We start from the raw sequence: 288,358 nt of genomic DNA, 5'->3' as shown, positions 1-288,358 counted from the left end.
TTGGGCTTATGTACATTTTTTGGACACATATGCCTTTCCGCAGCACTTAGTCCTGATGAATCCAAATTTAAAAAGTTTAGAGTAAAAAGGGTTATTTTAAGTTTATCTTTGGGGAATATATACCCCTTCCCAATTCCCTCTTTTTGCTTTAATAAGTACATTTTAATAGTTTGATGAGTTCTTTCAACTATGCCTTGTCCCTGTGGATTGTATGGGATTCCTGTTATATGAGTAATGCCAAATGATAAGCAAAATTGTTTAAAAGAGGTAGATGTCTAACCAGGGGCATTATCTGTTTTTAACTGTTTTGGAACGCCCACAGTGGCAAAATTTTGTAAGCAATGAGCTATAATATCTTTAGTTTTTTCTCCGGCATGAAGGGAGCCCATCAAAAATCCAGAAGAAGTATCAACTGTAACATGCAAATATTTTAATTTTCCAAATTCTGGCAAGTGTGTGATGTCCATCTGCCAAATATGGTTAGGTATCAGTCCTCTAGGATTGACTCCAAGATTAACTTGTGGTAAAAAGGTCACACAATTTTGACATTGTTTTATTATTTGTCTAGCTTGTTCCTTAGTTATTTTAAAACGCTTTTGTAAAGTATTAGCATTGACATGGAACTTTTTATGAAAATTTGTAGCTTCTTCTAGTGTAGAGAAAATATGTATGTCATGTGTAGTTTTATCTGCTAAATCATTGCCCAAACTAAGGGCTCCAGGCAATCCTGTATGTGCCCTGATATGTCCTATAAAGAACGGATCTTTTCTGTCCCAGATTAGACTTTGTATAGTGGAAAGCAAAGAGAAAACAGTAGAGGAAGGGGAAATCCTACCAGCATCTTCAAGGGATACTATAGCATTAACTATATACTGACTATAGGAAAATAAATTAAATACAGAATCTTTAAACATCACAAAAGCTTGTAATACTGCATTAAGCTCTACCTTTTGAGCTGATTGTTTGGGTACTAAAAATGTAAAAGTTTGATCAGGTGTAACTAATGCTGCTGTACCATTATTTGATCCATCAGTGAATATATTTGGAGCATTCATGATAGGTGTTTTTCTTGTCGTTTTTGGAAAAATTACAGGATGCGATGACCAAAAAGACAATAAAGGATTAGATGGTAAGTGGTTATCAAATGAAACATTAGATTTGCACATGATTATTGCCCAAGTATTTAACTCATTAGCTAACTCATCAATTTGATTCATAGTATATGGAGTAATAATTTTATTGGGAGAAATTCCAAACACTCCCTTTGCTGCTTTTATTCCTTTGAGTATTAATTGTCCTACAGCCTCAGGATACCTAGTAAGAATAGTGTTAGGAGAATAAGATAAGTGTATCCATAATAATGGACCTTCTTGCCAAAATACTCCTGTAGGAATATTTTTTGTTGGTAGTACAATAAATAATAAAGGCAAACTTATATCAATTCTATCCAAATGCATATTTTCCATATATGTTTCAATGATTTTTAATGCCTTTCTTGTTTCAGGCGTTAACATTTGGGGTGAATTTGGATCTGATGGACCTTTTAGGATATCAAATAAAGGTCCCAACTCTCCTGTTGGTATACCTAGATAAGGCCTTATCCAATTTATGTCTCCTAATAACTTTTGAAAGTCATTAAGTGATTTGAGTTGATCTACTCGTATTTGAATTTTTGGTGGACGGACCATGGTTGAGGATAATAGAACTCCTAAATAATTAATTGGAAAATTTAATTGTACTTTATCTATTGCTATCTCTAGATTATAATTTTTTAATAAGTTTGTAAGTGTGGCATAACATTCTAGCAATGTGTTTTTATCTTTGTGTGCTAATAATACATCATCCATATAGTGAAATATTTGTAGTTTAGGATTTTGATTTCTAAGTGGCTGGATTACTTTGTTAACATAAATTTGACACATAGTTGGGCTGTTAGCCATCCCTTGAGGGAGTACTTTCCATTCATATCTCTGATCAGGACCTTCATGATTCAGTTCAGGAATAGTAAATGCAAAATGTGGACTATCCTCAGGATGAATTGGAATTGAAAAAAAACAATCTTTAATATCTATAACTAAAACATACCAAGTTTTTGGCAAAGCAGACAATTGAGGAATCCCTGATTGAGCAGGTCCCATAATAACCATTTCATTATTAATGGCTCTTAAATCTTGCAATAATCTCCATTTACCAGATTTCTTTTTGATGACAAAAATGGGAGTGTTATGGGGAGATACAGAAGGTTGTATATGTCCTTCTGCTAATTGTTGTTTGACCAGGTCATGGGCTGCTTGTATCTTTTCTTTAGTCAGGGGCCACTGAGGAACCCATACTGGTCTTTCTGATTTCCAAGTAATTTTTATTGTCTCAGTGGCCCCTTCTGAAAATCCAACCCATGTTTGTCTGTTCCTTGATCTATTTGTATTGGTGCTGCTATACCTTGTTCTTGTTTTTCTAATCTTTTTCCTTTCCTAAAATCTTGTCTAGCCATAATAGTGGGCGCGTTAGGATTGATGTTATTTGTTAATGTCAAACCTAATTGATCTAGGACATCTTGTCCCCATAAATTTATGGGAAGATGATCCAATACATATGGCTGTATAGTTCCTTCACATCCTTCAGGATCCTTCCAATCTAATACCATTGCACTTCTATGGGGATTAGTCGCCACTCCTAGGTCTCGAAGCGTTTGAGTGGCTTGTTGTAATGGCCAATGTTTTGGCCATTCTTGACGAGAGATGATGCTAAGGTCTGCACCTGTATCCAGTAGCCCATTAAATTCATGTCCTTGAATATTTAGTTTTAGCATGGGGTGAGAATCTAAATTTAAAGAAAGCATAGCCCAGTCTACACCTGTGGAGCCTCATCCCTTGGAACCTCTTTCTACAGTACGACTGGAAAATTTATCATGTAGGCTGGGTATTATTAGTAACTGTGCTATTCTATCTCCAGGTGAAATTACTGATATACCCTTTGGAGAACTGGCTATAATTTTTATTTCACCTTCATAATCGGGATCAATTACCCCAGGACTTATCATAAGTCCTTTTAGAGTAGAAGAGCTGCGTCCCAATAATAAGCCTACTGTTCCTTTGGGAAGAGGTCCTTTTACTCCTGTGGGAATGATTTGAACTCCCATCTCTGGAGTTAGTACTGTTCTGGTGGAGGCGCAGATGTCCAACCCTGCGCTCCCTCTGGTTTGTCTGATGAGGGATCTAATGGACAATGTGTCCTGGGCACTACCCTGATGGGGTTGCTGGGTTCCTCCAGTGCTCCGTATATTTGTGGTCTTGGGCCCCGGAACATTGGGCCCCCCTGTCCATTTTTTGGCAATGGAGCCCGATGCCTTTCTCCACGATATTGTGGATAAACACCTGGTCCTTGTTCATTTTTTGATAATGGAGTACCCTCTATGGTGGTTTGAGAATGGCATTCATTAGCCCAATGTCTCCCTCTACGGCATCGTGGGCAAATACCCGGTATTCTACTCCTTTGATACCTAGTTTTGTTAAACCCTCCTCCTATGGGGCAATTCCTTTTAAAATATCCTGTTTGTTCACAATTGTAGCATGTTCTTGGCCTGGCATCTAAAGCCTGTTTTACTGCAGCTGCCACAACTTGCCCTTGTTCATTAATGTCTCTGGCATCTAAAACCTGTTGTACTGCAGCTGCCACGACTTGCCCTTGTTCATTAATGTCTCTACATAATTTAATATATGTGTTTAAATCTTCATGTTTCCATGGTCTAATGACTTCTCTGCACCAACAATTCGCTTGCTCATAAGCCAGTTGTTTTATTAATGGCATTGCTTGTTCTGTATTCCCCAAAACTCTGGTAGCTGTTTGAATAAGCCTATCTACAAATTCAGCATAAGATTCATTAGCTCCTTGTATTACCTTAGATAATTGCCCTTGTAAACCTCCATGTCCTTGTAAAGTCTTCCATGCCCTAACCGCTTCTGCAGCAATTTGTGTGTATACGCCAGGATCATATGCAATTTGTTGCTGCTGATCCTCATAAGGTCCCTTTCCTAACAACATATCTAGATTTCTCTGAGGATAACCAGCTGCTGCATTTCGCCTAGCCGTCTCCTTGCAAAATTCCTCATTGGCAACCTTCCATAACAGGTATTGTCCTCCATTTAGCACAGCTTTACACATATTAGCCCAATCTGCTGGTGTCATGTTCAAGTTGTTAATGGATTCAACCATGCTTACAGTGAAGGGTGCTTGAGGACCATAGGTTGTTATAGCCTCTTTTAGCTGCTTCACTGTTTTGAAATTTAAAGCACTGTGAATTTGCTGCCCTCCTGCCTCAAATACAGGGCATGTTAATATTTGAGATCCTGTCTCAGGATCCCATCTATCAACTGTGGGGGTTGGGGGCCTCCCAGCATATGGAGGTGGCCTTGTTGGTTGGACACTTACGTCCTCTGGTGATAGAAAGGTGTTAGTAGCAGTCTCCTGTTGTAACTTTCCCCCTGATGGCTTTTTCTGCTCTAAACTTTCTTTCTCTGACTAGCTTAAGAGACCTTCTCTTTTACTTGATTTTTTTCCTCTGTCTGACTAGCTTGAGAGACCTTTTTTTTTAACTTGAATTTTTTTCTCTGTCTTACTAGCTCGAGAGACCTTCTCTTTTACTTGAATTTTTCTACTATAACTATAATATAACTTCTTTTAGCTCACGACCAGCACAGAAAGTGAATTACATATTTCCTTGCCCCAAGCATACATTGAGGCAAACAAAAGTAATTAAAATAAATTTTAGCCATGAGGGAAATCGTGCACATCCAGGCTGGTCAGTGTGGCAACCAGATTGGTGCCAAGTTCTGAGAGGTGATCAGTGATGAACATGGCATCGATCCCACCGGTACCTACCAAGGGGACAGTGACCTGCAGCTGGACCACATCTTTGTGTATTACAATAAAGCCATAGGTGACAAATATGTTCCTCGAGCTATCCTGGTGGATCTAGAACCTGGGACTATGGACTCTGTTTGCTCAGGTCCTTTTGGCCAGATCTTCAGACCAGACAGAAGGGGCTGAGCTGGTTGACTCAGTCCTGGATGTGGTGCCGAAGGAGGCAGAGAGCTGTGACTGCCTGCAGGGCTTCCAGCTGACCCACTCACTGGGAGGGGGCACAGACTCCGGGATGGGCACCCTGCTCATTAGCAAGATCGGGGAAGAGTATCCTGACTGCATCTGAACACCTTCAGTGTAGTACCCTCACCCAAAGTGTCTGATACTGTGGTTGAGCCCTACAATGCCACCCTCTCTGTCCATCAGTTGGTAGAGAACACTGATGAGATCTACTGCATTGACAATGAGGCCCTTTATGACATCTGCTTCTGTACCCTCAAGCTGATCACATCAACCTATGGAAACCTGAACCACCTCGTCTCAGCCACCATGAATGGTGTCACTACCTGCCTCCACTTCCCTGGCCAGCTCAATGCTGACCTCCACAAGTTGGCAGTCAACATGGTACCCTTCTCACGTCTCCACTTCTTCATGCCTGGCTTTGCCCCTCTTACCAGCCATGGAAACCAGCAGTATCGTGCCCTCACTGTGCCTGAATTCACCCAGCGGGTCTTTGATGCGAGGAATATGATGGCTGCCTGGGACCCCCACCATGGTCGGTACCTCACGGTGGCTGCAGTCTTCTGTGGACGGATGTCCATGAAGGAGGTAGATGAGCAGATGCTGAATGTGCAGAACAAGAATAGCAGCTACTTCGTGGAATGGATCCCCAACAATGTCAAGACAGCTGTCTGTGACATTCCACCTCGTGGCCTCAAGATGGCAGTTACCTTCACTGGCAACAGCAGAGCCATCCAGGAGCTCTTCAAGCGCATCTCAGAGCAGTTCACTGCCATGTTCTGCTGAAAGGCCTTCCTCCCCAATGGTACACAGGTGCAGGTATGGACGAGATGGAGTTCACTGAGGCTGAGAGCAACATGAACGACCTTATCTCCGAGTACCAGCAGTACCAGGATGCCACCGCAGAAGAGGAAGAGGATTTCAGTGTGGAGGCCTAAGGCGGCTCCCCCATTACCTCAGGCTTCTCAGTTCCCCAGCCTTCTGCTGCCCTTTCTTCAAAATTTGTGTTCACTGCCTTTTTTTTTTTTTTCCTTTTTTATTTCCTTTTGGGAGGCATGCAGAACAGTGTCTGACCCATATTAGGTGCTCAATAAATATTTGTTTCTTGAATGTCTCCTCTATCCACTCTGGCAAACGTAAATTTCTTCCATTCTAGATTACTCTGCATTTCTTTCTGGTACCCACTTTTCACATCTGTCCTGTTAATATCTTCTGTTTCCAAAATGATTCTCCCAAGAAGCTGGTTCTTGTCCAGATCCCATTTAGAACTAGCCAGGTGCTTCAGTGGCCACCATCCTAAGGCAAATTAGTACGAGGTAGAAGACAGCAGCAGGTAGGAATCACTTGTGATATGGGGATGGGATTTTTCATTTTTGGAAGAGGGGAATTTTTGAAGAGGGGAATCTATGCTTTTAGAGTCATTTTTAGGCATTTCCATGCTCCATCTCTGTTTCAGGAGAGGTGTTAACAGTATCATTTCCATTTGCAGCCTCCTTCTCAGCTGTCCTGAGTTGTGCTCTCCTGTTGGAGAAATCTGCCCCACTCTGGGAGGTGTGAATCCTTCCTCTTTCTGCTTTACCTCTCTCACAGTGCATTTCAAAAAGGAGAGGGCCAGCCTTGGGTCCTAAGCTTCCAGAATTGCCCTCCCCAACCCCCCACCTTTTCAACCCCCTCCAAAGAGTACTATCACATAAATGTGAGTCACTCCAGAGGAGGGGCAACAAAACCCTTTTTTTTTTTCTTTTAAAAAGTCTCATTTCTTTTGCTATTGCTTTTTCCTTCCTACTGTTGGTTTTGTCCTATCCTACATTTCAGATTTCTAATTTGTGTTGAACTTGCTGCTTTTTTCATATTGAAAAGATGACATTGCCCCAAGAGCCAGAAATAAATGGGAATTGGAAATAAAATAAAATAAAATAAAGGGATACATATTAATACATTCAAATGGTTGTCCAGGATGTATGTGGCTCAGTAATAGAACACTGGGCTAGAGATACAACCCTGGGTTCAATCCCCAGTACAGCAAAATAAAGTAAAATAAAATACAACAAATTGTTTATGTAAGGAGAAATGGACAGGTAATGTGGAAAAAAAAACTATATGAACAGACAGAGGAGAGTGGTCTTACAGATATCAGTCATAATATCCAGTCATGAACTGGCATGAAAAACGTGATGGATTTTAAATTTTTATTTATTATTATCATTGTTAGTGGTACTGGGGACTGATCCCATGGATGCTCTGCCCCTGAGCTACATCCCAAGTCCTTTTATTTTAAGACAAGATCTCACTAAGTTCCTGAGGCTGGCCTCACTTATGATCCTCCTGCCTCAGCCTCCTAAGTCACTGGGATTATAGGCAGCCCTAATAGTTTAGTTAAGAATACAAAACACTGGCTTAACTTTGGGGGACAGGCAATGTCAGTGGGAATGCAAGGGTCAGATGGAAGACATCTAGGAGTTTAATAGTGACAGACTTCCATCTATTTGATTTTCCCTTATGTCACAACATCAAAGTTTAGATGAGAGAGCCAAAGTGGGGTATTTTTACATGTTGTTTATAGAGTACAGTCATACATAATAGCTTTGTGACACATGGGGAATAAAAATTGGGGTCACAGGACCTAAGGTTAAGTTATAGCTCTTGCACTTATTACATGTGACTATGACATTTGCAACATACTAACCATACAGTTCAACCCTATCAAGTCATTTTTTTCTCCTCTGTGGTGCTGGGGATTAAATGCAGGAGCACTCTTATCACTGACCTACATCTCTAACAGTTTTTATTTTTTATTTTGAACCAGAGTCTTGCCCAGGCTGTCCTTGAATTTCTCTCAGCCTCCCTAGCCACTGGGATTACAGGTGCGGTCATCAATGCACTTTTCCCACTTGGAATCCTCCTCCTGTTATTGTTGATCTTTTATGTCCTTCTGTACCTTGGAGTATTCTATCACTCAGAAGTCACAAACAGCCCAGTTGCAGTGGGACTTTTTAAAAATGGTAGGGAAGACATTCCCCCCCCCCCTTTTTTATGGGGGAGGGCACCACGGATTGAACTCAGGAGCACTCATTCACTGAGCCACACCCCCAGCCCTATTTTATATTTGTTTAGAAACAGGGTCTCACTGTTGCTTAGCACCTCGCTTTAGCTGAGGCTGGCTTTGAAGTTGCGATCCTCCTGCCTCAGCCTCCGGAGCCGCTGGGATTATAGGTGTGCGCCAATGCACCTGGCAAGGCTTTCATCTTTTGAAGCTGTAAAGTCCATGGGTTGACCTAGCTTCTAGCCTGACTGGGTTCACATGCTCAAAATCTGTCTCAGGAAGCAGTCTTTCTCCATTTCTGTGTCAGCTTTGTTGCATCTAGTGTCCTCAGCAGCTTCAGGCTTATATGTCTGTAGTTCCAAAAAGGAGAGAGCTTCTTTTACTGTAAACTCTCACAAAAGTTCTGAGAAATATGCTGGTTGGACTCACATGATTCTTTTTTTCACCTGTGAACCTGTCACTGTGGCCAGGCAGGTGACATTTACAGCGATTACTTTACTCCAGTGCCACAGAATCATCCCTGGGATTTAGGCTGAAGCCAGTTCCACCCAATCCATGAGTACCAGAAGTGGTAATGGGCAGTTTCCCAAGAAAACCCAACGTTCTATGATAAAAAAGGCAGGGTCATGCTTGATAGACAAAATAATAGGTATTTATGATGATATGTCTTCTGTTGTCTTTATTGCTTCCAAGAAATCACACATATGAAAATATTACAGGTGATACGCCATTGGGGAAGAGCTGGACTTAAATTCAAAGATGGCATGTCTCTTGGACTGGGGTTGTGGCTCAGGGGTGGAGCACTTGCCTAGCATGTGTGAGGCCCTGGGTTCGATTCTCAGCACCACATATGAATAAATGAATAAAATAAAGGTTCATCAACAATTTAAAAAAAGAAAAGAAAATGCTCCCCCAGCCCCATTTTCTTAAAAAAAAAAAAAGATGGCATGTCTCAGCATTAGATGTTCTCACTGGGAACACTGGGAAGGCACACACAGAATCAAAATCAATCAAGAAATAAACACACCCCCCAAAACCCTGTAAAACTTTCCACACTCTTCATCTAAGCTCAGAAGGACAGAGATTTGGTGAAGCTCCAGGGGTTTTCCTGTCTCATACACCAGCCATGAAATTAATATGCAGCACTTTTATGTTAATTAAGTCTACTAAGATTGGAGGTAAGAGATCTGACCTGTGAGTTGGATATTCCGAAGAGTGGGCACAAAGGATAAGGGTGGCATGAGGGGAATTATGCCAATCTGATTTTATTTCACCAAACTAATGAGATGGGGAAATTCCTATGATGAGGTGCTGCACTGGGCTCTTTGGGCTGCTCAAACCAGAACCTTCTAAGACTCCAGTGGTGCTTGCATTTAATCAGTCACCAAACTTCCACCTCCATTTCCCCAAGCTGTTCTGCTTCTCAGTCCCTTTTACTTCCAACTCTCAATTCTGACTTGGTTAATTTATGTAAAACTTTCCACCTGGTCTTCCTGCTCCTGGTTTTTATGTCTTCCACAACATTTTCCACCCTGCAGAGAGTGATTTCCCTTTTTTCCCCAAGCATAAATCTAGTATGTCACATCCAAACTAACTCAAATTCTACTTCTTTTTTTGGGAGGTGGGGTACGGGGGGATTGAACTCAGGACACTCACCCACTGAGCCACATCCCCAGTCCTATCTTATATTTTATTTAGAGACAGGGTCTCACTGAGTTGCTTAGTGCCTTGCTTTTGCTGAGGCTGGCTTTGAACTCTCCATCCTCCTGCCTCAGCCTCCTGAGCCACTGGGATTACAAGTGTGCGCTGCTGTGCCTGGCCAAATTCTACTTCTTCCAAGATAAATTTTACATCCCTCAGATGGCACTTGAGGACCTGCTGACATAATCTGCTATGACCAATAGGGGCCTTCCATGCCCGCTCCTTTGGGATATTTTCACACTTCCCCATAAAATACGCATCTTCCTTCCTTTTCCCTTTTGCAATGACTGTTTATTTTTATATCCTGTCATTATTTTTTTTAAAGAAAATCACAGTTGATTCTATTTTTCAGTACTAGGAATTGAACCCAGGGCCTGGTGCACACTAGACAAGTACTCTACCACTGAGCCACATCCCCAGCCCTGAAACAAATTCTATGACCATAGAAAAACAAAGAGTTCCAAAAAATTGTTATGTGAAAAGAAGTCCCCTGCTCCCTGCCCACCACAATTTTCTTCTCCTTATAGATTACAACTTTCATACTTGTTAGGTAGAATTTTTGTGTTTCCTTTCATATCTCTAAATAAAATGTTTATGCTGCTACTTAATTTTAAAATTTTAGGCATTATCTATACATTTTCTACTACTGAAGATTTCTCACCTCTCTCTCTCTCTCTCTCTCTCTCTCTCTCTCTCTCACACACACACACACACACACACACACACACACACATGCTCTTCTGGTCCAGTCATCCTGCCAATAAAATTATGTCAAAATTTTGCTAAATCAATATTCATATAAATAGTATTCCATGTTGAGTAATGTAATAGTATATTATTGACAACTTTTCTGCATAATTCTCTTGTTTCCTCAAATTCTCTGACAGGTTTGTAAATTCCTGTAATCTCCAGATTCATCAGTTTTATTTTTTTTTAAAATCATTTCATCTTCTTGAAGAGATCTTCTCTGGGGCACTATGCTATCACCTTTCACAAAGACTGGTCCACCTCCACTATCCTGGGACCTCTCATGATGGAGGTCTTATTTACTGGATCCCATTATTCTTCTTACTCCTTCATTTTGGAGAAGCACATTCTCCAGTAGCATTTTAGAAAGAATTCAGTGTAGGTATTTTTTTCTTTTGAGACTGTGTATTAAAATATCTGTGTGTGTGTGTGTGTGTGTGTGTGTGTGTGTGAGTGAGAGAGAGAGAGAGAGAGATGCTAAGGATTGAACCCAGACCTCATGCATGTTAATCAAGCACTCTTCAACTGAACAACATCCCCAGCCCTGTTTATATTATTTTGAGACAGAGTCCTGCTAAATTGCCAGGCTGAACTTGAATCCTCCTGCCTCAGCCTCCGTAGTGGCTGGGATTATAGATGTGTGTCACTGCACTGGCTAAAACATTCTTCTTTCATGCTTGCACAATAATTTGGTTGGGGAGAAATTTCTATATTGGAAAATATTATCATTTATTTATTCTTTAAAAAAATTTTAAGCTGTAGATGGACACAATATCTTTATTTTTATTTATTTACTTTTATGTGGTAGTGGGGATCAAACCCAGCGCCTCACATGTGCTAGACAAGCACTTTACCACTGAGCTACAACCCCAGCCCCTATTCTTTCTTCCTTTTTTTGTTTTTGACTAGGGTTTGGACCCAGGTGTGAGCCACTGCACCTGGTTTCCTTTATCATTTTGTCAGCCAGCTTCCAGAGTTGTTGCTGACTCAATACAGGGCATCTGCTTTTGCTTTCTTTTTAGTTTATTCCTCTCCAGACCCCCGGCTTTAGTTAGGATGATTTCAGCATCAAGTGCATGAAAACAAAAACAAAAAACAAACAAAACCTCAAAGTGGCTTTAAAAATAATTTATCTCATGGGGCTGGGAGTGTGGCTCAGCAGTAGAGCACTCACCTAGGATGTGTGAAGCCCTGGGTTCGATCCTCAGCACCACATAAAAATAAATAAATAAAGATATTGTGTCCAACTAAAAAATAATAAAATATTAAAAAAATAATTTATTTCACATTAGAAATTCAAATCTAGGATGACTCCCAAGATGGTAGTTCATTGAGAAATGACGTTACCATCAGTGGGAATGGTTTTTCCATTTTCCGGCTTTCCCCTTCTCTCTTTTTCCTTGAGTAATTCTCCTCATGATCTCGAGATGGCTGCAGTATTTCCAGATGTACCCAATAACAGAGAAGATGGAGAGGAGGAAAGATAATCTCTATCTGTATCTTTTTGAGGAGAGAGGAAAGTTTTCCTAGAATCTTCTAGTCTGTCTCAACAGGCACAGGCCTAACCCAATGAGCTACCATCTTGACTGGTTTAGACTAATCAGGGGACACCTTCAGGGTTGGGAGTCCCCACAAGTCTGTGACCAAGTAGAGGAGGGAGGTAGGCATATAACTGAATAAAACTAGAGCCATGACAGCAAGGAAGAAGTGGTTTGGGCAAGGCAACCAACAATGCCTACTACATTCCTGGAAATACTTTGCTTATTTGTTGATCCTGACTTAATTACAGTTTCCCCAACCTCATATTTTTAGGCCTTTGGCTTTCTCTTTCTTCCCTCTCTTTCTTTCTTTCTTTCTTTTTTTTTTATTGTTTTTATTGTTGGCTGTTCAAACCATTACATAGTTCTTGATATATCATATTTCACAATTTGATTCAAGTGGGTTATGAGCTCCCATTTTTACCCCATATACAGATTGCAGAATCACATCAGTTACACATACATTGATTTACATATTGCCATACTAGTGTCTGTTGTATTCTGCTGTCTTTCCTATCCTCTACTATCCCCCCTCCCCTCCCCTCCCCTCCCCTCCCCTCCCCTCTTCTCTCTCTGCCCCCTTTACTGACATTCGTTTGTCCCCCTTGTATTATTTTTCCCCTTCCCCTCACTTCCTCTTGTATGTACTTTTGTATACCTCTGAGGGTCTCCTTCCATTTCCCTGCATTTTCCCTTCTCTCTCCCTTTCCCTCCCACCTCTCATCCCTGTTTAATGTTAATCTTCTTCTCATGCTCTTCGTCCCTACTCTGTTCTTAGCTACTCTCCTTATATCAAAGAAGACATTTGACATTTGTTTTTTAGGGATTGGCTAGCTTCACGTAGCATAATCTGCTCTAATGCCATCCATTTCCCTGTAAATTCTATGATTTTGTCATTTTTTAATGCATAGTAATACTCCATTGTGTATAAATGCCACATTTTTTTTATCCATTCATCCATTGAAGGGCATCTAGGTTGGTTCCACAGTCTAGCTATTGTGAATTGTGCTGCTATGAACATCGATGTAGCAGTGTCCCTGTAGCATGCTCTTTTTAGGTCTTTAGGGAATAGACCGAGAAGGGGAATAGCTGGGTCAAATGGTGGCTCCATTCCCAGCTTTCCAAGAAATCTCCATACTGCTTTCCAAATTGGCTGCACCAATTTGCAGTCCCACCAGCAATGTACAAGTGTACCCTTTTCCCCACATCCTCGCCAGCACTTGTTGTTGTTTGACTTTATAATGGCTGCCAATCTTACTGGAGTGAGATGGTATCTTAGGGTGGTTTTGATTTGCATTTCTCTGACTGCTAGAGATGGTGAGCATTTTTTCATGTACTTGTTGATTGACTGTATGTCCTCCTCTGAGAAGTGTCTGTTCAGGTCCTTGGCCCATTTGTTGATTGGGTTGTTTGTTCTCTTATTGTCTAATTTTTTGAGCTCTTTGTATACTCTGGATATTAGGGCTCTATCTGAAGTGTGAGGAGTAAAGATTTGTTCCCAGGATGTAGGCTCTCTATTTACCTCTCTTATTGTATCTTTTGCTGAGAAAAAACTTTTTAGTTTGAGTAAAAGTTAATAACTAGAATCAACAAATGGGACTTACTCTTTCTTTCTTTCTTTCGTATTGTGTCAAACCTAATGGCTGAGCTACATTACCAGGATTTGTTATTTTTTAAAAATTTGGTACAGGGTTTTACTAAATTTCCCAGGCTGGCCTTGAACTTGCCTCAGCCTTCAGAATAGCTGGGACTACCAGCATGTGCCACTGCACCTGGCTACTTCTCTGACTTGGCCCGGATTCCTGCTGCTCTTGCCACCTCTGTAGGAAGCTGAAAAATAGGCTTGATGTTTGGAGTCTCTCTAGGAAGTAAGTTATCTCTGTGTCCTTGCTTGACATTAGATTAACCTTATATCCTCTGTAAGTCAGAGTGTTTGTATCTCAGGAAATGTCCACCAAGTCTGAGACTCCCCTCTCTCCTTATCTCTGAATGGATCCTTGTCTTTTACAGGGATGGGTCCCTGGTTGCAGGTTTGCACTGAAGCTTCTTTCCTCCCCTCCCTCCATCACCACCCTCAAGGCTGATTGGTTTAGGCAAAAAAAAAAAAAAAAATTGAAGTTTAACCAATTAGATTCTTTCTGTGGTATTAGGACTGAAAGTTAGTTTTCATGTACTTCAAACTCAAAAGAGCAACTGTATCCCATCTTCTGCTCTGAAGTACACAGAGATTTAATTTGCATGGGGAAGGAGCAAAAGCACAGAGGTAAATGAACAGAGAGAAAAACAAGTGAAATCGAGTTGGGTATTCCTGGCTTTCCACCTCTTGGTTTCAGCCCCTGCCTGAGGGCTTCTTTTCCATGAGATAAGCCAATATTCTTATAATAAGTCTCCCTTTGGTTTAATCTAGTTCCCTGGAAGTTCTTCTATTTTTAGCAAAATCATCTTATTCAAAGAGTTATAACTGGATGTGGTGGTGCATGCCTATAATCCAGTTACTCTTGAGGCTGAGGCAGGAAGATCTCAAGTTTGAGCCCAGACTGGGCAATTTTGTGAGACCCTGTCTGAAAACACAATATAAAAAGGGCTGCTATGTAGCTCAGTGGTAAATTGCTGCTGGGTTCAATCTCCAGTAACACACACACACACACACACACACACACACACAATATATGGTCAATTTTTCTAAGGTTACAAAACCTTAGAACTTAAGACTTATTATGTGGCTCAGGTCCTCTTTCTCTCTCTCTTATCATCAGGTTTTATTTATGTTAAATCTTGTGGGGAATCTGTTGAGAAGGGGATTTGAGGACTGATAGAAAGATGTGTATTTGGTTCATTCAGGATGTTTCAACAGATGAGCATTCCATGCCACATATTTCTGAGTCTGAGAACAAATTAAAATTTGAAGTAATTGTTAATAGCCATTGTGATACACTGAGATATGGAAATTCAGTGGTCATTCTTAATTATGGCACCTGTGATCTGTATCAGTCTTACACTTTTTTACTAGGTGACTTCTATTGCCACGTAGCCAGGTTGCTGTGGATAGATCCCGTGTAGTGCTGACATACGAGACCACCTAGAGAAGCATTTGAGTAGTTGCAAACAGCTTGGGACTGTCCCTCAGACTCTTTGATTTTGCCACCCTCAGGCATATGTTAGCCTCTTGGGAATTCTCTTCAACACTTCCTGACCCAACTCTTCATAAATGTCATGTTAGTTTGGCCCAGCTGGAACTGTTACAGTGCTAGAGCCCCTTCCCTGTGCTGTTTATGTTAGAGTTAGAAACTGAAAAATCTTACACAGATTTGGGAGTTAAAAGTGAACCAGTAGCTATATGTGGGAGGAAGACAAAGAGACAGACATATCCCAATGTGTCCCTGCTTTCTGCCACATTGAAAGACAAATATGGTGGGGGGATCCATATATCCTTGCTTTTGCTGCTCCATACCCAGCTCTTCTTCCCAAGTACAGACTCTGCTGATTAAGAATGAGGTTAAGTAAAGGCATTGTGTTGTGTCTATCTACACCTAAAACAATAAATATTAAAAAAAAAAAAAAAAGAATGAGGTTAAGGCTGCAGGTCTACTCTGATAGCTGGAAATGCTTGGCTTCCAGAGTGGACCCTGTCCTCCCGTACCAGTGCTTTTTTTTTTTAAACTAGAGGTTGAACCCAGGGGCTCTTAACCACTGATTTATATCCCCCAGCCCTTTTAAAATGTTTTATTTAGAGACAGGTTCTCACTAAGTTGAGTAGGGCCTCTCTAAGTTGCTGAATTCATGATCCTCCTGCCTCAGCTTCACAAGCCACTGGGATTACAGGCATGTGCCATCATGCTCTGCTATACCAGTGGGTTTTTTAAATATTTATTTTTTAGTTATAGGTGGACACAATATCTTTATTTTATTATTATATGGTGCTGAAGATCGAACCCAGTGCCTCATGCATGCTAGGCGAGCGCTCTGCCTCTGAGCCAAAACCCCAGCCCTGTCCCAGTGCTTTTTAAGAGGGCTGTCAGTGACTCTTCTTTGATCCCCTAACCTCTGCTTTTGGATCCTGAGTTCTGCAGCTTCTCCAACAACAGTGTGTAGTAACCGTGTCTTGTTTGCTATCCCAAAAGTCTTTTAGGGATAGAACTTTTAGCATGTATTTAATTCCTTGAGAATTTTACTAAATTAACCATCTTTAGCTTATAGAAAGGAAAGAGGGTGAGTGGGAGAGGGAGAGAAAAGAGAGGGAGGGAGAGAGAGAGCAAAGGAGAAAGATAAGACAAGATAAGTACTTCTTCACTGAACTGGCAAGGATGATGGAAATTCTCTTCTGTGCGTTTTTGGCTAAGAGGAAAAGGTACTTTCCAATCTCTTATTACTGACTTCTTAAAATAATTCCACAAGGCATTTTCCTTTGAAAAAAAAAAGAATCATGGTTGGAATAGAGAAATGAAAGTAGCTTGCTTAACCTCCCAGGGCAAGAGAGGAAGTAAAACAAAATTAGAACTTGTAGTTATGCTTTTTCTCTGACTACAACTAAAGTCTACTCAGATGGAATTTAATATTCCTTTTCTTATCAAATCTGCTTCCTTTCATCCCCCTCCACCTCTTCTGCCCCTGTCCCTGTACATACAAATGCTCATCTAGGCCCCACTAATATCGTGTGTGCGGTTGTGGGTTTGTGTGTGTATGTACAGGTTTAACATATGGCTTTTCAAAGGGGAATATGTTAATCAATTCAACAGATATTTATTAAGCATCTACAAGCAAGAAAAATCCTGCCCAGGCAAAACAAGATTGAGTAGAGGGCAAATGCATGTGTCACTCTTCCTGGAGAAACAAATTCTTTTATGAGTTTCCATCTTGATTTTTGCCTAATTCATATTCTCGGCACCCTGTCTCTGTCTCATTACTCACTCGAGTCTTGGGGTTGTGGTTTTCTCATGAACACACCCGCAAAGTAGCTGAATGGAATTGAGTAGAGGTAGATCCTCCAGGTCATAAGCCACCCAAAAGAATGTTTTATTATTCACCAGTAGGTGATTCTTAAAAATTTCCAGTGAGCCTTTAATTGGAAGGCTACTTGGAAATCCAGAATCCTGAGCTCCATTCTTCTAGTCCCAGCAGCAAATTATGATTCAGGTCATCTAGGAAGTTTTTATTTTCCCAAGACTCCAGGTGATCATCTCATACCAGGGGTCTCTTCAGGCCATTCTTGGAGAAATATCCAAAAAACATTTCAGGGAATCATGTGGGCACTTATTTTAAAAAAATCTAGCCCTTGATCCAGACCCCAGACTACCTGAATTAGAATATTTGGAAATAGGGCTCAGGAATATACATTTAAAAATTCATTCTCTGTTGATTCTCATGGCATCCAGAGATCTCTGTTTGAGAAATATTGTTGGATCTTCTGCTTTAAGATAGAGCCTCAAAAACCCTCTGGAGAGAGAAAAAGAAGAAAGTGAGGTCCTCTTCTCTAATAAACATTGATTTAAAAATCATCCCTTCCTATGCCATAGGATCTGTTGCCAGTTTATTGCTGACCTGAGCATTTCCTGGGAGACAGCTTATTCTCGAGGTCAGCCAGCTGCACTGTGAAGTGGTCAGGACTGTGGAAGGACCTATCTAAGAGAGCCCTGATTTGACAACTGAACATTATCTTTGGGCCCATCCTCTGAAGCCTGATTGGTATTAGGGAGTCTCTTCCTGGGTAATGGGGACTGTGTGGTCTTTCTGGGACCAATTTCAGGTCACCAGGCTGCTTCCCCACCCCACCCTAAAACCTTGCCTAACATTTCATAGCAGATGCCTGTTCTGTAAAAAATAACTGTCATTTAGACCATTTGAAGGGCACATGGTGGCTGCATGGAATGAAATAGAACCCTGAGACAGATGTATATTTGAATCTTGGCCTCACCCTGATAAGGCTTGAGTTTGGACCAGCTTCCAAGGTTAAGTCCAGAGTATGACACTGCTGGCAGGGGACGCCCTGTGAGGTCAGGAGAGCATTGAAGAGGCTCATTCAACATGGGGTGCTTTCCTTTCTTTTTGACTCCACATTTCCTTTTTTTTTTTTTCTTTCCCCCTGTGTATGGCATTGGGGATTGAACCCAGGGCTGCTCAACCACTGGGCCACATTCCCAGTCCTTTTTTTAAAAAGATACTGCATTTTGAGACAGGGTCTTGGTAAATTGCATAGGCTGGCCTCCAATCTGTGATCCACCTGCCTCAGCCTCTGGAGAAGCTGGGATTACAGGAATGAGCCACTATGCCCAGCTTTTCCTTTTAATTCCTGTCTTTCCTTTTCATTCTCCTTCCCTGCTCCAATACTCAGACTGTTTTCAAATTCGGGAAGGACTTCTTCAGTGTCCCTAGCCTTCCTTTTTTGAACTCTGCCCTATAAAGCACTTCCTCCTGTCACTAGCCTCTCTCTTAACCAGGATGCTGCTCCTTGTCACCTCTACCACTGTAAAACCTGCTTCTAGACTGGAGGGAACTTTTTCTGAGCACTAAGCAAGGCCAAGTGCCAAGGACAAAACGAAGTATTACAGGAAAGGTACATAGGACAGGGCCTCGATTACTTGGTAAATTACAGCTATTATTCACCACTGTTATGCTTTTTATTTCTCTTGATGACCTTGTAATGTGGGTCAGGTCTGCTGATGGCTCTGCTTTGCAGGTGAAAAAACCAGAGCTCAGAGAAAGTAACTTATTCCCGTCACATAACTACAAAGTACTGAAACCAGAATTTTCACCCAGTCTATACAGCTCCCAAACCCACACTTTCCCAACTACAATTATTAAGACTTTAGTTTGGGGTCTTACATTTAGAAAACATAATATGAAAAAAGGCTGGGGCTATAGCTCAGTTGTAGAGCACTAGCCTATAGGCACAAGGCCCTGGGTTCAATCTCAAACAAAACAACTGGAGGTATAAAAACAAAACTTTTTTTTTAAGTTGCTAGATCTGGAGATATATACACACATATTTAATTTTTTAAATGAAGTTAAAGTGACATAGATAATAAGTTTTAAGAGTTACCCAGAATTTGTGGATGAAGTGACAAGCTAAATAAGATTAGAGATGTATTGATAGTGACTGACACTGGGTGATGGATAGATGGAGATTTGTCATATGAATCTCTTAGTTTTTGAATCTGTTTAAAATTTTCTTCACTGAAGAATTAAAGATAAATCTATTCCACATCTGTCCCTGTGACCTAGTGATTACAGTAACAGATTATCTGCAAATCCTACTATCTATAGTTAACAGATTTCATATGTTTGAGAGAATCCTGCTGCTTTTGAAGATTTGTTTGTTTGGTGCTGGGGATTCAACCCAGGGAGAACTCATACTTAGAACTCATACTAAGTGTGTGTTCTACCACTGAGCTCTACCTCTCCACCCTTTGAAGATTTCTGAATACTACGTTTTTACTTTTTAAACTCTTAAAATTATAACAATTTGTATTCGTTATATGGATTATTCAGCTTTTTTGTCAGTGTAACCATAATATCTGACAAAAACAACTTAGGGAAAGAAAAGTTTGGGATCACAGTTTTCAGAGGTTCAGTCCATGGTTAGCCAACCCCATTGCTGTGGGCCCGAGTGAAGGAGAACATCATGGCAGAAAGGTGTGGCAGAGGGAAGATGCTCAGCTCATGGCAGCTAGGAATCAGAGAGAAAAAGTGCCTGAGAGATATAATCCAAGGTCATGTCCCTAGTAACCTACTTCCTTCAGTCATGCCCTACCTGCCTACAGTTACCCACCAGGGTAGAGTCGAGTCCACTCACATTATTACTTATAAAATGGATTAATCCACTGATTAGAAAATACAGTGTTTATAATTTTACCTCTGAACATTTCAGCTTTGCCTAACACATGAACTTTTCAGGGGACACCTCATATCCAAACCATAACATTATATAATGCTGGAAAGGCATTCTTGTAGGTCTTTACAGGCATTTAAATGAATGATCACAAAAATCCTATGATGTACATACAACCATCTGTGTCTTGTAGGTGAGAAACTGAGGCATAGAGGTTGGAGGCTTCCAGCCTGAAGGAGAATTTAAACTCTAGCAGTGGGTCTCAGGTCAATATATATCATGTTGCCCCATTGAAGAACACTATCTTTAACTGAATGTTGATCTTATGTATCAGTTAGAAATGGTTCTACCACAAAAAACAGAAAATCATACTAACTATGGCTTGAGTGGCGTAAGTAATAAAGACTGTTCACTACTCTCTTAACAGGGAGGGTGGCTTGAGGCAATTCAGGTTTGTTGCAACAGCTCAATGATGTCTCCAGGGGCCCAGGTGCTTTCTATCTTTCCGCTCAGCCATCTTCTGCTTGAGACCTTTTCCTCTTACACTCCTCATTAGCAAAAGACTGTGGCCTCACGCAGCCTCTCAGTAGAACTCACCTCGTGTGTTTCTGTGCTCCGCAGGAAACCAAATATTCCCAGAAGCTCCCAGCAGGCGTCCTCTGAAGTCTCATTGACCAGATCTTTGTCTAGGGCTCCCCTGGCTATGAGAAAAACCAGAGACTGGGCATCTAGTAAAGGATGATGAGAGAAGTCCGGGTGACTTAAACAAGAGGTTCATGAGCCACAGCACAGGTTAAAGGACTGGGAAATGTTGGATTATTACAATTACTAAAGAACAATAGAAGCTGGGCATGGAGGGGTACAACTATATTCCCAGCTATTCCTAGCTCCTCGGGAGGCTGAGGCAGAAGGATGGTGAGTTTGAGGTTAGTCTGGGCTACACAGCAAGATCCTGCTTCAAAACAAAAAGCATAAAGGACTGGGGATTTAGCTCAGTGGTAGAGCTTTGCCTAGCATATGTGAGGCCCTAGGTTCCTTCCCCTATCCTGCAGAAAACAAAACCCACAACAATACAGATCTTTACTCAAAATTTCTCAGGAAACACAGAGAGGTTTATACCACAGACCACAACAAACATCTGTCTGGCTTCCAAGTTCCACTTTTTAAATCTGTTGCCCCCAGACTCATCCTGTTTTTCAGAGAGGGAAAACCTTTGGGTTTGCCTCACTCCATCTTTTCCCACCTCGCCTCACAACTCCTCTTCATCTCCTATCTTCCCTTCTGTCTCCTTATCTCTTCCTTGTGTAAGAGTGACCTAGCAGATTGTGTCCCTTATCTGTGGCAATAATAAATTACTCCAATTTAGTGACTTAAAATAACCATCTTATCTCACTGTTTCTGTAGGTGAGGAATTTGAGAGCAGTTTTGCTGGGCAGATGGTTCTGGCCCAGGGTCCACATGAGGTTGCAGTCAAGATGTTGGCTAGGACTGCAACCATCTGAAGCTTGACTCCAGCTGGGCGGGGGGGGGGGGGGGGGGGGTTACTCCTAAGATGGCTCACTCATATGGCTGTTGGCTAGAGGGATTTCCTCATTCTATGGCTTTTCTATAGTACTTCTCAACACAACAGCTGGCATCCCACAGAGTGAGTAATCAGAGAGAGAACACATGGGTAGCCACAGTACTTTTTTTTTTTTTTATCCCCCAGTGCTATGGATTGTACTCGGGACCTCCAGCATGCTAGGCTTTACTGCTAAACCACCTCTATCCCCTCATAGTTAGACTTTCTATTAGAGCACATGGCTTCTTCATCTGGGCTCTCCCTCCTCAAGAAGAGTTCAGCTAAATATGTTTGAAAAGTCGATAAAATATAACTTTTTAAAAAATATTTGATTAATAACTGGAGATCTCCTCTCAATTTTCCAATTGCTTTTAGTTTCAAGCTAATGACATATTCTTAAAATAACTTACAATTTTGCATGAAAAAAAAATTTCAAATGTACTAAGCATATAAATCTGTGTGTTTGTACTTTTCTGGACAATATTATAAGACCTCAAAGGCCTCATATATTAAGATGTGTAAAGATAGACCTGTCTTCCTATTTTTAGAACTAATGCTACGAATAGGAAATGGACCGGCTGGGGTTGTAGCTCAGTGGTAGAGTGCTTGCCTTGCATGCTTGAGGCCCTGGGTTCAATCCTCAATTACCACATAAAAATAAATAAATAAATAAAAATAAAGATATCATGTCCGTCACAACTTAAAAAAAAAAAAGAATAGGAAATGGACAAATTCAAATCTGGTGGTCAGGTTAAGCCTTTCCATGGCAGATACAGGACAGGTAGTGCTGGCTTGAGAGGAGCCAGGGATGCTGTTGGTGTTTGGGGAAGAATCCTAGGCTGTAAAGCACACCCCACATTCATGATCTCAGCATGATGGATTCTGACTGGCTTTGCCTCCCAAGGAAGAGGGATCCTGGGAGACTGTAATTTTTGCCCCTGTGGAGAGTAGAGCAGTCTGGACAATAGCAGGACCATTATTCTCTTCTGATCAGGTAATAATATGGTTAAGGTAGGGAGACCCACTGCATCTGGTAAAAACACAGTGGGTGGGTGGGTAAGTGTTATTTTTAGAATGCAATGAGATCTCATGGGGCAGGAACTATAGTCTGGCTGGGGAATCCAAAGATCCCAAATGAGGCAGCTCAGGAAATAGTTGAAATTTGGCTCTGCAATTTACTAGTTATGTAATCATAAACAAGTCCTTTTAGAGTCCTTTCAACTCTTTTTCCTTAACTGTATTAGGGAAACTATCGCCTTCTTTTCTGCTAATCTGTGAGGATCAGATGTTATGTGAAGAGGCTAAGAAGGATCGCTGACATGGAATAGGTAATGGTAATATGCTTTCAAAATGACTCCGATATTCTAAGCCTGGTTCATGGAAGACTCATGGGCTGTTCTCAGATAAGGAAAGATAAAGGAGATGGCTCGGGGCCTCGGAGATGACTTATATTTTGGTGATGTTGTAATTTTCATCAGAACAGGATAGTCAGGTAGGAAGTTCCCTTAAACTGATGGAAAGGCAGGATATGAATTCAGGAAAGAAGCCAAGGCTGAGAATCAGATTGGGACTGATCCAAAGAGAAGTGAGTTACATTTGTGAGAAAGAGCCACTGAAGCACTCAGGTAGAATGAATAGAGGAAGGAGGGATTCGTGCCACTACTACACAAATCTAAGGGAAGGGAAGAGGGGAAACAAGTGAAGGAATGGCCAGAGAAGCGAGAGAATCAAAGATGCTAAGACAAAAGGGTTGAGAACATTTAGGGCTTTCAGTGCTGTTATTGATGATTTTGAAGTTTTTGCAGATATATGCTTTGTCATTATCTTAGGGAGTTGGTGTCATTATTAAAAGAAATTCAGAAAGAGCCATGAAAAAAGTAAGCTGCCTCTGTGATTTGCACACAAAGTTCAAAGATATAAACAGTTTCGTGCTCTTTGAAATTAGGCCAACTATTCATATTCATCAGAATATTTGAAAAGGACAATTTCAAAAGCATTTATAAGTAAATTACCTAAAATCCTCGCCTTAAGAATCATTCTGGAGAATGTATAGTGTGGTGGAGAGAGAAAGCACAGAAGTCAGAATCAGGTAGTCTTGGGTTCAAATTCTGTGACATTAAAAAAAATCATTAATGCTGAAGGTGCCTCAGTTTTTTCTTCTTTGTAATCCTATCACTAAGCTAGCTGTAACATTTGTTGTGTGATCATTGAGACAATGATTATGAAACACATTGAACAGCACCCAAAACATAGTCCAAGTTATCACATTTTATGTTTTTGTGTTGTTTCTTTGCATTCTTCCTTAAACCTTAGTTTTAACAGTAGGTGGCAGCAATGCTCTCCTAATAAATTAAACCGACAAATGCTAACTTTTTGAAAGGGATGAAACCAGTGAATGAAATCTCATCTAAAAGGAAGACATGTGTAGAGCCAGCAAAGCAAGAGGAGAGAGATGGATAGAGACAGACATGGAAACAGACATAGAAAAGGAGGGAGGGAGGAAAGGGTGAGGAGGGGACAGGAGGTGGGGAGGAGGCCAGACGAGATTTTTAGAACTTTTTATTTCAAAAGAAAATACTAGAATAGTCATTGTGGGGGAAATGAGACCTTTATTAAACAGCCTTCCACCGTTTACAAAATTTATTGTTTTTGTTTGTAAACATCTGTGGAGGAGTGGTGAATATTTTTTTTATTGACAATATTTAAGGATCTTAAGTGATTCTGGATTTAGAAAAATTAGCCACATAGAAATGTAGCTTACTGTTAATTTTTATTGTACCATTAATCTCAATTGTAAAAATAAAATCATTTTCATCTATGTAAAATATTCCTTCTACAATGAGACATTTAATGGTATATTAAATGTTATCTATTGACATGTAACACTTCCCCCCAAAATTGGTAGCTTAAAACAATAAACATTTATTATCTTCTATTTTCTGAGGGCCAGCAATCCTGGAGCTGCTTAGCTGGGTGTTTCTGACTCAGGATCTCTCATGAAGTATGTAACTACAATGGGACTGTAGTTATCTGAAGCTTGACTGGGACCTGAAGCATCTGTTGCCAAGATGATTTATTCACATTGTGGGTGGCAAAAGGCTTCAAAATACCTTTGCACATGAATTTCTCCAAAAGACAGTTTGAGTGTCCTCCCAGCATAACAGCTGGTGTCTCCCAGAGTGCCCCAGGAAGCCACAATACCTTTTAAGACCTCACCTCAGAAGTCATATGCAGTAATTTCCATCATATTTGTCCAAAGCGAGTCACAAAGGAAATGACTGAACACAATTTCAGGGATCTTATACATAGTCAGGAAACAGTTCCCACACACAAAAAAATCACAAACTGATTGATTTCTTTTGGTGTGGTCCTGAACCCATCACATCATTTCCATGGAGAGTTTTTCATCTATGAAGGAGAATAGTCCAGGTATTTATTAAGTACTTTCACTCTAAGGAGGCCTTTTCTGTTCTATCTGGTGTGTCTCCAGAAAACACCTCTTTATCTCTAACATAAAATGATCTAAGACAGTAGATTTCAACTTTTAGACCCACTCTAAAAATTATATTTTACATTGTAACCCAACACACAAAAATATTCATGTATGTGCATTATATATGTGAATGAACACATATGTATTATATACACATGACAGAAATGAAAGCTCCACCAAACAGTACTTTCTTACAATGTTTGTATGATGTATCCTCATTTTATTCTCCATTTTATGCTCCTTCTTTGAAATGAATCTACTACTTTGGTTTCACAATCAATAAGGGCTTCATCATTCATTGTGCTAAAAATCAACACCCGAGCTGGGCATGATGGCACATGGTTGTAATCCCAGCAATTTAGGAGGCTGAAGAAAGAGATCCCAGGTTCAAGGTCAGCCTCAGCAACTTTAAAGGTCCTAAGCAACATAGTGAGACCTGTCTCAAAATTAATATAAATAAATAAATAGGACTGGGGATGTAGCTCAGTGGTACAGTGGCCCTGGATTCAATTCCCCAAACAAAACAAAACAAAATCCACACACACACTTTCACTCCTTGGTGCTCATTTCCACTGGAACTAAAACAGAAACACTGAAGAACCAGAGATTCCTCACTCTGTTTCTGGCAGGCACAAAATCACCTTCTACAGATGAATCATTCCTGTGATTCTCTTCTAATCAGGCAGGAGCTAGGATCAGAAGCAGCCTATCAGGTAAAGAGGTTGCTCTGTTTAACTTCAAAAGTTGGCTCTGGAGCTTACTCTGTGACTGCTCAGTCCTCTAACCTCTCCCAGCTCATTCCTCCTGTGTATAATTGGAATAATAAGTAGTGTCCCCTTTGCCTGTTTCATAGAGTTGCTACTAGTCTCACAATTACACCCTTTTGTCACAGAGAAATCTAAAGGCATGATCTTTAGTTCTCACAACAACCCCCTAAGGTATGGAGAAGAATCCCCTTTTTTGTAGGTGAAGAAATTGAGACTTAGAGGAGTGACTTATACAAAATCTTAAAGTTAGCAAGCGGCAGAGCTACAACTCCAACCCAGCTCTGCCTCCAAAACCCTCACGCAGAATGACAGTGTAAGCTATTTTCACGTGACCTTATTTGCTGACGATCTGATGTATTAAAATATGGACTCATACTAACTAATGACTAATTTCTAATGACTTTACTGATCCTGTCGACTTTTATTTAACAGGAATATGAAAGATCCCACGTAAACCTTCGGAGTTCTAGCGCATAAAACTACCTTTATCCACTAGAGCGTGTGAACTATTATCGTCAAGGTGACGATTGCCCACAGTGAACATGTCTGAACTAGGTACAAATTTTCCCCCCAGTGGTGCCCCCAATGTAAGCCCCAACACCAAATCAGTCGGGTACACCCACTGACGTTGGAAAGTGTCGTTTTCAAGGAAAGACCCCAGCTTGCTCGCTGGTTCTGTTCGGTGGAGCCTGAGCCCCATCTCGGCGCGGTAACCCTAGGGCCCTACCGGAGCCAACCCCGGGGGCGGGACTGGCACCATAAAGCCCTTTATTGAGGTTTCCGCGTGACGCAGGGTCGCCCTGCCTCGGCCCTGGTCGCCATCCGCAGCTAGAGCCGGCGATCGGGAAAGGAGTCGTGTGCCCGCGGCGCGGGCCCGCTGCGTGTGCGCGGCCATGTGCACCTAGCCCGCGCGCGCTCGGCCTCGGGGGAGCGCGGCCGCGGAGACCCACGAGCCCGGGTAACGAGGCCGCCGGGGCCGGCTCGCGGGGACCAGACCCCGAGGTGCCGCGGACCCGCCCCGCGCCCCCCGGCCTTGGCGCGCCCGCTGAGCTTTTGAGGCGAGGCGGAGGAAGGGTGGAGCTCAGGCGTGGGAAGATGCGAGGTCCAGCCCGTCTCTAGCCTCCTCGTTCCTGCCCCGCGGCTGCAGGGGCCTCCACCTCTCCCGGGAACTGCAAGTCCAGGGAAGGGAAGGAGACTTGCCAGAATCCGTGTGCAAGGGCGGGACCCAGCAATGATGCTCAGAGTTGGCCACATTTTAAATTCAGACTTTTGTTCGGTTGCGGTGCTGGGGATTGACAGAGCCTCGAGCATGCGGAGCAATGGCTGTACAACTGAGCTACCTCCCAGCCCCTTTTATGTTTTAATCTTGAGACAGGGTCTCTGAATTGTCCAGGGTGGCCTGGAATTTCCAGCGTTGGCCTCCCGAGTAGCTCGTTTTCAATTATAGACTTTCATCACCTGATTTAAATTCACCTGGTTTTTGATTGAGGGAAAATTTGGGAAGGGTTGATTAGTTTGAAGGTCTCGGGCTGATGGCAAGAAGTTTCTGTGCCAGGAGAGCCATTTATGGTTTAGTACTGCTATAAGCACACACATTGTGTGATGCAGGGATTGTATTGTTTTGATATGCAATGACAAAATGCCATAACAAACACTGATGCAGTTAAAGAAACCCCCATTCAGGAGGGCAAATCTTTTTTTTAAAATTAATTAATTAATTAATTTTTTATTAGTTGTTCAAAACATTACATAGCTCTTGACATATCATATTTCATACATTTGATTCAAGTGGTATAAGGGAGGTGAAGGGAAAGAGGGGGAAAAAAAAAAGGGAGAGAAATGAAGTACAGGAGGGCAAATCTTGCCTGATATTTTCTCCTAAAGTGGAGGCAAGAGCCTGCCGTGGTGGTGCCTAACGCCTGTAATCCCAGCAGTTCCAGAGGCTGATACCAGCCTCTGCAATTTAGTGAGGCCCCAAGCAAGTTAGCTAGACCCTGTGTCAAAATAAGAAATAAAAAGGGCTGGGACAGCGGCTATGAGGATTGTGAGTTCAAAGCCAGCCTCAGCAATAGCGGGGTGCTAAGCAACTCAGTGAGACCCTTTCTCTAAATAAAATACACAATAGGGGTAAGGATGTGGCTCAGTAGTCGAGTGCCCCTGAATTCAATCCCTGGTACCTGTCCCCCCCACCTCCCCAATAAATAAATAAATAAAAGGGCTGAGCATGTTGCTCAATGGTTAAGATCCCCTGGTCCCCTGAGTTCAAGCTCCAATAATAATAATAATAATAAAGTAAGAGTTGATAAAATGAAATAATAGAATAAAAGTTTTACAGTTCAGGTTTAGGTTCAATGAACTTTTTTTTAAAAGGCCCTTCTGAATTTAGAAATACTTTCTCTGAATCTTTATTAGTTTTCTATAAAAATATTCAAGTGAGAGCTGAGGAGTAGCATAGTGATAGAGCTCTTGCTTAGCATGCAGAAGACCCTGAGTTCCATCCCCAACACAGAGGAAAAAAATTCAAGTGAAAGCCATTAATTACGTATGTTGCAATCTTCAGGCAAGGTGAACAGAACACCTGTGACATTACATCAGGCACCTATGTAAGGAAATTGGACTGTGGACCATCATGGCTTATGGCTTACCAAGAAAGAACACAGTGAAGACCATTTTGCAGTGCAGTTGTTATAAAGTGTAAGTATTTTTATCACAGTAAGCAGCCATTGGGGTGGGGAGTGTTTGTTAAAAAAAAGATACTGGATACCCCTGTATTCCTCATGTGATACTGGACTATAGGAGGTATTATCCAGTGTATGGTGCTAATTTTGTTTTTTAAAAGCAACTGCTTTTATAAGAATATATAAAAGATCTTTCTTGCTCTTTACACCAAAGTAACACAAATGAGAAAATTTAGGTTTCAAGAAGTTTGATCAAATCATTGATCTTTGAGAGTGCAGTACCAGGCTAGTGATCTGAGGCTTCTTATTCCAAAACAACATTTAAATTACATTTTTAGAGAGATCAAATTTACTTAAAAACATCCTGGTGCCAGATGTTACCTTAGAGCACAAAGTGTTGGCATAAAGTGTCAGTTCAGTGCCTTTATGCTTTGCAGGAAGTGAAAGAACCTACTACTTTGCAAAACAAGACCTAGGAGCTGGGTATGGTGGAGCAAAAGACCTGGGAGCTGTAATTTCTGCACTGGGTAGGCTGAGGCAGGAGAATTGAAAGTTCAACAGTGATCGGGATGATTAAAGAGACCCTTTCACAAAAACAAAACAAAACAAAACAAAATAAATAAGCAAACAAACAAAAAAAAAAAAGAAAAGAAAAGAAAAAGAAATGGGGTGTGGATGGGAATGTAACTTAGTATCTCAGTGGTAGATAACTTACCTAGTATGCATGAAGCCCTGGGTTTAATCCCTATCATTGCAGTACTGAAAAAAAAAAAAAAAAAGAGGACTTGGGTTCTGACTCCCTCTGAAAATCTTCTCTGGGCCTTGGCCTTGACTCCACATCTGTAAAATGGATATAAAAATGCCTATCTATGTGGTATGGATTGTGAATTAAGTAATGCATGTCAAGAACTTGCAGGTTGCCTGGAATATAGAGAACATATAATGAACACGTGCTGCTAACTAACAGTATTTTACTCTGGTGTTATAGTGCTGCCTATTCTATTAAATATTTTTTTGGATTTGTTTAGTTATCCCCTGTGCCACAGCTTATGACATATTTACTATTAGAGTCAAGTGAATTTTTCTTGTTAATATCCTAAGAAGTAAGTGGGATTTCCTAAAGGGTTATAAAACCAGAGCAGTAGGAAAATTAGAGAAAACTTACAATTACATTTTGCTGAGTTAGGTGGTATTATGGTTTTAAGATATGAGGTGTCCCCCAAAAGCTCACGTATAAAACAAAGCAAGGAAGTTTAGAGATGAATTAATTGGGTTTTGAGAGCCTTACACCCATTTGAATGGATTAACTGAGTGGTAACTACCTACTAGACAGGTAGGCTATGGCCAGAGGAGTTGGGTTTGGGGCTGACTTTGGGCTAGATATTTGGTCTCTGGTGAGCAGAGCAATCTCTCCGTTTCCTGGTCCCCTCTTCTGAGCTGTTCTTCTTCTCCACGCCTTTCTTTCCTGATGTTCTGCCTCATCTTAGGCCCAGCGCAATGGAGTGGCTGTTTATGGACTGAGACCTCTGAAACTGTGAGCCCCAAATAAACTTTTCCTCCCCTAAAATTATTCTTGTCAGGTATTTTGGTCAGAGAGGTTCCGAAACTCACTAAAACAGGTGTGTAACACTGTGGCTTCCACTACTCAGCTCCAAGCAAGTCTTTCTATTTCTCCATGCATGTGAGGTGGAACCCACTTAGACTGCAGTGAGAAGCATGTAACATTTTTTTTTAACTTCAGTATTAAGCTAGATAAAATAATTTATTTAGGGTTCATGCATTATTATTTTTTTGTACTGGGGATTGAACCTTGGGGTACTTTATCACTGAACTACATCCCCAGTCCCTTTTTATATTTTATTTTGAGACGGGTCCCACTAAAGTTGCTGAAGTGGCCTTGAACTTGAGATTCGTAAGCCTCAACATCTTGAGTTGCTGGGATTACAGATATGCACCACCATGCCCAGCTCATAGTGATTATTTTTAATGTTGGAGTTTGAAGTTTCATTCTTCCCCAGATTACACACCTAAAACCTTAGAGTATGCCATATTCCTTACTCAATACATGATGATGCTCTTCTTTACTTCCCTAATCTGACAATATTTTAATTAGCCATTGAAGACTTTGGAGCTCACAGTTCTTATCTACATTCACTTATATTGAGAGATTGGATTGACTCCAGGGATGGTGCACTGTAAACAAAATTCCTGAAATTGTAATTTCTGGTCCTTTTTCAACACAAGGCTTCTTTTCCAGGCTGGAAAATCCTCAATACCCACATGGAAATCCAAATGTGGCAAATAGAACTGGGGGGCTACCAAGATGTCTTCTGTACTCCATAAAGTATGTGTTCTTTAAGTGTTTCTTAAATGAATTACTTAATTTTTGCCCCAGACAGGAACCTTGGGATCTTGCAGTGCTTACAAGGACTTGGTACCAGAATTTAGCTGACCTTAGATTACCTTTCTTGGAAGAAATTACACTGGGTCGTCCTATACAACTAAAAAAATGCAAAACCAAGAAAGGTCTACTCCCTTCAGCAGAAGGTAAGTTTCTTAAGATTTGCTTTAGTAATTATAATTGTATCAGTTGCTTATTATCAGAGAAATGTTTAAATATGTGTATGCATACCCAGACCTCCTATTTTCCTTATGCCTCCACCATAGCTCCTTTTTTCCGTACTTCCCATCTTTGTATCCTTGCCATATTTCTTTTTTTAATTAATTAATTTATTCTAATTAGGTATATGTGATGGAAGAATGCATTTTTATTCATTGTACACAATTGCAGCACAACTTTTCATTTCTCTGGTTGTACACAATGTAGCATCACATCATATGTGCAGTCATACACGTACCTAGGGTAATGATGTCCACCTCATTCCATCATCTTTCCTGTCCCCCCGCCCCTTTGCCCAATCAAAGTTTCTCCATTTTTCTTATGCCCCCCGACTATTATGGATCAGTATCCACTTATCAGAGAGAACATTTATCCTTGCCATATTTCTAATTATTCAACAATGGGAAGCTATCAACATAACTTTATGATATTGTTTTGACTAAATTATGCCTGTTGAAAAATGCCAGTCAGATTGCCTCATGTATTTTCTTCTTTTAGCCCTCAAACTTGAAAGGGAGTATGAAATGAAGCGCCTAACTGCACTTAAATGCCAAGAAAATGTATCTAAAGAAGTTGGGTTTTCCCTCAAGGAAAAGACATTTGATTTGAGAAGACCTCTCCCACCCAAGTGGCAGTCATCTCATAATCGAGTCTTCACTCTATTTCCTGAACCCAAAGGGGATGAAGAGCTCTCACTGTGTAAAGATGCAAATGCATGAACGCCCACTGGTGGACAAGCCAGTGCACATCAGCGTGAGTTAGTGAACAGCTCTGGCCAATCATCTGGGTCCTTGCTACATTCTTTTTATATGGTATCACCAACAAGAGCACCGTAAGTACATGAAAATGCATCTGGGGCTAAATCATTTGGGCTATTTGTTTTGATTTTTATAAAATTGCACTAAGGAATGAGTAAACTCATTGTCAGTGGTATTATTTTGAAGAAACATTTTGAATTGGCATCTTTGAGATCCTAAGGAGGAGCCAAAAAGAAGGTGAGAGAAATTCTCTTAAAAAGCATAAACTGGAAATTTTTGTTTGGTTAAGAAAAATGGTAGACTTCATTTTCGTAACTCTTCAGTTATGAAAATTGGAAATTTCCAATTTTCAGCTAATCATCATTTAATATTCTGTATTCTGGTGTTTTATAATAGCAAGTGGAACTTACTTTGTTTTTGTTTTCCTAAAAAATGTCTTTTTCTTTTTGCTCAATTTCATTCTTTCTCTCTGGAATGACCCAGAGCATGTGGAACACACAGACATATGTGAAAGTGACATGAAAGTACAAAGAAGTTGTGAGGAAAACTCATATTGCAGAGTGGTTGGGGAATGGGGACTTGACTGGAAAGTATTAGATATGGATGACCCAGTTTTTCTAGAATTTGAATGGAATAAAACATACTTGACATTAATGTGATGTAAGAATATGCTTTCAGGTGATTCAGTAGGCATTTTAGGAACTTCTTATATCTTATCCTATTTATGAAAGGCACTATGACATAGAATTTAAAAGTATAGATGGGCTAGGTGCTGTGACACATGCATATAATCCCACCAGCTCAGGAGGCTGAGGCAGGAGGATCAAGAGTTCAAAGCCAGCCTCAGCAACTTAGTGAGACTCTGTCTCTAAATAAAATATAAAAAGGGTTGGGGATGTGGCTCAGTGGTTGAGTGCCCTTGGGTTCAATCCCCAGAACCAAAAAAAAAAAAAAAAAAGAAAGAAAGTACAGATGAGCTGGGTGCAGTGCCACATGCCTGTAATCCTACCTACTCCAGGGAGGCGAAGGCGAAGGACCTCGAGTTTGAGGTCAGCATGGACAAATTAGTGAGTACATGAGGAGTACAGACTGTAGACCTGCCTGTTTGTCTTCAAATCCCATCTCAGCTGCTTATAGTGGTGTGACTTGGGATAATTGACTTTGTCTCTGAATTTTTATTCTCATGTGTAAAGTGGGAGTAATAATGGCACCTAATTCATAAGGTTGTTGTAATGATTAAATAAAAATTTCCTGGAGCACCATGAAAATTACTATAACTGTCAGAATCACTATCCTCTAGCACTTTAATTGAGGTATCAAACATGTATAATATTTGTCTAACTCTGTTGACCTTTTGCAGAGGAGAAATCTTAAATTTTCAAAAATTTACTTTTGTTCTTGTCAGTGTTTATGTTCTCAGACCATCTGACTTGATTTTGTAGTTTAATACATGGCCCCTATATCTATGGAAATTCCTGATCATATCTGTTTAAAAACAATAATCCCTGATTATCAACTTTTCACTTATATCTTTCTTTTAAAAGTAATATGGACACTAGGCATGGTGCAGACCTGTTTTCCTAGCTACTTGAGAGGTTGAAGCAGGAGAGGATCCCCAGAGCAGCCTGGGAAACATAGCAAACAACACCCAGCCTCAAAAAAAAAAAAAAAGTGGTAGCATGGGAATTTTGTCTATGGAAAAATGTTCTATCCTGATGTCCCCACTGGGTCAGTTTATGGTCTGTCTCAGTAGCCATCAGGGAACCGTTAACATCTCACACCTTGTCTCATACTGGCAATATGAGTCTTGGGCTTCCATCCTTCTTGAAAAATGAATGAAACACGTATCTGTTTGCAATAAATTTTTCAGAGTGAAACATGTCAGTGGTCCTTGTGAAAGCTGGGATTTGAGAAATCTTTAGTTCTTCATCATTTTCTTAAGAGGAAAGTGCTTGTTTATAACTTTAGGATTCTTCTAGTCATGTTTTTGAACAGATGTTTTGGAACTCTTAAAATTGCCCATGTTGAAATTAAAAATTACACCGTAAAATAAATTTCAGTAAAAATGCATTCATGTGTGTCTCTTCTCTTGAAATGACATAAGAACAACAATGCTATTTTACTTGTCAGTACTCCAGTGCTTAGTTCAATGCCTAACTCACTCAGGCACTCGGTATACACTTATTTTACGTGTGTGTGTGTGTGTGTGTGTGTGTGCGCGCTGCTGGTGATCAAGCTCAGGGCCTTATGCGTGTTAGGCAAGCACTCTATTTCCAAGCCACATCCCCAGAACTCAATATACATGTATTGATGGAAATTTTCTAAATATGGTCAGGAGTTCCATAATAGAAAGTACTTTTTAGTTATATCCTTGCTTTTAGTAGTGGGATATTTTTTATTGGATGATGGCCATGATGTGATTGCCTTTGGGACTCAAGCAGTTTAAGATGGAATTTAACAAATACACAATTTTTACAGGAAACATCTTTGTTATTATAATCTAAGTAAAACTGACAGTAACTTAATTTCAATGGCATATACAAACTCCTTTACATCTCTTCCTTTTCCCATTTGTCATTGATGTCCCAAATCGCATCTTTTTATGTCCATTTATATAAATTTATAGTTTTTTTTGTGGGGGGGTACTGGAGATTGAACCAAGGGGCATTTTGTCACTGAGCTACATCTCTAGCCCTTTTTATTTTTTGAGACAGGGTATCACTAGTTAGGGCTTAACTAAGTTGCTAGGCTGGCCTTAAACTTGCAATCCTCCTGTCTCAGCCTCCAGAGTTGCTAGGATTATAGGTGTGTGCCACTACACCCAGCAATTTATAGATATTTTTATGCTTTTGTTATTTTAGATTCTATACAGTGTTCGAATTCAATTTACAAGGCTGTATACAGTGGTGCACACCACTAGTCCCAGCTTCTCAGAAGCTGAGGCAGGAGGATCACCTGAGCCCAAGAGTTTGAGACCAGCTGGGCAAGGTAGTAAGACACTGTCTCTATGGGAAAAAAAGTGGTTTATACATCAACATTACAATACTATGGAATCCTATATTTTGTCTGTATTTTTACCTCTTCTATAGAGCCTTATATTTTTGTATGATTTTGTGACTGACTAGTGTTCTTTTGTTTCAATTTAAAGAACTCTCTTTAGCATTTCTTGTAGGGAAGGTCTACTGGTAATGAAATCACCCAGCTTTTGTTTATCTGGGAAAGTTTTTTATTTAGGAGGGTAATCAAGGGCACTCAACCACTGAGCCACATCCCTAGGCCTATTTTGAATTTTATTTAGAGACAGGGTCTCACTGAGTTGCTTAGCACCTCACTTTTGCTGAGGCTGGCTTTAAACTTGAAATCCTCCTGCCTTAGCCTCCTGAGCTATGGGAATTATAGGCATGTGCTACTTCGCTCCACTCCAACCCTTTTAAAGTTTTTATTTAGAAACAGGGTCTCACTAAATTGTTCAGGGCCTTGCTAAGTTGCTGAGGTTGGCTTTGAACTTGTGATCTTCCTGCCTTAGTCTCTAGAGCCATTAAGATTACAGGTATGTATCACCATGCCTAGCTTTATTGAGATTCTTCAGTTTGTATGTCCATTGTCTTCCTCAATTATGGTAAAGTTTTTTGGCTATTAATTTTTTTCTTTTTGGTATTAGAAGTTGAACCCAGGGGCTATTTATTATTGAGCTACATACCCAGTCTTTTTTGAGACAGTCTCATTAAGTTGCCAAGGATCTCACTAAGTTTTTGAGGATGGTCTCAAATTTACAATCCTCCTGCCTCAGTCTCCTGAGTTACTGGAATTATTGGTGTGTACATTACACTTCACCATTGTTTATTTAAGCAGGTTCTCTTCATTTTTATTTATTCACCACTGGATTATTTTGATATAAATTATAGACACACCAGTTCATTTATAATGATTAAAATGCAGATTTTATAAATATTTCCAATTCTATAAAGATACAGACCAATCAAAGCATACCTAGGGAGGCATAATCTACAGGAGCATATAGTGTGACCTCAGATTAAGAGGTTATATCTGGTGGTTCCTTCTTTAAAATATTTAGAAGCCATTACTTGAATTATCTTGATACTTTCTTCCACGTATGACATAGTGGCTCAAAGGAAGACCACTTGCTCTCAGGCATTTTCCTGTGATTAACTCATTTGATTTAGTGATACTCAGCCATGGAAACTGTTGTCAGGAACTCAGACTTTGTATGCAGCCTTGGCTGCATGACTTTGAGAAGGTGGAATTTCCACATTCCTAGTCCATGTTTGCCTCATGAAATTCAAATGTGCTTTGTGTAAGATATTTATCTGCCAACCAGCAATACTCCCCCGTCCTTGGGCAGAAAGTTGAGGGAGCTGGGACTTTCACTTTGTAACCCTGTTCTGCTGCTTTTTCTGTCCTTTCACACATCTGTCCTCTAATTTGTTTTTTGACTGTGTTTTTCCTCTACTTTAGATTATTATCACAAATATGATAGCTGGGTTGTTAAGTCTGGAAAAGGATCATTTTATGATTACTCAGCCAAAGATCAGTCTTTAGTAAAAATTCAGTGTGTTTCTATCCCTTTGGAAATCAAAACCAATCTATTGTTTTCTTGAAAACTTTAATGCTATCCAGCTGTATCAATATGTGTTTTGGATCGTGAAGAGATTAATGCTATGTGCTTATTTTTGTAGTTCATGGTCCACTGAGCAGACTCTTCCCTTTTAGTGTCAGTGTCACTGATCCATCAAGTCCCAGGAATAATATAGCCAAACGTTTATTTGAAATTATGTATATTTCCTAATATAAAGTCCATAAATCTACTACTCAATGACCTTTTAAAATTAGATTTAATTTCTTAAAACTCAGATTTAAGTAAGATGGTAATAGAAAACTCTAGGCTTTTAGTTAATAGATTTGGGTTTAGATACCCCATTTCCTCCATTAGTTGTGTTTGTTGCCTTGAGAAAAATTTCATGGAAATTTTTGCAATGGAAATCAGTTTTTTTTTTTTTTTTTTTTTTTTTTTTTTACTTAAAAAATAAATGTATTTTAAAGGTCAAATAAAGATTTACTTTTAAAAACGATAATTCCTTATACCTCATCCCTACTTTCCCTTTCCTTCCTTCCCCCTTCCTTCCTTCCTTCCTTCCTTCCTTCTTGTACTGGGGATTGAACCCAGGGGCACTTGACCACTAAACCACATACCCAGCCCCCCACATTTTTTTTTCCTTTGGTACCAGGGATTGAACGCGGGGACACTTGATCCCTGAGCCACATCCCCAGCCCTATTTTATTTTTTATTTTGAGACAGGGTCTCATTAAGTTGCTTAGGGCCTTGCTAAGTTGCTGAGGCTGTCCTTGAACTTGGAATCCTCCTACCTCGCTGGGATTATAGGTGTGTACCATGGGGCCCATCTCTACTTTCATTTTCATCTCTACAGAGACAAGTTACTTTTGTTTCTTCCATCTATTTTGTTATTTACCTCCATGTCTCTGGATAACAAATTGTTATTGCTACTTATTGACTTTTTCTTTTTAATCTATTGATTTACCAGTGTAGAAGAGAGTATATTTTTTTCTTTTCTTTACCCAACTTCATCACACATGCATAACACTTTCATCACTCTCTAAATATCGTTAGATTGGATTTTAATTTTACTTAGATCAATACAGAATATTAACATTTTTATGATTATGTGTTTTACTCCATTTGGGTTGCTGAAACACAAATAAACTGGGTAGGTTATAAACAACAGAAATTTATTTCTCACAGTTCTGGAAGTGGAGAAGTCTGAGAACAAAGATATTATCTTGGTATCTGGTAAGGGCTCATTTTCTGACCCACAGATGGTACTTCTCATAATGGTGGAAGGTACTAGCTAGCTCTTAGGGTATCTTTTATAAATACACTAATCCTATTCATGACCTAATTACCTACTAAACGGCCCCACCTCTTAATGTCATTACCTCAGTGGTTAGGATTTCAATGTATGAATTTTGGCACACAAACATTCAGATCACACCATTATGTCAATATTTCACATTTGAATTATATTTAAATTAAGATTAAATTTCCACTTTTGGGGGGTAAGATTTATTAATGGGATTTAGTAATTCCTTAATTTTTAGTGTATTTGTCATTAAATAAATACATTATTTAAACCCCAAGATCCTTGCCTGTTGTCAATTTTCTCAAAATATTACATTATTTTGAGAAAATTGACAACAAATTATTCTCTAATTTCATTTTCTTAAGAAGTCCCTAAGAAGTCTTGTCTTGCTCTAACTAACCTGGCCAATTTCCCTACTAAAGAGTAAGCTCTCATTCTATGATTCTACATCATCAGCCTGGGGATTTACTTCACATTCTTTTGTGTAGGTACTCCTGTTTCTTATGTGTCTGATCATCTTGATTTACTCCTTTATTTTACTGGAGCATATTCTCCAGTAGTTACCCGAGAAATGGTTTGAAAAAGGGAAAATTTTGAGGTATTTTGGTCTAATGTCTTTATTTTAATCTCAGATGTTACTGTTAGCTTGCTAGGTATCGAATTCTAGGTTGTAACCAATGTTCCTTTAAAACTGCAAAATCTTTGTTCCTCCTTCTCTCTTGTCACTCCTCCTCCACCTTTTCTCCTCCTTATTTTCCTTCTGTTTATTATTGTTACCTAGCATTTTCCTTGAGACCTGCTTTTTCTGTCTGGGAGTGGAAGGCAAGCGCTTCTCTTAGCTCCCAGTGTACTGACAGGAATCTTGGTGTAGAACTCTTCACAGCTAGGGGAGCACAGTGATTTATGGGATTGAGTGTAGAGCCTGGGCACCTGGAATCCATGTCATTTCTGTCACTTTCTGGCTGCGTCATCTTGGACAAGATATTTAATGTTTCAAGAGTTGAGTTTCTGTATCTGCAAGAAATTAATAACAATGTTGTGACAAGTAAGTAAGCAGATATGTAAAGCAGTTGGAACAGTGACTGGCACAAAGTAAACCCCAACACTGATTTTATTAACCAGTCTACCAGAATCCCTTGCAATTGGTGCTCTTCAGATCTTGTGGTCTGGAAACTCACATCCCACAGTTCTAGGAAATTATTTTGAACTATTTTGTGGATATTTCCATGTTTTTACTTTTCTCTAATCTTTGTAGAAGTGCTATTAGTCCTGGATTAGATCTTCTGTAGTAGTCCAGTTTTTAAAATCTTTTCTCTCCTCTTTTCCATCCTTTGCTTTTTGCTCCAATTTTTGGGATTTCCTCTGTTTTATCTTCTAATCATCATACAATTTTCATTTTTCTTTCATTCTTGCCATTTTCCTGGTTTTTCAAGAATTGCTGATTTTATCCATTTGATGATTCAAACTGGATTTCTTCTCTCTGCACTTAACGTGTTTCTTCAAAGCTGTTTTTCCTGTTTATTTTTATATCCATGTCATATTAAAAGCTTTCACAGTCAATTCAGGTGTGACAAAATGTATGACTTAAGGAAGTGAAGGTGGACTCCATAATACAGCTGCAACTCAGGAGTCATAGGATGTCAGAATGACCAGGACATGCATGAAAAGGAGGAAGCTAGGATGACTTTCAGATTGTGGGCTTGGGACACAGGGCAAATTGTATTATTACATAATAATCTGGAGAATGGGAAAGGAAGAATTAATTGTATTGGGCATATTGAAGGTATATTTCATTTCAAATACATCAATGTTTGAAGCTCTTGGGAGACACTTAGTGGAAATCTCCAGTAATCTTGGGCCTTCCAGATACGCTGCTCAGGAAGGAGAGAGAGTAGAGATGAAAGCTGACACCATAGATATCTCTGAGAGACATCCAGGGAGAGGGCACAGCAAAAAAAGAAGTGACACAGTGAATGTTCTAAAACTTGCTGGCAACAGAGAAGAGGCAGACCTTTAGGAAAAAATGAACGGATACCTAAATTTTAGGTGAATTATCTGCTATAATTTTTTTTTAGGGAACAATATTTTAGGACAGAAATTTGCTAATGAATCACTGGAATTTATAAGAATTTTTTTCACTTACAGTCAACAAACTTTATCAAGGTTTTTTAAATAAAAACATTTTATGTGGGAACAGAGAAAGATGAGAGGAAAGAATAAAAAACATTAGTAAGAATTTGTTGTGTGCTAGAAGCTTTTCTGGGTGCTCTGTTTATATCTGGTAGTCGTCACAGTCATCCTGCCAGGGAGAAAGGGAAGAACAGAGTACAGCAGACTTCTCACATCAGGGGAAGAAAGTCTGTGGCCAGGGCCAGGCCAGGTCTTGTTGCTTCAGGACTCAAGCCAATAATGCACAGGGGAAAAAAGGCCCTCCCTTGGCTCACAGTAAGTATCTCTGAGGGTCCTGTTTTCTTAGGGGTTGTCTGCCTTTGTTTCTTCACTGCTGTGTCTTAAGAACCCATATCTTCCTTCCCATCCATTAAACAGTGCAATTTGTATTTCATTACGTAGACTACAAACTTAGGCACCACCTGTGATTCCTCTGGGTCCCTCACCTTTTCTTCAGTTCAGTTCAAAAGCGACTCTTGCAGGTTCTTCCACCTGAATATATCCCAACTGAATCCATTTCTTGCTCCATCAACCTCCATCAACCCTGGTCCAAGCCCCATCGTCTCTTGTTTGCATTATGAGGTAGGCTTTGATGACCTCCTACTTCTGTTTTTGACATTCCTATAGTCTACCTATAGTGATCTCTTAGAAATGACCAGGTCATGTCACTGCAGAAAGATTCCCTCCCTGAGTAACACCTGCCTCCTGGCTTCTGAGGCCCTGGGCCCTCGGACTCTGGCCTTCCTCTGTGATCTTTCCTCTACTTGTCATCCAGCCTACTGGGTTGCCACGTTGGCCTATTTTCTGACACATCAGGTTTATTCCTGCCTCGGAGACTTTGTTTTTGCTGTTTTTTACTCCCAGGATTCTCTGCCCTCTGATTTCCACACTGCTGCCTCCTAATTATTGAGGATTTTGTTAAATGGCATCTGTTGAGGGAAGCCTTTGGTGACTACCCTAGATAAATTGGCCTTTATTTCACCCAGTGACTTTCAGTGACTACACTCTGGCTTTAATTTTTTTTTCCTAAGTTAATTAAAAAAATATTTTGTGATGCTGAGGATCGAAACCAGGGCCTTGCTTATGGCAGGCAAGTGCTCTACCACTGAGCTACACTCCCAGATCCTAAATTAAGGGGACCTTTTTATTTCCACTTTATATGTATTCATTTTTTGATATGGGATCTCACTATGTTGCTCAGGCTGGGCTCGAATTCTTGGATTCAAGTGATCCTTCTGCCATAGTCACACAAGTAGCTGGGACTATAGGCCCACACCACTTTGCCCAGTGAGACTCAGCCTTAATTCCTTCATAGCACTCAAGTCACCATCTGCAATGACTTATTTGATTAAATGATTTTCCTATGGTCTCCAGCATCTATATTAGTACTTACCCAAAGTAGCCATATTTCTTATTTATTTTTTAAATTTTTAGTTGTAGATAAACACAATACCTTTATTTTGTTTATTTAGTTTTATGTGGTGCTGGGGATTGAACCCAGGGCCTCACACATGCTAGGCAAGTGCTCTACCACTGAGCTACAACCCCAGCCCTGTCAGTATTTTTTGAATGACTGTATCACCTTAAAAATTATTGAAAAGGTGAACTTTTGAAAAGAGTAGCTCAGGGATTTGATTCCTGATGCTCCTTCCTTATACATTTTCTGACACATTTTTTTTCAGCTTTATTGAGGTGTAGTTGATTGCTGCATAAACTGCACCTGTTTAAAGTGTGCACTTTGGTGAGTTCTGGCATATGTCCACCCCATGGGACCATCCTTATAATCAGGCTAATGAACATGTCCATTTCACCCAGAGTTTTCTTTGTCTTTCATCATCCATCCCTTCTCACTGCTCTTAGTTCATCCTCAGCCTCAGGCAGCTACTCAACTATGTACCTTCTGGCACCATGAATTATTTTGAATTTTTGAGGATTTTATATAAATAGAATTATTTAATATGTACGTTTAAAAAAGTCTGCCTTCTTATACTCAGCATAATTATGTTGAGATACATTCGTGTTGTTGTGCATCGGTTTCTTTTTCTTGCCGAATGGTATTCCATTCTATGGATATAATACTCGTTGTTGTATAATACTATGAACTTATTGATAGATATTGGGGTTGTTGCCAGTTCTGAGTGCTTACAAGTAAAGCTGCTGTGAGCACTGAGTGGGCATAGCTTTCATTTTTTTTTGTTCAGGATAAATAGGTACATGTTAATCCTGGCAGATTTTCAGACCTCCATTTTAGTTCTGAAGGACTTGGGGGATCTGTGAAGGAGTTGTAGTGTACCCAATGTGACATGGTGTTTACAAAAGTTGAACTGAGATGGAATTATAGATCCCTGTGACTTCAAAGGGATCTTTGTCCAGAAGCATATGCTCTCAAGGTGCCTACTTGGTCCACCTTTGACCTGGCTGCCTGTGTGACTTATTGCTTCTACTAAAGTCCTACCTGGATGATTTGCTGTTGTTAAGGCTCCCAGACACCTGCTGATGACATATGTGTTGCTTATTAGGACCTGTAAATGTTACTTACTTAGTACTGGTAGGCAAGTGCAGCCAGTGTTGTTGAAGGCTCTTTCCACCAGCATTTTCGTAAGTAAGGCACTTGCTGAAGCACATGTTTGGTAAATAAATTAATTTTACTCATGTTAATGAAGGCCTGTGTACTACTTGCTTCAGATCCAGTGATCATATCCTTCTCTTTAAAAATGGCACTCAAAAAACTTTCAAAGCTTCAGTGACAAGCAAGGTGAGGACTCATGTGATCAGTGTCTTCAGCTACAGATGCTTGCCCAGCACAATAGTTAATCTAAGTGCAAAATTCTAAAGTCTAGTCTTATTATCAGTAGTAATCTCCGGAAATTTTCAAGGTTAAAATGTTTTATTCTCCTCCTAAATCCAAGGCCCAAAGCTACATACCTTGGCCAGCAAAATCCTTGATATTTTGGTCCCCAAATTTTCAACATTTCTGGTTAAATGTGATAGGTGGTAAAGCTTTGAGAAGCACCAAAAAAAAAAAAAAAAAAAAAAAAACAGCACCTTTGCTCCCTATCCAAGATCTGAACCAAGAGTGGACTAGGATAAAAGAATAAACAGGAATCTCAGATACCAGCTTTGCTAGTGATAAAGCAAATATTGAAGAACATGGTTGGTTTGGGACAAATAAGTTCCATACCAAAAATTGGCATAAGATGTATTTTCCCTATCCAATGCCTGGAAGCCCCTAGCCATGCCAAGCCAGTGCCATTTCCAATAAGCATATTGAAACCCATGAAAGAACCTAGCAACCTTGGCTTACTTTATTTGTGACAATGGGCATAATCTATTAGTCTTCACTGATTGATAAGGAAGGGAAAAGTTGTCTGAATCATTCTATTAGGAGCCTCAGGCTCTATTTTGTGATTTTTCTCTTAATGGGTCCCTATCTCCCATTCAAACACACTGTTTAGTGTCAATTCCTTTTGTTTTTACCAATCCACTTTCACTCTAAAAACTTGCAATTTACTCTGAAACTTACTGGGCATTGGAATGTGGGTAGGTGTAATCTCCTTTGTAGACTTCAGTTGCAGGTACCTTTTTTCCTACATCAGATCAACTCGCTGTCAAAGAAACTTCTTCTAAGTGCCAGAAGTAGACTCCCTCTCATTGTTTTAGAGATTGCTCAACATATGGCTATTTCCTGTTGTAATTTAGTTTGTGCTCTCACCAACTGTGTACAGCAGGTAAGACAAGCAATACTCTGAACCCAACAGATGACCAAACATTGCCTGGCCTGGGTTACATACACCACCTCCTTTCCCAGGTGCTGTGTCTCATCAACACTCATATGTCTCCAGGAGGGTGACTCTCAGAATTCTAGCTCTGCAGTTTAACAATACTGAAATTACTTTAAACAAGTAGTGGAAACAGCTGACATAATTTCCTTCAGAATAAGAGAAGAGTTATTTTCTAATGGTGGTCTTTCTTGGGGTAACCAACTGATAGGTGGGTGCACACACACACACGATATATTTACGTATGTGTGTATATATAAAAAAATGTTTATAATATAAAAATAATTTTTTTCTCATGATCTTTTTAGTATTTGAAAGACATTTCTAACTTTTATTAATATAAGACTTTGAAAAGCAAACTAGAAAATTGAAAGACAGAGCAAATGAAAATTTAGTTTTTTGAAATTATGACATTATTTTTCTGGGTTAGATACAAAAGATGTTATTCATAATAGCAGCTGCCACAATAGCTAATATTTATTGTGCTCTGAACATCCCCCAGGTGTAGTAACTAAAAATAGTCAAATCAGAAGGATGGAAGTTTGTACCAAATACCTGAGACTTAACCCTGATTTTCAATCAATTTTTTGGGCTCAGCAACACATTTTTTCTGATTAATTTTGGCTACAGTACTAGGTGCCCATTCTCCTAGCCTAGCAATTGAGGGTGGCAAAAAAATAATTCTGAAATTTTGTAGCCATGGATTTAGGGTTTAACTTCTTGTTGAAAGTGTATAAGGAAGCTGTAATCCCAGCAACTCTAGACTGAGGCAGGAGCATCACAAATTGGAGGTCAGACTAATAAATTAGCAAGATCCTGTCTTGCTAAAAAGGGGTGGGATGTGGCTCAGTGGTAGAGGGCCCCAGTACCTCCCAAAGAAGTGTAAATAAGAAAAGAATGAGCCTGGTATGGTGATATATGCTGGTAATCCTAGCCACCCATGAGGCTAAGGCAGGAGGTTCAAAGGTAGCCTCAGCAATTTAGTGAGGCTCTGAGCAAATTTAGCAAGACCCTGTCTCAAAATACAACATAAATGAGCTGGGGATATGGCTTATTGGCTAAGTGTCTTGGGTTCAATTCTCGGTACAAAAAAAGTATATATATATATATATATATATATATATATATATATATATATATAAAATATATTATATATAATAAATAAAATAAGAAAAGAATGAACAATCACTTTCATAATTTGCATTGTAAAATGTCTAACTTGCTCTGGTTCCATTCCTTTTTGGAAGGGCAGGGTAAGTTGGCTCACATGTTTTGAATAAAGGAAATGTTTTGCTTACAGATTCTTTTAGGGAGGCCACTATAAAGCAGTTTAGGGCTTATGATGATTGCTAGGAAATATTCTTTGTCTTGAACGTTTGAATCCGGAAATTACTTCAGAATAAAATAGTTATTTAGACATGTACATTAGGATATTATCCTTTTCAATATGAAAATTGCTCTTTCAGAATATCAGCATATTTACTGTGCACCTGTATTCAGCACTGTGCACAGCACACAAATCAAAGGTTAAATGAGGCGAACAACAGTGATCAGGATAGGATGTTAGGTTGAGTAGCAAGAATAACATTTTGTATAAGTGAAACTCACGAACATTTATTGTATTTATTTTTATAGTATAGCCTTTGAGTCATCTTCATCATCTTGCCTGGCTGTTCACTAACTTAGCCCATGGCAAGTTGTTTAATATCCATAAGCCTCTCTGCAGTCACTGTGAGTGAGGGTATTAAGGATACCTGCTTGATAGGGCTGTTGGGAGAATTAAATGAGATGCATGAGGAACCTATCCCAGGGCTGGAATATAGGAAGGACGCCAAAATTGGTAGTTGTTATCAAAATCTATGAAAAAATACTCAACATTTTTAGTAATCAGGGAAATGCAAGACAAAACTTGCCTGAGATTTTATCTCACACCAGTTAGAATGGCAGTCATCAAGAATACAAACAATAATGAATTCTGGAGAGGATTTGGAGAAAAAAAGGAACATTTGTATACAGTTGGTGGGATTGTGAATTAGTACAGCCACTGTGGAAATCAGTGTGGAGGTTACTCAAAAGACTAGAAATGGAGCCAGGTGCAGTCATACGCCTGTTAATCCCAGCCACTTGGGAGGCTGAGGCAGGAGGATCAAGAATTCAAACCCAGCCTCAGCAACTAGAAATGGAACCAGCATATGATCCAGCTATACTACTCCTCAGTGTTCACCCTGGAGAACTGAAGTCAGCATATGTACCTATCTATGTTTATAGCAGCACAATTCACAATAGCCAAACTATGAAACTAGCCTAGAATGTCCATCAATGGATGAATGGATAAAGAAAATGTGGTATATATACACAATGGGTTTTACTCAACTATAAGGAAGAATGAAATATATGTCTTTTATAGGCAAATGGATGGAAGTTGAGACCATTATGTTAAGCGAAATAAGCCAAGGTCAGGGATCATATGTTTTCTTTCATATGTGAAAGCTGGAGAGGAAAAAGGGGAAAAAAGGGAGGAAAGGTGAGAAGAGGATCTGATGAAAATGGAAGGGAGATAGTGGAGTAGAGGAAAGGAACTGGGGGAGGGAGGAGGAGAGTGAAAGGAGATATACTGAGGAATAATATTGGCCATAATATTGCTATATTGTGTGCATATACAAATATGTAACTAGAATCCCACCATATGTAAGCTACAATGTGCCAATAAAATATGGGGAAAATGTTATCATAGAAAATTCATATCATAATGTGTTCTCACGATTGACAAATCCAGTTCATCTCATTTATTACAATTTGTGGTAAATTTTCTTCCCCTGGAATCCACACTTTTGAGATTTAAACAGGCTCTGAGGCTGTGTGGTTATAATCTTACTAACGTGATCTGGTGAGCTGAGGCCAGTTGTGGGAAGAGGATCACAGATGCTCTTAGAAGTAGTGTGCCGCCAGTGTGGGGTGAGCAGGCTGGTTTTTGTTGACAGGAGCTTTGTCTGCCCTGCTGGTTACTTTCTCCTGGAGGTGGAGCAGGTGCTGTTTCAGGGGAAACACCTTGTGATTTTATTTACCCCCTCCTCATGTCTGACCTGGCCCCTCCTCGTTCCCTTGCATTCCATTTTCTGCAGGTGTCTCTTACCTGGAAGTTTTGGTATTTGTTATAAAAACCTATGAACAAAGACAACAATTGAGTCATTTCAACAGTCTGGCTCCTCGTGACTGTAAGTCATCAAGTTGTTATCAACCTCTAGGGAGCTACTTGAAATAACCACAACTTCCTCTATTTTTGCTCCTTTTTCTTCAGTTCTTTTTTTCTTGATTATTAAAAAAAAAACCCCAAAACAAAAACATAACTGACAGCCACGTAAAAGATGACAAACAGTACAAAAATACAAAAAAGAAAAAAACATCCATAATCCTTTGTACAGAAGAAATCACCTGGAAAAATTTGTCGTAATTCCTTATATTTGCTTTCTGTTTATTATTATTATCGTTGTTGTTTTGTTATTGCTAATGTGTGTGTGGTGCTGCAAATTGAACCCAAGTCCTTGTACAAGTTAAGCCATGTGCTCTACCATTGAACTACACCCCAGCCTAATGTGTGTTTTTTATTCTAACATAGCTGAGAACATTCTGTCCATACCATTTAATTTCTCTCTCTCTCTCTTTTTTTTTTTTTTGAATACTAGGAATTGAACGCAGGAATGCTTTATCATTCAAATACATCCCCAGACTTTTTAATTTTTTAAATTTTTTGGTACTGAGGATTGAACTCAGGGGCACTCGACCACTGAGCCACACACCCAGCCCTGTTTTGTATTTTATTTAGAGACAGGATCTCACTGAGTTGTTTAGCGCCTCGCCATTGCTGAGGCTGGCTTTGATCTTGCAATCCTCCTGCCTCAACCTCCCAAGTTGCTGGGATTACAGGCATGTGCCACCATGCCTAGCTTCCTTTTAATTTTTTTATATTTATGTTTAAGTTGTAGTTGGACACAATAAAGGTATTGTGTATTATTTATTTTTTTATGTGGTGCTGAGGATGGAACCCAGGGCCTCGCACGTGCTAGGCAAACGATCCACCGATCCACCGCTGAGCCAAAACCCAAGCCCTCCTTTTTATTTTTTGAGACAAAATCTCACTAAGTTATTCAGGCTGGGCTTAAACTTGTGAACCTCCAGCCTTAGCCTCCTGAGTAGCTGGAATTATAGGTATATTATGCCATTGTACCTGGCTTAATCTTGATTTTTTTTTACCTTTGATTATAAACATTTCACCTTGTTAAAATAATGTTTTCATTTTAATGGCTCTGTAATGGCTCTCCATGTGGTTTCAGTTGCTATTTTGTCAGGACCTTTTGTTGCACTGGTCCCCTCAATCCACAGGACCCACTGCCACCAGCCCCTCTGGTCCTATCCTCACACACTTCATGGTGGTGCCCAAGCTTAGGCTCTCCAAGGTACTTCTTTTCGGGTTACACCCATCAGTCCTGGGACCTGTATCCCTCTGTGACATCTGTGCCAGGGTGACAAAATCCAGTGGAAACTCTTACCAGTCAGGATACTCCTCTCATTCTTGGTGGGTAACAGGACCTTGGTATCCTTTCCTAAGAGCAGACCTTAGTTGGATACATTCTAACTCATTTGAGATTTTTTTGATAACACCAAATTTCAAAAGGCAAGTGGCCAAAGTCACCTCCCCCCACAAGGCCCCTAGGCAAATTTATCCCCCTCACATAGCTATTAGCACTGAATACTCATCACATCACAAAAGTTCCTATAACACCAGCCTCTTTGGGAATGGCCAGGTGGGGTGCCTAGTAAACCTAAACTCGTGTAACAAAGAAGGGCCATTCAAGTGAGTCTGGGGCCTGATACAGAAGATCAGTTGGTTAAGGGACTTTTAGACATTATCTAGACAGAAACATCTGACACCCCCTCTCTCTAAATTAGGAAATTAAAAAAAAAAAAGATTCTTCTTCACCAGACACAGCCACTCTTGAGTAAAGCACCTGGGACACCCCTGTCACCCAGAAGTGCTCAGAAATTGTTTGTTCTCTCCCTCCTCCATTCCTTCTTAGCCTGATCGCACCTCTGCATCATTTCAAGCTGAGAACACAGGGCTTTCCAGAAACCTAACTCACTCCAGGAACCAACCATGCATAACCAGCATCCCTCTTGAGACAGGTCCAGGAGTTGATAAAGTGTGCCTTGTTGCCAGCCTGTGCCCCACAAATAAACTCTGTCTGTGAGAAAAGGTGTGGCACCTGCGTTTTTGGAGGTTTAATTTCAAGGAACCATATCATTCATCTGGTTTCACCAACATGTCTAGTTACAAAGCACAAAGGGGCACCTGGGGCATTTCGGTCAGCACCTGGGGCTATCCTCAGACCCCATCTCTGGATTCCAGACCAAGCTCTTTACTAGATTCCCTTGCAGGAATTCCAGGCTTTCCCTAGTGGACCAGAGGCGTGGCATCTCAAATCAGACTTGAATTTCTAAAAGCAAATGACAACTCTCTTGAATTGTTTTGTGTATAGAAGCGAGTTTCCACGTTTCATGGGACACAATGAGGTGCTTAAAACCATATTATTCTTTCAGGTGTTTCATTATTGGCTTTAGACACACATTTCCATTAAAACAGAAAGAAAAACTGAGGCCAATTTGAAAGATATCTTGAAATTTTCCTTATTCCCTCACATTTCCTTAACTGGCCTCATTTTGCTTTAATATTTCCTACAGAAATGCTTTGCTAATGCTCTGAGGCGTGGCTCTGGCATAGCAGTCTTTTGTTTTTTTCTGGAGTCAGCCTTCTCTCACATAACATTGCATCCCGGCTCCTTGAAATCCCTACTGAATTTGGAGAACTTGTCTCTTGGCGTCTGACGTGCTTTCCTGGAACAGTGTGATGTTGACGACATAGCCCCGTCCCTCCACTTGACAATAAGTTTGCTTGTCTCATTGCCCTTGATTATTCAGTGGTGAGTAAGAAGAGAAGTGGAAAGCCTTTCCTACCCCAGTTTATTATATGTTTCACTCCTAGGCTCTTTTATAATGCCACTTGTGAATAAATTGATCAGATTAGCATGAATCACCTGGCTGGCCAATAGAGACTGGAATGATTCTCCACGTGTGACTTGGTTGCATTATTACAAAATGTGGCAGGATAGACCTGCCCAGCCATCGTTGCTGATGCTCATTTGTAATGCTGTCTTAAGGAGATGAGGAGATGAGAGCAAATTGTTCCAGCAGCTCAGCCTGCCCTGCCAACAGTTCGGAGGAGGAGCTGACTGTGGGACCGGAGGCACATGGGAGCCTGGAACTTGTTTTCACAGTGGTGTCAGCTGTTATGATGGGTCTGCTCATGTTCTCCTTGGGATGCTCTGTGGAGATCCGAAAGCTCTGGTGGCACATCAGGAGACCATGGGGCATTGCTGTGGGACTGCTCTGCCAATTTGGGCTCATGCCTTTGACAGCCTATCTCCTGGCCATCAGCTTCTCTCTGAAGCCAGTCCACGCTATTGCTGTTCTCATCATGGGGTGCTGTCCCGGGGGAACCATCTCGAACATTTTCACCTTCTGGGTTGATGGAGATATGGATCTCAGGTAAGCTACCCTAGCTCAGTAGTCCTTCCCTCATCCCACCTGGAGGGGACTTTAGTGTTTGGGTAGAGATTCCAGTGGGGAGGTATTGCAAATATTATGGAGAGTTGATCATGGAAAGGACTCTCCTTTCTGAGCTCCAGGTTGGCTTTGCTGTGATCTTCCTCTGCTTTATTGGCAACTACTGTTCTGAGTAGTGGGATTTGGCTCATATGTTAACAGAGGAGGCTTGTCTCCACCTCACCCAGTGACCCTTCCCAAATGTGCATTTGTTCTCACCCACACTGGCATTTTCACATTTTGGTAGTGCTGAGAATTGAACCCAGGGCTTCATATGTGGTAGACATACCCTCTAACCACTCAGCTACACCCCCTGCCTCTAACATGCTCACATCTTTAATGACAATTCCCAGGACGTAGCTGAAAATCCCTAGAAGCTAGTGACAGTGGTTTGGTAGTAGTCATAATGGTGGTGATGGTGGTGACAAGTGGCTTAACCAGAAAGAAGGCCTTGAAGTTCTAACTGGTATTTCCTGAGTACCTACTATGCAAAATAATATTTGGGGGATTACATGAAAGAGCTTGAAGGGGCATCTGGTAGATATGTCCTGCTTAAAATGCCAGTGCTGTCATGTTGATTTGATTTAGGGAGAAGTATGAAGGCTCCCCAAATTAAAATTGTTCTTTCTGGTTGTTTTACAGATGTTTAACATTCCTCAGTAGACTTGAATTCTTTTCATTTAAGCCAATGACCTTATTCCTGGTTATGATACAAATAAATACTCCTTGGAGACATTAAGCTTTACCATCTATTTATGCTTTAACAAGGAATGAACATGTTGATTAGGGGAGAAAAGAGTATTTGAAAAAACAATAGACATTGGAAAAAAAGAAGAGCTAAAAACAATGGTCTTTCTAGATTGTTTGTTATTAATAAACCCTCTGTTTTATCTTCTGCTCAGGGAGAGGACTACATATGAATTTAAATCTTTGTTCCATATGTATGCACTTAGATTTACAATACCATGAATGAATGAATCAGAGGTGATGACCGAGATGGGAGTTGACATCAGTGAGTCACCTGGGTTGGGGTTTCCAGTTTCCTTCATGTGCTGAATGTGTGGTGTATCAAACATATTTCACTTATACATTTTAATGGGTTCTTACCACTCAGACTAGTAATTAACTTTCATATGTCTTTTAGTTACCTACCTAGGAGAGATTTAAAAAAAATAAAACCACTTGATGGATTTTGTATTTTACTATTAAGCTAATAATGTATCACCAATTCAAATTCAATAAAATTGATCATTAACTAAAAATGGGATATGATAAATATTCTTTGCCTGAAGTTCACACATCAGTGATAAATTCTAACACCTGAAAGATTTTGGAAGGAAGAAGGAAAGTACTATTGTTAAAAGTACCTCACAGATATGGCATAGATGTATTCATGGATATATTCTCCTCTTGGTCTTCATAATAACCTTGTGAGTGACCTTTCATTATTCTGAATTTTACAGTTGAGAAAATTGTGTTTTGGATTGGTTAGGTAGCTTGCCAACAGAGAATGGCAGAACACATATTTAAATTCACATCTGTTTTACATCAGTCTGCAATTTGGGCCCTTTCTTTTCCATGACATTTAGCAACATGACTGAATCTTCTGTTTTGAGTGGAAGCATAAATCTTTAAACAGTGTTTTCAAACACTTCTGTTCTGGGAAAGAGAACATTTATTACCTTCATCTCTTATTAGTCAGCATTGTTATAAAAACACCAGTGAATAGGAAGTCTATGAAAGATAAGGCTCATTTTACTTCCTTTTGCCAGCTATGTCCTTAATTAGCTTTTAACTCTGGTCAAATTATTTAACCTATGAAATATACGCATGCACACATGTACATACACACAGTGGGTATAAAATAAATATTTAGCTACTTTTCTCCTTTTCTTTCTAAATTGAGGTTTTAATTTTCACAAACAAAACAAAACAAACAAACAAAAACAAAAACACTAAGCTGTAGAAACTGAAAACTTAAAGCAGGGACAAAAAATTAGATTTGTTTTTATTTTTATTTTTTTGGTACCAGGGATTGAACTCAGGGGCACTAGACTACTGAGCCATATCCCTAGCCTTATTTTGTAAGCAACAGTGAGATAGGGTCTCACTGAGTTGCTTAGCACCACGCTTTTGCTGAGGCTGACTTTGAACTCTTGATCCTCCTCCTGCCTCAGCCTCTCAAGCCTCTGGGATTATAGGCATGTAACACTGCTCCCAGCTAGATTTATTTTTAAACTAGATTTTCAAAAGATTATAGATGCAAAACTAATAAAAATCTTAATGTTTGGCAAAAGTTTCAAATAGGAAAAAATTCAGTATTGTTGAGTGAAAGGATATTCAAGTTCAATGCATTTTTTTTTGCATTGACTACCAATAAAAATCACATTTAAGTAAAACTCAAGACTCTAAAAGTATTTTTAAAAATTTTTAATTATTTATTTTATTTTATTATTGAATCCAAAAGTATTTAATGCAGCATTTCTTTTTACAAACAAGGAAACTGGGATGAAGCTCTCTATGCTATTCTCCATGTGTTCACCCCAAACAGGCATTTCAGAATCAATAGGCTTGAATTAGTGTCAGATGATGACATAAATCACTTTGTTCCTTTTGTTTGCTCCATCTACTGCCCAGCCCTGTAGCCCAACTTCTTCCTCTAGTGGTGCTTGCTAGCTGTCCATGCCACAGCTACTTCTCAGTCAGGCCCTGATTCTTTTTTTTTTTTTTCTTACCCAAGTACTGTATCCTCACATCTGTTCTCTGTATCAGGTTTCCCAGATATAGTTTTGTACTGTAAAGACAAAGCAAGCTCTGAGGGCAGATTTCCTGTATCCAAATTCTGACCACAGGTTTCTTTTCTGTAACTGGAAATTTCAACATGGACCATCATGGCATGGTAAGGAAAAAAATGAACATGTTATAACATAGAGGCCTCTCAATACCTAGTAAACTGGACAGAAATGACAAAGCCCTTCTACCCAGCTGCTTCCCATTGAGCACATTACCCCTTGAGCACAACCCGTCTATCAAAATAGACCAGTCATCGTTCTCTACACACATCCCATTTTTCTGACTTTGATTTGCCCTTGTTGTTCCCATATCCTGGAATGTTGACTGACATTGTTCTAGAAGACTATTGGTATGAAGAGCTTTCGACATTATCCTGCTCCCTGGCTGTTCTCAGCTGGGTTCTTCTGCATGTTTGGGGATTGGTTAAATATACAGTGGTCTTGGATGGCCTCAGCTGGCACAACTGGGTTCCCTTCCACATTGTCTCTCATTTTCCAGCAGGCTAGCTGAAGCCAAATCACAAGTTGTTTTTTGTTTGCTTTTTTTTTTTTTTTTTTTTTTTTGTACTGAGGATTGAACCACAGGGCACTTTAACAGTGAGCCATATCTCATTCCTACTCCTTTCTATTTTGAGACAGGCCTCAAACTTTTTAGTTGCTGGGATTATTAGTGTGCTCTAATTATAAGCTCTGAGAAAGGGGATGCATGGAAGATTTTGTGAGGCCTGAGTTTGAATCCAGTTCATCATCAATTTCATCACATCCTATTGGTCCATGTTAACTGCAAGCCCAGCCCAGATTCAAGGAATGGGGAAGTAGGTTTTGATGGATGGTGCTACAACGTAACATTGTAGAGGGCATGGGTAGGGAAGGGCTAAAGATATGGAGACGATTTTTGCCTTACGCCATTCCAGAGATGGACAGGATTGCTGCATTTGAGGAAAGGACATGAAACTAAGATCTGTGTGTGTGTGTTTTGCAGTTACTCAGCCTCACGACAGCCCATGAAGTAGTTATGTTTCTCCTTCTTTTAGAAGGGAGGAAACTGATAAATGAGACCCTGGGTTCAATGCCCAGTACCACCAAAAAGAAAAAAAAAAAAGTGAGGAAACTAAAGCTTGGAGAATTTACATAATCTGCCTAGGTGGCCAGTCGGTAAGTAATGCATCTGCTCACTGTTTCCAGAATGGTTCATTTAACTACTACTCTGCCCTGCTCTCTTTGAGGTAGGTCTATTCTTTCCTGAAAAGATGTATTTGTACCCTACACTGGAGAGAAAATATTCTGTCCATGGAGGGGAGTGGAGACTGTGGAGTTCAGTGACCAATGTTGCTCACCGAACTTTAAAAAAGTCCTTGGTCATCAGAAAAAAGACCCTGGAAACAGGACTTCAGATTTTTCAGATCTGTCTGACTTGGCCTAGTGGAGAAATGAAAATCTTCTGTGCTTAAGGCTTTGCTGAGAATGAATCCATGGGACTTCATGAATGTTCCTATCACACTCTAAACTTCAGTTTCTTTGTGAATAAAATGGAAATAACACCTACACATACAGTTATTGTGTAGATAAAAAGAGAAAACATCATAAATATGCATGAGGTACAATACAAAGCATGTAGTACTTGATAAATGCTCATTATTATTGCAAGGCAGCAGACATATTTGGGTCTGGAAAACTGGTCCTTAAGCTCTTTTCTAGGGCCAATTCTATCGACATGATTTTTTTTTTCTTTTGCAGTACTGGGAATGGGACCCAGGGCCTCATGAATGGTATGCAAATACCCTACCACAGAATTACATCCCCATTCCTCACCTCATTTTAAATATTATTTTGAGGTAGGGTCTCACTGAGTTGCCCAGGCTGGCCTCAAACTTGTAATCCTCCTGTCTCAGCCTCCTGAGTAGCTGGGATTACAGGTGTGTGCCCATCTCCATGTGATATTATAGCACTCTCCTTGTCCATCTGTTAGTGAGATGACTGTTTTTTTTTTTAGTGGAGAAGCAAGTATGTGTGCTTTCATTTTAAGAGTTAGAGTTCCTGATTTTTTATGGATTTGAAATTAAAGCAACATTTGAATATTTTAAGCTTCATTTGCAAAATGTTTAATCGACACTGCCTTTCAACGGAATGTGTACATATGTAATTTCCCTATTTTAAGGAGATTCAGGACTTACCTGTTTGTCCAGACCTGCTAAATCTGTCTCATTATTCTCTGCAATAGTTTGGGGTGGATGATGCCATTCTACTTAATGCAAGTGGAATCTTGTTCTAGTAAAGTCAGACAGTGCCAACAATTTTCCTACTTGTGAACAGTCAAAAGATCCAGTTAGCCACATTGGAAGGAATTTCACGACAGTAAAACAAAAGGTGTGGCTTCCCAGTGCATTCACATAGATTCACCTGTGCTTTTCCAGCTTGGTTGGTATTCATAACAAGTGGCAGAGCATCAGGATCATCTACTGCCACCTTTGGCCATTATCATGTCATGGGCTTGAAGGAATGTATAAGGGATGGAAGTAATAACTGAGGGAATTGAGAGTACACACTTTGACACAAATCTCACACTTTCCTACCCACAACCATCAAGTTTACCTTTCTGTTGAGTCAAAGCCATGGGGTGGGTCAGGAAGAAGGCATTGTTGTGCTGGATCTTCAGAAGTTCAAGATTAAAGTGATGTAATATGGAATTCCTTCCAGGACTTGGAGAGCCAAGGAATGTAGCAATGTCGTAGGCCAAGAATTTGGAGAAACTTCCCAGACACTCTCCTCAGGGATACAGAGGTTGGGGAGTTGGGGCATAATGCTTTTCTTTAATATAACCGGAAAGAAGTCTTTAAGTTAACACTCCTAATAGGATAAAATAATTTTAGATTTTATTTGGAGAAAAAGATACATAAAAACTACTAAGAAAGTTTTAAAAGGAAAATTTATGGGAAGGTATTGGCCCTCTGATATGTGAAGACATTCTGGCATTTGTTCAGGAAAAAATAAAATTATTTAATGGGCTTGAATAGAGTTTTCAGAAAACATTTTGAATAAACTTAAGACATTTAATGCACGGTAAGGTTGGTACTTCACTGTAGTGACATATGATTTATTTGATAAATTATATTCACACACTTGTTTCTCAATACCTCACACTATGTAAAATATAAATTTTAAGTGAGTTGAAAATATAAAGTATCAAGCTATAAAAAAGTAAAAATACGTGTGTTGGGGGAAATATTTGAATGTCCTCAGGATGGGGAAAGATCTTTAGCAAGATAAGAAACTTAGAAGCTATTAAAAAACAAAACAAAACAAAAAAACAGCTTTTGACTATACAAATGTTAATTATGGCAAAAGTCATGAGCAAAGTCAAAGATATATAATAAGTTTGACAAAAATATTTGCATTGTACATGATGATATGTACTATAATTTTAAAGAGCCCTGACTAGCTGAGAAGAAAAAGGCAGATCAGCAAGACTGTTTAGAAAGGAGGATACAGAAGAAGCCAAAAATGCAGAAGAAAGCTTAGTCTTCTAGAGTCAAGTGTGTAACAACAAAAGTGAGACATTTTTCAGTGTTCTCATGAAAATTAAAAGGGATTGATCACACCCAAAGTAGACAAGATTGTAACTTGCAACAATCTTTTGGAAATTAATCTGGCAGTGTCTGTTAAAACAAACAAACAAAAAAAGAAAATGTTTGAAACATTCATGATGTGCTTTGGGTGTAGTATGGTGATTTTACTTTGGGAAATCTACAGAAATAAAATATCATCTCAAATGAAATATATAGAAGAATGATTATACATTATTTATAATGGCAAAAAACTAAAAAAAAATACCTTATCTGTCATTAAATAAGTGATTGAAGATTAGATAATTAGGTTAGATTGTGAAGTACTCTGCAGTATTAATTAATTAATTAATGATGCTGGGGATCAAATCCCGGGCACTTGCACATACTAGGTGAGTGCTCTACCACAGAGCTACACCCCAGCCCATCTTTAAAATGAGCCCATTCTTTAAAAGATTGAGTTTAAATGTATTGATCTAAGAATGTCTGTGGTATATTAAGTGGAAAACAAACAAACAAACAAAAAACAGCCCAAAACCAATCATGTGGCATGGCATGATTCTTTTGAAAAGAAAAAAGTAATTAAAAAAAAAAAAGTTCTATTACTTGAACAAGTAAGCATGGACTAGAAAATGAAAAGAGAACAACAGATCTATACAAATACTTGTGTTATCCAAGTCTGAATTTATGAATGGAACACCAACCAACTAAATATTTGTTCCATAAAATCATACTTTTATCTGGGCTGGGATATAGCTCAGTGGTAAATTGCTTGCCTAGTATGTGTAGAGATGCTGGGTTAAATCTCCCGTACTGCAAAAGCAAACAAACAAACAAAAAACCAACTTAATTTTTTTTTAAAATCTTTATTTTATTTGTATGTGGTGCTGAGGATCAAACCCAGTGCCTCATGCATGCCAGGCAAGCACGCTGCCACTTGAGCCACATCCCCAGCCACCGCCCCCCCCAATTTTTTTAAAGAGTATAATTTCATAGAAAATCTCTTATTGGATTGCAATTGGGGTATCAACCATTTGAATTATGGTGAAGGAGTCATTTCACTAGAATTTTAGTGAGTTTCACTTGCAAAAATATGACAGTGAGGAATGCAGAGGGCACATTTGAACAGCACAGTGTATTGACACTCTTGTTCATTATTCTATTCATATGTTTATTCCATAAGTATTTAAGTGCCACAGCCTGAGGTGACATTGGGCCCAAAAGAGAGGAAAGTAAGGCCCTGGGCCTAAGACTGCTCCCTGGCACAGGTGAGAGGTGTGCCCTCAAGTAGTGTGAAGTGAGTATGAATGTTGCTCAGGAGGCACAGTCAGTACCAGTGTCCAGAGGACAACAGATTCAGAATTCCAGAAGAGGGACTGCTAATTCTGCCTGGCATTGCCAAACTCTCTCCATTGGTATGCCATTGTGACCAGCAGACCAAGAGAACACAGAATTATTATTAATATCAGAGACATAAAAGGGCTGCTACTTTGCCAAGAGTATATGGGGCAGAAAATGAAAAAAGTGATCATAGACACGTTGTTGAATAAGCAGGGTTAGTTGGAAATATTGGTGATGTATATTTAAAAAAAATTTTTTTTTAGTTGTGGTTGGACACAATGCCTTTATTTATTTATTTTTGTGTGGTGCTGAGGATCGAACTCAGCCCCTCGCACATGCTAGACAAGCGCTGTACCGCTGAGCCACAACCCTAGCCCCATTGGTGATATTATGGAGAAGAATGACATGGGAATCATGGGCTCAAAGTACTAGAGGACCCATGTTATCTCTTCAGAAGGTCTGAAAATGAACCCAGGAATTCTCTACCACTGAGCCACACCCCCAGCATGCCCCCTCCCACTTTTTAAAAAAAAATTTGAAACGGGGTCTCATTAATAATGTCACTGAGGCTGGCCTAGAGTTTACAGTCCTCTTGCCTTAGCCTCTGGAGTTGCTGGGATTGCAGGCATGCACCCCCATAACCCGCTGGTGTGAGAATTTTAAACAACGGTTATTAAAAAGTTCCCCAGACTTTCTGGGCCTGTAGTCTAGGTGAATTAACTCTTGATTTTCGCACTGGGTTTGTGTGATGTTGCGCCTGCTTTCATTTGCTTTACTCCACTGTGTAGAACAGGGCTAATGCAGTCTACTGACAGTTTTTATGTGCTTTAACCAGTTGTGTAATTTTTTCCAGCAATTGAAAAATAGAACATTTTATTGATCTGAAGGGTATCTCATTTCCATTGGTCTTACTTTCTCTAATTTTACTCTTTTGCTGTAGGTGTTAATTTCAGAGCCTGAACTTGGAAGTTGGGAGTTCGGGTGAGAGATGAACAGAATAGATTTGGAGTGGGAGACGCAAAGAAATGCAGGGTGGTTAAAAGGCACTGAGTTACTTATTATCCTCTCTGATCTTTGGTTGCTACTTAGACATCATTTAGGAGCTCTCTTTTCTTAGCTTTTATGAAATGTAAACTTCCAGTTTTTTTATTAACTTCTTTTTTAAAAAAATTTATTTTAAATTGACAGTTAAAATTATATTTATGGTGTACCACACGATTTGCCAACTTTTTTGCATTGTTGGCTTTTTTTTCTCTTTCCATTTCAGAGCAGGTGGGACCTTTGAAATGTTCTGTTACTCAAGTTATGTATGTTAATATCTTAAATATTAAAATATTTAAACTATTCTTCATTATGTTCTTAATTATGTAATTAAGTGGTTTTCTCCAATAAAAAAAAAAAAAAAACTTCAAAAACAAAGCTGGGTATTTTAGCCTGCATCTGGAGTCCCAGCTGCTTGAGTGGGTGTAGTGGGGAGGATTGCTCAAGTGCAGGAGTTGGGAGTCAGCCTGGGCAGCATAAAGAGACCCTGTCTCAAAAAAAAATCAAACTCCCCCCCCCCCCCCGCCAAAAAAAAAACCCCAAACCAACCACAAAGCAAACAATAACAACAACAACATAAAAGCAAAAACTTAAAAACTATACATTTATCTCCTTTTTTTCTCTTTTTCCAGTACTGGAAATGAACCCAAGACCTTGTGCTTACTAGGCAAGTACTCTGCTACTGAGCTAAGTTCCCTAAAATCTATATATTCAGACAAAATAAAACAGGATATAGGGCTGGGGATATAGCTCAGTTGGTAGAGTGCTTGCCTCGCCATGCACAAGGCCATGGGTTCAATCCCTAGCACCACAAAAACCCCCGACTGGTACAATGGCACACATCTATAATCCTAGCTACTCAGTAATGTGAGGCAAGAGAATTGCAAATTCAAGATCAGCTTCTGCAACTTAGTAAGAAATTGTCTCAAAAAAAAAAAACCAAAAAATGGAAGGGATGTAGTTTGGTTGTAGAGCACTTCTGTGTTCAATATTCAGTACCACAAAGCAAAACAAAATCCCCCAAACATAACAAAACAACAACAAACCCAAACTAACAAAAACAAACAAGAAATCCAGAGTATATTACAAATTTATGAAGCAATAACAGTTCACATAGTGCAATAAAGGTAGAGTAGTCTGTTTCATGTTGCTATAACAGAACACCTGAAACTGAGTAATTTATAAAGAACAGAATTTTACTTCCTCACAGTTCTGAAGGTTGGGAGGTCCAAGGCAAAGGTAACTTTTTTTTTTGCTAGAGGCTTTCTTGCTGCACCCTCACATGGTGGAAGGTGAAAAGGCAAAAATGGCTCCACTCCCGATGACCAGCCTTTATGGCATTAATCCATCCAGGAGAGCAGAGACCTCATTACCTAAACACCTCCCCAGAGGTTTCACTTCCCAACATTGTTGCTTTGAGGATTAGTTATCCAACATGACTTTTGGACACATTCAATCCACAACAGCAATCAAGATACATAATATTTGAAGTTTCTACACCAAAGGATTCTCCTTCCCATAGACATTAGATCCTTCCAAATCTTTATCTGATCTGTGGCACTTGAAATTTGTTAGCCCTTTAACTCAGAGACAGTTAATTTCAATAATGATGAAGACAAACAAACAGATGGTCTGTTGGAAATAATTCCAAGTTTGTTGAGCAAAGACTAAGACTCATTTGTTTTCCTAGTAAAGCTGTTACATGATCATTGGCGGGACTATTTTGCTTTGGTTGATCTAGCTCATGAACCACATTTTACTTCACAAGGTGGCCAGATGTGTATCTGTGGTAACGATGGTGGCTGCATTACTGAGCTTCCCTTTGTCTACAAATGAGAATTCCTCTGGATGTCCCACTACTTTTCACTTAATGTGTCCTTTCAAATTGATGCTAACAGCTAGGTGTAGTGGCACACACGTATAGAACAGCTACTGGGGAAACTTAGGCAGGAGGATCACAAGTTCAAGGCCAGCCTGAGCAAATTAACAAGACTCTATCTAAAAATAAAAAATAAATAAAAAGAAGAGTTTACCTCAGTGGTTAGCACATCCCTGGGATCAATACCCAGTATTGCTGATAAATAAATAAATAAATTTAAAATATATTTTTTTCTGACCCAATTGACTCAGCATTATTTTGAAACATAGAAATTTTACTTTTTACTCTGACCCATCACTCTGCTTCGATTTCTACTTTTAATAATAAGATCATACCACAGAAGAATTGGAAGAGAACTTTTAATCCAGCCTACCCTTTCTCTGATTCCATACTTCCCCTTGCTCTTTCCTGCTTGCTCTGTCTGAGGGGCAGTGACCATAAAGTCTGCTGCATCCAATGACAATCTTATGGTCTGTGGTGTTTGGGTAACTTTTTCCTGGAATTTAACAATACTTCACACTGGACAGGTGCTTAGTCAGCTTTTTTGACATTTTTCACTTGGACTATTCCAGTCTCCCTGGTACCAAAACTACATAAAGATGTCACAAGAAAGGAAAACTACAGACCAATATTCCTTATAAATATATATGCAAAAATCCTCAACAAAATACCAGCAAGCTCAATCTAGCAACATCAAAATGGGTTGTACATCATGTCCAAGTGGTATTTATCCCAAAATTCAAGGGGTTCATACATAAAAATCGATGCAACACCAGAAGGACAAAAAGCCATGAAAAGGAATGAGCTTTGAATATGTGCTAAAACATGGATTGTGTTAGGTGAAGGAAGCTCAGCTCACCAAAAGGTCAGAGATTGTATGGTTCTGTTCATATGAAATGTCTGGTAGAGGCAATCCTTCAGTCCTATGAAGATGAAGGCAGATCAGTGGTTTCCAGGGACTTGTGGAAGGAGAGAATGAAGAGTAACTGCTATAGCTTTCTTTTGGGGGTGATTAGAGTGTTCTGGAAATAAGACTGTTGTTGCACAATCTTGTGACTGTACTAAACACTGCTGAATTGTATACTTTAAAAGGATGAATTCTATGGTGTGAGAAATATATCTCAATAAAAAAGAACTGTATAAGGAGACAGCAAAGATTCCTATAGCAGCTAGTACAACATTTAGAGCAAGCAGATGCTCAAATAAATGAACTAATGAATGATAAGAACTGTAGGAAATCTTTTTCTAGACCACAAAAGAAGCCATTATTTGTTGAATAACAGGAGAGAAGTGGGCTCCAAGTGTCTTATCCCATGTAATCTCTAAGAAATTCTGTCTCAGCAGTTGCTTTGGTGAAGACTAAGTGCTCAGAGTTGGTTAAGTCTGGATTCTGTTTCCAGCTCTTCCTCCTAAGTATGGCTTTCACTTTACTTTTCAGCATCAGTATGACAGCCTGTTCCACAGTGGCCGCCCTGGGAATGATGCCACTCTGCCTTTACCTCTACACCTGGTCCTGGGATCTTGCGCAGAACCTCACCATTCCCTATCAGAACATAGGTCTGTACTGGGCTTGGGAAATGCAGCAGTCACGGTAATGGAGATAGTGCTAGGCATCGCTGTTTCTGCAGGGATTTTTATTTTTGTGTTATTTAATTTAATTCCATACATAACCTTACAGCATAGACTCTATTACTAGTTTGAATTTCTAGATTTTTGAGGTTAAATTACTGGTAAGAACAGAACTGGAATTCTTTCTTTCTCCCTCCCTCCCTCCCTTGCTCCCTTCCTTTCTTTCTTCTCTCTCTCTCTCTCCCCCTCTCTCTCTCTTTCCCTTTTTGTGAGACAGGGCCTCACTAAGTTGCCAAGGCTGACTTGAACTTGCAATCTTCCTGCCTCAGCCTTCTGAGTAGCTGAGATTATAGGCGTGAGCTGCTGCCCCTGGCTTAGAACTGGAATTCTTTTTTTTTTTTTTTTTTAGATGAATAAAAGATGTCTTTATTTGGAATGATTGGGCCCACTTAGAAGGTAAACTTTAAAAAAATCTAAACATGGAATGAATAACAATGTAAAAATGAATTCCAGATGGACTAAAAATTCTAAAGTTAAAAAAAACTATAGAAATGTTACAATAAACTTTGTGAAAATGAAGAACTGGAATTCTAACTCAGGAATCTGACTGTAAAGTCCAAGCTCCTAACCCTTATGATGTGTCAGTCAACTTTTGTTATAAATAAACAGCAATGCACATATTCTCGTGAGGCCCCCTGGCTCCACCCTGAGTCAATATCAGGCAGTTAGTAAAATGGAAGTGAGCATGAGAAAGCAGTTGCTCCCTAGTCAGGAAGACAGAGAGAGCTGGCTGGGGCCAGGCTAAGGCTTTTATAATCACTTCTGGGGAGAAGCCATCTCTTAAAGTTTCCATTTCCCAATATAGCCACTGAGGACCAAGCTTTCAACACATGAACCTCTGGTGGAATAAACAACATCTGAACTCCCATAGCACACTATTAAGAGTTCATTTTTGAAAATAATGAAAGCCAGAGGTCTTACTTTAAAAGAAAACACAAATCTTAGATAATTAGACTATAAAGCAACAAGACTCTTTTTTTTTTTTTTTTTTTTTTTTTGGTACTGGGGATTGAACTCAGGGGCACTGGACCACTGAGCTACATCCCCAGCCTTATTTTGTATTTTTTTTTTGGAGACAGGGTGTCACTGAGTTGCTTAGTTCCTCATTTATTCTGAGGTTGGCTCCTGTCTCGGCTTCCTGAGCCGCTGGGATTACAGGTGTGTGCTGCTGCACCCAGTGCAACTGGACTCTTTATGATTCAAAGTTTACCTGATTCTAGTGGCTCTGATGAGATCTTAATGTCCCATGATTTCACCCTTCACGTTACCTGTGAGCCTTGATTTTTTCTTACAGATTGAATGTAAGTTATTTGTACTGCTTACTAGAGCTCGTCTGCATGTCACAACCACATCCAGATCTCATTAGCTCCTCTCTGGAATGTTATTTATCATTAAGCTCCGATTTATTCCTAAGATCTCTGTAGACTTACAAGGCTTAGAAAAGTGTGGTGAAATGATCTTCCTGTTCTAGTTTCACTGAAGTCTTTGAAGAAAAGATAGAAACTATGATTCTCAGAACTTAGAAGTGTCATCTGGAGTATCATATAAGCATCTTGAGGGCTTCAGTCCATGGCCCATAGTTCAAAACCATGAACAAAGCCATCTCCTGATAACAGGAGCCCACTACATTTGTAAAATTTGAGTGACATCCATATTTAGGAACCATTTTTTAAAAAATATTTTTTAGTTGTAGATGGTGTACACAGTACCTTTATTTATTTTATTTATTTTTTATGTGGTGCTGAGAATCGAACTCAGTGCCTCACATGTGTCAGACAAGCACTCTACTACTGAGCCACAACCCCAGCCCACAATCACAGTTTTATGTGCAGCTTTTCTGACTAGTAAATTATTTTATATATTCTGCTTTTTTAAAATTATTTTTTAAGTTGTAGGTGAGCACAATTTTTTATTCCATTTTTGTGTGGTGCTGAGGATCGAACCCAGTGCCCCATGCATCCTAGGAGAGCACTCCACCTCTGAGTCACAACCCCAGCCCTAATATATTCTGTTTTGATAATACATTCTGAAAGAACCTAAAATGTCATGAATTACTCACAAAACTTTGGAGCCAGTATTGTGAATCTTTACCATATTTGTTGCTATAAATAAACAGCAATGCACAGGTTTCCAATGCATTTGGAAAGTGGCACTGGAAAACGTCTATGTACAGATCCTATTGGCGGGGGGACAGTCACCTTTGCTGCACTGAGCCTGCCTTCAATGGCTTTATTCACTTGAGCTAATTACAAAGGCATTTGTTTTTTCTACTCATCTTTGGGTCACCTGGCGACACTTGGGAAATATGAGAAGTTGCTATGGTGGTGTAGCAAATGCTATTTCTAATGTCTACAATAGGTGTTCTTTACTCGGTGAAGCAAATGACACATTGGCCTCGAATAAGGAAGCAATAGCTATGATTTTAGAGGGATAACACCTATATGTAGGGACCAAAGAATTTCATGGATTTTAAAATGATCTTCCTGTTTTCTAATCTTTTCATTTCCTGTTTCTCTAACTCTTCATGTGATTGTCAGAAGGATTCTGAGAAGGAAGTTGATGAACCAGGTCTGGTGGCACTCATTAGTATCATATGACCTTTGAAAACTGTCTTTCAGAGATCGTTTTTATTTTTGGAGATGGATACAAAAACAAAATGCAACTTTCATTAAAGTATGTTATCTAATTGAAATAGAATTTTTTTAGGAAGGACTGGGTAGTTAGGGTGAGAGGGGATACGGTCTGATGAATTTTTCTTCTCTTCAGGAATTACCCTTGTGTGCCTGACCATTCCTGTTGCCTTCGGTATCTGTGTGAATTACAGGTGGCCAAAACAATCAAAACTCATTCTCAAGGTAAGCAAGTGCACACACAGTTAGCACATTCTCAGATTCAGACACATGAAAGATGGAGATCAATGGCTGGAACAAATGAGCTGATCGAACACAGCTCCACATTCTGTAATTCAATTTTGCTTTTTTTTTTTGCTACTGAGGATTGAACCCAGGAGCACTGTACCACTGAGCTACATCCCCAGAACTTTTAATTTTGAATCAGGGTCTCACTAAAGTTGCCCAGGCTGGACTCAAACTTGTGATACTCCTGCCTTTGAATCACTGGGATTACAGTCTTGCAACATCTTGCCTGGTGCAATTTCCTTATTTGTCCTGAGGCTTGAAATCCAGCTCTTGTATCTCTGTACTTAAAAAAAAAACTTTATGTATGTATGTATGTATGTGGTAATGAGGATAGAACCCAGTGCCTCACAAGTGCTAGGCAAGTGCTCTACCACTGAGCCACAACCTCAGCCCATTCCTATATTTCTTTAAGCCTTGCTCTGATGCTCCCACAGGTCAAACCAAGTCTTGCAACATTTTGGAAAACATATGGGCCTCTTAGTGACAGAAAAGCTAAGGCCTAGATGTGGACAGAGAAAGTCCAAGACCTGCCCATCCACTAGGCTTTACACAGGTGCTTTCAAGGCAAAAGCTGTTCAAGTGTTCATGAAGTGGAGCCCCAGCTTTAGAAACATGGCTGGTTCTTTTTTTTTTAAATTTTTATTGTTGGTTGTTCAAAACATTACATAGTTCTTGATATATCATATTTCACACTTTGATTCAAGTGGGTTATGAACTCCCATTTTTACCCCGTATACAAATTGCAGAATCACATCAGTTACACATCCATTGATTTACATATTGCCATATTAGTGTCTGTTGTATTCTGCTGCCTTTCCTATCCTCTACTATCCCCCCTCCCCTCCCTTCCCCTCCCCTCCCCTCCCCTCCCCTCTTCTCTCTCTACCCCCTCTACTGTCATTCATTTCTCCCCCTTGTATTATTTTTCCCTTTCCCCTCACTTCCTCTTGTATGTAATTTTGTATAACCCTGAGGGTCTCCTTCTATTTCCATGCAATTTCCCTTCTCTCTCCCTTTCCCTCCCACCTCTCATCCCTGTTTAATGTTAATCTTCTTCTCATGCTCTTCGTCCCTACTCTGTTCTTAGTTACTCTCCTTATATCAAAGAAGACATTTGGCATTTGTTTTTTAGGGATTCGCTAGCTTCACTTAGCATAATCTGCTCTAATGCCATCCATTTCCCTGCAAATTCTATGATTTTGTCATTTTTAAATGCAGAGTAATACTCCATTGTGTATAAATGCCACATTTTTTTTTATCCATTCGTCTATTGAAGGGCATCTAGGTTGGTTCCACAGTCTTGCTATTGTGAATTGCGCTGCTATGAACATCAATGTAGCAGTGTCCCTGGAGCATGCTCTTTTTAGGTCTTTAGGGAATAGACCGAGAAGGGGAATAGCTGGGTCAAATGGTGGTTCCATTCCCAGCTTTCCAAGAAATCTCCATACTGCTTTCCAAATTGGCTGCACCAATCTGCAGTCCCACCAGCAATGTACAAGTGTACCCTTTTCCCCACATCCTCGCCAGCACTTGTTGTTGTTTGACTTCATAATGGCTGCCAATCTTACTGGAGTGAGATGGTATCTTAGGGTGGTTTTGATTTGCATTTCTCAGACTGCTAGAGATGGTGAGCATTTTTTCATGTACTTGTTGATTGATTGTATGTCCTCCTCTGAGAAGTGTCTGTTCAGGTCCTTGGCCCATTTGTTGATTGGGTTATTTGTTATCTTATTGTCTAATTTTTTGAGTTCTTTGTATACTCTGGATATTAGGGCTCTATCTGAAGTGTGAGGAGTAAAGATTTGTTCCCAGGATGTAGGCTCCCTATTTACCACTCTTATTGTTTCTTTTGCTGAGAAAAAACTTTTTAGTTTGAGTAAGTCCCATTTGTTGATTCTAGTTATTAACTCTTGTGCTATGGGTGTCCTATTGAGGAATTTAGAGCCCGACCCCACCATATGTAGATCGTAGCCAACTTTTTCTTCTATCAGATGGCGTGTCTCTGATTTGATATCAAGCTCCTTGATCCATTTTGAGTTAACTTTTGTGCATGGAGAGAGAAAGGGATTCAGTTTCATTTTGTTGCATATGGATTTCCAGTTTTCCCAGCACCATTTGTTGAAGATGCTATCCTTCCTCCATTGCATGCTTTTAGCCCCTTTATCAAATATAAGATAGTTGTAGTTTTGTGGATTGGTTTCTGTGTCCTCTATTCTGTACCATTGGTCCACCCGCCTGTTTTGGTACCAGTACCATGCTGTTTTTGTTACTGTTGCTCTGTAGTATAGTTTCAAGTCTGGTATCGCTATACCGCCTGATTCACACTTCCTGCTTAGCATTGTTTTTGCTATTCTGGGTCTTTTATTTTTCCATATGAATTTCATGATTGCTTTCTCTATTTCTACAAAAAATGCCGTTGAGATTTTGATTGGCATTGCATTAAACCTATAGAGAACTTTTGGTAATATTGCCATTTTGATGATGTTAGTTCTGCCTATCCATGAACAGGGTATATTTTTCCATCTTCTAAGATCTTCTTCTATTTCTCTCTTTAGGGTTCTGTAGTTTTCATTGTATAAGTCTTTCACCTCTTTTGTTAGGTTGATTCCCAAGTATTTTATTTTTTTTGAGGATATTGTGAATGGAGTGATTGTCCTCATTTTCATTTCAGAGGATTTGTCACTGATATACAGGAATGCCTTTGATTTATGCGTGTTGATTTTATATCCTGCCACTTTGCTGAATTCATTTATTAGCTCTAATAGTTTCTTTTTAGACCCTTTTGGGTCTGCTAGGTATAGAATCATGTCATCTGCAAATAGTCTGGGCTTTTCTTAGTTGGTAGTCTTTTGATGGTTTCTTCTATTTCCTCAATTGATATTGGTCTGTTTAGGTTGTCTATATCCTCCTGACTCAATCTGGGCAGATCATATGACTTAAGAAATTTATCGATGCCTTCACTATCTTCTATTTTATTGGAGTATAAGGATTCAAAATAATTTCTTATTATCTTCTGTATTTCTGAAGTGTCTGTTGTGATATTGCATGGCTGGTTCTTGGAACAGTTGGATGAAGGACAGACTTGCAGAAGCATTCATGGGGACACCACTGACATGTGGTTTGTGCACATGAGCAAGGGCTGCAGACAGCATGAATAAGACTTTTAAGTGAAATCACCCAGAAAGCATTGAGGAGCTCTCCCATGGAATGATAGTAACCAGAACTTACTACTTCTCTTGTCTTGCAGTGTTATCTTTTGCCTGTTGGAGAAATAAGAAAGTGTCCTTGTTAAATGACTTTTAAAAATACCTAGCTAACTGGGCACGGTGGTGCACAGCCTGTAATCCTAGAGGCTTAGGAGTGTGAGGCAGGAGGATCCTGAGTTCAAAGCCAGCCTCAGCAAAAGCAAGACGCTAAGCAACTCAGTGAGACCCTGTCTCTAAATAAAATACAAAATAGAGCTGGGATGTGGCTCAGTGGTTGAGTGCCCCTGAGTTCAATCCTTGGTACTCAAAAAAAAAAAAAAAAAGAAAGAAAGAAAAGAAAAAAAAACCTAGCTAAAGAGAGGCATTCTTAATAATGAAATCACCATCCTAGGGTATTTTCCATTTTCCAAATTATGTATCATTTTAGAAGATATAAGAATGTAATGTCGGAATGGGGATGTAGCTCAATGGTAGAGCCCTTGTCTGGCATGTGTTAGGCCTGAGTTCAATCCCCAGAACTTAAAAAAATAAGAATGTAATGTGGCCAGGTGGTGGCAGTTCATGCCTGTAATCTCAGCTATTTGAGAAGCTGAGGCAGGAAGATCATAAGTGCAAAGCCAGTCTGGGCAATTTAGTGAGAACCTCTCTCAAAATTTTAAAAGATGGGCTAGGGTGTAGCTTAGTGGCAGAGTGCTTGCCTAGAATGTGTGAGGACTTAGGTTCAATTCCCAGTCGAAAAAAAAAGAAAAAAAGAAAAAGAAGAAAGTACCATGTGCTGCTTTCATGAAGATTTAAAAAGTATTTTAGTTATATTTTACATTATAAACATATCACTTTATCACTTGGGATTAATCAGAGGTTTGTCAAGTATCAGTTAATTTAGTTTGGGGCTTATGGTTTGGTTCAGTTTAAGCTCCTTCTGTTGGCTCTACCTGACAAACAGATGCTGTTCCCTAATTTCATGTAAGACCAAACCACTCCTATGGTTCCTCAAAGAACATGAACAAGGGAAGAGGAGCCAACCAGCAGACCAGTCAGGTGGGTATAGACCACTGGAGGAAGAAGCCATGCGTTGGGATTGTGTAAGGTTGATTAACACTGACAGCTTGCTTTCACTCCTTCAGCTATAGTCATGGAACATAGTCCTTTTCCACATTTACTGTCATTGTTTCAACAGGAGAAAATTTCCAATGGTCAGTGTTTGTTCATGATTTTGTTTATAAAACAAGAGGAATGAGTATGACTATGGAAACTTCTTATTTTTCAAGTACTCTATTGTGGATTACTTTTCTTAAAACAGCACTTAACAGCAACAGAACAATCCTGGTTCTTGTGTTTCCATATCCTCTATTAGTCCATCAGTGTCATTAGAAAAGCAAGATATACTTTACATATGCCACTTTTATTATCTGTAAAGAGCAGGTTTAAAACGTTTTCCCTTGGCAATACCATAGGATTTGTGGCAAAAAATATTTACTAATGTGTTTGAATAAATATCTGAGAGCACTTTAGGTTAGTTTAATTATAAGTTTAGGATATCTAGATCTGACACATTTTCCGAATAACCTGTTTTTCTAATTTTGTTCTGGTGAATTTCAAACTTTGAAATCTCTTTTTGGTAAAATATGAAGAAGGGATTTTCTAATCAGAGGCTTTCTTCATGTCTTTTAGCATCTTCCTGTTAGGCAATGGCTTGTGTGACCCTATGTCTGGACAGTAAAAACGACCCCGGAGCTCACCCATGATACATACAGCAGGGTGTTGTGTTGTTCTTTGCTTTGGTTCTTCATGACTCTGGCATTACCCTGACTCCTTTTGAGTCAAGATTGATGCTGTCACTTGGAGCATAGTTCACCATCCACACAAGATGAGCTCGACCGGAGCCTGACTGTCCCTAAATACTCTAGGCCATACTTTCTTCCTATCTTATCTAAGACTTGAACTATTAGAGTTTTTTGGTTTTGTTGTTGTTGTTAACATTATTATTACTTTTGCTTTTGTTTATGTTAACAAAAATAAGAGACAGTAGGGCTGGGGATGTAGCTCAGTGACACAGCACTTGACTGGCATGTGTGAGGTGCTGGGTTCCATTGCCAGCACACACCTCCCAACAAAAACGACAGTACTTATGTGGGAGGAGATAGAGTATTTCTCCTATGACATTAATCTGAGCTCAGATTGTCTTGTGAGGAACGGTGCTATTTCATTGGGAGATAGCAAAAGGAAGCTGTTGGTTGTTGAAAAGTGGGGTGGGAAGTGAGGTGAATGGTCAGGCAGGGCTGACCACAGACAGTAGGTTACCAGAGGTGGGGGTCTTATGTGTTTGTGGGAGTGTTGGATGCTGCTCTGGTCTGACCCCCTGAGACAGGCTTGGTCTCTAGTGTGGTGGCATGGAGGGAGGTGATGGACCTTTAAGAGGTGGGGCCTTGTGGAGGGTAATTGGGTTCTGAGACCTGACCCTGGGAGGGATAATACAGGTGTGGAGGGACTGGACTATGTGAGAGCAGGTTGCTGGAGCCTCCCTCGACTCCCTCCTGCATGTACACTATTCACCACTATTACACAAGTTCTTACTGTATGTGTCAGCTTTTTGTCCCTGGGACAAAATGCTTGAGAAAAACAACTTAAAGGAGAAAAGATGTATATTCAGACATTTCAGTCCATAGTCAGCTGGCTCCATTGCTCGGGGCCTGAAGTGAGGTGGAACATCATGGTAGGAAGGGCATTGGGAAGGAAAGTGGCTCATCACACAGCAGCCAGAGAGAGGGAAAGAGAGAACAGAGAGGATGGTAGCAGGGACAAGAAATACTCTTCCAGGGCATGCCCCTAATGATCTACTTCCTTAAACCAGATCCCACTGCCACAGCCTCTACCACTTCCCAGAAGTCCATTCAGCTAACAACAGATTCATCCACTGCCAAGGGCAGAGCCCCCATGATCCAATCACTTCCTCAAAGCCCCACTTTTGAATATGGCTGCTTTGGGGACCAAACCTTCAACATATGAACCTCGGGGGAACATTCCAGGTCCAAACTATAGCACTCAACAGTATGAATGCCATCTGTCATGAGGCTCTCACTAGAGCCAAGCACATGTAAATGCTATAGTCTTGAAACTCCAGGACTGTGAGCTAAAATGAATCTCTTTTCTTTACAAAGGACCCAGAGCCTTAGGTATTTTGTGATAGCATTTGAAAATGGACTAAAACAGAGCTCATTGTCCAAGTCTACTTATTTCAAAATTTTGTCTAATCCATGAAAAAAAACTATCACCAAATTCTTCTGGTCAGATCCTCCATTTTAATGGAAAAGATACTGGTCACTAAATAAAAAGACTGGGATTTATGTCAAACCCCACCCATTTCTAAATTAGCCAAGTCACCAGAACACTTTGGAATTTGGGCTTTTCCACTATACAGATAAATGCTCTTATCCACAGTTTTGCTTTCTGTCAGTTCAGTTATCTGTAGTTAACTACAGTGTAAAAACATTAGATGGAAAATTCCAGAAATAATCAATTCATATGTTTCAAATTGAGCACTGTTCTAGAGAGTGTGATAAAACCTTGCACCATCCTTCTGGAGACATGAAGTGTCCTTTGTCCATAGTATCCACGCTGTATTCACTGAGATGACACAGCATCCAGTTCAAGTTCTAAAGACATCCAGGGAGCCTTTCCTGCTGCCTTCAGCTCTATGGTCCTCCCTCTTGCATAGAAAGTGTTAGAAGGTCAATTGTCCTTATCACCCATGATTACCAGTCTGGACTCTTCCCTAGGACATCTCTTTTTGTTGTTTATATTATTGACTTACTATGCACCAGCTATATATTTTTTGTTACTTTATGTACAGTCCATGGTCAGGAGAAACTCATTTGTTCTATTTTATTATTAGTTGTTTTTAATCTCCTCTTGTATCTAATTTATAAATTAAACTTTATTATAGGTATGTATATGTAGTAAAACTCAGAAAATATAAGATTCAGTATAGTCTATGTTTTCAGGCAACTGCTGAGGGTCTTGGAACATATCTCCTGTGGATATGGAAGGCCTACTATGAAATGAAATTGCATTCAGTGCTCTCTAAGTTCCCTCTTTAAACTGCTAAGTTTCAAGCCTTTTGAGAGCCTTGGTAGACTTTGCATCATACAGAAAACAAACAGCCCATGATGTTTACCTGTACTTATTTTTTTGGTTTGCTTTAGGTTGGGGCCGTGGTTGGTGGGGTCCTCCTTCTGGTGGTCACAGTTGCTGGTGTGGTGTTAGCGAAGGGATCGTGGAATTCAGACACCACCCTTCTGACCATCAGTTTCATCTTTCCTCTGATCGGCCATGTCACAGGCTTTCTGCTGGCACTTCTTACCCATCAGTCTTGGCAAAGGTACAGTTACATTATCCTTCACTTTTTTGGAGGAAGGTAAATTAAATACATCGCCACTGACAAGCCTGTCTTGCCTGGCTGCCTCAGGAGACAGGAAGAGCTTCAATGTACACGGCAGGTGGGACGGGACAGTTCAGCCCAGAGACAGTGAAGAGATCATGGTGATTTTAAATGTTAACTGCAGCAAAGGCCAAATTGACAGGAAGTTGTAATTTGTAAAATTAGTATTGGGGGTGTTGGTGCCATTTGTTGAGATCTGGGCACATTTCTCTTCATATTCAAATAATTAAATAGGAGGAATGAAGTCATTTCACTAAATGTAGAGATCACTTTAGGTCATGAACAAGTTTTAAGAGATTATATTCTTATCTGTTGTTTGTGCTAAATTTTTAAGAATTGCTAATTATGAGACACAAGAGGAGAAAGGACATAAACTGAGAAATAAGATAGGAATTTCACTTAAAAATTATATTACACTTTGATATATATGGTTTATAATATTATTGCAAACATTAAAAATGATAAACTTGCATGTCTCCATGCCTGCAATGAAATGCACATCATCATATAGTGATGGAGAGGAAGAAAATTGGAATAAATTCTCTGGAAGAAAAGTTAGTGTCATATCAACAGCCTTATAAATATGCATAATTGTTAACTCCACAATTTTACTTTCAAAAATCCGTTCTGAAGCTAGCTCTTTCAGATGTGCACATGAATACTGATATGCTAAGACATTAATTGCAGGATTATTTATAAAAATCAAAATGGAAGCAATTGAAATATCTAACAATAGGAGATACTTAATTCATGTTGCATCCATATGATGGATATGATGCATCAATTTTAATGAATCTGGAAAATACTCAAGAGATAAATTTTAGTTAAAAAGGAATAGAGGGCTGGGGATGTTACTCTGTGGTATCCTAGGTGCAATCCTCAATACTTCCCTGCAAAAAAGGATAGAAAATGATATTTATTTTGATTCCCATATTGTGAAAGAAAGCAAAAAGAATTTTATGCATGAAGAAAATATTGAAAAAAAAGTACCGTATGGTAATTTTGAGTAATGAGATTAAGAGTAATTATAGTTCTTTAATATTTTCTTGATTTATTTTCTAAGGTTTAAAAGTAAAGTTTGTTTACTTTTAAAATCAGAAAAAAAATATTAAAGGAAAGCAAATTATAAAGTTGAATTCTGAAGGTGAGTGTTGGGAAATTTTTAGTTGGCTTTGTTGCCAGTGTTCCACTGGGGAACTTTGAGCACTGGGAGAGGAATGGGCATGGCCCATTCACGAGGCATTGCATGGACAGCCAATCTGCATGGACAGGAGAGTTGGAGGAGATGAAAAGGAAAGTTGAGCTGTATGTGAAACAGTACAAATTAAATACTTGAAAACAAACAGGAAAACCAGATGTTAAAATGGTTGTCTTAGGGGCTGTAGCCATAGCTCAGTGGTACAGCACTTGCCTAGTATGGGTGACGCACTGGATTCGGTCCTCAGCACCACATAAAGTAAATAAATAAATGAAATAAAGTTATACAAATATATTTTAAAAAATGGTTGTCTTAGGTGAAAGGGCTCAGTAATTTTTTTCTATCTTTTAAAAAAGATATTTATTTAATTTTAGGTGCACACACAGTATCTTTATTTATTTTTATGTGATGTGTTGAGGATCAAACCCAGTGCCTCACACACATGAGGCAAGCACTTTACCACTAAGCTACAGCCCCAGCCCCTTTTTTTAACCTTTTTCCACATCAAATGCCTCTTCCACTCTTTCCATTCTGTAGTGTCGTTCCTCTGTGAAGCCTTCTCTATACAATTCTGCAACTTTTTTCAATTGCTACAGCCTGTTCCAGGCCCTTGATTTTGCTTTGTCACGTACTTCTACTGAACTTTTCTTTGTGTATATCTGGTCTTTCCTTAGGGCAGGGTTCAGAAGGTCCTGCTCCACAGTGCCTCTTAGAAAACCACCCCACAGAGCGGGCACTCGGCAAACAGCTGTTGAATGAATAAACACTTCTAGTTGCTTGAGCTCATAGTTTATCAGTTTGCATAAGAGCAAATGTTAGAATGGTGCTAAATTTTTTGTCATTGCCAGGTGCAGGACAATTTCCTTGGAAACCGGAGCTCAGAATATTCAGATGTGCATCACCATGCTCCAGTTGTCTTTCACAGCCGAGCACTTGGTTCAGATGTTTAACTTCCCATTGGCCTATGGACTCTTCCAACTCGTGGATGGAGTTCTCATTGTTGCAGGTGAATGGACTTTCATTGGGTAGATTTGACTAACAACCTAATTTACCAGCTCTTTTTTTGTGATTTGAACTTGTATGTGCTGCCCCCTGAATTATATTTTTAGCAGGACATTTTGGGGGATAATAAGGTGCATAAACACAATACTTTGATACAGTGGAACTTTCACAGAAAAATATTTTAAAAAACACCCAAATAGGAATTTATAATTAGAACCAAATATGCTTCATAAAAACCAAAGCACAATCAGCATTTAAATTCCAAGATGTGTCAGGATAAGCTCTCCATGAACAATCATCGATCTCAAAAATGACATTGACTGAACGCAAGCATTTATTTGTTATGTCTTATTAGGGGCCTTGAGGTTTCCCAAATGCCAAGTTACTTCAATGTTTCTGTGACTATGATTTATGCCAAATGGTTGTGAAATTTTTTCAAATATAAAATATAATACATATATAAGCATATTCACAAATATTAAAAATTTATACACATGCATACTACACACACCGTTTACCTCAATACAGCTAAAAGCATGTTATTTTGGAGTTGATTTAATTTAAGTTTAAAAACATTTAAATACATACACATATATATATATATATATTTTGATCTTGGGCCATTATAAATTTTCACTGTTCCCAGGGAACAGGTTCTAAGTAAGATTCAATGATTATGGGTATAAGTGATTATATACTGATTACTGATAATAAATATACCAATGCTAGCAGAATAAAACTTCTGGTCTGAGATCAAAGTTTTGGGGAAGAATTATGACTGGCTCATCCCCAGATACATCCTAGCAAGTGTGTGACTCAGTAAGCCCTCCACTGATCAACTGACTTATGGACTGAATGAATGAATGACCAAGCTTTCCACAGTCTGAAGAACGAACCATTTTGACACACTGAATTGTTTCATTCCATGGTTTCCCTCTCCCCCTCTTTCCCAGTGTATTTATACTTCAGTGATGCAAAGCAAACTCCCCAAGTGTAGGATAATGACACAGTGTCCCTGGATTATACTCTTTGCTAAAGTGGTGTTTAATAATCATATGTTTGATCACCTAGCATATCAGATATACAAGAGGAGACTGAAGAACAGACCCAGAAAAAGGAACCCAGATTGTGCAGAAGTCTGCCATGACAAAAAATGCAGAGAGGCCAGTGCTTTCTTGGAGGTGCATGAAGAAGCTGCTGGAACCCTTGAGCCATCAGGACCAATGGATCGCCACAGGGCTCTGGAGCCCATTGGCCACGTCACTTCATGTGAATAGTGGGGACTTGCTGGCCAGAGTGTGGTCCTCTGTCTTCCTCAGTGATGGGTAAAGACGGGGCCGCGCGGATGCAATCTCCTTGGTTGGCAGGACCTGTGTGAATAGTTAAGTGTCAGATGTTAGAATACTTATATTTCTGTGTGGATTGTGCAATGTCATAGGATCACTTTTTGAGAGTGTATTCTGCCCATTTCAGGGAGTTTTGGGGGGTTTACACTGGGTTTTTCCTAGCTGCTGTGTGTGTTCTTGTTGTCCCATGAGGTGAATAGTGCCACCTGGCAGGAGGTAATGCCCTTTATTATGTAAAGTTGTCTCTTGTTTGGATTTTAATCTAATGACAGGACTCTGTGTAGAGGTGATATCATCTCTGCCAGGCAAGGTAGAGTCTGGATCCACATAACTTCCTGACTTTGGGCAGGTCCTTGGGAGTACAAGGGAGGACACAGTTGTGAAAAATGGGGCCCTTTTCTAAATGATTGTTTCTTAAGGGCTTGAATACCTTTTTGATTATAGATGTAATATAAGCTTAGAGGGAATTTGAAGTAAACAGGTTAAAAAGTGTATGAATTCCTCATATTTTCATTCCCTAGAGATAGACACATGTCTTTCTAATCTTCATGTATATAGACTGAGTCATTCAAAAAATGTTCAATATATTCTGTATTGAAAGTCATTTGATGACATATGATAGAACATCTCTACACTTCAGTTTGTGTTTACCTACCTCATTCTTTAGAACAGTGGCTGCATAGATATATTGCATTGCATAGAAGGACTATAATTTATTTAACCCATCTTTATAACTTTCAATTTATTTGGTATTGCAGTGCTGCTACACTACCCTTGCCTGTGTGCAAGCATTTCAGGAGACTCCATTCCTATGATTGGATTGGGCAGGCCCGTTGCCCATAGAAATATTGGACAGATTGCTCTTTGGCAATGTGGCGCAGCAGTACCGAGAGGGTCCAGTTTCCCATGGCTTCACCAGTCTAAGGAAGATTTTTTTTTTTTCTTTTTGGTACTCGGGATTGAATCCAGGGGTGTTCTGCCACTCAGATACATCCCCAGCTATTTTATTTCTTATTTTGAGACAGGATCTCACTAAGTTGCCAAGGCTGGCTTCAAACTTGTACTCCAAAGAGTTTTGGTCACTTTGACTTGTGAAAACATCTCTTTAAAATTACATATTCAAAACTACAAGCAAAGTAGAGCATTTTCCATGATCATGTGCCCATTCATGTCCTTTGCCTGCTTTTCTGTTTTATTTTTTCATAGGTTGATTTATAGATTTTAACATGATAGTGACTATGTATATGTTCTATGTATTATCAACGTTTTACCTATTATGTATATTATCTCATTTTTACAAAGTGTCTCTTGTTGTACAATTTTGTATTTTTTACACATTCAGTTTTAGTAATCTTTTAAAAAAGTTTTAAGATGGGCCTAGTGGCACATGACTTAATCCAAGCTACTTGGGAGGCTGAAGCAGGAGGATCAAAAGTTCAAGGAAACTTAACGAGACCCTGTCTCAAATAAAATAAAATTTAAAAAGGGCTGGAGATGTAGCACTTGCATAGCCACATGCAAGGCCCTGGGTTCCATCCCCATCAATGCACAAAAATAAAATTAAAAAAAATAAAGTTCAGATACTTCTGGATTCAGGAAGATTTTAAAATTGACACAAGTTTTGAGGACATAACTCAGTGGTACAGCACTTGCCCTAGTATGCATGAAGCCGTAAGTTCAATTCCCAGCACTGCCAAAAAAAAGCTCCTCAAAACAGGACAAAGTGTTAGGTACTAAGGAATGGTGGAAACTGAAGCAGACATGGAAAGGTACACACTTCCACTGTGCATGTTTTCTTTGTCCTTATTAACAGGACTGAGATTTTGTTCAGTGTTGCAAAATGCCTAGCTAAAAGTATTTTTTTTTTCTCTTGAAGTTAGAGGTGTGCATGTGACAAAATTCTTGCTAATGAGATTGAAGCAGAAGTCTGCTTATGGTTCCTGGGGAGTCTTGCTTTCTTGCCCTAGGCACCAACAGACCCTTTCTCCTTGTCAGTTTCTATTTCCTTTTGGATCATAGATGTAATAGCAGAGCTGCCCCAGCAATTCTAGATCATGAAGGAAAGATCAGGATAATTATAGAACTTGTGACTTATTTTTTTTTTTTCCTTTTCATTCCTGGACATTGAATTCTGAAGATTTTATGCACGCTAGGCAAGTGCTCTCTCACAAGCTACACTCCCAGCCCTTTTAAATTTTGAGTGTCTTGCTAGGTTGCTTGGACAGCCTCTAACCTTGTCTTCCTTCTGCCCCATCCTCCTGAGTAGCTGGGATTACAGGCATGTGCCTCAGTGCCTGGCAAGCTGTTGACATTCTTGAGCTATAGAATCAATCCTAGCAACAGCCAACTTCTGAAATTGTTTCCTTAAGGAAAGGAAATAAATCTTTCATTTGTGTAAGCACATTTGGTTGTTTTTTTGATACTTGCACTCAAACACATTCCCAAACCAGTGTATTAAAATTTTGTTGGTTTTAAAATTTTATGTGGGCTAGCCTATAATTTGTCACATTTATCTGCACCATAACGAGGTATCTTGAATATTTCTGAATTAAGGAAAATGGGAATCTTTTCTTTCATTATCAACAAGCATAACTGTGATAAGCTGTTCTTTTAATTTCTTGGATTTATCACATTACATTTCAATAACTAGTTATTTTTAAATGAAGAGATCTGGCAGGCTGCTCTGAAGCCACAGATTTAAAAAAAAAGTCTGATCTCTTCTCAACACACATTTTTCTCCTGTTTATCATAACAATTCAGAAACATCTATACTAATGACATGTACCATAGTTTTGATTTTGAGATAAAATTATGTTTTTAATTCTCCAGTGCTCAGGATTATACTAAGATACCATTTGTTTTTTAATTAACACACATTCCTTGTTCATAATAATGGGATTCAATGTTACATCTCCATACAAGCATACAGCATGCCCTGATCATATTCATCCACCCTTGCCCTCACCCCACTTTCTCAGTCCTTAGTAAGTACCATTCTTTAAGGCGGACCTTTTTTTTTTTTTTTCCTTCCTTTTTAGTTTTCACATATAAGAGGGAATTTGCAGTACTTGTTTTTGTGTCTGGTTTTTTGTTTTGTTTTAACACAATATTCTCTAGTTCCATCCATTTTGTTGCAAATGACAGGATTTCACTTTTCTTTATAGTTGAATAATACTCTCTCATGTGTATAATACCATATATTTTTTTTTATCCATCCATCTGTTGATGGGCACCAAAGCTGATTCTATATCCTAGCTATTGTGAACAGTGCTGCAATAGACATGGACATGCAGGTGTCCCTTTGTATGATTTTATTTTCTTTGGACACCTACCCAGGATCAGGATACCCAGATCATATGATAGTTCCATTTTCAGTGTTTTTGTGAAACCTCTATGATTTTCCTCATGGTGGCTAAACAAATTTACAGTCCACCAACATTTTATGAGTGTTTGTTTTCTTTACATCTTATCCAGCATTTGTTATTTTAGAATATATTTTGGTTCACTTTTATACATATCTTCTATTAAGACTTGTACTTTCCCTTCTCTAGCACTGAGTTGTCACAGGGAAACAGCTGTTCGGCCAACTACACTTTCCAGCTTCCTGGTACTTGGGGGCTGTCAATCAGCCAGTTCTTGCTGATGGAACGAGTGGCAGTGATGTGCTTCACTTCCAGTCCTGGCCTGCCTAATAGAACCCTCTCCACATGTTCTCTTTTTCCTTCTGGCGGTAGGAATGGAGATTCACAGGATGACCTTGGAAGCACATTTGTTAATCATAGAACTTCCATCAGCCTGAGTTCTTAAAAATGGAGAAAGGAGAGCTGCCCTGTTGGGTCGTTTGCCTGCCCAGATTTGTTATATAAACTAGAAATAAACTATTATGCTTGATCCACTAAGTTTTGGGTTTATGTTTTATAATACTTAGCTAATACAAAGTCTGTGAGGAGCTAGGCTGTCTTTATACATTAATGTGATATTTGAGTTTTTTCGGTGCCTGGGCTCTGTGGCCTCATCTTTCTAAACAGAGTGGTCTTAGCAAGTGACTCATACGATTCCATGGTGGTGGAGCCAGATCCCACAAAGCAGGCAGTAATGGGTTTATTATAATCAAGTTTCCACTCAGGGGTCATAAACCTAAACCTAAATTTTTTTTCTCAGTTTCCATTTCCTAGTTACATTCTTTCCAGAGAAAGTATCCTCCAGCTTTGCCCTCTCCCATCTATGCTGACTTCTGATGGTAGCTAATTGCCCTCAGCTGTACTGGCTCTTGGAGCTTTGCCTTGTGTCTCCACATGCCCAGGAAAACAAGGCCTCAGGATTCCAACTCACTCAGAACAGAGATTTCCAAGTGTTTTTAAAGTAACAAAAACCTTTTTTTTTTTTTCCTTTTCCCAAATGATAATTTTGTTTATAATTAAAGTTTATAAAAGAAGTCTTCTGATTGAAGTGGGAATGGTGGTGGTGAAGCTTCTCTTGCCAGATTCAGATACCATTCTGAGTAGGAGCCAAACCTGTTACCTGGCAAGGGAGTCAGGAGATCACCAGGAAGCTTTATTTATTTACTGATACGGTCTTCTGCCTTCAAATAGCCTCAGCTCCTTAGGAACAGGTCCCAGTAAATCACTGCACTTGGTTAGGATCACAAATTCAAATCAATTAGCTCCAAATTGATATAGTCTTATGATGAACCAGGGAGTGTTCTGGGTCTTGGAGTGGTGTCAGGGCTGAATGGAAGGAGACAGAATTCGGATTTAGCAAAACAAGTTCAGTATTGAGAATCACAGAACCGTAAACTAAAGCAGGCATTCGGAGGCTGAGCTGTTTTCCTTCCTATTTGGCAAAACCAAATAGAAACCTCTCAGGCAGTACAACATTGGTTTCCTTGATTACTCCTTTTGGTTAACTGACTATTCTAAGTGTTACTTCAAACAGGTCTTAAAATACTCTGATTTATGTATCAACTAAGTGTAGAAAGTGGGCACCACTTACAGGGAGGTAGAAGTTTCTTCTACTTAGCTTCTGTTAAGCCAGACATGACCCTCATGACAGTGCTTAATGACGATCTCTACAGGATGATGACAAACTCCCATTCTCTGTTGCCTGGACTGACTGGGACCAGCTGGGGAGATGGGAAGTTGGGGTCCAGAGGTCACTGGCTTCCCAGAGGACTGTGTGTTGTGATAAAAAAACGGAAAGTATCTGTCTACACAGTTTTGGCTGTTCATGTTTTAAGGTGTATTTTTATTTACAAAGTGAGAATGATACATTACAAACAGATGACACAGTTACAAACAGCTGATAAATCCATTTTCATGAAAAAGTATATAAATATATTACAGGAAATTCTATATAGTAAACATTAGAAATTGACATGGTAAACATTTGCTACCTTTTTTCTATGCCAATATTACTGTCATTTAAAGCTTAAATACTGGTTTCAAGTATCCTCTATAAAATACCTCTACTTTATTAAAATACTGGAAATTTTTTTTTTTTTGCTATAAACAAGATTGGTACATTAAAAATAGACTCGGTGTATCCTGTAACAATGTCCACTATAATCAAATGCTGCCTCTAGCCTTTAGACCTGAATTGTTCAGTTAGTGTTAAACATTTTTTAATAATTGTCATTGGTTATGGTAGCTGTAAAAATACAGCATTTTTCAACACTATTTATTGTTATAAAGAATGCCCCTCCAAGGTAGAGGAGAATAAGCATAATATTGCATGGCCTTGCTGCTCTATAACTCTTATTTTAAGTAGAGAGCAGGAGTTTGTTGGAGGTTCAGGAGAGATACGGAGACATCCAGAAGGCTGTTCTTTCCCTGTTATTTAGAAAGCTGAGGCTGGTCTTTTTGCTCTTCTTCAGCCTGAAGACGTGTCAAGACATAGAGGATGACTTGATAGCAGAAAATATATTGATCCTATAGCCAACAAAACAAAACCACAGCAATGAATACACAGAGAACTTTCAATGTGTCACAAATATCATACTCAGCTACACCCTTAATAGAAGCAATGTTTGAGGAGTTTAGAAAATATGGAAAATTTTTGTTTAAATGCTAAATGTCAGAAACATTAAAAAGCAGCCTACAGAATTGTGTAGTATCAGAAAAATTATAAAAAAACAGAAACCGGATTGACAATATGAGGGGGAAAGCCTGGGAGTTGGAGGTGGTGATATTTAGAGAACTAAGTGAAGTTGTCTCCGATTGGCAGCCATTTCTATTTTTGTGCTTTGATAATATTTCACGAAAATTAATTTCCTTCATAATTTCTGCTAGATTTATTGAACTCACCTTAATGTTTCAAAATACCAAAAATTTAATATAAAGAACCTACTAAAATGATTTCCTTTAAATAATTTAGAACAAAAGAATATACAAAGAGAGAAATCAAAGTTTGGTGAAATATAATTGATATTTACATATTCTTTAAATATGAAATCTTTTCTTTCAATATTTTAGAAAAAAAGAATATTAAAATCAAAGATTTTTGAAAATGAATCCTTGTGGTTCTCAAAATTATTCTCTATAAGTTGATGGTATTGGTATCTGAGTTTTTTTATTTTTGTTGTTGTTGTTATTTTGTTGTTATTAGCAACTCTCTGAAAGTAGGATTATGAGTAGCCTTTTAATTTTCTTGGTGCTCACCTGTATTTTAGCTTTTCTGCATTTGCCACATCATCTCTCTTTCTCTTACATTGCCTACAACTCTTTGGCAAATACACTTCACATAATGTCTTCCTCTGTCCACACCCACCACTCTGGCTACAGGCCTATGATAACTCCCATGTACTTAGAGGAAAGCCCAAGATCTGGCTCCTATCACTTCTTCTCTGACTTCACATTCTCCCACTCTCCTCTGTACTCTGGTCATGACCGTTCTTGAACCTGTACTTACTTGTGGTCCACTCCCACTTAGACTTCCATGGAGGCAGTGGACTCTGCCTGAAGGCTCCCCCAAATAGCTTCATGACATCTTCCTTCAAATCTCTGCTTAAGTGTTACCTTCCCAATGGTAACACTATTTAAAATTATATCCACAATCTGCCATGACTGATTCCCTTTACCTACATTTCTTTTTTCAGAAGAGTACTTTCTTAGATCCTATATAATTCATTGTACATATTTAACATATTTATGGTCTGCCATCCTTATTGCAAATCCTGCTAGAATTCCTCTGTTACTCTAGCAGGATCTGACTAAGTTGGTATGATTGTTTGAACTCAGGAATCCCAGGCCAGCAGCCTGGACAACACTTGGACAGCCCATCTCAAAAAAAAAAAAGCTTAATAAGAACTTTTTAAACTATTAAGATATTAAGAATCTTTATAAATTTCTTCTTCAAATAGGCCTAGACTTACCTCTGTCTGAACCATTCCATGTCTTTGTAGTCTCATGCAGCGCACTAAATCAGAAATGTCAAACTGCCCAAGAAAATAGAACGTACACGTTAGATAAAAAGGGAAAAGAACCACATCCCCAGCCCTATTTTGTATTTTATTTAGAGACAGGGTCTCACTAAATTGCTTAGCCTCTCACTTTTTCTGAGGCTGGCTTTGGACTCGAGATCTTCCTGCCTCAGCCTTCGGAGATACAGGTGTGCACCACCGTGTTCTTCACTTTCTAGTAGTTTTGGGAAACTGTCTTAGACAAAATGACTTAGAGAACTGACTTTGTCATCAGTTGGTATTCTTATTTATGATCTAAGAATTAGAGTAGGTTATTATCCTATCTAAAACTCTGTAACAAAATTTCTCTTTCCTAAAATTTGGCTAATTTCTTTTAATTAAAAAATATAAACTACTTTCCTTAGATATTGCATTTCTGAATAAAATTCTATATTTTTTGATTTTAGCTGACATTTAACAGTTTGAAAAAAGGACAAAATAGACTATTTGGTTTTGTTCTACATAAATTATTATAGTTGATATTATAAGAGTATGTAAAGTACAAAATAGAACTACTTTTAACAAATCTTTAAAAGACAATTATTGGCTTGGGAGGCTGAGGCAGGAGAAGTGCGAGTCCAAAGCAAGCCTCAGTAACTTAGTGAGACCCTATCTTTAAATAAAATATAAAAAAGGGTGGGGATATGGCTCAGTGGTTAAGTGTGTCCCTAAGTTCAAACCCTAGTACCAAAAAAAGAAAAGAAAAAGACAATTATATTAATTACATATTCTAGTTTCTGTTATTTTTACATAGATTTATACTAATTAGATCTAAAAGTAAGATTATACTCATATTTGCTTGGTTTATTTAGTAATAATTTTTTAAATTGGGAGTAACTGTTTAGAAAGAGACAATTTAGCATTAATTTGTATAACAAAATGTACATTTCTTATACATTTTCTTTTGTACAATATTTTTTAAAAAAATATTTTTAGTTGTAGATGGACACAATACCTTTATTTATTTATGTTTATGTGGTACTGAGAATCAAACCCAGTGTCTCACAGATGCTAGGCAAGCACTCTACCACGGAGCTACAACCTCAGCCCTATACATCAATATTTCTATCCCCAAAGTGTGATGAAAATTCTGACTTTAATCTTATACAGGCATAAAGACTATAAAGGATAAAAATGCAACACTGCATATGGGGCTTTTGAGCACACTATTAAAATACACATTATTTTTTAAAAAATATTTTTTAGTTCTCAATGGATATTTATTTATTTATGGTGCTGAGAACTGAACCCAGTGTCTCACACATGCTAGGCAAGTGCTCTACCACTGAGCCACAACCCCAGCCCTAAAATACACATTATTAAACAGAGTCTAGCATAATTTCTGATCATATGCAGATTCAGAATATATCTTGTACTCACTTCAAGATCTTGACTGATTAATCCCAGAACCACATCTATGCATATCAGGGTCCCTGAACGTCCAATGCCAGCACTGCAGTGCGTAATGATTGGGCCTGACTTATGGACGTATCTCATGTAAGAGATAAACGTGAGCAGGTCATCCGGCTGAGAAGGTGTATCGTGGTCTGGCCAGGCAGTGAAATTCAAATGAAAAATATGTCGCACCTCTCCTGTCTGAAATTGTAAAACAATTAGTATATAATGTCATGCAATATTATTCCTACATAATTAGTTCTTAGTATTATTTTGTCCTGTCAAATTTTGAATTGTGTATTGGATCAGATCAAAAGAAGAATGCAACAGGTGAAAGAATTCCATTAAGAAACATATGGAGTGCCGGGGATGTAGCTCAATGGTAGAGAATCTGTAGAAACCTGTGAGTTCGATCCCCAGTGCTGCAAAAAACGAAACAAATAAACAAACTAAAACTAAAACAAAGCCACAAAAAACACATGGAAAGCCTTCAGCAAGAAGGCTGCTAGATCCACTTTTTTTCAGTGATGGAGATTGACCTAGGCCTTGTGCATACTAGGCAAGAGCTCTCCTACTGACTGATATCCTCAGACCTATAATGAATCTTTAAATACACTGGACACAGGGCTAGGGCTCTAGGGCCTGTGACTGGAATGTCCTCCCTCTTCCCACCCCCAGTTATGCCTCTGTGGCTCACTCAACAACTTCAATTTTTCTCACATGCCATTTCTCAAGCCTTCCTTCACTATTGAAAATGCAACATGCTTCTCCCTCTCCCTCATCCAAGCACTATTGACACCAGTATCTCTTCATTAGGAAGTAAACCTCATGAGGTGTGGAATTTTTTTTTTGTCTGCGTTGTTAACTGCTCAATCCCTAGGGCCCTTTAACAGGGACTGAGCTCTACAAATCTGTGTGGATTAAGTGACCAAATCACTTGAGGAATATTGAACAACTGTGCTAGCCTCTGTGATAGGTAAGCTAGTGTATGTGAATAAAGAGGTATATATCATATGGTACCCATGAATACATACAATTTTTATATGTCAAAACAAATTTTAAGTTAAACAATAAGTATAATCTTTAATTCTCTGTAAAACAACAAATCACAGACTACATTTACATGCCAACCACAAAATTGCACTGATATACTTTGCTTCTGTGAAAGTAAACCATCTTGTTTCTTTAAAAAAGCTAACCAACCAGTAGGAAATACATTACTCACCATAGCACCCATTATTGGAGAAGGGTGTAGTAAGGGCAGGGAGGACAGAAGCGAGAAAGCAGCTGTAACTCTACTTAAGGTCTGACCACTTACCTAACTCAAGCTAAATGTACTTGGTGTTAGTGACTACAGTAAAACAAATGTCAATGTTAAAATTGTCCATTTATTTTCAAATGTGGAAAAGCTACCTTTTTGAGGGATATTTTCAACTCAGAAATTTTAAAAAACTCTTCAAATAGAGTCAACTTTGAATTTGACCTTGAAAAATAAGTTTCCAGGGCTGCGGTTGCAGGTCAGTGGTAGAGTATTTGCCTAGCGTGGATGCAGACCTGGGTTTGATCCCCTTACTGCAAAACCAAAACAAACAAACACAACTCGCAGAAGTTTCTATCCCATAGCTTCTGAGCTATTTTGTGCTATCACTAAACAATGGATGACAAATGATCATGTATTCATTTTCAATCTAATACAGTACACCCTGGAGGAAATTCATGAAGAGGGTCTCATTTAAAATTTTTATGCTTGATAAGAAAAAAGCAGGGGCTTGTGATTTTTAATCTAAAAATATATAGACGTAACCATGGCAAGAGTCCTGGCCTGGTTTCCAATGAGGAGATGAGGCTGACTACATGGAAAGCTTTAATTCACTCACCTGAATGTCTTCTAGGGTCAATGCCCTCACTACAAAACCCTTCAGCTGTTGCAATCTCACAAGAGCCAGCCGAAGTCTGTCGTTGGCCATTGTTGTTTTGCCCAGGATGTTAGGCCAATAGCGCTGGCACTTGATTTTTTCTCCTTCTACTTCTTGGGTCATCATGGCTATCACTGTGGATTTTTGTTCCCAGATCATCTGCCAAAAATCTCCAACAGTGGTAGGAAGGGGCCCCTGGCAGGCAATGTAAAGAAACTCTTCCTTCCCCACTGGTATCTTGATGAAACTGGCATTAATATATCCACCTTCATCTCCAAGAGGCACTCTTGTGGCATCATCTGTGAATTTCCCACCACAAAACCATTTATATTATATATTGTTAAACAAGAGTCAGAGAGCGTAAATCAAAGCTCATGGGAAATTCTTATAACCATAGCTGCAATCAGAAACACATTTTAATAGAAGTATATTTTAAAAATGAAGCACAGCAAATGATTTTACATCTACTCCTTTCACTCATATTTAAGAATATCTAAGATGTCAGCTTTGTGAGTTTCTCATGTTTGAAATTTTGATAGTTATTATTTACATAAATTTGGTTAAAGAAATAAAAACAGATGCATATTGAACTTCATAATAACTAGAGGGGGCTGGGGTTGAAGCTCAGTGGTAGAAAGCTTGCCCAGCACATGTGAAATATTAGATTCAATCCTCAGCACCACATAAAAATAAATAAATAAAATAAAGGTATTAAAAAACATTAAAAAATTAAAAAAACTAGAGAAATAAGCAAAAACAATATTTCTACTTCTACTCCATCAATATTTTAATGCCAATGACAATAATAATAGTACTAAGTGACAATGCCAAACACCTTTTCATATAATAAAAGTTGATATTATTGTGTCATTAAATAACTTACTACAAATACCATTGGCATGAATAACCCTTGTGGCTTATTTTATACTTTTTATTAGTCATCCGAAGAATAACAATAAATAAAAAGGAAACTCATTTGCACATAGACCATCTTTGTCTAATTATAACTTTGTAGAGTCAAAATACAATCTTTAAAACTAGGCTGCCCCAATGAAAAGTATGTAGCTCTCTTTTATTGAAGTTTTACAGTCAACGGTTTATCAAGAAAATAAATTTGTATGCACGTGTACATTAGAAGTCATTTTTAGTTCAAATATCTGTAAATTTCACTAGTAATTTTGGTGATTATCAAATTAAAACCTTTTTGTTTTTTGTTAGTGGGGATTGAACCTAGGGGGTGCTCTACTGAATTATATCCCAGACCTTTTAATTTTTTCTTTTGAGGCAAGGTCTTTCTTAAGTTGCCCAGGCTGGACTAGGACTTGTGGTCTTGCCTCAGCCTCCAGAGTCTCTGGGATTACAGGAGTGAACCACCATACCCGGTTTAATTTAAAACCTTTTAAAGATAGGTTTCAAAATTCTCTTTGTTATTTGACTTCTATCCCGTAGGCCATCCTAGCTGTTTGTTTCATGGAAATGAGTTCACTAATTAGTTTTTTATTTATGACTTATCCCATTCTGATTTGATATTCTCATCTGGGCTTTTTTTTTTTTTTGTCTTAAAATAACTCCCACCTACTTTATGACCTATTCCATTTTTAAAAGGCCAAGATTCACTTTTTATAGGAAGTTTTTCAAAATAAACTTTGTATCTTCCATCATGATTGAAAACTTCAAGTGCATTATTATTGAGTGCATTATTTGACATTGTTGGGTTTGTGTAAAGATAAGGTCAGTGTGTTATATGTTGTAATCCAAAGTGCTAATATGTAAATTTGGCTGATAATAACTAAAAGAAGTTGCTAGAGCTTAATTTCCTTTCCCTTCCCTTCCTTTCTCTTCATTTCCCTTCATGCTGGGAATTGAGCCCAAGGTCTTGCTCATGCTAAGCAAATTATCACTGAGTCATATCTTTATCCCTTACAGTTTAATATTTTGGCTATGTACATATACTTGTACAAAATTTTTTAAAAAATCAAACTGTTGGTTGGTGAAATGGGCAAAACATAGCTTAAAATAATGCTTTTTATTTTCTTCTGGTGTCTAAATGATGTCTAATGTAACTTTTTTTTTTTGGTGCTGGGGGTCAAACCCAGGGCCTGTGTATGCTAAACAAAGACTCTACATCACCAGCCCTCAAAGTCTGGTAGTTTCACTATAGTCATAACCATGTATATAGCTACTAACACCACTGACATGTCTGTAAACTTAAAGTAAAGTGGAATAAATTGATGGTGGTTGTGACATGAATCCAAAAAGTGCTCATCCAAAAGCCAATTCATATTTTTAAAAAGACTTTAAGATTTCTCTGAGTTTTAGAATATATAGATAATTTTAAAAAGAATTCACATTGTATATCTAAATTTGCTACTGATGCAAATCTCTGAAAGTGTTATGTATGTACATGCTTATGTGATGGATAGATAGGCTAAACTAGCATACAGACTTTAAATCAATTTAAATTATATTGAACATACATTTAATGTAAAGCCAAATTGGAACTTACAGGGAAGTATATTTTTGTATCTGTTCTTCTTTCTGTTTTCCTTAGTCTGTCCAATTAGGCATTGATCCAAAGGCTTTAATTCTTGAAGATTCTATAAGCAAAGTTGCAAATAAAGTTAAATGTGTTGAGAAAAGCAGTAATTCAGCAAATGTTTTCAATGTGTTGGGTACAAAATTAGTTGACTGAAATGACTAGGTGTTAAGAAATAAACACAACCTAAAGTAAACCTAAAATTAATACTGACTTGACAAATAAGTGTTGAAATATATTATTGCAAGCACCTTTAAATATGTTGCTCTCAATTAACTTTATGAAATAGTACCTTGTGTCAAAAGTTTTAAATCCAGTTTCAAAATGTCTGCAATTATTTTTTTAGAAAAGAATATACCTTATAAAAATAACTTTGGCTTAATAATGTAGAATAAGATTTCTTTTTAAATTTTTTTATGTGTTCTTTTTAGTTATACATGACAGTAAAATGTATTTTGACATATTATATATGGAGTATAACTTCCCATTCTTGTGACTGTACATGATGTGGAGCTATACTGGTTGAATCAGACATACGTTCACATACTCATGTATGAAAAAGAACGTACATCTGATTCATTCTACTGTCTTTCCTATTCCCATACCCCCTGCCTTCCCCCATTCTCCTTTGTCTAATTCAGTGAACTTCTATTCCACCTGCCCCCACCTGCCCCTTATTGTGTGTTAGCATCACCTATCAGAGAGAACATTCAGCCTTTGGTTTTTGGGATTGGCTTATTTCACTTATCATGATAGTCTCCAGTTCTATCCATTTACTGGCAAATGCCATTTCATAGAATACAATTTCTTGACAGCATTGCCTGTGGGGTGATAGACTACTCCATACCTGATATTGTTGTGGTCAGATAGTCCACTATTGTAAAATCAATTCTCATTTTTCATTCATTCCCTTATTTAAAAAATACACATTGAATGTCTATTATATGCAAGGTACTATGGTAAGTGCTGGGAACACAGTAGTGAGCAAAAAGATATACTTCTGGTTTTCATAGAACTTATATGCCATTGTGAGAAAGAGGCAATAAAGAAGTAAATAAACAGGTATTGAATATGGGCTTTGGGGATATTAAAAAGCTGCTATGATAGTGAAAAATATAGATCAACTTTATAAGGATTGTGATAGAAGTTCTCCGATGATGACCTTTAACCCTAAGAACTTAAGACATCATTTCCAGGAGCTGGAGGTATATAGCTCAGTGGTAGAGCGCTTGCCTGGCACGTGTGAGGCACTGGGCTCGATCCTGAGCACCACATAAAATAAATAAAAATAAAGTATTAAAAAAAAGATAGAAAAGTATTTTTTTAAAGGTATTTCCACAAAAGAGATTTGGAGAAAGGAGGAGTATACATTCATTCCTGTGAGCTTCAGTTTTGCAATCTACACAATAAGTTTTTTGACTTACAAAAATCAAAGCAACAAGCACAGCAGATGCTCCCAATGAAAGTTAGCTCCCTTTAAGGGTACTGAAGCTCAGAAGTGGTCAACTAAACGGTTTGAGGGAGAGGGGCAAGGTCAACCCCTAAACCACAGTGGTGCCCTGTTTCCTCTCACCTAGTGGCAAAGATGGATGGTGCCACAAGATCATAGGGGCAAGGGCTCTGAACCACTGCTGCTTTGAATAGGGTGCACATTCTTTACAAACTGCTGTTAATAATTAACCATATCATATGAAGTTTAGTAGAGAGTTAGGATTTTTTAAAAAAACTTTTTATTGTTATATATGTGGTAGGGAAAATAATCTTCAGAGAGAATTTTTACCAAGTTCTGAGTAGTTAATATGATCTCTTTTAATCAATATCATTAGGGTTCTGCTTAGAAAAATAGATTTACTGCCGGAGATGACAAGATGGTGCTTCTATAGTTGGAAATGAGTTGACTACAAGTAGAGTTGGAAAGTAATAGGCACTTTCAAAATGTCTCCTAACCTTGGGTTAGTTAGTAAGGACACATTTCCCTTACAAATAATGTAATGGTTCTTTGTAAAGAAAAGATCCCTTGGCAGGTGCACTTACCTCCAGCTCTTTAGAAGGAATTCCTTGATCAAGTAAACCCCGTAACATTCGAATGACAGATTTTAACTTGGCCCCGGTGTATTTGCCAGAGGGAGCCACCTTGACCACAGGGAGTGCAGTGAGCTCCTCATTTGTCAGAAAAAGATGATCTAATAAGAAGACCAAATGTATATTATTCTAATAAATATTAATGTTTATGTTTAGATAAAAAAACAAACAATCTCAGGTAAGTAGTGAACTCAGATTTTGTTTTATAGTTACTTTTAGTCTTGTCAACTCCTTGAATTAAATAAAATTGTGCACATAAATCAAGTTGATATAATCATGGTGTTTGGGGGACTCAGAAATGGCACCCCAAAATACAGGGTTTAGGCATACTGAGTACTGAACCTTTTTCCCCAAAGATAGCCACAGAACCTTTAAATAGTACTCTAAATTTCTCCCAACTTCCTGTTTTAGAGCTGGCAATAAATAAATTCCCTGATCTATCATGTTTAGTGTTAGGTCATAAGATCTCATTCTAGAAAGTGTCCTGCCCTATAACTGGAAGAAACAGGAAAAAAACTGAACCCATAGTCCTTGCTGATATTACCCTCAACGTATTATTATATATTATCATTAGGTCCTTCCTTTTCTGTGTAATCACATTTTTATAAAACTGGTCATTCTTCATTAAACCTAAGCATTAAAAAACAAAACAAAACAAAAAAGAGATGATCTAGCTGGAATACAGCAGACCATTCTTTAAAAAAAAAAAAAATTCCCCAGAATTTATTTAACAATAAATGAATTAATTCAATCCTATTCTCACCTCATCTATTTTTACAAAAGGAGGGATCTTTAAATATTAGAGAATTAGGAAGGCAACAGAATTAACAATAGGCTGATAACTACAATCAGCCCAACAAGTCTTTGCCACAGCTTGGCCCCGTGATACCCACAATTGCTCAGAAGTTTTTAAGGCTCCTGACTCTCCATTGTTTATACTTATAAAGTAGTTTATGTTCTTTTTGTTTCTCTTAACTTTCTCAGCCCTTTCATTTGATTTTAATTACACTGTTTTTATGAGGAAAATTAAAATTTTGAGGAAAATTTATATTTTATATGGAAAATCTAAATTTATTTTTAAGCACATGGGAAAAAATGAAAAAAGATACTTCAGAAATTCATACAATGGGAGATTGCTCTATGAAGTGATTTTCTCTTCACCAGCCACTCCTGGGCTCTCATAGGTAATATCCGATCACCTGATATTTTCTTTAAGCTGATGAAGAATTAATTCCCTTGGGTTCATGAAAGAGTTGAGTCAACCAAGTATGTTAGAACAGCTATGGGACTAATTTGTACCTGCTCCATGGAAATTACTTATAAAAGTAGGAGAGACTTCTTGTTATAGCCTGCACAAATGTAGCTTTAACTCCATCACTTGATTAAAGCATATTGATGATACAGCTACTATATAGGCAACAATACTGCTGGGCACCATGAGGGCTGCAAAGTTGGACAAGGTACCTCAGGAAGTGCAACATCTGGCTGGGGCATGGCTAGTGGAAATACAAAATTCACTCACATGAAACAATAATAAACTTTTTCAGAACTGTGTGTGAATGCAACAGGAGCCAAGGGCTGGGAAGGTAAATGCAGGCTACTGGAGGTGACAAAGCACCATGTGCACTACAGTCAGCCTAAGTCAAGAAGTGTTAATTCAATGCCACTGATTTCATTTAAAAAATTAAGATTTCAAATGATAAAACCATGTTTTTTCATTATATAGCATTTTTTTAAAAGAGAAAAATAAGGGAAATGAAACATGGTTAGGATTCTGTTTTCCCACTGGCTCAGTTATAAAATGCAAAGGAAATAATAGAATAGATCAAATACTTCCTAGTTCTTAAAAGATGAGGCTAGGAGTCAAGAACAAAATTCCCCACCTTTCAGCCATTCTACCTGTTTTCCCATAAATAAAGTGTATTAATAACTTCTCATTCCACAATGGCAAACTCATGACTTTGTGTTTCCATTTAAAGTATTAACAGATTTATTTGTATGCTTTACTCTAGGGCAACGAGGCTTTTTTTTTTTAATATTTATTTTTTAGGTGTAGATGGACACAACACAATGCCTTTATTTTTATGTGGTGCTGAGGATCGAACCCAGGCCCCGCCCATGCTAGGCGAGCACTCTACCGCTAAGCCACAATCCCAGCCCGCAATGAGGCTTTTTGACTACACCTGCGGGAATAATTTGGTTATATGTTGATGTTTGTCTTTGTGATTTAAATGTATGTGTGAAATCAAAGAACATACATATATGATGGAATAACATCCATATATTCTGAAAATTTTCATTTTAAACACTTGTTTTCCTATTCATTGTTTTGAATGAAAAAGCCGCTAAATAAAACTCTTGCCTTTATCAGGATCTTCATGGTTTGTTGTGTCAATGGGCAATTCATCACTTCCCCATGTTATCTCATCTTCATCAGTCTTCCTTTCTTGTGACTTCTGAGTTAAGCTATGCCAACAAAACACATTTGTAATATTTTATTTTTGTTCACAAAACAAATTTAAACATTATGGCCCAACCACTTATTTTTACTACAATTATTACAGTATTTTAAAATAGGTTGTCTGATTAGAAAAGCCAAATCCATAATTCTTAAAATTTATTAGCAGAAAGAAATTAAAGTAAGATGCAGAATTCACTGAACATAGTTTGAAATTTGTTTTCAAATACATCCCAAGTCTTTGAACCTTGCGCTGAAGGAGTCTCCTTGGCGATGAGGAAAGTGGTGATTCAATGCCCACCATTCTGCATGGATGAGTAATCACAACTGGTTCTGGGTACAGCTTTCTCTCCTTTTTATTCAGCACCTGCCCACTACTGCATCATCTGGAAGCTCCTTAATTTATTTAAAGAACCCCCTATTGATGGAATTAGTCTTTTGTTACAACCGGAGGCCAGGAGGACATTCCTGTATCTGGGCACTCAATGTAATGAAACTCAATACAAGTTCTTATTATTCTAGGGGTGCACGGCAGATGGTATTCCTGGAAAGTTAGATGGCCAGAAAGTAGAGACTAGGTAGAAGAACGGGGTTTAGGGCTAAGATGAGATGAAAAAGGATTATGTAATAAAGTCCGAATACATTTCTCACTTTCTGATAAAGGTATAAAGCAGAGTACTTATATCTTGATGACAACAGTACACATGACTAAAGCAGGACATGGTCTAATGCTCCAAAATGTCAACAACAGGGTAATAGTTATGTTGCTTTTATGGTAGATGTTTTTCTCTGCTCTGATTCATTGCAGGCTGAAATTAGTACTTCATTAGCAAGTTCTGTATTCATGAGGTTGATTTTGTCCTCTAGATATACACTTTGTCTGTAAAGATGTATTTTGGGATTCTTCCATAAGGCTTTCCTTTCTTTCTCATTCTTTTTTTTTTAAATTTATATATGACAGCGGAATGCATTACAATTCTTATTACACATATAGAGCACAATTTTTCATATCTCTGGTTGTATACAAAGTATGTTCACACCAATTCGTGTCTTCATACATGTACTTTGGATAATAATGATCATCATGTTCTACCATCATTTCTAACCCCATGCCCCCTCCCTTCCCCTCCAACCCCTCTGCTCTATCTAGAGTTCATCTATTCCTCCCATGCTCCCACACCCTATCCCACTATGAGTCAGCCTCCTTATATCAAAGAAAACCTTTGGCAGTTGGTTATTTGGGATTGGCTAACTTCACTTAGCATTATCTTCTCTAACTCCATCCATTTACCTGTAAATGCCATGATTTTATTCTCTTTTATTGCTGAGTAATATTCCATTGTGTATATATGTCACATTTTTTTTAATGCATTCATCTATTGAAGGGCATCTAGGTTCTTTCTCATTCTTTTGAATAACTGCTCAGTATGTCATTGAATGAGTACATCCTAATTTACTGTTTCTCTTAGGCATTTTGCTATTACAAACAAAAGTGCAATTACATATTCTATGTAATATTATAAAATAATAATCTTCCTGCAGAAATGTCTTTGCACAAATATGGCACTGGGACTGATTCTTAGAAATAAAATCGCTTGGTTTGAAGGATATCTATCATATTTCTTTGATCTATTATCCCAATCCATAGATACATTATTATTTTGTTTACACTAAGAAAGACATAATACTAGTGATTCTAATTACAAGATCCTTCATGATTTAGAGATGTTAAAACAAAAATAAGTCCACACAAGAAATAGCAATATGCAAAAAATTTATATTTTAATATAATTTCCAATTACTTTTTCAAGAGATTACACTAATTTACTGTTCCTCTTCCCTCTTTCCCTGTCCAACAAAACATAATAGGTGCCTGTTTATTGACACCCTTCTTTTGGATATTTGCTAACTATTTGGCATAAAATTGTATGCACTACTTCATTAATAATATGTACTTTACTGTCTTAGTAAAAACTTCACTGTTACTTTTCCTTTTGAAGAAAGAGCAAATAGCACCTTTTGACTTCCTGATTATCATCTAATATGAAGCAAAATTGTATATAATCCACAGGTCTTTTCAGATAAATAGTGTTAAAAAAATCTTACCTAGATTAGAAACTGTTTTCAGAAAGAAAACTTTGGTGGGGTTTCAAAAAGTTTCTTACCTTCTTTGGTTTCATTTAATTAATAAAAATTAAAATCTTTGAAAATGCAGAAAAATAGAGGAAAGCAAATTACCCATAATCCTAGCAGGAAAAGAAAATAACTATCATTACTGTTAGCATGTTTCCCTTTTATTTATTTTTGATGTGCTGGGGACTGAACCGAGGGCCCCATGTGTTCTACTCAAGTGCTGTACCTCTCTGCTACATCTGCCACCCCCTTCTTTTTCATTTTTAGACAGAGGTCTCTCTAAATTGCCCAGGCTAGCCACAAATTTGAGATTCATCTGTTTCAGCCTCTGGAGTAGCTAGGATTACAGGCTTGTGCCACTATTGGTTGAAATACACTTTATTTTAGACCACTCTTTCATTTTTTAAATTTTTGTAGAAATCTCTGTTTTTAATAGTGTGTCCTTCACTCCCCTCACCAAAGGTTAAGAGAATATTGCTTTATTGAAGCAACTATATAGTGAACACATTTTCACATGCTCATAGAACTTCCTTAAAATGAAAAATTTAAAACATTCTTAATGTTCAACCATAGTTTCATAATTTACTCAACAATGTTCATTTTACTGGAAAAGAAATGGAAATCTTCAGAGCATTTCTTGGGGGGGGGGAAAAGAAAGAGAAAGAAAAAAAAGAATGGAAGTATTACACTGAAAACTTTTCTTACCTTTCAATGTTTATTTTTTCTTCACAGCCATTCATTTTAGAAGACTACAATAAAGAAAAATAGAAAATCAAATTAGGTTATGAAATAATCTCATAATGTTTAATTAAACAAAAATTGAACAATCTCATAATGTTTAATTTTTTCTGTGAATTATTTTCTTATATTTAATGTTACTGTTCACCCTCACAATACAAAGACACATATGGCATTCAATTAATACAGACCAAACAGTGGTTGAGAACTTTGCAGTGGCCCAACAATTCTTGTTGGCCCCATTCATTCATCTCCTTGAGGGATATTAAAAGTAAAGAGGTAAGGAGAAAGCCAGGTGAAGATCTGAATGATCATTTAGATATGTACATTTGGCATATGCTTTTATATGACTTCAATTTTTTAATCTGAAAATGAGCTGGGTGCCGTGGTGCCTATAGTCCTGGCTACTTGGGAGGCTAAGGCCAAGGGAGCCGTTGAATCCAGGAGCTCTAGGCCAGTCTGGGCAACACAGAGAGAACCTATTTGAAATGAATATCTGAAAATGGCTCAAGTTTTAGTTTTAAATGTGCTATATCATCTTGCTTTTTATCAAACATCAATGATCTTGAACTTTGAGCATGTTATTTCTGAGATTCCAATACTGCATAGGTAGTTTACTACAATTAGGAGATCGTCAAGTAGTATTCTCAAATGGTGAGTAAATCATACATTTGATCTTTTTTTTGGGGGGGGACACTAGAGATTGAACCCAGGAGTGCTCTATCACTAAGCTACCTTCCCAGCCCTTTTAAATTCTAAGACCAGGTCTCATTAAGTTGCCCAGGCTGATCTTGAATTTGTGACCCTCCTGCCTCATCAGCCTCCTGAGTTGCTGGGATTACAAGCAAACAGCACTATGCCTGGCAGGACAAACTATCTTAACAAATAGGAAATTCTTTTTATCTCATGACTCTGAATTATCTAGCTCCTCTGTACAATTCTTCTTTTACTTGCTAGGCTCAAACGCATGAGTCTCTCTTTCTTTCTTCCTTTTTTTTTCCAGTACTGGGGATCAAACGCACGGGCACCTGACCACTGAGCCACATCCCCAGCCCTATTTTGTATTTTATTTAGAGACAGGGTTTCACTGAGTTGCTTAGCGCCTCACTGTTGCTGAGGCTGGCTTTGACTCACGAAGTGTGTGCCACCACACCCAGCACATGGGTCTTTCTTTTACTTCTTCAAAACTGCTCATCTCTTCCTGCCACAGAGCTCTTCCTATGGGAAGCACTTTTGAAAGACTCATCAATGTTTTTTCCTCCTGAGCATGTTCTCATTCTAAAGCAGGTTTCTTGGGTTATTCTCTTTTGCAGCACCTTTTAAAAAACCAGAACCCCCCCCCCCCCCAAAAAAAAGTAATAGACCTTATATAATTTGTAATTTCATATTTATTTTTAAGGTTTTTCTCTTTTCCTCTCCACTAGACTATAATCTCCATGAGAACAGGAATTTTCTCTGTTCACCATTGTGTGCCTGAGACATAGAGTACCTTATATATTTAATAAAAACGTCAACTTTAACATGACTGTTCAGTTATAAACTTTGTAGAGTTAAAGAACACACATAATTAATTTATCTTGATAACAATTTGAATTTATTTGAGGGAAATGTAGAATTTTTTTTGTTTCCTTTTCTTGGGGTGGTGGTGCTAGAGATTGAACCTAGGGATGGTCTACTACTGAGTTATATCCCTAGTTGTTTTTATGGGTTGTTTTTGGAGACAGGACTAACTAAGTTTCTGAGGCAGGCCTCAAACTTGTAATCTTCTTGCCTCAGCTTTCTGAGTAGCTGAGATTATACACATGCACCACCATGCCCAGCTTAAGTGTAGAATTTCTACAGCTAAAGAAAAAAAAAAAGTAGACTATTTTTATTCATTGGCAACTAAAAGGAAGTTTAGTCTTCATTTGTTTTGAGAACCTGCTCGGTTTAGTCTGGGTTGAAGTTTTTTCCCCAAGTAAAGTCATTGATATTTCTTATTCCTCATTATAGTCTTGGTCTAAGAATCCACTACATGCGTAATAATTTTAAAAAGTATAAAGACTTTTGTAAGAGCCAACTGCTATTATTAACCTGAAAATGGTCAGTTTTGCCCAACTGGATGTAAATTACAGTGAGACTGGTATTAACCATTTCTCACTGTTTTTACGAAGTTCACCTGAATATGGGGAGGTTTGGGTTAAGAAGATTGGAGGAGGAGGAGGAGGAGGAGGCAGCTCAGTATGGCCTTAAGAAAAAGATATATGATTTTTATTGTGACCAACCCACGTAAATGTTAGTTAATAATTCTAATGCTCAGTGAGTCTAAATCCAGCAGATGGAGAGTAGAGGTGCTACCTTCTGGATTTAGGACCAGCTACCTTATTTGTAGACCCCAGTCTCAAATGAAGACACAGGATTTTTCATTAAAAGATTATTATGAACTTCAGGATGGCAAAGGCACAGCATAATATTAAATTAGAATTGCAGGGTTCCACTGGGCTTTGTATGCCTGCACTGGTTGCATGGTAAAGCCATTATTGCCTAGAATCCACGGTCAGGCATGATTATTTTTTTAGGTGATAAGAGTCACTAAAAGTTTTGTGTTACATTTGATTAAAAATATAAAAACATTTACAAAATAATCTGAATTAGAAATACAAAAGGAAGCATACTGATGCATTTTAGTACAATGATGCTATACCTTTGGAGAACATGGAGAATCATCATCCTAGGTCTTTTGACCTAATGAGAAAATGTTTCAACTTCTTTTAGGAAAACTACATGTCCAGAGAGGCAAAAAGACCAGAGTCTTTGGCATGGCATACAAGACACGTCAGGAACCAATGCCTGCTTATCTCTTTAGCTTTCCCTTTCAAGACATTGTGTGATAAACTAAGGCATTTATTTGCAATGCCTTAGTGTCCTGAACATTCCAGACTGATCCAGTCCTTTATGCCTTTGCTAAAGTGGCTCCATAGTATAGACTGCTCATGTCTGTCGTATTTCACTTGTCAAATACCTTTAAAATGCTAATTCCTAGGAAGCTTTAATAACCCTATCTACCTACTCCTGTGTAGACTAGCCATTTCTGTTATTTGTTTTGTTTTTGTTCTGGGGATTAAACTCAGAGGAACTTTATCACTGAGCCATTCCAGCCCTTTTTATTTTTCATTTTAAGACAGAGTTTCACTAAGTTGCTTAGAACCTTTGCTAAATTGCCCAGGGTGGCCTCAAACTTGGGATTCTCCTGTCTCATCCTTCTGAGCTGCTGGGATTATAGATGTGCACCTCTACACCTGGCTTCCTTCATTCTTTATAACTTCTTTAGAATTCCATATCAACATTTAACTGCACATGTACTTTACTATAGCTTCTAAAAAACTGCATTTACTTATTTAAACGTGTATGTTTTCCAAGTTGATTACTAGATTTTATCAGCAAATATAGGACAGAAACCATGATCTCTCTTCCCATTCTGTTATCCCAGCAAAATCAGGGTTTCAGACAAGATCAATATTAGCTGAAAAAAATAGTCTGAAACAATAACTTACAATAATGTATATAATTAGGATTCATTCTTTCATTCATAAGTAAGATATAGACAATGACCTTTAGGCCACATTGAGGACACAGCAAAAAAAAAAAAAAAAAAAAAAAGCAATCTGGGGTGACAACAGAGGCCTAATTGGAAATAAACTTGCAGGCACTCTGAACTTCAAGCCTTCAGAACTTTGGGAAAATAAATTTCTATTATTTTGAGACACCCAAAATAACAGTATTTTGTTATGGCAACCTGAGCAGATTAGGACAGACTGCAAAGTCAAATGTCTGCAAAGACCAGACAAATAATAGAAATCATGGGAATGCATGGGTAGGGTGGTGTAGGACAATAGGAAATTGTGCAATTCATGAAAATGTGGTCATACCATGCAAGCCACTTAAATTTTGTAAAATTAATTCTGCTTTGTGAGACCAGAAAGTTCACATTACAAAGATGAGGAACCTTTAATGCACTGTTTCTAAGAAATTTAAAATTTACCAGTAGATCACCAATTTAATCAGCTATGATATGTTCATACAAAAGAATAAGAAAGCAATAGAAAGTATGAAGAAAACTTATATGTATTCATATGGAAAGAGGATAGCAATTAACTGTTAAGTGAAAAGCAAGTTTTGAATAATGTGATAAATTTATATTAAAAATCAAATATGCACACATTATCTGTGCTTTTTCCAACACGCATAACAGAAGTTAAAAGTTTTAACAAAAACTGCCTCATGAATATGAGGAATGAATTAAAAAAATTTACATTTTTAAATAATTCTGTGTGAAATGTTTTTGTAATGAAGATATACTTTCAAAATCAAAACAACAAAAATGATAACTTGGAGTTTTCTGCCATAAACTTTTATTATTAAATCTTAGTTATAAATGAGAATCTATATAAGTTAACAAGTTTTTTTCTTTTTTCATGAAAAGGCATTTGATATGACATTTTTGAAATGGCAAAATTTCTTTGTATTCCCTTAGTTAAGAGACTTTAGAACTTAACGTTTTAAGTGGCACTCCTAGTAATAGTAAAAATCTAATTTAAGTCATCATGACTTAAATGTTCAGAAAACTTTTTTTTAAAAGAACCTATCAATGCTATAATTCCTAATATTCTGTAGTATGAAAGAATATATAAAGTAAAACTACAAAAAGTATTATATTTTGATATATTCAATATGTATATAATCATTCTTGTAGATTAATAAATATTCAATAGATATAAGCTTCCTTGTATATACACATATTAAATATTTATAAATGTTTAGATATAATTATGTGCATATAAGATTGTAAGTACATGCATGGATGGTTAACTATTTTAAGAATTCAAGTCAGCAGAGCTTTGACAATTTGAAGATATGGAGTAGGGAGACTAAGAATGATAGAAGAGTTGTTTTAGAATACTAAGCAAAGTCAGATTTGTATAAATAGGATGATGCTGAGTTTGAGGAACCCTAAATATAATATGCCCACTATTTTATATTTTCTCTTAGCCCACTGTCCCAGAAGATCCAAAGATTTTAAATTTTAAATAAGAATTTGAAAGTTAGCCATTATACTTTTGAAAACCAGTTGTTTCTTTTTTCTTTTCTTTTTGAAGGAACTAAATGATGATTCTTTCTGAATGAGTAATGATTGATCTGAATGACACTTTGATGTAACATAAAATTAATCTCCTTTCCCCACCTAAATATAATTTGTCAATAAAACAAGCAACAATCTCAGATTATTTCACCTTCCTGGTTAAGACACATGATTCTAAAGAAGTTTAGTATTCTAGGCTGTTTATCTAGGTATTATTATCCTTACCTCAGTAAAATCCTCAGGTAAAGGTGAGCCATCACAGTCTGTATCTTCTGCTCTCTCTTCTGATAACTTCCCATTTGTCTTTAATGTATCTGGGAGAGAAACATACAGGCCAAGAGAAACTAACAGAATTATTGAGGAAGTAGAAAAGTTTTCATCAGTCCTCAAAAGAAGGCAGTAAATAAACTAATATCCACAAATTGTTTCAGTGTTCTAACTGTAAATGTTAGAAACAAATGACATGGTACATGTCAGTCAGTATAAGACTTCTGGTTAAAATTATCTACATGGTAAAGCATGTGCTTAGCAAGCACAATCCACTGAGTTTAATCCTCAACACACACGCACACACACAAATTGCATGCCTTCACAATGGCTTATTATAACTGGGGGAAAATGTTTAGACCATCACTTCTAAAAATAAAAGCCATAATGTTAGTGATACAGGTTTTGATCTCATTAATAAGGTAATCTTCCTACAAATATGGAAAAGACAAAAATAGGAGATAAAATCTTTTATTTTTAAAATATTACTCAACAATGAGGATTATGCTAATATTTTTCACATTTACTAAAAAGATGTTCCCTAGAGATTTCCTTGTACTCCTTAGAGTATCAATTTATTCATCTGGTTCATTTACCTGAAACAGAGGCATCTCTTGTAACATAATTTTGGTTTAAAAGATTCTGGGCTTCCTCATCGACAACATCCAGCAGAGATTGGATAACTTCAGCCTCTTGAGGATCATCATAAATGTCATCATCTTGTATGTTGGATTCTTGAAAAACAGAAATTTTCATGGGGTTTTACTTTAAAAATACTGACACAAGAAAGGGACAACATGCTAGGTCTTTTTAAACTTTAAGCATCTACTTTGAAAGGCAGCTATGGTTACTAATGGGACTCAGTCATTTCTAGTCCTAGAATTAGTCTGGTGGCTCAAAGAATTAATCAAAACCAATGTTGGTGATATACCTTTCCATGAGACATTAATAATTTTAAGTTTATATTCTTAAATTAATCTCAAGTTATTAATTTGGGAAAGAAACACAAGTTATGTTATAAAGGTTATGAATATAATAGGTCACACAAAACATTCTCAAAGATAAATTTCCTAAACTATTAGGTAGTTTGTGAAGTGGTACTTCATAAAATGTAAGAAACACTATCAAACAAAACAGCTGTCTTTTCAATCATTTAAAAGTAGTTCGTCTCAGAGATTAAACTAGATGGAAGGTATTTGTATGTTAATGCCATTAACTATTAGTTTTATGTTCTTTTATTTCTTTGAACAATCATCTTTCCTTTTAAAGCTACAGTAACATGGAAGGCAAATGAGAGGATACCTAATATTTCTTTTGTTATTTAAAATTTTAGGGATTTAGAGTAATTGGATGACTACCTTTGGACCTGGTCAAGTTCGTTGATTCCTTCATCTGAGAAGGAGAATAATTTCCTTTAGGGTGCAAGGCTTGAGTTATTTCTTCCCAATTAACCTAAAGTATAAAACCAAAACACATCATCAGATTATTATGTTACCAACTTCCAGGATAAGGGAGGTGTACACAATGCCCCTCTCTTCTTCCTTACTACAAAATTCATTTTATGTATTCTCATTTAGATCTGTGTTTCTAGAAAATACAAGTGTAATTAAATGTGCAAAGGGGATGGAGTTTTCCATCATCAAATATATCTGGAAACACTAGATTAAATAACAGTAAATTAATATTTTTTATTCCAGGAATTCTAACAATACTAATATATAGTTTGAGTTACTAAAAAAGAAATGTATTATATACAATATTAAATTTCTTGAACTGCAGAAGTCTCTTGCTTAAGGCATATTTTATGGAACCTGTCCTCCAAAGAATATTTTAGAAATAGAAAAGCTTAAAAGTTGAGGGAAAGGGGAAAAAAATCAACTTTTTAATTATTTATGAGGCTATTACATGGATATACACTCCAATTTAGTGATATGATCATCCTGCGGGCTTAAACATTTTCAAATTTAGTCTATATCTCATGTGAATTTAAGAAAAATAACAATGGCTTCACTACTAGATAATAATGTAACTTCCTAATGCAATGGTAAACTGTGAAACACTTCATACAGTGTAACTTGTAGAAAGAAAAATGGGGCTGAGGTAGTGGTAGAATGCTTGCCCAGCATGTGCTAGGTCCTGGTTTTCATACCCAGCAACACATGCAGGAAAAAAAAAAAAAAAAGATCTGAGCAAAAATGCCAAGTTTAATGACTAGAATAAATTAAAATAATTTTGTACAAATTAAGCTTGTGGTTTGCTCTGAAGGTCTTACTCTTTATACTAAGATACAAAGGACATGTGGTAGATGCAACGCAATTATTTCTTCATAAAGAATGGTGATATACATTGTTGGTGAGACTGCAAATTAGTATAATCACTCAGGAAATCAGTATGGAGAGTCTTCAAAAAATTAGGAATGGGGGCTGGGGTTGTGGCTCAGAGGAAGAGCGCTCGCCTAGCATGTGTGAGGCAGTGGGTTCGATCCTCAGCACCACATGGAAATAAAATAAAGGTATTGTGTCCACTTACAACTAAAAAATGAATGTTTAAAAAAAATTAGGAATGGAACCACCATATGATCCAGCTATCCCACTCCTCAGTTTTTATTCAAAAGAAATAAAATCAGCATGCTATAGTGATATGGCCAATGTTTATAGCAGCACAATTCTCAATAGCTAATTATGAACCCAGCCCAATGCCCATCAATAGGTGAATGGATTAAGAAAACCCAATGGAGTTTTAGCCATAAAGAAGAATGAAATTATGATATTTGCTGGTAAATGGATGGAACTGGAGAATATTGTACTAAGTAAAATAAAACAAACTCAGATAGTCAAGGATCAAATGCTTTCTCTCACAAGTAGAGGCTAGAGCAAAATAAGGGAAAAATTGAGAGAGGTTGGATATCATAAAGACAGAGGGAAGATAGTGAAGTAGAAGAAGGAGATGGAGAGGGAGGGAGGAAGTATGGGAAAGGGGAGGAAATGCAGAGTAAATTTGACAAAATTAAATTCCATGCATGTATGATTGTGTCAAAATGAACCAAACTATTATGCACAACTATAATGCACTAATAAAAGAAAAAAAAAAGAATGCTGATATAATGATGTGAGAAAGTTTCACTGGGAAAAAAAAATAAAGCTTCCCCGGATCATGAAATCCATTTTTCATCAGAAATTTATATTATAGACATTTGCATTCAAGGACAGAACATTGTCAGGGAGGCTTCCTTGAAGATTTTTAACTCCAACAACAACAACAAAAGGGTCTGATTTTATAGTTTTATGTTAACTTAACAGAAATTCTACCCTTCTCTATTTCAACAACTTGCTGATGATTAAAAAGAAAATAAACACTACACAGCATGAAAAATAGTAGAAATACATGAAAATGCAGTTGCTTCGGCTATGTGAAATTGAAGACCTTCTGAATTAACAGAGAATAGTGAGCGTTGTTATAACTCAATCTATACATATGCGTATACTAAGAAATTTTAATTTTTGTGTCAGCCATGTATGCTGCAGTATTTTTTCTGGACTTGAAAAACTAAGTCACAAGTGTGAGATAACAGTGAGATGAAAGGCACAGAATTTTGGGCTTGTGGTCACTTAACTAATTTTCTCCTCCTACACTAAATCAAGCTCATATCCAGAATCCTGTTGAAATGATAAGACTTTCTGATTATTATAGGAACAATAAAACGTTTTACATGGGAAGACATTCTACATTTTACATTACAAGAAAAGACATTTGAGCAGTGAGGTTCAGAACAGATTGCATGGGATGAATGTAGGATAAAACAGTCCAACTAAATGAAGATTGGTGTAAATGAAGATCAGCTGTGATTATTTTAGAAATGTACATTACATGCCAGAAGAAAAATCATAAAAACAAATGTTAGCCAAACTGGCACACATGTAGACTTAAGGAAAGGCCATGAAATAAAATTTATTATGTGTGTTAAAATAGTTTTGTGAAATTACTCCCAGATTTCTCCATTAATCTTTTTTTTTTTTTTTTTTTTGTTTTTGGTGGTGGTACTGAAGATTTGAACCAAGGAATGCTTTACCACTGAGCTACATCCCTGGTCCTTTTAATTTTTATTGGTTTTGAACAGGATCTTCACCAAGTTGCCAAGACTGACCTTGAATTTGTGATTTTTCTGCCTCAGCCTCCTCAGTTCCTGAGGATACAAGTGGACTAATTTTTTTTGTGTGTGTGTGTACCAGGAATTAAACCCAGGTGCACTTAACCACTGAGCCATATCTTCAGCCCTTTTTAATATTTTATTTAGAGACAGGGTCTTGCTGTTGCTTAGGGCCTCACTAAGTTGCTGAGGCTGGCTTTGAACTTGCTATCCTCCTGCCTCAGCCTCCAAAGCCTTTGGGATAGCAGGCACCCAACTAAATGTTCTAATCTTAAATGATTCAAACTCTCATTTTATTATGTGATAAATTATTTCTTAAATCTTTCAAGCAAGTAAACTTGACCACTGCCGTTTTTCCTCAGAGTATAGATTTAATTAACACCTGCAGGTGTTAATGAGCAATTCTATTTTTATTTGCATTCTTTCTCTCTTACTGTGGTCTATGAGAAAAACAAAAGAATTGTACACATTAATTTTAAAAAAAATCCCTACACTAAAGTTACCTTTTCAAGTAATTAGCTTATTTAAGAACCATATGTGTGCCAAATAGTGTTACTTGTGTGAGAGTTCTGTTGTGTGTTTTACTTAGCAAAACCTATTATTTTACCAAAATATATCCTTACTATCAATACTTATATCTGAAAAAGACAAATATTTAAATATGAAATCATTTTGGTTCAAAACACAAGTTGGTTATTTAGATTAAAAAGTATGACGTTACCTTGGAGAACGAATTCTTAGGAGTGAGGGCAGGTTGGCCAGAAGGTTCCACACTGTGATGGCCTGAAAGGAACAACTCAGGAAGTCAGGGGATAAGCCAGTCAAAACAAGAGACATCACAATAATTAAAGATACATGAAGATGTGAATTTCTGCTGCACAAAGTAGATATGTAAAAATATGACTCAAATTCAAAATCCTGGGGTTGAGGCTGTTGCTCGGTGGTAGAGCACTTGCCAGAATGCACGGCCCTAGGTCCTTCCACTACTAAATAAATAAGTGGGAGAAAAAAGATTATATGATACATATAAAATAATGAAAGAAAACCCACATTTCTGAGGTTATTATTTTCTTAGTATACTAAAAAAGATCACATCACAAAGTGATAAAACCAAGTAAAAAAGCCAACTTCTTAAAATGATTCACATAAAAGCTGAATTGGGGCTGAATGATTCAAGTGTGAGACATTAAACAGAAAATACCCCTATTGAATGGAGGAGGCATCACAGTTACTGTATTATATTCAATGTAGTAGTTAAGGGAAGAAAACAAACATTTGTCTTATTTTAAAAAGAATATCACTTTAATACAGGAAAAGATGTCATAGCTACAACTGAAAAAGACTTTAAACATATTTCCAAAACAAATACTAATTTTAGGTTTTAGACTCTCAGTATAAAAATTTAATACATAGACTAAAAATGAGCAGATTCTCGTTTTCCTTATGATTAAAAGTCATATATTTATAGTTTAATCCATTAAATTATATTTTTAAGAGATTCAGATTAATATGATTGAATTTGGGAAAATTAAAACAACAAACACAGGTATATGAATCCAAGGATATCTATTTGAAAATGACCTAAAAATAATTCTACATAGAAAGATGAGGCCTGAGATGGAATTTTTGTGCATAAATCTCTAAAATTTTGTGCCTGATATTATAAAAAGCCTACAAATGTCTTTTGTTCTCACTTGAAAGCAACATATCCTATTAGTTTCAGAAAAAATAAAAGCATACCAATAATAAGCCACTTGTTCAAAAAATCATATTAGAAGAATATAAGACATCCTAGTATATTATTGATAATCTCTCCCTCCTGTTTCTTAACTGCTTCTTCCCCTCTTTCACCTCAGGCGATCATTGACCTGTTTTCTGTCCCTCAAATTTGCACGTCTACCATTGTGTACAAACAGAATCATACAATATAAATTCCTTTTTTTTTTTTACAGTATGGCTTCTTTCCTTCAGTATATTTATTTCGACATTATTTTAATTATTTGTTGCATGTACCAGTTGTCCATACTTTTGAGTAGTATTCCATTGTTTGGATATATAATTGGTTTATTTTGGACATTTGAGTCTTTTGCAATTCTGGCTGTTACAAGAAAAGCTGCTGGAAAGATTTCCTTCTCCCTCCCTCCCTCCCTCCCTCTCTTTTTTATTTCTCTCCTCTTCGTTCACTTGTTCTTTTTCTTCTTTTCATTTTTCCAGTACTGGGCATTGAGCCCAGGGCCCCATGCATGCTCAACAAATGCTCTACCACTGAGTCACATCCCTAGCTCTTTTTGAAGTTTTAATTTTTGAGATGGGTCTCACACTAAATTGACCAGGCTGGCCTTGAACTTGCCATTGTACTGCCTCAATCTCCCAAGTAGCTAGAATTACAGGCATGCATCCCTGTATCCATCTGCTAATGAGACTTCTGTTCAAGTTTTTAATGTATGGACATATGCTTAATTAAAAACACAAAAAACAAAACTAGGAATGTGCTGGGCGTGGTGATGCATGCCTGTAGTCCCAGCCACTCATGAGGCTAAGGCATGAGGAGCACAAGTTTGAGGTCAGTCTCAGCAATTTAGCAAGACCCTAAGCAACTTAGTGAGACCCTTCCTCAAAATAAAAAATAAAAAGAGGTGGGGATGTAGCTCAGTGGTTAAGCACCCATGGGTTCCATCCACAGTACCAAAATAAATAAATAAATAAATAAATAAATAAATAAATAAATAAATACCCACTAGGAATGGAATGACTGGTAGGCATGTTTAAATTTTCAAGAAATTGTTAAAACTGTTTTGCAGAATAGGTATACCATTTTACATTCTGGTTACTATGGAAAGTGCCTATTATTAACAAAGGATCAGTTTTAAAACCCATAAATAAATTAGTTCTATGGGAATCAAGTCAGAAGATCTCACAGATAGGTCACTAGGCAGTTTCACAGGGGTCTGGAGCATTCAACAGTTATACAGAAGCCATCCAGAGCTCACTAGAAAAACATTTGTGATAGTTTTATCATGGACTAGAACTATATAAAGCAGCAAAAAGGACCCCTATGCTTTAGCTTTTAGAAGAAAAACATCTATTATAGTAAGGTTTCATTTAGCCACTATTGGGATTTAGAAACAATGTCTGATAGCCTAAAAGATTAATTATCCGTCAAGTACTGAAGTTACTTTTACAAATGCACTTAATTTGACTGTATTCCTCAGTGCCAAACATGCATACTATGTTAGTACTTGTGATAAAAGCTACATTTATGTAGCCCAATTATGCAAAGAGTACAGAATTAAACTTTCTGGGTTTAAATTCAGGTTCTACTCCTTATTTTTTTTAAAAAACCTTTATTTTACATATTTATTTATGTGGTGCTGAGAATTGAACCCTGGGCCTCACCGGAGCTAGGCAAGTGCTGTACCACTGAGCCACAACCCTAGCCCCAGGCTCTATTCCTTATTAACTCTGTAAGCCTGGGAAATTATCAAACTTCTCTGTGCCTCAGTTTCTCTTTCTATAAAATGATAATAGTAACACTATAATCATGGGGTTATGGTGAAGACAAAGCACTTAGCAGAATGCCTAGTCCAGAATTAGCATTAAATTAAAAGACAGTTGCTGCTGGGCCTGGTGGGATAGGCAGAGAATACCAGTAACTTGGGAGGCTAAGGCAGGAAGATCCCAAGTTCAAGGTAGCCTCTGCAACTTGGTGAGACTTTGTCTCAAAATAAAAATAAAAGGGCAAGGAATATAGCTCAGTGGTAAAAGCACCCTGGGTTTAATATTCAGTTCTCTCTCTCTCACACACACACACACAAAGGTAACTGCTGCCAAAACAATTACTACTACTGTTTTCCTTCTTATGCTAGAATGTGAAGCAGATACTTTGCACATTGCTGTATTTACAATGTCCAGAACAATGCACAGAGGAGAAATTCAGTAAATGTCTGAATAAATTACCTTGTGGCAAGCAAGATGGTACATGTTTAATGTGTACTAATATATTTGAGACTAATTATAACCTTACAAAGCAAATACTAATAATATATTTATTTTACTGATAGGAAATAGAAACATATGTATGGATCTTAGAGATTTACTAAGATCACAAAAAACTTAAAAACTCATGTCAAATGGGCTCTGAATTTCATGGTCTACTCTGTTCTCTAGTTTTCTATTATAAATTAAATTTCAGAGTCCAGGACCCGCAGCTCCGCCCGAACGTGGGTCCATGGGGACAAGAGGCCCAGGTGGGTGAGAAGCAAGCTCCTGTGCCCAGGAAGCCCGGTCCCCGGGCCATGGGGGCACAGGTGAGGCTGTCTTCTGGAGAGCCCTGCCAAGAAGGCTATGTGCTATCTCTGGTCTGTCAGAACTCTTCCCAGTCTTGGTGTGAGATCCCAAATGTGTCGCAGCTGCAAGCTTCTTCTATCCTTTATGGAAACCTGAATTCCAGCACAACCAACTGGAGCATTTCAGCAAATGTAGAAAACAAATACAATCTTTATGTGGGCTTGCTACTGGCCATATGTTCTAGCATTTTTATTGGCTCTAGCTTCATTTTGAAAAAGAAGGGACTCTTGCAACTGGCCAATAAGGGTGTTACTAGAGCAGGTAAGGGACACATGCAAATAATGAATTCAAGTTTCTAATTACAGAAATAATTCCATCGTGAGACCACAATGCTATAGTCATGATCATTGACTCCGTTTATCTAAGCCTGTGTGTCCTTGATTGAGCCAGCTGTCTCCCTGACAGTCTCTGACCTCCTACATAAAGTGGCTCCTGCTACCTCTCCAGCTTCTTCCTGTGCCACCCTCCCACTCTTCTTTCACATTCTTGGAATAGACCAGCCTCTTTCCCACCCTGAGGTCTTTTTCACTGGTCTGGAACTCTCTGCTTCCTGCCCACTGAGCTGATTCACCCTCCAGACTTTGGCTTGAATTTCACTACCCAGGAAAGGCCATCCTGGACCATCCTGTCTGGGAAGGTCTCCCCACCTGCATCCCCTGCTGCTCTCCATCATTGCATAACAGTTTCCTTTCTTGGAGTTATGTGTGTATTGTTTATTTACTTATTGTTAAGAGGATTACTTGTTTATTGGTGGTAGAGAGGAACAAGAGAGGAACCTTTCTTTGCACAACATTTTTGATACCTGATAAATATTTCTTCATCTCTGAATGGACAGCAATAGAATTAGTCCACCATTTATACTGACATTTCAGATACTAAATAAGCACAACCGGACTATCCTTTAAGTCATGAATCTTCTATTCCTTTTCATCAAATGTAAGACCTAAATTAAATATTTTTCTAAGGTCCAAATGGAAAAATAAATTAGTACAAATTATGCAAACAAGTTTCTGAAACAGTACTATTGAGAGTGGTATTTGTACCTTCAGAAAACAAAAACATACTATATTAGTATATAAAACAATTTAGTATTAGCATTAAAATAGATACAGTAATAAAAGATTATTGAGGCGACCCGGGAAGATGGCGGCGAGGGGAGTGCATTGCCCCCGTGTGCTGCTTCACTGTGTGGGAGTATGACAAGTCAGGACAGCTAAAGGATATCTTGTTAGGAATTTCCAGCAATAGTGGGGCGCTCCGGAACCTGAAGGAAGGATTTCCATCGCACGAGGATCGGCTACGGGGACTCAAACGCGAGAGGTTTGTCGCACGGAGGGTAACACTGCTTATTCAGCAAATCGCCCCGCGGCTAGAGTCTGCAGCGCGCGCTGGGAAACGAGGAGATAGCGACGCAGGGATACAGCGCTGCAGTTTCTGCCAGCCGTGCAAGCACCGTACTCAGGGCTGAATTCTGGGTTCGAGATGGGGGAAGAAAGCGGTCCATCTCGGTTCTCCACACCAGTCAGACTACAGAGGAGGCCAGCAGCCACCATGTTGGAAAGCTGACGTCACCATACCTGTTTTCGACTGACCGCAGCTCATTCAGCCATAGAAGAGGTAATTTCAGGCTGCAATTCGCCTGCGGCTTGCAGACAGATTGCTAGGGTTCAGTGCCTGGGTGCTTCTTAGAACCTGATCTTATCGGAGCGAACACCGAGTGCGGGGCGGCCGAGTTCCGGCTCCCGGTACCGTCCCGGAACCGCCCTGGCCCAGGGCCGCGGAGCCTGCGGAGGCTGCCTCTTGGACCCTGCTCCTATCAGAGCATACACCAAGCACTAAGCGGCCGAATTCCGGCTCCTGGAACTGAGCCCGCGGGGACTGCTTCTTGGAGCCTACACTTATAGGAGCTTACACCGAGCACGGAGCGGCCGAGTTCCGGCTCCCGGAACTTCCCTGGCCCGGGGCTAGGAGCCCGCGGAAACTGCTTCTCGGTCCGGGTCCTGCTGAGGGCCGGTCAGGACTCACCCGGTGCTTTGGTTGCCCGGCAAGGGGAACGAAATGCTGCCATTTGCATAGGATACAAACATGGCAGAGATCTCATGTCATCAGAAAGCGGCGGAGGAGAGAACTTCATCAATACCAGCGGTGACAGAAACAGTTGGTCTCCTGGTAGGGGGGGTGAGGCACAGACACCCAAGTCTCCTCAATTTGTCGTAGAGCCAGAGGGGAGGAGCCGGGCCGCCGCCAGCGCCCGGAGCAGGCCCAGCGGCTCGCCAGCGTGGTGACCGCGTGACCCCAATTGGAGAGGGGGCAGAGCGGAGCCGCCACCCGCACCCGCAAGGTGGGCAGACCCGCGACCCAGTGGTACATGGGCGTGGTAGGAGGGGCAGGGCAGAGCCGCCGTTCGTGCTTGCAAGGTAAACAGACCTGTGACAGCCTGGCGGGTCAGGCCCAGTGGCCTGCCAGTGTGGTACACACGTCACCCCAACTGGAGTAGGGGCAGAGCAGATCCTTCTCCCACGCCCGGATCAGGCCCTGCCGGTGTGGTGGTCACGTGACCCCAATTGGAGTGGGGGCGGAGCGGAACCGCCACCCGTGCCCGCAGGGTGAGCAGACCTGTGACCAACCTGCAGATCAGGCCCAGGGGTCCGCAGGCGTGGTAGGAGGGGCAGGGCAGATTCGCCGCCCGCGCCTCCAAGGTAGGCAGACCTGCAACAGACCGGCGGATCAGGCCCAGGAGCCTGCCGGCGTGGTACACACACCACCCTAATTGGAGTAGGGGCAGAGCAGAGTCGCCGCCCGTGCCAGGAACAGGCCCAGCGTCCTGTAGGCGGGGTAGTCACGACACCGCAATTGGAGTAGGGGAAGAGCAGAGCCTCCACCTGTGCCCGAAAGGTGGGCAGATCTGCGACCGATCAGCGGGACAGGCCCAGTGGCCTGCCGGTACGACAGACACATCACCCCATTTGGAGTAGGGGCAGAGTAGAGCCGCCGCCCGCGCCTGCAGGGTAGGCAAACCTGCAACTGACCGGCGGATCAGGCCCGGTGGCCTGCCGGCGGGGTACACTCGTCACCCCAATTGGAGTAGGGGCAGAACAGAGCCGCCGCCAGCGCCCAGAACAGGCCCAGTGACCTGCCGGCGTGGTAGCCACGACACCCCAATTGGAATAAGGAGAGAGCAGAGCCGCCGCCCGCGCCTGCAGGAAAGATACGCAAGCAGTATGAAAAGACAAGGAAAGAAAGGACCACAAGCAATGCAGGTCAACTCAACTTTAGAAGAGGTAACAGCTGCAGCAGATGGAATGTCAGATAAAGAATTCAGGATATACATGCTTCAGATGATCTGGAGTATCAAGGAAGACATTAAACAGCAAAATCAGACAATGAAAGATCACTTCAACAATGAATTACGCAAACAAATCCAGGAAGCAAAGGATCAACTATACAGGGAGATAGAGGTTATAAAAAACAAACAAACAGAAATCCTAGAAATGCAGGAAGCAATAAGCCAACTTAAAAACTCAATGGAGAATACTACCAGCAGAGTAGAACACTTAGAAGATAGAAAATCAGACAATGAAGACAAAGTATTTCAACTTGAAAAGAACATAGACAGCTCAGCAAGACTGTTAAGAAACCATGAGCAGAACATCCAAGAAATATGGGATAACATTAAGAGACCAAACTTAAGAGTCATTGGGATACAGGAAGGTACAGAGCTCCAAACCAAAGGAATGAGCAGTCTATTCAATGAAATAATACGAGAAAACTTCCCAGACTTGAAGAATGAGACAGAATCCCAAATCCTAGAAGCCTACAGGACACCGAATGTGCAAAATCATAAGAGATCCACACCTAGACACATTATAATGAAGATGCCCAACGTACAGAATAAGGAGAGAATTTTAAAAGCTACAAGAGAAAGGAAGCAGATTACATTTAGGGGTAAGCCAATCAGGATAACAGCTGATCTTTCAACACAGACTCTGAAAGCTAGAAGATCCTGGAATAACATATTTCAAACACTGAAAGAAAATGGGTTCCAACCAAGAATTGTGTATCCAGCGAAATTAAGCTTCAGGATGGAAGATGAAATTAAAACCTTCCACGATAAACAAAAGTTAAAAGAATTTGCAGCTAGAAAACCATCTCTTCAAAACATCCTCGGCAAAACATTACAGGAAGAGGAAATGGAAAATAACAATGAAAACCAACAGTGGGAGGTAGGACAGTAAAGGGGGGGAAAATAATCAAAGAGGAAAACAAACCATGTTTAGTAACAGAAATAAACAAATATGGCTGGAAGAACAACCCATATCTCAATAATAACCCTAAATGTTAATGGCTTAAATTCACCAATTAAGAGACACAGGCTAGTAGAATGGATCACAAAACAAGACCCAACAATATGCTGCCTACAGGAGACGCATTTGATAGGAAAAGACATACATAGGCTGAAGGTGAAAGGTTGGGAAAAATCATATCACTCATATGGACTTCGGAAACAAGCAGGAGTGTCCATACTCATATCAAATAAAATAGATTTCAAGCCAAAGTTAATCAAAAGGGATAAAGAGGGACACTACATACTGCTTAAGGGAACCATACACCAACAAGACATAACAATCATAAATATTTATGCCCCAAACAATGGTGCAGCTATGTTCGTCAAACAAACTCTTCTCAAGTTCAAGAGTCTAATAGACCACCATACCATAATCATGGGAGACTTCAACACACCTCTCTCACCACTGGACAGATCTTCCAAACAAAAGTTGAATAAGGAAACTATAGAACTCAATAACACAATTAATAACCTAGACTTAATTGACATATATAGAGTATACCACCCAACATCAAGCAGTTATACTTTTTTCTCAGCAGCACATGGATCCTTCTCAAAAATAGATCATATATTATGTCACAGGGCAACTCTTAGACAATATAAAGGAGTAGAGATAATACCATGCATCTTATCTGATCATAATGGAATGAAACTGAAAATCAACGATAAAAGAAGGAAGGAAAAAGCATACATCACTTGGAGAATGAACAATAGGTTACTGAATGATCAATGGGTTATAGAAGACATCAAGGAGGAAATTAAAAAATTCTTAGAGATAAATGAAAACACAGACACAACATATCGGAATCTATGGGACACATTGAAAGCAGTACTAAGAGGAAAATTCATTGCTTGGAGTTCATTCCTTAAAAAAAGAAAAAACCAACAAATAAATGATCTCATACTTCATCTCAAAATCCTTGAAAAAGAAGAGCAAAACAACAGCAAAAGAAGTAGAAGGCAAGAAATAATTAAAATCAGAGCTGAAATTAATGAAATCGAAACAAAAGAAACAATTGAAAAAATTGACAAAACTAAAAGTTGGTTCTTTGAAAAAATAAACAAAATCGACAGACCCTTAGCGATGCTAGCGAAGAGAAGAAGAGAGAGAACTCAAATAACTAGCATACGGGATGAAAAAGGCAATATCACAACAGACACTTCAGAAATACAGAAGATAATCAAAAACTATTTTGAATCCTTATACTCCAATAAATTAGAAGATAGTGAAGGCATAGATAAATTTCTTAAGTCATATGATCTGCCCAGATTGAGTCAGGAGGATATAGAAAACCTAAACAGACCAATATCAATTGAGGAAATAGAAGAAACCATCAAAAGACTACCAACTAAGAAAAGCCCAGGACCGGATGGGTATACAGCAGAATTTTACAAAACCTTTAAAGAAGAACTAATACCAATACTTTTCAAGCTACTTCAGGAAATAAAAAAAGAGGGAGAACTTCCAAATTCATTCTATGAGGCCAACATCACCCTGATACCTAAACCAGACAAAGAAACTTCAAAGAAAGAAAACTACAGACCAATATCTCTAATGAACCTAGATGCAAAAATCCTCAATAAAATTCTGGCGAATCGGATACAAAAACATATCAAAAAAATTGTGCACCATGATCAAGTAGGATTCATCCCTGGGATGCAAGGCTGGTTCAATATACGGAAATCAATAAATGTTATTCACCACATCAATAGACTTAAAAATAAGAACCATATGATCATCTCGATAGATGCGGAAAAAGCATTCGACAAAGTACAGCATCCCTTTATGTTCAAAACTCTAGAAAAACTAGGGATAACAGGAACATACCTCAATATTGTAAAAGCAATCTATGCTAAGCCTCAGGCTAGCATCATTCTGAATGGAGAAAAACTGAAGGCATTCCCTCTAAAATCTGGAACAAGACAGGGATTCCCTCTCTCTCCACTTCTGTTCAACATAGTTCTCGAAACACTGGCCAGAGCAATTAGACAGACGAAAGAAATTAAAGGCATAAAAATAGGAAAAGAAGAACTTAAATTATCACTATTTGCAGATGATATGATTCTATACCTAGCAGACCCAAAAGGCTCTACAAAGAAACTATTAGAGCCAATAAATGAATTCAGCAAAGTGGCAGGATATAAAATCAACACGCATAAATCAAAGGCATTCCTGTATATCAGCGACAAATCCTCTGAAATGGAAATGAGGACAACCACTCCATTCACAATATCTTCAAAAAAAATAAAATACTTGGGAATCAACCTAACAAAAGAGGTAAAAGACTTATACAATGAAAACTACAGAACCCTAAAGAGAGAAATATAAGAAGATCTTAGAAGATGGAAAAATATACCCTGTTCATGGATAGGCAGAACTAACATCATCAAAATGGCGATATTACCAAAAGTTCTCTATAGGTTTAATGCAATGCCAATCAAAATCCCAATGGCATTTCTTGTAGAAATAGAGAAAGCAATCATGAAATTCATATGGAAAAATAAAAGACCCAGAATAGCAAAAACAATGCTAAGCAGGAAGTGTGAATCAGGCGGTATAGCGATACCAGACTTCAAACTATACTACAGAGCAATAGTAACAAAAACAGCATGGTACTGGTACCAAAACAGGCGGGTGGACCAATGGTACAGAATAGAGGACACAGAAACCAATCCACAAAACTACAACTATCTTATATTTGATAAAGGGGCTAAAAGCATGCAATGGAGGAAGGATAGCATCTTCAACAAATGGTGCTGGGAAAACTGGAAATCCATATGCAACAAAATGAAACTGAATCCCTTTCTCTCACCATGCACAAAAGTGAATTCAAAATGGATCAAGGAGCTTGATATCAAATCAGAGACACGCCGTCTGATAGAAGAAAAAGTTGGCTACGTTCTACATTCGGTGGGGTCAGGATCCAAATTCCTCAATAGGACACCCATAGCACAAAAGTTAATAACTAGAATCAACAAATGGGACTTACTCAAACTAAAAAGTTTTTTCTCAGCAAAAGAAACAATAAGAGAGGTAAATAGGGAGCCTACACCCTGGGAACAAATCTTTACTCCTCACACTTCAGATAGAGCCCTAATACCCAGAGTATACAAAGAACTCAAAAAATTAGACAATAAGAGAACAAACAACCCAATCAACAAATGGGCCAAGGACCTGAACAGACACTTCTCAGAGGAGGACATACAGTCAATCAACAAGTACATGAAAAAATGCTCAACATCTCTAGCTGTCAGAGAAATGCAAATCAAAACCACCCTAAGATACCATCTCACTCCAGTAAGATTGGCAGCCATTATGAAGTCAAACAACAACAAGTGCTGGCGAGGATGTGGGGAAAAGGGTACACTTGTACATTGCTGGTGGGACTGCAGATTGGTGCAGCCAATTTGGAAAGCAGTATGGAGATTTCTTGGAAAGCTGGGAATGGAGCCACCATTTGACCCAGCTATTCCCCTTCTTGGTCTATTCCCTAAAGACCTAAAAAGAGCATGCTACAGGGACACTGCTACATCGATGTTCATAGCAGCACAGTTCACAATAGCAAGACTGTGGAACCAACCTAGATGCCCTTCAATAGACGAATGGATAAAAAAAATGTGGCATTTATACACAATGGAGTATTACTCTGCATTAAAAAATGACAAAATCATAGAATTTACAGGGAAATGGATGGCATTAGAGCAGATTATGCTAAGTGAAGCTAGCCAATCCCTAAAAAACAAATGCCAAATGTCTTCTTTGATATAAGGAGAGTAACTAAGATCAGAGTAGGGACGAAGAGCAGGAGAAGAAGATTAACATTTAACAGGGATGAGAGGTGGGAGGGAAAGGGAGAGAGAAGGGAAATTGCATGGTAATGGAAGGAGACCCTCAGGGTTATACAGTGGAGGGGGTAGAGAGAGAGGAGGGGAGGGGAGGGGAGAGGTGGGGAGGCGGGAGGGGGGAGGATGGGAAAGGCAGCGGAGCACAACAGACACTAGTATGGCAATATGTAAATCAATGGATGTGTAACTGATGTGATTCTGCAATCTGTGTATGGGGTGAAGGTGGGAGTTCATAACCCACTTGAATCAAAGTGTGGAATATGATATGTCAAGAAATTTGTAATGTTTTGAACAACCCACAATAAAAAATTAAAAAAAATTAATTAATTAATTAATTAAATTTCAGAGATGATTTCATTTAAATATAATATTTTTGCTTAGATCCTGCAAAACATTCTGAAAGGGCAATAAAACCAATTTAGTTATAATATTCAAACTTGCCATTCAGGAAAAAAAAAACTTCCCCAACTACTTGTGTCATAAAATTAATATGGACTTACCATTGGCTTGGGTTGATTTTAGAATTGAAATTGCAGACATCTCTGAACTAGGGATAACTGGATGACCATCTCTGTGTGAATTAAAAAAAAAAAGACAAAAGATTAAATATTAAAGATAATTTGTTTAAATATTCTTTGAACCTTCTGTTAACTATTTTTAGAAATTTTATTCTGGGTGGACTTCAGAGGGCCTAAGTGCCCCCTGAAGCTGCAGACAAAATTTTATGAGAGTCTTTAAGTATTTTCTGGATGGAGATATTCCCAATCTCCAAAAGATTAAGAATAACTTTATTATGTAATGTTCCTTTGGGCTTTGGGTCAACACATCACTCTTGGGTCAACACATTTCCCTTTCCATTTAAAACACTGGTAATAGTCATCATCAAATAATAATTTAGTTCACTATTACTTGGTAGATAAAGAAATAATAATAAAAGTAAATAAAAAGTATTTAACTTAGAAGTCATAAATCATATTTTTATATCTAAATCCCTTGTTATATGTTTTTTCTTTTATATTAAAGTGAAAATCTACATGAAATATCTATATTCAAAGTATTATAAGAATAGTACCACTCCAAATGAAAAGCAGTAAAACAGACAGCACCTTGGGAACAGGGGATTAGTATGCAATCTTATTGGTGCTGATATGTGAGGAACAGGAGGTTGCCTAAGGTATGTATAGTGTTTAAAGAGGCATTATACCACAGACCCTAGCATCCATGTATGTGCTTGCTGGGTATCCCCCAGATGCAAGGCTCTGATGGTTCCTATCTAGGCCATTTCTCAAAAGTCTTATCTGCAGTGAGCAACCTTGAGGGAAGTAACCACACCCCTCCCCACAAAAAACCTAAACTCCAAACAAACAGGTTCTTTTTGGCTACTATAAAATGGTGGGTTCTCCAGATTCTTCTTATGCTATTCTTCTCCTGTAACCACAATCCACTGCCTGTGCAGTAATCCTATTAGGCCCATATACATCATTTCCATGACACCCACACCAAGTTCATGCCACCTGTTGTGCTTAGCAATGAAGTATTACTGATTCCAGTTTTATGCCTACTGTTAGAATCCATGAAACAATAACAGGCTAATTTATTAGCTTACAAATAAGGTAAAATCCCAGACCCTTTACAATTCTTGACATACTGAAAATTGCTACAAATATACATCCCTCCATTATTACTATTTAAAACCTGTGGGTTTTAAATTGGATACATACACACCACACTACATACATAATAGAGTGGAGAGAAAGCTGGAAGAAGAATAAAGAAAGAGATTGTGATGACTACTAGAGTAGAAGGATAAAAGAAAGTGACTTCAGGGCTGGGTAAAGAATGATCTACTAGCTGAGTGCAGTACGGTGGCACACATCTATAATCCCAGCTACAGGTTGAGTCAGGAGGATCAAAAGTTGGAGACCAGAGTTAATAACTTAGTGAGATCTCCTGTCTCAAAACATGAGGGGGTCTGGGGGATGTAGCTCAGTGATACAGTGCTTGCCTTGCATTTATGAGATCTGGGTTCCAGCCAGTACTGTTAGAGAGTGAGAGGGAGAGAAGAGGAGGAGGAGGAAGAAGAGGGAAAAAAGAAGAGGAGGAGGAGGAAGAGGAGGGGAGAAAGAAGAGGAGGAGGAGGAGGAAAGAAAGGAGACGGTACTGATTTTGGGGCAAAACATTCAGCTATACCTAAGACTTGCAGCAATGTTAATTTTCACAAAAAACATTTTCTAGTTTGTTTGAAGACTTCCCTCCCAATAATTAACATTCAGTTAGTCCTATGAAAATGACTGTATGCCAAATAAGGTTTTAGAAACATATTAAGGATGCAGGTCAGGAATTACATTCAAGGAAAAATAGTATATAATCTAACTTGAAGATTCAGAAGGAACAAACAAGTTTATTAATGATTTAATTCATACATTTCTACATTTTGGAAAAAAAAAAGATTCATAGGCACAATTGTTAATTTTCCCTTTACATAACTTGGCTTAGTCTGTGTTATGATTGGGATCTGAAATGTTTCCTAAAGACTCATGTCTTGAATGCAGTGATATTCAGAAGTGGGGATTTTGGGAAGTGATTTGATCATGAGGGTTCTCACCTCATAAGTGGATTAATCCATTGATGGATTAATAAACAGATGGCTTTAATGGGACGTCGTGGAAACTATAGGAGAGGGTACTGGTTGGAGAAAGTAAGTCACTAGGGGCACTCCTTGGAAGGATATATATTGTCCCTGGCCCCTTTTCCTGCTCTTTCCCTGCTTCCCAACTGCCAAGAGGTGAGTAGCTTTATTTTGCCATATTTTTCCTCCATGGTATTCTACCTGGCCTCAGTCCCAAAGCAATGGGGCCAGCTGACCTTGGAATGAAACTTCTGAAATTGTGAGCCAAAATGAAGCTTTCCTCCTTTAAATTGTTTTTCTCAGGTATTTTATCTCAGCAATGAAAAGTTGACTGACACAGTCCATAACATAGAAAGTCTAGATTCATGTACATCATAGTATCAAGAATAAAAGATGTCTAATGTTCTAGTGACAAAGCTGTAATTCTTACAACCTGTGACCATTTTACAAGTCAAAAGAGATGGAGATTGTGAGATGGAGAAATTATCTTGGATTATTAGGATTCTACTGTAATCACTGGGGTCTTAATAAGGTGGGCGGGAAAGTCAGAAAAAGAGATGTGGCAGCAGAAGCACACAGAGTGCAGCAAAGACTGGCTTTGAAGATAGAGATAGAACAGGGCTAGGAGCCAAGGAAAACAGTCTTTAGATGCAGAAAAGGCAAGAACATGAGTTTTGTCTTAGAACCTATGGAAGGAATACAGCTCTGAAGACCCAGTGGTTTTTTTCCCAGTGAGAGCAATTTTATATTTCTTGCCCTCCAGAATTGTTAAGATAATAATTTTATATTATCTTAAGCACTAAATTTATGGTAATTTGTTACAGAAGCAATAGGCAACTCATCCATATTTTTTTCAATTTACTTCCATTCTAAGGTACAAGAATTGTTATTAGCACTTTTTAATATTGTGAAACTGTAATGAGGTACAGTGCATGTGGTAGCTTTATATCTCATCAGTAGCAGATGTAGTTCCAGAGCCAGACCTCATCCTAGCTCTAGGAATTGTCATAACTGGCCAAAACCAATCAATTTATTTTTATCCCTTTGCCTCAGTTCAGGGACTGACCTTAATTTAGGCCTAAGACAACCGGGGAATATTACCTGCTTTACCAGTGGTGACTGGTGAGATTTCAGTTTGAAGATTGTTCTAGATGGTGTGGTATACATGTGCGAGGTATAAAACCACTGTAGTCATTTGATTATCATAAAGGAAACTAACATAAAGAGGAAGGAATAACTGAAAATAGCAAAGAAATGGAACCAGATGCCTGATCAAATTTCATCTGATGACCACCTAATCTTTAGCCTTTTAAAACCATGTAAGCCAATAAATTCTCTTTCTTATTTAAACAAAGTTGAGTTGTATTTTCTACTATTGGCAACTGAAAACATCCTGATATACGTGTCGATCACCTTATTAAATGGATACATGTATTCACTTATCCACTTAACGTTTTTAGAATCTCGTACTGGGAGGTCTATTCTAACTTTGTTTAGTCCTGCCAGTTTAGTCAGCGAATCACTAATTCAATATAATTTTTGTACAAGTATGTAAGTATCATCAAAAGCCTGAAATGCATGCATGCAGATAAACAGAGGTCATGAATTATTAGAGTACCTTGTTGCTTTCAGCACCACTGAAGGAAGTGACATGTCTAATGTTCTGTTAGCTTCTTCTAAGGTCATTCCTTGTGTGCTGATTCCATTCATGTAATGGATGATATCCATTAGCTGGAGATTACCCTCAATGGCTGCAACTGACCTTGGATTAATATCACTAATATATATGACTTGATGAAGACTGTTGTGACCTCCAGACAATGAAAAACCTTCAAAGAATAGAAATTGTTTTCTCAGTCATTAGAGTACTTATTCTTAAGCTAGCCAAGAAAATCATACTGCACAAAACTTGAATTTTCATACCTAACTCCTCTTTGCTGCATGTTAATGTAATGTCAGGTAGCAAATGAAGCAACACTGGCATTCTGGGTAATTCTAGAACTCGTCCCAGAACCAATCTGACAGTCTTGGGTGCAGCTCGGAGCATGTTCACTGCATCAGTGTGAGTCATGTTTGTAACATCTGTATCATTAACCTACAAAAATGAGAAAGAGGCAAGTTAGGATTACAATGTCAAGAACAGGGAAGCTAAATTGTCAAGAAAATACAATAATCTCTCTACATTTTTACATTTTAGTAAGAAATTTACAATAAACCATGAACTCTAATTCCTTTATTATAGAAATCATAAGCATAATGGTCAAGCCATCATAAATAAAATAATAAGGTAAAATGCCTTAAGAAATGCACCATTGCTTTGCTAACACAGAAAATTTATTCTCTTAATAATGTAAGAAACATTGTGTCTCTGAGACTTGAGATAGCTTATTTCATGCCTTGAGAATAAAGGGACTTTCAAATTAAAAAGGAAACTTGAAGCATTTACCAAGCACTTAACTATATAAAGGCCTTTACTTTTAAGTAGTGCAGAAGGAAAACATAAGCCAAACAGTAACACGGTATAATATTAATTCAAAGTTCTTCCATTTCTGTTCTTTGGTCACTGCTCTGGGTTGGATACTGTTTAAATTTGTCCCACAAAAGCTCATGTGTTGGAGCTTGGTCCTCAGTGTGACTGTGGGACCTTTAAGAGGTGGAGCCTCCTGGGAGATCAGTAGGTCTCTGGGGGCTTGCCCTTAGAAGGAACTGTGGCGTCTCAGCTTCTTTGGCTTCCTGTTTTGAAATGTGATTTCCTTTCCAAATGAGCTCCTACCATGGTGTCATGAGGTCCTCACCAGAGCTAAGCTGATACCATTGCCATGCCCTTAAATCTCCCAAACTATGAGCTGAATGAATTTTTTAAAAATAAAATTGGCTAGCCTTGGATGTTTCACTCTAGTAACAAAAAATGGACCAATACAGTCACATTTGCACAAATTTGCACAAATCTTCCATTCCTCTTCAATGTCTTTACCTTTATGAGCCGGTCTCCAGGCTTTAGCCTTCCATCACTTTTAGCTGGATCCTGTATGACATCATGAACATAACAACCAATACTCTGATTGCCTTTGGTTACTGTAAAACCGAGGCTTCCTTTTTCTGATTTAATGAGGGTAATAAGGAGTTCTACTTCCTAGAGAAAGAAAACAATGATTCCTTTAGAGTTGGCTGTTTTGCCCTACAGACAAACAGAAAGATGACTATTATTACTCTTGATTAACAGAGGATCTTGACCAAGTAAGGAAACCAAGTCTTTCTAACTCTGGAAGGAATGCCCCTTCTCCTGAGCATTTGAGTATAAAAACAACATTACATGTTTATCCAGAGATAGCAGGAACAGAACTTACTGTGCTTCCATTCTTGCATATTCAGGTTGAACAAGATTAACAATGACACAAGACTGGATATACTTCGATGATCAAAGAACATGTTTTTGGAGGAAAAAATTCTTCACATATTTCTAAACTAGATGCTAAGTGTCTCCAAAGAAAGCTTTGTTTTTGTTTCTGGTAAAAAACATGAAGTCTCTGAATAGTTACACATCAAAACTTTGTTAAAATGTATAAATAAAAAAAATTGGATAAAAAGATTTCAACTGAAGATGGGCTGTTTATGTGGCTGATAAATAGTTTCTAAGGAAACTATTTGGCCTTTATTGTAAAAATAGTACTGAAGATGTAGGTGTTATATAACACATACCCATACACACACATATGCACCCATACTCACACATATACATGCAATTTATTTTTTAAAAAAATTATTTATTTTATTTATTCTAATTAGTCACACCCAATTTTAAGCAACCAAAACATATGGGAAGATTAACTTCAAAATATTTGTTGTTTTGGGGTGATAAGATTATAGGTGATTTTAATGTTCTTTTTCTTTGTTTTATAATTTTCTAGAATAAGCATTTATTATTTAGATAATAAATACTGAAACAGGCTGACTTTCAGGCAACACGAAGGATATTTCACTTGAAAGTTTGGTTTCCATGCTTGATTTGTAGGTTTAGAAGTTATAAGGCTATTAATACAATGTAAACACTCCAGTTGGGCACACAAGAAAAATGTGGAAGAGAAAAGAATAACATATGAACTTTAAAAATCTGATGTACAATGCAATGGAATTTGAGAAACAAATAAAAAATTTACTAAAGGGCTATTCTGTAGCAGTGTTTATACACTGGACTAGGTGTTTTTACATGGTATTTCATTTAATTCTCACTACAATCCTAGGTTGTGAGTAGCCTCTTTGTACAGTCAGTTACTATGGGAATCTGAAGAATTAAGTGATATGTCCACAGGTATGTGCCAAGTGGCAGTCAGTGATAGAGTCAGGATTTGTCTTTTCCCCTCATTTCTTAGCAGAATAACATATCAGATGCTATGCATTTATTAGACAAAGGCATGAAGCTAAAGGAAAACTGTGTACATCTACACCTTCATTGAGGAAAAATGCCGAGGAAGCATCTCACCAGTTCAAAGTCTTCAAAGTGGTTTTCCAAGTCATTTTTCAAAGTTGTCAAGTTTTCTTGTCTAGTTGGTTCAAAAGAGTGATGTATATGATATTTACCCATGGAATCAGAGGAAGCAGATTCTAATTGGGGTTGACAACTCTGAATAGTAGTCACATCCAGTGGGAGAGGGGAAGGAGGATTACTACAAAGACAAAGAAACAAGACTATTTTCAAATACATTTCAATGTTAATATAGTAAGTCTGTGCCACAACAGAAACTGCTTAACAAATATTCCTCTCTGACTTTGAGATCTTAGCTACTTTTTGTCTGATTTATTCTTTTGTCCCAGTTCTACTTTGAAACAGCTCTTTAAGCTGCATGAAGATAGTAAGACACAATCAAAAAATTATATATTTGATTTGCACCTGTTAATTCAAGGTTGAAGCTAATGTTATCAGAAGCCTCATGTGTATTTCAATCTAATAAGAAAAAACACAAGGAAAAAAGTATTGCTTCTGTGGTTATTTTGGATGACAGAATAGAAACAAAGAATACTAAAAACAAAGCTTGAATAATTATGTTTGGACCTGGATACACAAAAAGATACAACTAAACAGTAAAACATAGGAATAACTACTAGATGGATAGATGTGGAGTTTCTTTTGTACACTTCTATGTTTTCAATTATTTCTTCTTTCCCTGTTTTCCATGTCCTACCATTTGCAAACTCTTCTCCCCACTCACTTTCCTTTATAATTCTCCCTGATCTCCCACTGTATCAGTACCTAAATAAATCTCTTCTCTTTATGGTTAACATTGAGAAACAACTTTCTTAACTACTAGCAAATATGTTCAAGAGAGACTCAGGTTGCATGGCTTGAGAAACTCGTTTCCTAACTAAAACTGTCAGTCCTAATAGCTACACATCTAATGCAGTCATCAAATGCCTTACTATTGCATAGTTTACAGACACACTCCATTCTCAGAGAAATATGTGTAACTGCCACTGTCACTAACAACAACCAATTGCCTTGAGTGCTACATATCATATTGACTATACCTGTCCTCAAATTCTGGTTTTTGGGGTATTTTCTGAGGATGGTAAAACATGGTACAAAAGGTGTCTTCTTGACTCTTGGGTGCTTCATGTTGACTCTGTGCCTGTGACACTATATTGCTCAGAGTTTGATGCAAAGTTGAACTCCAGGTTGTATTTGGTATCTTTGCAGGAGCTTTCACTAAGTCCTCTTCTCCACTCCCACTGCTGTCACTGTAACTGTCTTTCCTGGATGGGGACTTGCATTGTTTCCTATTTTTGTCAGAAGTTTCATTATCATCTGAGCCAGTGCCTTGCTCCACATATGATGGCTGAGAAGGGTCTTTACTGCTATTTGGAAGCCCTTGTGCTGGAGAGTGCAATGGGGTCTGTAATGAACACATTTAAAGAGATCATAGGGTGACAAGTTATATTAACATCAGAAGTACATAAATGAAAAGGAACCTATTGAATAACAGCACTTTCTACTAAAATGGTCAATTTTCTGATAATAAAATTAATTTATGCTCTGTAAAGAAAAAAAATATATAAAACAACAACGGCTAATACTATATGATATGTTTTAAATCAGAATTAGAGTTATATATTGAACTTTGTATTCTACTTTCAAAATTTAGGTTCCTGCATAGTAGTCTGTAGATGGCTTTGATGTGTTTTAGCTTTCTCCTTTTACTGGATATAGAGTTGTTTTTAGGTTTTCACTATTAACAGATATCAAAGGAGAACTTCTTTGTACTTAACAAGAATTTCTACCTGGGTTTCTATTTTCTTATAATTTTTTTGCATTGTTAAGCATTAGATATCTTAAAGGACCTGTTAACTGTTCCCAAATTGCTTTTTGGAAAGATCTTATCTTATTGATGTTCTCATCAAGAAAGTTCTGTTCAGTTCATCCTATCTGGTCTCAAATCAATGGTGTCTCTTAAAATGCTATTTCTAATGTATCTTACATAAATGTTACATTCCTATCTCTTCCTCACATTCTCCCTTTCCCCAGTATTAGAGTTAAAGCTACTGATCCAGATACTCCAGCCTTCCAGACCAAGGAGTCACCATTCACTGGTGTAAAATTATTTTAAGTAGACAGGCCAAAGGCAGATTTTCTTTTTCTTTCTTTTTTAATATTTATTTTTTAGTTATAGGTAGACACAATGTCTTTATTTCACTTTATGTGACGCTGAGGATCGAACCCAGTGCCTCATGCATGCTAGGTGAGTGCTCTACCTCTGAGCCATAGTCCCAACCTCAAGGCAGATTTTCTTATATAATATATTAGTGTTCATCTGTTTGGACTCCTTCCTATCTGTCTGAAATTGATTTTGGATCCTTTAGTTATTCCTTGATGTAAGAAAGTAAAACTATCATATCTCTTTCTCTGATTTCTAGTGTTAAAAAAAGCTAAAAATGTTTATTCCCATTTTTATCCAAACTAACTGAGAATTAGAATGACTGCTGCTTGTTGGTTTGGTGAAGAAGGGACAAGGTTTTGGTAAGGTTTTATGTCTTTTCTATTTATGCTTAGAAAACAAATTTCTGAAATCCTAGTATTCTAGACTTTTACAATATAAAGAGAGAGGAGAAAAAGTGAATTAATTACTCTATATTAGAAAAACAGAACATACTCAAAGAAGTTGAGTGATATACACAAGATAGTACTCATAGCCAAAAAGTAGCAAGTATGAAACCCAGTGGAACAATCCATGAAGAAACTACTACAGCGGCATTGGCAAACTGCTAATTTAGTAGTCTACAAAAACATAAGTACTTTTCAGAGAACTTACTAAAAGAGCTGTATCAATTTCTGGTAGCACACCAGGCGGAGGTCTACAGAGAAGCAAGGACACTTCTGGAGCTGTGCCCCTGAGAGCAGATATGACTTCCTGAGGATACGTGAATGACAAACAAAGATACAGTTAAAGCAGCATTATAAAACCATCCATCTTGTCATTACAAATGCCACATTCCACATGTTGGGGGCTCACCTGCTGAGACAGTCCTTTCAAAGAGGCTCCATTCACTTTTAAGATAACATCTCCCACATCAATCTTTCCACTTTCTGCTGCTGGCTGTCCAGGGAAGAGCTTTTTAACCCTTACTATGCTGGCATTCATTTGCTCGGGTATAAGATTATCTTCTCGAGAAAAACTAAATCCCAGGCCTGAGCTATTTTTAAATAGTTTTACCTCAAATGTATTTTCTGGAGAAAAAAGACACACACACACACACAAAACAAACAAATAAACAAACAAATATCTTTAAGCTGTGTATACATATGAACACACAAACATACAGACTTTAGGAGACATTTTAAAAGCCCATTTTTTCCAATGATATTTACAGCTTTCTAAGCACTCAATGCATCCTTATACGAAGCTCAAATCCTATTTCACACTATCATTAAGAAAACTTAATGAACTAACTACACGAACTAAGCTGTTTTCTTATTTCTATCGAATTTTATGGACTTATGATGGTAACCTTGTTTTAACATAACCAAGTTTTGAAAGCAGCGTTCTGAAAATAAAACTATGTTTCAATCTCATGTTTTAAAAGACAGTGTAAGAGCTGGGAGTGATAGCATAAGGCTGTAATCCCAGATATTCCTGAGGCTGAGGCAGGAGGAACACAAGTAGAGGCCAGCTTGGGCAATTCAGCAAGTCCTTGTCACAAAATAAAAAATAAAGAAGGGCTGGGGATGTATTTCTGTGGTAGAGCACCTCTGGGTTCAATCCCCAATAGCATAAAATAAAATACAGCATGATAATAGAAAATTTTTTAAAAGTGGGGGATATCCAGGCAAAGAGAATTACAAGTGATATTCAGGTGTCTAATGGAAGATATGGGAGGAATATGAAATAAATGCTAGCCAAGGATATGGAAAAGTAAGTTGACATTACATTATTTTGTGAAGTCTACTTTAATCCAGATAAATTGCAATGACATTCCAGTAAAATTCTTACTAGCAAAATAAATGAAAAGAATCAAAACCAGAAGAGAGAGAGAGAAGAAAAAGAAAAACCATAACATTTAAAGAATGATAGAAAAGAGCAGTGTGATAAAGTATGTATGTTAATTTTATTTTTATAATCAGGAAAAATAATAAAAGCTGGGCTATTTTTTGCTAACTTTCATGTAATCAAATAGAGATTTAAAATAAAAGACCAAACAATGACTGTATATCATCACCATCATTTATATAGCAAAGAGTAGTGAAGTCCTCTAAAAGGCAGATATTTGGAATCTCAGAATAAAGGGTACGCCAGTATAATTAGCCTTATGAGGAACTCACTACTACATCTTTTTTCATTTTAAAATTTTACTACCAATTAGAGATATGCACATGGTTTGGAAAATTTTGTAAGAAAAACCAGTATTTGGTAACTTCTAGGTAGATTTCTTGCCAAGGTTACTATCATAAGTCCATAAAATTTAATAGAAATAAGAAAATCTAAGGGCCAAGGTTTCACATGGGTTTGAAGCCATTCTCAGCAATTATTTATACTTATTTTTTTCTTTACCAAATTTCATTTTAAATTTTACAACAACTTAAGACATAATTAAATGACTACAATCAGGCATAACTTCATTATTCAAAGACTTTCAGACTCAATGAACTACAAATGTTTCTGTTTTTTTTTTTTTTTTAAATTTATCATGGTGCAGCATCAGATTATTATTTATACTTGACCAGAATAAAGAGACTAGGACATGAATTAAAATCCATCATAGAGCATTCATGTTTTAAATAAGATAGGAATAATTTCACAGGGACGTGATGGTTTCCCAAGGCCTGACCTTCAGTGACAAAGCTGTAGTCTTTGATATGAGTTGTTTTCTTTGCTGTTTTTTCTGGAGTTTGACCTTGGGCATCCTGATATGGAAGAGTGCACTGAGGGGTTACAGGGACATGTTCTTTGGATGCTGATGACTGTCCCTTTTCTAACAATAGATGAACCACCTGGACAAATGGAACAGAACGCCTTAGTTAAGAAGAATGATAAAAAATAGATAAACTTTCAGGACTTTGTATAGTTGTAGTATAAAATCATTTAAAGCCACTACTTTGTCCACCAAAATACAGAAGGGGGAAAAATAGAGGGACAAAAGGATTGAATGTTTAAAAATCAAGTTTTTATTACTTTTTATGTAAAAAGATAAATGATTAGCCAGGAGCAGTGGCACACACCTGTAAACCCAATGGCTCAGGAGGCTGAGGCCGGAGGACTGCAAGTTCAAAGCTAGCCTTAGCCAAAGTGAGGTGCTAAGCAACTCAGTAAGATCCTGTCTCTAAATAAAATACAAAATAGGCCTAGGGATGTGGCTCAGTGGTTGAGTGCCCCTGAGTTCAATCCTGGACATCCGCCCCACCCAAAAGAATAAATGATTAAAAAAACCTATTATAAAACATGTTCAAATTCTCTGATAATAGCATAAATAGGCTATAGAAAGTCTGGGTGTGGTTAAAAAAAAAGTACCACCATTCTATTATATAACCATTATAAATACTTTGGTAAACTACCTGCCTCAAAACGAATTTGAACAAAATAAATTTAGCTTCTGAGCTGAAGAATGACTAGGAGTGATTATCACTAGAGATTAGAAAATGTTTATAAAACATTTTAAAAATGCAATTTCCATCCCTTCTCCTGTCAGGCCTCTTTGGTTAATATTAGCACTAAAAATGTAACATAGAAAGCCAGTTTTCTCAGTATGAAACTTCTTAATACTTGTTTCTCATTTTGGAAGACAGAGGAAGAAAAAAGAAAGAAATCCCCCCCAAACCCAGAATGGTTCCACAAATCAGGCTGTTTCTTAACTAACAAATTTAGATTGAGGTTATTCATACATTATGATACTCTTCGAAGGGATCATACCAGCTTGGTACACTATTCATTACCTGTCCTGTATTTCTCAGTGTTTCCACAGCTTGCTTATGGGTAGCTCCTTCCAGACTCATTCCATTGACAGCTAGCACACGATCACCTATTAATTAGGCAATTAATTGGGGGAAAAAATCACAAAATAAAGGTTCTATATGTTAATTAACACCTAGTGGATGTATTTCTTAGTAATTTGAGGAGTTATATTTTAGAATAATATCTTTACAATCAATTTAAATTATAAGAAAAGATAAGCAGAACTACAAAAGTAGAAAGACTGGGGGGAAGGCCATAGTGAGTTCTTGGAAATGTGAATGTCAGTGTTTTTACAATCCCTTTTCCATTCTCTGGCAATGTGCTTGTAAGTAGCAGGTATGAAATATGAACTAAAGCACTACTTAGATATTTTCTGACACTAAGGAATAAGCTAGAATAAGAGTTACTGAAGTGGCATCAAAGAATTTCCTAATGTTGTAGTTTTGTAATTGAGTATGTTTTTATTTCATATTATGAATTGAAAGATCTACATCAACTTTGGGATTTCTTATCTATTTGTTGTGATGCTCATCTATGTAATTCCGACTTATATACAAACATACCTTTGTGAATTCTACCATCAGACTCTGCTGCTCCCTTGGGAATAACAGCTTTCACATAAATCCCACCATGCCTGACATTGGTATTCACACCTCCCTAAATACAAAAAGACAAAATAACATTTGGTAATATGAAATATTTTGCACTCCTTTTCAAATCTGAGCCCTAGAAAAGGATTCAGTTCACCAGACAAAGCAGTAGGATTACTTCAGCACGTGCAATTATTTCAAAATCCAAGAATATTGTTAGCTAAGTTTTCCAAATACTGAAGTACTTTCTTTACAATTGAACTCTGTTCAATTTAGCAAGTAACCTAGATCTTGACTATGTGAGAAACTGTTCTTATGAGCATTATGAGCAAAGCAGAAAGCAAAATCCGTCTACGCAAAATTAGAGTGAGAAACTAATTATCAGAAGAAACAGTACATGGGATAAAACATACTTAAGATTGCATATTCAAATCTGAAGGCAAATTCCATGAGTCAAGGGCAAAAAGTTTATTTTCATTTTTATTTTAAAAGGATTTGTTAGTTTTTTTTTTTAATGGTATAGGTGAGATCTAGCGAATCAGTTTTCTGTCTCCTATAAATATTCAGTTTTTATCTCCCTTTACTTTAAAAAGATAATAAAGCTTTAAAGAAATTAAGAACAAGAGGGAAAATGTTACATATATTTTTCTATGTGGTATTTTATTTATTTTTTCCACCTTTTAAAATGTGCTAGAAAATAGGTTTTCTTTTTTGATCACAATGTATTTATAGTGCTGTTTCTGAATATTTAAAGTGATTTTCCTATATATTCTAAGATAGTTCTATTTTGTATATTTTTATGTAGGTATCCATAATCTTTAATTATTCATGATACAGTTAAAGATGTATCATCTCATTATTTTATTCCATGCTCATGAAGAAACTGTCAACTGTATACAAAGCATATGTATTAATTTTAAATTTGGCATGTCTTCAGATTAAGCAAGCATGAAATCAGGGGAGGAGGTGGGGAGTATTTGTTTAATTATTTTAAAAATACAGAAAAAAATAGCAAATTTTTAAAAAGTTTTAAGATAGTCAACTTATAAATTTTGGAAATATTTGCCAAACATTCCACTTGAAGTAAAATAACTCAACTAATTATTTGGCATACAATAGGCTGTTGGAAATGAAGAAGAGAAAATATTTGAAAACCTTGTCAAACAGTACCGTGACACTTATTCCCAAGCTGTTATCATTTTTAGCCAGTTCAACCTCAAAGATATCTCCAGGTTTAGGAGGTGATGAAGAAAAAGTTTTAAAATTCATTTTGTTGGATGTATTCATTGAGGAGGAAGATTCCTTAATAAAGAAAAACAGACAACAAAAAAGGATTTCTTGTTAGAGTCAAAATGAATTACTACTGGAAGACAAATATGTATTTCCTGGAAAAAATTTTCAAAAGCAAAATATTAAGAAATAGAGTGTATGTAAATACATAATGGTGGGATGTATTTTAAGAGATTATCAATTCCATGCATTCATATTGAGGAAACTGATGCCCAGAGTTTAAAGTGCTTGCCTCAGGTCAAACAGAGGGAAACTTAGAACCCAGTTAGAACTTAGCTTCTATATAATCCTTATTTAATACTTTTTATATTCCCAAGTTTATAAAATATTTCCACTTTTTAAAAAAATCAATGTACACCAAGCAGTAGGTTTTCTTTTTTGATCTCTGTAATATATTTGCCTCTAAGATAAGTGGGCTTCATGTTCACTTTCCTTACATGTATAACTTCAATATAAACACAGGAACAATAGCTAAGCTATACATATAAGGCATATAAGGATAAGGCATAACCCTCTTGTGAGAAGTACTGATTTTTTTCAGTGAATATAAAGCATAATGTTGTTCTCTAAAACTGCTTATGAATGTTAGCATTCCCTTCTAGGAATGAGCTATTTCATTGTTATTATTATCATACATTTAGAACTTCAGAAAAAGATTGTAACTAAAAATTCAACTGCCCATTATATGAACTATTCAGAAACAATTTGGGAGGTATTAAAGTTTTCTTATTAATATAAATGTTAAATATGCAAGAGACAAACAACTTGTAAAAAAGAATCAAACTTTAAGTTTAGTCAGTTAGTATTCAAAGCTTCTAATTTTTCTGAAAGTTAGCATCATATGCAGTAGCAGTTAGTAGCAGAAGGTATAAATTGTTCTTCCTTTCCAGAACTATTTATGCACCTTTTACTAGATTCTATTTCTCTGTAATATATTTGCTTTTGTTTTGCTAAATAAAATAAAAACAAAAAATTAAAATTAAAATATGCCTTTTTGGTTGTTTGATGATCCTGACTGCTGGAATAAGTAGCCTCATCCATGTCTGAATCTCCACGGTCAGAGTAATCTGTCACATCAGAAATGCCTGGCTTTTTAGCTTTGCTTTGGTTACTGTCAGAGGAAGTCCTTTTTTTCGCAATGGCTTTGGTTATTACAGATGGAGTAGGGCTGACATGTTGTGATCCCTGCCAGATGCGGTCACCTAATTGGCTGGCAAAAAAGCCATTGACCTGGCTCTGAGACAAGCTGGAACTCTCAGTCCTGGAATCTTGAGAACTAAGGCTTCCTTCTCGAAGGCCCCCAGACAATCCAAAGGAAGTTTCTATGATGTGCCTCAGGGTACCAAGTGGCCAGTGGTGGTCCTCGGAAGAAGAATCTACAGCACTGTCTTGCATGTAGGAAGGTTTCTTCATGTAGTTTTTCATTCCATTGGCAAAATGCACAGGAGTAGAAGGCACTAAAAAGTCAAGGTTCAAGAACAAAAATAACAAGTTAGTGATCTGCAAGTCAAGCCTGTGCTTATACACATACACAAGCTGCCTGAAGATTGTTAGGAGAATTATACAAAGATAACACATGCAAAACACTAGGCCTGGGAATCACTGAAGGGACCCAGAAAACAGTACATTCTTTTTCTTCCCTTCATTCCCTCCTTTGGTTTTTCTTATAACAATCTCTATTAATAATCCATACCTTTTTTGCATTAACTTCTCATCCCATTTCTATACTCTAAGACCCAATTCATATCCGTCTCCTCTGTGAAGAATTTTCTGATTTCAGAGATGATTGACAATTTCTTTGAGTCTCTAACATTCTTTGTCTATTTTTCTTTTTCATATACATATTAAGCAAGCAATCTACTACTGAGCTATTTCTGCACCCATCATGGTCCTTGTTTATTCAATACTTATTTGTATACTTGTTTATATTTTATTTGTATACTTACATTTATATTTTATTTGTATATATTTGAATATTTATATTTTATTTGTATATATTTTATTTATATACTTTATATACAAAAAAACTATCAAGGAAGGCAACTCTAAATTTCTTATACATAGCTCTTATCAAAAGACACTTATAAAAGTTTTCTGAAGTAAGACATAATAGGAGACACGAGGAAAAGAATGAAAAATGTGAATTTATAAAAAATTTATATGGCAAGTGACACCAAGGAAAAATTAAAATAATGTGCAACTGTAGAGTAACTATTTGCAACAATGAAATATAGGTAGATTTAATATCCCGATGTACAAACAATAGCTACAATCCAATAAAACTTCTTTGGAACAGGGGTGTAAGACATGGACTAGAAATTTGAAGTAAGTATAAATAAGTAACAAATACATGAAAAAAAATTCCTTATTGCTCAGGGGCTATATGGTTTTCTACCTACTTCAATGACAAAAATGGAAAGAAATGTCTGATATTTCTAGTACCACTGGAGTTATAAAGATGACTGTCATATCTATCAGGATAGGCTATAGATTGTGAAACTTTTGGAGGGCATTTGGTAGCATGTCAAAACTTCAATGTATATACTTTTAAATTTAGTTCCAGGTATCTAAACTTCAAAAATGTATATATTTCCAATGTTATAAAAGTCTATTTGTTGGAGCAGCATTTGTAACAGAATTATTGTTAGCCTGAACATGTTCATGGATGTCGAGAATATATTGCAGGATCAAGCTAAAGAACAATATGAGAATACAAAAAAAATTGTATTTTTAGTTAAAAAAAAGCATGTGTGTTGTTTTATTTATACATACATATATCTCACATACACATATAAGTCAAATATACAAGATACATACATACACACCAGATAGTTTTCTTAGGAAATGGGTTGAGAGGGTTTTTAGTTCTTATTTCATGGGTTTAGTATAAATTAGATTCATTTAATAAGCTACATGTACCCTGGGGCTGGGGTTGTGGCTCAGTGGTAGAGCACTTTCCTAGTATGAGTGGGACACTGGGTTCAATCCTCAGCACTACATAAAAATAAATAAAATAAAGATATCGTGTCCATCTAAAACTGAAAATACATTTAAAAAAATAAGCTATATGTATCCTATTACTTAAAAGAAGTTAAAACAGAAGAAAAATTAAAAATTGCTTTGATTGAATGTGTCCCCCAAAGTTAATGTGTTGGAAACTTAACCCCAAATACAACAGTATTGGGAGGTATATCCTAACGGGAGGTGTTGAGGTCATGAATCTCCACCCTCATGAATGAAATAATGCTAATTTTAAAAAGGCTCAATGCAGTGATTTCAATCTCCTTCCCCATGCGCTACACTGCCTTTCTGCCTTTCAGCACTAGGTAACTAAACAAAAAGTTTCTAAGTAGATGCAATCCCTTGATCTTGATTTCTCAGTCTCCAGAACAGAAAGAAATGCCTCTGTTCTTTATAACTTACCCAGTCTTGGATGTTCTGTTAGAGCAGCACAAACTGGATTAATCAATACCTTCCTCTTTGCTGACCAGTTATTAACAGGGATAGTCTGGTGTACACACTGATAATTTTCTAGGTCATTTGACTCTTGCCTCACTTCAAGTCATATTATAGAATAACAAAATATCACGAAAAAATAGCATTTTAAAGAAACAATTTCATATACAAAATCAAAATAGATGGTCTTAAACATGGACAAGTGGATTAAAAAATTTTTGTCTATTCTCAATAGGACACTGAAAGCTCAGGAAATAACGGCAAGAGTTAAGAAATGGGATGGCATCAAATTAAAAAGCTTCTGCACAGCAAAGGAAACAATTAAGAATGTGAAGAGGGAACCTACAGAGAGAAAATCTTTGTTAGCTACTCTTCTGATAGAGGATTAATATCCAGAATATATAAAGAACTCAAAAAAAAAAAAAAAACCTTAAACACAAAACAAAACCCAATGAATAAGAATAGTCACAAAAGAAGAAATACAGATGGCCAACAAAGATATTTAAGAAAAAGTGTTCAACATCATTAGCAAGTATAAATAAGTAATAAATACATGGAAAATGCAAATCAAAACTACCCTGAGATCCCATCTCATACCAGTCCGAATGGCAGCCATCAAGAATAAAAACAATAATAAATGCTGGAGAGGATATGGAGAAAAAGGGACATTTTTACACTATTAGGTTGTAAATTAGTACAATCACTATGGAAATCAGTGTGGAAGTTCCTCAAAAGACTAGGCATGGAGCCACCATATGACACTGCTATATCACTTCTCGGTATTCATCCTGAAGAATTAAAGGCATCTTACTGCAGTGATACATGAATACCCATGTTTAGAGCAGCCCAATTCACAACAGCTGAACTAAGGAACCAGCCTAGGTGTCCAACAATGGATCAAGGGATAAAGAAAATACAGTATATACACACAATGGAATTTTAGTCAGCCATAAAGAAAAATGAAATTATATCATTTGCAGGAAAATGATGGTACTTGAGACCATTATGTTAAGCAAAATAAGCCAAACTCAGAGGTCCAGGGTTGTATGTTTCATCTCATATGTGGAAGCAAGGGAGGAAAAAGGAAAAAAAAAAGTGGTGGTGGGGAATCTCATTAAAATCAAAGGGATATTAGTAGAACAGAGGAAAGGGACAGGGGGAAGGAGGAGGAGAAGGAAAAGAGAAAGTACTAGGAAATGATACTGGCTAAATTATATTGTTAAATTGCATCAATAGAAAATTTGGAAGAGAAACAAAAACACACATAGGATCAAAACTCATAACTATGTGCTGTAACTCTTTAGAAAAGTGTAATTAATCTATCCTGATATTTCACTGCCTATTTGCAAACAGGACATGAGGCAATAAACAACAATAAAAGAATGTTAAAACACTCCCTGGCATGATCCTTTTCCAGGACAATCTCTTTTGACGTTCATGATAGTCCTGAGATAAGAAGAGCAATATTTTGTTATCCTCACATTTATCAATCCATTAATTTACTTAAGACAGTCACTGAGTAGCAATTATTATATGTAAAGTGCTGCAATTGTTGTCCTATCATAAATACAAGTGTAGTTTCCCTCCTCCAATTTATGTCTAGTCAGCTGTTCAATACTTGTCTCTCCTGATAAAGTGTCATTTCCACAAGGGCAGAGGTTTTGTGTCTTTTATGTTACATACAACAAATATTTGAACAAATGAATTAATTAAAAAAATCTACTTAAAACTACAATGGAATCCCTTTGATGGGGATCCAGGTGAAAATAAATTAATTCTGAATTCATGTTTCTGTTGCTAAGTTATGGTAAATAATGAAACCCAATGTTCAGCTTTAAAAAAAAAAGAGTTTTGGTCTTGACTGGTTGAAACTCAGAAGTATGCTATAGTTCTTTTTATTATTATTATTATTTTTAGTTGTAGGTGGACACAATATCTTTGTTTTATTTATTTGTTTTACTGTGGTGCTGAGGATCGAACCCAGTAAGGCAAGCACTCAACCACTAAGCTACAACCCCAGCCCAGTATGCTGTATTTCTAGCTATAACTGTCCTCCTTTGCCTAAGATGACAGTTTTAGTTAGTGTTCCAAGGGTCTTATGGGAGGAGTGATGTCTTCTATCTCCCATCCTTCTTTTGTGTTTGCTCACAGTAAACAATTACTTAACATGTTGTTTATATAGGTATATGTTCTATACATGTAACATGTAATATTTAATGAATAAGAGTCAAATGACTAATATACATAAAATTTAAAAAATTTTATCATACAATTATGAAATATTTATGTCTTCCACCTTTTATGTTGTCATAAGCATCAGAAGGTATGCCTGAAATTCATTATCTAAATTTGTTTTTCAGCTTATTTTTAGTTAATTCTTTAATATATTTGGGGATGAAAATACCAGCACTATATACATTTCACTATATTTGAAAATACTATTAATAGTGACAGCTGAAACACATTTAAGTGCTTAATGTGTAGCAGGAATGTACAGATTCTTTACATGCATTATGTCAGCTGATTTTGATAATCTATAAAATATGGTATCATTTGATCTCTGAGCATGGTTAAAGGGATTTGCTAAATTAAAATTGTCTCCACAATTTTAAGTGGTGGAGACAGAATCTGACCCTGGACTCTGTAGCTTCTTTATTGTCTACTGCACCGTCCTGCTCCACACGGGCTATGTGCGCTTCTTCCACAAGCAATGTCCTCCTACTACCTGATCCTCTTAACAACTCTGTGCAAGGTAGACAAGGCAGGGCAGAGATTTAATTTACACAGCTAATAAGTAGCACATAGATAACTATTATAACAATTATATTCTAATATTATATAATATATAATATTATATAATTATATAATATAACTATTATATAGCCATATTAATTACACAATGTTAAAGAGTTCTTTTTCTCATTGGACCTAAGAAGAGATGGAACATACAAAATAATCAGGATTTATTTAAGTGACATTGATTTTTGTGCATATATTACTAAAGGGGAATTAAACAAAATATCTTAGAACTGATGAATGAAAAAGTTACACTGATGCATAAAACTAAAACAATTAATGCAAGAAAGGAAATAAGCAGTTTAAATCCAATTTATTGGGCCAAAGTATTGAAGTGCTTGTGAAAAGCAAAACAGAACACCCAACTAAGAGACATTCACATTACCTTTGGGTATTTTTTCTTTTGGCTGAGAAATAACAAGTGTCACATCTTCTGGTGCATTTTGCAAAATTTCAACAGCAGCATGGTGGCTGACCCCCTCCAGACTCACACTATTCACAGATATCAAACGGTCTCCTATAAAAAGAGACAACCCAGTATTTTCAAGAACAAAGAAAAATTCTTCAAATCTTAGAAATGTCATCTCCTCTCCAGTATTTTCATTTTGCCTAAGTTCCACTTTTGCCCTCTGCAAATTCATGCCTGTTTTAATAAAGTACTTAAGAAATTATCAAAATGTGAAGTACCTGGCTTTAAGCATCCATCCAAGTCAGCTGGTCCTCCAGGAGTAATTGAACTGATAAACACACCTAGATCCAGTCTTCCCATCTTCTCCCCACCAATAATTTGAAATCCTGTAAAACAACACATTTCTAAAAAGATCTTCATTATACTGGTGTTCCCAATGACTAATAATTAGCCTCCTTGAAATGCAGAAATGTGAAGACTGAGATCAAATGATTAACAGGTAACATGTATATTATAGAACCTCTGTTAAACTTGGTGGAAGTATCTTGCAGGCCCTTTGTCTAGGTAATTGGTAATTTGGTGGGAGGGGTGGGGGATGGTGGGTAAACAGCCAGTATCTTAATCATAACTGGGCAGGTGCCTCCATGCCAATGCTATACTTTAGACTTCTCTGAATTCTCATGGTCCTTCAAGAATCTCATAGTGACTTACCTAAGCCATACTTTGCATCTTTTTTCAAGTTCACCAACGTGATCTCCCTTTCTGGTGAAGATACAATGCTCCATCTTTTGTGTAGCACATCTATAGGGGATTTATAATTTTAAGAGAATATAAACATAACATGCTCAGAAATTAAAATTGTCAGTTTGTTCCAATTTAAGTGCTAATGAAGACTTAGTACATTGTTCAGTCCCTTTAAAAATATATTTTAAGGTTACTGGAATTGCTATCAAATATACGTATCCCCACCCGCCTTGCTCCCTGATATGGAACCTAGGGCCTTGTTCTTGCTAAACAAGCATTCTACCACTGAGCCCCACCCCTAGCCCTATCATATTTTTATAGTGATTTATAGTTTAAAAATAATTACACAACATTTTTCCCTCATAAACTATTTCTTTTGAAATGGAACAGTTCATTTACAAATGAGTAAATAAATATCAAGAGGATAAATGATTTGAATAAGTTTAATAAGAAAGCACAGAAAAGAGCTGAGCCTTCAACTTCAGTTTTCTACCTCTTTTTGTTACATCACAGTTGATTCTCTGAGTTTAGTAACACTTAATATACAAAAACCTCCCTCTAGTTGGGTAAGATAGCATATGCAGACCTCTAATCCAAGCAACTTGGGAAACTGAGGCGGGTTAAAAATTCAAGGCCAGCCTCGGCAACTTACAGAAAGACCTGTCTCAAAACAGAAACCTCAGGGCCTGGGGTATAGCTCGGTGGTTCAGCACTTGCTATTTGCCTAATATGCAAGGCCCTGGTTTCAATCCCCAGTACCAAAACCACAACACACACACACACACACACACACACAAACACACACAACATTTCCTTCTAATTAATGGTTGACATTTTTTCATAATTAATAAAATACTATTAGTAAGTTCTTGAGCAAAACAGCACTAAGGAAGAAACTGAATCTTTTTTTTTTTTTTTTAAATCCCACTATATGATTTGTCTGGCACATTTAGTCTCAAAAGATTTTCAACTACCATTTTGCAGATGAGGAATAACTGTTTGTGACTTCTTCAACATTATAGCTGGTATCACTGCCCCCCCAGATGCCTGAAGTCAGTATTTAGTAAACGCTAGTTAAATCAATTATTTAAATGAATGTCAGCATCAAAACAAGAATTTACTCTAATTTCCATATACTTTTTTAAAAGTAGGCTAATCATTCACAAATAACCTTCTTAATGAAACCAATAAATATGAAAATTCATTGCCATTTTAATCAAGCTAACTCATCTACTTAGCAATTAAAGCATTTGAGCACACACAGTTCTCAACATCAATTACAACTTGACAGAGTGAACTGGTCTGTGATGAAGGTGGTAGTGGTGGTGAGTTCAACACATTCAGAATGGTAGTTCTGTAAACTGAGTCTTCAAATTCAAACTCTAAACTCATAAACCAGAATTTCCTTAAATCTTCATTGCATTCTTATAACAAATCACTATAACCCATAGATCTTATTTATCAATGTTCCAACATAAGATAATCCATGGACTTAAAACTTTGTTATAAAACAACTAGTAATTTTGCTACACAATACATATTGATAACTAAGTAATGTAAATGTGATACTTCATATTCTAGAAGCAAACTCCTTTAGTTTGAGAAAACAACAACCATTTCCTCTCTTGAGATAATTATCTCTCTTTTTTGCAGTACTGGGGGGTTCTACCCAGGATCTCCTATATGCTAGGCAAGTGTCCTTCTACTGAGCCACACCCCCAGCCATTTTGAAACAGGGTCTCACTAAACTGGCCAGCCTGGCCTCAAAATTGTGATCCTCCTGCCTCAGCCTCCTAAATAGCTAGGATTACAGACGTGTGTTCCCAACACCCTTGTATCTTAAGCACCATTTTTGTAAAAGTTTCTTAGCTCTCTATAGTATATGTACTATTCTGTTGTTCCTTTTTGGCTAAAACTTAGTTACAATCAATAAGAGTAATATTAATTAGTATTTGTAATGATTTTGTTAATGGAATTACAAAAAAAAAAATTTCTGGACAATGGTTTGAAGAGCTTTATGTATTAGGGAGTCCTAAGCAAAAAAAGCCCATCCATTACTTAAGGCCTAGTTTAAATACATTATCTAAATATTCAAGATTCCTTTGTCCTAAAATAGGCAACTACTTTTAGTTTTCAGCTAGAACAAATATAAAATAATACAAAACAAAACTCATAAAATAAAATAAACAAGGAGTAAGGCCATATTAAGAATTAAAACAAGCGAATGTTTAAGTGACCACTTGGTGAAGTGGTAAGAGACAAAGACATAATCAAATTGCTTTGTAAAGTGATAAACTGATAATGATTGTTTTGACTTTCCATTTCCCCCTCAAATTTCAGATTTAAGCACTTGCTGTCCAGGAATTGGACAGCTAGAAACTAAAATGAAATTCTTTACACTATGGTACTGGATAAGTCTGAGTGCATGTAGTTTCCAGAAAAACAAATTCCAAGGAGTATAAACAGAATAAAATGAAAGATGGCTCCTGAGTTACTCTGTTCCTTATCCTAATCAAGAAAGGAAAAAAAGAAAAAAAAAAAAAAAAAAAAAGGAAAGAAAGAAAGAAAGGCACTTAACCCAGCCAGTTTTTAAATGTGAACTTTTGTCACTATTGTGAAGATAAAGTCAGCTTGTGCTATGCAGTGTTTCTGCCTTTGAATAATACTTGGAACGTTCCTATGGAATATCTGTTACAAGGCATATTTTCATTCAAAGAATAAAAATGCCATTTTCATTTCCAATATATATGACAACAGGATTGGCTAATATTACTCATCTGGCTCCTAAGTGTGTGTGCGTATTTGTATAGCTATCTCACCTCCCTAACTAGAAGCAACAGAGCTCTCTATATTTAAGGACCTACTACTGAGATTTCAGCCTCCATTCATTCAATTAGTCTAACTTCAAATGTTTTCTGAGCAATGTGTTTGTCAAAGTCTATCACTAAGCTTTTTTTTTTGGAAATAAAGTGAGGTAATTATATGAAAGCTGCTAGCACAGTAAATTTAAGAAAAGCAAAGATCTAACTTTACCTTTAAATAAAATGCCTTAAGTACTGTCAATAAAGTAGCTGCATTATAAAGGCATGCATTAGACCTACAGAGAGGTCCTAAGAAGTACTATAGCAGTTTGGAGAGAGTAGAGGCTTCTTCCTGCAGGAGTTAGAGGAGTAAATATCAAGGAAGTAGGGTAGGATTTTAAGAAATTGAGTATATAGATGGTTTTACTGCAATAAGTAAGATACCCACAAAAGCTGAGATTTGAAGAAGGCTGAAAGTGTTATTGGGAAATATATGGAGGATAAGATTTGAGTAGGTGGGAGTTGAATGAATATTTGATTAGAAAGGGAAACTTTGCTAACACACTCTTTTGTAACCAGGACATTCTTTCTCCTCTACTCAGTCTTGGAAGTACATGGAGTGACATCAATGTGGAAGGCAGAGGATGTCAGGGTACAGTTGCATGTTACTAAATAATACTGTACACATGCTGAGTGTCCATTTATCAATTCTTTTTATATAGTCAATGTTAAAAACGCTTTTCTTTTTTATTATTTATTTTATTTGTTCTAATTAGTTATACATGATAGCAGAATGCATTTTGATTCATTGTACACAAATGGAGCACAACTTATCATTTCTCTGGTGGTACACGATGTAGAGTCACACCACATGTGCAGTCATAAACATGTACCTAGTCAAAACACTTTTCATTTTATTTTTCAAATTGGGGGACACAGCAGCTGAGGTTATATAGTAGTCTGCAAACTTTCTTTTCCCATTAATATGCATCACACCAAAATTTACAAGTATTTTAAAGTGAAAAGGAACTTCAACTTGAAAATTCTAGTCCTTTAAGTAATACATGCAAGTGTCATTTCCAGTAAAGTTCACCTGGGAAATAACTTGAGAAGAATTGAATAGTGTGTAATTCAGAAGCTGTGTGCATATCCTCTCTGCTTTAGGGACTGTTGTTCTAGTGCTGCCTTGCTCATCTCTCATGAAGGTCACAGAGGTATGCAGTCCTTATCTAGAATAGTTCAAGTAATGCTGTTGACAGGTATGTTTATGAGCAAATTAAATTGTCTAGTAAAGCAATGCCAAAACTAAAATGGAATAGAAGAAGACTTCAAGGAAGTAGGATGGGATTTTAATAAGTGAAAATGGAGATGACTATAAAAACTGAATCAATCTAAAAATATTTTAGCAAGAAAACCTGATTTTCTTGGTTACTGATATACATCCTAGTCAATATCATTAGGAAGTTCCATGCTACTAAGGAAAGAGTCAATAGAGGAAACTCTGATAAGAGGACTTAGTAGAGAGGGCTCTGGAAAAATCCATCATTGAGGGGGGGGGAAAAACCTATTTCATCTCCTGGGGATGATGGGTCAGCAGTACCATACTGGTATTAAAAACTAAGAGAAGTTTTTTCATTGTTATGCTACTACTATGCTATATATGCTGGTGGTAAAGTGGATCATAACCAAAACTTCAGGGTTTTACTTCTGAGTCAGCACTTATCAACTAAGTCAATTGGGATCACATAACATCATTGGGACTCATTTAAATGATCTATAGAATAAAAAGACTTGGACTGGAGAACCTTTAAAGTTCCTTTTAGTTCTCAGTTTAGTTGACCATCTTTTACACCTGGTTAATTCTACTATCTGTTCCATCCTTTATTTGCACTTTAAATGTTCAATTTTAATTATAATTTTCAAATTGCAGGCATTTTAATTAAACTTAAGTGAGAGGAACACTAGCATCTGAAATTACAATAGTTTTTGACACCTGACTAAAAAAGTGTATTTTAAAATCTTATTTCTACTTGTACAACACTTTATTACTTGGGAGTTAAGATTGCTCATAAAGACAATAATTAGTTTTAACACTGGAAAAGGTTTATTTCAGTGTTTGTACTATGTTACTGTGTCCCAGGATAACTTACTTTATAGGACTTTTTTTTTTTTTTTGCATTTTGTGTTTTTTATGATTACTGTGTGCGCAACCTCATAAAATACTAGTATATATTTGGTGGTTTGGACACTTCCGGAAACTACATGACAAACTTAGCTAAAAGGGTCTGAAATCTTTTACATATCTCTGTTTCAAAGTGCAAATTTAGAACACTCACGACTTTATAATTTCTCTTTTATGTTTCACATTCTTCAAGAATTTCTAGAGGCCATAAAAGATAAGATTAAATTTAATGCATTCATTCTTATTTTAATTGACAAATAATTCAGTATTAGGTGATGTGTTGTTCATAATTCTCATCTAATAATTTCTGCTGGCAGGAAGAGCACTGAAATGAGAATAAGAAGTCCTATATTCAACTTGTGGGCAATTAATTTAATTTTATGACCATTTGTTTTCTTATCTGGAAAAATGTGTTTGCCATGCTCTGTGTGTGAAAATTTGACTCTCAACAGAGCACTAATTTAGCCCACTTAAGCAGGTTCAAAAAGAATCTGAGAAAAGCATGGACTAGTTTTCAAGCTGTCTAGGGTTTACCTATAAGAAGGTGTCTTCTGTATGGGCCAGGTGGAAAGATGAAGCTTCTAAATGTTCCAGCAGAGAAATTATTTAAACCTGCCCATGCTTATTGGATATCTAGTATAAAGTTTCCATCAGATATTCAATTAAAACATATTTCAAGTTCTCATCCTTAAGTATATTACTGTCCTGCTTCTTTCAAAGTTTAGCAGGGAGATATAAAACTATAGATAGTTAGGCATTATTATGTTGGGAGGCAGTCTAAAATGTGGGATAGAGCATGGGTTCTGGAAACAGACTGCCTATGTTCAGAGATCATGGTTCTGCTAGATGCTAGTTCCATGACCTGCACAACTGAACTTCTCTATGCTATGGTTTCTCATTTGTGAGGAGGAAATAACATTTGCACCCATCTCATAGGGTTGTTATGGAGATAAAATGAGAAACAATGTAAAATGCTTAAAACAGGGCTTAGACATAGCAAGTACTCAATATGTTAGTCAATAATTATTACCATTATGGGCATGTTAAAAGAAAAACTATTTAAGGTATGCAGGTGATGTAGATTCAATTTATGTAAGAAGTTTGATCATCAGAAAACTATATGACCAGGGTCTTAGTAACTTACATATGTTTAGGAATTTTTTCCTTTAATTATATGCCCTTAGATTTTCTGAGGATTGATAAATCCAAAATAGAGTTGACAAAACAATTCCTCTTTGAGTATTTAAGACATTGTATGTCTTTTTTTTATTTTGGAAACAATTTTACTTCCAAGAAAGATTTTACTCCCTTGAAAAATGACTGTGTATTTCTATTAAGGGAATGATGATACTAGGAAGTAGTACTTTGGTGTTTGACAGTTTGACCTACAAAAACTCTAATTCCATATGATTCAACATTTTTCTTAAGCCTTCCCTTTTTGCCTTTGCTATCAGAAAAATTAGATCTTCATCAAGTTTAGCTGTATCAATCATTTTGATTAGCATATTTACTTCTCATCAGGCTTTTTAGTTTCATTTTCAGAGTCTGAGGGGGGAAGACTCTGAAACATTTTTGGAGAAAAGTAATATATTGGGAGTAATAAAAATACTTTTTTTCTACCCATAAAATTGTTAGAAAGATCAAAAAAGATAATGCATATGAAAATACTTTCAAAATTCTAAAAATTTTGACTCCACTAACTCAAGGCACTGCATATTTCTATTCTTCTTCCTACAACTTTGTTTCTAAAATTCTTCTAAACTATAAATCTCAACATTAAAAGTCTCTAAATTCTCCCCATAATGTTTAGGATAATCCTGAAAATGGGTTCCTACTTAGTTCTCAAGCTTTGCCCCAACCATCACATGCCTCCCTACTGATACCCTGGCTGTTTCCAGAATCTATTATTTTTAATCCTGTTTCTATGTCTTTCTAATTATGCTGTGCCCTTGCTCTGGAATGCTTATCTCCACTGTTCTGGCTGAGCAAATCCTCCTTTGAAGATTCGTTCAAGCATCCTTTTAAAATAACTGCCTCAGTTAAAACTTTCTATCCAAAATTATCTCCCACTTGAAATACTACTTTAGTGTCCTTATCTCCAATTTGTTATGCATCTACTTCATCAACAGTAGCGGAAACCAAGGTCCATTACAAAACTAAGATGTGAAAAATACAAAAATGTCCTTTAACTCCATTTTGAGGTCTAAATCCTTGGCAAAGAACTAAAGAATCTCCATTGTTAAATCAAAGTCTATCAGATAGGGCATAAGAAAAGAGAAAGGATATGATGAAAATGAGGGGAAAAAACATTTTGTAAACCTACCATTTTCTTTTAAGGGTACTTGGGATGAAGAATTTCCAGAACTATGCATACTCATTCCTGTGGTATAAATTAAATTATTAGACATTTTAAAAATGGTCAGATACTAAAGTAATTTCTTGTGACAAATTCATAAAAATCAGTAAAACATTAAAGCGGCAACATTTTTAAGTACAAAAATGTCTTCCCACAATGGGCATACTTACTATTTTTAAGTAGTAGTTAAGCATGTTAACTGTGTTGTTTCTGACAGTGACATTTTGATGTCAAATATGAAATGATGAAATTAAGTTTTAAAAGCATTTGTCCACGTTAAAAGAAAATTAAATATTCAATAAGAATGATTTAAATAAAAAACAAATGCAGAAAATAAATTTTACTTTTATACATTGTTTCAGTTTATCTGTATTTTTCTATACAATACTACTAATTGCCTGATATATGTGAAAAATTTATGTAGGATGAAGCCTTCCTAATAAAAATAGTTTAGAATCTCAGAAATCTCATTATATGTGAAAATATTCTGAAATTTTTTTCCTAAAGGATTCTTTTTATACTGTTTTCAACAACAGAGTTACCTATAGAATTAAATCTTGTCTTTCACCTACTTTAATTTTTTTAACTGATTCAACTTAAAAATGATAGTATAATCTCTGAAAGTTGTGGATGTCTACATTATTAAGGTTGCTTCCCCCCAAATATTCATCAACTATAACATAATTTGTTTTTCTGACTTCATTAATATGCTCTATTCTAATTACAAAAACAAAAACAAAAAATCTACATTTAACTCTGGGTCATTTGGGCTAAATACTGGGTCCAAGGAGAATTAAGTACTAGTATTTTGGTGAAATAATTGAAGTGGGTATCCTTGTTTCCTTTCTTTCTGTTCAGCTGTTTCATATTTTTTGAATAGTAGTTCTGATCTCTGTGCTTAAATACCAACTCCTCTGAAAGATTGACTTCACTGCATTCCCCTTCAAAAACACATGAGGCAATGGCATTCTGAACTATGTATCTTATAAGGTAATATGTAATATATTTGAGAATATATTTGGTGGTATATATGTGCACACATGCATCCCCAAAAATACATAACTTCTACATTTAAATAATTAACAGGTCCTTAAAAGCTAGCTGGGAAATTTGAAGAAACTTAAAATCAACAAGAATTTCCACCTATCAACAACCATTGCAAGTTTCATAAAATTATTTTAAGTTTTTTGCCTTGCACATGTGAGGCACTGGGTTCAATCCTCAGAACCACATAAAAATACATAAAATAAAGATATTGTGTCCATCTTTAAAAAAATCTTTAAAAAAATTATTTAAGTTTTTTTAGAGACAATTCCATTCATGCGAAGCTGAAAGCAGCCTAAATAAACATTTTGAAAAAAATGCAGCAGTATCAGATGCCACTCACACAGGCTTGTGATGAAAAGCCAAGGAAAGGTAATCCAAAGCAAGGCACAAACTGGGTTCTCTTGGTACGACTGTCATGACTAATGTGACCAAGAGGAAGCTAAGTAATAGTGCCATGAAGCAATTTTGTGTTCAATCAATTTTAAATTTTATGTGGTAAATTTTAACTATATAGTCACTGTTTTGGCAATTAGTATATGGAACCCAAAACAATTTCTGATCCTGTTCACTTCACTATGAGCATGAGGTATGGAAGAAAGAAGGTAAGCTTGTTCATGCTGACCTATGACATATGCTTGACCAGGGTCTTCAGTGGCTGAGTCTGATTCATGTTTCCTCCTTTCAGGGCTTCTATTTAAACTTGCAACAGACCTTGAACTAAAGAGGGAAAAGGAAGGTAGGAGGGGAAGTGTCAATGTAAAAAAAATATGGTGAAAATAATAAAATGTCTAAACAAAAACAAATGTATGAAATGTAGAATTTATAAATATGTAGTTTGGGTTAGTTAATCATGTTCTTACTTAAGTTTTGTGAATCCTGCCACAGATTCTGTATCAGATCTTGCCATCTGGTGAAAGGGTTTTCCCACTAACTCCACAATGGTCTGAGGTGGGGATTCCATGTTAACAATGACATTTTTCCGAAGAGGATAGAGAGAAGCCTGACTGAGATCATGGTATGATTTACTCATCCCTCTAGGTTTTTCCTCCCATGAAGCTTTGTCACTCTTCTCTTTTGAATTGTTCTGCAATGGCTGGTAAAGCGACAGCTCTGAGCAGGATAGCCTCTTCAGAATCTCAGCTTGAACTGATAAAGGTCGAACGGCAAGTTTGTTCAGGGTGCTGCTGGCCAGACTGCCAGTGCTGATTGCACGTCCCATATTAAATCCTCTAACAGACTCTGCTTGGAGATTCAGGCTCCTAAACGAAGCTCTCTCTACAAGGAAATAGGATTGCTTTACACGATGGAAACATTGCAGTACCTTGGTGAGAAGAGTTATTTTAATAAGCAAAATATAGCATGCAGTTTTTAACCGTTTTGATTGCCAGCATAGATAGATAGTTCTCACAATGTAGCAATCAACGGTTTTTAAAAGGAAGTTTGAAGATTATGGTTTTCATACCATCTCTCCATCCTTTTAGTTATTGCTCAGCCATAGACTATTCAATGTTTTACACTTCATCTCATAATTCTTAGATCCAAAAATGTTTGCAGTTTAGACTTGCTCATGCTGACCCCAATTTCTTATAGCTCTCATTTAGAAATGAGAATGGTATTTAAAAGAGAAGTCTTCAACTTTAGTAGCATAAATTTCTGCTAAAGTATCAGAAAACCAAGGATGGGGAGAGGGAAAGATGAAACCCGGATGGGCCGACATGCCTGAAAAAGAAGCTGCACAGAGGAAAGTTGTGCCCAGAGAAAAAGCTCTCCTTTATTGTATTTTTAAAAGCTTAAGGCAGATTGTGGTGAGGGTGTGCCACTGTGAATGTAGTAAAAACCACTGAATCATACACTTTACAATTATATATTTTTGTACTTTATAGATCAATGATGCTGTTACCAGAAAAAAAAAAGATTTTAAGGCACAATTTTGTTGTTGTTGTTGTTGTTGTTATTTCACTACTGTGCCAATTCCCACCTTTCCACCTTGCTGACCTCATGATTTAATTGAGGTACGAGAGCCACAGGAGAATCAAATGGTACTAATCTTCTCTCTTTTGGTATCTGTAAATTAACATGATCAGTGAGCTGGGAATCTCTTAATGCTTAAGCTCCTTTCACTGCTAAAGACACATCCCAAATCATCTTTTACATTCTAAATTTAGAAATACTAGAGAATAGGTGCTTGGCTATTCTATTCAGTAGGAATCAATATCATAGCAGTATTTTAACATTAAAGACTGTTAACAAAAACATTGCATCATCTGTAAATAATGGACTAGGAGCATAAAATTTTACGATTTAGTTGTTCATGAATTAAACCACACCACAAGGCACTGGCTGTTTCCTTCTGGAAAGTGGCAACCCTGTGTTGCACTCTATTTAGAATAACCTTGACCACTATGTAAAACAGCTGGGAAAAATTTCTTTTAAAAAGAAAAATGTCAAATGATTAGTGACTTCGATCTTTAAACTGTTTCACCTATCTTCTAATTTCTAAGAAGATTCATAATATTTCATCTCAGAAAAAAGGTTGGAAAACATTGAAGATTTTTAATATCTATGCATTGAAATGAAATTTAAATAAACATGTCTCATTGTCACCAGGAAAATTCAATGTTCTTTCTTCTAAAGTAGAAGTAGACATTAGGTTAAAATAAGACCTTAGAAAAAGACTTTTAGTTTAAAAATTACCGTAATCATCTTTAACTTAAAATGTGGAATTTTGTTAAAGCAGATAACATTATTTCTATTGTCTTTTACTTTGACAGCAGCCTTTATCAAAGAAGAAAAATGAAGCCTTATTCAGATTCAATTACAGGAATGCCTTTACATTCAAAAGAATTCTTCATTTTTAAGGAAAATATAGACCAAACTTTTGTAATAATAAGGGCAACCAGTTCAGTTTAGATTTTGTTAACATACCAGGGATTATGGATATTCAAAGCCATTCATAACCTACTCTTGGATAGAGCTTAAGACAGTATACATATTCATGGGATAGGAGCATAAACCAACTACTTACTTATCTCATCTGTCCCACTGCCTTCCAACTGGAAAGAACTCCAACATGGATCATCAGTATAGGGAAGGACAACAGAATGAACCTGTATCTTAATACCAATGTTGCAAATTTTAACTCAAAAGTTTGCTAGTTCCACACTCAGTCTGCAATGCATACTTTCTACTTTGTTTCTTTGTCCAGTCTCTTACATCATTTTGTATTTCTCTATATTGTCAACTTACACTCTTTTGAGGAAAGAGACTTCATTTCTTCTGTTATTCCATAGTACTTACCACTTACAAATAGTAAGTGCTCAGAAAGTGATTCTTTTAAAATTTATTTTCATGCAAATTACTTATTTGTAATAGTAAGAGTGCTGCATTAGGAACTAAGAGACCAGCATTCCACCCTAGTTTGACTTCTTACTATTTGAGGTTAAGTGAGATACTGTCTTCTTGGAATTAATTCCCTCATTAGTAAAATTTTGGAAATTTTTAATGGCCTCTAAGGTCTTTTATAGCATAGTATACTACCACGCTAAGGAAGTAGCACACATTTTTTTTTAAAGCTTATCAGTCTCCTAGGGATTATATCAGTAATTTCACTTGTTTGGTATGGACAGCTAAATAGGTAGATAGCTAATTCTATCCCAATTCCAAGCAGGCAATAGTTCCTTTGAAGGTTTACAGAAATCTGGGAGAACATAGAGATAATACCATCTTAAAGTGCTTTTACCATCTGAGTTTAAGGATGGATAGCTGTTTTGTTCCTAGGGGCTAATCTGTGAGATATGAAGAGCATTTCCCCTTCATGGATGAAAAAAATAAATATCTAAAAATTTGGTTACTTTCCTAAGGTCATTCATCTACTACTGCTGTTACTGCTATATGGTATGTGGTACACAGCAGAGCAGTACACAGAACTATAGTAGCAGTATCTCTTTCTGTTGCAGATTATACTGTTACCATAACTACTACCCAACAGTAAAGTAGTAAAGGTAGTAGTGGTAAAATAAGTTTGATGATGATATGATAAAAATAATAATGAATATTTACTGAATCCTCACTTCACTCTGCTGGACACTTTTTTTTCCCCCCTCTCTTTATTTTGGTGCTGAGGATCTTCATTTAAGCTAGGCAAACACTTGGCCACTGAGCTTCATCCCCAGCCTGGTTTGCTGGGCACTTTTTAAAGTGCTCTACATATATGAATTGATTTCTACTTTGCAATGACCTTATGATGTAGGTACTACGATTGTAATAATCAAAATGCTCCAAGCTCTGAAACTTATGATGTACTGAGATTATGCTACAAGTGGAAAAGTCAATACCTAATCTCATGTGAAAGATAATAGTTGAAACATAGGTATACTAAAAATACTGTATAAAATCACCTTTGAGGCTATTGTGTAAGGTGTATGAGACAGAAATCAGTCTTATATTTAGATTTGGGACATATTCCCAATCTCATTATATATATGCAAATATTTCAAATTCTGCAACCACTTCCCTGACCATTTATATTTGGTTCTGTAGTTATTCATCTCGGCCTCCTAATAGGGATGCACTCAAGTAAAACTGACAGGTTTTAAATCTGCCACCACAAACCGTATGTCTGTTTCTTCACTATTTTGAGTGTATACTCCCCTTGTCCCCTGCTTTGTTTCCCATGTTCTCTCCTTTATCCTTCAATTTATCCCCAAACAACTTTAATTATTTTCTCCTTGAAATACAGTTAAGTGCCACCTGTCCAGTCTTCTAGCTTCTGATCATCCTCTTCTCTGTAATATGGATCATAGAGTCTGAATGATATAATCTTAAAATCTTGAACCTTACTGTGTATTACTGTTTCATGCATGTTGGTCTAAACCTTCCCAAATAACGTGGAATTGTTCTGTGGGTTGAAAACACGGCCCAAACTTTTCAATAACATTTACATTAAATAGCTTATTGCTAAGTACAAAATAGACATTTCAACAGGTTTTCCCTGACTTATCTGGGGGTGCTGTTTTCAAAACGAACATAAAGCTGAAATCTTGGCTTCATTTGTAATACCTTTATACTTTTGATTTAGTCATTTAACAGATATATATGCCTTATAAGTTTTCAATCCTAAACATGGCAGTTCTAAAATCTGCAGTAAAAGTCAGCCATATGCCCTGGAATCTCCTGAAACTATGAGCTTTTTCTTACCAATATCATGGGCATCCTGGTTGCTCTGTCTTGCTCTCATCTGTAGCTGGAACTTATGCTGGGAAGAGCAAAGGTGCAGCAGATACTGGCATACCTTACTGTTGTCTGTCTGGAAGGCATGTTTTATCCCATCTGATGTATTTTGCAACGTGATTTTCTTTTTCTACAATATTAATCAGAGGTGTTCAATGTTAGGATGCTTTCCTGTGATTCTTATTTGCCAAAATATAATTTATAAAAAGAGATATTATTCATACTTCCCATTATGAGGCATGGGTATTCCTTGACCTATATCTAATATAAATATAATCCTATATTATTATAAACAAATTCAGGAAATAAATTAATATTATTTCAGAAATTATAGCCATCAGCAAGAGAAATAAATAGTTTCTTTTTTTTTAAAGAGAGAGAGAGAGAATTTTTTAATATTTTTATTTTTATTTTTTTAGTTTTCGGCAGACACAACATCTTTGTTTGTATGTGGTGCTGAGGATCGAACCCGGGCCGCACGCATGCCAGGCGAGCACAATACCGCTTGAGCCACACCCCCAACCCCAGAAACAGTTTCTTTTAATGATATTTTTAATCAACATTTTGAGTTGATGGCTATGCTTACAAATATTGAGACTGTTTAAATAAAAAAATGACAAGAGATAAGTGTTTTGCTCCATTGGGTAAAGAAATTGAAGTTCAATAAGAATTGTTTTTTAAAATTAATATACAACAACAGCTGTGATTTAATTAGGTAGAATCTGGATGTCACGAAGGCTGGACTAGAATATATGGGAAGTTAAAGAAAATGTGGCAATGAAATGGTACTGAATAACATAACTGTGGGTTGAGAGATGAAATGCTTTGATATTTAGAGATGGCAATTCTTAACTAATTCAGGGAAAGTAGAAAAATGACAAATCAGTTTTATTTCCCTGACATTTTTAAAAAATGAATGTCTTTTGTGTAGGAGTGTTTTCCAAAGTTTGTAACCTTTCAGGTAATCCATGCCTTCAAAAATGAGCATTCAACATGCCAGGAATCTAAGATTAGTTCTTTAGAGAATAACTTAAATACAGTTAGATTCTACTAAAGCTCTTACCTCTGTTCAAATTATTCTATTTCATGTCCCTTATCTTTATTTCAAATTAAAAAAAACAGGCACAGAAAAATCAAATTTAATAGGATTACAAAAGATATAATGACAGAATATTACCCAAATGCCAATTATAATTTCTGGCTTACTTATTTATACTTTTTTTGGGGGGGAGGGGAAGTGTATTAGGGATTGAACCCAGGGGTGCTTAACTACTGAGCCACATCCTCACCTCTTTTAATATTTTATTTAGAGATGGGGTCTCGCTAAGTTGTTGGAGCCTCCTTAAGTTGCTGAGGCTGGCTGTGAACTTGTGATTCTCCTGTCCCAGCCTCCCCAGACACTGGGATTACAGGTGTGTGCCACTGCACCCAGCTATTTATAAATTTTAAAATTTACTTTTCTCATGTATATTCACATTAAAGAGACTCTATATCCCAAATTTAAACAGAAAACGAGTACCTCTGCCAAAAATAGAATTTAGCTATAAAAATAGGTTATAATAAATGCAATAAAAACAAAGGAACATTGTTAAAATGCTATCTAGATATTGTTGCCAATCGTTAAAAATGGAAATGAGCAAGTGATAGAGCTGCATTAAAGACATAATAACAAAAAATTAATATCTTGATTATCAAAAATATGACTAATAACTTTTCAAATAGTTAGGGAACTTTATTTCCTAACAAACATACCTATTAACTACTGTCAAGTAATTTGCAAGGACAGTGAATTCCATCACTGAAAATCTCTCTCACGGATTGAAGCATTAATATGAATGACAGAATCTCCTTAGTCTATCAGTCAAAAGCGGTATACAACTGGTATCTATTATAAAACACCCAAAGATAACAACGGGCATAGGACAAAAAAGTCTCACCAAATATAGGTTAAGAGGTCCAAAAAATTAGAAAAAATATTATTATACATGATTTAATATCTAAGTAAAATGTGGTTTGAAATAAATTAGAAAAATATCTGGTTCTAAGAGTTAATTGATGGAATGGATAAAAATTGTGTCTGAAGGAACTGAGAGATGAGAAGGCCAAAGGATGACTTTTTGATATTCTCACAGAAATAGAAGTCAGTAGAAGAAAAAGGGGAGAGTTAAAAATAGAGTTCTATGTTAGAGAAAGAACTTCAGGATCAATGAGTATTGTTACATACAGGCAGAGTTTACAAGAGAGTGTGTTCTATTCTACACTGTCACATATCTTTAAAAATGAGCTCATCATGGCTATATATAGGGTTCTATATATAGGGGCTTCTGTGATAGCTTGGCAAATGACATAAAGCTGAATGTTATATGATGATTTGATTATTGCCTCTTGAAAACTGATCCAAATTAGAACTGTATTTAACCAGTCTAAGGTTTCCTTCAGATATGTGCTTTGCAAGAAGTTCCATTCAGGGAAGGTAAATTGGTGGTCTGGGCTTTCCTGAGAGAACAAATTATTATCTAGAAATCTTAGTGGCACCTCTGGGTTTCACGGAAAATAAATCAATTAACCATTAGGTCTAGAACTGATTTCAAAGGTCCTTACGTTGAATATTATCCAGAGTCCACCATGACCTTGATATCTTGATCTCCTCGTAAGAATACATTTCAGCCCAGATAACATCTAAAATTGTCAGTAATCCCTGAATAACATTAGAAAAATAAATACCCAAATGTATATACTTTTTTATTCACTTCTGGGGTTTGCTAGTGGCACTGAATGTTCAGATACACTGCGTTCAATATCAAAATGTGCTTTTAGAGCTCACTTTCTTCCATAAACGTGTTTTCTAAGAATCACTTTTCGAACTTCATAGAAAGTAGACACTAAAACCTAACACTGCAGAAAGTCATAGGACTAGTTTATAAAATCCAACAAATCTCTGGACCTTTAAAATTCATACTATAAGGGATCCATTCTTCAGCTACAAAAGGTTTATGGGGATTAATCTAATTATGTATTTTTAAAACACGTGGGGAGTTTCTCCATATGAGAAGTATGACTCAAATAAGTTTGACTTAACAGAGAATCCAACTTGGTTGTAATTTAACTAAAAAGTTAATTGAGCATATAACCAGCTAGGAATGTGTCTTAAGCTTTGAAAAATCACCTCCTGAGAAAACAAGAAACAAATAAAATCTCAGTAATACTTCCTACAACTAAGAAGAAAGAGTTAAATAGTATTAAGATATGGTAGCCTGACTAAATGGTAGGGTCTAAAGTTTACTTAAAGTTAATGTGTTACACTGGAAATTGGCAACATTCATTTTAAAATATAATAAAAACAGGTTAAAAGGTACATACAGAAAAAGAAATCTTCTTGGTTTCCCTCCATGGAAAACGAAGGACCAATGTACGAATTCCATTGTGAACTTCGAACACAAGGACACCTTTAGAACAAACTCCAAGCAATATTCCTGTTTGTGACTTTTTCTCAGGGTGCACTCGGTGAAAATGAACTCCATATTCTGTTAATCTTTGGCAGACCTGTTGGAACAATATAAGACTACTTTGATAAATGGAGACATAAAAATATAGAAGTTGTATTTGTGCCAATGTAGTTTAAGGTGGAAAAGACAGTTTTCAATAAATGTTGCTGGAATAATTTGGATCCGCATTTCAAAAAATAAATCTCAACACTTATTCACCAGATATATGAAAATTAATCTAACGTGGATCACAGGCCTAAATACAGGAACTAAATGTGTAAGTCTTGGAAAATATTTGTAACCTTGGGTTAGGCAAAGATTTCTTAGATGGGACAGGAAAAACATGAACCATAGGAGAAAAAATTGATACACTAAAACTTTACTGGGTTTGATCCTTAGCATCATAAAAAACAAAACCAAAAAAATCCCCTTAGAACATGAGAAATAAATATACATAAAATACATATCTGACAAAGGAATTGTATTCAGAACATAAAGAACATGTGCTTTTAGCAATAAGGAGACATCAAACCAGAGAGAAAAACGGGCAAGAGGTTTTTATTAGACACATAACAAATAAGATATAAATGACAAATAAAAACAAAAAGATGCTCAGTATAAATTAGAGAGATATAGAACCTATAATGATATACTACTACTCACTTATTTCTAGGACTAAAATGAAAAAGACTAAAAATTCCAAGTGTTATTGAGAACAAGGAACAACTGAATTCTCATATACTGCTGGTAGGAAGACTACAAAATTGTACAGCCATTTTGGAGAACAGTTTGACAGTTTTTAACAAAGTAAAACATTCCAATAGATCCCAGCAATGCTACTGTTGGGTATTCACTCAAGAGAAACAAAAACTATGTTCACACAAAAATATGTATTGGTATGTTTAGAACCACTAAGGAAAGAATAAACAAATTTTAATTCTGCACAAAGGTAAACTACTCAGAAATAATAATTAAAAAAAAAAAAAACCACCTAATGGGCTAAAGGTATGGCTCAGTGGTAGAATGTTCGCCTAGCATATATGAAGCACTGGGTTCGATCCTCAGCACCACATAAAAATAAAATAAAGGAAAGAAAAAACCACCTAATGATACATACCACACAATGGATGAATATCAAAAGTATTACTTGAAGTTAAAAAACCAGAAACAAAAGACTGCATACATAAGATTTTTTTTTTAAAATATGCAATTAGAGAAATGAAAAAAACTAGGGTAATAGCAGACAGTAGTTGCCAGGGAATAGGTCTGGTGGATGGGAACTCACTGTGACAGGATGCAAGGAACTTTTTTGTATGTATTGGAAATAGGTCTCATCAGTGTTTGGAACATTTTTCTCTGTAAAGAGCCAGGCAATGAATATTTTAGGCTTTATGGGCTGCAAGCTTGCTTCTGTTTAACTACTCAACTCTGCTGTTGGTATTGTGAAAGTAGATATGTAGACAATGTGTAAACAATGAGCATGGCCAAGTTCTAATAAAACTTTATTTACAAAATCGGTAGGCCATGGTTTGGCAAACCTTGTTCTTTTTATTTTTTTAAATATTTTATTAGTGCATTAGAGTTATACATAATAGTGTGGTTCATTTGACATAATCAAATGTGCATGGAATATAATTTGCTCCATTACAATCTCCATTTCTCAACCATTCTCCTTCCTTTACTCTACTGGTCTTCCTTCTGTTTGCTTACTATTTTTTTTTTTAACTGATGCTTCATAGATAAACATAAAGGTGGAATTCACTGTGGTACATTCATATATATACATAGCATAATTTGTAAACTGTTCTTTATCGTGACTGCAGAGGTGGTTGCTCTACTGTATATATTTTTGGAAACTGGTGGAAACACTGAAAAGTGATACATTTGATGTTATGTAAATTATACCTCAACAAAGTAGATTAGCAAAAAGATACCAATGTCTTTCAAAGACAAGGTGATATAAAGCAGAACACTAACCTTTTAAGGTTGTGTTAATAACCTAAAAAATTTAGAAAGATGCTAAAGAGAAAAGGAGTAGCAGGATATATTATCAAAAAGCGTAGGGTAACATAATATGCATTAGGCATGCTATTTACAGGAAGAAAACTGAAACTCAGAGAGGTTGAATATATTGTCCAAGGTCACCAGGCTAGTTGAAACAAGTATTGAAATGCAAGACTATCTGCCTACAAATCCCAGAGCAAATTCTTTTTATTGGGCCCACTGGCCTTCTTTGTTGGTAAAAATATAATTTGATAACCTGAACTACTATCTTTAAATGTGGACTTAAGCAAAACAAACCACCTTGGCTTTCTTACCATGAATCCTAGTTTAAAGGTGGTATAGTTCTGTGAATGAAGCACCTTCACAGATTTTTGTAGGTTTGAGAAACTTGGCTCTCTAAAATATGGATCAGCAAATAGAAGGCATACTGTTACATCCTATGGAGCTGAAACAGGAGAACGTTTTCAAAGTTTCTTTTATCAATAAAACACATTTGCTATTTGCATTGGAAGCTTGTATGGTATTATCTTTCTTGATCACAAATGCCTTACTATTTGTCTCACAGGAAACTTGGCAGAACTCAAACCAAAGCCAATTTTTCTGACTCTACCCCTATATGAATTAGTGAGCTTTCAGGGGAGAGAGAGTTTTAAAAAGGATGTTAACTGAATTTTAGGCTTGTTAGAAAAAACAAAACAATTCTAGAATGAGTATGAACTTGCCTCTCAGATCTAGTCAACAAATTCAATGGTTTCTTCTTTATAATGTATTTTGATTTTGAGAGTTTTGGATAGGAAAAAAACAGAGTTAAAAGCCAGATATAGATTCAAATAGTAATTTTGCTTTTATAGTAGCTACTGACTTTGGGAATGTCCTCTTGGAACTTTAGTTCCCTCTTCTATAAAGCAAGAATTCAAACACCACAGTTTCAGTCAATAATAAGTGAGATAGGATGATGTGCAGTATCAGTTAATGGTACCTAAGGTTTTAGATGTGTATCCTCCAATACCCCTTGCTTATTTTTTGAAAGAGTTGCAGTATTTATCATTTGTAGTCCTGCACGCTTACCTTTAAAAATTCTAACTCTGTCTCTTTTTCAGAAGCTCCCACATAGGTATTATGCAGTTTGGGTAACTCTTCTTTAATATACGATAAATCAAGTTTCTCCATCACTCTGGCAGGCAAATAATGTTCCAGTCTAAAGTAAGACACACCATGAACCTAGAAAAAAGACTGGTTTTGTAAGTGGTTCTATTTGCTTTTCATTGGAGTGAACCCTCTTCCTCTTATTTTAATGTTCTTGCCTTGGGTAGTACATGGAATATTTCTATTTCTAATTTTCTCTCTGGGGAATGATTTTTAGAGGAAGTGCATCAGTATTTCTTTTCTATTTAGTGAGGGAGACTAACTGAACTCACTGGCAACTTTAAGAGAGTGACATTCAAAGGTCCCATGCCATGATAGTTAAGGATTAATGCTGTGAAGGACATTGATCTAGTGACACAGGCTCTTATATGGTTCACATTTAGGAATATGAGGATCTGAACATACAGTGAGTTCTCCATCTAAGAACCCTGCTATGTCCCAGCCCTCACTGTGTAAATCCATGCTGAAGACAAAAAGATCCCTTTAATCCATATTTCAATAATAACTCCTTTGTTTAGTCTCAATTAGTTAGAACGTGGGAAAAGGATTAAGTGCTACATATCCTTGAATTCAAAGACAGAATAATTTTAAACAGAAAAATAAATCCCAGTTGCACAATTGTATATCATTAATATAGTTGAGGAACTAGGCACCAAACTAGCCTCTTAAGTCTTTGGATCTAAACATCAATCATTTCAACCAGGCTTAGTCTTTACTTATGCTAAGGATAAGAACACCAATACAAAAGCGGTTTTGGAGAAAACAATAAATCCTACCTCTGGTTGGTAATCCCCATACTCAGCCTGGAGAGCCAAGGACGCCAGCAATAAGGAAGTCTCATCGTCGCAGTGCATCCTCTCCTCCAAAATGTCTTTGCGCAGCTGAAGGTAATACTGATGACAGGTGAGAGTGTGTCTGAAAGAAAATAAACAGGAACATTTTGGCATTTGATCTTGAATCTTGGGGTAATTTTTTATTACAGGAATAGAAATTTATTTCTCAGATAGTTTATTATTAAGTCTGCTATCAAGCTTTTAAAAGGTACAAGAACTAAATAAACCATGTTGAAGGAAATAATGAAGATCCTTTATCTGTAGGGGATATGTTCTAAGACCCCAGTGGATACCTGAAACCATATATAATACCAGACCTTACATATGCTGTTTTTTCTTAAATATACACAGCTATGATGGAGTTTAATTTATAAACTAGGCACAGTAAGAGATTAACAACAATAACTTACTGTATATATTAGCAACATCAGCTTATAAATTTTTTTCCTTTCTTTATTGAGACCTTTCATCTTTTATTTAAAGGAAGCACTGTACATCTTCTCTTTGGCATGTCCAAATTGCCAGAATCTCTATACTTATGCTTTGGGGCCACTATTAAATAAAGGTTGCCTGAACACAAGTACTGAGATGCCACAATAGCTGATCTGATCATCAAGGTAGCCACTAAGTGGCTAACAGGCAGGTGGAGCATACAGTGTGGATACACTAGACAAAGGCATGATTCACACCCTGTGCAGGGCAAAGCAAGTTGGCACAAGTCTTCATTATGTTACTCAGAAGGGTGTACAATTTAAAATGTATCAATTGTTTATTTCTGGATTTCATTTAATATTTTCTGATCATGGTTCACCGTGGGTAACTGAAATTGTGGAAACAAAACCACGGAAAGGAAGGACCTCTGCTGCTTGTTTTACAACAAATTAGAAATTATCAATGATCAGAATCAATTCAGTATCAGTAAGCTAAAGAGTCAAAATAGCAGGGGCCAAAAGGAGCAAACGAGAAACACTTGTGTACTCACTGTATCAGACTAATATCATCCATGAAAAATTTAATTCGGAAAAACAAAGTGAAATTAACAGTGGCTTTACTCTTTTTCTTTGGTTCTTCTTTCCATCCCTCTGGGGCCACTTTGGTTAATTTTAAATCAGATTCAACAAAGAAATACTCATTATCTAAAACAGAATGAAAAAAATGTTCAGATTAAATGAAAAGTTTCTCTTTGATTTCTTCATTTTTCAGTCTGACTTGCACAAAATAGTATTAGATAAGAATAAAACAAGACTGTTATAAAGCATGGCAGGGAGCTCTAAGGCACTACATATGGGTAGAGGAAGTATGGTTCTTTTTTGTTTTGTTTTGTTACTGGAGTTGAACCCAGGGGCACTTTACCACTGAGCTACTTTCCCAGACCTTATTTTTTTACTGTAAAACACAGAGGGTCCCATTAAGTTGCTGAGGCTAGCCTTGAACTTGTGATCCTCCAGCCTCAGCCTCCCAAGTTGCTGGGATTACAAGCATGCACCACTATACTTGGCAATACAGTTCAATTTTTTTTTTTTTTTTTTTAAATAGTGGCTTCTAAAGACAGACCGACCTAGATCAACTCCTGGTCACACCATTTACTACCTGTGTAATATTGAAAACATCATTTTCCTCTCTGGATATCAATTTTCTTGCTTGTAAGGTAAGGATAATGCCAGTTATTGCTTATAGGAATGTTATAAGGATCAGATGACAAAATGAATATAAAACACTTGGTAGGGCAAGTAATACATGGCACTACTTCAACAAATACTAGCTATTTATTATTATTGAGCTACCATCTGAAACCTAGGAAGAATGAAAACCATCGCTTTATTTTTATATTTTAATGTCATCATTTAACCATTATGGACTCTAACTAAAAGGGTTAGTCAACAATATTTAATTTGTACAGAATGTTTAGTGCCGCCCCCACATATAAACACACAAATACATGCAGTTAACATATGAAATGGTTCTGAAATGTAACAGCAAAATTTTATATTTTATTTTATTTTTAGCAAGTTTGGTGGCACATGTCTATAGCCCCAGCTGCTAGAGAGGCTGAGATGAAAGGACTGTGTGAACCCAGGAGTTTGAGACCGAGCAACACAGCAAGACTTTTTCAAAAAACACAACCCAAAATTAAAAAACAAAAAACCCACTAAATTTATACAAAGATAGCACTTCTATTTCTCAGTGCTGATTTGTTCATTAAGTTAATATTTCCCAAAATAAAGTGAGGCATTATAGGTACAGAAAGACAGCTTGTTGCCAAGTTTTCATTCTGTACTCTGAATTTAAAATGTATTGGTACCTTTAAGGGTAGCTAGAGCAAACAAATGATGTTCCACTAAGCCAATATGGGCTACAACCATATCAAACACATCTTTACATATAGTTTTGGTATCACAGGTCAGTTCCAATCTCTGTCCGTTCAGAAGCATTATGTTTACTTTTCTCCGGTTATCCTCATTCTTCCCTTTCTTGTTCTATAATTGAGAAAAGTAAATGGCATTTATTAAAGTAAATATTATAAGTATTTAAACCAACTTTTAAAACAGAATTGCTCAAATTATTTCCTAAGAGTGACCAGAATTGGTTTTATTACTTACAAGGATAGACCGTGGCAAATCCAAAGATATGTATGGTTCAATTGTCATTTTCACAAACTCAGGACCAAAGAAGTTCTGCAAATCACATAAGTAGAATCAATGATTTTGACCATTTATTCTAGCTCTTTCCTTGAAAAAATCTTAATAAATTACATATAAAGGCACTACATTAGAAGTAGATGATATAAAACAAACGTGGAAACTTTCAGTAAAAGCATGCTGGAATGAGACAGGCCTCCTTACACAAAATTTCAATTTCCCTCATGTTTGTTTTCTACCAGGAATGTCATAAAATGCCCAGATTTTTATTATTTTTTTATTTAACTGGTTTTCATTATTTGGCCTTCAGATAGACTCAAGAATCTTTTTTAAAAAAAAAAAAAAAAAAAAGAATAAGCTTGGTTTGGAAGTGTCACTCAGTGATAGAGTACTACATCCTTATCATGCTTAAGGCCCTAAGTTTGATCCCCCATGCTACAATAAATTAATAAAAATAAATGTAATTTTAATTATTGAAGCAATATAAAGTTATCAAGCTCATGTAAATATTCAGTTTAATATTGGGGCTGGGGTTGAGGCTCAGCGCTGGCCTAGAACATGTGAGGCACTGGGTTTGATCCTCAGCACCGCATAAAAATAAATGAATAAAATAAAGGTATTGTGTTCATCTACAACTAAGAAAAAAATTTTTTTAAATTAGTTTAATATTGTTAATCTATGAAGTGAGTGAAGAGAATCTCATTGTTTTAGAGAGTGATATTTAATCTACATCCAATGCGTCAAAGTTAATAAACATCTATCTTGTGACTACAACATCTATCTATCATCCATATCTTAATCATGTTGTTGGAACCTTGCAATGCTGCACTTATTTGTTTTAAATAGTGACAACTAAGGACAATATGGAGATCACATAGTCTCTGACCCACATAGATGCTCCCAACAAGAAAATATCTTAGGAAATGGGAGGACTCAAAGGAAGGGGGAAAGTGGAGCCTATACTCTGAACTCAATTTACTGTTTCCTTTCTTTTCTTATATATCCAGGACTTTAGCCAAGAGGGGAACACTGATTTAGGAGATAAAAAAGTTAAACTCCAGGTGGGTGCAGAACTGAAAATAGTCTGAAAGATTATGTCTGAGGCAAAAGGCTAAAGGAAAGTAGGGCCTTGAGGTTGAATACAGGAGGTGTATGTGTGTATATATGCATTTGTCTGAACTAATGGAGTTTCCGAGAGTTTTGTTTGTCTTGGTTTCTTCTTTGCATTTTGTTTTACAGCTCATTTGGTTGCCTGGTGTTGGAATTCTGTCCAATTAACCGTGTGGAACATGTGACACATACAATTTAAGTAAAAGTTTAACATTAAGGAATCATTGATAGTCACGGGAACATTAGTACACACTTTAAAGAACAGAAACAGAGTAGAAAAAATGAAAATGGTCTGCCATGGGAAACAGCATCTAGTAAAGATCAACTAGGGTAATAGGGTATAAGCTAGTTAAAATGTATTTGCACCAAAAGGTGAATAGAAAAAAATGAAATGTATGTTTTGGGAAAGAATGCTAATTCAATTGTGAAGTTACTTTTCTACACACTAGTACTCCTTTTCTGCCTCAAAAATATAACTGTGATTTTTTCAGAGTAAAAACATTATGTGGTCTTTTAATAACCAGTAGTTCAAAGTATCTAATCATTGATACAGTATGCTTCTGGTGAAGATATGTTTGCTTCAAAATAATGAGAAATCGATTGCCTAAAAAGGAAACACAGATTTTTAGATAATACACAATAGTGGCATACTGTAAAAACACAATAATTTCTGAATTACACCAAATGAATCAAAGCTCTAAATTACTTCTCTAAAACCATAGTTTAGGAAAAAGGTATGTATATGTGTGTGCCCTATATGCTGCTGACTGAATTATTATATTGGAAGCCCAAACTATTTATATGGTGCCCTAATTATTACCTAGTTTTAACAAAGATATTGGTTATAATGATAAATTAACAAAGCCTTCCTTTTGGCTTAAATTCAGTTATATCTATTGGAACCTAAAAACTTTAAAATTAGGCAATGTCTTAAATTACAGTCGAATTCCACATTCCCCCCCACCCCTCAAAAAAAAATTAGTGCTGGATGTAGTTCAGTGGAGAATCTTTGTCTAGTATGTGCAAGGCTCTGAATTCATTTCCCAGAACTGAAGGGGGAAAAAAAAAACTATAAAATGAGAACAATGAGGCAAAAAGAAGTTCAAAATTTTATATAAAGTCTTATAACAGATAAAGAATATAATTAAAGTTTTCTAATTTGTAATTCAAAGTGATTTTCACCACCCAATATTATTTCTACTCCTTAGAATACTATAAAGGAAATTTGAATTCTATCAACTTAAATGTGCTAAGATAATTCTTTGGGGAAAAAATGATGAATCTTTGAAGCAATCAACAAAAGGAAGGAAGGAAGGAAGGTAGGAAGGAAGGAAGGAAGGAAGGAAGGAAGATTAAAAACCAAAAAATAGAATACAGTAACATATTTTCTTAGTAAATTTTTCTTAAAAATTCATTATTAACTATATCACCTTTATTAATATTTAGTTTGCTTTTAAAGAATTATTTTTAAAATTACATACAAATGAGATACTACCTCACTCATCAAATTGGTGATTGATTGACTTGGCTATTCTACTTGAAGGAAGTTATCTACAAAGATTTAGCCATAGGGTTATAAACACAGCAATGATAAGTTAGAAACATTTTAAATGTCCAATAATTGGAAATGTATTCAAGAAATTATAACACCCAGTAAAGACACATGATAGTGTACTTCATAGCACTAACAATAATATTACTGAAGTTATAAAATGTCCACAATATTATATGAGAAAAGAAGACAATGTTCATTTTGAGCTCATGTTGATAAAAATATATTTAAGGGCATATGTTTAAAGAAAACTACCCCAAATTGAAGAATATATATACACCTTTAAAAAATCACCCCAATGAGATACGAGATGCAGACTTGCTCCCTCCTTCCTTTGGATATTTTAATGTGAGGATGTAGGATGCTTGCAGCTAATGTGGTTATCTTTTGACCAAAATGAAATATTGCCAAAATTAGTAATCCCAATGGAAACTAATATGGAAGGTCAATTTCATGCACAAGAAACTTTTAGACGTTACCTATTAGCAATTTTTTTTTCTTTTTTAGTTACATATGACAGTGGAATCCATTTTGACATAATTATAAAAGCATGGGATGTATCACATAGCAATTTTTTGAAGTACTTTCCCTAACAGTTCTCTGAGAGCAAGTTTAGACACAGTAACCTGAGAATCAACATACCCTCAGTTTTCTCTGGGTCATGGCTGTTTCTAGGGCAATTTCTCTTAATGGATCCCTGGTGATGTCTAGCATGGAAGCTTTGATTGTGTCTCCTGGATACAGGCTCAATCGAGACTGTCTAAGGGCCATTCTGGCCTGCAGCTGCATCATTTCTTCTTCTTGCCGTTTTAACATGATCTCTTGATTAATTAAGTTGCCTTCAAGGGGTGTTTCATATTGTCTGCTACACAGAAGAGAGAAGAAAAAAAAGTAATGGGAAGAAAACAATTGTTTTAAGGCTAACGGGAAAAAAAAGTTCACATTAAGTATCAAGAATTTAAACAAAGTTCATAACCCAATTGAGTCAAATGTATGAAAGATGATATGTCATGAGCTTTGTAATGTTTTGAACAACCAATAAAAAAAAGAAAAAAAAGAATTTAAACAAATTTTATCATTTTCATCTTGGAAGAATCTCTGCGCTACACAGTGTGACATATGTATGGTTTTGTGTGTGTGTGTGTGTGTGTATGTGTATACACACAGAGAAGAGAGTCTGCTTCCTGACAAAGTACTCTTAAATCCTTTGTGATTTCCTTAGGGTCTGGGGGTGATCACAGAATGTTTTGTTGTAATATTTGGTCTTTGACCCTGGTTCTTGTCATAGACCTTCTAAAATCCTCATAATTTCCTGGGTGATAGGATCGTCTTTGGTTTCTAACACAGAGCTCTTACATCCCTTGGAATTTCCTCGGTGATGAAGCATCTTTTATTCTAACAAGAAATTCTCTGTGGGATCCCAGATAGCTTCAGGTGAGGGTTGGTCTCCCCAAAGGGCAAGCCTCAATTAGAAACCTAGAACTTTCAGTCCCAGCCCCCATCAGCCTCTTGGGAAAGGAGATGTCCTGAAGACTGAGTTAATAATCAGTCATGCCCTATTTAATGAAATCTCCAAAAAGCCCCTCCGTAATTCTAGCAAATTATCAAACCTGAGAAGGCGGCTGTGGAAACCCCAGATTTACAGCTGGTCAGTTAGAAGTACAGAAAGCCCAGGGGGCTGTGAGCTGAGCCTTTAACTTGTGGGATCTTATGCCAACACCAAGGACATAGTGTTGAAGTTGAATTAAACTGTAGGACACTCAGCTAGTGTCTGCAGAGTTGTAGAACTGGTTGCTGAGTGAAGAAAAACCCACATACTTGGTGTCAGAAATATTCTGTGGGTAGAAACAGATTATAGCAGACAGTAACACTCGGTTGTACTTTAACGCATTGCTATAATGCTGTCTTATTGGTTAGATCTATGTTTTCTACCTCTTCTCTGAACAGTCCAGCATACTCTGAAGACTACCTCTCCTGTAGTTCCCCTGTTTAATTCTTATAGACCTAAAAAAAAATTGAGACTTTGAAATGGAAAGAGAGTCTCCTGAATTCTTATTTCAGCTTCCATACCTTTGTGACTCTTCCTCCAATGGCGCCAGCTCCCCTCAGGTGCATATTGTGGAATCATAACATCCACTACTCTGCTGTCTAATCTAATTTATTGCGTTATTGGCTATTCCCCCTTATTAATCAAAGACTGAAGTGCCTGATTCAGTCTTTTTTTAAAAATTTTTTTATTGTTGGTTGTTCAAAACATTACATAGTTCTTGATATATCATATTTCACACTTTGATTCAAGTGGGTTATGAACTCCTTTTTCTCAATCACTAGTCCTATCATTACTCTTGGTGGTGATAAATAGATTTAGAAGTCTTCCAACATTCTGGCCTCTTTCCCATCTCAGCTGGCAACCTACTCCTATGGTCATGCTGGCTATTAAAAATAAACACGCCACCTCCAAGGTTTCCTATTTCTTGTGTCCCATGCACTATATAATCTTATGTTTGTAGTACAGCCCATCTAATAACCTTCTTCAAATAACTCATGGACTCTAATCAATAATTTTAGCTCACTAATCATACCACTTTCTTTTATCTCTTTTAAAGGCTATTACCTTTCTCTTCCTTTTATGTTCAATGTTAAAAATCACTCATTTGCATACAACCTCAATACTCATGTAACTGCACCACCAAGTTGACTGATCTCTTGTGCCCTGATCATACCTTGATGACTCATTTTCTTACAGAATTTTTTATATCTTGTTTTACCTCTTTTTTTTTCAAAGCTCCAATATTCTCTTCTTCCTCTCTCAACTGATGACTTTTCCTCACTTTTATTTGAAATAAAAATCAGTGAGAGTGTTCTACGTGGATGTTAATATATACCTTAAACTAACATTTCTAAGACCAAATTCTTGATACTTTTTTCCTACATCTATCCATTTTTCAATCATTTACTAATCGCTTGGGACATACATAACTTGGCATCATTCATGTTTTTTCTTTCTTATACATTCCATATCTAATTGAGCAGCAAATCCTGAAGTCAGAACCTGGAAAATATCCATATCTGACTTTTCATCATCACTAAAACCAAATCTGTATTATATTCATCTCAAATAGATATGAATGTCTCTGGACAGGTAATTTACTCCTAGTCTATTCTACAGAGTAATCCCTTTATACTGTAAATTAGATCATGGCCCTTCATATTTTTAATCAATGGCTTCCTATTATACTTGGAGCAACAGCTAAAGTACTCAATTTAGCTTCTGTAGCCTGATCTGAGCAGGGTCCTGAGTCCTTGGTTACCCTCCTTGGTTACAATGTCCTTCATGTACTCTGTTGTATTCACACTGCCCTTTTTGCTATTCCTTTAATGTGTAATACATATCCCATATCTTAGCCCCTCTGTACTTGCTATTCCTTTTGTCTTGAACATTCTTCTTGCTAGTATCTGCACGGATCAATTCTGTACTTCAGCTTTCTATTCAGCCACCCCTTAAGAGAGATGTTCTCTGATCATACCATTTATGCAAAATATAGGGGATAATATATACCTTATTCCATTTGTCTACTTTATGTTTCTTCAAAGTAACTATTACTAAATGACAGAGATTTATGACTTTTATGGTTTATTGGTTATCTCTCACCTCTGAAACATCTCTCTGAAGGAGTTTTTCTGTGTTGTTTACAACTTCAGCACCTAAAACAATCTAGTGTGTGGTGAATGCTGGATAATTATTGCTGAGTGAATGACTGAGTATAATCCTATGGTTCACCCAAACTTGGGGGCCAAAAGTAATAATAAAAACTGGAATTCATATATTTTAATTCAAACATGGTATTTGTATAAAAATACTGGCTTCTCAAATTATTTTATACCAGAGCTACTCACAGTTAGTAAAAATGATTATCATTTTATCTCTTCCAACAGAATCTCTGGTAGAAGTTTTCATAAGGACTGAAATATTTGAGATACGAAAAACAAAAACAAAAACAAACAACCCCAAAAATCGAGAAAATCAGTTTCAGTGTAGAATGAATAACTAGGTTATTTGAAATCAGGATACAAGTTACCTCAACAAGTAAATAGGCACAGAGCAGTGGGAATGTTCTACATATAAATTGTACTTCAAACATTAACACATAAAAAGGCTTAGAGATGTTCTTTGGAAACATCTTTTTGGGTCACTGAAAGACACTTTTGATAACTTGGAATCCAAAATTTTCTCATTCTGCGGCATCTGACTCATAATTTCCTGCTAATCTCCCCCCACACCCCCAACTCCTTGATAGAAGCCAATAATAGTGTCTGAATCTGTTTTGCCATTTCTTTCTAGCTAAAGGGAATGGAATTTTTTTTAAAAAGGGAAACATGCAACTCATATAAATACAGTACTGTCTGTAGATCTTACAGATATGTGACCTCAAGAACAAAACAGGAGCTCCTGCTTGTGCACCAGCATGTTGAGGATATTTATCAAAACCTTTGTACACATTCAGTAAATTATGCACTTGCATAAGAAATTTAGACAGCATTTTAGTTAATGGTGCACTTTTGTGGGCAGGAAAAGTATGAAATTAGTTCAAAGAAGTAGAGTTCAGCAACTGGCACAAAACAACACACACACACACACACACACACCCCAATCCACTTGCCTTGGAGATAGTTTTCTTTTACCTAGAGCTCAATCTAACTCAGATGCTATGAACACCCTATGGGTTTTCCCATAAGTCATGAACAAAAGAGAGCTTATCTTTAAAACATGAAACTGACAAGCTAAGGTAGCCTTAATGTTAAGGTTTTCTTAAATAAAGTCTGGAAATGGTCAAAACTAAGATTCTTTTATAACCTTGACACTTCTGAGGTTCTTTATTAAGAAAAATAAAATACAAAAGGATTTAATTTTGTTTTGAAGGGATATATCTTTGACAAATGAAAAGCAAATCATGAACACATAATTTTCAATAATTTTTCCAGTTATCATCTCTATTCCTCCTTCTTACAATCTAGCTAAAAGGACCATAATACTATTTATAAGTTTTCTCCAAGTCAGAAATAGAAAAGAGTAGATTCTTAAAAAAAAAAAAAAATTATTTCTCAACACTGAGCTTTGTGCAAATCAGTGTAGACTTTTTTTTGTTTTGTTTTAGGTGGACACAATATCTTTATTTTATTTTTATGTGGTGCTGAGGATTGAACCCAGTGCCTCATGCACGCCAGGCAAGCACCACATCCCCAGCCCCTCAGTGTAGACTTTTTAATGTCTGTTCATCCCCAAATGCTTTTGTGTCATTAAGAAAATGGGTAATATCAGTTGGGCATGGTGGCACACACCTTAAATACAGCCTCTCAGGAGAATGGTGCAGGAGAATCCCAAGTTCAAAGTTAACCTAGACAACTTGGTGAGGTCCTATCTCAAAATAAAAGGGCTTAGGATGTAGATCAGTGGCATAGCATTTGCCTAGCATGCATGGTTTCAATTCTCAGTGCCACCAAAAAATAGATAAATAAATAAAAAGGGTGGGGGTAGTAGAATATCAAGATATCAAGTACAAATCTTTGTTTCCTACCTCTTAGTTCAAAAATCATCAAAATGAGTTTAACACAACAGGAATATAAAAATGCTATTATCCAAGCATAATGTTGCTTTAGGTAAATACTTATGAGAGCTTTTCTCAAAGGAAATAAGACTTTGGAGGGGGGCGGGTAGTAGAGATTGAATTCAGGGGTGCTTTATCACCAGACTACATTGCCAGCCTTTTAATTTTTTTTATTTTGAGACAGGGTCTCACTAAGTTGCTTTGGGCCTTGCTACTTTGCTACACCTGGCCTTGTATGTGCCATTGCAACAAACTATTATAGGCTATTTTTTTTTTTAAAAAGGTACACAAAACAAAATAAAAATAAATAAATTTAATAAGTACTGGTACATAATTAAGGGATAATTTAGTGCAGTGAATTTAATTACTTAAACTAAAAACTGTGGATTACCTGTTTTTTTATTGCTTCTTTTTTAATTTGTTCTAATTAGTTAATTACATGACAGTAGGTATATTGCTTCTTTTTAAAAAAAATTATTCATTTTAATGAGTTCTACAGGATAGTAGAATGCATTTATGCACTTTAATATGTCATACATAGATGGGATATGATTTCTCATTTTTCTGAGTGTACATGTTGTAGAGTCACATTAGTCATGCAGTCACATACATAAAGTAATAATGTCTGTTTCATTTTACTATCCTTCCTTTCCCCTCTCCTCCCTTCGCTTCCCTCTACCTAATCTAAGGTAATTCCATTCTTCTCTAGTGTCACCTTCCCACCCCTTATTGTGAATTAGCATCCACATATTAGAGAAAACATTCAGCCTTTGGTTTTTTGGGATTAGTTTATTTTTAATCACATGGCAAGGGTTACCTCGTCTACTATTAGTTTATACCTGTGAATCTATTTTGGAGAATTAAGGAGTTAAGGGGCAAGTTTTTGTTAATTTCCAAATGATTCTCTTATATTTGGTAGCACTGGAGCCTAAAAGGATTTTTATACTTTAAGAGTAAAGTATGTCCAGGTATAGTGGTGCAAGCCTATGATCCCAGTGGTTTGGGAGACTGAGGCAGGAGGATCATAAATTCAAAGCCTGCCTCAGCAACCTAGTGAGGCCCTAAGCAACTTGGCAAGACCTGGCTCAAAATAAAAGTTAAGAAGGGCTGGGGATGTGGCTCAGTGGTTAAGAAGACCCTGGGTTCATTCTCTGGTAGCGCGCGCGTGCACACACACACACACACACACACACACACGAGTAAATTCTGAAGCAACTTCTAGATCTCTAATATCATATTACAAATTTGAAATAAATTCCATTAACAACATCTTTCTATAAGGGATCTGCATACACATGACAGTGATATATAGCAACATATTCACTACCGGCTTGATACCTTTCAGTTCAAAGAAAGCAAATTAATACATAGTTATAATACAACCATCTTAAGACAAGCACAAATAATACTAACACCCTGTAAGAAATTCACCAAGTTATTTCAGTATGAAAATGAACTCCAAACAGCCTAAATCAGGCTTAAAAAAATACAACCTCTTTTAAGCCAGTGGATAATTAACTTTTTATATAATAGTTTACTTAGTAGTACTCAACTCATTATTCATTCAACGAATTCTCACTGAAAGCCTGCTGGTGGAGCCTATTCCAACCTTCCAAAAGAAGTATATTCTTTTAGAAATGAAGACTTATTATCTTCTTACAGATTTTTGTTTTTTTCAATGCTGAGGGTTAAAACCAGGGGTGCTTGAACACTAAGCTGTATTCTTAGCCCTTTTACTTATATTTTGAGAGAGGGTCTCATCAAGTTGACCAGGCTGGCGCTGGATTTGTGATGCTCCTGCCTCAGCCTTCTGAGTAGATGGGATTTCAGGCACGTGACACCAAATCAGCACTTCTCACAGATTTTTAATGCTGTACCTTGACTTTCTTTACTGTTTTGTATTCATATAGATAACTTAAAAAAAAAAAAACTGTAACCGATGAGAGCCAATTCTGATTCTAAAAGAGTCCGATGCCCTGTCTTTCACAATATTAGATGAATTCCTGAGAAATTACAGAGAAGGGAAACTAAGGGAAAGGAAGAACAAAGAAAAATGAACCAAAATAAAGGTAAATAAAAAAATTTTAAAACAAGACAATAATAAAAATATCTGTTACTGGAAACGTATTATTACTCGATTTTCCCCCCACCCCAGCATACCTTGGTCTCTGTGACTGGCCTTGAATTGGGGTTTCATCTACTCCTGGGAGACCACTGCTGGATTCAAACCTCTTTGAAGCTTCACTTCTTCTCACTAATTGTGAGTAAAAAATGATAAATAATAATAATAATAATGATAATAATGGCTTAGGTGATAAAAATATAAAAGTAAACTTATCTAATACTCAAGCATTAAGCAGACATATGATAATTTGTATAAACCTGTCTCCAATTATATATTTATGTACTTGGCTTCTCTGGAATTGAGCCTTTGGTTGTTTACTCCTTTGTACGCACCTAACAGAATTACGCATAGCATAACTGCCTGTTGATGATGCTTATATAGCACTTGCTCAAGATTTACACGTTCATTTGATTCTCACAACAAAACCTATGAGATATATACTATCATAGTTCTAAAGGAATTAAAACAAAAACATTAGAAAACAAATTTGTGAGTAATACCACAGAAATTTTTTTTTAAAAGTTTAATCTTGTAGGACTAGCACATGTATATACTCCACCTACATTTATATCAGAAGCACTTCATATTTTGAAGTCACAGATTCATTCATTTGTGGTAAAAAGTATAGGCTTCTCTCACCACCCTCCAAACCATATATACAAAAAGGTTTTAATGTGAATTTATTTTTTAACTAAAAAATAAATATTTAAAAAAATGACTCTTAAAATACAACAATCAGAAAATTATAACCCAATTTAAAAATGGGCAACAGACTTAAACAGACATGCTATTAATGAAGAAGTGAAAATGGCCAATAATAATATGAGAAAATGCTATGCATAGTATTTCATTATGAAATTACAAATTAATATATCAATGTGACATACCACTACACACCTACCTGAATGGCTAAAATCCAAAATACTAAAGATACCAAATGCTGGGAAGGATGTAGAGCAACAGGAACTTTTATATAAAATTTGTCATCACATTAATGACATGGTACTAAGCTCTTCTGGCATGTCTTGTTAAAGATATGAGCTCCCCTCTGTGTGATGAAAATGAATGCACTATTTTTGATATTAAAATGAGTAAATGGCAGAATTTTACAATTTTTAATTTTTGACAACTTTTATTTCAACATTACCAAAAAAGATTCATAATTGTGGTTTCTTAAAAATATTTTGCTTGTTTCAGATAACTCTTACCTTGCCTGAAATCTGAATCGGAGGAAATAATAGATGGACTTTCACTGGAGGTATTAAAAATGTCACTGTGGTAAGTTTTGTATCTTCGCACTGGTTCTAAAAGAATTAAAACAAAAACATTAGAAAGCAAATTTGTGAGCAATACCACAGAAATTTAAAAAAATAAGTTTAATCTTATGGGACTAGCACATGTATATAGCCTGCTTCAAATTTACCAATGGCAGGAGAGCAAACATTGAGGTTCTAATTTTGAGATGGTTTGGCATACTGGTTAAGAGCATGGACTACAGAGCCAGACTGCTTGGGTTTGAAACGTTGGAGAGTAATTTAATCTCCCAGTGACTCTCCCCTTCCCCTCACAAATAAGGGATACCATGATAGTATACATCTCATAGGTTTTGTTGTGAGAATCAAATGAACATCCAAGAAATCTCAAGCAAGTGCTATATAAGCATCATCAACAGGCAGTTCTTAATTCTGTTACATATGCATAATTCTGTTAGGTGCTTACAAAGGACTAAAAACCCAAAGACTCAATCCCAGAGAAGCCAAGAACACAAATATGTCATTGGAGACAGATATTTCATTCCACTAGAAGCACTAAGGCTAGGGGTACTGCATAGATTTTGTAGATTATGTCTTGTATAAAGAGGTAGGGCTCAGGGGCAAGTGTGAATGAAAATCTAAATCCTTCCTTCTAAACACCCATCCCTTCTTCTTCATCTCCACCGTCTCTACGATTGAGCACTATTTATCTCATGTCTGGACTATTGTATGTCTCCCAAATTCCCTTTTTGCAGTCTTGCTCCTCTCATGATAATTCACATTACAGAGAATGAACTTTCCAGAACTGAAAATCTGAGAACACCACTATCTCTTAAACTCCTTCAAACTAGAGTCCTTTATACACAGCTAAGGAATTTAGCTTGGTATGAAGGCTTTCATAACCTGCTCCCCACCTACATTTATAGCAGACGTACTTCATATTTTGAAGTCACAGATTCATTTGTGGTAAAAAGTAGACTTCTTTCACCACCCTCCAAGTCACATATACAAAAAGTTTTTAATGTGAACTTAAAAGCTAGATTCAGGTAAAAGCCTCATTACCATCCACTTACCCAAAGTCTGCACTCATGTCACAGAATGTGCAGATAACCAAAAGTATAAATAAACTTTCAGATTCCTTCTTGAAAGATATTGCTCTGTTAGAAGTTCATTTCCCTTCTTTACCTTTTACCTAACACCTTCTCTTTTTCTTTTGAGAAGCCTCACCTTCTCTTGAAAAGCCTTGATTAGACACTGTTTCTCTTACTTCCATATTACCTTATACTTAACTAATTAAAACTGCACCACTATCTAGTAGTTCTCTGTCTACTTGTTTGCTTCCCTTACCTAAATTATAAGCTCTCTGACAAAAAGGATTTTGTCTTTTTTAGATGAACCACTAGTATTTACCATGTTCCTTCCTGGTGCATGGCAAGCATAAAATACTTTCTGAACAGACACCTGAAGGTCATAGAAGGTCAAAGGACTAGACAGTGAGAAGTTGAGAAAAGGAGTATATTCTTTCAAGTTTGAGGGTTTGGAAGAGGAAAGGCAAAAACACAAAAAGTTATTGGAGTCTTCTTGGCACAGTGGGATGTTTGTGCATGATTTCAGGCAATGGAAAATAATTTTGTTGGGTGGGGGAGTCTGAAGTTACAAATGGTAGCAGGAATAAAAGTGCTAAAGGAAAACAGGAGATGGAAAAAAGAGCACACCTGGGATGGTTAGTTTGGCAAGAAGGAGAAAACCTTTTCTTCTTGAAAGAAATAGTGGACAAGGGGAAAAACAGAGGAAATCCCCAGATACTCATATCAGAAAATTGCCTGGTAATAAAAATTGAATCACTTCCTGGGAGCGTGATTTGCTCAAAGCTTGAAAAGAATAAAGAAATGATGTTGTGAAGAATGGGAAAAGGGTCAGAAAAAAACACATGAAATCTTTCATATGGCCCCAAGAATTTAGGTAGACCAGAATGCATCAATTTTAGTGGAACCAGTCAGAATTGTTCTGTGGCTTTTTCTTGGTGTTGTAGAAAATAGCCCATGGGAAATTCCTAGAACCAAGGACATAGGAAGTATGGCAGCAGGTAACCAAGTTAGGCAAGGGATTCTTTTTTTGGTAGTCTGCAAACTTGACCACAGGACTTCACACAATGAATTATTTCTTATGCTAGAAGGTGTTTATGAACAGTGTTAAAAGAAAAATGAATTAATGAACAAATGAAATGGCCAAAAGACACCACAGGAACCAGGCTTGTGGAACTAGGATGGAGATGATGGGCTGGGAGAACTGAGAGGGCCTACTGAGACAAGAACAAGAATCTTGCTAAGACAGAGCTTTAAAGAAATGGGAGGAGAAGGATGGATGACTGGCCGTGGACTTGAAGGAAAGGGGAAGTTGTACATCTTTCCTACAATCTTTCCCTGGAGGACTAGACATAATGAAGCAAGCTGTTACTTAGTCCAGCTCTGTGTATGGTGAACATGAATATCAAGCAATATCATCATTAATGGAAAGAGTCTTAGAATTGAAAATCAAGGTATTTACCAGTACTTTTTTCCTAAATGATTATATTCTACCACAGAGTAGATTCATGGTTATTAAGTCATTTTTCAAATCCTATGGTTCAATGTGAACGTGACTTGAAAGAACTGTGGAGGGCAGAAAACAGCAATTTCATCTAATACCACTTTATATTTAATAGTGTAATATATTATATACAAGTTAATAGTTCCTATATTATATACAAGTTAATAGTTCCTTGGCAAGAACTGTTTTTTTCAAAGGGGACCAAAGTACGTTTGTTGTATTGTTACAGAACCTCAGTGCTACTGTTTTGTGGTACTTTTTCAAGGAAAAAACCAAACTACAAACACAGAATTGCAATTTTAGGACAGTAAAACACAACAAGGTCAGGGAGAATACCTAAATTTAAAGAGGCAATGTTTTTAACCCTGTACAAAGGAAAATAGGAAGTCATAATAAGCCTATTCAATAAACTGAGTAGAGTCACTTAGATGTTACACCTTGCGATAACAATTTCACACTCCATATTAAACAATAAACAAATTTACTATTTTGTAACTATTTTGGCAAAGTGGGTGTAAGATCATAAATAATTTTTAATCTGATTTCCATTCTTTGTGATGCTTTATAATTGTTCTTATATTGTTTAATGTGTCCATATTTTTTTTCTCTTACTAGTCTATGTTTTCTCTTTTTCTTCAGTTTGCCGACACTATTGGCAACTTTTTTCAATCTCTGGGTTCTTTCTGTAAGACAAATAAATATAACTTTGGTAAATTCCTCTTAAAATTTTAACAGTAAATCATCTTCCCTGGATGAATATTAGTCTATAAGTGTTGTTCTCAGTATCACACTTTGGGGGAAGGAAGCATTATGTTATGAGGCTTTATAGGTTTATTCTCATACAGGACCAGCACTCTAAAACATGAAATAGAGGACTAGCTTTGCCTATTAGGGGTAAGAAGACTTTTTTCTTCTCCAATATTAGGGAAGGGTAGAAGTATCTAGTAAGAATTTTTTTTGTGAGTTTCTTGGAGTGTATCTTTTAAAATGTTGTTACCCATGTTCCTTTCAGGTAATAATATGGCAGGTATAACAAGATTAAAATTTCCAGGCAATATTTATTACTCAGTCATGCTAATAAAAATGTTATAATTAGATTAAAATTCTAAGTCAAATTTTACTATTCAGTCATGCTTACAAAAAATATTAGCCCAAGTAAGCATGGGGTTTCTGTTTTTTAACTAAATAATAAATTTAACTTTTCCAGGAATTATTGTAAAATTATGTTTTACCAATACCATCTTGCACTGTCATATATGGAGAATCACACTTCCCAGTCTTACAGACCATTTAGGCAGGAATATTTCTTGGCTCTGAGATGACTTACATATAAAGGCTTCTAGTAGGTACTAACCAGATAGGAGGGGTAGTGGTTTTCTTTCTCTGTTCTGGTCTGCAGAAGAAAAGTAATACTTAATTTTTAATGAAGTTTCCTAATGTTATTAGCAACTTTACTTTTTGGAGGATCCAGACATCTCAAATAAGTTTTCTGTCTATATTTGAATGTAAAATTCTAGCACTTCACATTTGATTTGGATCCCAGGAATGTGGTATAAACCAGGTGATTTTTAAAAGACTGATTATTATGAAAACTTCCAAACATACACAAAAACAAATAGTATAATAAATCTTCTTGTACCCATTTCCCGCTATCAACAAAACTTGGTGATGATTATTTTAGCTGAAAAGTGTTAAGACTATTTTTTCAAACCAAAAAGGTACATCTGCACACTTACAGAATATTAGAAAGCTTTTTGAATGGTAAATTTTAAAATTATATGCAATGAATGTGCTAATAATATCTAAATATACATTATACAATATGCACATATGACTGCCTTCATTGCAACATTATAACTATACTAGGAAATTTTTTTAGCTTTCAACACTTTCACCATTACAATTGCAGAACTAAATGTATTTGCCTTTTGTAGGATAAAATTAGCCTCAATTTCTAATTCACTGGCTTGCAAACTTGTGTGTTTGTGTGTGTGTGTGTGTGTGTGTGTTGCTGGGAACTGAACTCAGGGCCTCGTGCATGCTTGGCAAATACTCTACCACTGAACTACATCCCCTGCCCTGGTTAGTTCATTTAGTACATTTGCAATGTACAAATAATGACACTAGTGTCTGTTTGTCCTGATTGTTCCTCATTTCATTAGACAACTTCCTTCTTTTGCGTGGGGCTACAGGGGATTGAACTCAGGGGCACTCGACCACTGAGCCACATCCCCAGCCCTTTTTCTTTTTTGTATTTTATTTAGAGACAACATTTTATCCTACTGAAAAACTAGCTTTTATTGTTAACATACAAATTAAGTTAATATAATAGTAGAGTCGACGAGAGTTTTGTTCAGAGGATAAGGTTATAATTAAAGGATCATAAAACATTTGTTAGTTTCCATACCTTATATTCTTGCAAAAATAGGATGTTCTTTTTTTAAAAAGGTGGGGTTTTTTTAGTTGTAAATGTACACAATACCTTTATTTTGTTTTATTTTTATGTGGTGCTGGGATCAAACCCAGTGCCTCACACATGCTCAGCAAGCACTCTACCACTGAGCCACAACCTTGGCCCAAATAGTATGTTCTTAATTGGGATAAAATAATACTAGAAATTAAAGGATCTCTTTAATTTTCAGAGAAGTATACATCTATTTATAGTTATTTAAGAATTTTCTATCCAAACATTAATTCTTTAAGCTGTTCTTTAGTATTCTTTTCATTCTCTCATGACTATTCTACAAAATACTTTTTATAGGAAATATATTCATGAATGTTTTATGCATTTATATGCTCACACAGTCCTGATTTGGTGCTTCTAAAGAGAAGAAATGGTAACATCTATCTTGGCTTATGCTTTGTCATAAGTTCTTGACAAATAAGAGTCACAAATTCCATTACCATATAACACACTTAGCCTTTGAACACTAAAATTGTGGCATGTGATAATGAACAAAATGCTTGCTTTTTTGTGTATATTTGAGTGTGCTGGGGTTGGTTTGAAAGGGCCTTGGGCTTGCTAGGCAAGTGTTCTAGCATTTAGTTACATCTCCTGCCCTTTTATAAATTTTTGTTTTGAGATAGGGTCTTGCCAAGTTGTCCAGTCTGCCATTGAATTTGGGATCCTTCTACCCCAGCCTCCAGAGAAGCTGGGTATGGGATGTATACCACCACATCCAGCTAAGAACATGATACTTTAAATGTTTGGGACATCAGGCTCCCATTATGAAGACTTGCATAATATTCAGGGCTTACATAGAGCTATTTCAATATACAATCTTCAGATTAAAATAAATATGAACCAGCACAAACTGTAATCTAAAAAACACCATTTACAAGTGACACATATTCAAGCTCAGACAAGTAATATGCAGAGTGCAACTCAGTCAATTGCAACAACAGGCATTAAATAACCACTTTTAGCTTGTCATGACTCAAATGACAGATATAGGTTTCAAAGACAAATGAGCTAAAATAAATATTTTAGTAGTTCAGAACCTAAAACACATTTAAAACCTCACATCTTTAAGAATATGGACCCTATTAAATAGAATACTTCAATTTTCAAACAAAGCAGAGAAATGTAAGTGATATCACCATGTATTCATATGTTGAATGTTCTCTCTGCTTCCTTTTCAAGGGATTGACTTCTGGAGAGTTGAGATTGCACCTTTTATATGTTCTCCAGAGCCCATTATATTCTATATTAAGCATGTTGTAATCAATAGAATATATTCTCAAATTCCCTGAGAGCTAGATGTGGTGAATATGACTTTTAACTTAGAGGAACAGAGCTCATGCCAGTATGAATATATACAAGTGAGAAAGGGGATATGGAGAAATACTCTATTAACTAGAAATCACTCTGCATGTGTGAAACTTGTGCAGAGGTAGGAACAGCAAACAGTATAAACAGCCTCCATTTCCCCCAATGGGGGTCCTTTGTGACATAGCAGCAACATACTTGGATCATAACTTGAATTTAGGCTTACTGAACAACCCTTTTAACTCCTCCAGGATTCTCTGTTGTTCTGGTGGCACCATGTCTTCTAAAATTTTTAAAAGACTACAGAGTTCAATCGAAAATGGATTACATTTGCTGTTGGTTGTTCAGCCTTTAATTGACAAGAAAGATTTTACTCATTGGACAAAATGGGAAAAGGAGGAGGTGGATTTATCTTCACTATATGTATAAATGACCAGAAAATATTATTGCATCCCATAGCACCACTGAGTAAACTAAAGTTCTTTAACAGCTACATTGTAATACTCAGATTATATTAACAAATACTTATTTAGTTCCATGTCAGGTGTAGTACAGATGCCAGGGATACCATTATGAATTAGATCATACCAAATTTTTGAGATCTGTAGGAGTAACAAACTCTTCAAAAGAAATAATTTCAATTGAAAAACATAGACCATTATCCTAAAGTGGGAAGATGAGAGAAAGATTCCTGAACTCGGCAAGACCTGACAGCTTTGGAAGTTTCAAGGAGGGATGGCTACATGAATAAAGGCAAGAAAATATAAAATGACCATTAAATGGGTAGACAGGTAGGTAGGTAGACAGATATTTCTTTATACATTCCTACCTACCTACATTAATTTATTTATTTCTCTATATAGACATACAAAGAGGTGGGCAGCATGGATTGAGGGCAATAAGGAGGGGAGAAGGGAATGAGAATGACAAATGCAAAAGGTTGAGAATGGAGAGATGCTTTCATGGAGAACCTTAAGTATGATGATTTAAGGGGCTAGCATTTTAGCTTAGTCAGGTGATGGAATATTAAATGGTTGGCAGCAGAGAAGTGTATTCAGGTTTGCTTGGCAGACACACAAATTGTTATGACACAGAAAGAACTCAGATGAAATGAGAAAAATGTTTCTGTGGGTTAAAACTGTTGGGTCTTGGGGCTGGGGATGTGGCTCAAGCGGTAGCACGCTCGCCTGGCATGCGTGCGGCCTGGGTTCGATCCTCAGCACCACATACAAACAAAGATGTTGTGTCCACCAAAAACTAAAAAATATATTTTTTAAAAATTCTCTCTCTCTCTCTCTTTTAAAAAAAAATCATTATCTTTAAAAAAAAAACTGTTGGGTCTTAAAAATTGCTATGACATCCATTACTAGTAAGATCCATCTACAATTTTTCTTACAACATATAAATCTACACTTCTCACAAGACGACTATGTCAAAGTCAAACTGGATCTATATGAATCACGCTACAAGAAGATTTAAATTAGGTTCCTACTTTCCAACAAAATAGGATATTATTTCTATGAATCTGAAATCCATTATTATGTTGTTATGAATGCAAATACTAGATAGTTTGCACTGGTTTCACTGGTTTCCTTAGTGTTTAAAATGCAATGTTACCTTTTCCACGTGGAGAAATTAAGAGGAGCAAATGTCTTTTGTCAGTTGTATTCTTTTTAAAACTAATGAACAAATTACTGCTTACCTCTTCTCATATGCTCTAGAACCCATTTTTCCTCAATTGAGTGTTGGTATTTTATTCTAAATTCACTTTATATAGGAATCTGTACTATCTTATATTTTGTCAGTAGCTAATTTAGCGGTGTAAATTTAAATAAAGTAAAATAGTTCCTCAGTTGTACTAGCCAAACTGCAATTGTTTAATAGCCACAAGTGGCTAGCAGCTACTGAATTGGACTGTGCAGATACAGAATATTTCCTGCACTGAATAAGTTCTATTGGACAATGCTTTTCTAAAATATAAATCTCATTATCATCACCTTGGAAATACAGAAGACACTGATTTTTTTTTTCTGACCAAAATGTTGATTCTATCTATAATAGTGGTTATTTAAATATACAAAATGTTTCTATATTTAGTGGTATAATTGTCCTTAATACCTAAAGTGCACTTAATATTTGACTAATAACACATAAAATTCCTGCTTATTGGTATTTACTTCTTGGGAACTGATATGAATGAAATAGAAAATGAATAATAAAATTATTTATTTTGCTCATTGAGTAATCTAAATAATAATAAGATCATATTTCTTTTCCTTTCCTTTATTTTCTGTGTGCTACCAAAGGGAAATAAGGTAAAGAAATAAAAATTAAAATGGTTCATCTTTAGCAGTTTTAGATTAAAAAAAAAAACGATAATTTTGGATAAAATATATCTGTGTTCATGGGAAGTACATAGCATTTATAAATTTATCCCCCCACTTTTTAAAATGTAATTTCTACTTTTCATAATGAAACATTTAAGTGCCTCAATAACAGGAAAAGGCTTACTATACTTAAGTTTTTACATATTCTAGTTTCTCAACCGGACTTCAAGCTGTATTCACAGGACTTTCACAGAACAGCAAAATTAGGCTTGGGCTAGATGTCAAAATTAAATAGTTTTCCTTCTTGAAAGAAGGAAAACTATTTAATTTTGAGTTGAAGTAGATTGACTAACATCTCATTAAATAAGTAATATTTAACCTAGTCACTTTTATATAAAATAATTTTATCTGTCCTTCACAATTTCCTTTATGGTACTGTATTGTGCAGAAGGCAGAGCAGTTTCAGCTGTTGGAAGCCACAATGCTATTCAAGGTCCCCACCCAGGGTGTGGAAGTCCTATTCATACTATACTCACAGTACTGGTTCCAAGTCAGTCTCTCATAATGAGAAACCTACTGCCAACCACAGAGCAATGGGTAGGGTGTGCATGGTAATACATCACAAGAGAGACAGGAGCATTTGTCAGACACTCCTGTGAGAAAACAGACAATTTCTTAGGTATTGAGATGCAGTAGAATGAGATAAAAAAGAGAATACTGGGAATAAAGAAGAAAGGAAAAACAAACAAACAAACAAACAAAAAAACAGAATAGCAGAGTCCTATATGCTGAGGTGGAGAAAAAGTGAAATTAGGAGAATAAAGCAAAGAGAGGAATGATATCCAGTGTTAAAACTTATTTCCACAAAAGAAACCGAAGTTCTATTTCTTCCTGTTCTTTCCCTACTGCTTTATATAGAGATCTGAATGTTTAACTTAATTTAATAATCATAATAATTACAACAAATAATAATCATAAATTTTTAAATTTCTAATTTTACAACTTCAAATACAATTTCTTTCCTGGGATCTTTCTTCCTTACTTTCCCATTCTGTTCCCAAGGAAGTCAGAGCACTCAATGTCAATTACTGCTTTTTGATAGTTTACTCCCTTACCTCATTAGCCATAGGTGAGATGGCATACACCTGTAATGCTAATGGCCCAGAAACCGGAGCAGGAGGATCACAAGTTCAAAGCCAGCCTCAGCAACTTAGTTAGGCCCTAAGCAATTTAATTTGAAATAAAATATAAAAACAGCTGGAAATGTAGTTTAGTGGTAAAGATCCTACCATGGTAGAAACCCATCAAAAGCAATCACAATAGAATATGCAATATAATGAAACTTCATCTTAACCCCCTGTACAGTTTGGTTACAAAAGTATCTCATTTTTAGCTTTTATTTTATAACCCTACTTGTTTCACTGTGTTAAAAATTATATAATGTTACTGAGGAGAGACCTAAGGGGCTTATTTGGTGGTTAGGTGAATGTCCAATTTCCCAAGCAGTAAAACAATCTTCCCAGCAATGTGTCTGAAATGCATCTGGTCTCTTTTTTGAAATCTGGTTAGCAGAATGGAAGAATTTTATAACAGGGCTCAAGAGACCTGAATTAAAAATTTAGCTCTGCTATGAATTATGTATCTCCTTTGGCAAACTAATCTACCTTTCTGAGTTGTTTGGCTTAAATGGTCATCAGATTCCTTCCAGTTCCAAACTCCATGATTTTAAGGTCTGGTCTCCCCTGTGCCAGTTGGTTGGTTGATGTCAGCTGAGAAGATGCTATAGAGGTGATTTAGTTAAAGATTCTTTTCAAGAGTGGTATGGGAGTGGGAGTTCTATTCATACTATACTCACAGTACTAGTTCTTGGGCTAAGGAAGGGGCTATACATCTAAGGTTAAAGGAGACATCTTGAGCATCCAAGAGAACACACTGAAATATTTTAATTTCTTTTCTTCTGATTGATACATTAAATCACTGAAAAATAGAACACATCTCTTTAAAAAAAATAAATTTAAAGTAACATGTAGTAGGAAATCTTTAGATTGGAACTCTGAAAATCCATGGTGAAAATCGACGATCCTTCAAATGATTGAAACTCTATGATTAACTACTTATGTGGTCTTGAGTACACTATTAAGCCTTTACAAGTTCAAGAATATGTTTAGATAACATATGTTCTAAGCCATCATCTAATTCTAAAATTACTGAAATCCAAGTAACTGTCAAATTTAAAGATCACAAAGGTTAGGATTTCTTTTAAAATGTTTGAAATGTGAATATTTAAAAATATGTGTTAGTGACATCCACTGTTCTGCATGATTTATCACACATAAAAACAATCTGTAAAGTCTACTTTTTATGGGAATTAAATTAGATGACTGAGTTTTTTTTCTATTTTCTTTTCTTCTTTGTATACTAGTTAAAATCTTCATAAACAATCTGTATCATTTATAGAGTGAACATAAATTACTTTACCTTTAGAAAAAGTAAGCAAGCAAGTTACTCAACTAAATAAGTAGAGAATTATTGCTTTTGAATTCCAAGTCTCAAAACATTCTTTTCAAATAATGCTTTTATTCTAAAGCAAGCACAATATATTACTATTTGCAAATATAATAATAGGAGTTTATTTAAGGTGATGCAAGCGTTTTCGCAATAAACCAACATTTTTAGGTTTTGTTTGTTTAATTAGGTTTTAAAATATCCTCTGAAAAAAACATGGGTAGAGTTGTGTGTGTGTGTGTGTGTGTGTGTGTGTGTGTGACAGAAATGCTTTTAATAACAAAGGAAGATTTCAAAATAGAAATTACCCTGTATCAAAAAATTCAAGGCATATTTGATTTTTAAAAAGAAATCTCTTCTTTTGGTTGCATCTCCTGAAACAAATCTAAAATTTCTAAATCTGGAAAATGATGTATCATAACTAGTTACCTTTTCAACAAATAAGAATTTGCAACAAACAGAGATTATGCAACATCTTTGCAGTTATATAATAATATTTGGAAACAAGTTGGTTTATCTGAATTTTCTTGAGGCTTCCACATATGTGCACACACATTACTTGAGAAAATAATAGGATAATATGCTACAATAGTCTAATATATTTTGTCACATATAATCAAAATCACCTTTTCAAACAAAGTACATCCAAAAGACTATTATAGTATAACATAAGAAATTGAATACCTTTCATTAATTGGTTGTTTTCCAGTATTAGGGAATGAATCGAGGGCCTTGGGCATGCTAGGCAAGTAATCTTTCACTCAGACTCCTTGTAAGAAAATTTTTATTTTTATTCACTAAGTTGCTCAGGCTGGCTTCAAATCTGTGATCTTCCTGCCTCAGCCACCTACCTGAATAGCTGGGATTTCAGGAGTGTAGCATTGCACCTGGCTTTCCATTAATGTTTGATTTCTTTCCTTTTTAACTCTCAAACTAAGATTTAAGATAAAAATATTTCTTGTAGGGTGCAGTAGTACATGCCTGTAATCCCAGCAGCTGGGGAGGCTGAGGTAGGAGGACCATGGCACTAAGAAATAAGAAAACAAAACAAAAAAACCCCACAACCCTCAAATTTTACTAATCAACAATACCATTAATATAGCAAATATCAAACTACATGAGATCACCAGAAATTATTTTATTTTTAATATTCACATTTTAAGAAAAGGTGTTATTCAACCTCCTGTTAGAAATATTCATCTAGGTTGATATATATCTTTACTGTTTATAGTTTTAGACTATAATGGTTCTTTATTTGAATCACCAAGGGCTTTTTTTTGCACAATGGAAAAGAGTTCTTTACTTAAATGTCTCTATAAGGAGACAAAAGAAAACCAGGATAAATTATTGTTCACTTGCTAACTGTTGTGCAAATTAATTAGGCATAAAATATAACTTATGAAGTAGGAAACTTTTTTTTTAAAGATATAAGCAGTGTCTACTTCTTGCCATCACAATTCCAAAAGCTAAATAGTGAAATTATTTATCAGCTTCTAAATTTTATTTCCTGTCTTTGATTTAACCTTTTCAGATAAAAAAATATATACAACCATCTTATAATAAAAAATGGCTAATGCTTTCTACAATGCATTTTATGTACAAACCCACAATATCAATAAAGTATTCAATAATTTTCTCAGACTAGGGTTATAGCCCATTGGTACAGTGCTCACCTAGCATGTGTGAGGCACTGGGTTTGATTCACAGCACCACATATAAATAAATTAATTAAATAAAAGTCCATCAACAACTAAAAAAATTTTTTTACAAGTTAATTTTCTCCATAATCCCAATTCTTTACAAATTTGCAATTTCTGAATTTAAAAAATTACAGTTTCTTTTACTAGAAGGAAACCACAACTCTGAGTATGTTCAACTCTAGAACTGTAAATGTTTAAACTTACATAATAGAGGAACAGACCTTTAGCAGAATATTTTAAAAGCAATTTAAAAATTGAATGTTATATTGGATCAATGACCTTAAAGATGACAATGTCTCAATTATGTCACTTCTCTCTTTGAACTAGAAAGCACCTAAAATTTCCTTTAGTCAACTTTATCAGAAAGTTTGTCTAGGAGGCAAGGTCAGTTATAAAACTTTATCTTTAAAAACATATAGGACTAGGGGCTGTGGTTGTGGCTCAGTGGTAGAGCGCTCCCCTAGCATGTGTAAGGCTCTGGGTTCGATCCTAAGCACCACATAAAAATAAAACAAAGATACTGTGTTCAACTACAACTAAAAAAAAATATATATATATATAGGACTAGGGGCCGGGGTTGTGGCTCAGTGGTAGACTGCTGGCCTAGCATGCACGAAGCACTGGGTTGAATCCCCAACACCACTTAAAAATAAACAAATAAAATAAAGGTAAATAAAAAAATAGTACTAACTGAAATCCTCATGCACCTATTTATAATAATGGTAGTCTTTACCCAACCATTTACAACATAATTTTATCCCATTCAAAGTGCTGATTTTAGCATACTACGGTGACGCAGCCTCATCAAGTTTATAGCAGCTCAATTCACAACAACTAAACTATGGAACCAACCCCAATGTCCTTCAATAGATGAATGGATAAAGAAAATGTGGTACATATACAGAATGGAATATTACTCAGCCTTAAAGAAGAATGAAATTATGGCATTTGTAGGTAAATGGATAGAACTAGAGAATATTATGCTAAGTGAAATAAGCCAATCCCCCCAAAACAAAAGCTGAACGTTGTCTCTGATAAGCAGATGCTGATCCATAGTGGGGGATGGGGGGGACTTTAGGGAAGAATGAAGGAACTTTGATTTGTGTAGAGGGAAGTGAGAAGAGGGATAGGGCTGTGGGGATAAACATATGATTACACTACTGGAGTGACTCTGCACCATGCAGAGCCAGAGGAATGAGAAGTTGTGCTCCATTTGTGTACAATATGTACAATATGTCAAAATGCATTCTACTATCATGTATAACTAATCAGAACATAAATAGATAAACAGACAGATAGATAGATAGATATAGAAAGATAGATAAAGTGTTTATTGTGCCAGGTGTGGTGGTGCACACCTGTAATCCCAGTAGCTCAGGAGGCTGAGGTAGGAGGGTCACGAGTTCAAAGCCAGCCTCAGCAAAAGTGAGGTGCTAAGCAACTCAGTGAGACCCTGTCTCTAAATAAAATACAAAATAGGACTAAGGATGTGGCTCAGTGGTTGAGTGTCTCTTTGTTCAATCCCTGGTACCCACCCCCTCATAAAAAGTGCTGAAATTTTGTGTGTGTGAATCAAATATTTTTTTCTGAAACAGAGCTTTATTCTGGAATAATAAGAAATTACCATTTATATAAAGTTGATTTTATTCTCATAATAAAAATGTAATACTTTGTTTTATCACTTTACATTCATTATCTTATTAATCTGGTTTTGGCAGGCCCATTTTATAGAAGGAATAACTTAGACATGGAGGTATCACCCAATTGCTGCAGTAAATGTTACATAAAGAATACATGGAGTAATTAATTTAAATCTAGGTTGTCTAAGTCTATAATCCAAATTACTATGACTTAGAGTACAGATTCGAAACTTTATTTCAGAATGAACAAATCAGAATCTCCTGGAGTTGTGCCCTAAAATTTGCTTTCTTAACTGGTGGTTTGGGAGGCACTTCGTCACCATCGTGCCATTCTATCTCCCTGGAATTGCTGCTTTTGATTTGCTGCTTTGCATCTCCATGAACCAGCCATTTACTGAAGCCTCCCATGAGATAAGTGTACAAAGTAGAAAACATACTTCTTGCCCTTGGGAGTCTCATAATCTTATACACAACCTAAAATATCGAGAAGACTTCAAAGCGGCTGGACTGGGCACGTTTTGGATAGATGACTCTGCAGAGGCAGTATACTTTGACTGGGATTTTGGTGGAAGGCAGAGCAGAAAGAGAGAAGTCAATGTAACCTGGGTACAAAATCTTGGCAGTGGCAATAAGACATATGGAATGGTTTAATAACCTCTCTTTATTTTAAAACAATTTTAATTCCGACCTCTTTCAGACACACACAAAATTACTAACCTTCTACATTCATGGCTTCTCTCAGAGCCTGAAGTTTCTTTTGTCTGTCTCGAATTCGGTCCAAAGCACTTGATATTGCTGAGGAGGTAGAAAATTCTCGAGTGTGATGAACTGGATCCATTTTCTGAGGCCCAAATATATCCAAGGCTATGCTTCCATCTGAATATCTTGCCTCCTTTTTTCTAGGAGTAGTTGAAGTCCGCCCTGTTACTGCATCAGGGTGACAGTGTTGGTATCTGTCAGTCTCTCCAGAAAAGTCTTTGTCAGCGGCACAAAGCAAGTCCATGGATGAAGCCCAAATCTTCTTCTTGGGAAGCATATCGATGCCAGCGATAATCTTCTTATGTGGGCCACTACTTTTAAACTGATAAGGGGAACAGGTATTTTCAGAATCTTCATGACCAGAATTATTATCAGCTGAAATGTCCTTGAAATAATCTTCTTCGTCTTTTGTGTCTCTGATGGACAGAAATCCCATAGATTTACTAAGCCCTTTGTTAAGAAAGGTCTGATGGGAGAATGGAGGCTTGTGTATGTCTAGTACATCAGAAGTAGAGCTTCTTCCTGGAATGATAAGAATCTATCATGTATGCACAGAAGTTTTAGATAGAAAATAAACTGGAATGTAACCCACTAATGACAATGAAAGCAGTGGCAACTTCCTAAATTCTCCAAGTAGAAGATCAGAGATGAAATGAAATGATGGTTACAGTGATAGTGAGGGTGGACAGAGATGCTATGAGCATAACTCTTCATGGTCCAATGTACCCCCCACCAGCAACACTTTTCTTGCAGTGCTAGGATCAAATTCAGGGCCTTGCACATGCCAAGCAAGTTCTCCACCACTGAGCTACACCGCTAATGTCTCTTATCTAATAAGTAATAGACTGAACTTACTTCTTTTGAGTAGCATTATTTTATCATCAAAGGTGAATTTTTTAGTTCTAAAAATGACAAAAATTGCTGATACTATCTGGTTTGGTAGAATATTGATTATGCATGAAAGAACTTAAGGTAATAATAGAACATAGTATACTCCTTTACCTTCTAAAGGTATAACTTAAATATATATCACTTGAGTCTAAGGTCATGATATAGTCTAATTTTTAAAATGAATATGTTTAAAGGAAAGCCAATGAATTCTTGCTATATTCTAGATAAGAATAAGACTGTACCACTTGGAATTCTTAAATTCAATATTTATTATAATTAGACATATTTTAGAAATTATTAGTGTTTGAAATCCAGATAATTTGATAACATTTAAATTATGAACAAAAACTTGTTTTTCCATAGCAGACCATCACATACTAAAACATTTTTTCCCTCTACAGCATATCAATATTTGTCAATTGGAATTAAATTCTTATTCTTTAGTCTTGATATCATTAAAACCCATTCTACTTGCCTTTTAAGGCAGTAGCCTATAAATACATCGAAACACACCAAAAAATGCACATTCAATCTGTAGACATTGTGAATTCGTGGATTTACAACAAAAGATCATATATTTGTCCACTACTGCAAAAAACTGTAAAAAAATACTTTACACAGTCACTAACACAATTGCTCATAAACACTGATGATTTCCTGTGTTACCTTCTGTGATTTCTCTTTATAACCAATATAAAATAATGATTAAGCTTTTGTAATAACAATAAATTGTTTACTAGTTCATTTGAAGATGTCAATTGCCTCTTCAGAGAAAGAGCTATAAACTTTATTGATGTGACCACAAAAATTTATCTTAAAAATTTTAGAAAAAGTGACTTCATTTCACAATGGCAACAAATAATTGCTTACTCAAAGATTAGATTCAAATATTTTGCTTTTCTTATACCTCATCTTCCTCTCAACATGGATCAACTTAAGTGCAAATATGGAAAACAACCGTATTTGAGATATGTAATACAAAGAACACTAAGATATATATACCATACCACATCCAAACACAGATGCTCATAGGCTCTAGCTTCTAAGCATGTCTGTGTTATAGTACTTTAGGGATAAATTGCATTCTTCAGCAAACTATATTTTAAAATTCATTAATATAAAATTTTATTGACTAGAGAACAAAGATATTATCAGAAAACAATTCATTATGAGATTCAAAAAAGTAAAAACTAGAGTCAAGAATCATATCACAGATGAAAGCAATTATCTTCTACTGCCTTTGACTAACAAGAAGTATTTAAAACCTCCAAAAAAATCAAACAAGTGGGTATTTTGGAAACACCATAAATTCACAATCAATCACTGTGGACATTCAATGTGTTAGTTTAAGTTCACTCTATTTCCACCATGACTGTTTCTTTTTCTTCAAATTTCCTACCTTAACTTTCTACTCTTTCAGCTGATTTCCTATCTAATATTTCACCAAGAAAATAGAAGCTGTCAGAGGAATGCTTTCTCATCGTTCCTTGACTACTTCTACACATATCTACCCTGTGCCTGCAGATCTTTCTCCTATTGTCTCAGAGGAAGTTGAAGGCCAATTCCAAATATGCATTCAGGATTTCCTTCTCTTTTTACTTTATCAAAGATTTTTCTTCTTTGGTTAACTTTGGTTAGCTCTATGCTTGTATCTTCATTGTTCCCCTTTTAATCACCATTTTCATTAGTATACAAACATAATCTAATATCACCCATGAACAAACCAACTTAAGTAAAATTCCTTACACGTTACCACATTTCTCTCTAGCTACTGCTGTCTCAAATTTCTTACTTCCCATTCATTTTTCTACCAACTTTAGTCAACTGCCAATTAGTTCACACCTTGGCAACAACCCTCAGTATGTATCACCAATGATCTCCACATTACCATATCCGATGGACACGTTTTTCTCCATATCTGACTTCTCAGTGACAACTGACATTGATGACTATCCATTACCAAATCACTTTCAACCCTTTAAAAGCATTCCTTCTACCTCTCAAACTGTTCGCTCTTATTGTTTGCTTTTTCCTTCTCCTCTCCTGGAAATCCAAATGGGTTGGATTTCCTCAGGTATTAGTTTTAGAACTTCATTTCCACCTCCTCTACTTTTTCCTTTTATCCTCATAAACAAGGTTTTAAATGTCATCTATCCCCTGATACTCCCCAATTTATATTCTTGGCATCAACTTATTCTGGGAGCTCCAGTCTTTCATAATTGGTACTTCTGCTAGGGTACTTCAGAAGTACCTCAAAAGAAACATACTTAAAATTGATTTTTTGTTTCCCACATTCTCCAAAGTCTTTACTTCAGTCTTTACTATTAGAGTCATTGGCTCTGTTATCCAACTGATTGCTCCAAAGAGAAATATGGATACCACCCGTAACAGGATTCATTATTTCATCTTTCTTTGTCCCCATATCACATCCATCACTAAGTGCTGGTACTCTGTATGACTACTTCCAATTCCACTGCCATCACTTTATTCCCAATTAAAGTTATTGCTTGGTAAGATGACTGCAGGGAACTCCAAATAGGCCACCTGCTGCTTCTTTCTACTTTTCTTACTCAGCTATCTTCCATTCAGCAGCCAGAACTATCTTTTAAAAATGCAAATTCTGTGATATCACTATCCTGTTTAATGAGGCATATTAATGTGTTTTAAATCAAGTCTCACCTCCTTTCAGGTCTGCTACTTGAATCTTCTTTAGTTGCATATCTATTTCCCTTATTCCAACCAGGCTACAGGTTTTTCTGTTACGCTCTCTTATACATAAGTGCCTTTGTACAGACCTTCCCACTGCTTTCAACACTGCTCCAAACTTTTCTCACAACTAGTTGCTTCTCATCCTTTAGTTTTATTTTAAATATGACTTCCTCAAAGAACTCTACCCTAACCTCATTGTAATATGAACAGATCACCTAAAATGCATCATGAGTCTATTCCTCTTGTAATAGGTAAATGTACAATGCTCTTTTTATGTCATTAGTGTTTACTGACAGGACATTAATGGGCCACAGTGGGTTTTTTTTGTTGGTGGTGGTTTTTTTTTGTTTGTTTGTTTTTTGGGTTTTTTTTTTTTTTTTTTTTTTTGGTACCAGGGATTAAACTCGGGGCCACTGGACCACTGAGCCACATCCTCAGCTCTATTTTGTATATTATTTAGAGAAAGGGTCTCAATGAGTTGCTCAGCGCCTCACTTTTGCTGAGGCTGGCTTTGAACTCGTAAACCTCCTGCCTCTGCCTCCCTAACTGCTAGGATTACATGTGTGTGCCACTGTGCCCAGCTAGGCAATAGTATCTTAAGAGAGTCATGTCTTCTAACTAGGTGTATAAGGTCCCAAACTAAATGCTAATTAGATGGCTCTTGTAGATGCTGGGATTTTATTGTATTAATTCAAATTAATTGGATATGAAAATATTTCAGTACATGTTTACTGAAAGTCCAAGAAGTTGTCATTTTAAATTTTACAAAACAGTACAAATAAAAATGAGAATAATTCACTTAAAAGTTTGCAATACCTTTGTGCTATGATTCTATAAAATATGTCAAATTTAACTATGGTTCAATTTGCTTTCTAATTTTGAAAATCATATTATAGTAGCTAACTTAAAGTCTCGTGACTATTCCTTACAACAGATGATTCTGAGTCATAATTAAGGTCTTTCTGGTGGCCAACAGATCTAAGAAAGAGATTGGTGAAATGTAAAGAGAAACTAGAAAGGAAGAAAGGTGGGAAAAGTGGTGAAACTCCTCAGGAAACTGGGCAAAAATTTGAGGAAGTATGAAATTAGTGATAAGTCTAACAAAGATGGTCTAAATAAAATTCTAAGAGCTATGAGACATGAAAGCATTCAAGGAAGAAACCAAGTAGATGCAAGAAGAAAAAGGAAGCAGTAGGGAAGATATTTTGAGAGTAGTTTCTCTACTAGATCTATTAGCCTAAGACTGCTTTTGCTCGCTTTTTGAAGGAAAAGAAGATATATCTTTAAGTAAGCACATAGGTGCATGGTGGAGAGGTGGATTTCAGCCATTACGAACCTGCCATTCTTAAATCAAATATTCCTATCTGGCAGGAGTAGCACTGAATTTTTGTCCTGTTAATGATACGTATTAATAATAATAATGTAATTCTGACAATTATAAATCTTATTAAATAAAGTGACTGTATTATATAGAGTCATAGTTGCTTTATGTTGTTAAAGCATTAGGGAAAAATTCTGCACTAATCTAATTTTGATCACAAGAAATTATGCTAATGCTTTTGCTGAAAGCAGTGCCAATGGAGCTATTCTTGAATTATTTCAGACAGAAGGAACATTTCCTGATGTTTGCCCATCCTGACCCAGGTGCTCCTTACACTATATACATAGAGCCTGTGGACATATGTTAAGCTCTTGCCTCACTGTATAAAAATTATCCATTATATTATGTATCTGTCATCACTCCCACTAACTTCCCCCACTTCTACCCAAAGTGGAAAAAAACACATAAAGACTTTATTGTACTTGTTCTATATTTCCAGTTCCAATAAAAATGATTCCAAAAGAATACAGTAGAATTGATTGATTGTACAATATTTAAAAACCTTTAAAATCCAATTTAGGTAGCAAAATTACTATCAAAGGCATGATGGTGTATACCTGTAATCCCAGTGGTTGGTGTGGCTGAGGCAGAAGGATTCCAAGTTCAAGGTCAGCCTCAGCAATTTAGCAAGTCCCTAAGCAACTTAGTGAGACCCTGTCTCAAAATAAGAAATAAAAAGGGCTGGAAATGTAGCTCAGTTGTAAATTGCCCCTGGATTAAATCCCCAGTTGCGGGGGGGCGGGGGGGGAGCACTTGACCACTGAGCCACATTCTTAGCCCTATTTTGTATTTTATTTAGAGACAGGGTTTCATTGAGACACCTTGCTTTTGCTGAGGCTGGCTTTGAACTCACAATCCTCCTGCCTCAGCCTCCCAATCCGCTGGGATTACAGATGTGCACTACTGTGCCTAGCCTGGGTTTTAATTCTAGCTTTCCATTCAATCCACGAGTTTGGGCAAGCCATTCAATTTCCATGTTTGTCATTTCCTTCATCTAAAAAATATGTATATAATTTATTAGACCTTTTTTGTAGAGATGATAGGGCAAACTGAACTAATCCACATGAACTATTTTGAGCTCTTCTGAACAAGAATAACTTAAAATTCTAAATTTTGCCTCCCTTTTCTATTTTTGCTTTATCTTCCTAAGCATGTGATTATCTACTGAGAGGGGATTTAAAAGTTCTTTTGAAAGGAAATAATGAAACCAAAGTTCAAGATATTTCTCATAAAAGTTTTAGAATTTTTTTTCTGTAATAAAAAGTCTCACATTGTTTAAAATAGGCTAAATGATGACTACAAGTGTATTTTTCATCTCATAGGGGAGGCTCTGAGTTCAGAAAGAGTTTACAACCAACATTAAACTATACACAATTATAAGCATCCAAATTTAAAATGAGACCATAAACATTTTCCTTTGGAGAATGCACAGCTTGCAAAAATCAAAATAGAGAACAATAAATATATATTGAAGAACTACAAATAAAAGATTTTAGGAGCATAAAAAAGTCTTCATGATAGAACATATTCCATTTATTTTCAACTGGGAAAAAACTTCCTTATAAGGTACACTATGTCTTAACTATTTTTGTTATATGTGTGATCAACATTATCCTTAGTTGGATATCATTATTCACCTTTCCCCTCACAGACTCAAACATTTACAGCATCTCTTAGAAGTGAACATCAAAATTACATTTAAATACTAAAAGAGGCCCCTCATTCCTCATCTCCTCACAAATGTGTTCAAGTACATAACAAAAAGAAACATGATATTATCAATATGCCAAAGTTCTGAAGCACTATCATGCTGATCTGGTCATGGTGTAGGTTTCCATCTTAAATTTGGCAGGAAATGTTTGATTTCTTTCTGCTTACAGAGGCCATTTTATCAGCACTAGCAGTATTAAATAACGGAGTAGGAGCAGTTAGCCCACTTGTGTAGAGCCTAGCTTTTGTGATGGATTTCAGAGGTAAGATATAAGGAGACAACCGTGAAGGTCATCTTTCTTTTCTTTCTTTCTTTCTTTTTTTTTTTTTTTTTTCCAGTTGTAGATGGACACAATACCTTTATTTTGTTTGTTTATTTATTTTTTTTAATGTGGTGCTAAGGATTGAACCCAGTGCCTCACACATGTTAGGCGAGCCCTCTACCACTGAGCCACAACCCCAGGCCCTGAAGGTCATTTTTCATAGGTGAAAATTTTTATTTAAACATTAGATGAACAATTAGGTCACTAGGTATAAAGCACTATTCCTAAATTTGCTTACTACTTTTAAATCTAATCTATGTCTCATTGCCCATCTTGACATTTTCTTTATTGAAAATAAGGTCAGGAGCCTAATACACAAAGAACATCCTTACAGAAACATTTCAGATAGGTACACATTGAAGAAAATGCTTTACTACCAAATTGGGATAACAATGTTGCTTTGCTCCAAGTGACCACTGTGAGTTAACTAGTTGTGACCAAAAGTAATGCCAGTGGCATAGAAGAATATTTCTTCTTCAAATGTAATTCTTTCTTCAACTTTTTAAAATTAGTATATACCATTTACTATTACCTGCTAATTGCTTCTATGTAGTAATGGCTATAATTAGTATATTTATGTTGATTCTGTATTTGAAACAGGTTTTATAAGTTTGTAAAAAGTAAATTAAAAGAGCTTCTGTGTAATACTAATGTGGAAAGCAATGGGTAAAATGGTCTGAAGAATCCTCTTCTGTTACATTTGATCTAAACAAGACTGTAATTTAAAGGTCAAATACCTCTAATTTTACCCCAAAATATAAACATAAACAAAATTTGGTTTATCCTGAGTGACTAATTGTAATTCCTTACAAATTCTTTTGAGTTGAGATATAGGGGATATTTCATTCTGCAATAAAGATTTTATTCTCTAATAGTCATATCAGAGAATAAAATCTATGGATAGCCTGTTAAGCACCTTCTGTAGATTTATAAATTTGTTATAGCTATACTTTTATGCCCTGCATTTGCATAGTCTACTGATCATAAGAATTCTAAAGAGATTTTAGAAGCAACACTAAATCTTCCTTTTGGTATAAAAACAAAAGTCACAAATAAAAGGCATTAAAATTTGGTTTAATACAGTTAACACTTCTGGGTTGCACACATAAAACTGAGTTAAGAGGGCAGATCCCAGGCTAAGTGTTTTTACTGCAATAAAACCAATTAAATATCTGCTTGGGATTTTAATAAAAAATTTGTTTTAAAACTTCTGATGTGTTTATTGTTATAATAAGAAAATGGTCTAATAATATGAGCCAAGACACTGAACTACTTAAATTTTCGTTTTACTTGCATATAGCTTAATGTTTAAAACAGGTTAAATCAATCAATCCATCATAGTTTCACATATTTCTTTAATAAACTATTAAAGAATTATATTACAAATGTTATATTATGTGTAATGTTTTCATAAATCTTATTTCCATTCAATCAATAAATATTCATTGAACATGTACAAAAACTAATGTACTTAATGTACCAGGCTTTCCCTATTCCTAGCATCTATGTGTCCAGAAAGCTTAATGTCTATAAATACATCTTATTAAAAATATATGTATATATGTATATATGTAAGTAGCCTGCTATTAAAGGTATATGATGGAGTAGGTATAGATTCAACTGAATCTCTAATTACTACCTCTAAAATACTGTATAACAATTAATGTCTGTAAAATTAAGATTCTGAATCACAGCTGGGCATGGTGGCACCCACCTCATAATCCCAGCTACATGGGAAGCTATAGCAGGAGAATCACAAGTCTGAAGCAGTCTGGGCAATTTAGCCAAACCCTACCTCAAAATTTAAAAAAATTTTTAAAAGGGCTAGCTAGACATGTTGTTCAGTAACAAAACAGTTGCCAAGCATGTGCGAGGCCCTAGGTTTAATCCTCAGTAATGCAAAAGAGAGGAGAAAAAAGATTCTGAATCTCCAAAAGCAATATAATCTAAATATGTTAACATATGATAATATTTAAAATTTGGCTAACTAAATATGGCACAAGTGATTTTTCTTTCTATAGACCTATGATGGATGGGGAATAGGAGGTAAACGCACACACACACACACACACACAAGTATATCTATGTGTATGTATGCATAGATGAAGTTTTTATTCTTAGCAAAAATGTATAAACTATCTATAAAATTAATCATTCATAATATAAAATTGTATTTAATAAATCAGCAAGTAACAAACAAACTTCAGTTCCATAACATGGCTACTTAAGTAGCAGTAGCAGATAGTGGTAGGGAACTCTGGAAAGAGAGTAGAGAAAGAACAGGAAAGGGAAATAATGGAGGGAGGGTAGACAGCTGTGAGGGCAAGGGGTAGGAGGTGTTGGGGGGGTAGAGAAAGGGAAGGTAGACAGGTGTGAGGGTAAGGGGTGGGAGGCATTGGAAGGGGGGAGGAAAGGGAGACAGGATAAAAGAAACAATCTATGTTTCACTTATTTAAGTATTCATTATGACTCCTTGAAAAAAGATTCTTTCACCTTGCTCTTGACATTTGTCTATAATTTTCTGTTGTTAGTTCTAAAATATAAATTTGGAAATTTGGTGAATTATCCATTTGCAGTTATTCTTAGCACTGAGGTTCATATTGTATCCTATTTCAAATCCTATTACAACAAAAAGAAAATTGGATTCTTACCTATAGGAAAATTTGTCCATATATACACAGAGAAATAAGTATTGTAAAGGAAACACTTGTAAGAAATGATTAAAAATGTTTAACTTGCCATTAAAACATTGTAAATTAGACAAAGTCCATGCTGTAATTTTTACCCACACAGAAACTAGTAATAATATGTGTATTAGAAAAGAAACTTGAACTAACCAGAAATAAATATTCTTGATGTGAAGACTGCAATATATTTTCAGAAAAATAATCCTTATTCACAGCAATAAAATGAAGCATGAAAACAGACAACTAACTGCACCACTACAGAAACTCTCCACCAGAAACAATTTTACTTCTTTTCTTTGGCTTCTTGAGAAGGGTAATAGCACCTTCTTTAAGCACCTTCTGTAGAAGGGGACACTCTTTCTCAGAGGTGAGAGTGGGGAACTCTGCAAAACATTTGGTCCACATTACGTATCTAATTTTCACAAAGAGAGTTTCTCACAAGTTTGTAAGTAAGATAGGTGTGTGCTGATTACCTGATTAAATCAAAACTTAGAAATGTTAACTTTTAAATATTTTATCAGATAATATTAAGTAGAATATTTTATTAGCAAATATTTAAGCTGTCTTTACATTTACTTCTCTCTTGCCCCAAGATCTATGGACAAAATACTTCACCAAAAAACTCCGAATGTTTAGATTACTATTTCTAGTATTGCTTGATGAGAAGTAAAAAGGGTGAAGATAATCAGCAAAATCAAAAGTCCATTTTATAAATAAGCCAAGTCTGAAACTCAACACTGAAAAAAAATTATCACAGAAAATTTTATTTCTTCCATTTTTATTTCAAGTGTTGAGAATTTCCATGCATTTCTTTTTTAAAAATCTACATACCACTTATTATAGGACCCATAATTTTATAATGCTATTGGAAAATAACAAAACCACTATTTATCATTCGTTTTTATTTACTATGCATATAATTTATGGAAGTATTGATAACTGCAAGTAATGAAATGAATTATGAAATCAATTTAATGGACTGTGACTAGCATTTAAAAAAGGGAAATAGAGTTGGGCACAATGGCATATGCCTGTAATCCCAGTTGCTGGTGAGGCTGAAGCATGAGGATTGCAAGTTCAAGGTCAGCCTTGGCTATATATTAAGATCCTATCTGGAAACTTAAAAAATAAAAAAAAGGATCAGAGATGGAACTCACTGGTAGAATGCTCCTGGGTTCATCTCCAGTATGAGGAAAAATATAGAATGTAAAATATCAGTGTGTAGTAAGAATGATGCTGCTTTCTGAAATTTTTGCTTCAGTAACGTTTATATTCATAAATATTTATTCATTTGGTCATGCTTGATATTTTAATATAAAATGTTATGATAAGTAAGTGATAATACAATATTGGAAAGATAAATAATTTGCTGTGGGAATCCTGACTGTACTAATATTTTCTGCATAACTTTAGTGGATTTATTTATTAATGTAGTTAGTGTTTGTTCTCTGCCTCCACTTTGCATCCTGATATTATAACTAATCATAATCACAATTATTAGATTTCCAACTCAGATAAGTATGATTTTATAAAAGAAACAGTAGAATAAAGCTAAAGTCTAAAAATTTCCTATTAATATGCTCTTACCTGTTGGTAATCCTTTTCCTCTCAATCGGTCTCGAATAGCCTGGCTTCTATCAGGCTTTTGTTCACTGTTACGGGAAAGCTGGTCCGTCTGTATATAGGTAATCAAAAATCAAGTTTGACAAAACAATCTCCCTTTTATTTTCATGGTAATTGTCTACAGAATAACACTAATTAGACAATTCGAGATATTCTAGGTCTTTCAACTAAATGGACATATTGGCAAATGACAAATCTAAATCAATGCTCTTTTGAATCTCCTTTACAACAAAATGGGTAGTAGTCTCAAACATCAGTAATTTTAACCAAGGATATTTGTTTAAAATAAAGCATGTCAAATTAGTCAAACTCCACATTATGAAGAATGAAAAGCTAGAAATCGGTTTACTCAGATGAGCAAATAGAGAAGAAACATGGAGATAGAAAATGGAAGGAAAGAAAATGGTGAAGAAAAGTTACTTAAATTTAACACCATACCAAATGCTTATACACACACACACACACACACACACACACCCCATATGAATGTTAATATTCCTCCAATTGTGAAATTTGTTTGATTATGAATTAAAAACCTATCTATAGTAATATTTTCAGGGATCTATTTCCTAACTATAAGAAGAATTACATGCAAATATTTCTGAAATAATATTATCCTTTAAATTGCATAAATCATGTTAATGCAGATTACACTGTGCTGTGACAGAAAAGACAGTGAACATTCTATATACTTGGGAATTCCTATGTTGAGGCAGCTATTAATAACAGCTGTTGTTAATTCAACAGGTACTATGTGCACTAGGCATTGCCTTAAGAGCTTTAAAATCTTTATAATTTAACAAAGATTCACAACCTTATATGGTAAATATTATTATCCCCATGTTACAGATAAATTGGGATAATTTTAAGAACCTTAAAGCAGCTCATTAACACTGAAATAATCATCTTCACAACTGTTCAGAGATAAGAGTGGATGGTAAGTGTTAAAATTCCTATCTTATCAATGAGAAAAATTGAGGTGAAAATATTGTAACATTGGAAGAACTAAAAGGAGGCCTGCTGGCTTACTATAATTCATCTTAAACTAATGCTATGCTATATTAATCTTAAATAGGAATTTGGTCACTTCCAGTGAATTTCACAGTAGTGAAAGACTGATTCTGTGAGTTACTGGAGGCAGTAACAGTTTCAGGGGAAGATAACAGCTAAAAGCATTGGCTTTGGGTCAGAGACCCAGGTTCTGATTATTTCTCTGTAATTTATTATACATGTCATGGGCAAGTTACACAATCCTTCCGAGTCTTAGTTTCATCATCATTAAAATGAGGATGAAAGTATCTCTAGGGTGGGTTTTCTTATGATGAAAAAATATGATAATGCATATAAAACATGCAGCACACCTGTGTGGCACAAAGTAAACACAGCTATTGAGTTATTCTGTGCAAGAGGTGAAGAACAATTGAAAGGTGGGGTATATTATAAAAGTTCCTAAAAATATGCCTTCATGTAAAGGCAGGTTCTCTACATGATGATTCCAAAGGACCCTCTCTTCTTTTCTCCCACTAAAACACTACTCAGCACACCTTGTACCAGACTTATTTCTATTCCCCCCTATACACTACTCCTTCCCATTTCACATCATTTATCTAGGTTCATTGCTCTGCTGAGATTACTCTATCTAGCCTACAGAATCTACGTCAAAATGCTACTTCTTTCTAAGTGCTATATTTATTATAGTTTTGACTTATCTCCATTCCCCTCAGATCTCATAGTTTTAACTTATTTGGGGGGAATTATTGGGTATTAAATTCAGGGGCATTCAACCACTGAGCCACACATCTCCAGCCTTATTTTGTATTTTATTTAGAGATGGGGTCTTACTGAGTTGCTTAGTGCCTTGCTGAGACTGGCTTTGAACTTGTCATCCTTTGCCTCAGCCTCCAGAGCTGCTGGAATTACAGGTGTGTGCCACCACACCAGCTTAGTTTTAATATTTTTGTTGTTACTTTTCATAGCCTTGTTTGTATTTTATAATTAAACAAGTGGTTATAGCACTTAAGAGCCCCTAAATCAACTACTTGATTCAAAAACATATCTCTAATACAAGTTTCTAGTACAGGTTTCATAATTAGATAAGCAATAAATATTATAATAAACTGAATTAAATGCTAAACCTTCAAGGAATGGAGATCTTTTTTGTAACAGGCAATTATTGGATAAGGTAATAGAATTTCTATGGAGAAATACTTCTTCATGGGAAGACAGAAGAAAAAAATATTTTCAGTGATTTTACTATACAAGTAAAATCAGAAAAGAACACAAATATCTCATAGAAGGTGTGGTGTAATAAAAGATTCCCATACTGACTACTGTGAAACTGTTTGGGTCTCAATTTTCTCATCTATAAAGGGAAGTGATTTTATAGAATATCAGTATTATCAAAAGTTCTATTATAAAAAAACCTCCAGGAATAAAATAAGTTTGGGAAATATTTCATCTATATGCTTATTCTTGAAGGTTAGTAACACAGTGTAGCATATTAAAGACTGAGAAATTCAGCAATGAAAATACCTTTAATTTCCCTTATGCAGTTTTTTCTTAAGTTTATCTGATCATAGAAGAATTTTTAAAACAAAAATACATTTGTAACAATGTGGGAAATTTTGGTCTGGATAAAGGACTTTCATATATTTTTTGTAGCTTCACTTTTATTCACAAAAAAAAAAAAAAAGGAACATGCAGAAATAAAACAGGAGCTAACCTAGTTAAAGAGGGGAAAAAAGGCAGCCAAGAAGGCCAATCATTCAGCCTTTACTATCTCCATTTCCCTCCACTACAGAAACACAAAAGTTTAATGGGAGATAGTTTATGAACTGCTTGTCTAGAAGATCTCTATTTCTCATCAGCTGGCAGAGTACATGGAATTTGGATATATCTTGTCAGCCACATAATGTCCTAGTTAAGATAAGGGAAATAAACATCTAGGGATGAAAAATTAAGCAGAAGCCAGGAAGAACACTGTGTGACAGCAACAAATTTGTAGCCCAAGTGAAGAAGAGACTACCACAGAGGGACCATAACACTAAATGGAAAGAGAAGATAAGAGTTTAGATACAAATCAGATGTCAGAGACCAAGGAGTATCCAAACTAGGGATAAAGGGATAGGAGAGAGTTAAGAGACACAGATCAGAAGTGGTATTATTAGATATAGAGTGTGTTGTTCTTAGGATTCCTCTGACCAAGACAAGAGAAAATGGGAACGTCCAAGTCTTAGGGCAGTATGACCATGATCAAGCATGGATCCTTTCCACTGTCCCTATGGCAAGGTCCAAAGAGGATGAGAAAGGCTGGGGAATACCTATGAGATCCAGACAAATGAGTGTACAAGAAAGAAATATAAAGAAGTAGGAAGAGCATTTAAATATTTCTAAAACCCACTTTGCATGTTAATGCTTTTCTATAGGTATTCACAATGGTAGAATCACTTTAAGGGCTCATTGGGAAAAAAATTAAGAAAGGAGGCAAGAACAGACATTTCCATCTCAAATATGTTATAATTCTATGATATTTTCTAGAATAAATTACTAGTAGTTTTCACAAAATGCAAGAGACCAAGTACCTGCAAAGGGCTTCTAAATTTAATATTATTTCAAGTAAACAACATTAGAATAAGAAATTCAACTTCCTATTCCTAATCTCCACTGAGAAAATGCTATCTATATAGTAACTTCAAAGAAAATTCTGTGATGTGCTACTAATTTTAAAATATGACTATATTGGTCAATTGGAACTGTAGCTTACCCCAGGAAGATTTCCCAGAACGAGTTTTACCAACTGTTTCACATAGGAAAATGAAGGTGCACAGTTGCTATTCCTAATGTGGGCACTGCAAGCATCCAGGACGGTCCGAACAGAAACTCGAGCATAAATAACATCCTCACACATTCCAAGCAGTATGCTATTGAGATGATCTCCAAGCTTGATAGGCTAAAAATGAAGAAAGAAAAACATTTCTATAAATGTATGTAAATCCTCTAATATGAGAAAAGCCATTCTAGCAATTTCAGAAATCACAGCAAATGTACTTCACATACTTGGAGCAATGAGTTCTTTCTCTATTAGTAAATATCTTGTTTGTTCTACCTTTTTCTATTATAAAACAAATTATTAACAAAATATGGTTAATATACATCTTCCCTGATAGGAAGTATTACAGAGAACCTGTTATCTTTTTTGGTAAACAAGTGGAATTCTTCAGTTATTCAAATATTTTGAAAACAGTTCTTATATATACATGCCATTTGTGTGGAACAAACTATTTTCTAAAATATTTCTAATATTTTATAATTATATGAATATAATTTGATGTTTCCACAATAAGGTTGAAGATTTTCAGATGTTGCAATTACTGAAGATCATTTAAATACAAGTTATCATTATCTCATGAAACAGAGAAGCCAGACCATTTGATTATTTTTACTAGTTAACACAATTTGTGAAATATTATATCCAAATAGCCAATAAGCACATGAAAGGGTGGTCCACATCATTATTCACTAAGAAGTGTAAATAAAACCACCACAAAAAGTCATTACAGGGCTGGAGGTGCAGCTCAGTGGTACTGCCTGTGCTTGACATGTGGGAGACCCTGGGTTCAATCGGCAGCGCCATCAAAAAAAGAGACAGAGAAAGAAAGAGAGAGAAGAAAGAAAAAAATCTACTCACAAATAAATGAAAAGACTAATAATACAAAGGACTGGTAAGGATTAGAGCAACTGGAATTCTCATCGATTACTGATAGTCACTTTGTTTAAATAAATGTTTTCCCTATGACCATTTCACTTCCCATCTATTTAGGCATTATTTCATCCTGTAGGTCCCAGATTAGATGCATTTTCCTTTAAGATACTTGCCCTAACCCTTCAAGTCTAATCAGAAACCCCAACTCTATTTTTCCACAGCACCCTCCATTTCCCCTAACACAGCATTCACTACATCATGTTGTAATTAGCCAACTGTACCTTCTGATAGATTCCACAGGCCTCAATACCTATAGTACTAATGGCTAGTACAATGTCTGATACAACACACACACACACACACACTTAATAAGTACTTTTAAATTAATATGGAGTATTTCCAAAATGATTAAGAATTCTGATCATAAAGTATACATTTATCTTTCCTCTCTAACTTATTCATTATTGATATTTACTTCATTTCTAGTTATCAAAAAAGAATATAATGGTACAACCACTTTAAGGACTATGATCATATTTTATATATAAGTTCTAGGCATCTTCATAAACAACATTAATATTTCCAGTAGTAATCTCACTTTCTCATTTATATTTACAGAATTGAAACTGAGAAGAGAGAGAAAGTATATAGTATTTTTCATGCTATAAAATTAAATCAAACCAAGTTGAAGAATATCATTTATCTTTCATGAATTTTAAGATGTTCAAATTTTAGGGTAAAAGTCTAACATATTTGTTATTGCTAATATTTAATAATAAAACACACCTAGTTATTTTGGTTTTGGTGTCTAAATGCCTAAAATAAAACATAATTTTAAATATTGTATCTTAGCTTTCCTGAAATAAAGGAATTTCTAAATTTTTAATTACTACCTACTTCTATGTTTATATTGAATCTTCAGGAATCAGAATTATTTTAGAAAATAACAACTAGAAGTGGCCCAATAGTTATCAAAGTCCAAGACCTGAAAAAGTGTCAATATCTGTGTCTGCTGTTACAGATGTAGCTAAGTATGATTCTGCAGTGAGTAGAGAAAAAGTAATGAAGCTCTGTGTGCTATAGGCTGAGACAGAGCCAGAGCTACTTTCTATCCCCACCCCACCCTCCACTTTGTGGTACTAGGCTGAGCTATATATTCCCAGACATTTTTTTTTTTTTAATAATTCTTTCTTTTGAGACAGTCTTGCTTAACTTCCCAGGCTGATTCCAAACTTCTGATACTTCTGTACTTGAGCCTCCCAAGTACTCGAAATTAGAGACTCTACTTTTTGCATCAAAAGGGTACTACTATCAGGTCCCTGTGGTACACAGCTGTAATCCCAGCAACTTGGGAGGATGAGGCAGAAGGATGACAAGTTTGAGGCCAGCCTTGGCAACTTAGTGAGGCCCTAAATAAATTAGTGAGACCCAGTCTCAAAATTTAAAAAAAATTAAATGGGCTGGGATGTGGCTCAGTGGTTAAATCTGAGTTTAATCCCTGGTACCCACCCCCATCAAAAAAAGGATACTACTTTCAGTGTAAGAATGAATCAGCAAAGATATGTACAATTCCTCTTATCAGTCATTAAATTGGAAGAAATAAAATATACTCCCACTTTCTCTTGCTATGATTTCTGAAGAGGCTAATTCCATATCATGGACTAAATTGTTGAAACCTGGGTGGTAAATATTATAATTCTATAAATATTTTTAAAAATAATTTTGTTTGTACTTATATTTGTTAGTTCATTATTGAAAGTATGACATTCTTCAACATAAATAAACAATACAGAAATGCTGTACAAATGTAAAAACTTGACTTACTTGGCTCTGAGGTACTTCATGATCAGCCCCCCAATACAATGTCATTCCAAGAGAATAAATATGGATCTAGGAATAGAATTTTTAAAATTATGGTGAAATAAAATAAAAAATACAGAAAGTGCTATATATTTTTTGTTCTAAAGAAATTATAACATGTAATTTGAGAAAAACATTTCACAGAAGGAAAAAAGTATGCATAAAAGTATGTGAGAGCTTAAAACAGAAAATAAGACTGGAAATTATTAAAACAGATGTTTTTTCTAATAATGAGTCCAGAGTTTCTTCATGCAAAGTCAAGCAAATATGAGCATATAGTCTTATATCCCTCTTCTTTTACAAAATTTAAAAGTTACTCAGCACCAAATTATATTGTTATACTGTGTGCATGTTCAAATATGTAATAATGAATTCCAGTATTAGTATAATCATAATGCATTTAGCAGCCTGCATTTTAAATTTACCAACAGAGACATTTCTATATCAATGATTGGAAATCGTATCTTTTTTTTTTATTGCTACACAGAATTTCATCATGTAAAATAGCATTATTTTATTCATCTGTTTTTAATGGTAAATAAGATTTTTACAAACTTTTGCTGTTATAAATAATGTTTCAACAGTCAGTCTTGTGATATGTCAATAGGTACATGCAGGTATTTCTCTTGAATTGACTCTGAAGTTATAAATAAAGTTTTGATATGCATATTGTCACATTCCCCTACAGAGAAGTTTGATAATTTTGCATTTCAACCAGCAACTCTTGTTTTCTCACAAAACTTTAGTATTTTTCTCACTATGGTTGTGTGGGGTTGTACAAGAAAAAGAAAGCAAGATTGAAAGGGTTTTCTTTTGTGTTGTTTGCCTCTAAAAGAATGGACATTGAGGGGGTAGCACATATTTTTACGCTGACAGGAATGATACAACAAGGAAAACCAGAATTGCAGGAGAGTAGAGATTGCTGGAGGGAAAGAAGTTGGAAGCTAATGCATGGATGAAGTGTTAACTTTACAGAGGAGCATGGATGGTCACCTGTAGTAAGAAGGCAGAGAAAATGGAGGTTTATATGGGCAAACTAATAATTGGATCCTGGGGAAAGTGTCTCTCAATTGCTGGTATTTTCTTCTGTGAGACAAAGAGCACAGTATCAGCTGAGATGGAAGATGGTTAAATATATAAGTAGCCATCTTTTCTTTTCCCCCAATTTCATTGTTTTCTTGCCTTTACTTCACTCTGTTCCTATTTTCTTTTTTTTTTTTAATGTGATGGGTTAATTTATTTATCTTTATTATTTATTTGTTCTCAATGGAGATTGAGTCTAACAGTCATAGGAAGTCATGCAAAAGGAACAGATGACCTCATCCTAGGTCACAGGACTATCCCACATGTGTTGGCATACAGAAAATATCTCTACCCTCTAGTTGAAATTCCTTGCCCCCATTTCCAAACCTCCAGCTCCTACCTATTTCTTTCAATGCCTCATGTTCCCCAAAGTTTTCCCTGATCTTCTTAGTCCCATAGGCATGACAGAATTCATTGTATGCCAGTTAAAGGCACAGACTCTGAAATCAGATTCATTCTATTCACATCTCAACAATGCCACTTGGCAGCTGTGCCCTAGTCTCCTCATCTACAAAATAAGATATGTTTTGAAAAACCAACAATAAAAATTTAAAAATAAAAAAATAAATAAAAATTAAAAAGTCTGGGGATGTGGCTCAGTGGTAAAGCACCCCTGGTTTCAATCTCCAGTACCCTCCAAACAAAACAAAACAAAAAACTGGGAAGTAATTGCTCTTTGTTCCTATTTTCTTACCTTTATTTTTTAATACTATCGACTGTCTCAAATCCTCTTTAGAAACTGTTGAGATATATAAATAAAAATGGGTTCCACTTTTGAAGTATTTTCATTACTACCAATTTTCAGAAACCCAAGCTGTGACTTTCAAGTCTTACTGATCTGCCTCCACTTCCATGTTGCAGGCAGGTTTTCCTTGTCATCACGCCTTTTCCTATCACAATCTAAACACGTCAGCATTACTAGATAATTCTATGATGAAAAAATACATCCTTTTCTTCCTCACCTTTTGTAAACTTTTTTTGTCCACCAAAAATATGTTTTCTTTTTCTTTGTTGATGACAGTTTTACCCATTATTGATAGGCCACAGATGTTTTCCACTATATATGTCATATAAATTCTTTTAAACAGGATAGGGTATTTTCTTTTAGATAACAGTTATGTTTTGTTTGTATTTCTGATGAAGCAGTTGTCTAATACTTTCTTGTATTATAGTTGGATTCTTTCTTGTCTTTCTTGAGGGAAAGAGTCTTTTGAACACATTCTTTTTTCTCTCTCCTTCTCATTTTTCTGGTATTGGAGATTAAGCCCAGGGATACTCTACCTCTGAGCCACATTCCCACCTCTTTCTGATTTTGAGACACATCTTGCTAAGTTGCCTCAAACTTGTGATCCTTCTGCCCCAGCCTCCAGAGTAGCTGGGAATATAGGCATGCACTACTGCTCCCAACTTTTAACAAATCTTAGTATCTCTTTAGGTAACTAACACAGAACTTGTACATAGTAGATATTTAATACATACCTGCTAAATTAAATGTGCATGCAGTACATGATAGCATAATGCATTTGATCTGTATCAAACTTCTCTAGGTTTCATTTCAATGAGGCTTGTATGTTAATACTTTTGCAAAACAACTCTTACATGAAAAACACTTTTCACATATATGAAAAATACTTTCCTTAACATTAGCATAAAATAGTAATTGCATACTCAATTACATTAACTTTGATTTGTGAATTTTTTTTCAGATATGGCCAGTGCTTTAAGATTCTTTGTTATATTTACTTCTTAGTATGCCAAAAGAGTTACTACATGTTAATAGTTTTTATATATCTTCGTATGAAATTGACAAAAAAAATCCTCAAAACTAGGTTGTGAAATTGTGCGCTTGCTGATCACCAATGTATACAGTGTAATGGTTAATTGTACATGCCAACATGACTGTTCCATGAGATGCCTAGATACTTGATCAAACATTATTCTTGGTGTTTCTATAGAGGTATCTTGCATGAGATAAACATTAAATCAGTAGATTGAGTAAAGCAGATTGCCCTTCCTAACCTGAGTCGGCCTGTTCCAATCCTCTGAAAGCCTAAAAAGAACTAAAAAGCTTACTCTTGGAAGTGAGAATCTTTCCACCTGATTGCCTTCAAATTGGGACATCAACTTTTTCCTTCTTTGGACTTGACTGAAAAAGCTCTTCCTGAGCCTCAAGATTGCCAGTCTTTGGACTGAAACTTCCTCATCAGCCCTATGGTTTTCCAGCCTTTGAACTCAGCCTGAAGCTTCACCATCAGTTCTCCTGGGTATTCAATTCAGTTTACAGACTTGCCCTGAATATTTTTGGGTTTATCAGCTTGCATGTACATGGATACATGACATATGCATACACAAACACACATACTCTGTTTGTTGCGAGAACCCTTACCAATATATACAGATATGAAATCCTATATAGAGAAATACAATATGCTACTTTATTAGGATGACATTTTATGGGTTCCTTTCTTTTTGTTTTTGTTTATTTATTTATTTATTTATTTGTAATGGGGGTTTATTGAGAGTCACTGTACCACTGAACTACATCCCTAGCCTTTTTAATTTTGAGAAGGGTCTTAAAAAGTTGTCCAGGCTGGCCTCAAGCTATCAATCCTTCTGCCAAAGTCTCCAGAATAGCTGGGATTGCATGTGTGCACCACCACACTTAGCTATATTCCAAATTTTTAATAATATTTTCAAATCATTTAAATTTTGTTAAAGAAATAATTCCAGGTATGCCAGATCTTTGTTAAAATAATGATTAATAGCAACACATTTCTTACAGAATACAAATTAAAACGTTCTATTATTTATATTTATTATAAGCAACTTGTATAGTCAAATAGGGTAATACTTCCATACACATTATTAATAAACAGAATTTCTACTTTCGGTACAGCCTGAAAAGACACAAGCATACAGAAGAACACTTATGTCAAGGTGTAATTAAATTAACATGGTAATGCTTACATTACTAAGAGCTCTTACTTCATCTAGGTGCTATATAACAGCAGCAGATGGATACGGTATACTTAGAGACACTGTGAAGAATGGAGGGAAGTATCAGGGATTGAACTCAGGGGCACTTGACCACTGAGCCACATACCCAGCCCTATTTTGTGCTTTATTTTATTAGGGTTTCACTGAGTTGCTTAGTGCCTCGCTTTCACTGAGGCTAGCTTTGAACTCGAGATCCTCCTGCCTCAGCCTCCCAAGCTGCTGGGATTACAGGTTGGGCCACCACACCCGGCTCATCAGAGGTTTTTAAAACTAAGGTAGCCATGGCTTTACTGTAGTACAGTGGTTCTTATTTTTTCTGAGGTCACCAGACATGACGTTATGAGCATCCTCTCACAAAAATGTTCACATGCACAAAACTCAGTATGCCATTTCACTGGTTTGCAAACACCCTGAAGCTTGATTCTGATTCAGAAATCTCAAGGATTACATACTTTTCAAAAACACTATGCCTATTCCCAAAATTCTAATCACCCTCTGTCTTTTAAAAGTATTAATAAATGAATCATACAATGTACAAAATGAATGCATGCCGGTTAAATAACAATAAAAATGAATAACTGTCTATTATATCTATCCAGCTTAATAAAACAGTACCCAGTACATTTAAATGCCTTTATGACATGTTAACAATGACCAAGACTGTATATATTCTATAGTATACAAAGTCCTTTTCAAATACCTCATCTCATGTAATGAGAATTTTCTTAGGGCTAATGCCTAAAGCGTTGGCTCCACCTCATAGCTATTGTCTTCTCTCACTGGTTGTCTGTACCTCCCAAATTTCTTAAGTACTTCAAGGAAAACAAAGGATAAGCCTTTGCTGGATTTGCCCTAACATATACAATTGATGGCCCAAATCAAGGGGCTTTCCTCTCCCTTAATCACCATTTATTTCCTCCCCTCTCACACATATAAAAGGGAAATATTATTATAATTATCAATAGAAACATAAATGATTGCAATTCCTTCAGGTGGTAAGGAGGCAAAGTGTTAGAAATGTAAAATGTGCATACTTTTTAATGTGACAGTTTTACTATTAGGAAATTATTACATTATTCTTTACACTTACGCGGAATGATGTATGATAAAAGATGTTGATAGCAAATTCTGAATTTTCCAGAATTCCATATCTAAATTACCCACAGTCTGCTTTATAACACAAAATATATTTGCCCCCGCAAATTTTTTTCATAACTTTAAGAAAATTAGATCTTATTCGAAAGTCGATGGTATCACCATAGTTAGAATACATATTTCTACCACAAACTTTTCTTTCTTCTTTATTGTTCCATCAAATAGACTGTGAAACTGTCCATTTTGCCTCCACTGTATCCCTTTCATCCATCCACTTCTTTATGTTCTGAAGGCATTATAGTATTTGCAGTTATTTCCAGGTTATTAAAACTTTCCAATTAGATTTCCATGAAATCATGGACCACCCCAAGCTACCCACTTTTGTTAAGCTTAACTCACAAAATCACAAATTCCATTATATAACAGTCTTAAAAAATATGATTCCTACTGCCTTAGAAGGAAGGCTCAAGCCCTGGCATTCAAAATCTTCCTCATGTTGACCTATAGTCTCCCTTTCTTTCTTTAACCACAGCCATCCAAACAGTTAATGATCTGGCCCACTTGGTCTGATCTACCATTCCCAGCCACAGTGGACAATGTATTGTCATAGTACACACTAATTGGAATGTCCTTTTTACCTGTTTTCACTTATAAAAATTCTCCTTGCTCTTTGTAGCCAAATGCTGCCTTTTCTGTAATATCATTCTACACTCAAAATTAACTGCTTTTCTTGCAAACTCTCAAAACACTTTATCCCCTCCATAGCATTTGTTTCAGCTTGCCATAGAATACAGATTCTTCTATACACATTAATCACAGCCCACTTTCTATTTATTTTTGTATTTTCCTGATGAGCAGTGTTTTCTACACAGAAGGTACTTAATAAATATTTATTAATATGAATTAATAATGGCTCACTTTTTAAAGTATTTTTTCTTAGATTCATAAATCTTTATAGAACTATTTTTAATTCTTAAGTAAAATAAATACAAACCTCTTGGAATAAATAATTAAAAATAAAATTCAATGGACTTTTTTCAGGGGGCTGAAGTAGGGTAGCCCATTTTCTTAAGTTGCCGTTCCCAAAACAAAGAACAAACAGAAACAACAAATATTTAACAGTTACCTTTTCAACATCTGAGAGAGAAGTTAACGATTGATTTTGAAGAACTTCTGGTGCAGTGAATGCTCGAAGATCCTGATTGGGAATGTTCTCATCTGTAAATGACACACTACCAGATGGCAGCAACAGTAGAGACCAGGGAGAAATGATGAAGCCAAGGGCAGCAGGATCTGTTAGGCTTACTGGTTTGTAATTGCATGAAATGAAAAGGAAAAAAAAAAAAGGGTCATTGCTTAAAATTATAGTGAGAGAAACAAGAGATCACTTTAATGTACATTCCAGTCTATTAGTATAGATATGAATGTACAGTTACATATACCACATCAATGAGCTACAAAAAGAAAGTAGGCTTCACAGAAGTATAACTGCTACCATTGTTAATAATGCCTTGATGGGCTGAACCTTTCAAACTCTGGATGGCAGATTCTAGAAACTAAAAATAGAGAATTCTTATTACTAGGTAAAAGAATTATACTTGGTTCAAGTATTTTATTTAGTGATACACAGAAATGAATAAGAATCAAGAGTACTTTAATTTCTTTTTTCAAATCATGGATTCCTTTAAGAAATTGCCCTTGGCTCTCTCAAGGACTCTGCCCATAAATATAAGACTCTGTACAAAAATTGTACGGTTCATAGATCTGCTTATAGCCCATTTATAGACCCCAAATTAAGATTTCTTGATTTAGACTATAGGTCTTGAAATGGACAGAAATCAGTTTCTTTGAGAATTCCCCAGTTTTAGAATTAGTAATGTTTCCAACTCAATGAAAAACTTTTTCTGAGTAAAATGTATTTGCTTGAATTTGAATTTTGTCTTATTTGTATTCCTTCATAATTTTACTAGAATTTCTCGGGTAGCTTGTTTTGTATTATCAATGTGAGCAATGAAGTCTCTTAATTTTTTGTTTCTAATGTCTGCCGGTATAAATGCTTAAGAGCTGAATATTTAAGAATTTTTTGAAGCATTTATTTCTTAGAATGCGGCAGGTCTCCTTCTAAAAGTAATGCCAGACATCAAGCTCAACAAAACAAAATCATAAAAAGGAACTTAGTTTTGTCCTCCCAAATCAAAAGGAAGTTAATATAAGTTTTAAGATAAATTACCATAAAGAAGTCACAGAAGGCCTGTGACTACCAATTTCATTGTTCAATTTGAATGCATTATACTAATATCCCTCTACTTCAAATGATTAAAAACTGACAGAAATCCATGGAATAGTTTATCCAAGTATCTATGCTTTATAGAAAACAACATTTTTTTTTGTAGTACTGGGTATTGACCCCAAGGGTACTCTACCACTGAGTTACATCCCCAGCCCTGTCTCCCTAAGTTGCTGAGCCTAGTGTTGAACTTGTGATCCTCCTGTTTCAGCTTCAAGTATCTGGATTACAGGTGTGTGCACCAGGCTTGAAAACAACTTTTGAAAACTAAATTGTTCTTTGACTTAACTTCAACCTATGTTCAGGTCATCAGAATTTGACTTACATAAAAAAAAATGAATTAAAAAAACTAATAAAATTCATTCCTCTTCTGAAGATTAAATGTCCCTGCATTTTTTTGAATATGAAATACATCTTTAATAACTCTGATTTAAAAAATATGCTTGAAAACACCTTTTAACTAGTAAGCACATCTTACACTGAGCTGATGCAGAGTTACAGATTAATAGTCCCCACAGCCTTAATTCACCATCCATCAGACTGTTGAAACATGGCTCACAATTCTTATGGCAAAATACATTTCAATATGTCATTGCAGATGGGAATTCTAGGTATATTGCTATCTTTCACAGCCACTCTGAACATTTTCTGCTAAATGCTGCTTCTTTGGTAGTTCATGAATAATCAACATACAACACAGCTAGAAAAGAACTCTAATGAGGCAGAGCTACTATTCAAAATCTTGAGATTTTTATATCAGAGACATTATAAAAAAACTAAAATTAATTCTTTTCAGATTATCCACTAAGGGGGAATGAACACTAAGAGACTAATTAGGAAGCCAAGGAACTAACATCTGGTACAAGATGATGACGGCCTGCAATCGGAGTGGTAGTAGTGGAGGTGGTGAGAATCCAACGGAAACTGAACATATTTTAAAGGTAGCGATAATAGAATTTTCCAACAGACTGAATGGGGAGCAAGAGAAAGACAGGAATCTGGATGACTCCAAGGTGTTGATCTGAGTAACTAGAACAGAGTACAATCAACTGAGAAGACAAGATGGAAATGACTATAGATAGTATGAGTTGCCAAAATGGGTACTGGGGTAGGAGTAGGAATTAGAATTTTACTTTGGGACTTAATAAAGTTAAGATATTTGTTAGATATTGAAATGGAGATGTCAAGTTGGCAGTTGGATCTAGAATGTGGGTTGAAAGTCAGGAATGGAGATATATTTTGGGAGTTCCTGGCTTAACAGATTTGAAGTCATATGACTGATCTCTAATAAAATGATTTAAGATAGAAAAGAACTGAAAATCAAGGATATTCCTTGGTATACTCCCAAGATGAAGACTGTTTCTTCTCAGTTTTTTATCTAGGTTCTTCCTTCTTTTGGGAATCCATGAAAGTATAGTGCTATAACTACCCGCAACACTTCATTCACTACTGACAATCTCCACTCACTATTTTAATTAGTTCTTCTATTAGCCTTTCTGTCCAGTTCCCCTGTACCTAGCCTTGGGCCTAAGTTAGGAGGGTAGGATTCTAACTCTCACATTCAATTCTTGATAGTCCTTATTTTGGGTATGACCCTTATAATTTCTTGCACACCTGTTACAGGAAATTACAAATTATAGTTTATAAGTTACAAATTATTGGGTATCACAGCTATCATAAAGGCTTGAATGTCACAGAAATCTAAACACTGTGTCCTATCTTACTACCCTGATGTTCACGTCCACAGAGGCTGAACAGTGTGGCTATACGTCCACACTCTCCTCCTCATCCTTGGCCACAGACAAACTCTATGTTCTTTCCAACATGAAAGTGTTGAAGGTGAAAGCAATCCACTATTGCTTATCACTCTGAAATGATTAAGAGATTTATTCACTTAACCAGCACAAGATCAGTATTATTATTACTCTAACAAAAAATTGCATAGCTCAACTAGTTTTATATAATACATTTGGGATTTTTGTTATTAAACACCTAATATGTATCATGATTCTAAGCACTCTATGTATTAATATAATGTTCATGACATTATAAGTCAATGCTAATAGAGTCTAAAGTGCTACTTGGGGATATAAAGTATGTACATAAACAAACATAAGATAGTATAAAGTAAGAAAGAAACAATACAAAAGGAAGTTTCAAGGATAGCAAAATTACTTCATCTACAATGGAGAGAATTTTCTTTCTTTCTTCCTTTCTGCACTACTCACCCCGCAGCCACCTCTTCCTCCTTCTAATAATACACAAGGCCCTTTCAGAGGGTTAACACTTGATCATGGCCAAGGGTAGAATTCCAAAGAGAAGAAGCAGCCAAAGCAAAGGCATGTGGTCAGGAAATTATTATGTTTGGGCAAGCCAAAATTTTAAGCAGAGAAGTGGTGGGCAGCAGTGAGAAACAGAATTACAAAGATGGGTCATAATTTGCCTTTTAAAAAACACACAGAAATGATACAAAGTTTTCAAATGTCTTGTAATAAAGCTAAAGAAACTGTGACCACAAAGTACATTGCTGTCAAATTTCCAAAGCACATACATGACATTTAAGTATTGGATTCTTCAGAAAATATAGTCAAACCACAAAATATATTTTAAAATAATTGTAAAGAGTTATATAAACCTACAAATCAGGGAATTTAGAGTTTGTGGTTAGAATTGGTCTTTAATCCACCTTCTTGACAACTAAAGGAAGGAATTTAAAGCAAATGTTTTCAAAATCTTTCACAGAATGCTAACAAAAGAATATTTTAAGATAAGAGTCCAGGATCTTATAATTTTATGTCCTGTGTTTTAGTTGTGTGCTGACTGCACTCAAGAATGCTATTATGAAAGACTAAATCTGATATGCACTGATTCCAGTAGTCAAGTGACTCTATTTAGAGACTTATACCAACATTCCCCAGAAAAAGCTCCTTAAAGAGAATTTCAAGTAGCTAGAGAGAAAGTTAGCAATAAGCAGAAATTTGATATGCAGAGAAGCTTGTTGTTGTTGTTGGAGGTACCTGGGGATTGAACCCAGTGGCTCTCTACCATTGAACTACACCTTCAAAAAACATCAAAACTATTTTTTTTTAGTTATAGAGGGACACAATATCACTATTTTGTTTATTTATTTATTCTTATGTGGTGCTGAGGATTGAACCCAGTGCCTCACATGTGCAAGGCAAGCGCTCTGCCACTGAGCTACAACCCCAGACCCTTGAAACTATTCTAAACTTTTCTCCCATCCTCATTTGTACATTAAATTATACCAGGTGATTGATCTGAAATATATATTCATATGCAATATGAACTGAATTTTTGAGAGGATTCTGTATTATAGAATTCTTCCCTGCCTCCATTTTTAAAAAATATATATTTATTATTTGAGGCAGTGTCTCCCTAAATAACGTAGGCTGGTCTCAAGCTTGTGATCCTCCTGCCTCTGCCTCCATGTTTTCTTAAACTTAAAATCTATGGACCACTTAACATTCATATTCTTCTCCTGAGGAATCTTGTCATTTCCTTTAGTTCCCTTCTTAATTTTTATGACCCCATTTGTTGTATAAAAATTTAGGAAAATAGTCATAACTGGGAAACAAACATAGCAAAGGAACAACAGTCAAAATTATCAGGAAATAATGTAAAGACTTAGAACATCAACAGCACGATTTCAACCTGAAAAATCCCTTTGTTTGCCTATTCAAGCACAAGTAAAGAATTGTCATCCTCCTATTATATACATTCTATGAGAGTAACTGGCAAAAATCTGTGCAAAAGCCTTTGTTCCAAACCCTGAAGGACTGGATGAAGTCACTCTATAATACAAAATTCTCTCAAAAATTCAATTCATATGTGCATATGAATATACATGGTAAATCTCAATCACTTGCTATAATTTATTGTACAAACAAGAAAAGGGTGTAGAATAGTTCCCCTGTATTTTAATATTTTTGATATTACTGTTTTGTGATAAATTATGTAAGATTCATTGAATTAATTAATTCCTCCTAAGTTTTGTTACTACTTTTTAAAATTTCACCTTCTCTAATATGAAACATGATAGAATAGTAATCTTTTTTGAAAATAAAATTGTATAAATGATTGAAACTGATTCCTATAATAATACAAACTGATAGTGATAGACTCTTTAAAGACATTTTATATCACATAAGTATTTTTGATACCGTCAATCACTCAATAGCATTTAATAAACCCTTCACAAGGCTTTGTTCTCAGGAGTTTATATTCTGGTATAGTAGGTCCCAGACTTTGCTAATTATACAAATCTCTAAGCTCATCTAGGAGATTTGGAAACATATCAGAGAAACTGTCAGCTTCATTTCATTCTTTTTAATATCTGACTTCATTAATTTAGCATGTAGTTTCACTTAAGAAAGATGGTATGCACAGTGGGTAGGAGTACAGACTAAGCAAGAAGCCCTATGTTCCAATCCTAGGTTTGACATTTATAGCTTACAACTGTGATCTTAAATAGCCTCTCTGTCCCTCAGTTTCCTTCTCTGTAAAGCCAGTTGTTATCTCAAAGAGAAGGCTTTTGTGAGGATTAATGGGAAACAAAACAACAACAAAAAACCCACTTAGAACAATTCCATGACTATTTAACAAAACCTCTCTAATGATACCAGATATAAACAACTCATCTAAAAACAATCACTACTCAAATACAAACTCAATCACTTCATGTTTTTCCCCAGTGGAAGACAAGGAGTGCACTATCCGTAACAAGTATCATTTTCAGAAAAACAGATTAAAGTCTCAAACTGCTCTATTCTAGATGTTTGAGAATTTTTTGGCACCTCTAACCTAGAAGTCATATTAGAAATACAGGTGATTTAAGGTATGATGTACTCTAAAGTGCTATTTTTTTCTTTAATTAGAATTAATTCTTTGGGGAATAACCCTTAAATAAGTATTCTGTTTATTACATGGCATTCCTAGTTAGCATAGTTCCCCAATTTGTAACAATTGGCTTAAGATTTGACAAACAAGCCAATTTATTAAGTAACTATAGTTGTCAAATAGATGTTTTACTGTACCTAGTTGTTATCCTTAGGAATATAGCATGAATTATTAAATGAAAATATTTATTTGAATATATATCACTATCATATCAGCATATAATTTCAGAAAATCTATTTGTAATAGAAGTTGTAGCATTCTCATATGCAAAGTTGTCACTCTAAATTGATCTATTTAAGGAGTTTTTCTTCCCTAGAACAGAAAATAAAAGAAAAATAGAAAAGATATTTTTAATTTCTTAATGAGAGCTCTCCCCCAACACACACACATTTTCTGTTTATTTTTAAATGGCTAAATAGATGCAAGCTGCTTATCCAAACCACAATCAGTGGAATTTTGGTATGGCTTATGATCAATTAAGCTTCTGGTAGTTTTGTTTTGTTAAGCACTTGCAAGATTCTTGAGGTAATTTTCGAACTATGCAACTTGCTAACAAAACAATGGTGAGATCTGAGCTTAATAAGTAATATATAGACAATCTACATGGGTAAAATCAAGTCAATTATTACTGTTAAAAATGACAGGGCTTAACTGATTGATCAATGTGGATTGAGGGAAGCAGGTCACTTAAGAATTTGCTTTCTTCTTTAGTAAGCTTCCTTGGGCACATGATCAAATAGCATAAAATAAATAGCAGAAGTTCCTTTCAATTCCATCTTCCATTTTTAACACACTCTTGAGGAGAAATCTGTTCATTTTAGTCCTTTGATATACTAAGTTCCTTCTCTTTGATATTCCTTTGGTTTCCAACATTTCCAATCTTCTTTTTTTTTTTAAGTTTTTCTCCCTTTTTGTTATTACTATTTTAACATTTGCAATACTTGTTTACAAAATACTTGTTTACAAAGACTAGAAAACTCAACCATCAGAAAATAATGCAACTAAAAATTAACAAAACATATAAACAGGTATTTCACTGAAGAAGATAATTAAACGGCAAATGCGCATATGAAAAATTACCCAGCATTATTTATTTTTAGATAATTTCACATTAAAACCATAATGGTCTTTAGGGAATAGACCGAGAAGGGGAATAGCTGGGTCAAATGGTGGCTCCATTCCCAGCTTTCCAAGAAATCTCCATACTGCTTTCCAAATTGGCTGCACCAATTTGCAGTCCCACCAGCAATGTACAAGTGTACCCTTTTCCCCACATCCTCGCCAGCACTTATTGTTGTTTGACTTCCTAATGGCTGCCAATCTTACTGGAGTGAGATGGTATCTTAGGGTAGTTTTGATTTGCATTTCTCTGACTGCTAGAGATGGTGAGCATTTTTTCATGTACTTGTTGATTGACTGTATGTCCTCCTCTGAGAAGTGTCTGTTCAGGTCCTTGGCCCATTTGTTGATTGGGTTGTTTGTTATCTTATTGTCTAATTTTTTGAGTTCTTTGTATACTCTGGATATTAGGGCTCTATTTGAAGTGTGAGGAGTAAAGATTTGTTCCCAGGATGTAGGCTCCCTATTTACCTCTCTTATTGTTTCTTTTGTTGAGAAAAAACTTTTTAGTTTGAGTAAGTCCCATTTGTTGATTCTAGTTATTAACTTTTGTGCTATGGGTGTCCTATTGAGGAATTTGGAGCCCGACCCCACAGTATGTAGATCGTAACCAACTTTTTCTTCTATCAGACGGCGTGTCTCTGATTTGATATCAAGCTCCTTGATCCATTTTGAATTAACTTTTGTGCATAGTGAGAGAAAGGGATTCAGTTTCATTTTGTTGCATATGGATTTCCAGTTTTCCCAGCACCATTTGTTGAAGATGCTATCCTTCCTCCATTGCATGCTTTTAGCCCCTTTATCAAATATAAGATAGTTGTAGTTTTGTGGATTGGTTTCTGTGTCCTCTATTCTGTACCATTGGTCCACCTGCCTGTTTTGGTACCAGTACCATGCTGTTTTTGTTACTATTGCTCTGTAGTATAGTTTGAAGTCTGGTATCGCTATACCGCCTGATTCACACTTCCTGCTTAGCATTGTTTTTGATATTCTGGGTCTTTTATTTTTCCATATGAATTTCATGATTGCTTTCTCTATTTCTACAAGAAATGCCGTTGGGATTTTGATTGGCAATGCATTAAACCTATGCTACAGGGACACTGCTACATCGATGTTCATAGCAGCACAATTCACAATAGCAAGACTGTGGAACCAACCTAGATGTCCTTCAATAGACGAATGGATAAAAAAAAATGTGGCATTTATACACAATGGAGTATTACTCTGCATTAAAAAATGACAAAATCATAGAATTTGCAGGGAAATGGATGGCATTAGAGCAGATTATGCTAAGTGAAGCTAGCCAATCCCTAAAAAACAAATGCCAAATGTCTTCTTTGATATAAGGAGAGTAACTAAGAACAGAGTAGGGATGAAGAGCAGGAGAAGAAGATTAACATTAAATAGGGATGAGAGGTGGGAGGGAAAGGGAGAGAGAAGGGAAATTGCATGGAAATGGAAGGAGACCCTCAGGGTTATACAAAAGTACATACAAGAGGAAGTGAGGGGAAAGGGAAAAATAATACAAGGGGGAGAAATGAATGACAGTAGAGGGGGTAGAGAGAGAAGAGGGGAGGGGAGGGGAGGGGAGGGGGGATAGTAGAGGATAGGAAAGGCAGCAGAACACAACAGACACTAGTATGGCAATATGTAAATCAATGGATGTGTAACTGATGTGATTCTGCAATCTGTATATGGGGTAAAAATGGGAGTTCATAATCCACTTGAATCAAAGTGTGAAATATGATATATCAAGAAATTTGTAATGTTTTGAACAACCAACAATAAAAAAATTTAAAAAAAAAAACCATAATGGGTTACATAAAAGATTGCCTATGAGTACACACACATATGCATATATTATTTTTCATCTGCAAAATAAAAGGTGTTCACAAACAATAAATTTGTTGCTGTGTACCATATGATAAATGAGAAAGTGAACAACTGCAACAAAAAAATCCCAACAATCTTCTCTTTGAGCCTGACAGCAGGACTATTCAACCTGTTTTCCAAAGTGTTATATCATCATCAATAAAAAAATCACATCCAAAATGAAAAGTTGTGCTTCACTTGTATACAATGAATCAAAATGCATTCTGCCATCATATATACCTAATTAAAATAAATTTTTAAAAATCACTGGGGGGCTGGGGTGATGGCTCAGCAGTAGAGTGGCTCACCTAGCACGTGTGAGGCACTGGATTTGATCTTCAACCCACATAAAAATTAAAAAAATAAAGGTACTATATTCACCTGTAACTGAAAAAAATATTTTAAAAAAGATCACATCTATAAAAATTATATGCTAAAATGATGACGAAAATGCTTTTGTAAATGTTTTCACATATTTTTTCCAAATTGTAAGTTACAGATAAAAACTATGAATTTTCTAAAGATCCCTACAATGTCATTACACTAATGTAACTGAAATATAATTAACCCTCAATATTCCTAGGGTATTAGCTCCAGAACCCTTCAGGGATAACAAACTCTGCAGATGCTCAAGTTCCTTATATAAAAAGGCATTGTATTTGCCTATAATCTATGCATGTTCTCCCATGTATATTAAATGATCTCTAGATTATTTATAATACACAATATGATGTAAATGGTTGTTATACTGTATAACAATTACGGAATGATAACAAGAAAAAGAAAAGTCTATATGTGTCTAGTACTGACACGACCATCACAGGCCTAATCACATTTTCAATATGTGGTTGATGAAATACACAGATATGGAACCCATGCATACAGACCATCTACTGAAGTTGGGTAGCGGGGAAAGAATTTGTTTACAATTTTAACTCTATAGCACTGGTCCACAAGTTTTAAAGGTGCTCTTCTGTCCAGCTGTACTGTGACAATAATTTATCAACTAAGACTATGCTGGTCACACACACACACACACACACACACACACACACATATACAGTTATTTTGGAGTCCCATTGTGAAGGAAAGCAAAGTTTTCTTTCAATTTCCAAATATCCGAAACTCTAAATTATTCACCCAGAGAACGTTCTGGATCTGTAATCTGTTCTCCAATCCAGTTCAGTTATATTTTCAAGTATGATTCAGCTTTCAAATATCAGCTTTGCTAACCTGGATATTGAAACAAACATACTTACAAAGTGTTTGACTTTGGAAGCTTGAGATAATTTTTAAAAACCACACAGACCTTCTGTCTCCTAAGTCACAGAGGTTTTTTTGTGTGAATTCTGAAGACGAGGCACAGAATTCTGCACACTACTTTTAAGACACTTCCTGGGGAGTCAGATGCTCAGACCAACCTACATCACACACATATAAGAACCACTACTCTTATTTGGGGACACTAAATGGTATTATTAATAAAATGGTGTCATAGCTCAATTAAGTTGTTTCCAATTCTACATCAATTGATAAGTTTCTCATAAAATGGAACATGTTAAAAGCACATATATATTTACATATATATTTGACCTTATATATACTTTCATAAAGCTACAAGTGAAAACAAAATGATACGAGAGGCAAAAATAAGCAGTGAGGAAAAAAAAGGGAAATGGAAAGTCAGAAAATGTTATAAGTAACTGCTTTATTCAAATTATAAAATAGTCATTGTATTAGGTCAAATACCTATCAGAGATAAGTTAGACTAGAAATGAAATCTAAAATGCTCCTCTTTGGGGCTGGGGTTGTAGCTCAGTGGTTCAGGGCTTGCCTAGCACATGTGAGGCACTGGGTTTGATCCTCAGTACCATATAAAAATAAACAAAGGTATTGTGTCACCTACAACTAAAACAAATTTTAAAAATAAAATAAAATGCTCCTCTTTGTTTACAAGGAGGAGCTGATTAAATGGCACCCAACTGAGAATGCTAGTGACATTTAAAAGTAAACTGCCTTATCCACTGACATGGATCAGGATTTGCTACCCGCAAACATGGCACACAGGCATTTGAGGAAACTGCAGAAGTACAAAGGCCATGTTCTGATCTTTTCTTAACCTTCTCCTTTGAAAGAGATCATAAGACCCTCTTTCAAGAGGTACCCTTCCTATACCTGGAGGAAAGGATCATCCTTTTCTCTGAACATAGGGATACAGAGAAGAAGCTAAACAAACAGGCCTTCTGAGTTCCCCCTAGTTCATTACCATTAGATCAAACTTCATTATACAATCATACTTCTTTATAACTATTCAGTTTCTACACCAAATTTAGCATAAAAATCATGCAGTTTGGCATGGGGGTGTGGCTCCCTGGAAGAGCATGTGCTTAGAATGTGTAAGGCCCTGGGTTCAATATCCAGAACCAAAACCAAACCAAAAGAAAATCTATATAGAAACAAGGTCACTCATTTCTTGGATCTTCCTTTCTGAAGGCTGCTATTTCACCTACAAGTTACTTTAAGTAAATATTGATGCTTTCACTTTTAATCTGTCTTTGGTAATAGTGGCCTCAGCTATGAAGTTAGTGATGGGTAAGAAAAATTTCCCCCCTTCATCACCTAATAACATTATATTCACTTGGTAATATTTCAAAACTAAGACAAACTACAAAAGAACTTTTAATGTGTTTTGTTTCTTCTCCAACACTTTCTATAAATTCAGTAAATATCTATATTGTACTTGTTCAAGCATTGCAATGAGCACCTTTGATCTCTCCCATCCTATCTGATAAATAAATATGTGATTAGGCACACAACCAGTACCTAGAAAGGGTCTTCAAATTAATAATAATTTTTATTTCCCTGAGGAGGATCCAAACTATGAGAATAATACTATTCAATACATGTAATTTTTAGGCTGAAGACTTCTAAAAACGTTTGGTTGAAGGTGGTTTCTTTTTTAAAATACAACTATCATATCTTTTTTGGCCACCCTAATTAAGCAGTTATAAAAATGCCAATTGTTAATGGTAAAGGGTCTATTTATAAACTTAATTTTATTGCTATCTTTTAACCATCTGCCTGAGCTATTTTGGAATAGAGTGCTAAATAACCCTCTCAAAGCACTGACATTTCTGTTGCCACCTAACAACTTCAGGATAGCTTCTGTAGATCATAAAACTATCACATTATATTTTACCAAACAATAACAGAGATAATTACCAAAAGAAATAAGTTTTATAATTAAGGTCTTTTATAAAGCAGGTTTTTTTTTTTCCCCTCTCCCAATTGTAGTTTTAAGTTTAAAGAGATTTTGTTCTCTTCTAACCTAAGGGAAAAATTGCAAAATTTAAATGACCTCAGGTGACTTCTTTTTACTTTCCAGGGCATGGAATTTTTACAAAGACTGAAAAACCAATAGTATCAACAGGAAATGGCATTTGTTTCATTTTTGGAGAACTGGATGAAAGGTCAATGAAGATTACTGTACATTTTCAATTTTCAGAAGAAGAAAATATACTTTCCCAGAGAGAAACTAGCTTTGTTTTGTGACAAAATGATTCTAATATGAAAAATATTTTTCTTGTTACTAATGCCATTCATTCTCTGCTCTCTTCAGATATCATTCCCCTACTCACATTATAAAAACCTTTTCCTTCTCAAAAACAAAAGAGGAAAGTAGAATTATTTGAAAGGTGAGCTATTTTTAAAAGAAATATTAGTTATATATTTCTTGTAAGACTGTTTATTATAACTAATATACATCATCCCAGGAAAGATAAAAATCTAAACTAAATGATAGTAGGCATATAACACCCTTTAAATTTCTACATTTGAGGGAAAAAATTGGCAAAACATTGTTTTAAAAACTTAGTTATGAAAAAAAGAGGAAAAAGAAAAAGAAAAACCTTAGTTATATAACACTGTTTTCCAAGGTCAATTTTTGGAATGCAATTGTTAACTGACCAGAATAATTTTGGAGTCTAGAAATATAAGAAGTTAATTAAACTGAAGGAAAAAAAAAAACACAGTTAGAATGCTGAATAAAAAACTTAAAACAAAAAAGGAGTAGACACTGTGTGATTCTCTTATTCTGTTGTTGAAAAGTAGGCCAAGCTTGTGTATGTGATATATCATAGTAATGATTAGCCTTGGTGGCAAAGAATTGTCTAGTAGGGAGCTTGAAGGAACCTTCTGGGTTCTGGAAATGTTCGTTTCTTAATCTGGGTGTGCATACATTCATAAAATCCATCAGGCTGTACAACCAAGAATAGTGCTCTTACTGTACATTTTATACCTCACCATTTTAAAAGTTCACATAAGCATACAAATTAAAACAAATACACTGAGTAATTAAAAGTATATTTGTCACCAAGGATGGGATAAGACAGGATGACATGTAGCAACTTTCCCCTCAAACTATATGACTGTGAATTTATGAAAATTGTCTGTTTAAAATGTCTAAAGTCAAAATAATTTCCAATTAAAACAGTGTAATGCCTAGGTGTTTGTGGGGAAAGAAAGGATTATTCATTATGACTGCTTCATTCAACTTGTCAAACCACATACATTATTCATTTTAAGAATGCTAGATATTAAATTTAATCTCGAGTTTTATAGTTTGTTTCCAAGGAACAAATGGGGTAATTTTATCTGGTTGAAACACATTTAACTAGATAGACCTGTTCATTATGGCCTTACCAATGCACAGCAAGATGTAGCATGTCAAAGACAACTGATACGCCCTCTTAATCAACAAAATTATGAGTGTAGATAATTAGGAATTTAAAAGGGGTGTGGGGTAGTTAGGATCTGATCTTTTAAAAGCTGCATACACTATGTAAAGATTTACTCAAAAATTTTTATTCCATAAAAACTTTCTACAACCAATCTCTGTGGCACACACCTGTACCCCAGCTACACAGGAGATGAGACAGGAGATTCATAAGTTTGAGGTTAGCTTCAGCAATTCAGTGAGACCCTGTCCCAAAGTTAAAAAAGGGTTGGGATTGTAGCTCAGTGGTGGAATGCTTTCCTAGCATGCATGAGGCTCTGAATTTATTGTACCGCAAAAAACCAAACCAAACAAACAACAAAAAAAAACTTTTCTATATTTTATATAAAGGCTTTAACAATAACAACAACAACAAATCCCAGGAAGTCAGTTTGAAGCTCAGTGTGTGTTTAAAGGTTAGCCTAAGTGTGAGTTTATTTCTAAACTCTATTATGCTACCATTGATCTATTTGTCTGATTTGGTTACTATAGGTTTATAATAAGTTTTTCGTTGTTGTTCATTTATTTTTTTGTTTGTTTTTGTTTTGCAGTGCTGGAAACTGAATCCAAGGTCTCGTGTATGCCAGGCAAGAACTATATACCACTGAGCTACATGCCTAGCTCTCAATAATAAGAAGTCTTGAAAATTTGATTTTGTGAGTCTTTACTCTTTTTCAAAGTTGTTTTGGCTACTCTAAGTCCACTGAATTTCCATATAAATTTCAGAATAAACTTCTTGAATTCTAGAAAAATCAAATCTATCCATTTCGACAAAATTAACATCTTATGGCACTGAGTCTTCTGATCAGGAACACAGTACAGATCTCCATTTATTTAGGTCTTATAATTTCTTTTTTTTTATTGGTTGTTCAAAACATTACAAAGCTCTTGACATATCATATTTCATACTTTAGATTCAAGTGGGTTATGAACTCTCATTTTTACCCCAAATACAGATTGCAGAATCACATCGTTATAATTTCTTTAGGCATTATTTTTAGTTTTCATTATATAGGCCTTCATATCTTTTGTCAGATTCATCTCTAATTTTTTCATATTTTGAAATTCCATTTTATGTTTTTTACCATTTTCACATGATATTTGAAAATCTCAATTTCTGGTTGTTCACTGATATCAAGTAAAGATATGATTGATTTTTAAATACTGATCTTATATCCTTTAACTTGCCAAACACATTAGCACTAGTGGCTTTCTTTGTAGTTACTATTAAATGTTCTACATAGATGATATCATCTTCAAATAAATACAACTTTACTTTCTTTCTAATGTAGATGTCCTTTCTTTTTCTTGTCTTACTGCACTGGTTAGAATTTTAAATGCAATGCTGAAAAGAAGTAATGAGAGCACACATCCTCGATTTATTCCCGATCTTAGAGAAAGATTCAATGTTTCACTATTTAAGTATGATGTTAGTTCTAACCCTTTGTACATCCCTTTTATCAGGTTGAGGTAGTTCCCTTCTATTCCTATTGAGTTTTTAAAAAATTAAGAATGAATATTGAATATTTGACAACTTTGTTCATAATTTTCCCTTATTATTCTTTCAATATCTATAAATCTAAAGAGATGATATTGTTCTCAAAACACACTATTGGTATCTATGCTCATAAAAGAACTATCAATTTTTAGATACTGCTCATAATGACTTGCTTTAAAATAGTTGTTTCTGTTCTGCCAATATTAACACTTCTGAGTTATTTAAACTACAACTTGTTTCCTTATCTCTAAAACGTAGACAGAATGGAGATCTCTTCAGCTCTAAAAGTTTTATTCCATAAATAAATATGTGTAAATGGACTGGGGTTGTGGCTCAGTGGCAGAGCGCTTGCCTTGCACATGGGAGGCACTGGGTTCGATCCTTAGCACCACATAAAAATAAATTAACAAAAAAAGATATGTGTCCATGTGTAACTAAGAAAAAGTTTTAAAAATATATATGTGTAAGTGTTCTGAGCTTATGTAGGCATTTCTTCTACTTTTTTTCTTAGAATATCAGGAGAGTCTCTGAAATTGTTTGTATAATACAAAGATTTTATATATTAGAACACCTTACTACATCACTAAATTTTGCTGATAGAAAAATGCATTTTTTTCATTCTCTAATAAGACTTTTTTTAAAGTACCTATAAATTCTGATTTTAAAATATTTCTTAGGGAATGAAGAAAAATTTGATATTTGTCCCATATATCTGTACTAATTTGTCATTCTCAAATTTATTTTCAAAGAATTTATAATAAAATACAGCCAAAGGATTCTATATATCCTATTCTCTGCTACCTTATCCAAATTTGTTTTCTGAAGACAACAAGAAATACAACATGGTCTTCTTCAAATACCAAAGAATATGAAGTAGTTCTTTTTAGTTCTTTAAATTTTTTATTTTGATAATAAATCATGCACGCTTTTAGTACTTCTTTTATTTTATTCTGTTATCTTTTTAACCTCAAATTGTTCATTTCATTATTATTTTATTTATTAAACAAGGAACCAGAAGTAACCACATAAAACAGATTTATATAAGACTTAAATCCTTTCAGGAAAGGGAGATTTAACACCAATTAATCAACTACTCTAACAATTTTAAATTCCATAGTTTCAAAAGAGCTCTTTTCTGCAGAAGGCAACAGCTTCACAACTAAAATAATTACTATTTTGGGCAATTTATATAATGGTAAGCTAAGCTTTCTAAAGCAGCAATAATCTCACTTCTAAAGATTATCCAGAAAAAGCACAAGAATAGCATTTTTAAAATATTATTTAGAACCACTGAATACCTACACGAATTCATCTAGGATGCAAAAATTGAAATCTTAAAGGTGTATTCTGAAATACAGGAAAAACAAATCAACCCAGTTTCTATGTTCTCACAACATGCTTCTGTCATTGAATCTGAGTCTCTTCCCCACACACCAGCTGAACAATCAACTATACAGTGAGCACCAACTGGGTGTCCTCTAATTCAGTTCCACTCTGATACTACCTAGCTGCAGACAGCTCTCATTTCAGTCTCCAACTGCAAATAGGTTGTCATCTGTATTTCTGTCTGATGGACTACAAGTTGAGGTTCCTTCTACGCCCCTCCTCAGGTTCAGTGAAGTTGATAAGAGTTTCCCACAGAACTCAGGAAAATATCTTACTTACACTTACTGGTTTATTGTAAAGAATATATTTTTTAAAGATACAAAAATGGAAGAGATGCACAGGAAAAGGTATGTGGGAGGGGTGTGGAGCTTCTCTGTTCTCTCTGGGCACAACACCCTCCAGGAACCTCTATGTTCAGCTATCTGAAGTTCTCCTGAAATCTCATTATATAAACATGATGATTAAATCATAGACCACTGGTGATCACCTAAACTTTCAATCCTATTCCTCTGTATGTGGGGGGTTGGGGGTTGGCATTAAGAGAAGTGAGGCTAAACTGGGGCGGTGGCACATGCCTGTAATCCCAGCAGCTCGGGAGCCTGAGGCAGTAGGATTGCCAGTTCAAAAGCCAGCCTTAGCAAAAACAAAGTGCTAAGCAACTCAGTGAGATTCTGTCTAAATAAAACACAAAAGAGGGCTGGAGGTGTGGCTTAGTGGTAGAATGCCCCTGAGTTCAATCCCCGGTACCAAAAGAGAGAGAGAGAGAGACAGACAGACAGACAGGCGGACAAGTAGAGCTGAAAGGTCTCAACCCTCTAATTCTGCCTTGGTCTTTCAGTGACCAAATCCCACTCACCCCCACTTCCCCAACCTAACTACCTGGGGACTTCCAGTCACCAGTCAATCTACTACCATACAAAAATACACTTACCACTTTGTAGATCCAAGGATTTTTGGAACTGTATGCAAGGAAATAGGGATAAAAACTGCATATATATTTCACAGTATCAGTCCAACCTTAGACTTGGAACATGAATTCCTTGAATCAAAAGGATACAGAACTCAAAAGATACTGGCTTATTACTAGAATCCCATTAGTCATTAATGATTATCCAGTCCATTATCATATGGTATGAAAATGTCCCCCAGGGTGAAGTCACTCAGATTTGCAAACTTGCTTGCATATTTTTATCTTGTCAAGTTCGAAAAGCAGGAGTGGTCTTGGCAAACATATGTGTTAACGTATCTACCAGGCATCTTTTATAATTGAGCTAAGAGACAATGTCAGTGCTTAGTCTGAGCTGCTTTTAAGATGTTATGCAATATTGGATTTCCTAAATTATGTAACCCATTTAGTCATTTCTTTACCCTTGTCTTCATCAATACTCAACCTCTTTCAATTTTGTAAGAAATATTTAAATTGGCCACTGTGCTTATAACAAGAACTTAAGCTCTTCACTTGCGTTTGTAAATGTCCAATCAGTATAACTAAAAACAGATTTAAAACTTGGCATCTCTCTTTCCCTCTACTTTTTTTTTTTGTATATGTGTATTGGGGATTGAATTCAGGATACCTTGAACATGCTACACAAAAGCACTCTATCACTGAGCTACATTCCCTTCCTTTTTCAAAAATTTTATTTTCAGAGAGGGTCTTGCTAAATTACCCAGGCTGACTTTGAACTTGTGATCCTCCTTTCTCAGTCTCCTGTGTAGCTGGGATTACAGGCGTGTGCCACCATGCCCAGTTTCTGGCTCTATTTGCATCTGTCTCCTTTGCTCTGAATCAGTCACTGTGGATTTCAAGAAGAACAGGTCTGATCTATAAACCTCTTGTGATGAGTGAAAACTACCTCCCTGGAAAGAGCAACTTTCCTATCTCTAACAAGGCCTCTGCCTGACCAATCCTTAGATAATGATCAGCCAGGCCACAGTTTGAACATAACTGCTTGACTATGCATACTTCTGGTCCTTTTGTCTGTATAATCTGGAAGCTCATGCTAGTACCCTGAAGATAGGGCTGGAAATGCTGGTCTCCTTTGTCTTCCTGGTGTAGCTATACTGATCAAAGTTCCTTTTCTGCTTTTCAACACACACAAACACACACACACATACCCACATATTTTCTCCCCTGTTCAGTTTTTGGGGCAAGTGGCTGAACGTGATTTGTTGGGATTTCCAGGACTGGGCCTCTGACTGGGACTCGAGTGTATCATGCTGGTCTAGATAATGATATTCATCTAACAAGTGCCTCCTACTCAGTCAACCCCCCAGCCTCATGGGAAGAGAGGGAGCATTAAGTTGATCACTAGTAAGTAGCCAGTGACTTAGTCAATTATGCCTACATGATCAATCTTCCATAAAAGCCTAAAGAACTGAGCTCAGAGAGCTTCCTGATATCCGAATATATGGAAGCTGCTAGAGGAGGGGAGAATACCCAGAGAGCATGGAAGCTCCATACCCTTTCCTGTGTACCTTGCCTTATGCATCTTTCATCTTTATCCCTTGCAATATCCTTTATAATATGCCAGTAAGCATGCTTTCTTGAGTTCTGTGAGCTGCCCTCACAAATTAATTGAACCTCAATTTATAGCCATCAAGAAGAAGCACAGGTAAAACAGTGTGGGGTTTGTGATTGGGGCCTAAAATGAGAGACACTCTCAGAGGACTGAGTCCTCAAGCTCTTATCAAAATTGAATTGGAAAGCACCCAAGGTGGTGTCTGATGCAGAACCATAAGAGGGGCTCCCTTGAAATTATCCTTTGTTCCCCCTTCTCTTTTGCCCTTCTACCCTCCCTAATCTTTTTCTTCTTAGAGAGAAGCCCCATCTAGATGTTAACTACTAAACCTTTGGATGCATAGAATCCAGAAGGCCTTTTTAACACTTTTAGTAACCAGATGTAGAAGACAGAAATCCACTGTAGTGTCCTGGTGAAGACACACCCCTCACTGATGAAGACCCCGCTCAGCTTGCAGTCCTACTGCCTTTTTCCCTTTCCACACACACCTTTGCCTGGTCAGAAAGGATGGAGCTTTTATAGGAGGTAGACCCTCAATCTTCTTCAGAGCTATCCTTAAGTAAACCTGACTCTTCCCTATCAATACTCATCTCCTGAATATCGGTACTAAAGCAGCACACAGGCTGGACATCAACTACCATCATCAGCATCAAATTGTTTGGAATTGCATGTTGCTTACAAGTTTAAAATGTTTCTTCCTCTGAAGAAAAACTCACTTGAAGATGGGGATCTTTCAACGAGGTCATGCTTAGACAGCATGATTCTATGAATAATAATTATAAAGCTTTTTTTTAAAGAAATGCTAAAAGTCTCAAATTGTTGGGAGACTCAAAAAGATGAAAAAACAGATTATTTTCTTGACCTTTGTTCAAAAATCCCCCAGAGGAAATGCTTACTTCCATCTTTCTCTTATGGGAATAGCATGTTTGCACTCACATACTGCAAAAAGGCACAAAAGCAACAAAGGAGTTAGAGAAGAGAGGAGAAAAAGACATTGACAAAAACCAAAACAAAGGTTTATACAGCAGACCCAGAAAGACCAAGAAGATCAAGGAAGGAAAACACATTTTAGAAAAACAGACTTCAAGAAGGCTACTGTATTACAGTAACACATTCCCAGTTTTAGTCATAAGTGTTTCTAATAGAGAATTAAGATACCTACAATTCATCCAAAAATAACAAATTGATAATTTTTTTATTTCAGTTGGTATGAAAGTCAGAAAAACTTGTAGTAAAATAACACTGTATTATCAAATATAAGGAATAAAAGATCATAGATTTCAGGTAAATCAAATGACCATTTGCTTCCTCCAGGTAACAATCAAAACAATTGGTAATCTCCCAACTGCCAAAGAAGCCAAATTTAATTTCTCTGTATTATTGATATGACCCTGAGAATCAGACTGGGGGCCTTATGGTAACAAGCTCCCATTGGACAGTATGTAAGAGATAGCTGCCTCACAATTAATTTCATAACACATCCAATAAGCCTCTATTATAATATGCCAATATGTTATGCAATAATTATCTCTCAATGACAAGAACTGTAAATTCAAACATTCAAACTCTATTAACATTATGAAATTTGAAAGAAGGAAAAACCCTTAAGTACTTACAGAGTGCAAGAGGTTTTATATTCTGTGAGTCATGGCCTGGGCAGTGATCCTGCCCTTTGTATAATAAAAAGATGTATTCTCTCTCTCTCTTCTGAACATCTGTAGTACACATTGTCTCTGTCATTCATTTGGCACTCTGTTTTGAAGTGGTAAAACTTCTCACATGCATCTTTCTGATCTGAATAAGTCCCTTAAGGGCAATAGTGATACCTTCTACTCATTTGGATCTTCCACATAATACCTCACAAGTAGATGTTTCTTAAATATTAATCAACTGACTCTTGTTAATCGTTAACTAATACCAGCAACATATCTTTCCTTCAACAATACCTTTGGAGTATGGCTGCTCTATACTTGGAAAAATTAAAATGAAACGAAGCAATAGAGATCATTTTAAATAGCCAGATTTGGGGCAAGTGATTTCAGATAAAAAGAATAAATTTTCTTTAGATTAATCCCAACTCTAATCGAAGACCTTCAAACTCTCAGGAAATAGGTGTCTCAAACGTAAAGGTAATAAGCAGTTAATATGTGGGCCCTAGCACAGTTTTTTCCCCAGTTCCTGTCCCTGGATTGGAAAACAATAACAAAGCTTTACCACCTTTCTCTAAATCCCTGTGCTCTAGACTTTCCTGTACTCAATTAGAGGCTACTCCTACACTGTTCCAAAAGGTTCCCATGGTTCCTGGTCATTAGCAATTCTGTCCAATGGATGGTTCTCACAGGGTAGTATCAGAATGTAATTGAATGCTTGCTAAAATACAAATTGCCAGGCTCCACTCCCAGAGTTTCTTATTTAGTGGATCTCTAATGTAGACTTACGTGTTGGCATTCTAATAAGGTTTTAGGTGACATCAATGCTGGTGGTCCAGGTACCACATTTTTAGGACTATCACTACCCTCAATCTTCACCTATTTCTGTCATGTTTATTAGGCATTATTATTATTATTATTATTATTCAATTTTAAGGCCTATTCTTCTATTAGAAGCTTGGCTTATTCTACTTACTAAACACGTGCTGCCATGTGATATGAACTACAAACACTATCTTCATGTGGAGCTTTTCAGCATAACATCAAAGGTTTTGGACAACCGAAAGGTGACTATTCAATCTCTAATGTGTCATATAACCATTTGGACCAAGTGTTCAAGACAAGGAAGTACCAGGCTACTTATTTAGCCTACATTACCTAATTTAGAGTAAAGGGGATATACATATTTTTCTCTTTGCCAGGACTGTTTTTTAACCCCCTCTCATCTAGTCAACTTCTAATTTTCTCCCAGGTGTGTTAGTTCAGGGGTAACTTATGCAGGGAGGCCTTCCTTTTCTTTGCCATGACCAGGCCAAATCCTACTTTGTGTTCTTATAAACTCACTGAATCCTTTCTACCCCCTGTCATGGTTGCACTTTTTTTTTTAAGAGAAAGAGAGAATTTTATATTTATTTTTTAGTTATCGGCGGACACAACATTTTTGCTTGTATGTGGTGCTGAGGATTGAACCCGGGCCGCATGCAAGCCAGGCAAGCGCGCTACCGCTTGAGCCACATCCCCAGCCCCATGGTTGCACTTTTTATGTTTGTTCATAGGATTATTATGTTAATAGTTGCTTCCCACACAGAAGTATAAGTTCCAAGCAGAAAAGGAAAGTTATTTGTTTTGGCAACCATTACATTTTCAATGTCTGACGAAGTATCAGGTGCACAGAATATGTTCAAATTAATGTAGACAGATTTGAGCATTTTTAGCCCCCAAAGAGATAAGATTTAGTATTTCTTTCCATGCTTGGCCCCAAACACTGGAATACCAAAATAAAAATCAAATATATTGCCGAGCTCAGTGGTGCACACTAGTAATCCCCGTGACTCAGGAGGATTGAAAGTTTGAGGCTAGCTTCAGTAAGTCAGCAAGATGCTAACAACTTAGAAAGACCATGTCTCAAAATAAAAAATAAAAAAGACTGGGGATATAGTTTAGTAGTAAAGCATCCCTGGGTGTTCAATTCCCAGTCACCCCCCAGCCCCTACAAAACAAAAATCAAATTTCTTACCCTGTACCAGTTTTTCAACAACCCAATATACAAAATAAAATATTTTTTAAAAAGTGTCATACCTTTTCTGAATAATTCTTGGAGACTTTCAGCACTTTGATTTAATACAGCCCATATTTCTTCCTCCTGCAGTGATCCGCCCCGAACCTCCAGGGCCTCAGCTAGTGACACATGCATATTACTAGAAAACAAAGGTAACAGATGGTCTGGCATTAGCAACTTAACTGCACTTATAGTAGCAAGAGGTCTACATATGATGAGAGACTATGAACCCTGGTGTACCTAATTTCTCAATACAGCCTTCAATATAGTCCTACAGTCTTAAACTCATAAAGAGTAAAGGAATTGGAAGAAAACCCCCTCAAAACAACTAATTGCTCTTGCCTAACAGGATCCACCTCAGAGACAGAACTGGATAAGAGTGGTGATGACTATTTTATAAGAAGACAGAGAACCCAGGGTACCAGAAGACACCAAAATATAGATGGATGATGAAAGTAGAGCAGCCCGACTAAACTGCAAGCATTTGGGATTTCAGTTCCAAGTTTCATCCTATGCACACCAGATATAAAGAGTAGAATGGAAAAGATAATCTTTAGCCATCACAGGGGAATTTGGGAATAAAGCAGAGCACATTTATTCCATTTTTTTAATGGATTCTATAATCTCTAATAAATATATACTATAACTGTGAAATATATACTATAACTGTGATATGTTGATTAAATTTAAGATTCTCTATGGGGCTCAATGATCCTATTTTTATTTTGGAAGGGAAAAAATGCAGCTATCAAAATACTTCCATATAAACTTTTCTCAATTGACATGCCTTGAAAACTGTTCTTTATGGTATCACTAAGATTTATACCCAAACCAAACCAATTTAAACATAATATATAATTTATGTCTATTAGTTGGACAGAGTAGCACATGCCTATAATCCTAGTGACTATGGATGCTGAGATAGGAGGATCACCAAGTTTGAGGTCAATCTCAGTAACTTTGTAAGACCCTAAGAAACTTAGTGAGACCATGTTGTCACAAAATAAAGAATAAAAAAGGCTGGGCTCAGTGGTAATGAACAACTGGGTTCAATTCCTGGTATACCAAAAAAATAAATAAATAAAGAGGTATATTTATTAGTACACAGCAGCAGATGGGTTTAGGAAAGAAGCCAAACGATACTGAAAATGTTAAATACTATACTTAATTGTATTTTCTGTAACTAAGTTTCTCATTAAATTTTAAAATGAAACTATAAAAACATCTGATTTAGACAAAAGTTGACTTTGTTTAAAAACTGATAAGAAAAGCAGGAGTTTTCTTTTAGTTTACATTTATGATAGTTTAATCCAGATTGAATAAAATTTCAGGTACAGGAAGGCCAGACTTGTCTTTTCACTTTTCTTTTAAAACATTTACTATAACATTTTATGCTCAAAGTCTGCCCCTGAGGGGTATCTACTATCACGCATAATATAGTAGTTAAAAGGAAAGATGTAAGATATTGCTTTGAAAAAGCCAAAGGGTTTTTATTTAGCTTGTACAGAAATGTGATTATTTATTAAGACCTCTTGCCCATAGCAAAAGTCTCTAGGTTTTCACATACTTATTATAATAACCATAGCACCTTAGTCCAAGAGTAAAAAGTAGAAGTTGCGTTTCTTAGAGAGATGTGTGAGCTACTATCTTCTACATGAAACATATTATAAACTGAAAGTTTCGACAGAAGCATCAAGATACCATTAGCAATCAGATACCAACATGACTTGTGGGAAAGACTACCCTGTAGCAAATTTCCAAAGTGTTACATCTGAGAACCGGTTAGATGGCTCCAAAGCCTACACACAGGGTATAAAGAAAAAAGATTGCACAAGAAGATTTCTTTGAAGAAACTTGTACTGATTTTCATGTCTCCTCTAAAGCAGAAGGGGTGTAGGAAGGGGCCTTCCTTTTACCTCAAGTCAGTAAAAGAGGCTTCACAGGGATCCTTCGGAGTGTTTGATAATGTGTTCTCTGGAGTTGGAGGTGACATGGCAAACTGGTACCCGATACAGTAATCTAATGGCACTGGCTATTACACAAGTTAGCACAAAGAGGGAGAGAGGAGAAGAGCACACACAAGAGTGAGGGAGCAGGCTGTGTCTGGAGCCAGCTACACTTGCAGAATGGGGGAGGAGAGAGGCAAGGAAGCAGGCCGGACAGAGGACAAGCCTGGAGCTATCTCCAGTCCTGCCCAGAGGATGAAAACATCCTAATATTTAGATAGTAGTGATGGTTGCATAACTCTGTAGATACTAAAAACACCCAAGGTATGTAGGTATGTGCTAAATTGAATGGCATGTGAATTATATCTCAAAATATGCATCAAAATAGTTTTCATTCCCAGCATTGCACATATACAAAAACATACACATATAAATGCATGTCTACCCAAAGTACCACCTGAAATATACAGAGCACCACCAAGAAGAAAGAGCAAGGGAAAGAGGAGAAGAGGGAAGGAGGAGAAGAGGAGGAAGAAGAATTAGAATTATTATTATTGAAAAAATGGCCTGAGAAGAAAGCAAGTTGAAGACCAGAAGGGTTAAAGGGTACTGGCTAACTGGAGAAAAAATTTTCTGGATTGTCACAGGAAGTACAGTTCCAGTGGACACTGAAAAAAAATTATGAAATACACACAAGAGAAAAGGCCACCCTTAAACATATTAAGTTTAAAACAAAAATGGATGGAAGTGGAGAATAGTGTGCTAAGTGAAATTAGCCAAATTCAGAAACTCAAAGGTTGAATGTTTTCTCTTTTGTGTGGAAATTAGAGTAAATTAAAAGACCTCAACTACTATGAATAACCATAAAGCTCTAAAAGAAATAAAATGAACAAATGAAGCTCTTTACAATAGAAATCAGGAAAAACTGATTTTCTGCTTCTATTCCTATAGTTTAAATCCCAATGAGGTTGGATATAGCAACTTGCCAGAGGGTAAGGAGATAAGCAATAAAAAGTAAAGTTAAATACATTGCCTACCATCTATAAGCTAACTGCAGTTAGGGAAGGGAGAGTTTAAATTTTGAATGGAGATATAAATATTGGTTCATATAACAAGTAGGCATTTTTAATGGAACTGTCTTTTAAACTTAAGTGACTATATCATCAAATAGTAAGGAGAAAATCACTACCTGAGTCTTTATATAGATGCAGGGAAAGAACTCCTAGGGCGGGGGGAGGGGGTGGTGGGAAGAAAGAAAGAGAAGTGATGGACAAAGTAAATTGCTTGTGGGTCTGTCTCTTTCTTCTTGGCAGAGGGGTGCAGGTTCTTGCAAAATTGCCGAGGCTGGCCTCAAACTTGTGATCATCTTGTCAGCCTCTCGGTAGCTAGATTACAAAGATGTGCCACCATGCCTGGTTCTAAATTTTATTTTATTCTTTTTCCTGGGCATGTTGCAACTCAACCTCCTGGCTCTGAGTTTCAAAATCTTAAAATACTGGTTCTTATATACCTTTTTAAAGAAACTGGCTTTTAAAACATAATTACTCTGTATATATAAGAAAATAAAAAAGTAAAGGTTCTCATATGATGGCTTTTTTAATGCTTGACTTTTCTATCTAAAGAGTACTAAGTATGCCAATGTTGCTTGATATAATCAGTTCTAAATTGTATTTGATTAATCTTCTGTTAATTTCATTTCAAATACTTTTTTGTCTTTTCAGTATCTGGTTTCTATGTCCATCTGTGATGATGCTTAAGGACTCCAAAACATAGAAGGAACGGAACACTGATTAAGGCTAGGAAAAAAAATTAGTTAAGAAAATTTTTAATTTATGGTGCAATTGTTTCCTTTAGATACAATACTAGATAACTTGGGGTACAAAAATATGACTGGAATTATTTTACTATTGCAAAGGCTCTGTTTTACAATAAAAATAACATATTACTTTTATTTTCTTAAAACATGTGTGCTACATGATAACTACAAAGGTATTGGAAAGAAATTAAAATAAGAAAAATTACTTATGCTATACAACCAGAATCATTGTTACACTTTTGGTTAACATAAGAATTACTGGTATGACGTAAAACTGGGTCCATATAATTAGACAGTGCCACAAAAGGATATCAACAGATGTCATTTTAATCCTGAAGGAGTGTGGCTCAAGAATAGAAAGCATATTTAAGTGATTCAGAATAGAATGAAATAGTAAACAGATTAACTGAATCCAATCAAGTGACATAATAACCTGTCTGGTGGTTGATTAATTAAGAATGCTTAACTTGAATCTAGGGGAAAGGGGCTATAAAAGCACTCTATTTCAAGTACAAAGCAGCTATAAACTAGAGCTCTGCGTGTGCAATGAGTTTTGAGCAAGAATTCACTCAGCATCCTGCCTGAGGGTTTCTTTAATCATTAAGAAAACATAGTGTGGACTGCGGACTTGTACCTCAGTGGTAGAGCCCTTGCCTGGCCTGAGCAGGGCCCTCAGTTGGATCTCCTATACAGCAACACCAAACAATTCATGACTGTTTCTTTGTTTTTGTTTAGAGTTGCAGTGCAGGAGATTCAACTGAGGGCCTCAAAGAAATGAATCCAGGAGGCAACCACCCAAAACGTAAGCATCTTCTAACCGAGGAAGATTCAGAATTAAGATACAAAACTTTACAAGAAGCAAGTTCATATATTGGTATTTTTTTAAATTAAGAATCTGTACATATACAGCTAAGAGAAATAGGCCAGTTATTATAACTGGTTAGATTAGGCTGTGGTTCCAATTTAAAGTGTAAATGTGAAGATGATTGAGACTTGAACTTTAAAATGTACAAAATACACCACTTGAACATAGAAGAGAAATTAATGTCTTGCTATATGTAAATCTTTCCAGATAAATCTTCACTCATTAGAAAACTTAACTGAAGTATTTGGGAAGTTTTTTTTTTTTTTTTTTTTGCTATTGTTTGTTGTTTTTTGTCAGACTCATGAAACATGTTTAAAAATTGGCATTTAATTTATATGAATGTAGTTTAAAATATTTCAGAGATTTTAATTAACTAGATTTGAAAATGGGGTTAAAGAACTCAATCAAAATGATCCTTAAAAGCTGCTATTAAACTTTACTAATTAACCCCAGGTAGAAAAAGACAACAATAAATAAATGCTCACAAGGATGTGGAGAAAGGGGGATTTTCCTACCCTACTGGTAGGAATTCAAATTAGTACAGTTACTATAGAAATAGTACGAAAGTTCCTCAAAAAACTTAAAATAGAAGTATCATATGACCCAGGAATTCCACTACTGAGTCAATTTAAAGGAATTAAAATTAGTCTGTGGAAGAGACATCTGCGTTTGCACCTTACTGCAGCACTGTTAGCAACAGCCAAAATGTGGAATCAACATAGGTGTCCATGGACAGAGGAATGGATAAAGAAAATATGGTATTTATATACAATGAAATATTATGTAGTCATAATAAAAGAATGGATAGAACTGAGGACATTACATTAAGTGAAATATTCCATCTTCTGAAAAAATTACATATTCTCCCTTTTATGTAGAAGCTAAAAAATATCACTCAAAGTTGAGAATGGAGTAGTGTTTACCAGAGCCTTGGAAGAACATGGGTGTTTTAGTCAGTTTTTTCTCCCTGTGACTAAAAGACCCAACCAGAACAACTGTAGAAGAGGAAAAGTTTATTTGAGAGCTCAAGGTTTCAGAGGCCTTAGTCTATAGAAGGCCAGCTCCATTCCTCAGGCTTCAAGGAGAGGCAGAACATAATGGAGGGAGAGTGTGACAGAGTGAAGTGGCTCACATGATCATCAGAAAGAAGAAAGAGAGAGACTCCACTCTTCAGATACAAAATATATACCCAATAGCCATGCCCCCTCCCCCAATCAACCACTTCCTCCAGCCACACCCCAACTGCCTCCAGTCACCACTCAGTTAATCCCATTAGGGAGTAACTGACTGATTGGTTAAGCCTCTCGAAACCCAATCATTTCTCCTCCAAAATTTTTGCAATGTCTCACACATGAGCTTTTGGGGGACACCTCACAATGAGGAAAGGGATGGAGAAAGAATGGTTAATGGATGTAGGAACACAATAGGAGAGCAGGTACTTGGTTGGTTTGGGTTTTTTTGTTTTGTTTTGTTTTTTAAATAGCTGGGGATTAAATCCAGGACACCTTACCAATGAGCTCCATCCCCAGTACTTTTTAAAATTCTTGAGTCAGGGTTTCACTATATTGCCCAGACTGACCTCAAACTTGCACCTCCTGCCTAAATCTCCCGAGTGTCTGGGATTACAGTTTTGTGCCAATGGCTATCTATAACTTGGTTTCTTGATTAAGCCCTCAGTTGCCTTACTTAAAGATTAATTTAGTATAAACTATATCTCATCTATTTCATACTTCTTAATTAGCAATTCTAAATCTGAGCTGTCATCACATTATTACTCTTCTTATAAGCATCATTTAAGGCCATACTAATTACCAAATAAACTCAAAGCATATCTATAAGTTAACTGATACTTAAACATTCATTTAATACCTCATACATGGAAAGTTCTAGAATGAATCTGGGACCATAAACAACAACAAAAAACTGAACAGGAATAGGACCTGGGAAAAAACCTCAAGTAGAAGGTAAATCAGTAATTACACAGTGAATATGGAGACTTCTAAATGTATAGGAGAAAGGTAGATACAAAAGCAGTATAATTAAGACCTTTCTGACAGAGGAAATAAGCCGTTTGAAGAGAGAAACATGAAACAGTAGGAAGTGCTCAAATTCCATAGGTTATTTAGAGATAATACAGAATCTATGTAAGTGATAAACAAAGTCACTTAGATGGATTTAAATAAAGTCCATTAGGAAGAGTGTGTATACACACACACACACACACACACATACACACACACACAGGGTGGGGGGAGAGGGAGAGAGAGATGAAAAATAAAGCCCAATACAGAAACTAATAGGAGATTAGCATTTAAAAGTTAGAGAAAGAAAAATGAAGCCTGCAAAGGTATCTGCAAAGAAATAGTCAGAGCCAGGCATGGTGGCACTGCCAATGATTTCAGCTACCTGGGAGGCGAGACAGGAACTGCTAATAACTTGTTTTGAGAAGAAAACTGAACCTGGAAACATTAAATAATTTGCCTAAAGTTATAGAGGTAGTGATTTGAACCCAGATGACCAGGCGTTAATATACATTCTTAATCTTGTGTTCTGCTGATACATTCTTTGAAACCTTTTTCATCCTCTCTAACATAATAATCATCTGGTTTTCTTCTTTTTCTAACTATTTCTTCCTCTTCCTCCTTTTTTAAATATTTATTTATTTATGCATCTTTTAGTTTTAGGTGGACACATTATTTTGTTTTTATGTGGTGCTGAGGATGGAACCCAGTGCCTCATGCATGCTAGGCAAGCACTCTACCACTGAGCCACAACCCCAGCCCCCTCTTCCTCCTTCTTCTCCTTTTCTTCTTCTCTCCCTCTTTTCTCCTCCTCCTCCTTCTTTGTACTAGGGACAAAACTCAGGGGCATTCTACCACTTAGCTATAACCTTATCCCTTTTTACTTTTTATTTTGGAACAGGGTCTCTCCAAGCTGCCAAGGCTGTGGTTCTTGTGATTCTCCTGCCTCTGCCTTAAACTAACAAATGAATAAAGGACTTTTGTTATCATTTCAGTCTATAAAACTAGGAAATTAATCAAAGCAAAAGGACTGCTGGAGTTGCAGTGCTCAGGAACTACAGAATTATCTGTCCTCTCTTAAGGAAAGGACTGTCCACTATTGTTCTCTTTCTTGGCTCTCCCTAAAGCCAGAGGACACATCCTCACCTTTTTCCTCACTGCCCTTAACAATCAGTAAGAACGAACAGAGTAGCCAAAGACTTCCCTGGTGGATATGACAGCAAGAGAATTGAGAGTTGTAGCAGGAGTTACTGAGGGGACAGACCTAGGGTTGAAGGTGGATAAAAAGAAAAATAAAGATAAAGAAGAAAGTCAAATAGACTGGGATCGACTAGGATGATCTGTCAACTCGATCATTTAATCTTTCATTCATTTAAATATCCATTAAAACTGTTGTGTAGACATTAGTCGGTGCTAAGTTTTTATTCAACAATCAACACATATTCTTGAGTAACTGCTATGAACCAGACACTGTTTTAGGCACTTAGGATACAGCAGGGAACAGACCAGACACACATGCCCATCCTTTGGAACTTACCTTCTATGAGAGAAAACATCTTAATAATAACTACAATACAGAGAAAACTGTATGTGACAAATATTGTGGATGAAAACAACTTGAGAAGGAGGCTAGGAAATATCAAAGAAATTAGAGTGAATATTTAAAATAAAGTAAACAAAGAAAACCTCACTGGGAATTTATCATTTCAGTAAAGATCTGAAAGAATGAGACAGCGAGTCACACTGTCTAGGAAAAAAAAATGTTCTGAAAAGAAAGTGAAAAAGCTCTGAAATGGGAAGATGTCTCAGGAATAATAAAGAGAAAAGTCATTAGTAAAGAGAGGACAGTAGTAGTAGATAGGGTCTTCTAGGATATTGAAAATACTCAGACTTCCTACACTGAAATGGAAAGTTTACTGGAAGGTTTTTAGGAGATGTAATTTATCTTCTTTAAAAAGATCACTCTGAGCGGGGTGTGGTGGCATACACTTGTAACCCCAGCAGCTTAGGAGGCTGTGACAGCAGAAAACAGCCTGTGAGTTCAAAACCAGCCTCAGCAATTGCAATGAGCTAAGCAACTCAGTGAGACCCTGTCTCTAAATAAAATACAAAATAGGGCTGGGGATGTGGCTCAGTGGTCAAGTGTCCCTGAGTTCAATGCCTGGTACCAAAATTAATTAATTAATTAATTAATTTTTTTTAAAGATCACTCTGGCAGGGCATGGTGGTGTACACTTGTAATCCCTGCAGCTTGGGAGGCTGAGGCTGAAGGATCTCGAGTTCAAAGCCAGCCTCAGCAAAACGAGGCACTAAAAAACTCAGTGAAACCCTGTCTCTAAATAAAATTTAAAAGAAAACAAACAAAAGAAAACTATGGCTAAGGATGTGGCTCAGTGGTCAAGTGCCCCTGAGTTCAATCCCCGGTATCCCGCCTCCCCAAAGACAAAAGATCACTGTGACTGCTGCTTCAACAATACACTATACAAGAGCAAGGGTAAAAACAAGAAGACTAATGGCAATAACTCAGGCAAGAAACGATGGTAGCCTGGCTCTAAGTAGTTATAGGGCAGAAGGGAAGTGGTCAGAATCCAGAAAAAAAAATTTTTGACAGGATTTCATTTCTTTAATGGTGAGTAATATTCCATTATATATCACATTTTCTTCTTTAAAATTTTTATTTGTTCTTCTTAGTTACACATGACAATAGAATCTGTTTTGATATATTTGTCCAAGCTTGGAATGTGTCTTATTCCAATTAGGATCCTAGTCTTGTGGATGTGCATGATGGTGAGATTCACTGTGGTGTATTCATATATGTACATAGGAAAGTTATATTAGATTCATTCCACTGTCTTTCCCATTATCATCTCCCTCCCTTCCCTTCATTCCCCTTTGTCTCATCCACTAAACTTCTATTCTCTCCCCTCCACACATTGTTGTGAGTTAGCATCCACATATCAGAGAAAACATTTGACCTTTGGTATTTTGGGGATCAGCTTATTTCACTTAGCATGATAGTCCCCAGATCCATCTATTTACCAGCAAATGTCATAAAGTCATTCTTCTTTATAGCTGAGTAATACTCCACTGAGAAAACACACAACAATTTCTTTATCCATTGATCTGCTAATGGGCATCCAGGTTGGTTCCACAGCTTAGCTATTGTAAATTGTGCTGCCATAAACATCGTTGTGACTGTGTCACTGTAGTAGGCTGATTTTAACTTCTTTGGTTATACCAAGAAGTGGAACAACTGGGCCAAATGGTGGGTCCTTTCCTAGTCTTTTGAGGAATCTCCATACTGCTTTCCAGAGTGATCACATTAATTTGCAGTCCCACCCACAATGTATGAGTATCCCCTCTTTCCTATATCGCCAACATTTATTGTTACTTATATTCTTGATAATTGCCATTCTGGTTGGAGTGAGATGAAATCTCAGTGTAGTTTTAATTTGCATTTCTCATTGCTAGAGATGTTGAACATCTTTTCATATTTTTGTTGACCACTTGTACTTCCTCTTTTGAGAAGTGTCTGTTTAGTTCCTTTGCCCATTTACTGATTATTTGGCTTTTTAGTGTTAAGCTTGTTGAGTTCTTTGTATATCCTAGAAATAAATGGCTCATCTAAGATGTGGATAGCAAAGATTTTTCTCCCATTCTGTAGGCTCTCTCTTCACGTTACTGTTTTGTTTTTTAGTTTGATGCCATCCCATATATTGTTTTTTTTTTTTATTTTTACTTTTTATTTTTACTTCTTGCTGAGGAAGTCGGTTCCTAAGCCAACATGATGAGAGTTGAGCCTATATTTCCTTCTAGTGGGCACAGGGTCTTGGGACTACTGACTAGACTTTGATCCACTTTAGGAGTTAAGTTTTGTGCATGGTGAGAGATAGGGGTTAAACTTCATTCTGCTACATATGGATTTCCCAGCATCATTTGTTGAGAGGCTATATTTTCTCCAACGTGTGTTCACGGTGTCTTTGTCTAATATGAGATAACTGTAATTGCGTGAGTTTGTCTTCTGTGTCTTCTATTCTTTTCCATTGGTTTTCATGCCTATTTTGGTGCCAATACCCTGCCGTTTTTGTTACTATAACTCTGTGGTATAATTTAAGATCTGGTATTGTGATACCTCCTGCTTTGCTTTTCTCTCTAAGATTGTTTTGGCTATTCTGGGTTTCTTATTTTTTTCAAATGAATTTCATGACTGCCTTTTCTATTTATGAAGAACAACACTGGAATTTTAATAGGAATTACTTTAAATCTGTATACCACTAGAATCTAGAAATATTTTGAAGGGAGAATCAATAGGATCTGTTGATATGTATGCTCTTCGTACTGAGAAATTGACAGGATGGAGAAACCATTAGCTAAGATGAACAAGATTGTGGGAGGAGTTGATTTGGAGCAAAAATTCTGTGTGATTTTGTTTCAGAGTTTCAAGTTTGTTTTGATTTTGGTATGTTAGACATTTAAGTGAAGAGTGAAGATGCTAAGTAGAGATCTGGTTATAAGAGATGGAGATAAACATTTAGATATAGACAGTATAGAGATGGTCTTTGAAAGCCCTGCAATTTCATGAGATCTCTCAATTAGTACATACAGATAGAAGAGAAATCCAAAGACAGAGGAGTGAAGACTAACAAGAAAAAGAGACTGAGTAGAAGTGGCTTCATCCCAAACTCATCTCTTCCAGAGATCCCTGATTACCTCACAATATGTTTAGCTTTTAAAATTGCATTTGTTCAAATGAGGATCCAAACAAGGCCCATGTATTGTGTAGCCCTTTTAATATAAAAAAGTAATCCTTTGGGTATAGTATGCCATTCATCTGTTTAATCAAATTAGTTATACATTTAAACTTCAATGTCTTTTCCTCTCATTTTAAGCCCTAGAATCCTATCAATAGAAACAGAAGAATTAAATTCAAGTCAAATAGGTAAGGTTTTTCTTGCCTTCATTTGCCTACTTTAAAAAACATTTTATGTATTTATTTAATTATTACTCAAAATTCTCCATAAGCCTGCATTCTGTAATTCTCTCTCAAGTCTACAGTTGGTTTTTGCAGAATAAGCCTTTATTAGATTAAGAAATAAAAACCTAATTTAAAGTAAATTTTAAAAAGCTTATAATTTATTTTCAGACTGATTCACAGAGCATGGAATAAGGACACTGGCCCTGTTTTCCATACTGTTATTAGTCTGGAGATAAATTAAACAGAATTTTATTAAGCTAAAATAAGGTAATTATCCATATGCAATTTAGAAGAAAGAAAACAAAATGACCTAATGACAGAGTTGAAAAATTGACTCAAAAGACCTTTTGGAGACATGAAATAGAGAAATCCTTATGAAAGAATAATATTCATTTAAGGCTTGGTTTGTTCTGGATTCTATTATAAACAATGAACTATAGATCTTATGAGGGTCATTTAATATGTATCCAGGCCTGAACTCCACACATATGATGTCACTTGGGTTATTGCTACCTACTGTCTATTAGCATAGAGGATGCAGAGCTGAAGAGAGAGGGAAAGGAGGAGGAAAAAAAGAATAAGACTGACAAAGAAGGAAAAGAATGAGGAAGAAAAAAAAAAAGAAATACAGCCTCACTTTCTCTCTTATATATGCACAAGTTCCCAAAGTAAGTTTCCAAACCACTTATGAGAAATGGGACCAACTGTGTTTCAGTACAACAGTTACTCAGATTTTAGAAAAGCAGTGCAGTACTTGTACTATATATTCAGAAACATTTCCAGCAAAGGTCTGGGACTGTACCTAGTAATTCAACACATTAACATTTCTACAGTAAAACTATGAATATTCACATTAAGTGAGATAAAAAATAATCATAATTTCCTTCATATCAGTTCAGTTAGATTTTGTCGCCAAAAATGTTCAGATCAAGTTGTGAATTCAAATGAGTTACAAAATGGCTTCTGCTTTCTTAGACCTTCTTGGATTCTCGAATTGCAGGTAAGGATTGTGAACACATATTTTATTAAAGAGGCATGCTAACTCTATAGGAAATTCTATTATCTCTGAAAGCACTTTGCCATAATTTTAAGGACTTAAGGGTAGAATTGAACCTAATTAAAACTTATATGATAGAGTCAATATTATATTAAAAGGTTATCTTTTTGAAAATGGAGATATAAATGTTTAATTCAATATGCTCTTGCCTACTGTGAATGCAGAGGTTTTGACCCACTAATTATCAAAGTGATCACAGCACAGCAAAGGACCTCTGTCTCCATACCCAGCATGAACTATGATCCCCTTATGTATATACCAAGATCAGGCTTTTTTCTGCTTTTTGAGTGTACAGAATTCAATAAGCCAGTGAGAAACTGTAAGCACAAGATCTAATTAGAGGTACTGGTATCCTATATGACAAAGAGTTACATCCCAAATCTGTGTTTTATGGAGAAACAGGGGAGGCTTCAAGAAAAACAGAGAAGAGATGTCTAGAAAATAGATATCTAAACAAAAAGAAATCTTCAGCCCAGATGAATTAGATATAAACACTCAGGTAATAAGAAACAGCTAAGGCTACAAAATGGAAATTGTTGCTTGACATTTATTTCTAAAACCACCTCCAGTGCAATGACTTTGTCTATTTGAGAATATCTAAGGGTATTTGCATATTCTAGATGAAGAAAATAAGACTTAAACATTGGAATTTGAGTAATGAACACTGTGGTGATTTAATTATGTTCTGTTTTCACTCATCAAGGAGAAATGTGACCCACCATATAAGAACATTATGACTCAAAGAATATATACAATACTTCTTCTATTTTCTCTTATTGACATTATATTACATGTAACTTGAGTGATATATCATAGTCTAAAAGATTAAATACCCTCCAAAATACCTCCATATTCATATAAAAATGATTTTAGGTATGTCAATGGATAAATGTTGAGTCGTGTTCTTAACTTTCATTGAGGAAACTTATGCAAACTCCCTAAGAAACAATTCCACTAAAGGGCTCAAGACAAACAGTTTGCTTTTTAAAGATTAATTGATCAACTGATATTAGGGATTGAACCCAGGGGTGCTTTACCACTGAACTATGTCCCTGGACCTTTTTATTTATTTATTTGTTTTAAGACATAGTCTCAGTAAGTTACTGAGAGTCTTGCTAAATTGCTGAGGCTGGGCTAGAACTTTGGACCCTCGTGCCTCAGCCCCCTGAGTCACTGGGATTACAGGCACGTGCCACCGTGGCAGAACTTTTTAAAGAGCTTTACTTCCCAACTATTTGTTTGGAACTGGACTTTAGTCTAAGTCTTATTTTTTTCAAATGTTTTATACAGGAACATATACAAAATTACTGATACTTTTTTTTCAAAAATAAATGATCTCAAATGCTATATATTGTTTTTAAAAAAATAATCAATATATTTTGTCCTCATTACTCATAATTTTTCAGAAAAAGGGGCTTGTTAAAATGACTGGTGAAGCCAGGCGTGGTGGTGCATGCCTGTAATCCCAGCAGCTTGGGAGGCTGAGGCAGAAGGATCATGAGTTCAAAGCCAACCTCAGCAAAAGTGAGGTGCTAAGCAATTCAGTGAGATCCTGTCTCTAAATAAAATACAAAATATTTTATTTTGTATATGGGGATGTGGCTCAGTGGTTGAGTGCCCCTGAGTTCAATCCCTAATACCCCCACTAAAAAAAAAAAAAAAAAATGACCAGTGAGTAATTTCTTCCTAATGTCTCCCAAAACAGGAAAACAGAGTACTTTTATTCACTTCAGTCCTATCATAAGATTTTATAAGTTATAGAATTTTTGTTTTTGATCTAATGCCACATGAAAAAAAAAGAAAAAACCCAAACTCAAAAGGTTTGATTTTTAAACTAAGTTAGTAGCAGACTAAATATACTAAGCAAGAGATATTTGACTCTTGAATAGTTTCTTGAGTAGCTCAGAAAAATAGTCTGTCATCTCAACCATTTCCTGAGATAGATACTGTAATATTCCTTGACAGATGAGGAACTGAGGCACAGAAATAATCTGCCTGAGATTATAGAGCTAGCAAATTGAGGAGTTGGGACACGAATTTGAGCACTATAAATTTTTTCATGTTATAAAATGGAAGTTGTTGAGTTAATATATAAAATAAGCATGTACCTAGCACATAATGATTGCTTAATAAATGCAATTATTAAAAATCACGACATCAGTGAGAGGTATCAATAGATAATTTTTTTAAAAAGATTTTCCAGTCTTTCTAGCAACTTACAGATGGAAATTTGATAAAGAAGAGAATGTAGGCCGCATTTGCAAGTATATTAGCTTGAGAAGGGCTAACCTACTGAAGCATAAAGAAAAATTCAAATTTTATCTTTTAGATACCTAATATACTTTCTTAAATTTAAAAAAAAAAAAGGCACTCCTAGCTGTTTTAGTAAGTAAACATGTTAACACTACATTAAAATACAAAAAGAAATGAGAAAAAATTGGGGAAGTCCTCCACATCTTGAAGCCTATGGTTTCTTAGGAGGAGTGGAAAAGAGGAAAGAGCCCAAATTTCAACTCCCCTCACCATACCGCATATTTCCATATTTCTGTCTTTTCTAACATTTCTGATTATTACATTTGGCTTAGAGCAGGGCTTTTTAAAGAGTCATACTAGTGATAAGAGAGATCCTTTCTGTAGCTAAATTTTTAATAAGGTTGCCAACAATAAGCAAGTTATTCCCTTTTAATTCTCTGTCAGTACTTCTGATTAAGTCATGGAGAAAGTCCCAGTTTGGGGCTAGTTTGTTTGTTTGACTTGCCAGTCTCCCTTCTTAACAAATAGAGACATGTCTCAAGCTGGGAGTGTTGCTGCACAGCAGGCTACCCTCCCATAGCTCAGATTTAATCACATAATTGTGTTTTCATGTATCATATTGATATTGGCGTTCTACTTACATTCTACTTAAGGAATGTTTTACTGGTTTTTCCATTCAAGGAAATAATAATTAATCTAAGGTTTCCTTTTTAAATAAATAACTTCAAATATATAAATAAGACTCTTTAAAAATATTAAGTAAAGGGCATTTGATACGGCAAAAATTATGAAAGTAGAAAATACAGCTTAAGAAAATTCTAGTCTTAAAAGAAAATGGCTAGGCATGGTGGCACAAACCTGTGATGCCAGCTATTCAGGAGGCTGAGGCAGGAAGATCCCGAGTTTGAGGCCAGCCTCAGAAACTTAGTGAGGCCTTAAGCAACTTAATGAAACCCTGTCTCAAAAACTAAAAAGGGCTAGGAATGTGACTCAGTGGTTAAATGTCTCTGGGTTCAAGAGAGAGAAAATGGAGGACTTAATAAGATGGTTCATTAATGCAGTAGAAATTTCATGATCCAGAACTGTAAGTTAGAACCTCATATCTCAATAGTCAACACTGCTGATATAATGAAGCCTATTTACTACAACTCAGTTCAAGGAAAATTTCAAATTACTACACAAAATGTGCTTATGTATATACATTTTATAATTTTCCTATTTAACAAAAGAATTTATTTTTTCAAGATATTTTCCCCTAAATCAATGCCTCTCTCCCCTTTGTAATGGGTCTAATTTCAGGCTAGCTACACAGTTTCACCTCTGGGAATTATAGAGAGAATTCCAAAAAAAAAAAAGACAGTGAAGTAATAGATTTAATTGTATAGAATTTGCCACATCTTATAGCTAAAAGGCAATTTTTCCTAATATCCTCTGTCTGAGGCAGAGGGTAAAAAATCGGAAAGCAATAACTGAAAAATGGCTCTTTCATATTTAATATTCCACTGTAATTCCAACTACCTCTTCTAATTATGCCATGTGATACACATATCTATCATCCATCTACTCCTGCCAAAAGATAAATAGGAATTCAACATACAATAAGTACATAGTCAAGGCATGGAATTTCTTACATGTTTATTTAATATTTTGAAAAATATAAGAAAAATATTGTATATAGTTTAAAATTTCATTCATAGACATTAAAATGTAATAATATTTTAATAGGATTTTGAAAAATAAAAACAAGAACAAATATACTTGATATATATTAAATCTTTTAACTCACATCCTCATTATCAACAGCACATCTCATTCCTGCTTCCTTTCATACCTAATTTTTCTGAATCCTATGACTCGCCTCCAAGATTTGTGGGACAAAATGGGTCTGTTCTTTTTATCCCATTCTGTGCATTTTTTTGTACTTGATTTCCTCCACTTTGCTTTCTCAGATACCTTTGTGCCTTATGCTCAACTTGGGAGCTTTCGAAATTTCAATAAACAAGTGGTCCCTCATCATTTCACCTTTTTATTGTGAGTTTGTAAGTTTGTAGATCTTAATTTCTATACTATCATTTAAGCAGAGAAGTAGGAAATTGAGTTGATAAGTCTTTCTAACCCTCTTACAGCAGAAGTCTGGGTATTTTTCTGATGTATTTATACACTAAACAATTATACCCTCATTTATAGTTCATAGTATATAGACCAGATATGTAATGTGGCATAGTAAGTAGAAAAGGTAGTATTTTAAAATAACAACAAACTTAATTTTGTTAAATAAATGATCCTCATCTTATAATCAATGTAATAAGCAGACCATTTATTAAATTCAAAACTGCCTTTCCTCTATCCTACCCCACCCAGTACTGGGGATTGAACCCAGGGGCACGCTACCACTGAGATACAACCCCAGCTCTTTTTATTTTGAGACAGGGTTTTCCTATGTAGCATAGGTTGGCCTCGAACTTGCTATTCTCCTGCCTCGGCCTCCCATGTAGCTGAAATTACAGGCATGTGCCTGGATCCAAAATTGAATTATTGATTTCAACTACTAAACCTCTTCACTGTTCCCACTTTAAAATGAAATTGATGTCATTTATTCAGGCCACAAACTTTGGATTCACCTGACTGCTATTTTATCCTTACTTCCTACATCCAATCTGTTGGAAAATTATGTTGGCTCTACCTTCAAACTGTATCTTGAATATATCTGATTAGTCTCATGACCTCCATTGTTACCCTACAATCTTCAATACTCTATATTGTCTAGAATAGTGCTACCTAATGAACTTCTGTGATGATGTATATATCCTGTATTGTCCATAGTAGTAAAGTCACTAAATACTTGTGGCCATTAAGCCCTTGAAATGTAGCCACTGCAACAGAGGAACTGAATTTTAAATTAATTTAAATTTAAATGGCTTACCTACCATACTGGACAGTGAAGGTCTAGAACACTTTTGATGAAAGGATTATAATAGGTCTTTCTTCCCTCTCTTGTTCCCTTGTAGCCTATTCCATAGAAATCCTTTTTAAATGCATGTCCATTCATGTCACTTCTCGACTCCATGACTTCCCATCACACTTAGAATAAAGTCTCAAATCCCCACTTAAGCTTACAGTTTCCTACATGATGCTTCCCCAGGTTCTTCCCACCTCAACTGCTTAAACTATCCTTTCAATCCCAAAACTCTCAACTCCAGCCACTGTGACTCTTAAGATCTTGCATTACTCTGGAACACTTCTGTCCTAAATAGCCTCATGTCAGAGACTCCTCCCTTCATTCCTTGATCAACTGGTACTTCACAGAGAGAATTTTCTTTTCTTTTAAATTTTTTTAGTTGTAGATGGACATAATGCCTTTATTTATTTACTTATTTTTATGTTATACTGAGAATCGAACCCAGTGCCTCACATGTGCTAGGCAAGCACTCTGCTACTGAGCCACAAACCCAGCCCCAGAGAGGCTTTTCTTAACCATCTCAATCCAAAACTGTACCACTATCCAATTCCTCACCCTCTCATACCATTATCCAACTATACAATAATTCATAGCATTTATAATATTTGAAAACATATTATAGAATGAATCTTTATTGAATGTCTTTCACAACAAAATATAAAAGTCATGAGGACAGAAAATTTGTCTCCTTTGTTAAATGGTGTATCCCCACATGCCTAGGACACTTTCTGGCATGTAGTAGATTCTCAGTGTTATTTATTAAATGACAATAAACTCTAATCTCATAATCTTTCAGTCTCACATTCACACAACATGTATTCATTCAGTGCTAATTGTTTACATGGCACTGCCTCAGACAACGTGCGGAATTCAAGTTGAAAGTAGCTTAGACCTTGTAAATCAGATTACCACTAAAATAATCCTTAAAGTCCTTTGAATCCTAAAATTTTGACCCAATGAATTCAATAAGAAGTAGTTGTAACTATTTCTCTTGGGGAAGAGAATAGAAGATATGATGTCTGTCTTTTAGTGTTAAAACATTTGTATTCCTGAGACCAGTGAGTTAAAAGTCAGGTAGTTTTTCAGTTCAGTATTAAGCCTTTCTAATAATATAGAAAAACTCTTCAGATAATGTCTTACAGTGGTTAAGTAGGAGGAAATAATCATCTGTATGGGTGTCAGAGACTTTCCTGTATTAGTAGAATAAGTAGCCTTAGAAGACTTCTAACAGGTTTTTCACTTGAGATTGTCTGCAAAATGCTATAATGAATGCAACTTAATAAATCAGCTATTTTCTGACAAGTTGCTTCCTGCTTGCTATAAGTAATAATTCTGAAGGCTGACAGCAAGAAACGGAAAATGAGAGCCAAAACAGTGTCAACACACAAATGTTCTACTGAATAATTAAGAACACTTTGTACCTGTGCCTGTAGAAATAAACCCATAATATCATCAGGTTGACCATATGAAATTAACAATATTTGACTCTTTTTATGTTCAAATTAGAAATGAATAGACAAATGTTATAAATATAGTCACTATGTAATTTCTGTATTTATATTATTAAAGGGTCAGTCAGTCTTAAAAGAATTTGATTAAAACAATTAAAAACAAAACAAAACAGGAAGCTCAGGCAGGAGGATCACAAGTTCAAGTCCAGCCTCAGCAATTTAGCAACTTGGCAAGAACTTTCCTAAAAATAAAAAGGGCTGGGGTTGCAATTCTCAGTGTTAAGGGCCAGGATGTGGCTCTTAACTCATCTATCTTAAGTACTCCTAAGTTTAATCCCCAGTACAAAAAAAGAAAAGAAAAAGAAACAAAACAAAATCAATTCAATAGCATAGGTCTTCTTCTAAAATTTCACTTAGACCAAGCAAACATGGTAAGTCCTTGGTTCCAATCAGTAGAGTCACTCTTAAACTCTATAACTAATAGACCAATTAATTCTTAGGATCTTGAAAAACCAGCTAAAAACAAATTGCATACTAAAATATGTGTCAGTACTAGACAACTAGTAATTTAGTAACAGATGCAAACTTGTTCAACAATAATCAGAATCTGAATGATAATCCCTTACTTCAGTTAGAAATTACATTTTACAGCTAGACATGGTGGCACAAATCCCAGTGACTCAGGAGGCTGAGAAAGGAGGATTCCAAGTTTAAAGACAGCCTCAGCAACTTAGCAAGGCCCTAAGCAACTTAGTGAGGCCCTAAGCAATTTAGTGAGATCCTGTCTCAAAAATACAAATAAAAAGGGTTGGGGATGTGGCTCAGTGGCTAAGTGCATCTGGGTTCAATCCCTAGTATTCCCCACCCTGCAAAAAAGAAATTACATTTTGGGTAATAAGTGAAATTGTATTTCTAACAGGATTTTTTCTTAATTCAAAAACCAAGCACAATTTTTAGGTCTGCTGTTATATTAAGGATTTTTCAATTTTCTTAAACCTACATCTACATATTTGAAGTCCAATGTTAGAGGTATTTCCAAAGTCAATAATGTCTTACTGATATTAGTAGTGTTCCTTCAGTACTGAGATTTTTGGATATGCAAGTTTTATATTCTTCATTATAGAAATGTTTTGCTTTAAACCATGAACAACACAGTACAGCTTTCATATCAGGAAATTTATTTTGATAGCTTGTACTTCATTTTAAATGCCTATTTTACATTTATCTGACAATTCCAACTGGTTTTTGGCTTAAATTAACTACCTGTTTAATTGACTATGACAAAAATATTGTCAGAAGTAGAGGAAATTCCTAAAAGTAAAATCAAAAAAGAGTAATATCATTGAAAAGTGATGGAAGTTTTCATGGCAAAAAAGGTGATCCTTTTTCAAGAATAGACAAAAACTCTTTGTGTAAAAAAAAATTGCAATATTAAAGTTTTAATAAGAGCAATTTCTTACATGAATCAACCACCAGCAAATTTAGGGTAGGGTTACTTTGTTCTGTTGATGGGGGTTGTTTGGAACATTATTTTGCTGTTCAGCTTACTGGTATATATTTTGTTTTCTTAGGGCATAGTGGTGATCACCTGTAATCCCAGCTACTTGGGAAGCTGAGGCAGGAGGATGAGGAGTTCAAGGCCAGCCTGAGCAACATAGCAAAACACTTTCGAAATAAAAAGGGCTGGAAACACAGCTCCATGGCAGAACAGTTGCCTAGTATGTGCAAAACCCTGGGTTTACTCACCAGCACAGCAAAGAAAAGATTTTGTCTTAATTTGTCTACAAATTTATTTTGTATATTTAAAATTCAAAAAAAGCTACTCTAAATAACTGAAAAATTAATAATAGATACTACTAATATATTTCTTCTTCTTTTTCCTCCTCTTCCCTCTCACCTTATCCCTTTTTTCCTTCATCCTCTTATGGTACTGATGGTAGCCAGGAATTTGAGTATGCTAAGCACAAGATCTACCACTGAACTACATCCCCAGTCCTGCAATTATCTTTCACATAAAAAGTAAATCGCTATTTATTTTTCCTAACCATGAATCTCTTAGCACTTTATCCTTAAAAACACTAGTTTTGACAATGAGTCTGAACAATGTTCAACTTCCTAACATAAATGCTCCCCTAATCCCATGTCCTTACTTCACACTGGCAATCTGACTTCCAATATAGAGGGCAGAAATGCCAGATATTTAACAACCCATACCCATTACCAAGCTAATGGTACTGAGACAGAATTTAGTGAGAAGGAAATCATGAAATATTTTCCTTCCTATAAAAAAGATACATGAGCTGGGCATGGTGGTGCATACCTGTAATCCCAGCGATTCCAGAGGCTGACAGGAGGACTACAAGTTCAAAGTCAGCCCCAGCAACTTAGCAAGACCATGTCTCAAAATAAAAAAGAAAAAGGGTTGGGGTGTGGCTCAATGGTTAAGCACCCCTGGGTCCAATTCCTGGTACCAAAAATAAAAAGTAAAAAGATGCATGGGAGGCAATGTCTTTATTCTTCCTCTAGCTATGCAGAAAAAGATTAAAATAGCAGGGTTTCTTGCAAGGTCCACCTTTGGTTGACATTTGGGAACTTCAGGAGGGTTCCCACCACTCCTAGAACTCTTATGAGTGACTGTGTCTGAACTTTTTGTGCAAACAATGTGGTTTATGCAGAACACCTGCTTTTCTTCTGGGAATCTGGAATTTATTATTTGGTAGGCAGAGAGTGCACACTCGATGAACTCCCAGTAAAAACTCTGTACTGAATCTCTAAAGAGCTTTCCTGGTAGACAATACTTCACATATGTTGTCACAACTCATTGTTGAGGGAATTAAGTACATTCTGTATAACTCTATTGGGATAAGACTCTTGAAAATATGGGCCTAGTTTCCTCCAGATGTTGCCCTATTGACTTTTCCCTTTGCTGTTATGTTGTGTCCTTTTGTTGTAATAAATCTGTTGAGCTGAGTCCTCCTGGCAAATCATGGAACCCAAGGGTAATCTTGGGGATTCTCCATGCTAGCTGGAGGGATGTCTACAGGCAATACCTGTAGCTGTGGAAGCCATATTTACTGCAACTACAGGAGGATAAACCTAAGAACTAAAGATCATTTTCAGAACAACAGCAGCGGGGCAGGTGGAGGAGAAGCAAGCAAAAACAAGGAAGCAAGGGACCTTGTGAAGTGTATGACTGACTAAACCTTTGAACTTCCTTCCTCCAGACTGCTTATGTTCAACATTTTAAAATAAGATATGCTATCACTTGCAATGAAATGAATACACAGACTGTCTAAAAAACTGGTGATGTGACGGTCAAACAGGATCATCTGAGGGTATTATTTGGGGGGGGGGGGGGGTTAAAGAAATTTTATACTGATTTCTCAAGGAAATTAATATGTAAAGAAAATATGCTCAAAAGATGTTTTGTTTGTTTCTTTCTTTTTTTTTTCCTTCTTTAATGGTACTAGGTATTGAATCTAGAGGTACTCTACCACTGAGCTATATTCCCAGCACTTTTTATTTTTTAATTTTGAGACAGGGTCTCACTAAGTTGCTGAGGCTGGCCTCCAGCTTGCCTTGGTCTCCCCAGAGTTTCAGTCCAACTTCTGTATTCAGAAAGTCCAGCATTCTCCCCCAGGTTTCCCCTCCATAGGCCACACCCTGGAAACTCAAGGCTCTAAGCTTGGGCAGTCATAAGGCTTATCTTGTCTCTATCTCTTAAGAGATCATCGTCTTTCCTTACCTGATGTTCAGTATCTTGAAAATTGTTTCAGATATTCTATCCATATTTCAGTTGTTTCAGGTAGGAGAGTAAATTTCATCCCTGTCATCCCATCTTGGCTAGAAGCAGAAGTTTTATTCAATTATTATATTTATTTCTCTGCACTAAACCACAACAAATGGCATCTCAGTTCAATCATCCCTGATGGATTGGGGTCAAATCTTAAATGGGAGGTTGCCTCTGTAGATTATTTCTGTGGATCTTTTCACTAACAGCCTTAAGGGCAGTCATTCTTCTGTTTAAAAAGCACATTTGAAAGAAATAGCATTAAGGCTAAGGAATTTTAATGCTAGGGGAAAGAATGGAAGTTTGTGCAGCTAAGTAAGTCACAAAGTAGTTTTGCTTCTATAGAGTTTCTCTAAGAAGGATTTTTCTTTTATAATTCTTGCAAATGAAAAGAACATTCATGAGAAGAGCAGGGAAATACTAAATGTGACGGCAGGAAAAAGGAAGAATGGTAGGCCTTGAAAAGGAAAGACTGAGAATCAAATTTTTCTAAGAAAAATCATGTAGACCAAGCATCTGATATATTTACACAAAACACATCATCTTCCATACATTTTACAAACTAGTCTTTTGTTCTCTTTCCTCACAAAAATCTAATATTTAAGGAATATGTTAAGGTGATATATTAATCAAAACAGACCCCTAGCATTATCATTACTACTATTATCCCTTAATAAATGTCAAAACCCAATATGGCAAATTTATGCAAGTATAAGGCTAAGGTAATGTAGGCACAAGTTGCTCAATAGTGACCAGTGGTCTTTATTTGTTCTATAGACATGTTTTGATTGGCTTGTAGAGTGATGGCCCACACCACGATTTGCGAAAGTGTGCAATTTCAACCAACATTTAAACATCAGAAAATTTTATAAATTAGATTTCACATCAAAAGCTTGGGGAAGGGGAAGGGGATATAGCTCAATTGGTAGAGTGCTTGCCTTGCATGCACAAGGCCCTGGGTTCAATCCCTAGCAACACACACACACACACACACACACAAATCTTGGGGAAAATACTAGGAGATGTGGCAGTGTTCAGGTGGGTTGCAGATTTAACCCCACCCCCACCACCTCCTGTTAATTATAGTCTGAGCTCTTAAGTTGACTACCCCCAAAATATCTAATTTCTTTAAAGGAAAAATAAGATTCCTAGAAAGAGAGTTGGGAATGGAGCTCAGTGGTAGTGCGCCTGCCTAGGGTGTACAAGGCCCTGGGTTTAATTCCCAGCACTGGAAAAAAAAAAAAAAGCCATCTTTGGGAATCAATACCTAGAGGCTCATCAATGATAGGCTCTAGCACTGACTTACAAACCCAGTCCTTTCCATTTTTAATTTTGAGTCAGGGTCTCACTAAATTTCCCAGGTTGGCTTTGAACTGCACTTTGCAACCCTCCTGCCTCAGTTTCCCTACTAGTTGGGAATATAGGCATATGCCGCCATAGCCTGTTACATTTCAGTCTTTATACACTTCGAAATTTGTAAAATGTATAACCATTAACTATTCTAAAAAATAGCATACTTAAAAATAATAAAACAAACTTTATCTGCTCTAATGACCAAAATTTACACAATGCATGCCCTTTAGAGGACAATGAAACTGTTACTAAAAGAACCACATAATTATCTAAACTATTTGCATGTAGACAGCAATACATAATTCTTAAGTACAAAGAAAGAAAAAAGGAATATGAACAGAATCAGTGGATGCAAACAGTCATTCTAAATTTTTTTGTCTTAAAGAACTCTAAGAGTACAAATTCCACTTCTCTAAATAAGAGCAAATGTCAACAACCAACTATATGGTGAATGAATTTTAAAACCATATGATAAAACTAAAATTTAGAAACTTTTTTTTTCTCCTATCAGACTCTTTTTATACTACCACATTCAAAGCATTCAAGTCTGCTGAAAGAATTGATTCAAAGGAGAAGAAAAGATACTTTGTTTGTAGTCACCAACAGTTTGGGACTCTAAATAACAGCTGTCCTCCAAACTAAAGGACAATTTTTAAATGCCCTTAGCACCAAATGGAGACTTGGTCATGCATTATTCTTAGCCAACACACTGTAGTAAGTTTATTACTTCTAACCTGAACCCAAAGTTAGAAATAATTATCACTATTAACATATCTAGAGTATAAGTACCCAGGCTTTGGAACCAGATTGCCTGGATGCAAAGTACTGGCTGTCCCCTAACTATCTAATGTTATTTTGGGTAAATTAATTAATTTATTAATAGTCTATTTCAATTTCCATATCTGTAAAAACAGGTACAGAGTAGCATCTACCTTAAGGTTGTTTTGAAGAATAAAAATCTTTCCATATTAAATGGTATATTTTACAAATATATACTATCATTATTATAACCTGAACACCTTTGTAAAACAGTAACCCAGCCTCAAATAACATCTTTTAGTTTGTCTAAAAGAAATAATTGTCTAAAATAATAGAATACATGAGAACCGGTGAGCCTCCTTCATATTTAGACAAAAACAAACAAACAAAAAAAAAACTTCCAGTTAAATACTACAGTCTGTTTCTCAACTTAACCGATTCTGTGCCTCATAAATTTCTCACAATTTAATATTCTACAAAAAAATAGATGTGTTTTCCCTTACAATCACCGTTGGGGGCATTTTGTTTTAAATCCTTTTCTGGCTTCTTTAAATTAAAGTTTTCACTTTAAAAAAAATAATGCAATAGCAAGAACTGTGTGTGGTTACAATCACGCTCTATTTACTGTTTAGATTTTTAAGTTGAATATTTTTTTCCATGTTACAAAAAGCTCCAAATTAATATATATATATATATATTTTTTTTTTTTTTTTAAATCCAGTAGTAGGGATTGAACCCAGGACCTCACAAACACTAGACAAGTACTTTACCACCGAGCTATAGCTCTATCCCTTTTTGCTTATTATTTTGAAATAAGCCCTCATTAAATTGCCCAGGCTGGCCTCAAACTTGGAATCCTTCTGCCTCAGCCTCCAAAGTAGCTGGGGTTACAAGCATGTACCACCACACCTTTTTTATCAATCTAAATTTTGCTGATCACAAAATTCCACTGTAAGAATTTAGAACACTTTAAATCGTTCCTCTTCTGCAAGCTAATTTTATTATTTCTAATCTTATATCATTACAAATAATACTGTGATGAGCATATAAATGTTTTACGATTCTCAAAATGACACTATTACCTTTTCTTTGCTCAATACTTTCATAGAAACTCAATGCCGTGAAGGATGAAAGAGACAGGTTAGTAGAGGGAGACCTTGGGGGGGAAATAAGCTGAAAGGAAAACTACGTGACTGAAAGAACAAACTGTTTAAAGGCTAATAAACAATCTAATAAATTTGGGTTCTAAATTAAAGTGTCAAAATCTCTTTCATCTTTTTCAAGTAAATTGAGATAATTTTTCCCCACTTTGATACTGCTCATTTTAAAAGACACTATTTACATGAGAAGTTATAGTTAAGATAATTGGCTGTAGAGTCAGTCAGGCTTGGATTCAGATGTTTGCTCCACTACCAACAAGCTGTGTGACCTATAGTAACTCATTAAGCCTCTCTGAGCTTGTTTTCTCATCTGTAAAACAGGAATAATAGCATCTACTTCATAGGACTGGTGTAAAGACAAATAATATCCTATGTGTCAAATTTTTAAGAGTGCTTAGCACACGGTAAGTATCTGAAGAGAAGAACCCTTACCATTGTAACCATTTTTCAGTGTTAATTAAGGTGGCTTGAAAGAAAACATAAATATTAGATATAAGGATTGTATGTAAATTGGCTTAATCTGATGGCACAGAATCATATTTATAAAATAGCCTTAAAAATACTTTTCATGCATGGTGCAAAGCTAATTGTAAAAGCATGGATGGAGAGATGAGAATTTTTGTAACATCACTCGTCAGGGCAGTAACTTAACTTCAACATTAAGTTTTTAAAATGATTAGGGCTGTGAATGTAGCCCAGTGGTACAGTACTTGCCTAGGCCCTGCATTTGAGCTCAAGTACCACAACATAAACAAATTTAAAAAGCAGATTAAATAATTATAGTTTTAAACAAATCCTAAACATAATATTTGCTCCTTGTAGCATATTTCATTGTAATTGTTTACCTTAAAGCAAACTAAGAAAGTCTTGGGGTTTTTTTTCCCCCCACATGATTAAGAGGCCTAGTATATTTAAAAGGATGCTAAGTGAACCAGGAGTTACTTAACAGACTAGAATAACATTACTCCCTCTTGATGCTCCCCGCCTTAGAAATATTTGGTAACACAAAAAGTAAGAGAAAAAAAAAATGCATTGGCCACCACATCTCCACTTTATTAATCTAGGCAATGACAACCCTTCAGATGATCTGGCTATATAAGACACTATTTTAAATACTACACTAAATTTTGCTGTTATTTAACAATCAACTAGGTGACTTTAGACAATCAAGTAAGTATTTTTAAACAGCCAAGGATGTTATTTCTGGAATTCAGAAAGTATATATCAAGTACTGATTGGGTGAAATACTGAATATATTTATTGGAATTGCATCACACTTGATGGCATACCCAATAAAACATTTAGATGACTTTAAGATGGAAAGCTGGGATTCATTTACAAACTTTAAATACTTGTCAAATATAATGCTAACTTCTAAAAAGAGAATAGATAATTTTTTTTGTAGTCAAAACAATCTGCAGAAAACATTTCCCAATTAATTTTAAACTTTGAATTCTAGTGGTTATCATAATAAATGAATAAGCATAACAGCTGAGAGGAAAGTCATACTAGTAGAAAATTTTAAAACCCAATTATGATAGAATATTAAACAAGAAAAGATTTTGATTTAAACAGATTTTTTTGAACTTATAATTTAGATGTTGTATCATTTTAAATACAACCCCCAATCCCAGATTATATGAACCCAAGCAGCAATAAAATACTATGATCTGTACAGTATTTTCAATTAAACAAACATCACATATATTTTATTAAGAATCTACTGGGCGCGTAGCACACACCTGTAATCCCAGCAGCTTGGGAGTCTGGGACCGGAGGATCATGAGTTCAAAGCCAGCCCCAACAACAGCCAGGCACTAAGCTACTCAGTGAGACCCTGTCTCTAAATAAAATACAAAAAATAGGTCTGGGGATGTGGATCAGTGGTTGAGTGCCCCTCAGTTCAATCCCCGGTACCCGCTCCCCCAAAAAAAGAGAGAGAGAGAGACAAGATTGTTTGCCAGCTTATTAACAATTAACAGAAGAAAATGAAAAAATATCTTTAACTCAATAATAATTGGATGTATGATATATCAAGAACTATGTAATGTTTTGAACAACCAACAATAAAAATTTAAAAAAAAGAAAATAATAAAGAGCTTCAGAAAAAAAAATAATTGGATGATTGAGCAAATCAGGAGATGCTAAGCAAAATCACTTTCCACTTAACCCAATCCTTGCAGCCTCAATTGGGTTTCCTAATTACTCCAAGCCCCCAATTTTACTTCACCATCACAGGTTGGAATTATATCTACATTTTATTCCTCATTTCCTGTAGATGTAGACTGGGGCCATCGATTTTCAAACTGATAAGCCCTCAATAAACCCTTTATCAACCTTTTATTACCTTCCCAATAGTGATGATTCCCAAATTTTACCTCTCTCCTTCCAATTCTTCTCCACCACCCAAATCATACCTGAAAGGAGTTAGTTTTGCCTCCTCTGACAGTACTTTCTGTAAAATAATAGCATTTAGTACAAGTTCTCTTTTAGAATTTCATTTTCATTTCCACTCATCAGTAGGCCCACTGATCCAACTTGGTAGCCTTCCCTTCGTTCTCACTATAAAAAGTTGCTCTCTTCATGATTAAAAGTGACAAGTCTACCTAGGTCTCATTCCTTCCCATTCAGATAGATCTTCATTAAAAGAGATGATTCTTTTTGCCATTTGAAATTCTCTCTTCCTTTTTTATTTTCTTTTTGGTACTGGGAACTGAACCCTGGGATGCTTTACCACTGAGCTACATTGAGCTAGCTGCAAACTTGCAATCCTCTTGCCTGCACCTGCCAAGTCTCTGGGGTTACAGGTTTGTGCCTGGCTAAACATCTCTTAAACTCATGGAATCTATTCTTTTGCCATCTTCAAAAGTAAAAGGGAAAAGTTTCCTGATCCTATGAAACCTCCTAGGTCATTCAACTCTCATTCATTTTGCCACCAAATACCATCCTTATTTCCGTTTCCCTCTGTCTCTCGCCATATAAGGGTAGTAAAATTATTTTTTTGAAGGTAACAACACTCAACAGATCACACTGTTCATTTTCTTCTACTTTTCTGTAGTCTTGTTTCACTGGTTCCCTACGGCATCTGGAACTGCAGGTCATATATACTCTTTTTTTTTTTTTTTTTTTTGTAGATGGACACAACACAATACCTTTATTTTTATGTGGTGCTGAGAATCGAACCCGGGTCGCACCCGTGCTAGGCGAGTGCTCTACCACTGAGCCACAATCCCAGCCCCATATATACTCTTAAAAATATATATATGTGTGTATGTGTGTGTATATATATATATATATAGAGAGAGAGAGAGAGAGAGAGAGAGAGAGAGAGAGAATACTTCACAAATTTGTGTGTCATCCTTGCACAGGGGCCATGCTAATCTTCTCTATATTGTACCAATTTTATTATGTATGCTGCCAAAGTGAGCACAGGTCACACTCTTGACTCTCCTAATGCACTTCCTTTAGCACCTATTTCCCTAGTTCCTTTTACTCTTCAAACACTCCCTTCTCTGTCCCCCTTTTTCTCACTTTTGTGAGCCATCTCCAGCACTTCTTTATAAACACTTCCATTCTCTTGAATCCACTTCCTCATATCTTTTGTTTCACTCTAGGACATAGCATGCTCATTCCCAGACTTCTAACAATGTCTTCAAGATTCAGCTAGCTCAACAAGCTCTGCTTCCCAAGTTCAGATTATATCAAAGCACACTTTAAACTTTTATTGTATTTATTCATTGCTTTACAATCTATAATGGCTTCGTATCTTTTGTGTATGTGTGTGTTTTCTTTTTCTTTCTTTCTTTCTTTTTTTGTTACTGGGTGCTTTTCCACCAAGCTACATCCCCATTCCTTTTTTAAATTTTTTTTTAATTTTTATTTTGGGAGAGCGTCTCACTAAGTTGCCCAGGACCTTTTTAAGTTGCTAAGGCTGACCTTGAACTTGCAACCCTCCTGTCTCAGTTTCCCCAGTTGCTGGGATTATAAGCGTGCACCAGCATGCCCGGCTTGAGTGTGTTCATCAGAGTGTGTTTTTAACCCAGATTTTAAATTTTTTTGGTAGGAACCTTTTTTTCTTTTCTTCTTTTTCAGTATTTCTCAAAATACTGAAAACAATTCTGAATACAGTAGTATAATTAGTTTATATAAAAAACAAAAGAGAGCTGGGGATATAGCTCAGTTGGTAGTACCTGCCTCACGAGCACAAGGCCCTGGGTTCAATCCCTAGCACCACAGGGAAAAAAGACATTCAAAACAAAATTAAATTTTTATTATTTGTAAAACATTTGTAATTGTTGCTATAGCTACAGTCAAAAATTATTATGGGTATTTTTCTGACAATTTCTATATTTTTCACATATTCAAGGACATACGGCAGATTTACCCTCTTCATTTCCTTTAAAATGTTAACTCTTTCAATCCTAAAGTGGCCTACATGTAGTTACTCTGTCTAAAAAGATCTGATATGTAAAAAAAAAAAAAAAATCTGATAATCAAAGCATATACTCAGTGAGAGGCCTACTCAAAACAATTTAAAGTAGGAAATCTAGTGATGAAGAGATAGATCATATTTTGTCTCAGAATTAATAAGATTTCTCAGGTTGTTATTTCCTAGAAGACAGAAGTGACAGGTAAAGTCTTTGTAAACTGAATTGGTGGTCTGTGGCTAATCATTGAATACATTTATGATTCAAAACCAAAGGTTATAAAATATTATCAAACAGATAGCATTTCCTTTTTTTTTTTTTGGTGGGGGAGGGTAACAGGGATTGTACTCTGGGGCACTCGACCACTGAGCCACATCCCCAGCCTCATTTTGTATTTTATTTAGAGACAGGGTCTCACTGAGTTGCTTAGCACCTCGCCTTTGCTGAGGCTGGCTTTGAACTTGCGATCCTCCTGTCTCAGCCTCCCAAGCTGCTGGGATTACAAGTGTGCACCACTGCACCCAGCTAAATAGCATTTCCATTTTACAGAACAGACCCAGAAATTATTTATCCAAAAAACTGTACAGAAAGAACCAGACTTCAAATTGAGGACTGCCTAAATGTAAAGTCTAAACTCTTTTATGTGTTTCCTAACTTTGTTTGAATGTGAATAAACAAATCATGACATTATCTGGATTGAGTTTTCACAAAAACAAAACATTTGTGAAGGGATATTAATAGACATAAATTTTGTTTTGTTAAAGGGTTAACACTAACTCAGTATTTTGATGGTAATTCAAATACTGATTTTTTTAAATTACAAATAGTATTATTAGGAAAAGTAATATTATGAAAAGACTGAGGATATAGCTCAGTTGGTAGAATGCTTGCCCGGCATTCACAAGGCCCTGGGTTCAACCCCAGCAGTACCAAAAAAAAAAAAAGGAATTAAGTATCAAATAATGCAAAGAACAAAAGTACTAATTATCTTAATGGCTGTGAGCCAGCCTCTAGAAAGGTAAATCCAGTATGTTTGTATCCACTAGGTCAAGAGGATATCAAACATACTGAATTTATTTTCTATCATTTGGGTCTAGATATTAAGTCAATAAGCCTTTCCCAGAGAAACCTAGCATAAACTACATATAATTTTTCTATGTTTTTGTATTTATTGCAACCAAATTCCACTAAACCTAAAGCAAACAGGACCAGGCGACAGGAAGAGAATAATAATTGTATCCCCATATACACCTTCTTCAATTTGTTTTGGGATGCCCAAATGTCCAGCAAAAAAAACCCTACAATTCTAAGCTTCCTTTACAAGAACCAATAGAAAAGGAAGTTCTTAGGTAAGGCTTTCAAGAAAATTCTTTAAAAGAATCTGACTCAGCTGGAAGGCACTCTTATATGTACATTTTCCCCACTTCTTCCGTGTTGTTTCTGCCTGGAAGGGCAGTTTGAACAGAATGCTAGCAGTTATTTGCCACCCTGAGGCCATTTTGATGAAAGCCATATATTATAGAAATGGAGAAGAAAAACAGATGTCTGGATTCACAGCTCTGGATAATTATGCCTGGACTCTTAAGAGAAAATCCCAACCATCTTTGTGCTAAGTCTCTTACATTAGCTACTTATTCTAATTTCGAACTGACACAAGAAGGAACACAAATCATTCATTGCAGTTGTCTTCTAGTGATTACAACAAATATCTCAAGAAGCATGGAAATGTGTCCTTCCTGTGTAGCACCAGGAGCAATTTAATCTTAGCATCTCAATATGATCTTTAAATCCCTCTGAAATTAAGAGAAGACTGATGTAATATATGTATTGAAAAAGATTCAAATGAAACAGCTCAGTGGAGTCTTCAGTCACAAATTTAATGTGATATTTTATGTGCCCACATTAAAATATTTTCTTTTGTTTAAAAAATGAAGGATATTCTCATTAAATCTGTATATTGGAGAATAAAATATTCTAGCTTTTTTATTATGTCTCTAAGAATTATATATTGTAAACTATGAAAACAGAATTTGTTGACTTGAGTTATAACTAAAATTAGAGTATTATGGGGTTCTATGTAATAACACATACCCTGTTTTTCATTTCTATACTCCTTACTGTTTTTCATTTCTATACTCCTTAAAGTAGTGCCAGAGTTTCAAAGTTCCAGGTGAACACAGTGAATGGTATATGTCTACAACAAGTTTTTTCAGTTTAGGTTTGCTAACTGAACATTGCTGAAGTTTCCTTTGTTTATTGTATTTATTTATTTTTTTAATAATAAAAAAAATCAAAATGTATTCCAGCTCTTCATGAAGTACAGCTACATTTATACCTTTTGGGCCTCAACAAATATTCATACAGTGCTTAAAAAATTGAGATATTTTTATATAAATCATTATCATAAATTAATTTCTTGAATTGGGCACAGAAAACAGCATCAGAATAAAATTAAAACATTGTGTGAAGAATAAACTTAATGTTATGTTTACCTAATTCCATGAAATTATACATCAGCTCAAGTCAGTAGGAATATGAAAGACACTAAGGAAGGTATTAATCTACCTTTCATAACTGAAATTTTAGTTCCAAAATATTACATTAATTAAATTATATTAATAAAATATGTTATTTCTTTTCCTTCAAAATCTGACTTATGCAGGCATGATGATGCACACCTGTAATCCCAGAGACTCAGGAAGCTCAGGCAAGAAACGCAAAAGTTCAAAGCCAGCCTCAGCAATTTAGAGAGGACTTAAGCAACTTAGAACAACCTGTCTCAAAATTAAAAAATAAAAATTTAAAAAGGACTGGGGAGGTGTTAAAAGCCCCTCTAAGTTCAATCCCCAGTACCAAACAAACAAACAAAAAACTGGTTGAGGCTTTGTGTGTGTGCCTGTGTGTATGTTTGTATTCTGTTTGTTTTTTGTAGTTCTGGGGATTGAACCCAGGGCCTCACACATGCTAAGTACTGTACTCTGTCACTAAGCTATATCCCCAGTCCTACATTTTATTTTTTGAAAGAAGTATTTAACTAAAACAAGAACTAAAATAATTAACCACATTAACCACCCATAAATAGTGTAAATCTTCATTTTTAAAGCTATACTTTTCTCGAAGAAGCAAAAGTAATACATCATGCTAAGAGAAACTAAATTTCTTAAAAGGATTCTCTTATTTTTAAAAAAATCATAAGACTATATTTCTTCAAAACACAAAACAAAATACAACTTTGAGTATCTTTACTACAATTTTTGGTTACATAATCATTCTAACCTTAATTTAGGTTATTCAACAAGAATGTTTCATTTTTGTTCCATGGACTCTATGGTATGTTATAACTCAGGGAATAAACATAAGATATGAGAATGATATTATACACAAAACATTCCATCAAGCATCCTTTCAATAATACAACTTCCAATGTTCTATATGCAAATTTACCTGAACTGAATAGGCAAAAAGAAAGAGGAAAAGTATTTTTTTTTTTAATGTCACTTAGTTGTTGATGGACCTTTATTTTATTTATTTATTTTTTATGTGGTGCTGAGAATTGAACCCGGTGCCTCACACATGCTAGGCAAGAGCTCTACCAGTAAGCTACAACCCCAGTCCTATATTTATGTCTGAAAAAACAAAAAAAAAGTACAACCTACCAAGAAAGAATATTTTTATTAAAATTAATTTTTGTTCTCATTTAAACTCAGAACACACGAAATCAATACAACTTTGACAAAAGTGATTAAAGGTTATCTTTTTAGATGTTTTCAGGAGGGGGGTATAGGTAGAATGAACTACAAGGTACAGTTTCTTCTAAGCTGTGCATTAGTAGCTAATAAGTGACAATCACCATTAAATTTAGTGACACAGTGTTAGCTTCTAACTATCTGAAATTCTTTAGGAATCTCATTTTTCCCCCTAAGGCAAAAAATGATTTGGAAAAAATGATCTCTTGTGTATCTGTACTTTCATGTTAAAACCAATAAGACAGTTTTCTGTTGAAAAATCTGATCATGTCATGTGATAACTATCTCTATGTAAAAGAAAAAGATGATCTTCATCAAAAAGAAAAGACTTTAATTAAATCCCAACACTTGAGTTGGGAAGATGACTATTTCTATTTTCAGAGTTTGGGAAAATTACATTTTACAAGGGCATTTCAGCTAGTTAGTTAGATTGAGAGCATACTGATATAAGTACAAGAATTGCTAAACACTAAATTTCCTTTTCTCAGATATTTCTGAAAAGTAAAATCTTACAACTAGCTACAACAGATTCAGAAAAGGGGTAATGTAAAATCAAAACATGTGGTACTCCTCTTCACTTAAAAAACAAAAACACTGTACGTATTTTAAATTACAAATCTGAAAGAAATGACTTAGAGGAAACACATATTCCCTTTCAGATGTAAGAAACTAGTATATAAATTTCAAAACCTCTAATCAGAAAGTAAATTACTTTGTGTAGTGAGAAAATGTTCCATATCTGAGCTGTTTGATACAGTAGCTACTAGCTGCAAGTGGCTACTGAGCAACTAAAAATGTGGCCAATGGCAGGATGTGATAGCACATGTCTGTAAATCACAGTGATGTGGGAGGCTGAGGCAGGAGGATTTGCCAGCCAGGTCAATTTAGAGAAATCCTGTCTCAAAATAAAATGAAAAAGTCTGGGAATAAAGCTCAGTGGTAGAATGCTTGCCTAGCATGTGTGAGGTTCTACCATTAAAAAAAAGAGAGAGAGAGAGAGAAGAAGAAGAAGAAGAAGCAGCAAAAGTGCCCCTCTCCAAAAAAGTGGCTAATGGATACGAAAAATCGAATTTTAAACTGTATCTAATTTTAACTAATTAAAATATAAGCTTCAATAGCCACACACAGCTAGGGACATTGCATTGGGTGATATAGCTCAGGGGAACTGAAAAGAAATATTTGTGCCTTAAATCCTGATTTAAATAGTAAAAAAAAAAAAAAAAAAAAAAAAAAAAATCCTGTAGATGGACATATACATAGATGCTTCTTCTAAACCTTTTTTTTTTCTTCTTTTTAAAATTCTTATGACTTATAAGGAGAAAAGGATTATAAACAACATAAAAATGTTGCTGCACTTGTGGGAACCAATTTTCTGTACTCACTTCCTCAAGGGGTATAGAATAGGCGATATGTTATTATTTCTTAAAGAGTTTCTAAAATCGTAGCTGTCTAGATCTCTCCCAAAATTTCTGGTTTGATTGGTCAGGATTGATACCTAAGCATAAAAATTCCTTAAAGCTAGCCAAGTGATTCTAAGGTACAGCCAGAGTTGGGTACCCCTAAACTAGTAAATCCGAAACTATTTATTAAGCATAGAGGCAATATGCAAACTCAGACTTTTGGGGGTGGGGTACCAGGGACTGAACCCCAAGGGCACTTTACCACTGAACTATATCCCCAGCACTTTCTACTTTTTATTTTAAAACACAGTCTTGTTAAGTAACTGAAGGCCTTGCTGGTTGCTGAGGCTGTCCTCAAACTTGTGATCCTCTTGCCTCAGACTTCCGAGTCACTAGGATTGCAGGTGTCCACCACTGTGCCTTGCTAAGACATTCCTTCAATGGCAGGTAAAGAAAGCCTTCAGACAACCCAAATTCAAGTCAAAACCCTATAGGTTACACATTCTAACATTCAGGAATGACTTGGGTAAACAGTCCTAAGTTTTTACAATTACTGAATGTTATTTAATTTTGCAAAAGAGATTAGCAAGGAAGAAACAAGCTAGATAGTACTGTCAACTTGCACTTGCTACTTTTGTATATATTATTTAATTTCAAACCCAAAATACCATGGAGGTAGTTACTATTCCATTATTTTAAAAAATTTTCTAGGATTTGGATAGTTTGTCACAGTGAAGCCCTTTACACTCTGATGCAAAAGCATTCTCTTTGAGACAGCTTGTTTCAGAAAATTTCCACACTTTTCTAGTGTGAAAGCAAAACAAGAAAAAGAAAAAGCAGGGTTCAGTGGTGGAGCACAAGATAAGGCAAGGGAGTACTTGAACCAGTCCCCATTCCTATAATTCCTATGCATCTGTTTGCAAACTCTGGGGAAAATAATTTAGGTTTATAGTTCAAATCTACACCACTCTCTATACTAGATCATTGAGAAGTTGCTTTTTTTTTTTTTTTTTTTTTTAATCCTAAGAAAGTAAACAATTCACCTACTGCTTCACAAGCTATTTTTAAAGTTCTCACATTTGGAAACAGGGTACATACAACAGGATGCTTATTCACAAAATAGGAATAGAAGAAGGATGTTAAGCATGTTTTCTTTTTTTCCCCAGACTCAAAAGATTGTTGGAACTTCTCCCAAAACAGTTTACAGACCACAGTTTTTAATTTTATTTTATTTATTCATTTTTTGGTGGGTGGGGGTGGGTACCAAGGATTGAACTCAGGGATATTTGACCACTGACCCACATCCCCAGCCCTATATTTTGTATTTTATTTAGAGATAGGGTCTCACTGAGTTGCACCTCGCTTTTGCTGAGGCTAGCTTTGAACTTGCGATCCTCCTGTCTCAGCCTCCCATCTCTGCCTCCAGAGGCACTGAGATTATAGGCATGGGTCACAGCGCCCAGCCAGACCACAGATTTGATAAACGTATTTAAAATGAGTATGGAAATAGTAACTTTAACTTAGGCCACTGAAAGTCATATATTAACTTACTTATTAAAAGCTATCTTTTAAAAAAAAAAAAAGTCCAGTTCCTGAATTGTTTGACCCATCTCAATTTTCAAATTACAAGGAAAAGGTTTTCAGGAAAAAAAAAAAAAGTGTGGAGGAAGTACAGAACAGATCCCCACCACTCCCATCAACACTGATCTTTCTTTCCTGAGACCCAATATCTTTTCTCCTCTCAGGCTCCTACCTTTGAAAGTGACATTAACTCAATGAGTCAAACTGGATTACATCAGAGACCTGATAGAAGAATACTTTCAACTAGCTATTCTAATTAACGGCACAGATTTTTCCTAATACATATTTCAAACCACATATGATGGAACATGCCTATTATCCCAGGTACTTGGGAGACGGAGGCAGGAGGAATGAAAGTTCGAGGACAGCCCAGGGCGTTAAGGGAGAACCTATCTTAAAACATAAAAAGAGCTGGGGGGTATAGCTCAGTGGTAGATTGCTTGCCTAGCATGCACAAGAGGTCCTGGGTTTAATCCTCCCTGCACTGAGGGGAATACATATTCAAAAATAAAGGTATGATGACAAGGAATTGACTTCTAAATGCACTGGCTTGGATTATGGTTGTGTTTCTTTTCAACTTCAAAATTATTTGATTACACTATAAAAACATTTTGTAGTTTATTTAAAAATTATATTTGTAATTTATTTAAAATTTATCACTGTCAGAATAGGAGAAAGACATTCCAGTTTCTTCAGGACATTTGGGGCTGGATAAACTGGGAAAATATATACCCAACTGATATGGAAGAAGCTACAAGGCTGCCTCATGGAATCCTTAACCTATTAACAGTGAGGCAGAGCAAGTTTTTCTTAATAGTAAGTAAAGAATACATCAGTTCCATTCCTTTAAAGATGAACACCTAGCATACAAAAGAACAAATATTCAATTCTTTCACATTCAAGTCCTACATTTAAAAAGCAGCCCTCCAGAGAGGGAAAGAGAGAGAGAGAGAGCATGTGTGCTAAGTTTTACAACTTTTGATCCCTACCACAGTATTAAAATCTGCCTTTTAAATTGATGCTGGTTTGTTGGCATAGAGGTGTATGCCTGTAAATCCAGCAACTCAGGAGGCTGAGGCAGGAGGATGGAAAGCTAGCCTCAGCAATTTAGTGAGGCCCTAAGCAACTTAGCAAGACCTATCTCAAAATAAAAAATAAAAAAGGACTAGTAATATACCCAGTGGTTAAATGCTCCCTGGGTTTAATCCCCCATATCCAAAGAAGGTGTATGGATGCAAATGACACTGGTTTTAATGGGGTGTGTGTGTGTGTATGTGTGTGTTACTTGTAACAAAAAGGCCATTTATATTTTTGGATGCTGGGGATCATCATTAAAAAAAAAATGTACTCTTTACACACTAGTAAATCTATTGGTAAGATAAATGTAAATTTAAAGTAAACCTACATAATGGAAAAGGAAGTCATAATTCTCTAATTGCACAAGCGAAAGACACTATAAAATGAGTCCCTATTCTTAATAATTAACCCTAAATATTTTTTTTTAATTCTAGCTTCCATCCTACCCTTTCCCCACATACACTCCCACAAAGTCTCCAGAACATCAAAGTTAGAACACAGTGTTATGAAAAAAATTACAATAAACCTAGGATTAGATGATAAAATAGTTAATGTGCTTCTGTATGAATTACTGAATCAATATATGCATGAACCTAGTAAAAAGTGCTTCTAGTTATATTTTACAAAGAAATAATTTGTAGATTAGAAGCCAATGAGCATGAAACAAGTTTTCACCTTGACCCTACCAACCCAGTCATTAAAACTCTGGGAAAATATCAACGCCTGTTTCCATAATAAGAAAACTTAATTTTTCTCCCACACTTTCGTAAAATCTATAAATATAAATTTTTAAACCATGCTAATTAGTTACCAGAGTCCTTCAACCCACAGATCAGGTGTCCTACATTTTGTTTAGGTCCCGCCTTGAAAACAAACCCGATTGCCCCATTTTCTGAGAGGTAAACTCAGCTCCAGGCAGCTCCCTATGAAGTCACCGCGTTTGTAGTTTCAAAGATGCAATTAAACGAAAATGACACAAGTCTGTAGAAGAGATTAGCTGGAAGTGTGTGGAGGTGTAGATCCTATATGTGCAAAGCTAATGAAAACTGTGTTACTGTAAATCTTGGGGACTATGTTTTTACCCATCCTCTCTTCTCCAATATATTTACAACAACAACAAAAAAAAAAATCGTAAGACTTTTCTTGACTTAGGTTTAACTTTAGTTTTTCAGCTTCTGCACCTAGTACCATGTAACGAGCAAAGGCGCGGAGGGGAGTGCGGGGGAGAAAAGAGTTTTAACTTGAGCAAGAAGAAAAGCAATAAAAGCTTGCATCAGAGAGAGTCTCCCTCTGCCCCCTTTCTCTTTCCCCACCCCCTCTTCTTCGAGCCCTTACACACACACATTCTTCTGGGCGGCCTCTAACCACACCATCTCCACAATCATTTACAGAAATTAGAAACAGACTTCGGGAGCCTTCTCTTAGCACGCACTGAGTAGAGCTGTCTGTACAGGATGATGGGGCAATGTCACTCCCTATTACCCCACAATCTCTCGCCCCCCCCCACCGACTTTAGGGTTTCATTCCCAAGAATCCGGCTTTCTTCCGCAGAGATGGCTCTGCCTAAATGCAATTTCTTCTCGTCCTTTCCCACCCCGGTCACCCTATCCTCACTCTAACATACAAACACACCCTACCAGCAAAACCAAAGAAAAGTTTCTTTCACCAGGGCAACCGAGGGGTTTAGGGGCTGGAGCAAAAGCAGAAAGAAGGAAGACGACGAGTGAGGGATACTTTGGTTCTTCAGCATCCAGTCCAGCGCCCTGGGCCGCCCTAGTCCTTACCCGCTCGTCGGGAGACTCGTTCCTGCTACTGGAGCGCGGAGTAAGGGTTGCGGGAACGCGACGTCCCGGCTGGCCGCCGGCAGCTGCCGCGGGTGCGGAGAGCCACCACCTCTTCTCCCCCAAGCTGCTGCGGGAGTGGGCTGAAGGAGCTGAAGTAGAAGCCTGGGAGGGGAAGAAGAGAAGCAGCATCTCCTCCTCCTCCTCCTCAACGCCTCGGAAACGCCCCTCCGGCGGCGACCCCCGCCGGCTGCCTGACCCCAGAGCGATAGCGCACTCGCCGCCTGCGGTGCTCCGCGCCCCTTCAAGAAACTTCGCCGAACCCTCTACCGAGAGCGCCTCAACTCCAGCAGCAGGCTCTGAGCGCTGCCGAGGCGGCTGAGGAGGACCGGGGAGCCGGGGAGTGCTGCTCCGCGGCACGACGGTCTTTAGGGGCCGTGACCATAGTGTGTCACCCTCGCCGCGGCGCGGCCGCCTGAGCTACTGGCACTACGGGAGCTCCACCTCGGGCGGCCGCGCCGACCCCGCCCCTCAGTCCTGTCACTCAACTTTTCCCGGGCTCCAGAAGGACCGCGGATCTCCGACCCTGAGCTCCACTCGTCTTCATTGGCTCGTCCGGTTCTAGCCCCGCCCCCTCCCAAGGGACGAGGTCGACTGGGAGACCGGCGCCCGAGTTCCCATGACAACCGGTGCCTTGGGCCTGGCTTTTGGTGTTCTTCTGAGTAGCCTGACGCTGAGGTTGATGGCCGAGCCGCAGAGTTCCGAGAGCCTGCTTTCTGGACTGTTTTAGGCCGAGTTGAAAATGCATCCAAGGACCGCCACACTTCCAACTTCAGAAAAAACTGTGTGGCCCGGGGAGTGCGTGCCCCGGAGAGGAAGAAGCGCGTAACTGCTGGCTCTTCTCGGATCCACCTCAGTTACCCCTCCCCCCACTTGCGCTCCCCTGCCTCAGCCTTGTTTCCTTAATCTCTCCTGGAGATTTGGGCTTTGAAAGGGTGAGGGGAAGGTGGAAGAGAAAGACCAGAGCTGTGCCAGTTCCCTGGAGCCATAAAGCAAGTTCGAAATGGCGGGGTTAACGAAAACAGCCCCGTGGTTTAAAGTTGTAAAGTGATCTTCAAAGGTGTGGTGGCAACACAATTCAGAATGCCCTCGGGAAAACTCAAAAAATACTCAAAAATTTCAAAAGTATGTAAACGTTGGTCTTGGTATTTTCTCTTATACAAATAATAGTCCTAAAGTTTAACAATTTAAATAAAAGAGGTTTAATGTAAGATAAAATAATCTCCATTTTTCTCTACATCCTACAAGTTGGCGAAAGTCAATCGTGTCGTCATTCCTCTCAGAGAAACTAAAAGATTTTTAAGTTTTAATAATTTACAAGTAAGTCTTGAAGAATTTATGAGCAAACAGTGTTTAGTTGTTTGGGTTTTGAGTTTTAGTTTATCCTAGAGGTACAAGGTAACCTGTTCCACTCAAGAGAAGGAAATCCCCTGCCCTTGTCCCCGAGTTAATTTAGTCTAAAACCCCTCGTGCTGATCCCTCGGTAAATCTTTATTTCATGCCTGGCTCCAAAATGGAGAGATCTGAGGCTTATCTGGCTTCCCCTAGAAACTGCAATCCTAGGTTCCCCAGCCCCTGAGGCTGCTGTACATGTATGATGAATGAGGGAATTAATAGTAATGATTTACCTTTGGCTAACACTTGAGTTTTCATTATCTCATTTACTAAATTAATAACTGTGATGGATGTCTTCAGTCAGATGTGCCTTGCTAGTATGCATTGAATGTGATTACTCACAGTGCTAAACAATGGAAAATACACAACAGAATTTTAAGATAAGGGCCCTGCCCTCAAGGAGCTAACCATGGAGCTAAGAAAACAAGCTAGCACTCTTGAAGCAATTTGAAAACAATTATAGCTAAAACATTCAGGCACTTTGGAGTAACAAAGCAGGTAAAAGAAAGTTATAAAGAAAGGGAATTTAATTTGGGCTTTGAAGGGTAAGTAGTGGAATGAATGAAGCAAAGATGAGGAAAGGAATTGAGGGAAACATCAAACTAAGGATCAGCAGGAGGAAAGAGAGAGGAAATAAATAAATAGCAGTGAGAAGACCAGTGTAGTTGGAGTGAAAACAGAGGTGAATGGCTTGGGGGACTGGGTAGATGCGGGGGATGTCCTAGCCCTTCCTCCAGTTTTACATATCCTGGTTCCTGTATCAGGGAGGTAAAATGAAGAGAGAGGGGCAGATTTTGGAAGAACAAAAACTTTCATGGAACATCTGCTTCTGTTTGCCAATGAAAGAAAGTTTATATATTTATTGGAAAGAAAAACAGTATTCATAATACCTGCTAAAGCTTGTGTAGTCATGTCAAAAAAAGAAGGTGTGGAGAGAATAGCATTGGAAATTTACAAAAAAATTAGAGAAACCACAGTGCTGTAAGCACTTTCTTTCTTTCTTTTGCATTAAGGACATTTCAGGTGGTTGCCCTCCAGGCCTTTTAACCAGTAATCCCTTTGTTTGGGATGAGCTGAAAGGCTGTTTTTAAAGTAAAGCTAGATAAAAAAAATACACAAAAGGGAAATCTATAGGTTAATTTCCTTTCAGATGTAATGAAAAATCCAAATAAAATATTGCTAAATAGAACTCACGATTGATATATGAAAATTAAGAGGAATTATTCCAGGTATATAAAAATCATTCAATAACAAGAACATTTTTATATAGTTGACTATATTAATAGGTCAAAGGAGAAAAATAGTATGTCTCAATTAAGGCTGAAAATGTTTATAAAATCTTGCATCATTCCTAATTTAAAAAAATGTTTTAAGAATTTGGAATAAATGATTTAAAAAGTAGATATGTTGTACCAAAGCCAGCAACTTGCTTTATAATAAAACAAAATAATTATTCCTGTTGAATTCAGGAACAAGGCAAGAACACTTACTATCATACCCTTTAACAATGGAACTGATAGTCAATGCAATTAAATATGAAATAGAAATAGATTAAATGTTGTACTGCACATATATATGTCAGGATTGTCATTTGTATGCAAATGATATGAAAACCCAAAGGAATCAACTAAAAAACATTAAAAGCATTAATAGATGAGTTACTTTTAAAAGCAATAAAAAACAAATTAACTAGTTATAAAATCAACATACAGATTGAGTTTTCCTGTGTATAAACTATAAGCAATTGAAAAATACAATATAAAAGGAGTTCTTTTTCTGTTCCACTCAGAGAAGGAAATCCCCTGCCCCCATCCCCTAGTTAATTTAGTCTAAAACCCCTCTTTTGATCCCACCAAAAATCAAATATCTAAAAATAAATACTAAAAGAAATTTATAAAAAAATTTAAAACAAACTTATAAGACACAAGAATTTTAGAAATAGAAAGATACTTTAAATACCAAGATTCAAACATTGTATGATTATAATGTCTTTAAAAAGTATCTATAAACCAGACATGGTGGCAAAGGCCTATAATCCCAGAGGCTCAGAAGGTTGAGGAAGGAAGATCACAAGTTCAAAGCCAGCCTCAGCAAAGGCGAGGAGCTAAGAAACTCAGTGAGAACCTATCTCTAAATAAAATACAAAATAGGGCTGGGAATGTGGTGCAGTGGTTGAGTGCCCTGAGTTCAGTCCCTGGTACCTCCCATCCCCCAAAAAACAATAATCTATAGGGGCTGGGATTGTAGTTCAGTGGTAGAGTGCTGGCCTCACACATGTGAGACACTGGATCCCATCCTCAGCACCACATAAAACAATTAAATAAAGGTACTGTGTTCATCTAAAACTAAAAAAAAAAAAAAATTTAAAGTAATTCATATACCTAGTATAACTCTAATCAGATTGCAAGTTCAAGGCCAACATTAGCAATTTAGCAAGGCACTCAGCAACTTAGCTAACATAATACTTTTGGGATTTGATAAAATAACTTAAAATTTTATTTGGAAGAGTATGACAAAAATAATCAAGAAGACAATGAGTGGAGAAATCACACTGACAAAAGTATTAAATTATAAATTACAATAATTATCAGCAAACTAAAGTGATCAACTAGATGCAGTATCAGTAAAAGGGGAATGTCTATCATTCAATTGGTGTTGAGAAATCTATTTCTCATATATCTTTTTTGATTCACAACTACATATCCTTTTTCAAAGTTTATTACATATCTATGCCTTGATTTTTTACCTTATAATGTCTCTTTGATCTCTATATCAGATGTTTAGATGGGTTTAACTCTTTTGTGAGGCTGTACAATATTCTTTTGCTTAAATGTAGCATAGTTTATTGAATTCTTACCTTTTCAATGACACATAGGTTATTCCCAAACTTTTGGTGCACCTGACAAATTGAAATACATTTTTTTTTGTATTTGGTTCTGGATTACATATGATATAGATTTGTAGGTTTAGCTTCTAGAAGTAATTGCTGGATTAAATAATAGGCATATTTTATATGTTAATGGACAAAATCATTCTGCCATCTCGGAAGATGGGACAAATTATAGTCATCCTAACAAAAATAGAAAATTTCATGGCACACAGTTTCCCCACATCCCTATCAATACAGTGTTAACAAAATTTTTTGATCTCTGTCAATATGATAGATCCAAATTATATCTGATTGTAGATATAATTTTCATCTCTCATATGAGCATCTTTTTGTATAGATAAGCCATATTTTTTTCTGTCACCAAGAATATTCTCCCATGTTTTCTTCAAAAACTTTTTTTTTTTAATATTTTTTAGCTGTTGATGGATCTTATTTTATTTATTTGTATGTGGTGCTGAAAATTGAACCCGGTGCGTCAGGCATGCTAGGCAAGCGTGCTACCACTCAGCCACAACCCCAGCCCCTCTTCAAAAACTTTTAAGTGCTTATTTTTCACATTTAATCTTTTTATCCATATGGAATCTACTTTGGCGGTAGCAGTAGCTGCCCAGTTGTCCCTATGTCTTTACCCCCCACTAGAATGAAGTGCTTTTTATATATTTTAGGGTGTACTTCTAAGCTATCATTGGTTCAATAATACTTAGATTTTAATGTAAAACATGAAGTCATAAACTACTAGAAAGAAATATAAGTGAATTTATTTAAAATCTCTGAGTAAATACAGTCTTTCTATATGCACTGAAACTCAGAAATACTAAAGAAAATAATTTGTGAGAATACAGAGTTTCTGTAGTATAATGGAAAACAACAAACAAAATGCCTTAGAGGTTTTTTTGTTTTGTTTTGTTTTTTGTTTAAATACTCTTAGTATTTATATAGTCTATATAACTGGCAGAGAACCAATACCTTGAATTAAAAAAAAAAAATTTACAAGCCCAAAGTGATGGTGAATGCCTGTAATCCTGTAATCTCAGCTACTCAGGAGGCTTAGGCAGTAGGATTGCAAATTCAAGGCCAACATTAGCAATTTAGCTAGGCACTCAGCAACTTAGCAAGAAAGAGTCTCAAAAAATAAAAAGGACTGAGGTTCAGTGGTAAAGTGACCCTGGGTTCAATTCCCAGTACCAAAAAACAAACTTAAAAATCAATAAGAATAATAGTAATGATTGAGGGTTGTGCGTAATAGGAGAAAGACATGAATGAAAAATTTACAAAAGAACACATATAGACAAACAGTAAATATTTGGAAACAACAAGTACTACAGAAAGAAAAATTAAAAGAGAAATTTCATTTTTAAGTATTAAGTTGGGAATATTTTAAAGACATAATATCTAATATTGATGAAAATATGTGAAATAGGTAATGTTCCATGATGGTAGAATTATAGATTGGTTTATTCCATTTGTGAGTTCAATTTCAATGTGTTTCACTATTTATAATGTTTATAAACACAAATACACATACTGGGAATACAGTTTTGGGGATCTGATGTCCATTATAGGGTCCAGTTATGTCCATGAGTCCCACAGAAAATATTTCCAACTAAGTGTGTCACAAGAATGATCCCTAAATGGTGAGCATTCTGAGATCCGTTTGCCATTTGGTGCCAAATTAATTTTTTTTTTTTCATTTCAGTAAATTCACATTTCAGTAAGTTCACAAAGGGTTTTTTTTTTTTATCTCTCCAAAATATTAAGATTGCATACTTTTAAAGATATCAATTTTAAAATATCACTTTTAACTTTAAGGCTGAAATTGATTCTGGGATAATCCAAATTTGTAATCTGCAGTGTTTTCCCAGCTGGCTTCTTGTGTTGTCTTCAATGTAGAATATTTATATTCTAGCTTGGACTAGCTATGTTAGTGTTGTCTTTGTTTTTTTTAAAGTCAGAAATATATTATCTATCCTTTCTTTCTTACAGGTAAAAACTGTGATGGGAACTTTGCCCAGGAGAGAAGCAGAAGCAAGATAAGTCACCCACCAAAACATAAGCAGGTAATTGGAGCACAAACTCTGACAGTGTTTAAGGAAGACTCTGTGAGGCAGCACTAACACTTCCAAGTGAGCCAAGAATTAGCTGGGGGGGGGTGGGGAATGCAGTGATGGAAACCAGATAGGACTACAATTACCCTCGGGTCCACTGAATAAACAGGTTATTTTCTTTTAGTAGCTGAACCCTCTTAAAATTTGAGAATTCCCTTAGGATGTAGAGTTATAGGACAGCAATGGCATAGATAACTCTAAATGTTGGGAGGCAGCTTGGTAGCTCAGCACACTGAAAAGAGCACTGCATTTACACTCAGAAGACCTAAGTACAGTCTTTTCAAATTCTTTGGTCCTCATTTTCCTCATCTACAAAGTGAAATAACTAAGAATAGCTAATATGTTCCATATGTGATAGCCTATAAATATTCAGCAGGATCAAATGAAATATGTGTACAAGAAGTGTTTGAAAACTATAAATCCCAATTTAAAAAAAAATCGAAAACAAGGACAAGAAGTTGTATAGGTTTTTTGGAATTAGTGGAGGTTTAGATGAGATAATTTTTTAAAATAATCTCATTTTGAAGAAAAAGTTTGGAAAATGTTTTTTAGGTACTAGAACTAGGTAGCCTCTATGAAAAATAAGCCAGAATTTTACTTTATTTTTATTTATTTATTTATTTATTTATTTATTTATTATACTGAGAGTTGAACCCAAGGCACTTTACCCCTGAGCTACAACCCCAGCCCTTCTGTTTTTTCATCTTGAGATAGTCTTGGCTCAGTTGCTTAGGGCCTCACTAAATTGCAGAGGTTAGCCTCAAACTTTAATTCTCCTGCCTCAGCCTCCCTAGTCACCAGGATCACAGGGGTGTGCCACCAAATCCAGGAAATTCAGAAAAATTTAATTGCGGTACTCCTGTAATTTATACTTTTCTTTGCCAACCAACTTCTTTGATACTTCACTCTTCCAGTTGCCCCTCACTGGCCCCAAACTAACCGGGATGATGGAATTAGGGCTGGTTGCACATTAGTCTAAGTGCAATCATATATTTCTACTTGGTTTGTTTAGTTCTGCACGGCTCTACCTGAACCAAAATCTTTTCCTTACTTAAATTCTTTAGCCAGAAATTCTCACATTCAGTTACTAACGAGTTAAACTGAAAAGGTGTTATCTTCAGAAGATTATAGTTAAAATTCCCTTTACCTTCTAGCTCTTTCTCTTCACACACTACCCTGGATTGGTTTATCAGATTAGCTAGTTGTCACTTTAAACCCTGAGGGAGAAAGATACTGAAGCAGTAAATTCTAATTAAAGAAGAGAAAGGAGAAAAGAGGGGAAGCCAGTTTCCAGTTTCGTGTGTGTGTGTGTGTGTGTGTGTGTGTGTGTGTGTGTGTGTGTGAGAGAGAGAGAGAGAGAGAGAGAGAGAGAGAGAGAGAGAGAGAAAGTTGGGGAGATGGAGAGAAATTTGGTGGCAGGACAGAGGAGAAATCTGAGGTATGTGTGTGACCCTTAGGGTTGATGATACCAAGGGAGGAGATCAGGGAAGTATATGTGGTACTAAAGAGGTGTGGCACTGAAGTCAAACTGCGTAATTTACAATTTTTATTAGGGTTGGTCCTGTCTGACTCATTTCTACTACTTGTCCTGGCAAGTTATGTAACTGCCTATTGAATTTGGTTGAAGGGAGTATGGCAAATAATCATAACCCTTCTGCTTTTTGAAACTTAGCTATGTTAGAACATACTGTAGGCAATTCAATATGAATATACTGTCATCTAAATCTGACCCAGGGGGACTTGTCTTTTGGTTCATGGCTGCTAATCATGATTTTTTTTTGTTTGTTTGTTTTTAAGTATTCCATCAAATGGAGGCCAAGACAGAAGTTAAGCTTTCTAGGTTATGTTCTCTTTTAAAGTGGTGATTGTACA

General features: G+C 36.3%; 3 protein-coding genes, 1 non-coding gene and 1 pseudogene across 12 annotated transcripts; 3 read left to right on the top strand and 2 right to left on the bottom strand.

Moving 5' to 3' along the window:
• Positions 1-4,770: 4,770 nt before the first annotated feature.
• Positions 4,771-6,038, top strand: LOC114096323 (tubulin beta chain pseudogene; annotated as a pseudogene).
• Positions 6,039-28,404: 22,366 nt separating this feature from the next.
• On the top strand, positions 28,405-31,792 carry C7H4orf36 (chromosome 7 C4orf36 homolog). Its single transcript, XM_027925144.1, has 3 exons — positions 28,405-28,469; positions 30,849-31,000; positions 31,572-31,792. The coding sequence occupies exons 1-3, from the start codon at positions 28,405-28,407 to the stop codon at positions 31,790-31,792; spliced, it is 438 nt and encodes a 145-aa protein (XP_027780945.1).
• A 17,869-nt stretch (positions 31,793-49,661) lies between these two features.
• On the top strand, positions 49,662-79,968 carry Slc10a6 (solute carrier family 10 member 6). 2 transcript variants are annotated; one of them, XM_071614414.1, is made up of 6 exons: positions 49,662-50,276; positions 62,388-62,506; positions 65,345-65,433; positions 72,905-73,080; positions 75,193-75,344; positions 76,412-79,968. In XM_071614414.1, exons 1-6 carry the CDS (start codon positions 49,900-49,902, stop codon positions 76,615-76,617), a joined length of 1,119 nt encoding a protein of 372 aa, XP_071470515.1. In that variant the 5' UTR covers positions 49,662-49,899; the 3' UTR covers positions 76,618-79,968. The 2 variants fall into 2 exon arrangements, with proteins under 2 accessions (XP_071470515.1, XP_027795659.1); XM_027939858.3 differs by having other exon boundaries at positions 75,187-75,344.
• Positions 79,969-81,918: 1,950 nt separating this feature from the next.
• Ptpn13 (protein tyrosine phosphatase non-receptor type 13) lies at positions 81,919-280,431 on the bottom strand. 8 transcript variants are annotated; one of them, XM_071614406.1, is made up of 48 exons: positions 280,040-280,431; positions 239,640-239,758; positions 216,666-216,844; positions 210,329-210,394; positions 207,566-207,751; positions 203,767-203,854; positions 192,437-193,000; positions 177,145-177,240; positions 175,972-176,065; positions 168,848-169,070; positions 165,505-165,579; positions 165,207-165,381; positions 163,887-164,040; positions 162,848-162,986; positions 161,994-162,146; positions 158,797-158,979; positions 155,404-155,566; positions 151,068-151,482; positions 150,830-150,924; positions 149,128-149,184; positions 141,789-141,878; positions 141,356-141,463; positions 141,054-141,185; positions 135,407-135,873; positions 134,282-134,428; positions 133,100-133,193; positions 132,518-132,603; positions 131,416-131,578; positions 129,603-129,817; positions 129,402-129,500; positions 127,624-127,988; positions 126,581-126,764; positions 125,075-125,233; positions 124,024-124,195; positions 123,719-123,929; positions 119,972-120,042; positions 107,655-107,716; positions 104,145-104,238; positions 103,383-103,520; positions 102,745-102,833; positions 97,368-97,411; positions 94,434-94,537; positions 92,024-92,172; positions 89,960-90,050; positions 87,415-87,752; positions 85,523-85,738; positions 84,056-84,118; positions 81,919-82,613 (listed from the first exon to the last, which is right to left on the bottom strand). In XM_071614406.1, exons 2-48 carry the CDS (start codon positions 239,752-239,754, stop codon positions 82,518-82,520), a joined length of 7,467 nt encoding a protein of 2,488 aa, XP_071470507.1. In that variant the 5' UTR covers positions 239,755-239,758; positions 280,040-280,431; the 3' UTR covers positions 81,919-82,517. The 8 variants fall into 8 exon arrangements, with proteins under 8 accessions (XP_071470507.1, XP_071470509.1, XP_071470508.1 ...); XM_071614408.1 differs by having other exon boundaries at positions 134,297-134,428; XM_071614407.1 differs by having other exon boundaries at positions 168,848-169,067.
• On the bottom strand, positions 269,348-269,454 carry LOC114096386 (U6 spliceosomal RNA). Its single transcript, XR_003583424.2, has one exon. It is a non-coding gene; the product is annotated as a U6 spliceosomal RNA (small nuclear RNA).
• Positions 280,432-288,358: the final 7,927 nt, after the last annotated feature.

Source organism: Marmota flaviventris, chromosome 7 (assembly GCF_047511675.1).
Source record: "Marmota flaviventris isolate mMarFla1 chromosome 7, mMarFla1.hap1, whole genome shotgun sequence".
NCBI lineage: Eukaryota > Metazoa > Chordata > Mammalia > Rodentia > Sciuridae > Marmota > Marmota flaviventris.
Note: the sequence above shows the minus strand (reverse complement) of the source record. Positions and strands in the feature narration are given on the sequence as shown.

Coding starts and splice junctions, on each gene's coding strand:
- Slc10a6 (XM_027939858.3), top strand. CDS start 49,900: ATGAGAGCAAATTGTTCCAGCAGCTCAGCCTGCCCTGCCAACAGTTCG. Junction 50,277..62,387: donor GATGGAGATATGGATCTCAG/GTAAGCTACCCT, acceptor TTTACTTTTCAG/CATCAGTATGACAGCCTGTT. Junction 65,434..72,904: donor AATCAAAACTCATTCTCAAG/GTAAGCAAGTGC, acceptor GGTTTGCTTTAG/GTTGGGGCCGTGGTTGGTGG.
- C7H4orf36 (XM_027925144.1), top strand. CDS start 28,405: ATGGCTTATGGCTTACCAAGAAAGAACACAGTGAAGACCATTTTGCAG. Junction 28,470..30,848: donor CAGTGCAGTTGTTATAAAGT/GTAAGTATTTTT, acceptor TTTTTGCCCCAG/ACAGGAACCTTGGGATCTTG. Junction 31,001..31,571: donor TCTACTCCCTTCAGCAGAAG/GTAAGTTTCTTA, acceptor TTCTTCTTTTAG/CCCTCAAACTTGAAAGGGAG.
- Ptpn13 (XM_071614406.1), bottom strand. CDS start 239,754: ATGCATGTGTCACTAGCTGAGGCCCTGGAGGTTCGGGGCGGATCACTG. Junction 125,234..126,580: donor ACTTTGAAGACTTTGAACTG/GTGAGATGCTTC, acceptor TTCTTTCTCTAG/GAAGTAGAACTCCTTATTAC. Junction 82,614..84,055: donor ATGGAATGGTTCAGACAGAG/GTAAGTCTAGGC, acceptor TGTTGGCTATAG/GATCAATATATTTTCTGCTA.